This window comes from Phodopus roborovskii, unplaced genomic scaffold, assembly GCF_943737965.1.
Source record: "Phodopus roborovskii unplaced genomic scaffold, PHOROB, whole genome shotgun sequence".
Taxonomy (NCBI): domain Eukaryota; kingdom Metazoa; phylum Chordata; class Mammalia; order Rodentia; family Cricetidae; genus Phodopus; species Phodopus roborovskii.
The window spans coordinates 10,149,770-10,438,127 of record NW_026126410.1 but is presented as its reverse complement, the minus strand read 5'-3'; the positions used below and the strand labels follow the sequence as shown (position 1 = coordinate 10,438,127).

Genomic DNA, 288,358 nt, shown 5'->3' with positions numbered 1-288,358 from the left:
TTTGACATCAAAGCCTACCCGCAGTGACACACTTGCTCTACTAATCCTTTCAAATATATAAGCCTCTGGAGACCATTCTTGTTCAAACCATCACAATCAGTCTTGGTAATAAGACCTTTACATCAGTTTCTTCTCTTCAAAAAATTCAAATAGTATCAATGTCGTAACAGTGAACGCACTTGACTTTCTACTACAAAATTCTTCACTAAGTAGATAAATCAAAGATACATGGAGACATATTTGAAGTCAACTGTAAGACCAGGAGAGTAGAGGTGGGTTGAAGAGAGACAATATAAACCTAGTGTGTTCACAGAAAGGATAAGCATAGGTGAATCACACTTGCTATAAATGAGACAAGGCAAACCATATAAAGTTCGAGTAGTTTAGCTCCATTGACACAGGTGGCTGTTTAAATGGAAATGGCCCCCATAAGGCTCATAGGAAGTGACACTATTAAGAGATGTGACATTGTGACATTGTTGGAGTAGGTGTGGTCTTGTTGGAAGAAGTATGTCACTGTGGGGATGGGCTTTGATGTTTCAAATGCTGAAGCCAGACCTGGATGTAGAACTCTCAGCTACTTCTCCAGTACCATGTTTGCCTGTGTGGTGGCATGCTTCCCACCATGATGAACTGTAAGCCAGCCCCTATTAAATCCTTTATAAGAGTTGCCATGGTCATGGTGTTTCTTCACAGCAATAGAAACCCTAACCAAGACACACACACAAAATGACATAAATTTAGTCAGTTAAGCATGTGCTACATGTATTTCACAATGCCTAAAGAGTCCTTATTTGAGGGTTGTTTATGCAGATGTCTGGATAATTAATTCAAAAAAAATTACAAAAGTCAACATGTTGTATTTCATCCAATACAACAGCTAATTCAAGCAATAGTCACCACTGGATGATAACCCCCTGAAACGAATATAAGTGAAAATATTTACAATGAAGTCATCATGCAATCATCACCCCAACCTTCTGATCAATTTTAACATCTCTGGAATACACACATAGTCTGGGTAGGAATTTTAGACAGAACAGAAAAACAAGAATCATCCTTCTGAAACATTCTTTTGACAAAAATGAACTGCCTAGGTTAAAGCCTTTAATTCCAGAAATTGGGTGCTGAGGTATAAGATGTCTAGAATAGCCTGGGCTATTTTAAAAAAATAAGAAGGAACAACTCTCCTAGATTATAATATTCACAAGACAACACAAATACAGTGAAGTGAAACTTGACAGATTATGAATAAAATAAACATCCTGAAAAAGTGATACATTTAGACTAAGGGTATGTGTGGATATGAAGGTACTAGATATTGGTGATATAAGAATGAGTCTGTCTGTCTGTCTGCCCCCCCCCCGTTCTCTCTCTCAGTATGTATGTGTGCACCTTCTCCATGCCTCCTTCCCTCTCTCCTTCATTTTGAGGAGCTTAACAAGACATTAAGAGTGAAATGACTTGAGATTGACTATTTTACTTAAAAATTCTCCAGAAAGACAGGGAAGATTTGGAAATTAATAAAGGAATAATACAAAACACTGATGTTTTTCTACACTCATTGATCATCCCATAGAAATCTTCAAAGGCTAGGTATGGTTGTACATACCTATAATCCCAACACTTGGGAGGAAGAACCAGGAGATTAAGAAATTCAACATTGTTCTCACCTACAAAATGAGTTCAAAGCCAGTTTAGGAGATGGAGACAAGACTGAGTCTCGAAAAGGAAAAAGAAAATGCTAAAGTTGCTTTTCTTTAATGTACTGCCTTTGGACACGTGTAGGGATCATAGGGAAAATGCAAGCATCAGCAGGCTTTAGAGAGATAGTCAAATATCAGCATCTTCTTACTACTTGTACCCTAGGGCTAAATTCATTACAGTTTATTAAAACACATCATATCACCCTATGGTGTTTAAGTGAGACAATGCCTGAATAATATAGCACTTTACTCAAAACTTGTATTTGAAATATTTATTAGATATTACACATGTACAATAACATGAGGCAAGATGTTATATAGCATGTAAGCAGCTGGTGTGTGTGTGTGTGTGTGTGTGTGTGTGTGTGTGTGTGTGTGTGTTTCAACCATCATTTATTTGTCAGTAAGTAGAGTAACTTTTTTAAGCAAATAATTCTATGAATAAAAAGATGTATTGTAATTAGTCGAATCCTCCAAATACACACAAAGACATGCTGCCAGTTATATAGTGCTTCTTAACACAGTAGTAAACCCACACCAGAATAAAGAAAAAGAGCGTATATGGAAAATAGCCACTATTGACACATGTCAGGGGAGAGTCAAATCACCACAGCAGAAGTTACCATGCAGCAATCTGAACTAATAGCACCAATCACAAAGAGAGAGTGCTCACTCTCAACAACATAAAAAATCAGCTGCTAAGTTAAACCCTGGAGCTCTTTATCCACTGGTCAGTGAGTGTGATGGTTTCTGATGGCTGCACACCTCTGTCACCATAGTACTGCAGGTCACAAGAGCATCAGAATCCATTGTTCTTCTGCAGTCCCAGCTTGTGCAATCGAGTGAAGTGCAAAGTCATCCCTTCATTCCCTTTTGCCAATAGATTACTTGATATAACTGTACTACAGTGAGCAAATAGAATGTTATAATTACAATCACTTTCCAATTAAACTTGGAGTTAGTAAAAAGGCTACACATCATTAGTTCCCCTCGTCCCTCTGTTCTGCAAACATGACTTAAGCTCACTCTGTCCTGTACAAAGTGCAGCATGCAATATGTGGTAAACTCAAGGACAAATGAGGTGTGGTGGGTCTCAGTCCCTCACATGCTCACACATCTCTTCACTGCCATTGAATTTCCAAACACTCGGGTTATTCACATGCCAGCTTCTGCATTTGCTAAACATGTCAGAATAACAGGAGTCAGTTTAACCTTTCTCTGGTTTCTCAGCAGTGAAATGAGAATAGCAGTCCTTATCGTAGGGTTTGTACAGGATTAGCTGTCATAACTCAACCAGAGCTTTTATCTCGATGTCTGGGGCACAGCACATTATCAGCAGAAGTCCCCTACTACTAGTGCTGCCAGGGACCATGGCCCTGATAACTGTGGTGATAGGAAGAACTCAGGTAACAATTTGCACGTCCAAATTAATGACTGATGGGGACAGGGGAGTCTCTGGAAGGTCAAGGAAGTGTCAGGTTACCCAGAGATCTGCATATGCTATACTTATTGATAATGAAAATTTAAAGGGGCCCATATCAAAAAAAGAAAAGAAAGCTGTATAGAACTTCCTTCTAAACCTAAGTGAAAATGAATAGATATTTATTCTCTCCTGAGGAAAACTGGATTTCCCTTCCTGAAAATGTACCATTTTGCAGAAAGCACTCTGAGCAGAAATTTAAAGATTTACTAAGTGGACTTTCTTCCAATTTTCACCTCCCCCCCCCCCACCCTTCCTTCCAGCTTGGCTTCTTCCCTCCCATGAATTCACTGAAAGAAAAAGTCACCCCCAGCCGCCACCAAATATGCACCACATGATCTTCTTTGTACTGTGGTAAAGAAACTAAGTTTGGGAAAATTAATGGTTTCAATAGTGGTAGACCCAACTGTGACACTATGTGAGAAAATCAGGGTGCAGAGGTCAACTGTTTAATCCATCCAATACATGGGCCAAGCTGAGCAGAGCAAAGCAACACAATAGACCCAACCTTCCAATACTTTTTTTCCTCCTGCCCTTTCCTCTCCCTTTCTCCCTGCTCCCTGTGTGAAGAGCAAAACTGCTTGTGAAAGTATAAAGTAGACTAGCTTTGCATCTCTCAGCACATTTGAATATTCCCCTGACATTGGAAACCTCTGAACTTGGTTACAAATTGCTAATGATGTAAACTGAGAAGCTTGGAGGTGGCTACCTCAGCTGTGCATGTTTCCATGGAATCCTGGAACTTAGAGAAAGCAGAGTTTGAACAAAGAAATGCTTACCACTTTTTGCTGCAATCATTGCTTCTCTATTAACCTCAGTCCTTCGGGAAGTTCCCAAAGATTCTTTCTCCCAGGACTATTATGCATGACCATGGAAAAACAGACACCACAGCACATTGCCACAGCTTTTCCCTTATGTATAAAGGGGGAGGTGGGTGTTGAGGTGCAGAAGACATTGCACTAGTGTAAGCTCGTTAGCTTGACTAGGGGTTTCTTTCTTGTTTGTATTTTCAAACAACCATTTGCTTCATTAATTCTTTGTATTATTCTTTTAGCCTCCTTGTCTGCTTTATTCTATTTCTTCTAAGATCTTGAGTTATATCTTTGAGTTACTTATTTGACATCTCTATGATTTTTTATGTGAACAGTTAGAGCTATAAGTGTTCCTCTTTGGATGCCTTTGGTGCATTCCAAAGACTTTGATAAACTATGCTTTCATTTTCATTTGATCTAAGAATCTTAAATTGTCCTTCCTGAGGGTTTTTTTTTTTTTTTTCATTCAAAAGGGTACTGTTTGGGTCTCCTTGTGCTTGGATAGTTTTTTTTTTTTTCAATATTCCTACCATTTATATATCTTTAGATCAGACTACTTGAGAGTTAAGGCCTTATGAAGATATTACATTGCCTTGTTTGTTTTGTTTATTGTGTTAAGATTTGTGTGTCTGTTGTTTTCAATATCTTTTCTGCTTTTATTTAGCAATCTTCTTAGTAAAGTAATAAAACACTTTTAGATGATATTTCTCTTCCCTTGCTGAGAAGCCATAAATGGAGATAGGTGTTCCATGCTTTGTATCCTTTTGTCCCTCTGTACTTGTAGCTGTCCTGATGCCCCTATTCTGATCCAGCACACTTCCAACCTTGATTTGGAAAAGAATCCGATATTTGTTATCCTGACTCGTTTCTCTCACTGCTGTGGCTTTGTAGTTTGGCTCCTTACCCCGGCTCTTTATTCTGTTCATTTTAAGAGCCATCCTAGTGACTGTGGAACAGCACCTCACTGTGATTTTGATTTCCATTTCTCTAGTGGCTATTACATTGCACATGGTGTGTGTGTGTGTGTGTGTGTCAATCATATATCATCTTAGGAGATATAAGTAGTTGAGTTTTGCCCATTTTTTTAATTGGATTAGTTACTTTTTGTATCAAGTTATAGGAGCTCTTTGTTATTTGCAAATATTTTCTTCAATCCAATGGGTTGCTCTTTCACTCTGATAATGTTTCTTCAATGAACAAATTTTTTTATTTCAATGAAGTCCAATTAATCTATTTTTTCTTCATTTCCTTCCAGCTAGGTGTGATATCCAAAAGAAGATAATTGCCAAAACTAATGTCCTAAAGCTTTACTCCTGCTTCTTTTGTTTGGTTGGTTTTGTTTTTTTCTGAAAGCTCTATAGTTTTATCTCTGATACATAGGCCTTTGGTTTATCTACATGGTTTGAGGTAAAAATCAAACACCATTGTTTTGCCTCCAGGTATCCATTTTCTCTGTGAAAAGATTGTTGTTGATTTTACTTTGCATCCTTGCCATTTGACCATGTATAGGTTTTTTGTTGTTGTTGTTTTTGTTTGTTTGTTTGCTTGTTTTCTGGGCTCTCTAGCCTCCTGCAGTGATCTCTGTGCCTGTCTTATGCACTGCTTTAATTGCTGTAGTAAGCCACAAATCAGGAAGTACAATTTCCTTAACTTTGATCTTCTTAAGTTTGTTTTTCATCTTCAGGATCCTTTCATGTCCCATATGAATTTAAGAATGGATTTTTCTATTTCTAAAAATAAAAAAAAAGTCATTGAGATTTTGATAGGCATTGCCCTAAATCTGTATCTAACTATATTAACAATTTAATATTGAGATTCTCAAACCAACATAAAGGATTCTTCTATCAATATCTACTTTAATTTCTTTCAGGAAGTATAATAATATCTTTATAAAATCTTTCCCAGTTGTACTACCTTTCTACCCAGGCAGATAGTAACTATGGCTAAACAAGCTCCCCAGATTCTTAACCTGTCCCTCTCCTGACCCCACAGTTCAATTCCATAGTGCATGTTCCCCTAGAATAAAACTACTGACAAAAAGTAGAGAGAGGACTCTGTCCCTAAGTGACATTTGACTCTACCATCCCTAGTCTTTGTTGTCATTGTGACTCATCTTCCTCACCAGTGGAGGTGTGCAGGAAATCAGTTAGTGTCAATTTCCATTTTAATATTTATTTGTATTCACTTGTATGTGCATCTGCTTACATGAGTTTATGTGCATCAAGTGCACATAAATCCCATGGGACTGGAGTTAGAGGCATTGTGAGCAGCCTGGTGTGGGTTCTAGGAACCAAAGTCAGGTCTTCTGCAATAGCAGCATGCATTTTTAAGTGGTGCGCCATCTCTCCAGCACACATACAAATACAAACTCTCTCATACACACACACACACACACACACACACACACACACACACACACACACAAACTTTAAATGATAACTAAGAAAGCACCATTTGTATAATGGTGCTTTCCATAATGAAACACTAAGTATCATCTGAAAATAACGTTCTTTGGGGAGTAATTTAGACCATGTCATACAAGTAGGAGGAAGGGACGCTAAAGCAATGTGTGTTCACAGGGAAAAGGCACAGAAAAAGAAAGTAGTCATCTGCAAGCCACAGATACAACTCAGAAATTACACCAGGCCTGGTGGGCCACACCTACTCTCAAAATGGAATTAGGACAACTATAATGTAAGCCAGGCTACACAGGAAGTCCCAGGACAGTGATGGTTCTGTAGTAATACCCTGTCTCAAAACCACAAGAAATTTTAAAAGGGAGAAAGGGAAAGAGAGACCAGAAGGAACAGAAGAGAAAGTGATTTGTGAGACAGGGGCTCATGTGGTTCAGGCTGGTCTCGAACTCTGTAGAGACAAAGATGACTAAAACTTCTGACTTTCCTACCTGCATTCCCTTGATGCTAGGATGGCAAGGTATGTGCTATTACACTTGGTTTATATAGTGCCAAGGAACAAACCCAGAGACTCAGAAATACTTTGCAAGCACTCTACCAACTGAGACATAGCCTCAGCCCAGCTATTAGGTTTCTTAGAAACTTCTTTTGTTCGGTGTTGTTCAGCCTTGGCTTAGTTCTGCTTTGCTTTGTACTCAGTTGAAAATAATCTTACTTTCTCCCAGTGGAAGGGTTAGTGTCCTTTGGCTACATCCCAATCTCTAGCCAAATCCCAACCAGCCCATTCCCAAAACTATCTGCTCATTACACCTGACATGAATAACCACACTGAAAGAAATTGGAGAAGGAAATTAGATAAAATGTGCAAATTAGAGACAAATGTGTGATTAACACTCAGAATGCTGACTGACCCTGTTGAGTAGTTTAAAATTATTATAATAACTGCTGCAGAAGTGGATGCCCTGAGGTCAAATTTCTGACATCACAAAAATAGCATATCTGCTTTTTAGGAAAACAAAATTCATCACCCCTATCCATCTTGCATGAATTTCCCTTGACATAGAAAATAAGGGTGGAATGCTAGTCACTGTGACTCAGAATGAGCCCAGCCCTGTAAAACTCAACTCTTTCTACCCCCCAAGCATTTGGCTTCACAAAGGTAGACTGCAAACATGATAATACTCTTCCATTTAAAGCTTTACAAAACAGAAATGGCATAGATTAGTAAAACAAGACTCCCAAACAGCTCTTGCAGGAAAGGGGTCTTGTGAAATACTTTATAAATGCTACAGCTTTGTGTTCCAAGCAATCTATCATGTGTCTGGTTTTATTCTTTTGGTTGGGTTGGGTTTTTGCTTTGAAGACCTGGGTCACATATTCTGTGAATAAAAGAGTGATGAAATTTATAATAGAAAACTCAGCTGTGAATTATCTTAGTTGGGTACTACTTGTTGGCCTTCCTAAAGAGCTGGCTATTAAATTGAAGAATGGGTTCAAGAGACTGCATCTCTAGAGAAGTTTAAAGAGTCACAGATTACCATGAATCTTGGGGGTTTGGTTGCCCTTCTGTCCAGGGTTAAGGAACTACGTGCTTTTCTAAAGTAGCCCTATAATTTCATTATAGGGCTTCATTAATGAGCAATCTTAAATCCTACACAAGAGTTTAGCAAGTATATACTAGGTAGGTTTTAAACCTCCCCACACTTTAGTCAACTGGCCTGAATTCAGAGGAAGGACCATCGAGACAGCTAGCATGAGTAGCTTTTCAAGTACTAAAATTTGTTTCATCTTCAAAGCCTATGGCTGTTGACCTTAACAGTGAGGACAATGCTAGAAGTGACTTCTCATGATTCTACTAGAACTACAGAAAGTTCCATTCACAGGCAATGCACAATTGAGTCTAACCCCTGGGAGAAGAGTTTGGATTCACAAAATTACACTTCAGGAGAAAAAACTGAGGAGCATCAAATGTTCAGCTGTCAGTTAAATGATCAGGTACTTGCCCAACATCATGTAGTTTAGGCAAAGAAGATACTTTCTTGTCACTTCTTTGGGGATAATCCTAGAAACACGATAGCCATCATTAGTGACTTGCAGTCGGGAAACATTATCTCTCTAGCACATGAGCCAACTTCTATATTTCTGTGCATTTGCCTCCAGAGCAGCCCTCCCTGGATTAAGGTCTAGAAACAGGCTCAAGGTGCATGGCCAGCATCTTGGGAAGTGTTCTGCCTATAGCTTCTTCTCCCTACAGAAGATTGACAGACATCAGGAGTTCTCTGCTAAACACACCTCTCATGACTTCTGCTCTCCTTGTGGTTAGGTTTGCTACAGTTTCTACAATGCTTTGCTCAAATTTTCACTATAAATTTATCTACCAGATCTCATTATCCCTCTTCCCTTTCCACTTTTATCTTATTCTTCTGACATTTGTAAATTACAGAGGAAACATGGATTTCATTAAATCCATTCAATACCCTAACTCCTACTTACAGCTTTTTCAAAATCATCTGCTTTGGTGTTTTCCACATGAGGGATTGTCACCTGACCCTTCAAGAGACTTTTCTCGGCCAAACCAGCTATTCTATTGCACTCTGCTCCTGTTCCGATAGTGTATATGTGACACAACGTACAAGAAAAAACTCTTCCTCCTCTGACTTCATGACATTACAACCCCAAAAGGCAAGAAGAAGATTCACACTACAGAAGGAATTCTGTTTCTAAGGGTTCAAATTCTTATGCAAATTATTCTACATTCTTGGTTTTTCCAAAGAGTAAATCCAAACTGGCAAAGCTTTTTCATCTTCTAGGGCAGGAGGAAAGAAAGAGCAGGAATACATTTCCACTCAGGCAGAGCCAAGGAGAGTGAGGCACATGTAGTGAATGAACACGAAAGTGGTTTGTGTTTGTTTGTTGTTTTGTTTTGCAGTGAATTACACAAGTTGGGATAAGATCACTACTACTCTGCCTTTTCCATCTTTCTTTTGGGAAAGGGCATTTTCTAAAAGCAAGGCTCAAAATCTATACTCCATGCAAAGCTGGGAAGTTCTCTCCATCTGTCTCTCTCTTCCCTCTGTGCCCTGTGTGCGTGCATGCGTGTGTGTGTGTGTGTGTGTGTGTGTGTGTGTGTGTGTGTGTGTTGTTTGTGTGTCTGTATGCCTGTGTATCTGTTTGTCTTTGTGTGTATGTCAGTCTGTCTCCCTCTTTTTTTCCCTCTCTCCTTTCCTCCCTCCCTCGACAGCTCTCTCCCTCCCAGTCTTGTTCTTTCTCCGGATACCTCCTGTCCTCATCACTCACTTGCCACCTATGGAGACATTCATGAGTAACCAAATATTCCCCTTGAGTCCTGGAGCTCAGTGAACTGATTGTCACCTCTCTATCCCTCAGGGTCCCCCTAAGTGTTCAGCAATTTATTGCTAATGTTGCGTTAGTGCCTCAGACTCTGATGCAAATATTGACAAAGTATTTCTTTATGAAGCCCAAGGACTCATAGCTTTTAGTAATCCCCATCTATTCTTTCGGGCTCAGTAAGCCATTTGCCACAATTTGTCAGCCCCAAATGAGACTTTTCCAGGCAATGAGTTATAACTATTACCATCTGTGGTATCAAGAGCACAGGCCTGGGAATCAATGCCATGGATAGAAACCTTACCTGTCATTCACTTGCTTTCTTGAGATTGCAGATGTGAATGCTCACGAAGACACCACACAGCATGGGAGTGGCACAGGTCAAACAGTGAACTGATGGTGTGAAGAAATCCAGCCCAGCATAAAATGGGTTAAAAAAGGCTGTCCCGATTTATTTTCCTCTTGTCAGGCAAAAGTTACTTATTTAACCTCCAAAGAAGTCCTCTATTTATACAAATTTCCCTTTTTAGCTTTGTGGGGGGGGGGGAGATGGAATTGTTTTTGACAAATGACCCATAACTTTAAAAATTTCTATTTTGAGGTTGTGCATGATTTTCTAATAATACAATACTTAACTTTAAGTGGCAAGACCTGGTTTCAGTAAAAGACTATTTGGAGCAGAGTCTACATGAATCTGAAGGCCCCCGGCAATCTTCATGCCATGGGCTCGCGTTTCTCTTGTATAATGTAAGCCAGCCTTCTGAAATGAGCAGTTGTAGTAAGTCCCAGGGCAAGAGAGAGATGCCAAAGCAATTACATTTATAGTAAATTCAGAAGAGAATGTGTGCAAGATAGGAAGCAAATCTCTATGGGTGTCATTTCAAGGAAAAGTGGGAGATGGTGTCCGACAGCAGCCATTGGACGCCATCAGCATGGAGCAATCAGAGATAGGATAGATCTGCTGAAGTGCAAACAGCACAGTGGCTGTCAGGCAAAACTTGAAGCAGCAAGAAGTCCAGTCAGGGTAGTTAGAGCACTCATGTTGCTTTGCTTTTAAGGACTGTGATTTCCAAAAGTACTTCATTATTTTTCAAAGCTTCAAATGAATTGTGTTATGGATTATAGATAATTCCAGCCTCAAGTCACTGCAGCCCCAAAATAACTGTGTCTGTTTTAATTCTGTTTTGGATTTGCATCCATCAGTCCTGTTGTGAACTGACCTCTGGAAAGAGAAGGGTCCAGTAGTTGACCATAATTTTGACCTCGCAGTTTCTTGCAATCAACTGAGCACTGTATCCACTCTGTCCATTCACACCATAGAATCTATTCCCTAAAGGTCGCTGGTGACTTCTTAACACACTCTGTCATCTTTCCAGTCTGCCTCCTATAGACTTGGCACTACTGACCTCCCCTGTCTTCTTGAAGCTCTTCTCCCAGACTTTTCCCCAGCTATTGCCTTTGCCCTCCCATTCCCAAAATTCCATCTTCAGTCTTTTTTGTCCTGCAAATACTTTTCTTACTTGTATGTGGCTGCTTCGTCGATGGTCTAGTCAGGAAACAGAAGTCATGCCAATATTTTGAGCATGGAAATTTTAGTATTTAACAATGTACTGTATAGTAAAGGGGTAAATGAGGGCTCTAAAATGTGCAGACGCATCAACTCACTCATGCAGCAGAACACAACCTTATTTGGAATGAGTGTTGTTTCAGGTATAATCAATTAAGATGTCAGCAAACTTACTCCTCTTACAGAGGACTCACAAGGATGGCTTACAGCAATCTAAAATTCCAGTTCCAGGAATCTGACACTATCTCTGGCTTCCACAGACAAGAGTATACATATACTGCACATCCATAGATGCAGGCAAAACACATACACATAAAATAAAATAAGTTTAAACATAGAGAGAAACTTTATAGCACTAGAATGGCAGCAATTTCTTAAATGTAAAACACACACACACACACACACACACACACACACACAACTACAAGCAACGAAAGGAAAACTAGATATACTGGACTTTATCAAAATTGGAGCTCTCGTCTATCAAGCATACTATCACTACTGTACAAAGGTAACTCCCTGAACAGAATAGAGATTAATATTTATAATACAGAAAAACACTAAAGCTCAACAATAAAAATACAAGCAACTGTATTCAAAAATGAGCAAAAGTCTAAACACATATTTCTATGAAGAAGATTGACAGACGATCATGAAATGATGTTCAAAATCATCAGCCATAAGGGAAATACTGATCAAACCACAGTGAGATACTACTTCATGACTATGAAGGGCACTTACTGAAGAGGTGGTGTTGGCAAGATATGTGAAAATTGGGAACTGTTGTACATTATTTGTAAGAATATAATATGCAGCCTCTACGGAAAACTGTTTGGCAGTCCTTCAAAAGAGTGAAGTACAGAGTTATCATTTGCTATAGGGGTACCATTTCTAGTCCAAGTATATACCCAGAAGAATCCAAAATAAGGATTTGTATGCCAAGGTTTATTGCAGTATTATTCATAGTAGTCAAGAGGTGGAAAATAACTCAAGTATCCATCAATACATGAATAAACAAAGGTGGTGGTGGTTGTGTGTGTGTGTGTGTGTGTGTGTGTGTGTGTGTGTGTAAACATCATTCAACATTAAGAAGTAATGAAGTTTTGATATGTGCCACAACAGGGATACCTTGAATATACTATGCTAAATGAAATAAGCCAGACACAAAAGAATACACATAGTGTGATCCACTGTTACAAAATACCTAGGACACATAAATTCACATCATCAATGGAATAGACATTGCCAAAGGCAGGGAGTTATTGCTCAATTGTTAATGACTACTGTTTTAAATAATTAGAACTCCTTGGGAATACATAATAATGATAATTATACAACATTTGAATATATTAATATTGCTGAATTGAACATTCTAAAACAAAGGTAAACTTTGTGTTATATATGTTTATTACATTTTAAAAGTCTGTAAGCTGATATCAAAAGCCTGTGAAACTGAAAAGGAGAGGAAAGGAAAAGCACATGAAGCAGCTAGGACTAAAACATCTAGGCAGGAATTGATTAAGGGTAAAGGGGGAAGAGAGATGGGCATGTATGACCTGGTGTTGCCTGAGATCATGAGAACTAGAAGTAGTATTTCCAAAATTAACTGAAACACACTCTAAAGGACTGGTCTGAAGTGATGGATCCAAAGCTATTTAGTTATAACTTCCTTGAATTTGAAGTGCTGAAAGCAAAACGCATGTGTGATGTGACTGTGACATCACCCCATTTCCTGAATGAACCAACAAATGGTAGCCAACATTTCCTGGCCATTTACAATATAGAGGACACTTGCCTAAGTAAGCATTTTGCATGTATCTGCTCAATTCTTACAACAACCCTTTCATACAACTTCCATCATTTGACAAACATTATACTGAGCCCTGCCCATTACATCACTTGTCATTCCCTAAGAAATACTTTTCAGTGTTCACCAAAAAGGCACCAAAGCCAAAGGAAGACGTTCCACCTCCTCCTCAAAGGCAAAGGCTTTGAAGGCAAACAGGAAAGATATCTATAGCCACCAAAATTAAACGTACACATTACCCATCTTCTAGAAGCTCCAGGTACTGTGGCTCCAGAAGCAGAGTCCTCGAGCAGACACCACAAGCAGAAGCAGTTTGACCACTGTGCCCTCATCAAAGTTCCCTGATCCCCAAGCCAAATGTGAAACTGGCAGAAGACAAGACATTTGTGGTTATTGTGGAAATCAACAAACATCAAATCAAACCAGCTATGAAGAGAATCCAGGCTTGATAGAAAGCAGCAGCTCCATGGTCAGCCGGCTCCCAGTTATGATGTCCATGTTATAGAATTGTCCACAAAACTGGAGTGATCACAAAAGCCCTCAGCTGAAAAATTCTAAATGAATATTTTCTTTTTATCATTTAAAGAGGGGGGCAGCTAGGAATTGCAACTTAGTGATAGAGTACAGGCTGAGCTTTATGAGGCCAGGGGTTCAAGCTTCAGCACACACACACACACACACACACACACCACATACACACAACACACCATACACACACAACATACCACACATACACAACACACACACACACACACAATAAATTTCACTAAATAAACCCTAAGGTTATAGTCCCCTTCAGTCACCTCACTTCACTCTCTTGATTGAAATCTATTCATCCTCTAGAGCCCCTTTCCAATGGCACGGGTTCTACGAAGAGCTCCAACCTGTCTTCCTCAGAGTTGGTCATTTCCTCTTCCGTCCTCAACAAACATTGTTCTACTTTGCTTTAATGATAAAACATTCTGACTAGACACATCTTGGGGAGGGGAGGATTAATTTGGAAGCACTCCATTGCTGATAGAAACCAGAGCTAGAACTCAAAGCAGGGCAGGAACCTGGAGCAGGAACTGAAGCCAGAGACCCTGGAGGGATGCGGCTTCTTAGCCCGCCCTCTGCGTAGTGCTAACCTAGCTTTCAATATAGCCCAAGCCCTCTTGCCTCCCACAGTAGACTGGGTCCTTCCACATCAGTTATCAACCAATCAGACTCTCAGAAGTACGGCCTCAGGCCAGTCTTGTTAATGCAATCCTTATGAGGAGGTTCCCTTTTCCCGTTGACAGTAAAAACCAACCAGGACAAACAGGTTGTGTCCAGGCTCCCATGATGACTCCCCATTATGAGTGTTGCTTTCTCCTCTTAGTCTTTGGATTTTCATCTGTATTTCTTAAAGCCTCTTTCATGTAAAAGCACTCCTCGAATGTGCTTTTTCAGGTTTTTTATTTAAAATTCTTTCGTACACTGAAATGTTGTTTTTTAATAGGCAAGCTGAACTTTACAAAGGGGTGTATGACCAAGGTTGTAGAGAAACCCCCTTGCATCTCATGAGCAGAAGCAGCTCAGTTACCCCTCTACCCTGCACACCTGTCTTTTCTGTGTAGTTCTGCAAAATATTTACCTAGCTGTCTTACATAGGGTTACTACTGCTCCGGTGAAACATGTGACAAAAGGCAAGTCGGGGTACTGGGGATGGAACATGGGCATGCTGGGCAATTGCTGTGCCCTCTGAGATCCCTAAAAGTTTCCTGGGTGGGGAACAAATGTTTGTTGAACTTGAGCCTGACTCTTCTTGTATACCTAACAAAAGACTTTTTCTCTCTGCCCCTTCCTAACCCTTCCCCAAAAGGACCATATCTCTGCATTCCTGTCACCCACCATGAGGTCCTTCTCCCTGATTTCTCACCCTCCTCCTACTCCTGCCTAGTCAAGTGTCACTTCCCTTTTCTAATCCTGCTTAGCCTTCTTCCAGATCTCTTGAAGAAACTTAATAACATCAAGCCCTGGAGCTGGACATCTAAGGAATGAAGGCTGAAAGTGATGCCCTCTCTCACAGATTCATGCAATAGTTCATGTCCTACATTAGAGGTGTGTGTGTGTGTGTGTGTGTGTGTGTACTGCCTTACTTCCAGCCACAGTGCAGAGCCCAGACAAAATAAAATCATTTATAAATATTAATACTATAGCCTTTAAACTTTTATTCTATTTGAATTCTGTCTTCCTCTTTTCTTTTCTTTCTTTCTCTCTCTCTCCCTCTCTCTCTCTCTCTCTCTCTCTCTCTCTCTCTCTCTCTCTCTCTCTCTCTCTCTTTGATGGAGCTGTGCTTCAGAATAAAAGGTTCTGAACACATGCGTCAGGAGACTAGAGATGCAAAGACAGAGGGAAAAGAGGAAGTGAGAATGGCTGGGAATCAGGCTTGTCCCAGCTGTCTAACTCGTCCTGTCCTGAACTCTCAGCATTTCCTCCCTGGCATAACTTTGTACTGTAATTTACACAGATGTAGACAATTACGCCTCGGAAACTTGAAATTTGGCTTGCAAAGCAGCTTATTCCGTTGTCTACACAGCTGCCATTTGAGGGAGAATTTAGAAAATTCAAGAGTTTAGAAAATGGTGCCCTCCGTCCCTGCCAGAGACCTTTTGAGCTCATTAGTTTTGGAAACAAAGAGAAGCTCTCTGCGAGGGTTGGTCGTCTCCACCAGCTGAGTTGGCAGAGCCACCGCTCCTGTCCATAACTTGAGATGCTATCTCGTTTCTCCTTTTCCAAGAGCAGCATCCCGCTGATGGACAGGCTCTAATGCTAACCCTGTGGGAAAGCCTCTCCTTCAGTGGCTTGGAGCTCCTAGGCTGCCTTAGAGGGCAGAGCGGCCTTGCCATGAAAGTGACATCAACATACTCATTGAAAAGCCTTCTCTAACAAGACTGAAGGGGATTGAAGGGCCCAGGGGTAAAAAGACTGACTTTCTCAGAGTGCCATTAGGCTGTTATTTGAGTGACAAGCAGCTGCAGAATGGCAACACACTGGACTCAGAGGAGGAGATAAAACTGGACCAGGCTTGGAACAGCAATAGCACACCAGACACCTTAGAGATGGCTGAAGCAAGAGTACCAAAAGTTCCAGGGAGGTCTGAAATATAGAGCAAGACACCCACCCACCTCACCCCCCCCCATATACACAAAGATGGCAGCAATAGTGAAATCTGACTCTGTGTGATCCTATTTTACTAAGGAAGCTCGTGTGTGCACATTATCACAAACATGGTGAAAAGTGGATTTATGAATGGCTTTTCTTCTCTCTTGTCCCTCCCTCTTTCAAAATCCCAAAAGAAAGTTTCCCCTTAGTCCTTGGAAAGATGAAGATAAGATTTTCTTTAAGTGATGCTCAATCAGCCATATGCAATCAAGTTCAGTCGTGTGAACCCCTGGATCTCCCCTGCTACCAAAAAGAGAATGCAATTGTTTTGCAAAGGGTGGGCAACCATTTCCCTAATTCCAGGTTCAAGTGATGAATCTCAAGAGAATGAAGACAGTGCTCTTTTCCATACCCACCTGCAGGTGTCCACTTGTCCACACCCACCTGCAGGTGATCACTTGTCCACACCCACCTGCAGGTGCCCACTTGTCCATCCCACCTGCAGGTGCTCACTTGTCCATCCCACCTGCAGGTGCTCACTTGTCCACACCCACCTGCAGTTGCCCACTTGTCCATCCCACCTGCAGGTGCCCACTTGTCCACACCCACCTGCAGTTGCCCACTTGTCCATCCCACCTGCAGGTGCCCACTTGTCCATCCAACCTGCAGGTGCTCACTTGTCCACACCCACCTGCAGGTGCTCACTTGTCTACACCCACCTGTAGGTGCTCACTTGTCCATCCCACCTGTAGGTGCTCACTTGTCCACACTCACCTGCAGGTGCCCACTTGTCCACACCCACCTGCAGGTGCTCTCTTGTCCACACCCACCTGCAGGTGCTCACTTGTCCACACCCACCTGCAGGTGCTCTCTTGTCCACACCCACCTGCAGGTGCTCACTTGTCCATCCCACCTGCAGGTGCCCACTTGTCCATCCCACCTGCAGGTGCCCACTTGTCCATCCCACCTGCAGGTGCTCACTTGTCCATCCCACCTGCAGTTACTCACTTGTCCACACCCACCTGCAGGTGCTCTTGTCCATCCCACCTGCAAGTGCTCACTTGTCCATCCCACCTGCAGGTGCTCTTGTCCATACCCACCTGCAGGTGCTCACTTGTCCATCCCACCTGCAGGTGCTCTTGTCCATACCCACCTGCAGGTGCTCAGCTTGTACTGGAGTTGAGGGATCCATAGCTGTGCCTGGATTCCATGTTGAACAAATCAAATTTTGCTTTAGTTCACATACCTGCAACATAGGAGACAGACCTTACCAGATGTCCCAAAGCAGTTGCTAGACCTCTTTCCAGCTTCTCCGAATAAGGAAACAAATGCTGCTTCTGTCCTCTCCTGAAGGACATTCAACCCACCTGTTCTCCTGGAATCCATGAAACCTGAAACAGCTCCCGCTCATTATGTCCAGCATGGTGTCACAGTGTCACTTGATCCTTTCCCAATATTTTCACAACCTGTGCTCTGTTTTGTTTTCTGGTTCCGGTATAAATGGGCCCTGGCTGGGTAATCTACATTCTCATCTACTCATTCCAGGCCAAAGACTAGAAGAAAATGCAAAGGTTGAGCACATCCTATTCTTTTTCCATGTTTAACATTCTAAGAGAAAATGATTGAGAACATATCACACACACACACACACACACACACACACACACAGAGTATCTAACATCCCACTCAACTGCAGGCTATGGTGATGACTCCAGTGGAGGATTGATTGGTGGATGATCCAGGTGAAAGGAAACTACAAAAGACCTGTCCCTGTCCAGACTCCTCTTCTGCTCTTGATATTTTTGAATGACTTTCCCTTTACTTACTCCTAACTGTTTAGTATAATATACTAATTGGAAAGAACTGTACTATAAGATGTGTACATAATCTTCAGCCATGATAGCCAATCCTCTAGGATTTAATTTACCGTGCAGGAGAAATGCTGACCTATGACAACAACCGATTGCAGCCCATCTGGAACCTGAGGTGACTGAAACCTGCTCAGAGCTGTGCAACACTGGATGACCTCCTTTTCTTTTCTTAACCATACCCCTCACCTGTAACACCTGCCTGGGATTCTCTCCTCACTGTGAGGGTAATGGTAGAGATGTTTGAAGTAGAATAACAACCTCCATGTTAAGCCTTACCTGAACAAGAAAGCGCTCTCATTATAGAGGTCAGGGCTCTACAACAGTCCCCCTGCCACATAATCCAAGGCTTACTTGGCTGCAGCCAGCTGCAGTTTTGTCTTTTGATTCTGTTGTGTTCTTTCACCTAGACTTACATTCTATTTTGTGTCCTCCTTTTTCTTGACAAACCGCATATAAATTCAAGGTATCTTTCTAGCCACGTCATCAAAAAGACAGACTGAGTGGGACCTTTATCGGTACCAGGACTGTCAGGAGATAATGGCACAGACCTATGCTTGATGTGCTGCTCTTCCTGCTACAGATTCGGAACATGGCAGCAAACTTATGTGTGGACAGCAAGCATGGAGCCACAGGGACTGAGCTGAGGCTGGACATCTGTGTCAAGGATGGTTTGGAAAGGACATGGTCTCATGAACAGGTGAGTCATGGGAACGGAGGCTAGCAGGGAAGGACGGATGGAAAGAAGTATCTTGGGACTTGGGTGAAGTCATGGTTTGTCACCAAGCAGATCCCTAATTAGTGAGCATGGTCCACCTCTGCTATTGTTCGTTGTCAGAGAGATTGTGTTATTCAACCAAGATAAGGGATCACAACACATTTCAACTTGGAGAACAAGAATTGGCGTGATAGGTCAGCCAGTGAAGTGCATGCCTTGCACACCTGAGAACTGGACTTTGGTCTTCTAGAACCCATAATTTTGAGGCTGAGTATGTTGCTGTGTGTTTATAATTCTAGATCTGGTGAGGCAGAGGCAGGCAGATCAATGAGGATAGCTAGACAACCAGCCTAGCCTACATGATGAGTTCCAGGCTAGTAAGACTGCCCAAGGGAGAGGTAGACAGCAGCTGCAAAAAGATACTCGAGGTTACCCTCTGACTTCAACACATGAGCGCCCCCTCATACACACACACACACACACACACACACACACACACACACACACACACACACACGGGGGGGGGGCGGAGAACATTAGAACTAGGGTTGAACGTGACATGAAAGCAGAAAGACAGCTATTTCAATGACAGTAGTGATCAGTAATTAGGAGCTGAAGCCATGAAGCAGTGAGTGGGGCGAGGAGAAATGAGGAGATAGGGTTAGGGATTTAGCTCAATAGTAGAGTGCTTGCCTAACAAGCACAAGGCCCTGGGTTCAGTCCTCAGCTCCAGGCAAAAAGAAAGAGATGGCACAATGAAGTGCATTATTTTGTGTGCTAGCCTTTCTTTGTATGTGCGTGTGTGCACCTGTGCATGCACACACCCATGCACATGCATACAGGCCAGAAGACACCACAGTTCTTCTCAAGCTCTCTCCGCCTATTCTTTTTTTGGGGGGGTCTCCCCTGGTATTGGGGCTTAAATTTCTCCCGAGGCTGGGCATCAAAAAGTCCTAGCAGCCCCCTGTCTCTACCTCACTCCCTCAGAGCAGGGGTCACAGGCACAAGCCTGTGCAGGATTCTGGGATCCGCACTCTGGCTGGCCCTCCTGATTGTGCAAGAAGACCCCTTAACCCTTGAGCCCTCTTTCCAGCCCCTTTCATACGGACCCTGAAAACTAATATTAAAGACAAGATAGCAGACTCCTACAGTGTGACCTTAGCTTACTGTCTCCCCCCATAGCAGCAATTTTCAAGACAAACCTGGAAAGTGCCAGGGAATTTGACCCACAAAGTCTTTTCAGAAAGGGCTTTGTTTTGTGTTTGAGACTTCCTCTGACCTTAATTTTCCCTCCTGGTTATGTATCTAAAGTAATGCATGGACCTCTTGTTGCAATGGTAGTTTTTAGTTACATGTGTAAAGGCCAGCCAAAGCAGCAGTGCCCCAGCACAGACTTCATAGGACATTTTCAGACGACATTTGGCTTTGATTCAAAGACATTTCCGTGCCGCTCCAGTTAAGGATAATGTGACTTCTAATCCAACTAAAAGCCTGAAAGAATTGGAAAGGGCGTCTCCTGGAATTGTGCTCCCTGTGAAAGAGCAGTGACAGCGCTGAGGACGGCTCGCCTCTCTGGTGTTTCAGCTTTGAATAATGAAATATTTCAATTAGGATGCACAGGATGTAGCCCACAGATTCCACAAGAATCAATAGCTATTGTCGAAGTTGCAAAGAAAAACAGCTGATAAGTACATCAGAGGCCTTTCCCATCCTTCCCCCTCCCACGCCCCCAACCCTCATGCAGAAAGGAAAACCCACAGTCAAGACAGTGTGCACCTCTGTTTCTCGGAATGGACCATATTGACTGTCTTGGGAAAACAAAAGCAAGTAAGCAAGCACTTTCCCTGGTGGCGTAGCTGCTGTACTACAGCTGTATTCCTCAATGGCTGCCTTGCACACTGACCGGTTGCCGTGTGCCTGTGCTTTAGAGATGCTTTAGCTTACGCACAAAACCCACACAAAAGAGTCTTGACAAACATGAACCACTGAGCAACGCTTCTACCCAGCCTAAGGTCCTTAAGGAGTTGTTGAAGTGTGATTCTCTTCTCCCCACTCTCTTCCTGCCCCTCCTCCATCCTGAATTAATAGGAGCATCAGGATGAATCCCACAAGGTAACACCAACTTCTCCCAACACTCTCTAACTAGCTACCTATCCAATCGTGTTCTAGAAAGAGGGAAGGCTTTAGACGTCAGCCAACATGGATTTCACTTTGAACCAAGCAGCCTTGTTCAGTTTTTCTAGGCCAGAGGCTCTCCATCATCAAATAAGGGCAACAATCCCCACCTCCTATCCAGGGCTTTCTTTCTGAGAAGAAATGATGCCTGGGCTGTATCATTAACTTCCACGCGTGATGTCAACTCAGTCATTGTACTTTCCCTTCTCTTCTCTCTCTCTCTCTCTCTCTCTCTCTCTCTCACACACACACACACACACACACATATGCCATGCTTTCAGGTTCAAGGTTTCTGTGACACACAGATGCATTAGCCCATTCCCAACATAGTTATTCACTCCAACATATCCTGAAGGATGGACAATCACCAGAAGTTTCTGCAGCTCCAGGATGTGGTGATAACTACAAAGTATCAGATAGGAACTCACTGGCTTCTTCCTCCTCTGTGTCTTGGGATAAGCATATTCCTCTGATTGGTGGGCACTTCCAACAAGCAACCCAGCCTGGGAGAGCAAGCAAAAAAAAAAAAAAAAAAAACACAAAACCACTCAAAAGGCTATCAGTAAGACCAGCATTTGGAGCATTTAGGAAAAATCGTTTCTAAAATTAAAGAGAGAAGCTATAAGGGAAAATTGTTGTCTCTTAGGCTAAATTTATCTCCTCTTTTCAGCCCAATTAGATTAGGAAACAAATTGATAGCTTACAGAAACACACATCTGAATACCTGAACCAGATTGAATAATTCTAAACAGGAAAATTCTATAATGGAGTATGATATGACCTGATTTTTTTATTTGGCAGATAAAGATGAATACAAACAGAAGACTTGTTCATTTACCTTAGGCTAAGCCACAAAACAAAACAAAACAAAAAACTATGGCCTGTAATTTACAAAATGGTCACCAGAGGGCAGCACCAGACAAGAAGACAACGCATCTCCCTATAGTCACTATAGCTCTTTTAAAAATATTTCTGGTCTCTGGACAGCTAAGGCTGGAGCTACGAGGAGACTAAAGGTTGGAGGGAGAAGAAACTTGAATCCTGCTTGAAACGTGTGTCACCATACACTGACTCGGTACAAGCTAATTCATTTTACAGTAACTAATGTGAGCCTCATTTGATATTTTGCTTAAAGACTCGTACATCGTACATCATAATCCACTCTTTTACATTTAGATTAAAATTCCTGGACGAGAGAGAAGTACCTCTGGCCAGCGAAATTATGAATATTCCTTTTAATTCCAAGGCAGCCCAACTGACTAAATGGATAAACAAACTTGCTACAAAAGCAACAAAGAAGGGTCCACTGACGCAGGCCTTTGTAAGGGAAACATTTTATGCAGAACGTTAGTCAGGGCTAATCCCGCTTCTGTGAGGAAAAGCAGGCGTATGATTCATTCTTCCGGGGTCATCTGCTGAGCTGTTTGATATCACTCTAGCATTGTGTGCTGGCCCCTTGTTTCCTCTAGGGATCAAGAAAGAAAAATAAAAATAGATACAAATATGAGTGTTAGATCTGGAAGGCAGCTCCCCAGTCCCCGTTATTGGGGGGGAGGGGAGGCAGAAAAGAGGAGGCGTGCTCTGCCTGGCCTAGTTTGGCTGTTGTCTCTGCAGACCGAGCAGCAGGCACTGGTCTCTTGCTGGGAAGAAGCTTTGCAAGCCTTCCTGTCCTGCTGAGTAGACAGACATAACTTTCTCTTTCCAAGACCTGGAGAGGGACACACACAAACAGAAATCCAAACAAGTCCATGAACGCAGAGAAAGGACACACGCCTTTCTTTGGGGATAAACCGTCTCAATACAGCATTCTGATGAGTACAAATTGTTGGGAGAAATGTGTTATAACTCAGACTTCTGCAAACTACATAACAGTGAAACAAAATACAACTACCCACAGAGAGAGAAATAAAATGTTTTTCAATTGTCTCATCAGGTTGCCAGATTAAGATAAGTGGATTTGCGGCTCCAATCTGGAGAATTTATTTGTATAATATAATACAATACAGACCTAGGCAATGTTACACACACCACACGAATATGCAAGCAAGGAAATGGGCCATGACTCAAAATCCATATTTTAAAGTATCACTTAAAAGAGGAAAGGAGAGAAATTGACATCCATTTGCTTTTAAAAGAGTGACTGGAGCTTGAAAAGAAAACAAAAAGCATCAGGGGCTCTTATTAAGAAATTCTAGCTAGTAAGAACCACTCAGGAGTAGGAGGCAGATTATGAATGTCACAATAGGTCCCTAAACAGTGCCATCCCTTCACAATGCTTGCTTGTTTCTGCTCTGGTGAAAATGTGCCTGATGAATGATTCGTCTGACATGACCCTTGGGGAATATAAATGGCAACCGGAAGCATTTCAAAGACATAAGAGAGGGGAAAATAGATATTGGAAGGCGCAGAAAAAAAAATAAAACAATTGGCATAATTTGAAGATTTATCACTGGGACCCAAGATTGCAGTCAGCAGGTAATAATAACAAGAATAATATAGAGGACCTTGTAAACATTCCCTTCTAGCAATCAATCTACAAATGCAAAAAAGATCATTAGCCTGTAATAGCAAGCCTAGAAACAGGAAACAAAAGTCGCCTAAGTGTGCCCAGGTACAGTTGTGACAGTAGATGACATCTATGAGACAGATTTGCTGTCACTCGGGTATTCTTGGGGCCTGAACAGACCCAGTTATTGAAAAGTAGGAGAAAATGGAATAAGAGAGGCAGAACACTTGAGGCTGACAGCACATCAGACTAGTGAAGGTCTTGGCTAGGTGGGGCTTACAATTCCTTTCATCTCTAGACTTCTGGTTTATGAAAACTAAGACACACAGAGAACCTGGGTAAATGCTCCCACCCCTGCCATGGAGACAGACAGCTTTGTCTAAGAGCAGAGCCCCTGGCAAACTGATCACCCTCACTCTCTGATGCAAGAATTGGGAGGGGTAGATGAAGGAAGAGTTGAGGGAGGGGTGAATATGGAACTCTCCAAGAATGAAGAAGAGGAAGACATGGAAAAAGAGAGAGAACAAGAATGGGGGGGGGGGGGATGGGAAGTAGCTGAATAGAAGCATGGTGGTAAGCAATGTTCCTCCACAGCCCCCTCCCCCCCCCCACTTCAGGCTTCAGCTCTCCCCTCCCATACCCTCCCCTACGTGATAAACTGTAACCTATGAGCCCAATGAACCCTTCCCTCACTAAAGTTAAACAAGTAAATGAAATTTTTTTTAAAAAAATCTAGTTGACATGTCATTGTCACCCTGACTGCATTTGGAATCACCTCAGACAATGGCTGGTGCTGTGTGGCTTTTCCTGAGAGGTTTGACTGAGAGGGAAACTGAGTGACAAGTACAGGGTTTGGGAGGAGGAGGGCTAGCTGTGCTGGTGGGAGTGTGAGGCACTTAGATGCAATGCATCGGAAGTCAGGAATCAGAAAGAGATGAGCGTTGATGCTTGGCTAGTTTCTTTCTTTTTTCCTTTTTATTTAGTCTAGGACCCCAGTCCATAGAATGGTACCATCACAACCATGGTGGATCATCCCTCCTTGGTTAAAATCTCTCTGACTGCACATGCAATTCGAGCAGCAACTTGACAGATGCTCCAGCCCTTGTGTCTTCTCTACAATAATTGAGTGTTTCTTCTAACATGAGCCAAAATAAATCTTTCCAAACATACACACAGAGAGGGGGGGTGGGGGGGAGAGAGAAATCAACCAAGACTTCTTGATCCAGAATGGGACATGCCTATGATCTCAGTAGTCAGGAGGCTGAGGCAGGAGAATGTGGCCTTTAAGGCCAGCCTGCGGCGCTATGTAGTGAGTTGAAAGCCAGTAGGATCCACTTTAAAGAAGAAAAAGAAAAAGACTAAAACTAATTCATTTATCTTGTCAATTATTTCACATTTCTGTTGAAATAACTAGTACAAGCTACACATGTTAACCATAATTCTTATTAAGCACCTATGCTTTTTGTTTTTTTCTGGGTGCTCAAAAGGTGAGTTTTAAAAGGACATCACCTGTCATCAAGGATGACTACCTAGCAAAGGACATGGAGACACAGGGGACAGTCATGACAGAATAAGAAAAGAGGGGAGGAAGATGAAGCAGTTCAGAAATGAAGGCTCTTAGACGCTAGACGTATACACCAAGGAGGAAGAAGACCATTGGAGGATTGTAGACAGACAGAAGATCTAATTAGACAGGCATCCCAGACAGACTTCTCTGTTGACCATGATGGGAAAGAGTGTGGGCAACAACAAGAAGGTTGGCAGGGGCGAGAGACACAGCTTGTAGACTGGGCTGTCCTTGTAAGCACAAGGACCTGAGTTTAAGACCCAGAATCCGTTTTTTTTTTTTTTTTGTTTTGTTTTGTTTTGGGTTTTTTGTTTGTTTGTTTGTTTTTGTTGTTTTTCGGTTTTTGTTTGTTTGTTTGTTTGTTTGTTTGAGACATAGTTTCTCTGTATTGCTTTAGAGCTTGTCCTGGAACTCACCCTGTACACCAGGATGGCCTCAAATTCAGAGATGGATCTCCCTCTGCCTCCCAAGTGCTGGGATTAAAGGCATGCACCATCAATGCCCGGCCCCAGAATCTATTTTAAAAGCCAGGTTTGGTGGCATACACACTTTTAATCCCAGCACTGAGGAAATGAACCACTCATGGGGAACCCTAGAGCTCACTGACCTGGCCGCCAGTCTAGCCTACGTGGCAATGAGACACCTCGTCTTTAAAACAAAAGTATACAGTGACTAAATAACAATACCTAAAGTTGTCCGCTGACCTCTGAACACACACACACACACACACACACACACACACACACACACACACCCCACAGAGAAAGAGAGAGAGAGAAGAATGTGGAAACAGAAACAGGCTATTGCAGTAGTGTAGACAAGTGATGCAGAAAGCAATGTCTGTAAAGACTCAGAGGATGAAACTAATTCCAAAACTTCTTATGAAACACAAGTGTCAAGATGTGTCTTAATGGTACAGTAGTTGCATATTCTGTGTAAGGCTCTGTCCTCGGTACTGCCAAAGACTAGAGACGATGGTAAGACTTGACAAATAATTAAATGAGGAAAGTAAAGGGGGCAAAATTTCAAAGACTTCATGGCTGGCCAGATGAATGTGATGATCACCAAATAAAACAAATTGAACGAGATCAGGCTACCCATCTAGGAGACACAGAGTGGGAAAATCCTGCCAGGGCTGGATGAAATGTGACTGATGGGTTTTGAGCATTTTGGTGAAAGCTAATCTGAGAGAATTTAAGCCCAAGCAGGAAAGGACAAGAAACACAGTTGCTGACATCATGTGAGTAGACAGATGAGCGGGGGCTGGCAGCGTGGTTACTACAGAACAGCACAGTGCTTCAAAGGCCATGGAAGGAGCAGGTTTGCAAAGAGCTTAAAATTGGGAGCAGCCCAAACAGATACTTCTCCTGTGTGAAGGACCTAAGAATACGAGAGAGAGAGAGAGAGAGAGAGAGAGAGAGAGAGAGAGAGAGAGAGAGAGAGAGAGAGATAGCACAACTCCTGTTCATGACTCTGTCACAAAGGCTTAACTTGACATCCCTTGTCCTGTCTGAGACTGTCTATTGTCCCCTTGTCCTGCCTTTCAGGGGACTAGAGCACTCATCTTTTTCAGTCTTCTTTCATGTGCTAGATTTAAATAATTTCTTTTCCTAAATTAGACCACTTGACCTAGTCCTTTCAATTGTTTTCAGACTCCTACAACTTAACTCTTTTCTCTTAGCCGTCTCTAGAGTTGCCCCAGATGCTCTAGGTGGGACCTGAAAACCCAAGTGTGTGAAGGACCAGGTCAGTAGTTAGTGTATTGGCTGCTTACAGCTCTGCACTCTGCTCTCTGTCAGTGAGACAGTGTCCCTGACAGCTCTGCTTCACACAGCTGTCTGCCTCCTAAAGTCCTCCTCTAAGAATTATATAACCTACTGAACCAGAACTGGAAGAAATCAGCACAAGTAATTTAAGAAAATGCCCTTTCCAAACATGGTAGATATTCACTCATGAGTGAGTAATAGATGTAAAGCAAAGGATAACCAGGCTACAATCCACAGCCCCAGAGAAACTAGGTAAAAAGGAGGACCCCAAAAGGGACACATATGAAAGGCCCCAGGAAGAGAAAATAGTTAAGATCTCCTGGGTAAATTGGGAGGAGATTAGAAGGAAGGAGATGGGAACATGAGGAATCAAGAAGACAGAGTTGGGGGAGGGACGGAGAGCAATGGAAGAGATATTTTGATAGAGAGCCATTGTGGGGTTAGGAAGAAACCTGAGGCTAGGAAATTCTCAGGAATCCACAAGGATGACCCCAGCTAAGACTCCTAGGGCAGCTGAATAGACCTTCCCTTTTAATCAGATTAGCAACTACCTTAATTGTCATCATAGAACCTATATCCAGTAAGTGACTGAAGCAGATGCAGTGACCCACAGCCAAGCACTGGGCTGAGCTCCTAGAGTTCAGTTGGAGAGAGGGAGGAGGGATCATATGAACAAGGGGGTTGGTCAAGATCATGATGAGGAAAACCACAGAGACAGCTGACCAGATGTAGTGGGAGCTCACAGACTATGGACTGACAGCTGGGGAACCTGCATGGGACTGAACTAGACCCCCTGAATGTAGGCAACAGCTATGTGGCTTGATCTGTTGGGGTAGAGGAGGGGGTCAGCAGTGGCACCAGGACCTATCCCAGGTGTGTGAACTGGGTTTTTGGACCCCACTCCCTATCATGGGATACCTTGCTCAGCCTTGGTACCGAGCCGAGGGGCCTGGTCCTGCCTCAACTTGGTATGCCAGACTTTGTTGACTCCCCAAGGAAGGCCTTACCCCCTCTGAGGAGTAGATGGGGATGGGAGGGGGGAAGGTGAGGGTGGAATAAGGGGAGTGAGGGGGAACTGGGGTTGGTTTGTAAAATGAAAAATAAATTTAAAAAAAGAAAATGCTCTTTCTCAACAGGAATGCTGTTTGCTAATGGAACACATTGTAAAGTTGATTTAGGGCATCGTAAGAAGCATTTATAATACAGAGTAAGATGGATAACACAGACAAGGATAGCAACAATGGTTGGCATACTGAAGTATTAAATGGAGTTGATTATCTATCATTCCTTGACACTCCTGCTTTAGGTTGGAGGTCAGGGATCTGTAACTGCAGACTGTATTTCTTACTGTGAGTTACAATCTAAAACTGTCTCTATATTGCCCCCACAGAGTTGCTCTTAGCTACGCTGGAAAATTAATTTGCCTATTCTTTACTTCATTGAGTTCGGCTTTCCTTTAAATTGGATTTTTCAAGGTGCGAGCATCAATCCGGCTCAACTTTAAGGCTTGTCCTTTGGCAGTTAATCTGCTCATTAGGCTAACGCTGCAGTCCTCAATCCAGGAATATTTTATCTACATGACAAGTGCTAAGAGTTTTATTAAAGGCTTTTCTTCTTCCCTCCTTCCTTCCACCCATCTCCCTTCTCCCTCTCTCATCTTCCATCTTTCCCTCTCCTCTTCCTCCACCTCCAAAACACTTTTCTCTCCCCCTCCCTTCCGTACCGCCCCTTTCTCCTTCCTCCCTCCCTTACCTTTGCATTTGGCCACAGGTACAGCTGTCCCAGCCCTTGGAAGCATGCCCTCTCAATGCCTCCATTGTGCTGAGATGGACTTCTTCCTTGTATTCACAAAACAGGAGCTCTGCATTTTTAGGACATCTCTCCACACCCTCTGGAACCTTTTGCCCCACACTGAACTCACTGCAGCTTTTCTGCTACTGTTTTTTGCTAGCTCTTTACTTTTGGGTGGAGAGAAGATATTCGACCCGGCGAGCCTCTGCACACCCGAAAATTCTGCTTCGATGCCATCTCACACAGCAGCCCTGTCACGCTCTATGAGTGTCATGGCATGAAAGGGAACCAGCTCTGGGGATACCGGAAGGTGAGAGTCGGTTCTGTGCTCATTCCCAGATTATCATGTGGGGTTGTTTTTTTATATTTGTTTGTTTGTTGTTTTATTTATTTATTTTTATTTTTGGAGGGCCCACCATCCAGCTCCCAAATAAATACACACATGGAGGCTTATTCTTTCTTTTGAATGCCTGGCCTTAGCTTGGCTTGTTGTATATACTTTTCTTTACTTCTTACTCCATGGCTTGTTGTATATCTGGGTGGCTGGCGCCTGACGTCCTTTTCTCACTCTTCATTCTCTCCTCCCAGATTTCTCCCCTATTTATTTCCCCATGCATTCTTTCTTCTGTCTTTCTATTGGTTGGTCATTCAGCTCTTTCCTAGACCATCAGGTTTTTCAGACAGGCAAAGTAACACAGCCTCACAGAGTTAAACAAATGCAATGTATAAGAATGCAACACATCTTTGCATCATTAAACAAATGTTCCACAGTGTAAACAAATGCAACACATTTTAAAATAACAGTCTACAGTAGTCATGATTTCAGATTGACTAGCTCCAAAAGCTGGTTAAGACCACATTTTGATTCTGAATGTCACTTATTCATATGCACACATACTCAGCTCATGCATGTGAAGGCCACCATGACAGGGAAAAATGTAGCATTTCCCAATCAGTTACAACTGATAAAGACTCCAGATTACTACAGGGAAGAAGACTAAGCTCTGCTCAACCAATTTGGGAAAAAAACTGGCCACACATCATATAAACAAATAATTTATGCATAATTCTTAAAAACTTTAACTCACAACACGTATAAATTAATAAATATATCTTTTTATTTACTGCATACCCCTGGCTCTTGTGTGGCAACTGTCTGGTTGAAACAATTGTATTCGTACACATATACACACACACATGCATACATATATATACATATTCATGTAGATATAATTGTAACACTTGAATGAAAAGCTGCCCATTTGTGACTTCACCAAAAGTCTTCCCTGATATATTGAAGGCAAACATATTTGTGAAACCTAAAAAAATATTAAATTATAATTACTTTTAAATATTTTAAAGTATTATTTTTTAAGAAATTCACAGCCAGGGAGCAGATGCCTTCTACTTACAGTTTTGTGCTCTCTGCACAATCCAGACTTATTGGGGCTATCAGAAAAATGTACCTAGTGTTTTATCCAGGAGCATAGCTATCCTGTGACAAAGGCCAACCAGTGTGCCACAAAATTACAGGGAACTGAAGGAAAGAGCCCAAGGGATGGTACTGGGGTGGGCAACAACTATGAATGTGGTTTTTCACATCATGAAAGCCAGAGCTCTGGTTTCTACCTCTTGAGGTGGGTACCAAAGCAACCTCACTCAGAGAAGACTTGATTATATTGTTTATTCCACACGTCAACACCTCCCTAGGATCCAACAGATGTCTGCTGCATCTTCAGAAAAAGCACAAAATGTCAGATGTTGCATCTTACAAAGCAATTTAAAACCTAAAGAGCTAATGAGAAGATAGTCTCACAAGTACACAGGAAGGGAATTGCTGACTGTTTTCTTTATGAAGTGTGTAATTGATTAGTTTTGTCAAATGCTCACTATTCAATACAATATTGTCTATGTGGAGTGGAGTAGGGTAGGCTTTTCTTCTCCAATAGTTATTTTATGACCTTTCAGATGATATTTTCCGCATACGTCAATAAAGCATCAGCTCTGCCTCACATGCTGGTGATTCTAATGAACAGAACATTTCTCATCATTGGACAGTTACAGAATGAGAGATAGACCACTCAATAATGCGCAATTAAGCCTTGAAAGTGCAGTTGTTTTCATTAGGGAGCTTACAGAAGCTTACAGATGGATAAGACCAACGAATGCAAGTGCACATAGAGCTCCTGGAGAGGAAAAACCAGGCTACACTGATTTTAAAAAGTAACTCATAAGAGCTTTAACACTGCAAACCTTTCCAGTTCCAAAGGGACTAGAGAAAGATAATCGCCAGATGCGATTACACTCTGGCTACTTCTCAGATCAGTTACAGTGCTCAGCAATAGGTTACAATCTGCACATTTATATAGCAAGAGAGGTATTTATACTTAGGAACATGCCAAAAGCTTAAAATAGAAAGTTTCTGAAATATCTCATCTTGGTCGATGACTCAGACCTGTGTAGCACACCTGTTTTGGAAAATTCAAGGCCTGCTCAACACCTAGAAGGGGGAAAAAGTGCTCTCTGGAAGCCGCCTTCCCTGTTCAGTTGCAGTCCTTGGCCTCGGGAAAATAAGGGTGGTCTAAACGCTCTCTAAGTCTCTGAGGTTGCTCTGGCAGGTCCCCTTATTTTTAAATTAGATATCTATGGATTAGCCTACAAGGCCATCTCCTGGGCACCTGGAGGAATCCTCCAACTGGTAAGGAAGAGGAAGCCTTGGCACACACCCTCACCTGAACCCCCATAACCACTTAGGTGCTATTCTGTGCTATGGACAAGGGGAAACACTGGCACTGGCACAATTGTGGCAAAGCGGGAAACAAGATCAACAATCCCCAGGAGAGCTCCCCAGTGTTTGTGGGTTTAGTGCTACAGACTCCTGCTTTTCAAGCTGCATGGAGAAAGAAGTTGGCCAGTATCTACCTCCTTTGAACAGATCAAGGTTGTGGTCAGCCCCATTTCCTGATCCATTACCAACAATTAGCTCTTGCCTATTCTTTGCTACCCCAGAGGAGAGGGGCATCCCTCTTTTGCGATGTTGTAACTATGGTTATACATATGTATCCCAGAATAGCCAGTGCCCTGTGTGAGAGGGATCCCTACCTTGGTTTTCTTTTGCCACCAGGGGGACCCCTGTTACAAGCGCAGCAACTCCAGCAAAAGTATTGAAACCATCATTCTACAAGAAATTCTTTTCTCCTCTTCAGTGCCCACAACTATTCAGTCACTGCCATTTGTTACTGCCTTTGCCCAGACACCTCTCTCTCTCTCTCTCTCTCTCTCTCTCTCTCTCTCTCTCTCTCTCTCTCTCTCCCTCTCCCTCTCCCTCTCCCTCTCCCTCTCCCTCTCCCTCTCCCTCTCCCTCTCCCTCTCCCTCTCCCTCTCCCTCTCCCTCTCCTCTCTCTCTCTCTCTCTCTGACACACACACACACACACACACAAACACACACACACACTTTGCCATTGCTATAGCTCCTGCTATAGCAATGGGATCACTGCAGTAGTTTCCTAAAGGATCTCCCTACCTTTGTCACCTTGTTAAAGGGGAGTTTCCAAAATATCTAGACATTGCATTCCTCTGTTGTTTTATAAACCACTTGGTTCCTTACTGAGTAGAAGGCAGTCACTTCACCCTCCCCCCAAATTCTCATCCAAACCTTCAGAATCTGGTCTTTGTAAAAATTAATATAGCCTGGTAGTGCACAACTGTAATCCTAGTACTTAGGAGGTAGGGGCTGTAGGATTGCCCCCAGTGCAAGACTAGCTAGCCAGGACAGTATGTTGTAGCCTACACCCTGTAAGCCTACACAACAAAGAAAGTCTTGAAGCATTTTTCCTTCACTTTCATTCCATCATTACTGTAATAGGTATAACAATTAACTGATAAACCATGCAAAGCTTGTAGCTCAATTCTGACTATACAACCACATCTCCATCTGTGTGGGTAACAAATGCACTGTCTGCGTTGACAACAGTGTTGCAGTGTAACCTGGCATGCTACGTCACTGACATAAGTCTCTGCTGACAAGGACTGCCACATCTTTGCCAGACTGAAAGTTGTCTCCCATATCCTACCCCTTTCATGTAAACATTTTATTTATGGCCTATAGCACTGAGTGTCCCTAGATATATAACCTAAACTAAGAATTTGAGCACAAGTCCTTTATTCGAGAGGTGGCTCCAAAACATTTATAAATGTGGGTGGATGCCCACACAAGTGTGTGTGTGTGTGTGTGTGTGTGTGTGTGTGTGTGTGTGTGTGTGTGTAATACTGTTTCTATTATCTCACCAAATAGGCAAAGAGAAAACAAACTAATAGAAACCAACTAGCATAATCTACTATACAGACTTATATCTAAAAGCGCACAAAACTTTCCCCCAGCCATGCAGGTGTGATGGAACACACCTAGGATCCCATCAAGAGGCAGAGGCAGTAGGATTACCATGTTTAAGGCCAGCCTTGTTTTATACAGCAAGTTCCAGGCTAGCCAGTCAGGACAAAAGAGGGACACTGTATGGAGGATGGAGGGAGGGTGGGAGGGGCAGGAGAAGAAGAGGAATGAGGGAGGGAAAGAGAGAAAAACTTTCCCTAGGAGACTGGATATAAAACCAGATGTAGGCTGTAATCACCTCTATTCAGACTTGTACAGGATCTCATATTTAGTGTAATCAGATAGACTAAAGAAATTTAAAAGCATCAAGATTTGAGAGGAAGAGGATAAAGGGACTATTCACAAATGATGTGTTTGAGTATCTTAAAAATCCAAAAGACTGTGCAACTAAACTATTAAAATTGAATTATAACATTTAGCATGGTTTCAACAGGATGAAAACAATTATATCCACTTGGGCAACAAAAAAACCAGAACATGATATTAAAAGGCAATTCTTTGTAGTTATTATAAAGTGCTTAAGATAAATAGTATGTTCAAGTCGGTGGGTTTGGGGAACATCAAGGCCACTACAGGGGAGCTGCAGAAGGTGACTGAGGCTGTATAGTTCAATGCTTAAGTTCTCACCTGGCATTTGTGAGGGGAAACTCTGGTTTCAAGCTACAGTGCAATATGGGCAGTGGGGGGGGGAAGAAAACCTATGACAATGTTCTTTAAAAGCTTTTTTTTTTTTAATTGAGAGGACATCATAAGGATTAAGACTTAATACTGTGAAGGTAAGTTTTCATATATATATATGAATGTCAAGCCAATCAAACCTCAGCAGATTCATGTATAAAAACTGATAAATAGATTTTGAAAGTGAAAGGATCAAGATAGCCAAGAAAATCTAGAAGCTGGGGTAAATAGAATTAAACATTATGGGGCTAGAGAAATGGCTCAGTGGTTAAAAGTACTGGCTACTCTTCCAGAAGACCCAGGTTCAATTCCCAACATCCACACGGCAGCTCACAACTGTCTATAACTCCAGTTCCAAGGGATCCAATACCCTCATACAGGCAAACCAATGTACAAGAAATAAAAATAAATAAATCATAAAAAATAATCAAGCATTATAAAAACTTGCTATTGAAATGCATGAAAATACATTTATTGAGGTGGTATATGATAAGCTAACTAAGGCTCTCTAGAAGGTAATTTCTTAGTATTGATAGTGTTGGAAATCTCCCACAGGGTTCTAATCTGCAATAGATGAAGAACCTATTTTCCAGCTCAGGTTTTTTTGTTGTTTGTTTTTGTTTTTTCATTTTGTTTTTTGAGACAGGGTTTCTCTGTGGTTTTGGAGCCTGTCCTGGAACTAGCTCTTGTAGACCAGGCTGATATGGAACTCACAGAGATCCACCTGCCTCTGCCTCCCGAGTGCTGGGACTAAAGGTGTGTGCCACCACCACCCAGCTCCAGCTCAGGTTTTACCTGCTTCCTTTAATCTGTGTCTGCTTCCTTCTCTGGTGGCATCTGTGTCTCTGGGTGGACACCAGCATCACTTAGTTCCCTTCTTTGTGCCTTAAACATTGATCAAGTGTGGTTAAGCACTTGTTATCCCTTAACTACCCAAGGTCAGGACTCTTTTAACACCTTTCTTCATCCCCCATTTGACTTTTTTAGACGCAGTCTCATGTAGCCCAGGATAGTCCCAAACTCTCCATATAGCCTTGGATGATCCAGGTCTCCCAGTCCTCTTGACTCAACCTCCAAGAGATTGCCTAGCTCCTCTCACCTGCCTGTATGTTTCCCCCCATTTCTAATAGTGAAATTTATAAATAAATATTCCAGATTGATTTAAAGATTGGACAGTTTTGTTGTGGATGTAGAACCCTCTCTATCATGAGTTTCAGCTCTACTGGGTAAACCCAATGCATTTCTTCATCAGAAATAACCCCCCCCCAGTGACCAAACATTAAATGTTTCCAATTACTTTGTGTAGTTTCCCTCTAGAATGTTAAGTTTTAGTTTCCACTTAAAAAAAGACTTTTAAGTTGATAAAACAGAAAATAAAGATAAAGAAGTATCTGCCCACTTAAACTGATGCCTATACAATTGACCTGCTTGTTAAAAGTGAGTGAGTGGGTGAAATTCTTAGCATATGCCAACATTTGATGAATTATTTTTACTTATATGCTAGGCCTTGGTCTCTACATCATGAAGTCATGCTGGTCCACAAAGATGCCACATGGAAGGCCATGGGGCTCTTAATTTAAAGCATTTTGGCTAAACATTCTGATTAAAATGACTTAGAACCCCAAATGACTACAGCATCCACAATTAAGATAACATTAAGACAGAATATGGTTCTACTCTGGTCCTGATTTATGAAGCATTTACCACATGCTAAACGTGTAGTCATAGTGGAAGAGTTAAACTGTTCTCGGTCAGCCCATCCATTTCTGACAGTCCCTGTTGTTGGGAAGGTTTTCCTTGATCTGGGGGACTCTAGTGATTAAGTTTTATCTATTTTGCTCAAGACAAATTAAAAATATTTGATAATGTTTGCTTGGTCATTAGTCTTTACTTTTGATGAGGTGGTCCAGTTTCCAGATTCTACCCATGGAATGACTTTGTTGGGATCTAATTCAATCTCCTGGACATTCCATCTAGAACAGCAGATCTCAACCTGTTGGTCAGCACCCCCTTGAGAGTAGAATGACCCTTTCACATGGGTCACCTAATACCATCAGAAAACACAGATGTTTACATTATCATTCATAACAGTAGCAAAGTAACGATTATGAAGTAACAACGAAAAATAATATTATGTTGGGGTCACTACAATGTGAGGGACTATATTAAGGGGTTTCAGCATGAGGAAGGTTGAGAACCACTGCTCTAGAGAGTCTTTGAGGACAGAATACAACCCAGCAAAGAGTATACAACTGCCAGTGTGCTTTAATCATGGAAAAAGAAGAGTGACTGACACTTTTGTTTAAGCCACTATCATCTTTTGCTATAAGCAGTGTTGCTGATTGGTTTTCTTGGTAAACTCATACACTCAACTTTTTAATTAGCTCTTAGAATTTCAAAATACTAATAACCTTTTTCTCTTTGCTACCCTGACATCTCTCTCATCTTCTACCTGCATAATTCATCTTTTGTATTTGTGTGGTTAGCCATTTATTTCTACTGAATTCTATCTCATGGGCTGGACAATAAAGTTCAATAACAGAGCAGATTCTTACAATGTACAAGGCCTCGAATTAATTGCCATCATACCCCAAAAATAGTAATGAAAATTTGAAATTCAAATTTTACCCCAATCTGGATTTTGACTCTTTGACCCAATTTAATAGCAATTGAATTACTTTATTATTTTCCCCTTTCATAGTTGAATCAACACTCGTTTAATGCCCACATCAGAGGTAATTGGTTCCCAATGCACAAATCCACTGACTGAGCCCTCTCTCCCACATCGGATGTGGCATTGGATAACTATTGAGCACCATTTGAAGGAATTTCCTTACCGGGGTATGAGTTTACCTGATATTAATAATATCTTCTGGGCCACTGCTCTCCAGCTTAACCATCAGAAAACAAAGACTTTCAAAACATTTTTGCTGAAAACCATATGTACAGTGTCTTCTGTGGCCACTTAAATGTAATGGAGTGATTGGGCTCCAATGACTGAGTCACTGTACCCTAAGATTTCAATATCAGCTGACAACTTAGCTACCTTATCAAAACAGGGCAAAGCTAACTCCCAAGAGGGCACTACATCTACTAAGCAATGAAGCTATATTGTCAAAAGACGTGTGATATCCAATCCACTAGTATGTCCAGCAGGAAGTGGCAATGTAGAGAGGTGTGACTTTAGTTTTCAACAATCTGTCTGGTAGAAAGAGGATTAGTCACTGGCAAAGCATATATTTACTCTACGGGTGCTCTCTTGGTGAAATCGGTTTTAGGAGTGTTCTAACTTAAGCTTTTTTCTCCAAGTTGAAGGTAAATCCTGGTCACTTGAAAGGACCCTTGAGAACCAGCTAAGGGTTGTTCTGAAAGCAGGAAAGAGAGCCTTTCAAATTGTGCCCTCATCCCGCTCTAGTTTTGCCTATGTGTCTCACCTAGCTAAAGTCAATTGGCTGGCACAAGGTTCTAACATCTGCCACTTCAACTTAGCAACAACCCCCCAACGTTTTCCCGAATGTGCTCAACTGCCACTCTGCACTGTCTGAATTAGAAAGGCTCCATCACAGACTATCCTTCTCTTACATAATACCGAGGTGTTTGCCAGGAGCAAAACGGAACCAGAGCTTGCTTATTAGAGCTCTGAACAACTCATATTGTTGATGAGGACACTTCTTCCAGTCTAAGCAGCTTTGGTGATGAAACTGAACTGCTAGTTGCCTCAGCCAAGAAGAGAAATGCTTTGCCACTCCAGACATTAAGAGCATAGGCTCTGGGTCCTGGGGCGGGGTTGCCATTTGAGTCATGAGCTCCACTATGTGTCTTGGCACTGGAGCTTTGGAAAATTTGCTGCATGTCTCTGTTTCCTTGTTATAAAATGAAAATAATAAAAGCATTCACCTTCAATAGTTATTGCAATATATTAGTAAAACTTCATTGCACTTAGAGTATGGCACCTAAGAGTTCTATTAATGGTAGCTATTACCTTCCATGTGTTCAGCAAGCTATCTTCTGGCTTGGTTTTAACCCCCAAGTTGGTGAAGAGAGAAACATTGTCTAAGCCATTGTACTTCTATACCAAACATTTCTGTGCTATTTAAACTATTCACAAGTAAATATAAGAAGGGGAATTTGACAAAGGGATTAATTTGTCTGCACATTCCTCATGTATACCAAAAACACATGTGACACATCACAGGGCTTGATTCATATTTGCTGAAAGGATAATTGAATCTAGCTTCCTGCTTCTCCACATGCTGGTTTCTCAAGAAGTGTTTAAAGGGAGGAGTGCACTTAACACCATATGACACATAGGTATGCAGTAAACAGGGTGTTATGTTAACAAGACTCTGGGCACGTTGATTGAGAGGATATAAGAGATATGAACAGAAGCAACAGATCTGTGAAAAATTCTTTCTACATGTGGAACTTTGAGTTCAGGGGGAATACATACATGTACATATATTCATACTTAAAGTTCACAGAATCTAGTGGCTAGTTTTATGTCAACTTGACACAAGCTGGAGTCATCAGAGAGGAGGGAACCTCACCTGAGAAAATGCCTCCATAAGATCAGGCTCTAGGCAAGCCTGCTTTTCTTAATTAGTGATTGGTGGGGGCGGGCCTGGCCCGTTGTGGGTGTTGCCACCTCTGGGTTCTATAACAGAGCAGGCTGGGCAAAAGTGAGGAGCAAGCCAGGAAGTAGCATTCCTCTGTGGCCTCTGTCTCCAGGTTCCTACCCTGTTGAGTTTCTGTCCTAACTTTTTGGTGATGAACTGTGATGTGGAAATGTATGCTGAATAAACCCTTTCCTCCCTGAGTTGCTTTGGTCATGGTGTTGCATCACAGCAATTGAAATCCAAACTAAGGTACTGCATAATATGACAACATAAAGCATTGAGCCCTACACAGGCCAGAGATGAAAGGAAAGCTTCTCCAAATAATTGCTGAAAGAAAACAAAAATTATGAGTAGACGTTAATAACAAAGTGGTACAAAGAGATTACACACACACACACACACACACACACACACACACACACACATCAGTTTATCCCAAGACCCTGAGGTAAATAGAATCTTTGCTTTCTATAAAGAACAGAGAAAATCCACTAGAGACACCTGTCATGATGACCTATGAGATCAGATACCTGCATAGTGGCAGAACTATACAAGACAATATAGGTCAGACTAAGAATTAAGTTAAGGGAGTTAAGGGAGAATGAGAATGAAAGAGGATGGATCTAACATACTGGAATTTTCTGGCTGCTCTGAGAGGAACTGAGGATACGCCTGGCACATCATCATGTATAGCCCAGGGAATATAAGCAGAGGACGAGCTGATAGCGAGCTGTAGCCAGCACGGTCTGAACACATACACTAAAAACATTCAGAGGCATCATTTCTGACTGGCTGAATTAAACAATGATGCATGAGATCAATGTTCTCCTGTGAGAAATTTGAAATTTGACCTGCTAAAGAAAAAGTAGAAATGGTGGATGATTTAATGACCTTTCATTTTTATATCTATTCAGAAATTATTCATATTTTCTCAGAAGCCAACAGCAAAACTAAGATCTGGTTTCTCTCCCTTCATGAACTTAAAGGATCCCATGTATCCACCTTTTTCTTCTCTACAACCTTAAGAGGAGGCAAAGCAAATCTTATTATTGCACATCCTATCCCTTCCTCCTTCCTACTGAACTCACTTCACAGACTTAACAGAAATTAACTACTAACAAACCAAATCACTATCAAAAATTATTGCCAGGGAGAAATCTGAACAAAAGCCTCATCCCATCAAGCCCTCATTCCTCCATAGCCAACACCAGAGACATCAAGTAATGAATACTTGTAAAAATATTCGCCCCCTTCCAATATATGGTGTTCTAGCATTTAAGTTTCCAATCACATGTAAACTTTCCAAAGGAGCTCATGTAATTACCTCCCTTTTATATATATATAAGCTACCCCGACATCTTGCCTAACCAACTGCTTGTTGGATATCTAAGCCTGGCTACCTACCATATTGACATCTCCAACTTACTATGTCTAAAACAGAAACCACTACTGTTCATTCCTACTCCTGGTACAGCTCATCTTTTATTTTACCAGTTCAATCATATTTTTACTTCAGTCACTCTCCTCTCCCTCTATCACAGCCCCTACATCCCATTAATTATAACAGTCTGGGCATTTAAGTTCTCAAATATCTCAAATAACCTTTGGATGATGGCCCTGCTTACCTCCAGCTTCCTTCTGCATCAGTTCAAATTTAGATTCTTGCTGTTTTCTTAGGATGTAATCTAGTGCCTTCCTCCTTGATATCCTAAGTATAAATCCTCCAGTGATTATCTTCACAAAATGAAGAATCAAGTCTTAGAATTGCACCCAAGTGTCCTCATGATGTGTCCTTTGCCTGCCTCTCAGACATAACCATCTGAAGTCCACACTATGTTCCTTTGTGTTCTGGTGACAGCGAAGATTTTCTGGTCACCATAACTTAATCTTCCTAGCACTCCATCACCTCTGCCATTGCCTCCTTAGACTATTGACCCATAAGGTATGCTTGGCAGCTGCTCTAGCTCTTCTCTCTGTCTGAAAACTGCCTCACTCTGACACATGGATAGCTAATTCTCTTTGCTTCTGGCCCCTTCATTGTCAACTCAGATCCTCCTGATTCATATATTTTTCTAGAACATCACATCTACTATCTTCATTGTTTATGTCTATGCTTCTACATTTAGAATTTAAGATCATAAGGCCAGAAACTTTGAAGTGATTAGAGGAAAGTACAGAGAAAATACTTAATGATTTAGACTTTGGCAATAGCTTTCTGACTAGGACTCCAATAGCTCAGGATATACTAGCAAGAACTGACGGATGGCATCAAATTAGAAAGCTTCTGCACAGCAAAGGAAACAGTTGTCAGAGTAAAGAGACGTTCTACAGAATGAGAAAAAAGTCTGCTAGCTATTCATGTATAAAAGATTAATATCTAGAAAATATGAAAGGTTCAAAAAGTAAACCACCAAAAAGCAAACAACAATCAAATCAATAAACAGCAAATTAATTGAAGAGATTTTTCTCAAAGTACAAATTCCAACAAATTTATGAAATAATTTCCATAAATGATGATCCTTAGCCACCAGAGAAATGCAAATCAGAGCTACATTGAGATTCTTTCTTATCCCAGTCGACACGGCTCTCATCAGGAAAACAAATGCTGGTGAGAACAAAGGTAACAATATGATGCTGTTGGGAGGAATGCAAATTAGCCCATCTACTGTGGAACTATGTAAGGAGGATCCTCCTAAAACCAAAAGACCATATTATCTAGCTGAAGTGTGCTGTGCTAGTTATATACCCAAGGGGTAGTAAGTCAGCTTATACCAGCATGTTTACTGTGGCCCTGGCCACAATAGCCACAAGATAGAATCAGCCTGGGTACCTGGTCAAAAGATGGAAAGAAACTGTGACACACACACACACACACACACACACACACACACACACACACACACTGTGATACATACACAGGTGTGTGTGTCTGTTAGAGTCCCTGCCATACAGGATCTGCCCATTAATTTTTTAAATAGCTCAAATGCATAAATGCGTTATTCCTTCATTTATATTACACTTTACTAATATTTTTCTACTTCAAACGCTTATTCCATACATATTGATCTCATCTATTTCTTGGGTTAGAGGATATCTTCCTATGTACACCTCTTTCTTGACACTAACCACAATATAAAGGGTACTTTATAAATATCTGTTGGACTCAATTGGCCTGTCTAAATAATGTACTCAAAGGGTCCACCTGTCCAATTATTCTGTCTTCTGGAAAGCTCAGGAACTGAAAGGACAGCCATCTCTCAAGCTAGAGAGCAGCCAAAACTCTCACTGTACTTATGAAGCAAGGCTGCCTTGCTAGGCCTAGATTACCTTTGTTTCCTAAATCCTTTCGATCAAATTGGAGGGCACTGTTCAGTGTGGACAACTGATTGAGTCAGAGGGTGCTTTTTTCAAGCTCTGTTTTACCAGGATGTCATCAAAATATAATTTGGTATTGAATAGCTAGCTGATCTCAGACCAGATGGTTAGTACATTCTGATTTTCAGAACAGGGGATGCTTTCTGACTAAAAATAAATTAGCAGCAGAAGAAAAAGCTATTACATAGTTACTTATATGTGAAACATGGAGTCAGTCATTCTACATTTTATCCGTCCATAACAATCTTGGGAACCTTATCTACATTTGCAAGCAAGTGAGCCAAGGTCCACAGAACTTAGCGCCCTACCAAAGGCCATCAGCGAGTAAGTGGATGACTAGAATTTATCCAGTTCCCTGCATAGTGGCAAATCTCCGGCCTTTTCCAGGACTACACTGCCCCTCCAGTTGTGTCGTGTTTTGTTCTGGGAATCTTCTTCCTGAGAGCCATGCACGCCAGTGTCTGTTTTACTGTCTTTTTGTCTTTGGCGTTCGGTTCTTTCATGACCCCAAGCCCAAGCTAGAATGTTCGGAGGAGCTCACTCGTACTTTCGAAGCTCACACTCCATGTAAATATGGGAGCTGATAAAGCACAGTCTGAATGTGAGAACACACCAGGTATCACAGAGATGCCAGTCAAGTCTGTGGCCAGCTGTGAAGCCGTGTGGCTTTCAGAGAACTACCCAATAAGCCCCACCCATGCTCATCTGCATGCATTGATTGGTTAGCACCGGGAGCTCAGTCATCCTTAGACATTTCCTGCTCAGTGATTTCTAGTTTTCTCAGACACGGTGAAGTAAAGACGACACTGAACAGGCAGGGCTATGCCATGTCTCTTGTCAGAACTGGACCAAGAACAAAGCAAAGACAGGACATGGATCATCACGTACTCAAAAGCCAATGTGGAGGGGGGATGCTGTTCTGGTAACAGCCATGGCCGATGGGATGAAGGGTAGGGGAAAGGAGGGCTGTCACGGAAGAAAAGACTTACTCAATGAATGATTGCTCACTCTGCTAACAATTTCAGCTAGCAAATGCATCGATAAAGACATTTAGTAATCCAAAAGTCTGACCCAGTAGAAGGCCACAGATAGCAATTATGTCACCCCCAAAGTCAAAAGTGACAAAGGTACACTCTGTTGCAGGCAGAAAATGTTCCCAGAAGTTTCATTTTTGCGGCCACGCTGGGCACTCCACACACAAGGTTGAACAGAGTTAAGTCTGTAGCCAGAGAACAATCAGTTGATCTACTGGACACTGGGAGGGCTTCTAGTTTAACACCCTGTCATTTGTCTCTATCACAAGCAAACTTTGGAACAAAGTACTCATTCAATTTTATAACAGGGAAAGACTTTGGGGATGTGTTTACTTCACCATCTTATTTTATATCACCTTCCCTAATGTAGATAGTTACAAAGAGTCCCTGCTTTTATCTCTTATAAAGACTTGCATCAAAAACATTTTGGATTGTTCCAGTTGTGCTAAATTTGTATAGCCTACCTGGCTGTACCTATGAGCATACCTGTATTTGTCAGAACATGTGTTTCCACAAGGGGTTTGGAAACTATGATTGCCTATGGCAGAAAAGTAGGGCGGTTAGGAAGCCTGGTTTGCTTTGGTGTTCATGCTGGCACTGATGAAGATAAGAACTCAGGGAACATACCGGTTTCTTTTGTGGGAGGGTTGCTGATTTTAGGTTTCATGGAAATTCATATGTTTAAGGAGAATCCAGGGGGTGTGTGGAGGTCTGCCTGAGCTCTTGGTAAAGGAAGCAGGAAGAAATGCAGGTATTAAAGACTGGGAGGAGGTACACGGACATGAGATAGAGCAAATTCAAATTTAGCAGATCACACAGAATTTTCCTGAATGTGACAGTGTTAAGAATGTTAAGAATGATCTGTGAGGGGCCCAAGAGAGGGCTCACTGGGTAAAGGCACTGGCTACTACTCTGACAACCTGAATTTCCTCCCTGGAGCCCACATAGTGGACAGAGAAAACCAAATCCTGCACGTTGTCCTCTGACCTGCAGATAAATTCTGTGGCATGCACACACACACACTACACTAAATAAATGTAAAACAAACAAACAAACAAAACAACAATGAAAAAAACAGTTAAGAATCCTATTTGAAGGAATTTGAAATATAATTCAGTGGTACAACACTTGCCTAGAATGCCCATAGTTTGAACAGGTTTGATTCCCAGCACTACAAAAACTGAAACCACAAAGGTTGTTTGAAAACCTAATAAAATATATTACATCCTAATAGCTAAGATGCTGGAAATTGAGGGTGAAGGGTGATGAGATATGCCAAAGGGAAGAGGGAGTCACAGTGACTGGGAGGAATCTCTGTGCCAGGAGCCCAAGTGATCTTGAAGGCTGTGGTGGGGATCTAAGAACAGTTTCCATCTTCCTGGTATGTACCATCTCCCCTGCAGAAGAGAAGAGTCTCTAGAACCTTCCCTAGAGTCAGACTGTGGAGAAGTTAGTGAAGAAGTTGGAAAGGATTGTAAGGAGACCTCAGGAGACTTTTGAGTTCAAGTTCAGAAAATCCACCAAACTTTGACTTTAAAGAGTAGAAGAAGAAACCTTTGTGTCAGGCACAGTCCTTTGTTTACACTAAAAATAGAAATTTAAACTAAATTGCCCACACGTTGCCTTTCTCCTTCCTTATTTCTCCTTTCCTTCATGCAAACATCCGGATCCTTCAAGGACATTAAATATTGGTTTGATTGAGTCTAAAAGTCAGGAACCCATAAATGTTTACAAAGGGTGGCTGAGAAATCTTAATCCTAAAAGAACTGTTCCTCCCTTGAAGGAAAGCAACCAGAAAGCCAGAACCTCCAAACACTCTCTAAGCTAAGTAATAAAGCATTATTCAGTGTTGAACCTAAGTGGTGATTTTGGGACCTTTTCTCAAATTATTGATACTTTTTAAGAAAAACCATAAAACCATTCAAGTGAGTGTTTAATACTAAAGGCATTTTGTTTCCTTTTGGCGTTTCCCTCTCTTCCCAGGTACACAATAAAAGGGGTGTGCTCAGATAAGGAGTTTGCTGGATACTTACACTTATTCACCGAGCTATGAACTGTCTCGAGGGCTTAGGTGATTTAATGTATCTCTCATAACTGACTTGTAAGCTAATGGGACCTCCTCCAGTTTACAAAAAGTCATCAGAACCATGCTATCTACATTTCTGCAATATCCAGGATGTGGGGCTGAAGGGGCCGAAGGCATTAACCCTCAAGCACTAACAAAGCTGACGTTTTACTCTCACCTATTGCCCACAAGTCACTTGTCCCCACCCCTTCATTCATCTTCCAAAGACTGCAGCTTAGCACCTGGCATTTCAATTTCAACATGGATTTCTCTTATCTTTTTCAATAGATTACCAATGTGAGATAGGGAAAATTCCACTCTTCTAGTTGAATATGTTTATTACTTCCTGTGCACTCAACACAGTGCATGTGTGTGTGTACGCATCATATTTTATGCAAATGACTAGATGTCCTTTATCCTTACTTGCAAGCAGCTAAACATGTAGCAAAATGCTCACTACAAAGCTAGAAATGAGTGAATGGCTCTTTTTCAGGAAATGAATGATTTTTTTTTTTTTTGGTCTCAGCTTAAGTGGTCTTGGAAGTTGTGGATCCTTTGATATCTCATATACTTTGGCTTGAGAGTGGGTTTAGTTAGACTCGGTATATGCTCAATTACAAGCATATTTTACATATATAAACTTTGGGCTGTAGCATTGGCCACATATTATGTCTGTCTTTTTTCTGTCCCATCTAGGACAAGACACTATTTCATCCTGTGACCAACAGCTGCATGGACTGCAACCCTGCAGAGAAGAAGATTTTCATGGCCAGATGTGATCCTCTCTCTGAGACTCAGCAATGGATTTTTGAACACATCAACATGACTGTTTTAGAAAAAAATAGCTATTATGCCAACTCCTAGAAAAGAAAGAGGAGTGATTACCTACAGATTGGGTACTGTGTTGTCATGGGCACCTGGGTCAAAGGAGTCAGGAATAACATTTCCTAGATCCAGGAAGCCTGGTTGAAAGATGTATAAATGCCATGTCCACTTAGCCTGTCTGGGAGAAGCCTGGGAGAAGCTCACACATCTGAAGAACTTGGCTGAAAGCCTCACCAGCTGCTGCTGAGAACTCGGGACTAGCAGTTCCCTTGCTGGCCAAGGGTTAAGATTATTTAGGGACTGTTCGCCACGACTGCTGAGTTAATCGATCCTAGCATTTCTCAGGTCAAATCCTGCAGTAGTGAGTAGCTATGAATGGATCCTACTAATCGGGTGGGAGGGGGGTGGAAACAGAGTGCATGACTGCTCTGGCAACCTGAGACTACCACAGGTCTAGAACTAGCTTGAGGGGTGAGCTGTACTCTTTGGTGCCATTCTCTGACTAAGAATGGGTTAAGCGGGTTTAACCCTTTAAAGTGCTGCAGATGATTTTAGAACGCTCATACCATCATGTTTCCTTTTGTCTTCTCTTTAAACAAGGATACATGGCATCTAAGACTTACATTAAATGCTCTCATTCACACTTGCCATTCTCCTTTCGAGGTCTAAATTATGCATCATGGTTAGGAGTTCATGTACCACAAGTCAGCTGATGATCTAATTCAGTGTCCTTGGACAAATCCAGTTAAAAACAAAAACAAACAAAAAACCCATTCTAATACACAGTCTCTCCAAAACAGTTTTTCACAGAAGCAGCAAAATAACTCTCTCACACACACATACATACACACACACAGTTAAGGGGGAAATTTCTCTAGGAAATCTATTTTTACTTTTCTATTATTTTTAAATTAAAAAAAAAAAAACCTGATGTTTGTCCAGACATAACTTTATTGAAGAAGGCATTGGAGTGGGGTCCATGTAATTTCTTTTAGTCTGTCTTAAATAAATCTTCACTTCAATTCTGTTTAATCTGGCAACTTTTATTCATATTATTAGTTTTGGAGCCCCTTGCCCCCATTGCTGAAAATAACAATGTTGTTGTTTTATTTGGAAGCCCAGGAAAGGAATTACTATTAATAAACCCCTTCTGACAGCATTCTCTGTTAATGGGCAATATTTCAGGGGTGTGAAAAAAACAAATAACTTCAAAATCAACTCAATTGAATGTTTAATCTTTAAAATAATATTTTCTTGTGTTCAATAATGATGGGAAGAGAGAAGACTGTTCAGGAATGAAGATAGGTCTTTAGACAGAAAACAATTACATCTGCTCTCTGTGCTCTAGTTGTTTGGGGTACAGGCTGTCCAAACTTTGTTTTTGCTATTTTTAATATAGTTTCCTTATTAATAAGAATATATATGTCAAGACGATCTATACATTTGGAGTAGAGCTCACTGAAGTTCAGGGCAGAAAGATACTGAAGAGGCAATCCCTTTTCATTGTTGTCTTTGTTTTTTAAATTTTGCTTGTTTGTTTGTTTGCTTGCTTCTTGTTATTGTTTTTAAAGATAAATAGCAAAAGCCCAGAGAAGTCCAGACTAGGCATCTCGGTCTGGATATGAATCCCGTGCTTCCCTCAAGATACTGAAACATCCACAAGCCTAATACATGATACCTCTTCTTGAAAATGTGCATGATTTTTTTTTTCTGTCTTCAAACCCCAATCAAAATATGCAGTTAAACTACCCTGCTAAGAATCAAGAAAGGGTTACTTTGGTATCTTTCCTGATTTGTTTGGATAGCTGCCCCTTTTAAACTGTCACTGAGATCATTTGAAGACATCAAGTGATCTTGCAGAGATGCACAGTGGGAAAAATCAATTGTGAGAAATTAACCTGTATGTTAAACATTTCTGAGGAGTGGGTGAAGACTTATCTCACATGTTCAGAGAGCAATCTGGCTGGAGAATGAGATGTGTCTATAAAAATTCACATTATGTCATTATGCAGTTGGTTGCAATTATAGTTGTACCAAAGAGACAACCTTGGGTTGTGTACCCCAGAAAGCCCAGATTTGTAATGATCTCTTAAAATGTTAGTCAAGGCTGGCTAGCTAGGGCCTGGCCTAAGTATTGCAGCATTTTAGTGGGATACAAGGTGATCAATTGAGATTGGTCTCTTACTCTCTAAATAAAAGATTATTAAAAAAATTATTTTTTTCTTAAAAAAAAGGAAGCTTGGAACATTAAATCTAAAATTAAACTTCCAACTATGGAATAGTCATTAATTGTGTCCACTGGGGGAACAGACAGATAAAGTGAAGCCTGGAGGGTCTGCCCCTACTCAGCAGGACAGTGTATTGCCAAAAAGCACATTGAGAGGTATTGGCTGTGCCCCTGAAGGTCGGGAGTCTACTTGCTTGAAATACAATCTAAAAAGCATAAAATGGCATATGTTTGCACTTGTAATTTGCAAGAGGGACCAAACAGAACTCAGAAAGACTATTGTTCCTGGAAATAAAATTCTTTGAGAATTTGATAGTTGAGTACTCACCATTCTTTTATCAGAATGGAGTCAATATAAAATTAATGTGGTCAACAAAAATGGCTATTTCTCCACTGGAAGAGTAGTCTGGACAGAAATAAAAAACTAATTTTTAAAAAACCCCTTTTTATGTATTTACAGGAAAAAGGAACCTATGCTGTAAAAACAATACTTTTTCAAGACTGGATGAGTACCTTGGCAATAATAATGTACCGGCTTCTATGTCTACTGTTATTTACTTATATGAATATGATCACATGACTGTTTTTAAATGTATTCATTCTATCAGAAGCCTCAGTGAATAATGGAAGTTCCAGGACTATTTTGTGAATTAATAACATAGAACTTTATACAATAAATGAATAACACATAATGCAAATGGACTCACAGTCAATGAAAAAGAAGTATTAGGCCCTTTATTTCTACTTTTCTTTAAAAACATGAAACCAATGTCAACTTGACACCATTACTTTTAGTGGCGATTGCATATTTTAAAAGAAAATAGCTGTCAAAATATAAGTATGCTTCTTACCATCACATGAAAACTTAGATGTTTTTCTTCAGTCTTTGAAATTGAAACTAGGGCCTCCAGCATGCAAGCAAAGCAAGCACTCTGAACTGTATTCCCAGCCCTATTTCCATCCTTCTAGAGCTATCTATAAGGGGGGGGGGAAGGAATCTTTTACTTGAGAGAGAGCAGATCCATCAAAAGAACCAGTAATATTTTAATTCTACAGCCAACTGTCCAACACTCACAGAGGGCCACCCTAGCCACTGGGACATTCCCCCCTCAATCCTTCACACTCCCCAAGGCTCAGAAAAGTAATGTGACCAAAGCATGCCAGCTCTGTTCTTAGCATCTTCCTCAGTATGCCCAATCACAGTTCCCTTGCCCTGTCTGCTGAGAAATGTTAGCCTGCCTTCTCCCTTCCTTCCTTCCTTCCTTCCTTCTTCCTTCCTTCCTTCCTTCCTTCTTCCTTCCTTCCTTCCTTCTTTCCTTCCTGCCTGTCTGCCTTCTTCCTGTCTTCCTTCCTCCCTACCTCCCTCTCTCCCTCCCTCCTTCCCTTCTTTCCTCCCTCTCTCCCTCCCTCCTTCCCTTCTTTCCTCCCTCTCTCCCTCCCTCCTTCCTTTTCTTCCTTCCTACCTCCTTCCCTCTCTTCCTCCCTCCCCTTCCTTCCTCCCTCACTTCCTCCCTCTCTCCCTCCCTTCCTTCCTGTTTTCTTTCTCTTTCAGAATTTAGGATCATCCTAAAATATACGACACTGTGACTTTTGATTTATCATCCCAGGAAGCTGCTTACTAAAATATCGTTAGATTTCTTACCCTATCGGGAATATGGAGCTGCCGTGTACAGAACCAGGTGCTGGGAATATGCTGGAAACAAAGCCTATAATATAAATCATGCAAAGGAACATCTCAAAGGGAACATTTTAAGTGAACCTATGTGGGGAGAAGCGCATCATCCTACACACCACATTCAGGCATGTGTGTGTACAGCCCTCCCCATTCAGTGCCCGGGAAAATCATTCCCTTGCCACCATCACCCTCAGACCACAGGCTGGTAGGAATTAGTCTCTATGTGTGAAGCTGTGTTTGAGGACCCTGAAGCACCATGACAAGTGGCCAGTGGTTTTCACACTGTCAGCATTGGAGAGAGTGCTCTTTGATTTATGTCTATAGCCTTTGCTTGCAGAACTCGAAGCTGTTGCAACTCCATTTGGCAGATTTGACCTTGGCCTGAAGCTTTTCTTCGAAGTCACTCATCTCTGCACTTGACATTCCAGACTGGTGTGTCTGGTTCTGCTGCCTCTCAGCAAAAAACAGTTCATCCGAGTGTTTGATGCTTCTCTTCAGAGAAATCCGGAGACTTTTCCAGTATTCCTCCCACCTGCTGTCACCCCCTTCAGCTCACCACACACTAGCTTTCTGGGATTGCCACAGCTTTCCACTATTCACATCTGCTCAATGTAACAAAGTGGAAAGGCTGACACAGAAAATCTTATTGCTAGTGATTTTACTGTGAAGTCATTCACCTCCGGGTGGGAACCAATCATAACCAAGAAGCATTATGTCCTGGCTTTTCAGCCTTGCTGTTTATCTATGTGATTATTCATAGTCCCTTGCCTTGCTCTTAAAGGGGACCCAAATTACCTAATCAATTAAATAGTCGCCTTATTTATAATCCACTTGACTGCTTATGGTTCCTCTGTGGGGACTGCTAAAAAGTCTTTTGCTTCTTTGTGTCTTCAAGAGTCAACTAGCCTTCCCTTCAAATGGAACAAGATCGTAACCACAGCACTGATGACTTTCTATTGCATTTACATGATAGCTCACAGGTTGTCTAATGGAAGAGTTTTTATAGCTGTCTAATCTTTTTGCTTAGTTAATACAATTCTAAACTTAAATGGATTCTTAAATACAGTTTAAGAAATTTACTTGAAATTTGAAACAAAGATATTTCATACTTCTCCAGGTACAGCTGGGTAGATACCCAGCATAGACCAAGACCTGTTTTAGTAATTGTAATATGGAGATGTTACAGGACAAAGACTGTTTCATTATTGCAAAGTGATCTTATATTTATTATCACATTCCACCTAATATATTGACTCTTACAATAGATGTCATTAACTATCCCTCTGAAGAAACTGTGAGTTAAGGCTTTTTCAGTCACATAGGAAGTCAGCAGAGTCCAGACTAGACTCCAGGCATTTGACCCTCAGCATCCATGGGGTACCTCATATCTCCCAGCAAAGCTGAGTGACTCCACAATAGTGTGATCACTTATTCCTCGGGGACATGTGTTTTTAACCCCTTGTTTGTGTTAACTCTTCTTTGTACCTATTTGTTTTTATTGGTTTTCCTACAAGCTTATTAAAGTAAGAACACCAAACTGAATCCAAGATTAATCCCTCTTAATGAGATTTCCAGGGTACTTTGAAGAAAAGAAGTGAGCAACTAAAGCTATTTGTGTAGCTGTCTATGATAAATCCTAAAGCAAACACTGTGTGCTTTGGGATGGCTAATGAGTTCTGTCCTCAGGGATAAAAATCAGCCACCAAACAGAGAATTTGCATTTACTCCACAGCAAAACCCTAAACTGACTTTCAATTGCAAAGCGTAGTGGTTCACACCTGTGATCCAGGCATTCAAGAAGGAAGCACAGGCAGGAGCATGACTGTGAATTCCAGGCTAGCCTAGTCTACAGGATGAGACATTGCCTCAAAATTATATGAATAAGTTGTATAGTGAATCATCCTTTTAATACCACTACCTGTGAGGCAGAGACAGACGGATGGATCTCTGTGAGTTCAAGACCAGCTTGGAATACATAATGAGTACCAGGCCAGCCAGGGTTACATAGTCAGACCTTGTCTAAGGGAGGGAGGGGAGGAGAAAGGAAGGGAAGATACGAGAAAGGAAGAGAAAGAGAAGTTTTTGAAAATATATCTATATCCCTTTCACTATTCTCCTGAGAATTCTTGCAAGTTCCATCTCTTCTCTATTGGAGACACTGTGGGCACCAGTGTGTGTTCTCTGGATGATAGACTTTCTCTTCTGGGCATTTTGGTTAAACAGCCAGACTATCAGGTGTATTCTCATTACTAGACAAAATATCATATAACCTGGGTGGGATGTAGGCTACTGAAATGTGTTTCTCACAGTTCTAAATGCTGGAGAGTTCAAAAGAAGAGTGCAGTTAGATGCAGTGTCTCACAAGAGCCCGATTTTTAGCTGACAGATTGCTTCTTCACGGGTGACCAGATTCTGGGGTATAAGGCACCAACACCAATCTTGCTGACCCTACTCTCCTTAACCTAATACATTCCCAAAGGTGCAACCTAGCATGATGGCCTTGGAGGCTAGGAGTTCACCCTATGAAATGAGAGAGTGCACACAGATCAAGACCGTAGCAAAAAGCCTACCCCAAATGAGAATTTCTGGGGAAGCTGCTATATACAGATACTTCTAGGATCAGACAAAAGGCTGTTTGCTGCCTTAGCTCTTAGTGTCTCACCACTAGTAAATCCAACTTAATTCTCTGACATAACTGTCTTCTTCAGAAATATAGACTGCAGATGTCTGGAAGAATAGTTAGCTGTAACGCAAAAATAATTTAAAGTCCAAGAGTATTTATTTCCAACTCCTCTAACTTTTATTTGGGTAGAGGTTATTAAACTTTAGCCTTAACAGCACCTGGAGGAATTGTCAAAACAGATGGCTAGGTTGAAACCTTCTGAGTTTCCAGAGCCTTTCAGTCTGAAATGAGGCCCAGGAACATGTTTCTAAGTAATGCTATTGCTGATACTGGGAGCTTATGTTATTTGTCGGCTTGAACCAATAGACTAAGAGTCTTGAAAATATCTTTCAAAGATGGTTTTGTTCATGTAGATTATGTTAAGAGGCATTGATCTTATGGATCATTTCTAAGGAGGGAGAAAAACCCCAGCTCACTGAGAATTCAAAGGAATGCAATGACCCAGTAAGTACAGCCATAAGAAACCTGCCATACAGCTCTGGAAAGCAGAGTCACAGAGCTAGAAGACCAAAAATAAAAACTATCATGTCACCTAAGTCTCTCTTTTTAAGAAAGATTATATGTATGTATGCATATATACACACACATATATATTACATATAATTTATATATAATATATTTATGCGTTATATTCATATAATACATAGGACTATAGTATATATTGTATTAAATAAATATATTACATGTAAATATGTATTATATATTTTTGTTTTGTTTTATTTTTCAAGACAGGGTTTCTCTGTATAACAACTCTGAGTATCCTGGAACTTGCTTTGTAGACCAGGCTGACCTTGAACTCACAGAGACATGCCAACCTCTGTCTCCCAAGTGTTAGGATTACAGGAGTGAGCCACCACTACCCTGCAAAAAATTATATTTTAACTTTAAGTGTGTGTTTGCGTGTGTGTATGTGTGTGTGTGTGTGTGTGTGTGTGTGTGTGTGTGTTGGGGGTGTGTGTAAGGGAGGCACAGTACTTGCAGAGGTCAGAAGAGGGTATTAGATCCCTTGGAGCTGGAGTTACAGGCAGCTGTGAGCCACCAAATATGGGCTCTGGGAATTGAACTCAGGTCCTCTGCAAGAGCAGTGCTTAAACTTGACCACTGAGCCATCTCTCCAGCCCCCACTTGAAGTTCAGATTAAAGTATAATGAATAATAGATCAAGACCCTTACCTTGAGTGCCCCACATAGAGTATTAATAACTTCATTATTCTCTCTTTCTCTCTCTGTCTTTCTGTCTCTAAACTGTCAGTGACCATCATAAAAGAGTATTGAGAAACAAAACAAGATATACCTTAGCTAAACAATTCACTTAACATTACTTTCTAGTATATATTCCAAACTTTGTTCACTCTCAAGTTACATCTTCCAAAAAAAAAAAAAATCATTAATTTCTGATGACTAGTACCTGGCCAACTTCACTTGAAAGACATGGTGTCGATGTGACTGAACTGTGGCTTTTCTATCTTTGAGAAAGGCTGTGTGTCTAATTAAAAGTCTTAGAAGTGTAACACTGCCTTTCTGTGCTCAATTCAGCTCAATGGCATCATTAGGAAGAGTTGTGGAAGGAAAACAAGAATTTCGTGTCTCTGGTATTAGGACCATGGGGTTTAAGGGTGTGTAATTTTTTTCCTATTGAAAAGAAATACTGAGGGCAAGGTATGCAGCTGAGGCAGTATAGTTATCCTGTTATGCACAAAGTCTGTGGTCTCCAGGGCCACAGGGACCTCGATGTGGTGGCACCCACCTACCAGCCCAGAACTTAGGAGGTGGAGGTAGGAGGAGCCCAGTTCAAGGCCAGACACACCGATCTTCAGCTGCATGGTAATTCAGCAGACAGCCTGCTCTACATGAACTCTTCTGTGAATTAATAAAAAAAATACTAAGGTATTTTTCTTTGCAGGCTATTTCTATCTCATACTGTCTCCAAAACTAAATTTTAATTTAGAATACTTTTATTTTTCAGGGTTTTTTTTTTTTTTCTCTTTTTAGTTGATTTAAGCTTTGGTCACCAATAGCACACAATGTATGTTCTTCTCACTACCTTTTAATGCATGGAGTAAGGGCTAAGGACACAGCTCAGCTGGTAAGAACTTGCCTAATATGACCAAAGCCATAGGTTTGATTTTGGCCCTGAGATCTATCCACGGTGCCAGAAACTGGGTCTTCCTCTTTGGGAAAAAAGAATAATGAAAGAACACATAGGAAGCCTGTTTCACTTTTTGCTAAACAAATTTTTAGCACCCAGAAAACTGATGTGGAATTTAAAAAGTGCTTCTGTGCCAATAACCACCCCCCCTCCACACACACACACACACACACACATATTTAGGTTTCATGGCAGAAAAAATGCTGGGCTAAGACAATGCCTTTATTGGTAGAGTGTTTGCAAAACATGAGTGCCCAAGTTTGGCCCCTAGAATCTACATAAAAAGCTGAGTGTGGTAGCTCGCTTATAACTATAACCTCAGTCTTCCAGTATTTGGAAGATAGAGACAGGCAGATCCCGGGGGGCCTGGCCAGCCATCCTAGCCTAATGCAAGAGCTCCTGGATGATGAGACTCTGTATAAAGAAAAGGCGGCAGCTGAAGATGGCTCCGAGGTTAAGAGCTATTGCTGTTTTCACAATGGACTTGGATTGTATTCCTTGACTGGGCAGCTCATAACCATCTGTAATTCCAGCTCCAAGGGATCCAAAATCCTCATAGCCTCCAAAGGCATCCATATGTGTGCACATACAAGTGCACACACCTACACTCACATATAAATAATAAAACATAATTTTAGCCAGGCTAATCCCAGCACTTGGGAGGCAGAGATAGGCAGATCTGAGTTCAAGGCCAACCTGGTCTACAGAGTGAGTTCTAGGACAGTCAGAGCTGCACAGAGAAACCATGGCTAGAAAAAAAACAGAAAAAGAAAAAAAAATTAATCTTAAAAAAAACAAGAGATAAAAATTGTCTCTGGTCTTCACATACATTTGTGTACACACACACACACACACATACACACATACACACACACACACACACACACACACACACACACACACACTGCTGCTGCTGAAGATCCAAAAGTTCCTCTTAAATTCAAAAGGTTAAGCACTGCATCTGGAAATCAAAAGGATGCAGTTCTGTGACTAGAATTCTCAATTCTTGTAAAGGCAGCAAGAAGCAAAGACTAAACTCCCCAAGCCCTAGCTATCATGCACCATCCTAATAAAACAGGGATTAAAGGAGGTGGCAAAGTATTCGGGGGTGAGGATGAGGGAGACAGAAAGAAAAAACAGCCATGCTTCGTTTTCCTAAACACAATTTTTTTAATGTCTCCAAGGAAGCAGCGGGGAAGTGTCTGAGTAACTGAGATGTCAAAGAAACAACCTCCCCAAAGAAATGCTGTGCTTGGAGGAATGAGCCGCTTCTCATTAAAGTCTACCCGCCAGCAAATGGTGAGGGTCGGCGGCTCACACGTTCTCCAAACAGGCTTTCTGTCAAAGCCAGGGGTTTCTAAAGAAGGGAAACTCGAAGGAGTAGTGAATGACGACGCAGAGTCGGTCACTGAAATTCTTAAAATAAAACCATCTCTCTGGCGATTCATCTGGAGGATGAACGCCTCAACTTGAGAAAGGACTCAGAAGGTGCGGTTCTTTGACTGGGAGCGGCAGAAGGAGGGCTAATGACCTTGTTTCTCCATGTCTCCGGCATCAGACCTCTGCCAGAAACCTGCCCATGGGGTCCAGGGTTTCTGTCAGGGAAAAAAAGCTACAGGGAGAACGGACCTGCAGCTTCTGGAAACCTGAATTTTTTTCCCCCTTGACAGCGCTATATCCTTTTGCTCTCGCTCCCATCCCCCACCCAGGAACTGAACCACTGACCAAGACCAATCACATTTCTCCTCTTATCTAAATTCTCCTTTATTTCTCTCAACCCCAATCACCTTCTGAGAAGAAAGTGAAAGTGGCATTCCTTGGGCGATGTGAAGAGGTCAGAGGCTCTCTCAGCCACATGCCCACTTCTCTGGTCCTCCATGCATCATCTTTGTCAGTCGCCTCCCCCCCCACACACACACACACTCACCCCATGCAGGGTAAACCGTCTGCAGTTGGTATTTTCCCCGAGGATCCAACACCCTCTCTAAATTTAACTCAATGCATGATTATTGAGTATTAAAAGAAGTGAGGCATAATAGATGTCTGCTTGGTTGTAAAAAGCAGCTGCTGTGGCCTTTTACTCCCATTTGAGACTGGGCCAATACCCCATTCCTCTAAACATTTTCTACCGGATTATGGTAATGATGAAGTATGATAATGAACATGAAATTGCTTTGTAACTAGCAAGCCAAAATGTAAATGAAAGCAGTTAATATTTAATGGAACCTTATCCCTACCGCTGAAAGCTCAGCAAAGGGATCCTCAGATAGACTGTAGAATTTATTGTGCAAACCTTACAAGGGCTTGTGAAAGTTGAATGGTGTTTTCTTGATTGGGAATACAGGAAGGACTTCTTAGGAAGAGAGCTAACGACTGTGTTCCTGCACTCCTCAGACACCAGTGAGCTAACAACAAGGAAAAACAGAAAATCAAGACAAGAAACCAGGATAAATTATGATCCTTAAAGACAACAAAAGACGTGTACAAAAGATTTACTGTTAAAACAGAATCTGTATAGTCAACTTTTAAAGAGTCTGTGCAAGAATAAACCATGCAATAATACTTAGATTCTTCTTGGAAAGCTCTTTGAAATAGAGAATGTGGTTCTGGGATGGTGGCATACCTTTTTGGGAAATGGCACTCACCTCCAAGCCTGATGATCTGAGTTTGGTGCCATGAATCTTGTGTGGCTAGTTTGATGACAACTTGACACAAACTAGGGTCTGTTCAGAAGAGGAAACCTCAACTGAGAAAATTCTCCCAGCAGACTGACTCGTGGGCAAGCCTGTAGGGCTCTCACTTGGTTGATGATTGATAGGGGAGGGCCCAGATCACTGTGGGGCCAGCCTCAGGGTTGGTAGTCCTGGGTGCTACAAGAAAGCAGGCTGAGAAAGCTACTAGGAACAAGCTGGCAAGCAACACTCCTGCAGGCCCTCCTACCCATAAATCCCTTTGCTCCCCAAGTTGCCTTTGGTCATGCTGTTTTATTACAGCAATAGAAAAAAAGTAATGAAGACACACCAACAAGATAGAAAGAGAGCACTAACTTCTGCAAGCTGTCTTGTGACCTCCACACACACACACACAGGTAAGCACATGTTGTATTTTTTAAAAGAATTTGGTTCTTTTTTGAAGTTTCTACATTTGCTCATGACGTTTTCTCTAAAATAGAGTTGCTAGGTGTTATCACAATTATAATATCTAAGCTTCTCACTGCTTGAAAATGTCTCTTTGTTCATCACATCAGAGCTATCTGTATGGTACCCAATTTGCTTTAAAATAAACAATAATAAAAAACTAAAACAAGAAAGCAGGCTTGAAATGTGCTCACTTGGCAGAGTGCCCGCCTAGCAGGATTAGGACTCTGTGTTTAGATCTCTAGAATTGTATTGGGAGGTGGTGGCAGGAGAATTGGAAATTCAAGGTCATTGTCACCTACATAGGGACTTCCAACCTAGTCTGAGCTACTTAAAACTCACAACAAACAAAATAACTAATTTCATTTTAAAAGGTAGTTTACAAAGGCAATAGCAGCCAGGTGATGGTGGATCACACCTTTAATCCCAGCAAAAGGGAGAGAGAGGCAGGTGGATCTCTGCGAGTTCCAGGCCAGCTTGGTCTACAGAGGTAGTTCCAAGACAGGTAGGGCAGTTACCCAGAGAAACCCAGTCATCTCAAAAACTAAAAATAAAAAGACAAAAGACTTCTGCTCTTTATATATTCAATTATATAGCCTAATTAAAATTAAAGTTGAATTTATTACACAATCAAATCATGATACATCTTGCATAATGTTGAAATTATTTTGTATTAAATATATTGACAATAGAATTATAGGTTACAGGAGGATTTTGGAAGGAGATTGCTGTCAAGGAACTTGGCAATAAAACAAAAGAGAGCAGAAGACACTAAGTTCTTATTGCTAATTAGTTCTTTGGGTTTGAACAGTGTACCAAGGGTGCCTCCTCTAACAAAGTATGGCAGTACTGCCACAAGACTTCACTGATGACTGTGCCTCATGCTCAGAATGTGTCTGTTCAGGTTTCACTCCATTCTGTAATACATGAAACTGAGGAAAGTCTACTACAAAATGAGGCTGTTTTCTCCAGTTTGTTCCTGACAAAGGTATATTGCAGCCCTAACAAAAAAGTCAGCAGACAATTTCATCATTGTGTTTATAGCCAAACAAACAGAAACAAGGTAAACAACTGAACACAGTTCCAGGCTTTAGACTGCTGTCCCAGAGATGGGTCTGTAGAGACAGGCATTCAGCTCTTCCAAAAGCCCATTGGCTGATGCTTGCTATTGTTGGATGGATGATGGGCACAATGCCCACTCTCCTGTGCTACTCTGAACATTCCCTGTGACTTCATCTTGCATATAGAAAGCAGAAACAAAAACCTGGGGAGAAGGGAGACTACAAAACAGTGGGAGAGGACCAAATATAATATAAGTGCAATATGCACTCTCAAGCATAAGGAAGTGTGTCTTAATTGAACTTTTTTTTTTATTTCCATGGTTCATCACGAGAAAAACAAAAACAGAGAATATGGGAAATATGTACCCCATTGGTGACTAGACAGAAATAAAGTGTGTCCATATAAGAGCTCAAGTTAATGCCCACTTTGAACCTTTGACAACTCCAAGCTTCTGCATCCATATAACCCCTGCTCTCACTCTCTTCATTTGGAAGAAGCAGGGTCTGTAAAAGCACTATCCTCTCTTCTGCTCAGAGTGGCACTTTACCATTTTCTAAATGTATATAGCAACAACACTCACCAGAAATTATCAGTAGATAAAGGAATCTGAGAAAGGGAGAGAGATCATTCAAGGTAAGCTAGAAAAAAAAATTAAAACACATGGGGGTTTCCCACTAACTGATGAAAGTGGCAAGCATAGTCTTGTTACATTGAGTCACTTGGGGGAGATACGCATCTTAATGGCTTCAATTTTGGTAAAGCAAGGCAGGCAGGACATGTTGTGCAGTAGTTTTAGGACTCATCAGTGCTAATGGAATGGGCTCTAATCCTTCCAAGAGGGCCCCAGGGTACCAGAAGATTGGGGAGACGAAGAAATGGTGAAATCTGTGTAAGTATGCTTATCTGCTATTTTCTTATTATCCATTGTAAGTAGGAGTCTGTGGTTTGAGAGCCTTGCAGGGCGGTGATATTGATTTCCAAAACTAATTAAGCAACAAGAAATGCATGAAACTGAGAAAGGAGGCATGTCAAAGGCACACGCTGGGCTCTCACACAGTCATAAAAATTCTCCAGATGTAACTGAAGTTACTGACTGACCTATAAACTTTCCTTCATCTTGCTCTTGCTGCTGAATCACACAAATGGAAAATAAGCAAAAGCCTTGGCTGTCATTATTTTCCTAATGGTGGCCCTTTTGACTCCATGTGAATAAGATACGATGCTTTTGACTGAATGTGCTTATTATAAATCACCTCAAAAGGAGCAGACTCCAGTACACCTTCAGGAAAGTTGGTTTTTGTTTGTGTTTCTAATTTTAATGTCACCACCAACTCTAATTGTATAGAAGTTTGGCTTTGCTTCTAATTAGCTATATAGTGAAAGGTAAATGACTTAATGGTTTTAATTTAATTAATTTATGTTTGTAAAGGTCTGAGGATAGCTTTCAGAAGTCCTTCCTCCCCTTCCACCATACTGAAGCAGGAACTCCCCTGTTTCTTTTACTATACTGTGAAACCTGTCTTAGGGTTCTTATTGCTGTGAAGAGACACCATGACCACAGCAACTCTTATGAAGGAAAATATTTAATTGGGGCTGGCTTACAGTTCAAATGTTTAGTCCATTATCATCACGGCAGTGAGCATAGCAGCATATAGGCAGTCACAATACTGGAGAGGGAGCTGAGAGTTCTACATCCAGCAAGCAGCAGCAAGAAAGCTATTAGACCTGACCTGAACATTAGAAACCTCAAAGCCCAATGGCATGACTCAGAAAATAAGGAAATAGTATATACTCTTGAAGCCTTCAGCCTTTATAGAATAAATATATCAATTTATCTTCACTACAGGAAGAACACGAGAAATCGCCAGCCTTGGGAGTAGAAGACATGCCTCCCTTTATTCTAAAGACTCCCCCCACCCCTTGACCCAGCAAGCTATGGATGAGCAGTGCTTCACAAATAAGCAATTCTGAACTCTTGTGGGTACTACCCAACAAGTGACCAAGTCTCTAGGTCAGAAAATGGATGTTTCACAATTAATTTGTTAGTAACCTGTAAAATCCAAATTGTCTGTACTTTGATTGAGATAAAGAAATCTGAAATTTTTCCTAAAATAATTTCCACTGACTTATACTCTGATCTAGCATGAGAAGAAAGTTATTCCTGAGAATTGGAAATAAACTTAATTATGACTGTCAGACACTAGCCATGTAGAAAGTGTCTGTCTTATGTTTGTTATGACAACATACTTGAGCCTGAGTGATTAGTAAAAACAAGAAGTTTCTCTAGCTCATAGTTTTAGAGACTAAGAGGCTAAGGTCAAGTGTAGTATTGTTGTGTGATGCTATTACTGTAGAGAAATTAACAAAAATCTACTCAACCCAGATAGGCAACAGACAAAATTTCAAAGTGCATATACCACTGAAGTCCACTTTTGTAAACCAATGAGTTTTATTGGGGTTAATTATAGAAATGTAGGTAAAAATAATTTGAAGTCACCTGCATCACCAAAGCCCATCCCAGCATGGGTGACAACTCACAAAAGTTGGAAATGTGAGTTGCACAACCTGTACGTAACTCAACAGGTTGGAGGGTCTTCTTTCCAGGTAACTCAATTGGTCTGAGACTCTTCCAGGTATATTGGTTTGCTGTTGCTTCTTCCAATTTATCTCTAAGCACCTACCAGCAGACCTTACAGCTTATTTATGCTTGAGAAGAGAAGGGTCTGATGAATCTGGTCAGTATCAGGGATTTCCTGAAGCTACTAAGTAGTTTACTTCCTGAATTTAAAAAGATTTCCTCCAAGATGGGTGATTTTGATCTCAGAGGATATGGCTATGTAAAACTTGGTCTCTGAGCCAGGCAGTAGTGGCACACACCTTTAATCCCAGAACTCAGGACTCAGGCACACATGGATCCCTGTGAGTTCAAGACACCTGGCCTACAGAGCTAGTTCCAGGACATCCAAGGCTGCACAAAGAAATCATATGTAGTGGCATTTCACCTTGCCAATGAAATTGCAGTCACATCTGCAGTCTGCACCTGAAACCACTCCCAAAAGGGTGAGGCCCTGTCCTTCTGATCTTGAAAAAAACTTGGTCTCAAATAAGGGCCTTATACTTTGTCATAGCATACAAATGGTCCCATCACATATGAAAGCTGGAAACAGAGAAGTCATATGAGGTAAGAGAAAACAAGACAAAAGAAGTCACTCTAATTCTCTAATCTAAACCTCTTCTCACAGGAGCTTATCCATTCCTGTTAATGCAACCTACTCCAGGAAACCAGCATGAGCCCTTCACAAGAGCACTTGTGTCCTAGTTTGTTCTCTGTGGCTGGGATAAAACATTTCTAAAACCAAGTTTGGTAGGGAAGGGTTATTTCATCTTGTAGCTCTCAGTCCATCATGAAGAGAAACCAAGGGAAGAATTCAAGACAGGTACCCACAAACAGAAACTGTAGCAGATGATGGGACATGTTATTATTGGGGCTGGCATGGCTGTGGGACCAGGCTGATGGGAAAAACTGCTCGTAACAAGCAGAAACCATGGAAAACATTGTTTATGCCTTTATTCCCCTTGCCTTACTCAGCTAACTTACTTATAAATCTCAGGCCTGTATGCCCAGGAATGGTGCTGCCTGCAGTGAACTTGGCCCTCCCACATCAGTCAGCACCCCAGAAAATACCCCACAGGTGAGTCTGAAGAAGGCAGTTCCTCAGATGAGATTCCCACTTCCCAGGTAACTGTAGTTTGTGACAAGATGACAAAAGCCAACCAGCACAGCTGACCCTTTGTTAACTTGACACACAAATGCAACACTATAAAATAACCTTTCTTTCTGGTTTGTCTCTAAGATACCAAATAATAGCATAACATAATATAAAGCACAACCCTACTTCACAAGTCCAATGGTCTTTAAAAATTCAATACTTTAATAGTTTAGTGTCTCTTGAATATATCCAAAGTCTCTTAAATGTGAACTCCTTATAAAATCTAAATATTTTCTTACTTCAAAAAGGAAGAACCAGGGCATGGCTACAATCAGATTAAAGCAAAACCAAAAATTTTAATAGTGTAAATAATTCAAGGTTGGATGTCTAGAACTCATTTGTGATCCTCTGTGCTCCGGAGGGGCTTCGGTGACCTCAACTCTCCAGCTGTGTAATCCCACAGCACACACAGTTTGTCTTCTAGGCTGAGGATTGCTTCCATCCACATCTGCTGCTGTCCTACAGGCCCAGCTTCTCTAAAATACTGGGGTCTCTGCTATAACTGAGACTTGATCTAAAGTGATGGTCTCCTGGCCTCTCTTTGGGGATGATGACCCTGACAAAATATACCTAGCTTCAACATCTTTCTAGAACCTCTTCACGCCAATTTCTCCAGCAACACCCAGCAGGCTTCTACTTTCTCACTGACTGGCTTAAAATTTCTCTTAAAAGAGATATATTTAACAGCTCATGGATATGTTTTCCAACCTGGCAGGGGATGTGCCACTTGTACCAGTCATTGGAAAAAGAATACTATTATTTCAACTGCCAGCTCTAACCAATCCAATAGGTAAATACTCAGAGCTAATCCTTCTAGGCAGTTAAACTGTGGAGTGCTGGATAAACACACCTGTGCTTAGTAAAGGGTGCTGCTGGCTAACAAGACAGCTGCCAAAGTTACATTTAAATCTTGTAGGAGATAGGAACTTCAGGGTCACCATCCTGGCACAAGTGATACCTGCTTCAAAAGAGGGATGGTTATTAAAGTAATGGTAGGTCCTCCAAGATACATTTAAAGCATTCGGCAATCAATTTCAAGATAAGTAACATTGTCTGAAGTTAGATCCAACAGGCTAACCGAAAACTAGGGTTTTATTTTATCATTAGACATGAACAGCCTAGGAGAAAGAGCTGCATAAGACACAAACTCCACCCGACTGAGCAAAGCCTTACAATTAACTTCCCATTGTGGGAAGCAAAATTAATATAAACAGGTTTTAAAGAAGGATAAATAATGCAGGGAATGATGAAGTTTATTAGATTCTGTTTCCTCTCTCTCTCTCTAAAAAAAAAAATAAAAGTTCAGTGCCTTAAAAATCATTTAAAAAATCCTTGTCAGAAACAGGGGGGAAAAAAATCTATGTGCTAATTATATTTCCATTTGGGCTAAAAATGAAAAGAGCTGAGATGGCAGCACAGATGTGACTCGGGGGCAAGGGGACTGACATGTGAATAGAAATGATTAAAAGACTCTAAACTGGCCGGTTCTGCTGAGTAACAACCGAGAGAGATGTGCTTGTCATTGGGAAATGTCCACAGAGTAAACAGCAGCCAGGGTCATTACTGAACTGAATAGAAGAAATAGATTGGGGTGAAATTAAGGACAGAGAAATGTGAACTAAATATCCGTGATGAGAAGAGCAGCCAAACAGTGAGACATCTCCCCCAGGGTAATTATGAGACAGCTTCACAAGGGCTTTGAAAGGTCACACTTCTCCATGTCCTCAATAAGCTTTTTGTGGACTAGAAATGTTTTCTTCAAAGAACAGGAATACATATACATATACATATACATATACATATACATATACATATACATATACATATACATATACATACATACATTTTCTAAAATTCCTCTCTGAGAATGATGTCTAGGTGGGAATCAACACAGGAAGCTTGTGTAAAAGAAAATAAATAAGTAAAAGGAACCACAAGAAAGAGACAGGTCATTGGCAATTAAAGAAGGGATAGGAAACACACCCTGTCTAAACTCTTGAAAGAAGGAACCACAGACCTACCATCAGCAACAACAGTAGCTCTGTGTGGAAACTTGTAGAGAGCCACTGGTGCCATTCCCGAAGATGGCGCCGGTTTCCTGTCCATAAGCCAGCAAGGCGCCGATGCGCGATCCACGTCATGGGGTGAGCGTTGCAGGCTGCACCTGTCAGTAACGGACATGACTCCTCTGAGCATATATAAGCAGAGCCCTTTTTCCTCCTCAGGGTCTTCCCTCAACTTGCTGTAATTAGCCTGCAATAAACATAGCTGCAGAAGAATACTGTTGTTGAGCATCGTTCTTGCAGGCAAGGTGATAGCGCTCGACAGAAACTGATGGCACAGATGTCTGTCTAGACCACCAGCCTGGCTTGGGTTCTCCAAGCAGTTCAAGCAGAAGCCTCATAGTTGGTGACAATTTAACATGGGTGTTCTCTCTGTCTCTCTCGCTCTCTCCCTCTCTCTCTTCCCTCTACTCTCCTTCCCTCCCTCCCTCTCTTTGTTTTTCAAGACATGATTTCTCTGAGTAGCTCTGGCTGTTCTAGAACTCTCTGTAGACCAGGCTGGTCTCAAACTCATAGACTTTCACCTGCCTCTGCTTCCCAACTACTGGAATGGAATGCATGTGCCACCACTGCCTGGCAACATGTGTGTTCTTTAAGTCCTTAAGCAATAAAATAATTTTCTATAAATATTTTGTGATACTCTTTATGTTTGACTAACTACTGAGAGTACTAGTAGCTCAGAATGCAGGCTAGCATTACACAGATCTGAGATTAAATTTCCATTCTAATATTTTCTATGTGACTCTTAGCCCATTAACATACCATTCACTGGTCCAAATTATCAGCTGAAAGTGAGGTGGATATAGACCATGAGCTGTCAGTCACCTTGGTTGCAAAAATCACAATGGAAAATGTAAACTTAAAAAAAATCAATGTGTTGGAAAGCTGTATAGAAGATGATGTGTAGGAGTTACAAGAGGTGAATCACCAAGCCTTGGGCAGGGTGATACCTCTAGGATATACCTGCATTAATTGCTGTCATCACTGTTGCCAGGCCATCAACTAAACTCTGCTGTTACAGAGCAGTGGATGCTGCAAGCACCTAAAGGACCTCTGCATCTCTTTTTCTCACGCAAAATTCTGATTCCACACTGGGAGCACTTGCTTGGCCAAGCCTTAGTTACATGTGTATGCCAAGCTCTCATGGTAGAGAGCAAAGGTATGTTTGCTCTTTATCCACTTTAGCAGAAGGCAGGACTCAGCCTCAGTGGAGGTTCACACCCCAAGAGAGTTCGTTCCTCCAGGTTAAAAACTGGCTAGTTCAGGCCCTCTGCATGAGGGTGACAGTTGTGTGGCTTGGTCTGTTTGTGAGGTCCCTAGTAATGTGACCAAGATTTATCCCTTGTGCATGAACTGGCCCATTCCCTGTCGTGGGATGTCTTGCTCAGCCTTGATGTGTGGGGAGGGGTTGGGGGGTTGTCTTGGTCCTGCCCCTCAACTTGTCAACTTGATGTGCCAGGTTTTGTTGACTCTCCATGGGAGACTTACCCTTTCTGAAGAATGAATGGGAGGTGGGGAGGAGGAGAGGTGTGGGGGGGCGTGGAATGAGAAGAGGGGAAGGAGGACTGTGGTTGGTATGTAAAATGAATAAAAAATATAAAATTAAAAAAACTGGCTATCTCCATTCCTTACCTGACCTACATTCTTCTTCTAATTAAAGTTGCTGAAACCATTCCTTCCCAACCAAATGCAGATATTTCACACAGGAAAACAAACAAACAAACAAACAAACAAAAAAACCATGAATCTCCTCTCAAAAGGACAAGAATCAATTCTTGCACTGACTCTATCCCAAACACTCTGAATGATGGTGACTCTTCTAAGAAGCATGGTCATCACATCTCAATATCCAGCAAACAATGGACCAAATTGCAGCATCATGAACTTGGCCTCTATGGTGTTGCAAAGGGAAGAATGGAAAGGACATTAACAAACATTCACATGCCTCTCTAATCTAAAGGCATTAAATTCTAAGATCAGTCAGTAAGAGGGCAGGCAGCAAGAGCTGTTACATACAAAGATCATAGCAAACAGGTAGAAAGGAAATCCTTGATTATTCTAACTGCATTCAGTCACTAAGCTATAGCTAAAATTCTTCTTCCTCAATAGTCTTTTTTCTTAGTGAGATCACCCGTATTTCTATTCTTGATAAGTAGTATGAATCCTTGGGAACCCTGTCTATATGAAATTACAGAAGCCTCATGTAATTAGCTATTTTTGTTGTTGTTGCTGTTGCTGCTATGAATGAATAACTGACAAGAAGCAACCTAAGGGGAAAAAGGGTTTATTTTAGCTTACAAGCGTGAGAGGCAGCAGGCCCCATGGAATCTTCAGTCAGGAAGCAAATAGAGAAAAGGACATAAGACAAGGAAATCAAACTCTGAGAGCAGACCCGACTGACTCACTTCTACTAGCAAGGTTTCCTAAGATTTCACAACCTTCCAAACAGTGACACGAGCTGAGGACAAAGTACTCAAACCCATTTACATTCAAATATGGCATTCAGTATTCAGTATGTCTCTGAGTACAGTATGAGAAGGTACCCCAAACCATTCCAGGATGTCACAATAGAAGCTTATTTCCTTATTTCCGTTTTGTTCAGTGTTAGGGATTGAAGCCAGGATCTCTGGAACACTGAGCAACCACTCTACCATTGAGCAGAATCCCAACATCCCTTTGTCACATTTATGTTCAAGATCAACGACATAGTAAACACCAACATCTTCAATTATGACAACATGAACAGACCCAAGTGGACAGAAAATAGGCTCATTTTCCAAGTCATTGTTTTTGCTTTTCTTTTAACAGATGTATTTACTCCATCAGTACTTAGGGTCCTAACCATTAGCAACCAGGATAAGAATATAAGCAAAACATTTTAATTGGCCATTAGGTATAATTGGTTCTTTTGATTCTAAAGAATCCAAGACTAGTCTAAATTAATATCAGCCTATAGAGCTTGCTAGGTGTTATGTTGTGTATGATACAGCAAATCTTCAATATCTCTATTAATAAAGCTAGCTGACTGCATAAAGGGAACCTATGAAAATAAACCAATAGCTGAAAATGAACACATTGCCTTTTTTAATTCATTATAAAGGTCAGATGGAATGTTGTGTGGAACCTGTGTATAAGGTCTCCAGTAAATTCCTGATTTCTAGGAATCTAGACATCAGCAAAACAATTCTCTGTCAATGATGACCTTTACTTTATTCCCTTTCCAAACTTCTAAGATTCTAGATGCTTCTGACAGGGTTTCGCCTCATCACTCATCCAAGACCAGATTCAGTAGGGATGTAAGTTCACTGCATTCCACCCCCCAGCTCACAAGGTTCAGAGTACCATGTCAGGCTCCTTCCATTTCCCCCTCACTAAACTGCTCCTAGAGAATTCCCAGGAGGGCAGTCATACACAGATTTTCAGTTGCAAATGGGATTTAGAAAGTTGTAAGCAGCAAAATATGGTGGTTCATGCTCAGGATCCCAAGCTTTGGAGGTAAAAATTGAAAGGTCAGAAGTTCAAGGCCAGCCATGACAAGCTTGTGTTACACCAGACCCTGTCTTAAAACAAAACAAAAACAAACAAAAGCCAACTGCACAAGAAAGACAGAAATGAGGGTAGAGGGAAAGAAGTAGCTGAGTGAAATGCCTAGCCCAGAGTCTGACATAAAATAAAAACCTCATAGTGCAGGCTGTATTGATGACAAAATTTGTTTATAGATAAGAATCAAAGCGTTTAAGGAATTGTAATTGTGCTGGCTAGTCTTATGTCAATTTGGCATAAGCTAGAGTCATCAAAGAGGAGGGAGCCTCAACTGAAACAATGCCTCCAGAAGATTCCAATGTAAGGCATTTTATTTTAATTTAATTTTTTATTGATTTTTAAAATTTTATGCATGAGTCCTCTATTTGCATGTATGCTTTTCTGCCAGAAGAGAGCATCAGATCCCACTAGAGATGGTTGTGAGCCAACATGTGGTTGCTGGGAATTGAACACAGGACCTCTGGAAGAGGTACAGTGCTTTTAACCACTGAGCCATCTCTCTAACCCATAAGGCATTTTCTTAATTACTGATTGATGGGGGAGGTCCAAGACCATTGCGGATGGTGCCATCCCTGGGATGGTGGTCCTGGGTTCTGTAGAATGCAGGCTGAAAAAGCCACAAGGAGCAAGCCAGCAAGCAGCATCCTTCCATGGCCTCTGTATCAGTCCCTGCCTCCAGGTTTCCGGCCCCAAGTGAGTTCCTGCACTCACTGCTTTTGATGATGAACTGTTAAATGGAGCTGTGAGTGAAATAAACCCTCTCCTCTCTGTTGCTTTGGTCATGGTGTTTCATCACAGCAATTGTAATCCTATCTAAATCAGCAATCAAATATAGGTCTTTGCCATAAAAATAAATAAGCATGCAGTCTATACATCCTACCAGCTCAATATTTTATACTTTAGTCTTAGTTTATCTGTTTTTGTATTGCATATACCATGTTTTAGTCTGCTTCTCCTAAAACCCAAATACTGGTGTTCGTGTAAAGAGATTCTTCCTTCTCCTTGATCAAGTCTGTTTATCTTCCATTTCATTCGCATCAAGAATTTCTGTAAATATATCAATATGTTATATTTAAAATAGACATTTAAATTTCTCAGTCTGATCTTGCATTCCTGAATTTACTGAATCATTTCTCTACTTTAAAAAATAAAAATTTCCTGATCTTCCTTAAGACAGTAATTATTGGGTAGTTCATATGTTTCCACTTACTTGTGATTGGCATTTCATTCTTCCTTTAACTATATTTCGTTTCCCTGATCATTCCAGATCCTGTTGCTATACAACTGCTCATTTACAGAAGTAGGGTCTTATCCCTCCCATGCAGAAATTGTAGACTGACTGACTTTCTCTGGGCAAATCATCGACCAGTCAACTGATCCAGAATCCTGGGCATGCTATCTGGTAGACTGCAGTTTTCAGGCATCTTGGCCTGTCTGGGTCAGCAGGTAAACAGCCTTGCCATGCATCCACAGAGTCCAGCTTGGAACCTGGGTCTTGATCCTATACCCCGAAATGCTGCACAGCTTGAAGTCTAAGTCCACAGAGGTTGGCCTGGATCTGAAAGAGGCCTGAAGCTTAGATCCAGGGGTTAGTCTAGGATTCTTAGGACTGGCTTAGAGCCTTAGTCTGCAGGTACAAATCTGGCATTGGGATCTAGCAGAATCAGTTCTGATCCTGGTTCTATAAGACCACACCTGAACTCCAGGATCACTGAAGCCAAGAAACCATGTTGGAACCTGAAACTGCCATGGTGCTGTTTGGGACCTGGATGCTTGGGACCTGGGTCCATGAAAACCAGCTTGAGCTGTGGGCACACAAATGCTGACATGGAAGTTAGGCCCATGAGGATTGTTCTAAAATCTTGGTTTGAGAGTTATCTTAGAGGTTGGGTCTGAACAGGCCATATGAACACTAAGATCTACTGGGATTCACATGGTCTTAGTCTTCTAAAGCACTGGGGCTGCTTGTACCAGCCTGAATTGGGGAGCTACAGAGATGGGCCTAGCACACAAAAGGCCTAGATTTTGAAGTTTGTGGTGCCGATAAGCTACTCAGGTAAGCATGAAACCTAGGATTTGTGACCCTCTCTGACCCTGAGACATTCTGGAACCTAACATGGGCTTAGAGCCTGGGAAGGTGGGGTCAGAGGTTCACCTGCCACTTGAAAGGTCTGGAGCCTGTGTCACAGAAGATACCCTTGAGACTGGGTCTATGAATTACCCGATGACTAGGATTATAAGGACTAGAGTTGTGCAGGGTCTAGTGCTGAAACCTGGGAACATGCAGACCTACCTAGACAAGAAAGCTGACGAGAGCTGGGAATATAGGATACAACTTGGAAATAGTGTCTGGTAGGGACTGAGCTGTTACTGTGGTGAGCCAACACATAGGTGTGCTGGAGGGGTCTGTCATTGGTATAGTTTGAGTCTATCAGGCAGGCCTGGAACCAGGGACTGTAACTTAGAGGTTCAGACATCGGTACTGTTGTAATCTCTGGGGCTATAGAGGTTTGCCCAAGGCTGGATAGGTGTGGATATATTCTTATGTAGGGGTGGGCACACACATGCCATGATACACATGTGGAAGTCAGAGGACCTCTCCAGATGTTCACTTTCATTTCTATCCTGTTTGAGACAAGCTTGCTATTGTTTGCCACTGGTATGTCACACTGGCTGGCCCATGAGCTTCTGAGGGTTCTCCTATCTCAGCCTCCCACCTTATCTAAGAGCACTAGGATTATAAGCAGGAACAACCAGCTTTTTATGAGCTCTGGGAATCTGATCTCAGTTCCTCATGTCGTGTGCAAGCACTCTATCCAGTGACCTAGCTCCCCAGCATCCAGTGCTGGGTTTGCTTGCTTGCTTGCTTGCTTGCTTGCTTGTTTGGAGACATGGTTTCTCTGTGTAGCCCTGCCTGTCCTAAAACTCACTCTGTAGTTCAGGCTGTTCTCAAACTCACAGAGATCTACCTGCCCCTGCCTCCCAAGTGCTGGGATTAAAGGCATGAACCACCATCACCAGACCCAGTACTGGGTTTTTTTGGAACAGGTCTAGTATTGGAGTCAGCAACACACACACACACACACACACACACACACACACAGTATCTTGATCCATGCTCTGATACCTGGAGTCAGACAACTCAAGTACATAAAACTTCCCTTCTTACCCTCTTTAGTATGTCTTATTATTGTGCTACCCTCATGTACTGTAATTACACACCAGATGGAATTTGCTCTTTGGAAAACACTTCCTTTGGTGGGCAGTTGTTTACATCAATGTTAATGTGAGGGACAATGTTGAAAAGCTCTGGTCTACCACCACACTAATATCCAGCTCTCAGCATCTATTCAGGAAGAGTTTCTGCATAGAGTTTTCTGTAGAAAACCACACAAGAGTAAGTCTAATAGTTCATTGCCCTGAACATACATCCCAACTGTATCCAATTAGCAGATCAAAACTATGACATTGGAGAAGAAAATCATAAACAGAAGTCACAGAAAAGAGCTACACTGAAGTCCCTTCAGTAACATCTCCACATGCTAACAATGTCCTCATGCTGCCTACAGTTCTAGATTTTCTCCACCAGATCATCTTTTCCCAAACACTGATGTAATCACACGGGGAAGAAATGAGCACAGGAGACATCTGGAGGGACTCAGAAACCTGAAGGTGAGAGACTGCTTGTTACACCCCCTCCTACGTGATGTATTCTAGACTGAAGTCTTTGAGTGTCTTCTGCAGCAAAATGTTTCTTAATCACAATTTGCCCTTCAACTTTTTAAAAATAACTGAATAGTTAATTAATTCTCCAGAGAGAAGGGAAATATTCCGTTTCTGAATTGATTAATGAGTAAAGACTTTACGGCTTTTCTATAACTCCAACCTCATTAAAAAGCAAATGAAATGCCCCCCAAACGCCTATGGCTATTCAACCTAAAAGATATTTGAAGGTTAGAATTGAGTGTTAAGTATATCTATCTACAGGGCCAAGAACAACCGGACAGCATCCATCCTGGTTTCAAAAGCAGATGGTCCCTGAATTGAAAGGAGATGGGACAAATAATAACCTAAAATCATGTGAGACTGTGCAAGGATCTCTAAATGACAGTTCACAGTAAAATATATTTATAAAAAACCACATGGTAGGTTTTATAAAATGGGTACTTACTTCATTTCACATGACGAACTAAAATTTCTACAATAGAAAAAATTATATACTGATCAACACCTAGACAAACAATCAATAAAGCCAATATGCTAGCTAAAATATTGGGCAGCACAAGGCTAAGTATCCATAAAGTCAGGATGATGACGTGTAGACTATTTCAAAATAGTGTTGAAAACATTTCATGCACCACAAAGTAGTAAGAAGACTGCTAATTGGTTAGGTTTGGCTCTTGTTACAAGTTGTCAAAAAAAAAAAAAAAAGTCAACTCTGAGACATTGGAACTGATGAGTAAAAAGGTGGCAGGAAGCCAGTCATGATGGCTTTCATTCCAGCAATTCAGGAGGCAGAGGCAGGTGGCTCTCCATGAATTCAAACCCAGCCTGTTCTACATGGTGAGCTTCAGATCAGTGAGGAGTCCATAGTAACACCCTGTCTCATGATAACAGCAGCAAGGTGGTAACTCATAAAACCAGTAACTTCCCATACATTAACCAGAGGAAGAGAGTGACAGATTGTACCAAGAACAAGGATATTAGCAAGTGGACTATAAGTGAACATACTGCTGGAATCTTATCAATGGGATGGACACCTCAAACTCTTACAGTAATTGAAGTATAGTGTCATCTACCTACCTAAATAACAGACAAAAATCTTCATTGCCATGTATATGCTTAAACATGAAAAAGCACTGTGGTTTGAATATAAAAAATGTCTCTCAAAAGCTCATGGGTTTTTGAGAGGTGACAGGATCATGAAGGCTCTAACTTCATAGATGGATTTGCCTATTGATGATTTTATAGCTAAATGGACTGTCAGGAATCGGTACATGGCTCGAGGCAGTGGGTCAGTGAAGAGTGTATCTTGTCCCTAGACCTTTCCTCTCTGTCATTGTGTGACAGAGCAGACCACCACCATGATATACCTTATTGCAGTCAAAAACATTGAGTCAGCTGACCACTGACCAAAAGCTCTGAAACTGTGCTCCAAAGTAAATCCCTCCTCCCAACGGTTGTTTTCCCAGGTGTTTTGTCATAATGATAAAAAGTACCTAGCACATGTCACATTATAGTCACAAAAGGCCTGTCACAGGTGGTTAGACTCTTCATTTGCATTTAGGGATGACAGTGTCATATAGTGTTCTAAAGAGGGAATTTTATGTAAAAAATAAAATCATAACCAGGCTTGGTGGTCCATGCTTATATCCCCACTAGCACCTAGAAGATAGAGGCAGGACGATCAAGAATCCAGTGCCCTTCTTATAACTACACAGTGAGTTTGAGGCCAGTCTTGGTTCATGTAACCTAATCTCAAAAAGGACTAAAATTAAAATAAAGTATACAGGAATAGGGAGCCAGAGAGACAGTTCAGCGGTGACATACACTCACTGTTCCCATAGAGAATTCACACAACTGTTTACAACTCCAGTTTCAGGAGGTCTGATACCCACTTCTGACTTCCAAGGAAAACAGGCATGCATATGGTACACATACATACATACATACAGACAGACAGACAATACACTCATATACATAAATCATTTGTAAAACAAAACAAAACAAAAAGCATACATAACAAAATCCCAAATAATTAAACAACAAATTAATTAAACTTAAATCATGACTGCCTATTCTCCTTCATTTCACAGTAACAACTCAAATTTATTCCCATTCAAAATTTGTTCATTTCAGACTGGAGACATGGCTCAGTGGTTAAAAGCACTGGCTGTTCTTCCAGAAGACCCAGGTTCAATTCCCAGCACCCACATGGCAGCTCACAATGTCTGCAACTCCAGTTCCAGGGGATCTGATATCTTCACACCAACGCACATAAAATAAATTAAATAAGTTTGTTTTAGTTTTTTTTGTTTTGTTTTATTTTGTTTTATTTATTTATTTTTATTATTCATTTCAAATAGTTAAGCACCAAAGCAATTCTTCCTTGTTCGAAATTTCTTAGAAGAAAATCAAAACTAATTTGGCCTAGAACCTCTCTGGTCATTTTGGTTAAAGGGACTGAGTGGAACCAAATGGAAACTGCAGTGGGTGGAGATTACACCAAAAGCAATTCGAGGGACAAGGAAATGAGGGAGGAAATTAATTACTAGCCTGCTCTAGTGAAAACAGAGATGACCTCTCTAAGAGAGGTGAAAGAGAAGACCTCACTAAGTAGGAGTCTGAGTTCTCACTTTGAGATTTAACAAAAGCAGGTGTGTTGATTGGAAACACACACACACACACACACACACACACACACACACACACACACACACAGAAAGGAGCCAAGCACCGTGGGCAGAAACATTGAAGCACAATGTAAAACAAGCCAAGGTGATTTTTTTTTTTTTTACAATGTAGGTGCAAAATAAAGGGCATAGTTACAAGGCTGGACTGGGTGATGTGAAACTCACTAAATAAATAGTTTCTTAGAGTGCACTGAGAGATGCTACTGAGCTAATACAGTGCAAAAAAAAAAAAATATATCTGGGCATTTAGTTTACTCCCAAAACACCTCTTAGAAATTCAAGGTCAAGTTTAAATTCACACTTTGCAGACAGAAGGGCAAGGTCGGTCTTGGGCACCAGCCTGGAAGACTGTGTTCAGGAGTCCCGCTGTCTGGCTTAAAGCAGCCCAGTTTTTCAGAGGTGGCCAGCTGAGTCGGCATTTGTCACGCAGAGAGCAGACACGGAACAAGATCTGCAGAAGGAACAGTGAAATCACAAAACCAGGCCATGTGGCAATCACCAGGCTCTGCTGTCAAGCAGCGGCAGCACCTGGGCCGAGTGAGTCATTATGAAGGAGGGGTGCTGGAAAAGGATGAGTGCCCCCGAAACAGGGACAGGGAAGGGCAGGTTTGCAAACAGTGACCAAAGCCAAGACCAGGCCATCCATACAGCACACGGTTTCTGAAAAGAACACTATGAAAGGTGCACACTCGTCCAACACTCTCACTGTAAGTACCTCTGACACACAGAAAGGGAGTGTGAGACAAAAAGGCACATCTTAAAACAATTTCACTTTATAGCCACAATGTCGGTGAAATTATCCCCATTTCAGCAAGCACTGTTTTCTCCTTTTGGATGTTTTGGGTTTTTGTTTGTTTGTTTGTTTTGTTTTGTTTTCTTGTTTTGTTTTTTTGTTTTTTCCTGGCTTTCTTCAAATACTGTTTTTTTGTTTTTGTTTTTGTTTTTTTTTTTAATGAAGTCTAAATCAGTGTTTCTAGTGTTTCTCAAGAATTAGAATAGAACCTTGAAGTCCCAGATTTGTGTTTCTAAGACTAACTGCACTGATAATGAGTAAACACTCTTGTGATCTTCCATTCACTCCCGGGTGTCTAGTAAGCATCCAGGGAAAGCCGACACTGCAGTCCTCCAGGGTACAAAAGAGACCAGCTAGATATGCCCCCCCCCCCGCCGCCCCCCCCCCTCTCCAAATTGGTGTTCTGGCAGACGAGCTAGACATTAGTAAAACAAGCTTGTGGTTTTCTAAATAAAAATGAGAAAAGGACTATGGTGCAGAGCCACCAAGTGCTACAAAATCACAACAGAGGGCTTGAGCTAGTCCACAGATGGACATGCACACCAAAGCATAGCATGTGTATGGGGGGGTGGGGAGCAGGGCAGAGGACAACTTGTAAGAGTGTAGGAGTGGCTTTTCTCCTTCCATTTTGTGAGTCCCTGGGATAAAATTCAGGGTTCCAGACTTAGCAGCAGGCACCTTTACCCACTGAGCCAGCTCACTAGCCTTCATCTTCTAATTCTGATATTCCAAATTTACAATGTGTTACAAGTATCAAGGCATGAAGAGAGATGAACCCAAATCCTACTATTTTTCCTTTGTACCATAGCAAATAAAAATAACTTTTCCCTCACCGCTTCCGGGTTTTCATCTGCAGGTGAAATTCTTTCAACCTCATTAAGATTTGAGATGTCACTGTAAAACCTCTGGCCCTTCTGAATTGCTGGTGCGCTGTTGCATATAGCAAGCATTGGGACAAATGTTCTGATTTTTATTGCCATTCCTAAGGGCCCAGACTACAAACCCTTGGTGTGTACCAATATTCTGCTACCTCATTCAGGAGGCTGAAAAACAAGCCTATATAAAAAGGCAAACAAGTATAATCTCTAAGAAAAAGAAGGCTTTAGGCAAGACGTTCTGAAGATATTAAATTTTCTCTTATGAGGAAGAGAGTCTCAGATCTTGATATAAATTGCTTAAGAATCACACATGATATACCCAATCTTTTGACTCCCTATGTTTTTCAAAAACATTTTTCATAGCAAAATGAAGGAGGGCTTCTGATTTATAAAAGGTTTATTCTTGGAGATTTCACACAAAGATGAGGCTTTAAGGAAGGAAGGTAAAATGAGAAATGGATGAGACTATGCAAGGAACAGGGAACGTGCACAACAGCCTTGTATTAGAGGACCAAAGCACACAGGATGTTTCTAAAATGATGGAGAGTAGCTGGACCCAGTGTTCCATGTCTTTAGTTCCAATATTCAGGAGGCAGAGGTAAGTAGATCTCTAGGAGTTCCAGACCAGCCTGGTACCACCATCTCAAAATACAAAATACAAAAAAAAAAAAAAAAGTGGGAAGTAATTGAATAGTAATTGAAGGATGAAGGATGCTTTATTAAAGGGACAACAGATGTGTGTCTTTAAAAGATCATATTTTCTACATCTTGCAGAAGGGATAGAAAAGATGGAGATGGGGGTGGAAGGCTAGAAGGTATAGTATCAGTCAGGAGGGAGATAAGCATAGCTTAGCCTGGGTTAGTGGCAACAGAGATGAATGAAATTAGCAGGAGTTGGTCATAAATTGTACTATATCCTACAAAGACAATAGCATTGTCATGAGTAAGCAACGAATTTCACATTTCCTTGTATATGCGTTATAACATCATTCACCAAGCGAGGGAAAGCCCTATTACCAAAGCCTTGTTAAGGTAGTTTGGATGGAAGCCATGAAGTGTTTCTCTTAGAAAAGTTGGATCTGTGGTGCTTTGGGAGTACCCAGGTGCATATACTGGTTAAGAAGTTATATATTTCTTCACCCAGGTGAGGAATATGAGATAAAGTTGTTAAATTGCCTGGGTTAGTGTCCTAAAAGTTATATTTTTTTCCCATTAAAAAAGTAATCTGATGGGAGATGTCATTCTGTAAATATGTTTCTATTATTGGTTAATGAATAAAGCACTGTTGGCTGATAGGAAAGCAAGATAGGCAGAACTAAGAGACAAGGAGGAGAGAGGAAAGAGTAGAGAGGAGATCCAAGATGGAGGACATAGAGAGAAGAATGCCAGCCCCTCTCTCTGGTAAGATAAGACCACGTGGAAATACTTAGATTAATAGAAATGGGTTAATATTTAAGACAAAGCTAGCCTATAAGAAACTAGTAACTGGCCAACAGCATTATATCAAATACAGAGTCTCTGTGTGTTATTTGGGGCTGGTGCAGCAGAGAGCCCAGGCCAGCAGTGGAAAAGCCTACTCATAACAGTAATCAGTATCAAAGAATAAAAACTGAGCTCAAGTGCACTGAGAGAGGGTAAAGAGAAGATACAAGTGTAGGTAAAAAGCATGAAGAAATGGGCTGGAAGAGGACAGCAAGAGCGGATAGTGGAGAGAAGAATGGACCTGAGCTAGTGCTTCAAACATATTTAATGGATGAGACTCAAGCATGCATCAGGGATGCACAGAGGGATTTGCTAAAGAGCAGATGGTTGAAGGCACTGAAAGAAGTCTAAATCACTAAAACCACCTTTTTGTAAGCAGAAGAGGAAAGAAAGGAAAGGTTGAGCCTGTTCCTGTACTGGTTTTTATTTTCCTTGTAAAGAACGGATAGACAAGGTAATCAATGGAATTTCAAAGAACATCAGAAGTCAAACTGAAGTGTCTGATTGTGAATGTGTGGTAGTTAACATCTGTCAAGCTGCAAACATTTTTCAATAATCCTGCTTCCACCTGGGAACAATAGATAAATAAGGTGGACAGCAAGGATTAATACATACATTATGAAAATGGCTAAAGACACCATGTGAAGTTCTTTGGAGTCTTGGAAAATGCTGTGTTAAAACCATAGGTAACAGTATCTAAGTCTGATATGGAAGATACTAAGAGATGAACAGGCTAGTGAGCAGGAAGAAGGCAGAGTTGGTCATAGTCAATGCTCAGTGACATATGATAACATAGGTAACTGAATAAGAAGTCTAGATAGATAGAAACCATACTCAGAGAGTGAGATATGACAGGATTTGGGTACGGAGAAGCAGAGTTGTTACAGGATATAACTCAAACAGTAGAAAGCTGAAGGTGGTGTGAAGAGTCATTGAAGAAGAAATCAGCAAAATGGAAGCCAGGGGATGGCATGTCCCATGCATTAAAATATGATTAATAGGAATCTGGGTGAAGGGGTTGCTATCAGACCAACATCAAGCTCATTAATAAGTGAGGGGGGAGAAATAGGGCAATAATAATGGACAACAATACAAGTTACAAGGAAATAAAGCGTTCTTCAGCAACACTGTGAGACTTACCCAGAAACAACAGCAAAGAGCACCCACCCTGTCTCTCTCAGAAGCAACTTTATTTTCTCCTCCATGACCCTAGAGAGCAGTATCTCCATTAACAACATCAATCTCTTATATTTTTCCTCTCCATACTGAGAGCTCTGCCCTTCTAAAGCTATCCTTTGTCTCCATCCAAACCTTCTGAGATGTGATGATACTTGCTTTTGCAATGGGGTCTCATGTAGTCCAGCTGGCCTTGAATTCATTATGTAGCTAAAGATGACCTTGAACTTCTGACCCTCTTGCCTCTAACTCTCAAGTGCTGAGATTATAGATGTGCACCACCGAGTTGGGTTTTGTACAGTTCTGAGGATCAAACCCAAGGCTTTGTGCATTCTAGACAAGCACACACCAACTGAGACCCATCTTAACCCTTCTGTATTTATCTTCAATGAAAAGGCCTTACAAACTCATAAAAACTATAGTGGTGACCTCAGAAATTCTAATCTCCTCTCTAGCAACTACTAATGAAGTCACTGAATTGAGGTGAATATAATAAGATAGTGTTATACTTAAAAGAATTTTAATTAAATACACAGCCCTTCCTAAAGATGCAGAAAACAGTTTGACCATATATACATATATACTCATATATATATATATCATATATATAATTTCATATATACACATATGTATAATTTCATATGTACACAGACATATATATTTATCATTTCATAGTATACACGCACACACACACACCATGAAATTAGAGTTAACCAGATATTTGCTAGACAATTACTGAACTACCCCTCAAACATTTCTTTAAAAAGAAAAACAATGAATCAGGACCCCAACATGCTAAGTTTGTACTCTACCACCCAAGCTAGCACACAGATCACACACAATCTTGAGTGCTTGTTTGAAAGATTGCATTTATGGTTTAACTAGTTGAATTCTAAATGTCCAAAGTAGCTCTTGTGTACCCAGATGATAGTCTGCGAAGGTCTTTTGGATAACATTCTACTTGTCTGCAAAGTATGGATAAAAGCTTAACTTTTAGAGTTTGATTTGTTTGTCCTGTTTTGTTTCTTGTCAGGGCCTCACTATATAACCCTGATTATAAAGAACAGGCTGCCCTCCTGGCAGTAATCCCCCTGCCTCTGACTCATGACTTAATAAGATTACAAGAGTGTACAACTATGGCTTTTCCAGTACATCTTTTAAAAAAAAAGTTCATCAGGAACTCAAATTCATAATCCATTCAGTTGGCATATTTGGATCTTCAGCTCAGTATATCTATAATAGCATATTTTCACACCACCACATCTCCACAGTTACAAGGTCTTAATCATAATGACTCACAGTAAAGTTTTCTTTGGTATGTAGGACTAACATTCCCACATGAACTCGAGACACTAAATTATCAACAGCTTCTCAAGGCCTTTGGTTTTCAATGTGATCCCAGCAAGGCTGTCATAAAAGTTTAAGAGAATTAAAATAAATGTAGTCTCAAAATATTAATGCTTTTAAAGCTAGTCTCCCTACTGTGTTTTCAACATTTTTTTTAAACGAAGGAGAAAAAAGAAATAAAAAAAATGCAAAACACTAAAAGGCCACTATGAGCTTCTTGTGATACAACTATTAAGAAAAATGATGGACTTAGTAAATTAAATGTTACTGCATTATACAGAAAATCAAGAAATTCTCAACATTTCTTTTTACTGTGTGACATTTATGGCTCATTAATATGTCTGCCTTAACAATCTTGGCTGCTATCAAACCAATATCAGTTGATGAATGAAAAATTGAAAAGACCATGGAATTACTCTCAGAAGTGTATTTGGATTCTGTGTATTTGTTGTTACAAAGGTCATGTGAGAAAATACAAGAATAGATTCATGAAAAAATTGGATTACAAAAAGGACGCCCCTGTGCAGAACACTGAAGAATGTATGAATTGAAAGGTAAGGAGAGAGGGAGAGAGGCAAAACCAGCCACAGCATTGCTGCCTTCAAAGAAGAGACTAAAGCTAGAAAGTTTCCAAAGGACAGAAGGCCCTGAGAATTTCTAGATGTGATGTAGGTTATTTACAACTTTTAAGTGGACTTGAGGTTTTGAGAAAGTGAGAAGAAATAAGCACAGTATTTATCATTTTAAAAAAAAGCATCAAAATAATTTTCTCAAAAGCAGTAACTTGGCAACTAAAGGATGACTTGAAATGAGAAGACTCAGAGACAGTGTTGAGAAAATCAAAATGAAGGATCCTAGACTTGCAATGTCCATAGTAAAGAGAATGTCAAAAGGTCTAAGTTTCAGGTAGAAATCAAAATTTGAGATAAGATGGAAAATTTCGTGTTGTGAGGTGAAAATGAAAAAGAGAGGGAGTTTGTGGGTCGCTAGAAGTCATAACCCTGTCATCCGATCCCAGAGAAAGCTAACTTCCAGGAGGCAAAAGGAGAATGCCAAGCAGTTACATACATGTGGAAAGGCAGTAAGAGGTGGTGATAGGTAGATGGCTTAGTTAAGATTCCTATTGCTGTTCTGAATGAAACACCATGACCAAAGCAAGTTGGGGAGGAAAGAGTTTATTAGGCTTACACTTTCATATCTCTGTTTATCACTGAGGGAAGCCAGGACAGGAACTCAAACAGTGTGGGAACCTGGAGGCAGGAACTTATGCAGAGGCCATGGAGGAATGTGCTTACTGGCTTGCTCATCATGGCTCGTTCAGTCACTGTAGACTATGAGCTGGGTATGATGGCACATGTCTTTAATCCCAGTACTCCAAGAGGCAGAGGCAAGTGGATCTCTAAGAGTTTGAAGCCAGCCTGGTCTACAGGGCCAGTTCCATGTGAGTGAGGGCTATTACACAGAGAAACCCTGCCTTGAAAAACAAACAAACAAACAAAGTAAATAGAACTCTATAGACTGAAAAGATGCAGTGTGAACTGATTAATGTAGTGTGTTAATGCTGTCCTGATGGGATAGCTCATTTCATAGACGTTGCTACTGATAGTAGCATAAATCTGAGGTTAAAGGTGAAGGATTAATTCCTTCTAGTGCAGTGATGCAAGGGCCTCCCTTCTTTACTGCAGATGGATGTGTTTCTTCACATAATGTTCTCACTCTGTGTGTCTGTGCCCAAATTTGCTTTCTTCCAAACAACACTGATTATACTAAATTAGCTTAGAAGATGACCTTAGGCTGAAGAGTCCTTTTCCAAATTCTGAAGTACCAGAGGCTAGAATTTCCCCGTGAAAAATTGCAGGATACATGTTAAATAATTTCCTTAATAGCCACAAAACTAGGAAGAAACTAGGAAGGTATACACTCATAGCTGGCATTTGTAAGGAAAATGGGTGTCACTAAGTGTTAAAAGTGCCACTCAGGAAAATGAGAAGATGGGGTACCTAGGTAACACACGATGAAAAACACTTCAGTCTTTCCAGTTGTTAAACATCCTTCATGCCAGTTTTCCACCAGACTTCCAGACTGTAATAATCAATACAATAATCAATTGCCAAATTGATAGGCTCTAGCTTCACCTAGGAAACAAACCCCTGTGCACATATTTGATGGACTTTCTAGAGTAGGTCAACTGAGGCGGCTTAACCTGCCCTAACTGTGGATAGTTCCATTACATGGGTAAGGAGAAATGGAGCAAAGAACTAGTATTCAACTCTCTACTTCCTGCCTGGGGACACAATGTGACCAGCCATTCAAGCTCATATCTTCCCTACCATAATGGACTTTTCTCAAGAATGCAAGCCAAAATCAACTTTTCTTACTTAACCCATTTCTGCTAAGTAATGGGAACATTAACTAAGGTATCTGCTAAAGTTGCTGCCTGCCAACGCCTAGCAAATCTCCAAGCCAATGTTTTCCACGATGGTGTAAGCCTCATGTTTCCATGAGGTGAAACTGAGTTCCTAAAAGAAGAGAGGTTCCCCCCACTCTCCCCACCCTTACTCCAGTCACATCTGTCACCTTGGCCACTTGTATTCTAGTCACTTTTTGTTTCCATGACAGCTCTCACTGCTTCCTTCAGAGCCTCTCTCCATTAAGACTGGGGTCTGGGGAGGCGCTAAGGTAATCAAGCTTTTGCCATGCAAGTATGAGGATGTAAGTTCAGATCCCTAGAACCCATGTAGAGTTGGACATCATAGCTCACTGATCTGAGCATTGCTATGGTGAGATCCTTTATTAAAGGCTCAGACCAGTCTACTCCCTGCAGTCCTTTTCCCCCTTCAGATTATTGTGTCAATTCATGCAAACAACAAGCTATTTATGCAAATAAACTTCTCACCAATCTACCTACCAGTTCAAACTTGCCTCAGTCCCCAACTTTATTCAACAAGAGATCTCGATTTTGCGTGATTAGTCAAGTTTCTGAAGCACACACCTCAGCAACGGTAAACAGGAAAGTTCCCATCAGAACTAAAATTGAAAACGTAAGGGACATGTTCTAAAGGAGCATGGATCTGTCCTTGCAGTGCATCAGGGGACAGGCTGCCTATTAAAATATTATATGAAGAAAAACTCATCAGAAACACACACCAGTGATTTCAAAGAACAAAGAAAATATTCCCAACCACTAATATTTCATCATGTGCGTGTTCAAAAAGGTAAAGCTAAAATGCTCGAGTGAAATATCAAAAGACACTATCCAACAGACAATTCTGTCAACAAAGTCCTGAGTGATAAGAAAGAAAGAAAGGCAAGCAAGATTAAAGACATTTCCCACAGACATTTTAAGAATGCAAGAAAAGCAGAACGGATGAAAGAGGGCTTAGGAACTAAAAATAGATTAAAGTTTAGCCAGGAGAAGAGAAAAGGCTCCAGAAAAGGGAGCTTTATATGTGCCCATCGAGGCCCAGAAAGACAAATGCTGCATGGGCACTCCTTTTTGGATCCTAGTTTCACATTTTTAAGATTGTATGTTTAATTTGGGGTGTCCATAGAGGTCAGAGAGGGGAGCGGCCTGACAGGTGGGTGCAGGAGGCTATGAAAGCAGGAGGGGATACTAAGGATTCAAGGTTTAAGCAGGTTTGAGGGTAAGAAGGCTGGGGATTGGGGGGGGGGTGAAGGATGGGTTAAACCCAAATTAAGAAAGAGCCCTCCAGGAATCCACTGCTTTGTAAGCTACCTATATAGTTCTTCAGAAACAAAGAGTGGTGGTACCCAGTGTGGGTGGACAATGCAACCCCCAAAGGAGGACATGGGCTACTAAGTGAAAAATCACAGTGTCAAGTGTGGGATACTTTCCTACCAAGTTTTAGTCAGAGAGGTCCTAGAAGCATCCAAACAGTACAGGCAATCACCATTGGGCTTGGTTGCTGTGGCTAGATGGTAAGACCCTATTGCTGAAAATGTAGCACATTCTCATTGCAGAACATACAGAAATCAAACTGGAAATTATCAGGATAACCTCCTTGATGGCTGATTTTCACAATGCCAGATGGGCCTCTGTAGAATGATGGAAGTAAAATCATCCAAGGATTTGCTCAGCAGTGGACCCTGCATGTTACCATACTGACCTGCCAGGCAAGATATGACTGTTGGCACAATAAGGGAATCACTGTTACAAGGTCCCCAACCACTCTCTGACAAGAGCTGAGGTCCTGTTCCACAGCAGAGGATTCAGACCCATGACTGTAAACTTGGTTAAAGCCTATGGCTGGGGAGTTAGATTATAGGGGCTGGGGGAGAAAGTACTACTGCTGTTTTGCAATACAGATGTATCATCCAACGCCTTCTAAACATTGGTTTATGCCAGTAGGCTAGTGCCTCTCTGTCTTAGCAGAGAATCTTCTTTTTGCAATGGGCATCAGTAGATGCAGAGGTTCATAAACTGGTCAGGATTCTGGGAATAATTGGGTTCTTAGCTCCAAAAGGAAAGCTCAGGGAATATCACAGGAGAGGGGGCAGAAAGAACATAGCACCCACAATGAGAATTTGGTGTTACATAACACACATATGTAGGTTATATACATAGAGGCCAACATAGCTGCTTTCCAAAAGTATAAGGGCCAGAAGAAGGAGAGAAGTGCTGTAAAATGCTATCTTCTGGATGTGATAGTGTTTGTACTCATGACTTTAAAGCAGTTGTGGTTACCTGCACAAGGCCCACGCTAGATCAAGCCCATCAATATTCCAGCATGGATGTGAGGTCTGATGAGGCTCCACCCCAGCTGAGGAACTGCTGGCTATTGTCAACTGCTGGGGACAGTCACAATAAGTGAATGGGGTCTCTTAGAAAGACAGATATTACATGGCTTCTCTTATTTAGGATACCTAGATATTAAAGAGATGCATAAAATCATATGTATGTGAAATTGTATACCTGTATAGGTATATATAACATGAAAATAGAAACAAACTGTTCTGAGGAACATAAATGACTAATGGTAGGGGAAAGAGGAGGAGGAGAAGGAGGAGAAAAAGGAGAAGAAGGAGGTGGAGAAGAAGAAAAAGAACTTGTCTGGGATAAGGGACTATGAGGGGAGAATATGATCAACAAACAAGACACATGTTTTAAAATCTTATAGAAGGGCACATGTACAATGAATATCTTCCAATGGGGGAAACAGGGAAGGGGTGTATACAAGGCAGAGGGGAAATTCCTGTGTTTATAACTTGGCTTCTTTGCTATTTGAGACCTTCAGGATTATTTTTTTTAAAAAAAATTGGTTCCATGTCATATATGTTAAAAATTATTATTATTATTATTATTAACAATGTAAAGTATCTGGGCAGTGGTGGCGCAAACCTTTAATCCCAGCACTCAGGAGGCAGAGGCAGGCAGATCCCTGAGTTTGAGGCCAGCCTGATTGAAAAGATAGATGTTGTACAGGATTCAGGACATAGCACAGGGCTAGAGAAGTGGTCTGACATGAGCAAGACCTTAAATTTCATCCTTGGCACTGAAACAAAGGGAGAGAAAGGTGATAGAGAAGACATGATGCTGTGCCCGAAAGAGAGCAAGCTCAGGAGAACTAAAGAAGACAGGGACAGGTTTGTGTCCTGTACAGTAAATGTGTAAATCTTGTTAGTGGCATTTGGTGCAGGAAAATGGAGCAGATACTTCTAATTTAATAAGTATGTAACAATAAAATGTAAGTCTTTAAGATCTTTTTGTAGCAGCTCTGGCTGTCCTGGAAGTTGCTTTGTAGACCAGGCTGACTTCAAACTCAGTGAGATCCACCTGCCTCTGCCTCCAGAGTGCTGTGATTAAAGGCGTGTAATACCACTGCCAGGCTACATTCAAAATCTTATGCAGACTAAAGGAAACAGATCCAGTAATTTGTGAAACTTAAAAATTAATAGTGATGGACACTGACATATAGTGCTAGTACCCCATTCTTCAGGGGTAGCACCCATCCTCGGGGTAGTATTCCATCCTTGAGAAGTAGTACTCCATTCTTCAGTAGTACAGCATGGCTGCTCAGTAGCTATAGTGGCATCTTGCCAGGCCAGTGAACTGTAGTAGTAGCCACACCCTTTGGGCGTGGCTTCAGGATGTGACCCCATTAAGGTAGAGGAGCTGCTGGAACACTCTCTTGGATCACAGAGAGCATTGGAAGAGCAGAGACTGCATCTTCTGGAGCAGGAAGGCCGCAGTTGTTATTTACTCCTACCCGTGTAAGTTGTTCCCCAATATAACACCTATTTATTGTTTATCTTGGGTCTGGTAAACTCATTTAAACCCCACCTTCAGTTGGCAAATGTAAAGTATCTGTGAAGGTTAATCTTTGTCAATTTGATTGGATTTGGATCCAATGAAGAATCCCACTTCTGAACAGATCTTCGAGAGCATTTCAAGATAGCTAGATGAAGGATACTCCCCAAGAGTGAAAAGTACCTTCTCCTGGTAGAAGAGGTCTGAGAAGCCCAGATATAAGGAGATTTGGGGGGAAAGCAGAGATAGTTCCTTCTCTGACTTCACTTATTGTTGGGGAGTGTACCTACCCAGCTTTGTTGGTTTGATGGTTTGAATACGAATGATCTCCACAGGCTCATATATCTAAATGTCCAGTCACTAGGAAGTGGTACTATCTGAGGAGAATTAGGAGTAGCCTTGTGGGAGTAGGTCAAGCCTTGTTGGAGGAAGCATGTCACTGAGAATGGGCTTTGAGGTTTCAAAAGCCCAGCCAAACCCAGTCTCTTTCCCTCCCCATCTCCCCTGCCTCCCCCCTTTTTTTCTGCTACATGCAGATCAGGATTATAGAACTCTCAGCTATGTCTCCAGCACCATGCCTGCCTGTCACCACGCTCTCTGCTATGATGACAATGGACTAACCCTTTGAAACTGTAAGCCAACCCCAATTAAATGCTTTCTTTTCTAAGAGTTGCCTTGACATGTCTCTTCACAGCCGCAGAATAGTGTCTCAGACAGTTGGTGTTTCAATGTGGACTACAGCCTGGCAGCTCTCCAGGAATCCTCCAGGCCTTCGTGACCAGATTGGGACTACAGAGGCATCCAGCTTTGTCGACTGAGCAGTTTTCCAGCTTCTCTAGCTCAGATCATATAAGCCAATCAAATAAATGCTCTTTTGTACAACATATTCATCCTATCCATTCTGTTCCTCTAGAGAATGCTAATGCAGTACCCCTGCAAAGATCTAAATTGCACATATGTGTGCACCTTCTCTTTGTATACGATGATGTTTCTTCTCTTCAGCCTTCCACAGTTTCATATTTCCCTTTCTGCCAAGGGCTTGCCCACCATCTCTTCACTGTGCCACCAATGTTGTGTCAGCAAATTTTGACATTTCCTGCAGCTAAGGGTGTTGAGCTGTTCAGTGTGAGATGTGTGTGTGTTGTGTGTGTGTCTGTTTTCCCCTAAAATTTATGCTTTTTCAATGCCTGAAGTTTATCAGATTTGCTTTATTCTCTCAAGGCAAACAACAGAACCAACCACCATTGGCTGCCTTTGTCTGATATCCAAAGACTGCCTTTTCAATCTTCAAGAAACTTACTCCAGAGATGATCTGAACATTCTGGATTTGTCCCAAGTACACCCAGAAACAGGCACAGGTGAGGAACATGAATTAAATGTCAGGAATATTCCTCCTGATAGTGCTCTGAGAATCTTGCTGCTAGTGGCAATGAAAGCAAGGACCCAAAATGTTTACCTTCTCCATAGTCAGTCAAGCTGTTTGCTCTCGATTGCCAGTTTTCTTCAAGCAGCAATCTTATTGTCCATTGTCATGACAAACAGTTCTGATTGCTTTATCCAAAGGGTCTACATTAAAATATGCTGCAAAGCCAGTTCCATGAAAATTGACTATTGTTGCTAAATGCATACTTACCAGAGAACTCTGAGTAACTCCTGGTACATTTCTGCATTTACGTTAGATTAATTTGCTTTTTGATTCTTAAAGTTTCCGTGTCTTTATTGTTTTTCTTTTCTTTTCTTTTTAAATAATAGCTTTAGCCCTCAGCTCTCTCCCTGTCAGTGACAATACTTGAGATAGTCAACAGACAACATTGCATTGTTTTCTGGGACTAAGGTGGGAGCTCTTGTTTGCATGGATCTCTTCATTACTGATTCTAAATCTACATGTGCCAACCATCCTAAGACAGTGTCCTTTCCCCTGCTTTTCCATTTACTTGAGGTCTTTCCTGCAATGGTAGAGTAGGCAAGAAAGGAAGCAAAGAAGGACAGTGAGTCATTGATGCAAGGAAGAAAGCAAAGTGAGTCTTTGACTTGAAAACATAAAATATTTGTCTGCATCTTGTCCATTGGCCCAGATAATCACAAGGGCCTTGTGATGCATGACTTGGAAGATTAGAAGGGAAGCCAGTATCTCAGAAATTATACTCCAAAGCTGAGATTAGGAAGCACCTGAAAAGTGAGTTAGGGTGACAACCAACTGGATCCTTGCTGAGATAAATGGGAATTTCAAGTAAGCCAGATTAGAATTTAGGGACAAGTTCTGAAACTTTCTTGAGCATGAATGGAGGATGAGTATGTGGTTAAATGGACTCTGTGAAGCCTGGGTTGAGATGATGTCTGTTTGGATCTTACAGAGGGGAAGGTGTCACATTCACATGCAGGTGGGGACATCTAGCAAGGGCATGGATGGTGAAGAGGGTTGGGACTCATGAGGTCTTCTGTTCTCCTTTGATGTTGTAACAATTTCTCTGACTTTTCTTCTGGTGTGTCCACTTACATGTGTTCTTTCACTAAAGGTGTGCAGAACATTGTACCTGGTGACATGTGAGTTATATAAGACAGTGTCCCCGTCTTAATAATTATCCTATTTTAGGAGAGTATAGCCTAGGCTGATATTTCCTGAGCTATTTTTAAGAATCACTGCTTATGAGTTTTATTTTATGTCTATATCAAATGTTTAGGAAATACTTTATCAAATAGCACCATTGGATGTCACTGTCTGTGCTAATTTAGCAGGACCCTGACATACCTGCACTATACAAGACCTGTTGAACTCATTATTTCATCACTTTATTTGCTCATACAACTCAATATTCTTCTCATAAGAATTAATAACAGCCCAAATGAAAAATATTTAGGAAAAGGAGCATGTCTGCAGGTGTGTCAATGTGTATGTTCATGTTTGTGAGTGTGTAGAGGGAGAGGTTATCCCGGGGTGTTGTTCCTCGACTACAGTCCACCTTGTTTTATGAGACAGTCTCTCATTGAGGCTTGCCAAGTAGTCTAGGCTGGCTAGTACAGAATGGCCAGGGACCCTTCTGTTTCAGACTCCCGGTGCTAGGATTCATTTTGCATGGCTGCTGGGAATCAATCTCAGATGTTCATCAAGTGCTTCTCTGACTGAGCTACATCCTCAGGACTCCAAAATAACCTTTGAAAATATTTATGATGGGAAGTTTGAAGTCCAGTAAACCCCACTTCCAGGCTTCTACAGAGACAGCATCTATGAGCTGATTTTTGTTTGTTTCTTATCCTATTTATGAGCTGTATTGCCTTGCAAGTACAGCCCTTCACACAGAGTCAAATCAAATGAAGACAAATCCTGAGGCTTATAGAGATTCTCTGTGAACTGTCAATCAAGTCAAATAGTGACAACTCTATGGGCATGGACCTCATTCAAAACTGCTCTAATATAGTGGATGTGAAGGCTGTTTGTGTACACAATGACCATCGATCCAAGGTTGTAAAGCCATTCGTTTTTCACGGCTATGCAGAGCTCATGATGGTAGGTGGGAGAAACAGGGCAAGTAAAAATGACATATGCATGGCTTCCAAATTTTGCTGTTTTTCTTCAAAAATGTTCCTCAAGTCCTTAAAAGCCTTTGGTTAATTAATGTTCTCAATAGCTCTTGTGGATAGTTAGCTTTCTTCGAGATCCTTACTCAATCATCCCCCCCCATTCATTTTTTATACCAGTTTATCTTTTGTGCCGTTTTGTTTGGAGGAGGGGTGGATTCCATTCCGCATGTTTGGAATGTCCATATCCTCTTTCTGTGTTGAATGGAAACATCCCCACCTATACAGCATAAGTCTCATCCTCACTGTAACCCTCACTGAGTTCCATTTACTCTTCCTTTTGTGGATAGAGTCAATCAGGCCCAGAATGCCTTTGTTTGTACATCTTATAGCACGAATCATGTGACTTTATGTTCAGCAGTTTCAGGGCTTCACTCTTGTTATGAATGCATACCGCAGGAGACACTGTTTATAGTGGTCTTGAATGTGGGCCCTAAAACTATACAATGCATACTATTGGTCATACTTTATACATACACATTTTTTTTTTGCTTTGTTCTGTTATTTTGTTTTTCAAGACAGGGTTTCTCTATAGCTTTGGAACCTGTTCCAGAACTTGCTCTGTAGACCAGGCTGGTCTCAAACTCAGAGAGATGAATAGGGACTGGAGAGATAGCTCAGCAGTTATGATCAAGATCTGCACTTGCTGAGGACCCAAGTTTGGTACCCAGCTCCAACATCTGGCATTTCACAACTGCTTCTAATTCCAGCTCCAGGGGAGCCAATGCCTCTGGCCTCTGTGAGCATCTACAGTCATGGGAGCATGCCTACACTCAGATCCTACACATACACATTAAAAATAAGATAAACATTTTTAAATTAATGAATAGAATATATTCTCCCTATCCCCATATGTAACAGACCAACAGCAGGGGGCCCTGGAGAAAAAATAAAATACACAGTACAGAATCTGAAGAAGAAATGGAAATAACTGAGCTAAATGAAGACCTACAACTGCCACAGATTAAGAGCAAAATTCTCATAATTTCCACAGCAATGCAAGCAATTAGCAAATTCATGAATTAATCTTTTGCTTATTGCTGGATTTCAACTTAATTTAAGCTTTAGGCCTTGATTATACATGTTTCCATATGTCTTATTTAAAAAATCTTTAGGCTGCGGGGAACAGACTCTGACTAGAGACTGCTAAAATAAAAAGAAACTTTTATAAATAATCAAGGGTATTTTTGTGGAAATCAAGTATACAACTTAAAGAGGGCTTCTTAAGAGACCGGAAGGCAGAACTAGAAAACGCATAGCCAAGAGCACCTTTAGTCCTCCATCTTAGACTCTTATCTCTCCACTCTGCGCATATGACCATTTACTTTATTCTTTTCCTTATAGCACAAGACCTGCTTTCCCTAGGTCAGGATGTATAAGGCCACACAGTTTAGGTTTCAAATACTGTTGCTATTAATGTATCTTACCCAAATTAAGTTTAAGTTCTGAGTCTTGCTTTCAAATCCCCTCGAGAGGGCATGTGTTGAACGAGCTTGACTGAGTGGAGCAGCAGGGATGGCTGTGCTCAGGAGGAAAGTTACATGGGGCTCCTTAGCCATATCAATGGAGCTCACTCTGTAGCCACACAAGGCTGTAGGTGATAGGGCATTTAAGAAGATTGCTTTATTCTCCTTGAGCTGCTGCAACAGGATTTTACAGACTGTTTGGATTAAACAGAAATTTCTTTCTCTCATTATAGGCATTAAAAGACCAAAATCAAGATGCCAAGTGTTGGTTTTTCTTTCCTGGCTTTCAGAAGCCTGTCTTGTGTCCTCACATACCTCACATACCTTTCCTCCGTGTACATTCAGAGAGGCATACTTCTTATGTCTTCCTCTCATAAGAATGCAGTCCTATTGGATAGATGCATCAGAACCTACCTTTGTCAGTCCATTTAACCTTAACTACATTTTTGGTTTCTTATTGTTGTTGATGATAATGATAGGGATAAAATCAGGACTTCAATGCATGCACAGCAGGTAGTCTACCAATGAACTACATCTACACACACATTCTCTCTCTTACTCTCTCTCTCTCTCTCTGTTAGTTATCTCTTCAAATGCCTTGTCTTCAAATGTAGTCACTGAAGTCACTTTAAGCATAAATTTGAAGAGGAGGGGAGGACATAAATACATTTATAATAGTGTGATAGTTAGCTTTAATTGTCAACGTGACACAACCTAGCATCACATAGAAAGAGTCTCCATTAGGAACTGTTTATATTGAGTTGGCCTGTGGGTATGTCTCTTTGTAGGGGTAGGGTTTTGTCATAATAAGTTACTTTACATAGGAAGACCTATCCCTAGTAGACAGCAGCATTCCATAGTCAGGCAGCTATAAACTATGTAAGAGTGGAGCATACTAACTGAGCTCTGAGCATGCATGCATTTGTCTTTCTCTGGTTTGGCTGTGGTGAGACTAGCTGCCTTGGCTTTACATCCCTGCTGCCTTGACTTCCCCACATGATAGATCAGAACCTGCAATTGTGAGCTGAAACAAACCCTTTCTCCCTTAAGTTGTTTTCATCACAACGAGAGAAAAAGAAATTTAAAAAAGCAACATTTCAAAGTTTTCACTATACTATATAAAAAGATGCCTAGGTTTAATGTCTGCATTTTTGTGTTAATTACTTTCCTTACTGCTATGAAAAATTACTTGACAGAAGACTTCAGGAAGGAAGGCTTTGTTCTGGCTCACAGTTTGAGAGGGTAAAGTTCACACTGGTTGGAAGAGCAGGATAAAGTTCATGTTGGCAGGAGTGTGTAACTCTGACTCTAATCCTGGTGGACCAGGTAGCACAGAAATAGTTGGAGATGGAGGAGTTAAACAAGGGGGAGGGGGAATAAGTCTGGCCAGAAGTGGGGCTGGTCTGCTTCTCAATAACCCTCTTCCTCTATCCGTACCCCACCTCATACCACAGTTTCACAAAACTGTGCCACCAACTAGGAAATATATGTGCAAATACATGCGCCCATGGGCATATTTTACACACAAACCAGAATACATTTTAAACTTACTAATTGTCCCTAGCTATGGTCAACAGAACTTTCATCGCTGTGACAAAATACCTGCAAAGAAACTCAACACATGTTCAGCTTTGTGCTAGCTCATGGTTCTCCAAGGGCTTAGTCATTCTGGAAAAGCACCAAGGAAGCAAAGGGAGGAAGGGACCAGGTACCAGGTGTGGCCTTGAAATGTTCTACACCTTCCAGAATGAGGGCCAACTGTTGAATACAGGAACCTGCAAATGTAATTTCATATCCAAACCATAGCACCACTGTCCTAAACTTGTTCAATTTGTTGAAGAACAATTCAAGAATTAGCCTTTTTCTTTATGACATAGATTTACACACACACATAATATATGTTGTCAGGAGTAGTAAGTTGTCATTTATTCACACTAGTGAAGACATTGAACATATTTTCCAGTTACCTTGGAATCAAAAGAAAACAGTTTCGACTGTTATCTGTGTTAGGTCCCAAGAAATTCCTTTTCCCCAAATCCGACAAGCCAGCATTCCTTGGGGACTTAAGAGGATAGCTCCTACATGCTAAAATGAGTCATTCTCCCTCTCTCCAGCAAAAGGGGCCTGTGGCTCCTCCATTAACCGATATCCTGGTGCCTATTAGCATATCATGGTCTATACTAACCTCTAGGCTACTCACTAGTACCTGTCACAGAGTCATCCTGGCTGGCATACCCTGTCCCCTACCCTAACTTTCTCCAGTCCCTGAGCTGCACTTCCCTTCCCCCAGCTTCTCTGTTCTCCTACATAACCCAGCCATTTTGGCTACTTACTATCTTGGTTCTCTTGGTTCCTATGTGCTCTCTTTGTGCTCTCTCTTCCTCTCTCACTCCCCATGCCATCTCAGGGCTCCACTCAGTCTGGACCCTTCCAGATGCCTCTGGCGGTTCTCTTCTTCATATCTACAATAAAAACCTCCTCCTAAACCATATCAAGGAGCAATCATGTCCTCATTTTCATTCAGTCTGATAACAATCAAGTGTCCTGCAATGTAGAAAGCAATGTAATTCAAATGGCCCAGGGCAGACTTTGCTAAACCTTAGTAGAGGGAAATATACATTTAAAATTGAGTAGGAAGAGACCGTGTGTTGTACTCATAAGTATCTTCAATGAACAAACAATGTAATTCAGATGGCCGAAGGCAGACTCGTCTATATCTTATTGGAGGGAAGTGCATGCTTTTTAATTGAGTAGGAAGAGATGTTGTGTTGGACTCATAGGTATCCCCATCCTGTTTGTCTTAGTGAGATGCTGGATTAAAGCATGAAACTAGGTCTCTAGGCAACAGAGGTCAGCAGAAATTATGAAAGGCTAAGGGATATTCTTTTTTATCATATGTAGAAGGCAGGTTAAAGACATATTTGCCACACTACTCAAAAGCTGGTAACTGAATTTAAAATAAAGCCAGCAAATTCCTTTTCAAACAAATTTTGCTCAACTCTAACTGGAAGACATTCATCCAAAGCCCATGACTTGTTCAATACTGTTTGCATTCTACTCTGGAAGTAAAAATTATATACTCTCAAGAGATAAATTATATTATTTTGTTCCCATCAAACACTTATGAGCATTTTGATCCTCTAGAAGTTAATGATATAAAAATAATTGTCAAACCTTGAACCATTCAAAGACTGCCATTTGGAATGCTACCCTCATTGGATTGTGTCATTTAGCTTCCAATGAAAAGGAAGGAAACTAACACAAAACTAAGTACTCACTGTGTCCTACCTAGTACCCTAGTACCTTACGAACCCTGCCCAGAGTATTTTTATTTACCACAAAAGAAACATTTTTAATATAGAAAAACAAGTGATAGTTCAAAACTGACCATACTTTATAATAAATTACTGTTTAGCGTTTGATGGCACACAGCTCTTAAAGATGTAAGATGTGAACCTGGTCAGGAGTTAGAATATTCAAAGTGAAGCTTTACCACTTCTCAGCCGTGTGATTGTTATGTGGCCTTTTTCTGAGGAGATGTGAGCAAGCAGCTCCTCACCCCAGAAACACTGAAAGACAGAAACACAAAAGCAATTCCACCCGAGTGCAGCTTGGTGAACCAGGGAGTTTATTGTGGTGACTTACAGAAGCATGAGTGACTGGTTGCTTATAAAACCACAGACAACTTATGGGCAGCTTCACCGCTGAAGAAAACAATGCACTTGCCCCACACCTGCTTACTGCAAAGCTTTAAGAGGTGTGGAGCCTCTGGAGGAGCCCCTGAATTACATATACAACAGTAACTTAAGGCTTTCTGTGTTTAATTTCCTTACATCTAAATGGAAATAATAATAGTGCCTACATTGTAAGTGTGTTAGAAGAGTTGAGCGAATTTGCTAATTGCAAATGCTTAGAAGAATAGGTGGCACATAATAGGTTCTCTGGGGTTTTTGTTTTACTTACCACTTTCATCCTTTTGTTTTTGTGGTGCTGGGGAACAAACCCAAGCCTTGCATGTGGTATACCAGCAGTCTATCAGAGCCTCATTGTCACCCCTTAGTTTTTATTATACTTAATTTTTTCTGTTATTTCCATGTTAGCTACTGTGACAGGCCAATTTTAAGATGGTGTCCAAGGGTCCCACTTCTTATTTACTCTCACTTTTGTGTGGTCCCACCCACCCACCCGCCACTGTGAGTTACTTTTAACCAGCAGAATGTAATGTTATGTGACTGGAAGGTACTGTTCCTGGTATGGTTAGGTTAAATTAAACAGAGACCTCAATCCCCATTGCATTCCTATGCACTCCAGGTAGCAAGATTACACCCTGGGAAGGAATGGAAATCTTTCCAACAGAACCCATTCCAACCTAGATAGAGCTTAACACAAAGGAAGTACTCAAATAGATATTGCATTACTATCTACCTTCTACTAAGCCTACAATTCCAGCCAACAACAATCTGTTACTGAGGTCCCGGCCCAACAACCTTGGAAGAATTTGAACTTTGAACTACTTGGGAGGTAAATACTTCTCTAGCTAAGGCTCTGTGCTAGACTTTCACCCTGAATCATGTTTGCCATTGAAGCCAGGAGAGATAGTAAGCCATACTCAGATCCCCAATTAAAATCTGAGACATCCTAATGTGGGTTGTTTTAAGAAGATGAAGTCTGTGCTGTGTTTACAGTACTAGATGTCTAATGCACTTAAATAGTTAACATTATTACTCAAATAAGTACTAATTTTCTCAGATATGTTTTTAATATAATTTTGTCTAAAGACAATTCTTTATAGCATTGTTTGCCCTAACATAACACATGCATGGGGGATCATAACACATTGTTCACTATAACTTAAATTGGTATATGTCTCCTTTGTTGGTCTTCCTCTCTTTTCTCCATCCTCTGTTTTTTGTTTGTTGGTTGGTTGCTTTCATTTTGTTTTCTGTTTTTTCCTCTCTTGACAACAGGTTTAATTATGTAGCCCAGACTAGCCTGGCCTGAAATTCACAATCTTCTATGAATTGAAACTACAAGTGGGTGTCACCACACCCAGCTTCTTCAGTTCCTTTACTAGAATATTATAATGCACTAATCACCACTCAGTGTGTCACTGTATAGGTATTGTTATCCATATGATGTTCACCATACAGGCTGATGATATCCAATCAGGGGTTTTCATGAGGGTTTATCTTCAAATATAGCTAGCTATATCTGAACAACCTTAGACAATAACCTCAGTAGCAGAATCAGTCCAAATACTATTATCATAGGAAATCAAAGAAGCCTCCAAAACGTTCTGTGTGTGTGTGTATGTGTGTGTGTGTGTGTGTGAATAAGGCAAAAACAGTTGAGATTTATACCTACAAAACATCAAGTTCAAAATTATGGTCCCCATGACAGTCATAACTTACCCTCAAGCACACAAGTAATATTTTTAGTTGTTAGGCTGTAGTAAGAAAATTACATCCTAAAACATATGTGTAATTTGTTTAGAATATAGCAGATACAGGGTTGGTTAATTTAGATTTCCTTTACTCTAAGGTTGCTTATATTTATGCATCAGCTGAGTCACTTGAGTGTGATTTTTGCACTTGAAGGGCTATGCATTTCAAATTCAAGGAGTAATAATTACTTGGAAATTTAAATGAAAATAATTAGAGCTTAAAATAGGCAATGTTTGCTCAACACCTAATGACAGACCATAGAAATAAAAAGACTTTAGAGCACATTCAAATACCTAAGTTAAGGAGACTGACCAGAATGCAAGGCTGTCTTATGTATACCACACAAGAACTCTCAAGGTTAAAGAAAACTTATCAGCTAACAACTATATTTTCTAATGTAGTTCATGTTGTAATGGTCCTGATACATCACACAATGCTTATAAATGCTTCATGTGTGGAATCATTTTCTAAGAGCATAATGTAAAGCAGATACAAAGACAAGTTTGAAAATAACGTGTAAAAATCCTTCTGGTTCTGAAAACACAATATCAAAGGAAAGGAGAAACAACAGGATACAAGTGACAATGGTGTAAACCTAGCTTCTCTCATCTGCTTGGATTCCTTGGGTACCAGTGGGTACTTTGAGATGCCCTCTAGGAAGGATACTGGCTTCAGCAAACATTAAATCATTCCAGTCCAACTCAGGAAATGCTGCAGAAATGGGTAAGACACACTTGTCAAAAAAGAAAAGAAAAGAAAAAACTTATAGGAAGAGTTCTGAAATTAATTTTGTGTATGCAAAGAAATTAAGCCAGTCTTCCACATTCTTTACAAGATTGTTTTCCTCACTCACTCACTCAAAATTTAGCTTTTTTTTTTTTTTTTTTTTTTTTTTTTTTTGAGACAGGGTTTCTCTGTGTAACCTTGGCTGGAACTCACTCTGTTTATAACAGGTTGACCTCAAACTCAGAGATCCACCTGCCCCTGCCTCCCAAATGCTGGGAGCCATTACTACCCGGTTCAAAATTTAACCATTAATAAATAAAATCATGTGTATTAGATGACAGGGATAAGATTATCCAAAAGTAAGAATATAAAATCAGAATACTTTTTTTAAAAATCAGAATAATTTTTAAATGAATTGGAAACGTGGGAGATAACTATTTGTGACTTGAAGCCAATGTTTTTCACTTGGCTTGAACTACCAAATATCAAGGTCTTAGAGCTGGGAAAAAATAAAGTATGTGAAACAAAAAGAAATTTGTGAGATTGAATCAGCATGACAAACTGACACACTTGGTGTGGTAACATACATGATATTTTGTAAAAAGTACTCTTAAAAAGTTGTGTTCCTGGCCAACAGCATCAACAACACATGGAAATGTAGAAATGTCGGTTTCTCCAGGCCAACCACCTGTCCCATCATCTCCTGAAATATTGGGAGTAAGACTAAGAGTCTGTGCTTTAATATGACCTACCATAGAATTCACATCCAAAGACCATCAAATTGGGTATCTGGGCTTAGATGTAAGTTTGTTCAAAGCACCAAGATATTATATAAACATTGTGCAGAATTGGAAATAAGAAACAGATAGACATTTTAAAGCATATTATGTTAGTTCTTATTACAAATAAAAGGGCAAAACGAGGTAAGCATGGAGGTTAATACCTGCATTCAGGAGGCAGAGGCAGAGGCAGAGGCACACAGTCTGTAAGTTCCAGGCCAGCTGAGCTGCAGAGTGGGTCCTTATCTCAAAAAATAGAAAGGCAAAACTGTAATATATATATATATATATATATATATATATATATATATATATATATATATATCAGGTATGCAGGCCTAGTTGGTCAGGCCACAAAGCAAAAAAAAAAAAAAACTTACACAAAATGAAATTATATTAAGAGGACTGATGTGATGACACTAGAGGTAAAGGTAAAGTGCTTGTTTTCAGCTTGACTAACTTGAGTTCCATCCCTGGGACCCACATGGTGGAAAGATTGCAATATTAATATTTGCAAATTTGAATTCAAATAAATGAACATTAATGATTTTTGGGGAAAAAAGGTCTGTCTTTCATATTTATAGAAGATATAAACCACAAAAAATATAATAATAGGATCATTTATTCACTTATGCTCACAACTAAGAAACCAGTAAGCAACCTGAGAGAAAAACAGAAAGAAATGGAAAGGTTTGCCACTATAATGTAAAAGCTTGATGTATGACTCAGAAATAGACTAAAAAAGAAAAAAAATCAAATTTCTCCTCTTTTTTTTAGGAGTCTGTTCCCCTTCATCAATAAAAGCTAATGCTGTGGAAAGATCACTGTAGACCACAGACTTCACAGGGGGAAAAAATGCACAGAGACATACAAGCAACAAAACAAGAAATTAGACTAGACCATGCCTTGGGGATAGACAAGATTTATTTATTTGTATTATAAAAAAAAAAGAATCAGAATAATTTTGCAGCAGGAAAGTCAAGTCTCAGGCACATTAAGTTATTTTCAGGAAGCAAAGGTACTGATTAAAAATGCTTAAAAGTTTTAAAACGCCAATAATTATAAGATAATTCCTTAAAAGTAAATGAAAAACAGAATTAAAAACACAGCAAGACCAGGGTGTTTTAAGTCAAATGAAGACCAACTTGTTTCTGGTGTACCTAAATCTGGGAATTAATTTTTATTCCAAAGCTGAAAAGACAATACAAAAAAAAAGGCTTAAGCATTTATGATTTGTAAATATAGATTTAAAATCATAAATAAGCGATTAGCATATAAAATCCATCTCTCTGCACCAAAATTGTGTTTACAAAGGAAGTCAAAGATAACTTATTACAGGGACAGGAATTTGAGGAAAATAATCATTAGGCTCAGGGACAGAGGACCATGTTCTAGTCCTGAGGCGGGCAGATCGCTCAGTGTGTACTGGAGGAGGTAGGATGTTTATGTTGAAACTCTCGCCTAACTTTAAAAATAAAATATGAAAATTGCACTCTTAGAGATTGGGGAACACTGATATGCAATGCTGTCACCAGGATTACTGGCAGATGCGAGCGCCTCACAATCCACAGTTGTCATGCCACTCACCCTGTCACACCACTAACTATGCCACTGCTAACCCCTGAATGAAGCAGCAAGATGTATAGCAGAAGAGTACAAACAGCAGATTAATCAAAATGCTAGTTACAGAAACTGAAAAAGGTAGGTGAATTCATAAACCAATATGGCTATACAGACACATTTAATTCCCAAAACTGAAATAGCAGAGATAAACCTGCAAAATGCCAGATAAATCTGAGAAACTCCAAGTCAGACAGGTTAGAGCAATAGTTCCTACACTCAGAGAAACTGTCTTCTCTTTGACACTTCCAAATGCTTGCCAGTTATTCCTCTGTACTTGACCTCCATGAGACTTCAGTGATGAGGTGTTCCTATGCAGGCATGAAGACATCCATGAGTGGATTATAACCAACAAAACTAAAAGGATGAGATGGCCCACTGAATAAAGATACTTTTCATCAAATCTGATGTTTTAGTTAGAGTTAGGTGAAGAGACACTCATAAAGGAAACATTTAACTGGGGCTTGCTTACAAGTTCAGTGGTTTAGTCTATAATCATCATGGCAGAAAGCAAGTTGGTGTGCAGGCAGACATGATGCTGGGAAAGGAGCTGAGAGTTCTACATCTGGATCATCAGGCAGCAGGAAGAGACTGCCACACAAGGCCTGGCTTGAGCATCTGAGACCCCAAGTGATGTACTTCCTCCAACAAGCTACACCTATGCCAACAAGGCCATACCTCCTAATAGTGTAATTCCTTATGGATTTATGGGGTTATTTTTATTCAACCCACCACATAAGATGACATGAGGTCATCCCTAAGACTCACATAGTGGAAGGAGATAGCCAACTGTGGCAAGTTGTCCTTTATACACACACACACACACACACACACACACACACACACACAAATGCTTAACTTTTAAAAAGTGCACAGCATATTTAACCTTGGGTCTTCAATGCCACAATCATCTGGATCCATTCTATTTCACTATCAGTGTAATGCATGCTTTAATTTCCTAACCCACCAGCTTTTGCACATATACATACCTTTCTTCTGGCATCACTTCTGTAAGGGTGGACTCTATTGACCACACCATCCATGACAGAAGGTGTTGTGGAATAGAGAATCTGATTAACTATGTAAAGATGGGCTGCATTTGTTTGTATGGTAGAATAATTGTTTAACTATGTGAAGATGTACTGCATTTGTTTGCATAAAGATGTGTTACTTTTGTTTATGCTGCATTTTTTAAAACTATATGAAAATGTGTTGCTGCTTTACCTGTCTGCCTAATTCATCTAAAAGAAAAATCTGAACTGCCAATAACTAGGCAAATGAGAGATGGGCAGTGAAAGTCCACCAGGGGCCAGCACGCCAGAGGCCAGCTTGCCAGAGGTCAGCCAGCCAGACAAGGAGGAAGCAGGAAAGCAGGATGAACAGTACATAGATGAAGTAAACCACTCTCAGGGCAGCACATAGATTAGATTAGAAATGGGTTGATTAAAAAAAAAAAAAAAAGTAGCTAGCTAGAAACAATCCCAAGCTAAGGCCAAGCACTCAGTTACTAATAAGTCTCCATGTCATGATTTGGGGGCTGGCAGTCCAAGAAAGTTTGCTACAAGAAGACTGCTAATACAAACATGCTTACAAAAAGCCAAGTGGTACAGACAATCCCTACAGCACATAAAGGAAACTACCTGTCACTGTGTAGACTAAGAGAAATGTCCCCACTGTATATTAAATCCATTGGAAAGCAACAAAGATTAAAGCAGTGTGATACTGTACCCAGAGCAAATGAAGGGCATATATGCCATACCTAAAGCTTATACCCAATATATGTAAGGGAGTCAGCAAGAGATTAAAAATTGAGTTTAATTTCCCAGCCCATGTTACATACAACCAAAAATACAGTGCTAGAATTTGGATCTGGATTGTACCCACAGGTCAATGCATCAAAGATTTGTTCCAGAGTGGCAGCTAGGAGATGACAGACTTTTGAGAGAGCCGGGTTAAGTGAGTTCTCTTCAGGGGATTGTGGGGCCCTAACTGGTCTCTTCTCTGGCTCCCTGACCTTGAGGCATGGGGCTATCTGCCACAATGTGCTTCCATCACAATGCAGCGACTCACCATGAACCAAAGGTGATGAACTGGCTGGCAGCTGGCACCTTCCATGCTGTGAGCCAAAACCCCTCCTCTTTCCATAAGTTGATTGCCATGGGTAGTGGCTTTGCTAAAAAGAACATGGACTAACCCAGAACACCCAGCTAAACTTACATGTACAGAACGATAGCACTAAACATTAATATTAACAAAAAATAAACACCGGTAAAATCTTGGAGTAGGGGAGGAAACTTAGCAAAACAAAAGAGAAAGACTGAAGTCTTGGAAAGGAGCTAAAAATTGTATTTCAAAAAAGTGGCCCAAAGGAAGTAACTAGAGAAGACAAACACTTAAAATGAATCCTCCTGGCCAAAGTTGTAACTCAGTAGTAGAATGCTTGCCTAGTGTGCACCAAGTCCTAGATTCAGTTCCAAGCAACACACACACACACACACACACACACACACACACACACACACACTATTTGAGTTATGGTGCTTATAAAATCTAAATGTTTGTGCTAGCTTAAATATTCACCAAAAATTTTAAATAAATAGCGAACCTTCTGTATAATAGAAGACTATGTTGCAAATAAGAAGGATATCTGTGCATGCTTATCAATGCAAAAAGATATAAAAATGTTAGTAAGTTGAGATCAGTTGCAAAATGGAATGTAGTTTTGTGAGCTTTTCTTGTTTTGATGTCTGGTATACAAATAAAATTGGATTTCTTCCTTCACCATGGAGCCTCCTGTGGCTTCCTAATCCCTGACACTGTTTTGCAAGCCATCCAAAGCTTTATACATGAATATTATCTTTTCTCACCCAAGAGAATGTGCTGATACACACAAATCTATTATTCCACCCCAAAAGAACCATGCGCTCTCATGTTTCCCTGGTGTTCAGGCTGTTTTCTCCACTGTGAAATGACAAACTATTTTGCAACTGTCCCTCCACTCATTAACATTTTTTGTCTTTCTGTACTGACTAAAGTTCATACAAATCCTTTTTAATTGCAATACAGTATTCTATTCCAAGAGGAGGGATCTCCTACATTTGTATCTGATGGAAATGTGTCTCATGCCCCAAACTTTGCACAGTGTTACCTAACACTGGAATCCATTACAAAGCCACCACATGCCTTCTTTACACTTTCACAGTATAGATAGTATCTTTACTTCTTTTAGACAACAAAAATATATTTACAAATATTTCCACTCGAATTATTGAGTTCATATTTATAGTAGGTGCTCCAGTGTTGGCTTAAATGAAATGTATATACAATTTTAATTATTTTAGAAGTTTACAAACAAAAGGGAAAAACAGGTAAATCTGTAGTTTTCATGGCATTTTTGCTAATTTAAGCCTGGCATGGGGAATTACACCTGTAATTCTAACTTGGGAAACAGAGGCCAGAGGTTTCCTGTGAGTATATGGCCAGTACCCGGCTACATAGTATGTTCAAAGTCAGTCTGCGCTGTAAAGTGAGATCTATGCCTTTTCCCCGTTTTTAAGGGTGATAAGACTTACTAGAAATAGACAATAGTAAACAAAAGTGACTCACAATTCCACACCCGGGAAATCTTTGCTAAGAATCCTGGGTCTAGGGATATAGCTTAGAGCATGTAGAACAGAAACCAATCTGTGCATTCAATGTTTCCCAATCTTCTATGTTCTACAAAAGTGGCATCTCATCAGCAGGCTAGTGAAGTTCCTTCAGAGAAACCCAAGTATGGCTTTTCTTCAAACACCTTTCTGCTGTTCTACCAGATCAGACAGGACATTCACTTTTCATTTTCCTGAGCCCCACCCATGCTAGATTTGCTTTCATTATGCCAAGGCAGTTAAGTCCTGGCGACACAGCTGATTTGTCTGAACTTGTTCATTTGACTCAGGCTTTTCAATCAGCCTTGCTGGGCTGATTTCAGATCCTCTCCTCACTGGGTACAGCTATTGTTGAGGTACACACAGAAGTCACAAGTAACTGCCCCTCTCTGACTTAGAACCTTGAGAAGATAGATCCTTGACCTGCCTAGCACTGCCCTTTCTTGCAAGTATTTATTGATCAATGTCTGAGCATTACTTATACACCTGATACTAAATGACAAGATGGTGTAATTAATATGACCCAACCCTGCCTTCTAGGAAGGACAGGAAAGGGGCAACAACCATAGTGGGAACAACGAGAATGAAAGGTAGCCTGGAGAAATTACAAACAAGATTGTTCCATCTCCCTGAAATCCTAAAAGTCTGCATCTTAATGGAAGAAAGCTATTTTCATGATTCTAGAGGCTGTGTGTTTCTTCCACAGAGTATTGAAAAGATAGAAATAGAACTTAAAAATGGGTAATGTGGATTGGCTTGTACCTTTCCCAAATATTCCTCCTAAGACGGTCTGAAACTGTCACAAACAGACAGCTGAGTAAGCATGCCGTCTCACACATGAGTGGGTTCAAGGCCACAGCAGAGCTACCTTTCTGTAGTTGTGGGTTTGTTTGTTTTTTCCTAATGGTATGGATTCAACAAAGGCTATAATGCAGAGAGAGTGTGACTGTGGCAACAAGGGTAGAATATGAAATTCATTCCTTAGGACACAGACTCAGGCCCAGGAATTAGTTGTTCCCTTTCCTGTTTCCAACACCCATTTGACCAAACCAAAACAACAACAGAAAACAAAAAGAACAATGGTGATGATTGAAGGTGAGGATGCAATGATTTCACTAGACTCGAGATAAATGATCAATGGGTGTTTTTTGGGGGAACACTTACACAGATAACAATAAAGAACCTTGGGAATGTTTCTCTGCCCTTCCTATGGATCTACTGACCTAAGAGAAAGACTGCACCACACCTCACATGTCTTTCTGCTTGTATCTGCCTGAAGCCATGCCCAAAGGGGTGTGGCCACTGTTACAGGTCCAAAGGCAAGACACTGCTACAGATAATGGTGATGGTGGTGACCTACAGAGTTGGTCATTGGCAGACCTGAGAATTGTAGATGACAGATTTGACTTATAACAAACACTTTCAAATGTGGAATTCTGTGCGTGTAATAGGATTATGTCACACACAAAAAAATAAAATTATAAGGCAAAAATACTGTAACTTGAACATGTTTTCTGTGCATCTAGCCCACAGGATCCCATAGCTTGGCAGCTTCACTATGTAACTGACATGAAGAGAACCTGATAGCATATTGTTAACCCAAGAAATGATCAGCATTGAAAATCAGAACTGTTTATACTAAATGTGCATCTCTTATGCACTATTGCAAAGTAGAAAAAATCAGAACTGGAGTCATCATGACTTAGACACCATCTACATTTCTTACCTACTGTGCAGAAACATCACAGTCCTCAATTTCAATAAAGAATGTATACCTTTGTAAATTATTTACAAATGCCTGTCACTTACATGAATGTGTAGGAAGGCACTGTGACAAGATTTTGTTTGTGGTGTGCCTCAGGTGACTTGGTCTGGCTAGTGACATTCTCAATTGCTGGGCAGCTGCACTGCAGGGAAGCAAGCACTCCAGCAGGGAAGGAGGGCTGGCAGGTGTCTGGGGAACAGAGGCGGAGCACAGCTGTTTGGCTTTGAAAGCAGCAGATAGGAAGAACACTTCTGCCTGCCACAGGCGTCAGCTGGAGTATCTGCTATTCTTGCAGATTCGTCTATAGTGAGTACGCAATTCAGGGACTAAAAAAACTAAAAATGGTGCTGAGGTTTCTCAAAGTGTCTTCCAGCACTCCAGTCATAGCAGCCCTTCTTTTCATGCAGCCAGTCGCTTTCTGGGGCTAAAAAGGAATTTCCTCTAAGCAGAAAAGTCTTAAGCTAAGTGTATTCTTCAAAGATCCTGGAGGCAAATTCATATGCTAGCAGGAAAGAGGAGTTCAAGATGCCTCGCAGACTACACGAATAGAAAAATACCTTAGGCTGTAAACGTGAGGGGAGGTTATCTTAAACAATGCATGAGACCGAAGGAACAAGTTAGAAATCCTACCCAGAAGACACGAAAAGCAAAAGAACTGTTGAAGGGTCTAGCTTATATAGCAAAGACTCAGAGCACACATTGGAGGTGTGCACGCATGACACATTGCTTGTCTCTACCTTAGTTGGTGTTGTGTGTGTGTGTGTGTGTTTGATACATGTGTGTGCATGAAAGTGAGTGCATGTGAATGCAGGCTCCCATATGCCATAGCACATATGAGGAGATCACAGAACAACCTCAGGTGTAGGGCCTTACCTTCACCTCATTTGTGACAGGGCCTGTGGTTTGCTGCTATGTAGGCCCAGCTAGCTAGCTGGAGATAGCCCTGACTTGGCCTCCCATGTTGATGTAGGAATGCTGGGATTTCAAACAGGTGCTACTATCCCCAGCTTTATATGGGTTCTAGGGATCTGAATTCAGAACCTCAGGCTCTCATAGTAAGCCCTTTTCCCACAGAGCCATTTCTGCATCCCTGTACCTTAACATATTCATTCAGGAAAGAGATCTAAAATATCTAATAGCCCCTTGTGTAGCAGAGAGTAACTAACTGTCCTGGCATGTGCTGATGCAAAACAAAACAAAACACCCTACAGTGTTCATCTCAACAAAAATGAGACAGTTTATAGTTTATTCTGGAGCAAAATTTGAGTGAATATGGCCCAGGAAATACAGAAATACAATGTAATCTTACCTCAGATCCCATATTCTAACATGGAAGGAGTTTCATGGACTTTTTTAAATTTTATTTTTTGTAGTAACAGAACAAAGAAATTTATAAATCAAGGCAACTTTAAAACACATGGTGGAAACATCACTGAGTGGCAAAATAGAGGAATCTCTCCTCCAAGGCCTCAGATGCTACATAACAGCATTCCTGTCTTTTGAGTTGGTGGAAGCTAGTGGCCTATTAAAACTAATAGATTCCAAAAGGTTTTAGGTATTAGTCACAGGATGTTAGCTCCAACACTAAAGTAGTCAAGGAGTGGTTCTTCAGCAGGCTAAAGCTAGGTAGTTAGCCTCCAGACCTGAAAGATTTCAACCTCTCCACACCAATGCAGTTCTAATCAATGACCCTTTGCAGATGTACAGTCTTTCTGGAAATTCCTGTTCACATTTGTCTGAAACTTCTGAGTTTCCTGGGACCTGGAACTGTTAGTATTAAGTTGAAACACTCCTAGCAAGCAAGGAGGTTGGTCATTCTAAGTGCAGATGCCAACTACTCTTGCCCATGTTGCCTTAATGACATGCACCTGAATTCTCAATACCAGCCTGGCAGTAGACAAAATGCTCATGTTTTCTCCTCTCTATGATAGTCCCACACCATTTTCCACACCTGGAAAATCCCATTTCTGACCTGGCCAGTGGCTGTCATTTCTTCCAAGAAAACCATGAGCTATTTCCCAAACTCAATAGGTATTTCCCTAAAGCTCATTTCTAGGAAGCTATAATGTCTCCTGTATTCAGAATTGTGAGTGAGGAGTGAGGTAAAATGTCAGTTTTGAAGAAGCAAAATTTCTAATCCCAGTTTCCTTGTGAATAAAGACAGATGGATGGATGGGCATGCCCTAAGTCTAAATCAAAGGAATTTAAGAACAGTTGGTGACATTTTCCAGGGAACTGCTAATGTCACTAAAGCCTTTTGTTTGTACTTCCAGACTTCCAGGTGAAGTAGAAGAGAACCTGCATCTAATGACTCCAGGTAAAATAAAGCAGATTTGCTGTCGCTGCAGGTATGGGCCAATGCCTGCTAATAAGATGTTTTTTTTTTCTTAAGAAAAACAAGAAAGAAAAAATAAAGATTGGCCTAAGTCTTTGGCAAAATAATATCTGTAGTTAATCAAAAAAAAAAAAAAAAAAAAAAAAAAATGTCCTCAAACCCACATTCCTCCAGAACTGGAGATCTGGAACCCTTGCCCTTCCTAGGTGCATGGAACAGAGCAGAATCCTCCTTGAAATCACAGGATTCTAGAATAGGAACATTGACTCCCCTTTCTGTGGAAGAGGGTACAGTTTGTCCAGCTACTAGATGCGGCATAGGTGTAAACTGCTAGGAATTGGAGGCATCTCAAAGGACTGCATCAATTGGAACAAAAGGCACACTCAAAACAGGAAAAGTCAGGGTTGAATTACAAAGATCTACACAAAGCAGAAAGAAACCACAAAAGGCTTTTGTAATCCCTGGGGCTGGCAGAGCAAGCATTACTAGCCTTCCATCCAAGTGGTAAAGGGAAGGAGTGGTCACTAGAACACAGAGACAGGGGAGACTGCACGGGTAATGCCACCAGGCAGGAGCTAGACACGTGGAGGTAACAGCCAGCAGTCAAAGAGACAAAGAAAGAAGCTGACTCTGAACCTCAGTCACTCCAATCTAAAGAATTCCTTGGTGCCCAGAGCAAAAGGGAGCAATGTAGAGAAATTCTGGAAAACCAACAGCAGCTGCCCTATTCATGGATAGTCCGAATGGAAAAAAGTCCACAGCACACAGTCATTTCCTTCAGATATACAAAGAAAATTCAATTCATTTAGAATTTGAGAGTTGCAGCATTAATAATCATTTAAGCTAGCTTAAAATTCTTACTTCACCATTATGCAACGAAGTAATTAGGGTAAGTGACTTCACCCCTCCAAAGCTTACATTTACCTAAGAAACAGGTGTTGTAACAATAACACAGGTTGTTGACCTTCGGTAATACACCCAACATAGTTGATGCTGTCAACAAATGTTTACATTAATTTTTATGTTATCATTTTCATTTTTTAAAATATTTTATTTATTTTGTGTTTGTGTGCATGGTCACAAGTGTGCATGTGCCTACTGAGGCCAGAAAAGGATGCCAGATTCCTTGGAGATAGAGTTACAGGCAGTTGTAATCTGCTTCATGTGGGTACTGGAACCAACCTCCAGTCCTCTCCAAGAGCAATACCTGCTCTTAACCATTGAGCCATCTCTTAGCTGTTTTTTGACAAATACATCTCCCTCATGACACCTGATGTCTTCCTATTGAAGATGCTTCTGTCTTGAAGTGAATAAGGAGAAAGTAAAGGAACCTTTTCTATACCATTCTTGTAACACAAGTTCTAATAAGTCTTAATAATAAAAGCTGGGAGTCAGTCTGGGGGCATCACCATCCCTGACTTCAAGCTCTACTATAGAACTATAGTAATGAAAACAGCTTGGTATTGGCATTAAAACAGACAGGTAGACCAATGAAATCAAATTGAAGACCCTGATGTTAACCCATACACCTATGAACAACTAATTTTTGACAAAGAAGCTAAATATATAAAATGGAAAAAAGAAAACATATTCAACAAATGGTGCTGGTATAAGTGGCTATCAACATGTAGAAGAATGCAAATAGATCCATATCTACATACACGAAACTCAAGTTCAAATGGATCAAAGACCTCAATATAAATCCAACCACACTGAACCTCATAGAAAAGAAAGTGGGAAATACATTTGAACACATAGGTGCAGGAGAACACCTTAAATAGAACACCAGTTATCACAGACTCTGAGAGCAACAATTAATAAATGGGACCTCCTGAAACTGAGAAGCTTCTATAAAGTGAAGAAAGTCGACAAGACAAAATGGTTCCGTACAGAATAGGAAAAGATCTTCACCTAACAACTCCACATCTGACAAAGGGCTCACTTAGAGTAGAGCATAGCTTCTAGTTTAGCTGAGTAGTAATAGGTTATGGATGTGATTATAAATACCAGATCAAAGAATCTGGCTTTTAGTGAGGAAACAGTAGGAGGAAGTCGGCAGAAATTTTATCAAGTTATTTTTGTAGCTAGAGAGGTACTTCAAGGGGATTGTTTTGGCAGTGTGGTATGGAAAACAAAAGAAGAATGGGAGGTGTTAGTATCTAGGCATTTTACCGACCTGCCTTTGGAGTTCTGACAAGATACATCCTCAGCTGCTGCCACTAAGAGCATCACCTGTGCCCTATGTTCCCTTTTAAAAGAGCCTGCCCACCTCCCATCTCTCTCTCTTTCTTTCCTTCTGTTCCTATCTATCTGTCTGTCTGTCCATCTGCCTCTCTTTCCTTTTTCTCCATGTTCCTGTGTCCCTCCCCTTAATTAAAAAAAAAAAAAAAAAACCCTCCACTTGAACTCTGTTGTATGTTGTCTTTCTCAGCTGCTTTTTAAAATTTACAGCAGGAGTAGAAACACTGTTTAAAAGGCAGCAGAACACTCTGAGTATAAAATAACAAATGTGTAGGGCACAACTTACAAGGGTATTTTGCCCTTGATAGACATTTGTAGATTCTGGAGTTATCTTTGAATGGGACACAGGGGAGAATGCTTTGAGACCCATCTGGTAGAGAGCAAGGGTACAGCTAACCATCCATAAGGCACAGGGGAATGCCCTTTCTCAAGGAGCCAGCCAATTCACACTCTCAGTAATGCCAAGGTTGAGAAAACTGGACCTAAATCAAGGTGGCTGCACCAAAGAGAAAAGCAAATGACAGTTATTACAGCCGTTTTCAAGGGGAAAGTGACAGAGCTTGGTGAACTGATCAGGTCCGAAGGCAAGAGCTCCGGAATCCATGAATCATAACTCCCATAATTGACAAAATTATCATAGCAAAGTATTTTTTAAAGAAATCATAGTGAAGGTTGTGAGAGAGAGAGAGAGAGAGCTGGCTCCACACCCCTTGTATACTATATGCCATGTGGTGGTGAAACAAAGGAAAGATATCCCCGTCCCCTTCACCCCTGTCCTCACCCTCACTCCCCCAACCCCAGCCACCCACCCCTGGGAAACCTTTGACAGGTGAGAGAGCTGATCCTTCCCCTCACCAACTGCAGATCAGACCCTGCCCCTTGCCTGGGCAGCACAGTAGAGCTCACCCTGTGTGTGTGTGTGTGTGTGTGTGTGTGTGTGTGTGTGTGTGTGTGTGTGTTGTCCCTGAGAACATGAGAGTGAGAGATCTGGTACTGCCATAAGGTTGCGTGAGCAAGGGGAAGATGCCTTCCTCCTGCCCCTGCCAAGGCACCTCTCTCTGCCTGTGGCATGTGGGAGAGCTGGCCCTGAGGTCACAAGAATGAGAGATCTGGCCCTGCCTCTCACGAAGTGCAGAACTTGGGAGAGTGGGCCCTGCATGTGGCCAAGGCAACACAGTAGAGTTGAGCCTGGTGGTGTGGGTGTGGGTGAGCCAGCCTGAGGGCTTTGGGAGCTTGAGATCAGAACTGGCTCTTGCCCCTTGCTGCTTACTGCATGGGGAAGCCAGCCTGGGCAGTGTTGGACAGTGCACCCTGGAGTTGAGGATGAGGGATAGATGTTGGGCTGATCAACCGAGCAACAACCCAGGCCCAGAACCAGGACCATGAGTTAGCTTATCCCAACATCCACCCCACCTGTGATCTGCTGAAGCACATGAAGGGCCAGTCTTGCAGTCCCAGAGTTGCAAGATCTCCATGTCACAAGACAACAGGACATCCAAGAGGAGTTCCATTGGCAGCCCAGTATTGATAGTGCAGTAGAAACCAAAGACCTCAAACCAGACCAATAATGACTCATCACAATAAACACTTGCAAATAAAGATGGATGGACCAAAGGGTTTGCTGTGTAACTCACTGTGTCACACTACAGCTTCCACAATGAGATACTTCCTTTGTGTTTTTAAATTTAATTTAAGTTTGTTTTCTCTTGAGGGGTTGCCAGGGCAGAGGGCAGAGGCAAAGGGACAGGGAGATGAGTGGAATCCGGATGTGTGATGTGAAATCCACAAAAAATCAATAAAAAGTAAAAAAAAAAAAAAAATCCTCTCCAAAACTCCATATAAAGCTATATTGTGACAAAAATAAATAAAAAGAAATCATAGTAAGAAGGGGGAAGAAGTTAGTGAATATAGTAGTGAATATATAGCCATTTGTTTGTTTAATCCTCTTAATTTCCCACTCTGAAAAGCAACCTCCTCATCAAACTCTGATGTGATTTGAGAGAGGAAGACAACATTGCTAGCCACACCCCAAGTTGCACTCTTTCTACCTGAGACTGTCCAATCAGAATCCTCCACTGAGGAGGACTTAGTGAATGCAGCTATAGGTAGACATGTGATCCAGGCAAACCAATCAGAGCTCTGCTTGGAATATTTTCCTTGGAGTAGGACTTTAAAGACAGGCAGAGCAGACTGATAATACAAGGGAGAGTGAGAGAGACTGAGGGAACAGAAACAGTTTGACAACATTTAAGCCTCAAATCCAGCTATACCAGAAACACAAGATTTACACTAAAGCTGGGTGTGGTGGCACACACCTGCAATCCTAGCATTCAGGAAGCTGAGGGAAGAGTTCAAGGTCGGCCAGGATTACACAGTAAATTAGTCAGACTGCATAGTATATAGTAGGACACTTAAAAAAAAAAGGGGGGGGGGTGATTTCTAGACTTCGGTTTTCCAGTTAGATTAAGCCAACATATTTCCCATTTTGTCGAAGTTTGTGTTGGGCTTATAAAGTAGGGAATAGGGAAAATGGAGATGACTTTAATCATTGGGAGGGTGGGGAGGTCACTAAAAAAGGAGAGGGAAGGGCTGAAGAGATGGCTCTGTGGTTAAGAGCACTGACTGCTCTTCCAAAGGACTTGGGTTCAATTCCCAGTAATCACATGGCAGGTCACAGATGTCTGTAACTCCAGTATCCAACACCCTCACACAGGGAAAACACCAATGCACACAAAATAAAAATAAATTTTTTCTTTAATTAAAAATAAGAGAAAGAAGAAAAAGGGATAAATAACACTAAAGATGGTTATAAAAGCCTTAAGGAATCATACTAATTTATACTTACCTAAAATATACATAATAAGTAAAGTTCACAGATATATGCATACACACACACACACCTATGAATGTATGTATATAAAGTTATACCAATTGGACTGAGAGTGTTCCCGAAGAGAGCCATAAAATCCCCAGTAGCAGGCATGAGAAAAGTCCTTTTGAGTTACTGGTCAGGGTAATTTGAGTGACTCACAAAACAAATAGGCAATTGCCATTGCCCTTGGTTGCTTCTCAGAAGTTGAAGGTATTTCCACTGCTGACTACACTTCAGACACAAGATTCAGGTGATGTAAGCTGGATCTGACATGAAAGCCATTTCCCTGGGGTCCAGCTTTCATAGTATCAGACAGTGCTACCAAGCTGCCAAGGTTCTACCCAGTTGGGACATCAATGAATCACAATGACCAGCATAGCAAGATATCCCTAAAGGTGCATTAGTGGCATTAGTGGTAACCAACAGCTATCCATTTGGACTTAAGCCACATTCAGAGGGGATCATTCCTGGCACTTAGAACATAGCCAATTCCCCCAGGTCAATAATGTCATGAATCTTAGAGAAGAACCTACTATTGCCTCTTGCTATGCCAGCATAATTTCTAACTGAATTCTAATATTTTTCTTTATGGTCACAGATGAATGTAGCACTCACCCCTCATCCAAGAAACTTCTTGGTTACCATGCAGAAATCAACAATGATCATGGGGTGTCCAGACCCAATAGATGTATGTGTGTGTGCGTGCGCGTGTGCGTGTGTGTGTGTGTGTGTGTGTGTGTGAATAACATGCATATATAATGTATGTAACATAACTCCTGCACCTAAAACTCAGGGGTCATAGTGGAAGAAGGGGCAGAAAGATTATAAGAGCCAGAGGGCCAGGAAGACTGCTGTGAGATTGTGTCTCCTAGAGATGATAGGGACCATGACACCTCAACAATACAGCTGCCTAAACAAGACCTGTACAATGATAAAAATCAATAGACACCCTAACATGGAAGGGGAAAATCTCTCACAGCTCCCCACTTAGGCAAAGAACCGCAGGCAACTGAGAACTGCTGAGAAAGAGAGAAAAACTAGTCTTTCCCAGGGATAAGATCAGTGTCCTAATTGGTTGTTCAACACCAAGCTGTCTATCTTAAAAATCACTTACATAAAATCAACATTAAACAGATTCAGCAAGCATGCCCCACCCACCACACATATAAAATCAAGGAGAATTTTGCCTTCAATTAGAGAGGGTAGCTCAAGAGAAGGGTTGGAGGAAGGGGACATAGGAGAGTTTGAAGGGAAGAAAAGTAAGCCTCAGCTAACAGGTAGTTTAAAGATGGCTGAGTTAGTAAAGTGTTTGCCTTGCAAGCATGACAACCTCAGTTAAGTCCTCAGAACACACATGTTAAAAAAAAAAAAAAATGGAGCATGGTGTCTTATGATTGTCACACCAGTACTGGGGAGGCAGAGGCAAGCAGATCCTGGTCAGCCAATGTGGACTACTAGGCAAGTTTCAGGACAGTGAAAGAGCATGTGTCTAAATAAATAAATAAATAAATAAATAAAGTAAAAATAAATAAGCAAAAGACCAAGGTGGAATGAGGAATAATGTTTGACATTGTCCTCTGACCTCCAGTGCATGTGTGTGTGTGTGTGTGTGTGTGTGTGTGTGTGTGTAACACATACACATAAATAAAGAATACACTCATACAAATACAAAATCTTAACTAATAAGTAAAGTATGGAATTAGTTTTGTTAGGTATGCCAGGTGTAAAAGTTCATTAAGTAGTTGCAGGAGGGCAAACAATTTAAAGGATTAGATAAAATTCAGGGATATATTTTAGAAATTCTTCTAATAGCTGCAAATCCTTAAAATAAGCCAAGCATACAAAGACAGTGTTTTCTCACTTCCTTCTAATGAAAGAAAAGGAACCAGTAACTATTGTCTAGGAAATCTAAATTGTTCAACTGAGGTCATTTGGAATTGGTGCTCCCAATAAAGACACAGAAACACAAGTTCTAATTCATTTTGAGCTGTTTGCAGTTTTCCCCATGTGTAGAATAGCTTTGATTTTATTCAGTGCTTCCCCATGCACGTGTCAGTTGTTTGCACATGTACTTTTCTGTTCTCCCTGTCTCTCTCTGCACACAGAATCGATCTCCACAAAACACTGCCTAGGCCTCCTTGCCAATTGGTCTCTGTTTAGTTTGGCCACTGAGAGCCATTGGCAGGAGTGCAGAATGCAAGAGGTGGAAAGGAGCCTGGGTAAGCCCAGGGATACCTCTCCTTTGGTCCTTACCTTGGCTGGTAATTCTGGCAGTGGTGTGTCTCCTGAAGGAGCTCAGGATTCTGGATAAACCCTGCCTTTCATGACTGCTGCCCCCTGTGAACATCCTCAGCTCCAAACCCTGGGAAAGCCACCTTCTTTTCTGGCCCTCTAGCCTTACAAGTGCTGGCAACTTCCTGGTTTTCTAATCCTAATCCTTTTTTAGCACTTGCTGTTCACCTCTTCTGCTCTTTCAACTTGTGAACAGTTCTGCATACTACATCCTCTCTGTTAATAACCTGCTTTGGTTTCTGTTCCTTTTCTTTTTTCTGTTTGTAGTCTGACTGATTCATGTTGTTAAGACCCCCAACACACATCATCAGATCTAAGAGGACAGACAAAAGAATAAAAGGAGTATCTTAATAATTTTTAACCCTCTAATTTTAAAAATGAATTTAAATAAGAGAGACAGAAGTGTTATTTACCAATAGTAATAAAGATGTATTACATGTAGCCCACAAGGAATATATAATATAAAGGTATATATTAAAAAGTTTTAAAATAAAATATGGTGTAGAGGCTAAGGGCCAACAACATTTGCAGGCTGCCAGCCAGGCCACCCTTCCCCTACCAAGGAGAATGCTTCCAAAGTTCTACAAGTAGTCATCATCTGGTAGGCCAGCTTGGGCAACAGTACCATGTACCAGAGTACACCTGAACTTTGGCCTCCAGCATCTTTCCAGTGGCCACTTCTTCCTAGGAGATCCTCAAGGCCAATACTACAGTTGATGACATGCAAAGTGGTACCTAGAGAAAGGTCTTTAAGTTCTAGATCATGTGATCACAAAGCTAATGATGTCAGAGCTGGAAAGACTAATGTAGGTGGACTTTTCTGTCTCATCAGTCAGCTCTGTCCTACCAGCAGGCTCCCAAATAACCACACAGAAACTTATGAGTAATTATAAATCTCAGCAATAGCTCAGGCTAGTTACTATCTCTTATAACTTAAATTAACCCATATTTCTTATCCCACACTCTACCACATGGCAGTAACTTTTTTCAGCATGATATATTCATCTTGCTTCTCCCCATATCTCCTCTCTGCCCTTCTTCATCCCAGAGAGCTCTCTCCCTGTCCTTAAATCCCACCTAACCTCTTCCTGCATAGCTATTGGTAATTTAGCTCTTTACTAAACCAATGAGAGAAAAACATCTTCACAGTGAACAAAAAGATTGTTCTACAACACCCAGTGGCCAACACTGGCTACTAAGATGGTTTCCTGAGGACTTTGGTACAGATGGAAGCCCTACACAGTGTCTGTGATGTGGACCTAGTGATCAGTTTGAACATTCCATCTCAGATCCCTTTTTTGAGGGGGGCAGATTTGAGACAGGATTCCTCTGTATAGCCTTGGCTGTCCTGAAACGCACTTTGTAGGCCAGCCTGGCCTCAAACTCACAGAGATCTACCTGCCTCTGCTCCCAAGTGCTGGGATTAAAGGCATGCACCATCCAAAACAAAAAACAATCAAATAAAACAAAACAAAAAAGAGACAGTCTGGTCTACAGCCATCTAAGACACTTTAAAAATCACCCAAGCTGATCCTAACAGTGTAGGCAAGATGACAATTGAACTCAAACTAATTGCACTCAGTGGTTGCTTCTCTTTGATGACTGTGTCTGATTCTTTCCCAAACATCCTGCTTTCTGCTGACTATGTATTCTCTCACCTGCTCCCTTTCTTCACAGACTGTTCAATAATCTAGAAGTTTCTGCATGTATCCTCTAACCTCCTTTGTGAGCTGAGAACTCAGTACTGGATTGAGCCTCTTCACATGCTGGGAACTGAACTGAGCAGAGGGGCTTGCGTTAAATGCTTGGCTCTGTCTTCTCTGGGTCTATTCTATACCCTTTTATTGTGGAAAATGAAATTTTCCTAATTTGTTAATAATTCTCAAGAAATAAGGGCGATGCTCACCCGAGGAAATGCTGAATGGTCATGTCTTCTATATAGAAGTAATAATCAGACCATAAGACATCATTAGACTAATGAAATGGTTAGACTTCCAAAGTCAAGGGAATGTGAATATTGAACATGCTGCTAATATTAAGGCAGACAGTGTTTTTCTCCTGTGAGTGATTCAAGCAGGTGCTAAATACTTGGTAAAGGGAACAGAGCCTGTGAACTTAAGGAATAGGTTGCACTAGCTGTACATTGCACCTACACTGAATATGACAGCTTTGCCATTATGGAAATCCCAAATCTGTTTGGTTTTGTTTTGTTGTTTTTTGTCTTCCTATTTTAAAGACGCAGTCTATTGTGCTGATATATAATTGTGATTCAATAAAGAGTGCCCAAAGTATCAGAAAGCAAAGCCAGCCATACAAGTTAGCTGTAGAAGCTAGGCAGTGGTGGCACACACCTTTAATTCCAGGACTCAAGAAGCAAGCAGAGAGATCTCTCAATTCAAGGCCACCCTGAACTATACAAGTGTGAAAAGAAACAGAGCTCATACCCTTTAATCCCAGCACTAGGGAGGTAGAGACAGGAGGTTATGACTGGGAGGAGAAAAGAATGTAAGGAGGAGGAGACAGGAATTCAGAACTTTTAGCCTTTAAAGACTTGTGGAGACAGGATTGCCATTTCAGCTGGGTAGAGGTAAGATCTACTGGCTTGGCTGCTTTGCTTCTCTGATCTTCAGCTTGAATTCCAATATCTGTTTCTGGGTTTTTATTTTTCATGTTACAGTCTATAACAGTCTAAAAATGAAGATACTAATATTTTGTCAATAATTATACATCAAGAAAGCATTTCTGAAAAGGGAATAGTATAGATATAATTTAAATGGCTCAGAAAAAAAGAAAGACTGGCATAACAGTAGGAAGGCATCAGGAGAAGACTTAATGCGAAAGTCAAGATTGGGCCTGAAACATACAGAATGGAAAAACCAGGAGGTCCTGCACAAGCAATGGTGCAGGGATAAACACGGAGTACTCTGACTGAAGTAGAGGCATCAGTGAGTCAATTGCCTTAAATAATTAAGGGAAGGAAAGGCTGGAGGCCCAGCTCCATGGTAGAACACTTGACTAGCATATCCAATGCCTTAGGTTCAAGCCCTAGCTTGGTGGTGGTGGTGGGGGGGGAGCAATGAATGAATACACTCATTGACTAAAGCTTCAGAAAAGGTCGCACTTCAGAGGATCACACTGCAATAGTAAGAAGAACATGTGAAGCCTGTTGGATCCCAGAAACTCTGAAGGAAGGAACCATGCCTGTTGAAACATGAGAACTGTAGCCCCATCTTTGTCAAGCTATGGGAACACCAGACCTGGAGTCTGGAAGCTGGCTTTTGTACCTCTTCCCTTATCTACTTCACATTTGTAAAATCTTTATGCTTTCAATGGTCTAATTGCGGAGGAGTTAATATTAACTGAGTCATCTAAAAATACAATGAGTTTTGTTACTTTTTACTTTGCTAAGTAGTTTTAGATTATTTTCTACACACTAATCTAATACTAAGCCTAAGATTATAAAGTCAATCTTGTTTTTTCAATATCCACTTTATGTCTTAATAATATGACTCTGGGTTGCATAAGAGCAGTCAAAAAGCATGTTTTTCTTCCAACAATTAGTTCTAGAAAATACTGAATTGAGGATAGCTCTGACATGAGAAAACCAAAGAACAGGAAATGAAGCAATACTTCTGACATCATGTATTAATTGTCTTTAAAAAGCAAAAGCATACACAAACTCAAAAAGGAGGCTGTCATTTGATGTTTGATGTGATTTTTTTTGGAAGAAACAAATGAAAAGAAACATTAATCTAAAGGTTAGAAATTATTTTAGAACTTCTAAGTGGGTTGATTTGACAGGTGGCTGATGAAATACAATTCTACATCCCATTTCATATTGAAGTGAATTTGTTTTGTCATGTGTATTACAATTCACATTAGGGAAGCTGGTAATCACTCTACTGTTGCCTCCTGTTTGATTGTGGGAAGAACCCTCGGAAGCAGTATCTGTGCTCTTATCCAAGGCCAGGAATGAATTGCAGTTGGAGCAAACAAAAGACTTAATTATAGCCTTTGAGAGAAAGCAGGAATAGTACCCGCTGAACTGAAATCTCATCCAGGTCAAATTTTAAAAAGAAAAAAGGAAGCGAAGCTGGCTGGACCTTGAGCATCTGGGAAACAAAAACCAAGCTTTCACCCATCTATAAAACAATCATTGTAGAAAATGAGTTGACATTTCAAGAAGCCTTGGAAAGGACTTGGAGCTGATGCTGGGTCTATCTTGTTAGTTTTAATCCTGAAAATACAGTAGATATAGTCTGCCTAATTTTATGAAATAAAGACGTGACTTAAGCATAGTTTACAAAAAGTATGATTTGAGGTGTGGCTTATGCTGCAGGCCAGGGACACAGAATGGAAAACACATAGAAATAAACCTTTTAGCAGAAGGCAGGTCAGAAGTCAGCAGAGTCACATAATCATGTCATTTGGTACAATGAGCCGGCCGGGGAATGAGAGCACGTTAATCCAAAGGGCGTTCGTTTTTTCAGCTCTGAGCACCAATGTGGCAAGGAAAGCAGCTTAATTGTTGCACTTCCATGCCACAGTGAAGCTGAGCAGACTCCTGACTGTAACGAGATTTTCAGCTAACCCTTAATTGTTAAGTCATTATAACAATTATTGATGTGTCATCAGTGCTATAATTGCTGTAGGCTCTTCTCAACACCTGCTTCGCATTTACTGTTAGCATTAAAAGACTTAACACGAATGTAAAATGAAACTATCATTTGTCAGCTGCATGTATACATTTGTTACAAAGCACTTTTAAGTGTGTGTGTGAGCACACACACACACACACCGGCATGGTGGGGATGAGCACGCCATCTCTTAGTGTTGGCCTCATGAACAGATCTCCATGAAGTCTTTTGCAGAAGCCAAAAGAACAATAAGGAAAATTCATGCAGTTGACCCCAGAGTGAATTCATTTAAAAATCCTTGGAAAGAGAAGGGAACAGTTGTTTCCACATAGCCACTTTTGTTAGGGAAGATGATTTCTTCACCTTGGTGCCATCCCTCCCAAAGAGCTTGATCCCCACTCTGACTTATGCAACCAAAGCTGCTTTCATGTCAACCTCAGGATGTGTGAACAGGTTGCGGGATCACACAGAGTGGAGCTCTTGGGTACAGAGGGGACCACGCCACTGTGCGCCCTCTGCTCCTCTCATACCGCCATGTATACCAGGCTAGAAATGTGAAGAAACAAAGTCTTAGAAGCACTCCTTCACATTCCTGTGATCTCTCGAATTGCAACTTTGGCTTTTATCTAAAAAAAAGTTTAGGCTGAATCTATGAACAGAATTTATGGAAGTGTTTTGCTCACTGCTGATTAAAAGTAGAGGTTTATGGCCCTTGACTTTAGAGCTGCAGGTGTTAAAGCCAAATATTGGCTATTTGTAGCACTGGAGTAATTTATTACCATCAGAGTATTAAAGGCAGAGTATGTATCAGGATGTGGCAATGAGGACCACATATTTCCAGTCATCTTCTCTTACCCATCTCTAGGGGGACAAAATATATATCTTCAGCGTGGCTACCAGGCCATTGGAGAACTACATATTCTGAGGCTCATGACAGCATTTGTGTGAAATAACTGTTATATTTTGACTGGAATGACCCACACGACATGCAGAGTTACATCAATCTCTCAGTGGTTGCCACCTTCGTATTGATAGCCCAGTGTGAGGGTATGACTCATCGTCTTAGGAGGGAAGGTCTGGGAAATCCTTTTAATATCAAAACTACCCAGTGGCTCTGCTTGCCTCCTCAGCCCTGGAGCTGAAACCACGTGCTTTCTAGCTGATATTCCAGTTCTCTCTAACAGAAAGAACAGTGGATTCATGGACATTCTGAGTCTGCCTGCAGACAGGGCTACCAATCAGTCCATGTTATCATCTCCTGAGAACAGTTAAGAAGATATGCACATTGGGGAAAGAAGGGGTTAAAATGAACAGCTATATGGAGGGATTACATTAAAGAAAGCAAAGAGTTTTAGTGGCTATTCAGCATCCTTGAATTTTTTAATATTGGTGACAATAATATGAAGTAGCATCAATCACTAAAATCAGAGCTACACAGACACAGCAAGAGAAGCCGCAGCACAGTTGTTAAAAAGCAAATGAATGGGGAAATCTTAAGACAGATATTTAAGGTGAATATAAAATATTCATAATAGTAAGTTAAGAGAATTCTCTAAATTTCTTTTTGGTCTGTTCCTACTATAGTAGATAAATGGCAGGGTATATTTTACAGATAAATGAACGCCCAGGATACCTAGGGAATAAGAGAGCTGCCAAAGACTACATAGCACAGGCACTTTGAATTTTCTAACCGTATTACTGCAAGGTTGTTTCAGAGGTCATTTGATATGAAAGCATGTTTTTTTTTTTTTTCTGCACTCCATATGCTGCCAAAGGGGGGAAATTTTAAAGAATTCTACTAGATACTGGGATAGGTTTAAGTGCATGGGGAGAGTGGTGAACACTGCTTGTTGCTCTAGTTGACTGAATGTCCCGTGGTTTTGCTCCCTTAATGCTACAGGCTAGTAGAAGGCTTTGCCCTGCATACTCCCAGAAGCCAGTTGGAAGTCAACAGATGGCTTTCTAATGGCTTTGATAGCTGCTTTCTCTGATCTGTGATTCTATGATGGACGAGGTATACTTTCTAACACAGGAATTTCATGGCCAACTCAGGTTAGTAGAGAGAAACAGGTGCTGAGTGATAGGAAGATATGGAGAGCAAGGTACACTTGAAACATCCTTTGATTTTTTTTTTCTCAACCAAAAGCCAAGAAAGGGGCTTACTTCCTACAGAGGAGACCTTAGAAGATGAAAATGCAAAATTGTGGATTTTAGACTAAAATTGTTTCTCCTTTCTAAAAAAAACGGTTGATTGTACAGCTGTTGGGAGAACCTTAAGAGAAAGAGACAGGTCTTTGACAAAAGGCCTGTGAAAGATATGAATTGTCAGGACTGAACAGTGTGGCAAATTCTTTTGCTTTCTGTGAGCACCGTGGAAGGAGTTGTAAAATTCTATCTGTGGACTTAAAGGGCATCTAAAGATTCATGACTTAAGATGGATGCAAAATATAAGTCTAGCAATGTCTGCCTTTTTGCAGCTATGGGAGTGTCTGATTTACAAAATGCATTTGGTTGGGGGAAACATGTTGTAATTTATCCTCTAGCATAACAGATCATCTACCTTTCTATTCCATCCATTTTCTGTACTGCTAACAGAAATGCACTATAATTTACTCATTGACTTGTATTTGGGGCAGAAGCAGGTGCCTAGACTGGGGAGCTTAGAGGTGAAGAGGGTTAACAGTACTGAACAGTATCTTTCAGAAAGTAATGCTGCATTTGGGAATTATAAAATGGGCAACTAGAGAAGGCAGGGTTTCTTTTTGGTTTGCTCAGCCAAGGGTCGCGATATTTGAGGTTGACATTACCAGTACACATGCATAACCATATTGCATTTCTCTTGGTTTTCTCTGATCTTATTTAATATTCCTTCATAAATTTCCCCTTAAAACACAGCACAGAGATGTTGAAAGAAAATCATATGGGTCCATAAATAATTCATATGTACCTGAAGGCATGGAAATCACACAAGACAAAAGCAAGTAGTAAGATAGGCGAACAAGAAGTTAAATGTAAATGTTATTGAGGAGCAAAAATAAAACAGTGCAAGTCTAACTGAAGGATTCTGAAAACTAATAAAAAATGACACTGCTCTCTCAATGAAGATGTTTGTAACCTCACTCTTTGGCCCACATCATGGAGACTGAACTAATTAATCAGCGGTTGTCTCGAACCTAAACAACTGGATTGTCTGGGCGATTGTTAGTGTTTAAGAGACAGAATGCCATCTCAATACAAAGAGATTTCCAACTCTGTTTACACACTACTCCTCTTTAGTATTCTACACTATGTCTAGGCTTTTTAGCGACATTCACAAACCCACCTGCAAACCACAGGCAATGGAGATTTTGGCATTGATTCAAAGATAGTGGGCACCTTTGTAAAAAAGAGTGTGTAGTGCATATTTTGAAGGTGGAAAACTTTAGCCATATTAATCGTCTTTCCTTTAGGGAATGAAGAATGAAAGAGATAACAGCTATAGATTAAAACTCATGTCTGATTCATCAGGGTTAGAAGTTTATTGTGACACTAAACCCTTGGCCTAAAGGGAGAGACAAAGGCAAAGGAGAGGATGGTGAGGGTGACAGCAGACACTTCCCCGCTTTGCAAATGGTCTCTAATGTGCAATGGCCATTCAGTCCTCTCAGCCAAGGATGAGAAAGCTCTCAGGGTAGACTAGATCTGTAACTGGTATTCTAAGGAGGAATGTCAAAATGTATCTAGGAAAGGGGCATTCTCCTCCAGCCCCTCCCCACAAAGGCAGAAAGACAGGCAATATGAGAACACAGTTTTCCTATACACAATAAGATCCTACTAAGATTACTCTGAAGATCCTCCAAAGTGACGCTGTATGATCCTTCTGTTACTTGATATGCATTCATTTGGGATAGTTGAGCAAAGTATCGGAGCATCATCGTTCCACAACGACCCTGCTGCAGATGCAAGTTCAAGGGTGAATTGTGATTTTCTTTCTTTTTTTTTAAATGAATGGATTTCTGACTAGGTCATAGAAACTTGAAAGTGTTATAACAGTTTTTAAAGACAGCTATAGTTATAAAACTACTGAGTCCTCCCAGCCCCAACATAGGACCAAACCAGGCCCTCTGAAATGTGGGTGTCAGCTAGGAGGCCTGGGCAGTCTATGGGGGCTCTGCCAGTGGAACCAGGATATATCCCTAGTGCACAAACAGCCTTCAGGAGCACATTCCCCATCAAGGGATAATCCCTTAGTCTAAAGATATGTAGGAGGGCCTAGGCCACATCCCAAATAACTTGACAGATTTTGATGATCCCTCATGGAATGCCTCACCCTCCCTGGGGAGTGGATTGGGGATGGGATAGGGGGGTCTGAGGAAAGTATGGGAGGATGGTAGGGAGAGGGAACTGGGATTGATGTGTAAAATAAGATTGTTTCTAATTTAAATAAAATTTATAAAATAAAAAATAAAAAAACTACTGTTGGAAATGGGATTTTTATCTCCATACAATTAGTGTAAAATAAAAATTCCTCTTGATAAAGTTCATATAACAAATACATGTTCATGTTTTATTTATTTTACATGTGTGTGCACATATATGCTATAGCATGTTTGTAGAGGTCAAGAATGACTCTAGATTCTGCTTTCTCCTTTTCTCAGGTCGTCAGGCTTGGTGGCAGACATCTTTACCCACTGAGCTGTCCTGTTGGCCCTATTTTTTTTTAAGATAGTATTTAATATAACACAGAGTACCCTTGAACTCACTCTGTATTAGAGGAATACCTTAATTTCTGAGCCTCCTGCCTCTACCTATTAAGTGACGATTTTATAGGTATGTGTTACCAAGCCTGGTCTTATGTAATGCTAGGGATCAAATCCAGGTCTTTATACCTGCAAGATAATTATTTTACCAGTGAAGATACATCCTTAGCCCAAGAGAAAAAAATCTTAACATAAATTTTCATTAAAGCATCATACATGAAGAAAAAGTTTTAATAAATTTCCTTAGCCTGAAATAGTTTCTTCTTTGCTATTTGCATGCTAGAGCAACCTCTGAGAATATGAAAAATGTCTACTCTCTCAGCCACACAACATTCCTTTTATATTTGAAGGTAGTTATATGCATGTAAAATCCTTAGTGTTTTGCAAAAAAAAAAAAAAAAAAAAAAAAAGCCCTTTGATTTTGGGGGTTCAGTCCTGATTTACATAAACCTGGAAATGCTAGTGAGTGTCTAAGCCTGTTTCTTTAATGAAAAACAGAAAATTACACCCATCTATAGTCATTAAGTAGATTAAACACATTAATATATGCAAAATGTCTTACATTGAAGGTGCTAGATTAGCATAATTACTTGCACTGTAGTTTTAACTCTCCTCTTTGAGCTGAGTTGGTTTTCTCTGGATGCAGTGACAATTCCCAGTCTATCAAGTACATGGTTTTGTTTTCTGTGGGAGTAATAACCTTTGTGTACGTGTGCACCACATACATTTTTATGCTCTCTCCTGACCACTATACCTCTCACAAAATGAAAACAGTCCTCTCTCAGTTCATTGACATATTCCTTCCTTATCATCATTTAAACATCAACTTGTATTAGAAATAAAGGGGAATTTGCTAATTAATTAATTATGTGGGGGCATGCACCATGGTGAGTGTGTGGATGTCAGAAGAAAATATTTGGAAGTCAGTTCTCTCCTTCCAATAGTTCTAGAGATTGAATTGGGACATCACACTTGGTAGCAAGTGTCCTTACCTCCTGAACAGTTTTACAAGACCATAGCTGTTGATATCATGTTAGAACTTCTCCTTGAGTGTAGCCTAGAAACTCTTCTTTCTTTCTTTACTCATTTATATCTTACAAATATTATTCATTTTGTGGGGACACACTGGATTAAAAAATTAAACCTTAGAGAAACATTACAAAGTAATTTGGTAATTATTGTTTTGTATGTGTCCATGTTTAGTCAATGCTGCACTCCAAACAGCTTACTGGGATGAGTTCTAGTTATTTGTCCTAAGCCTCATGTTTCTACTACTATAGCCTAACATGGCATTTGGATTTTGGAGAAGTCACATGAGATTTGTAACTCATTTTGACCTTGTAACTAATGAAAACCTCCAGCTTAAAAACGCAGGTGTAATCGTTTTTTTGAAATGATCATTTTGATCCACTTAGTATATGTTCCATTTTAAGTTCCAGGGACACAGCTTTGAATAAGAACAATGAAATCCCATCTTTCAGAAAAATAAAAACAACATAACTTTAAATGGAGTCAATGAAATCTACATTTGCATTTGAATTTTTTAATGATAAAAGTAACTCCTATGTTCCTGTCTTGGCTCATTTTTGATCAAGAAGACAAATATCAGAGCTGAATGGGATAGTAATACATTGTTTTAAACAATAAACTAGCATTTGTCTTGTTAATTTTAATATTTTAAGTGAAGACGGATGTGCCTTAAACTGCCTGCCATGGGCAGTATTCAGCTACTGTTAGTTCTAACAATGCAACATCTGCCCTCCCTTTCACCCACCATATTTCTGCAAATACTGTTAATTGGAATAATTTGGCAATGTTTTTCTCATAGCAACTATTAGAGTTCCCTTTGATAAGCAAAGCAGAATGGAGACAGAAACTGTCTTTGTCACCATTGTTTGTGATGTTCAAGGGTTGATCCCTGCATATTTCTGGTTATGGTATTGTGACAAGATAGGCTAGGTTATGACACCAACAAACTAAAATCTCAGTGGCTCAATGTGCAAATTCTATTTCTTGCTATGCCTTATTTCTGTAGCAGGTTGGAAGCAAGACTCTGCCTCTAGTAATCACTCAGGCATTCGGGCTGGTGGAGCAAGCTGCCATCTTAAATATCATCAGTCACAGAGCTGGAGGGAAAGATGGATGTGGTGAGTGACGGGTCTCTAGCCATAGAAATCACCTGCTACATTGAATTCCAATTGCACAAGGATGTCTAACCCTACCATATACTGAGAAAGAGAGTGTGGATTTGCAAACCACCACACTGATTACCACACTCCTGTAGTGATCTTTACTAATGACATCCTTTCCCAGAGTGACATTCTTTCAAGGTACTCAGAATCTTACTTTGACAATTATGCTAATGTGATCCATTGTCTAATTTATAATAGTGCATTAAATTTAGGAAGTTCTTGGAGTATCTGTCATGTGTCATCATAAATCTGGAAGATATTCTCTAATTAGATACTTCACTTTCCTAATGTCAAAGAAGTAAATCATTTTGTACTTGTAATAGAGGGATTTGACATAAAATACATTCTGGATAAGTTCAAAATGATAAGGGTTTTCCACCTAGGGTTCAGTGGCTGAAATAGCATTAATTAATATGAGGAGTGATTACTAGACAACCTTAGGAATTTCTCTAATTGACTTTCATCTGAAATCTCCCTCCTCCATATTTTGTGAAGAAAACTGCAAGGCTGTGGTACTTCAATATATTGCAGTTTAGTAATTTGTTGATGGTAAGTGACTTTCATTGGACTGAACAGACACAATTGCAGAACTTTCATGAACTCTTTCTCTTAGTGTTGTGTATGACATTCCTGGGTGGTCTTGTTAATTGGACTAGTGTCTTCTTAAATCTTAATAAATAACTGCCTGACCAAGTCTATCAATCATAAACATTCAGTTACAAATAGCATCATACTTCCTTTGTACTGTGCATATCCAAAGAACCTAATTTTGGTTCTCTTCCCCTGGCTTCTGGCAGACTTTCTGGCTTGTACCTGTTTTGTTTGTATTGACGCTCTACTGGGTGCATGTCAGATAGGAGTGTGTATTTTTTCTGCTGTTCTTTGTTTAATACAGAAGGCTGCACCATGCACTCTCCTTGTCCTTGAATGCATTTCAAACAGTCTCTCAGAACTCGCACATGGGTACAATGAAAGTGGTTGGTAATTGTTGATGAAAGCTTTGTAACTTCTACACCATATAAGAAAATAGAATTGTTGAGAACAAAAGCAGGTCCTTCATTCTTTTTATTCTGAGGAGGTTTACAGGAAACTCAGGTACAGCTAAGTATGCTATTCTTCTTCCAACTTAGCAAATGCAATATAAGATAGAACACAATAAAAACTAACAAGATGATTAGATATATCGAGTCTTGAGATGACTGCTTAGAGAAGGGGAATTAGTGTCTCCCAGATGTGAGCTCTCTTGTTGGTTGTCCAGTGCAAAGTGGTCAGCTTGGAACCACACATACACAATAAAAACAGACCTAACAGGCTGTGTTTTCATATATGTGTGCATATCTATCATTGTGTAGCAATAAATAAAAAAAGAAAAAGATGCTATCAACCTGAGGTGTGGGCATAGAAGAGGTTTGAGGGAGGTATTAGAGGGAGGAAAGAGGAAAAGAAGAGGGAAAGTGATGTAGTTCTAAATCAACTAAAAATATAAAAGCTGAATGGTGGTGGTGCACACTGTAATCCCAACACTTGGTAGGCAGAGGCAGATGAATACCTGAGTTCGAGTCTATAGAGAGATTTCCAGGATGGCCACAGCTACATAGAGAAACCCTGTCTGGAAACAGCTACAACAACAAATATAAAACACATAGTTTTAAACTTTTTAAAAAGATAGTATTATCCCATAGCTGAAGTTTTATTCTTGAGATTATAGTGTTTGGACATTCCAGAACTGAATTGGAAGAAGACAGCTTAGGCCATCTTTGTACTAATTGTTGTCACAAAGTCCCCATAAATTCTGTTGTTCATTACTGAATTTTTGTACTTCTGAATGCTATTTGTTGGAAATATACACTAAATTTCGTGGTTTATTCAATTTATTTATTCCCTGTTCCATCTATCCATATGTGTATAACTCACAGAAATGCTGTACTACACACAGTAAACAATAATGTAATTTAGGGCCTAAGAAAAATATGATTGAGAACAATAAGGTTATGACCACAGTCAAAATCATCTCAGAGCCACATGGTGACTGTGCACTACTTAGGTTTACACCCAAATCATTCTACCACTGAGCTATGGACCTCAAGCTATATGCTGAGAATTATTGAGTGAGGTTGTAGTGTTATTAAAATCACCTGTAACCCAGCCCTAGGTATCATAACAAATGCAAGTCAAGGTAACTCTATAAACATAGATTGTTACGAGTGGTTTTCCCGCCAACCTGGTCCCACTGCAGTGCCAGCCCCAAATAACACACAGAGACACTGTATTAGATATAGCTCTGATTTTTTTTTTTTTTTTTTTTTTTTTTGGTTTTGGTTTGGTTTTTGATATAAAGCTGTAGGCCTATTACTAGTGTTTCTTTTTAGCTAGGTCTGTCTTAAATACTAATCCATTTTTATCAATCTAAGTATTTCCATTTTGTCTTATCTTACCAGATTGAGGGTCCAGAGTTCTGATCTGTTAGTCCTACATGTTGAATCTGATTCCTATCTCTTCCCAAATCCTGCTTGTCTCCTAGTCCTATTGGCCAACAGGGCTTTATTCATTAACCAATAAGAGAAACATATTTATAGAATGACATCTCCCATCAATACATATTCAGAATACATAGTTTGTCAAAACATTTGCTTGTGTCAGGCAGGTGTGAATTCTCACTCACAGAAACTTCCATCTCTACAATCAACCTTTTAAAAATCAATCACATAAAACAATCCATACTTCAAGGTTTATATATGTGACACCATGAATCAAATATATTGTCATTTAAAACCATCTGAGGAAAAGAGAAGTGTAGTGCAGAACCCTGATTTGTGATGCTGCAGTATCAAAATTAAAGAAGCAAAATAAATCTAAAGTCTCAAAATCAACTGATTAGCTCTACTCTCCCATTGATTGACTTGTTTTTGTTATTGAGCTTTAAATGACTTGTGAAATCAGACACCATAATTTGCTTGCAATCATCTATTTGACTTATTCTTAGGAAATAAGGGTATTTCCAGTCACTCTGTAGTGACTAAAATCAACTACCTCCTCTTGACATCATATCTGATTCAGGATGCTCACAGTTCTTGGGTTATGTGACTATTTTATTCAGGTTGCATTGAGTGACTATTAACCTTCTATTTTTCCCCAAAGTTGATTGAAAATAAATTCTGATTAATTTTGTAAATCTATCTACACACCCGTCGCGACACTTCCTGTATTTCTGAAGCATTCCCCAAAAGTTTTACTGCTGTTCTTCTCTTCCCATTATAGATTGTCACAAAGAACTTCGGGATATTTATATGAACTCCCCCCCCACCCCCGCACTGCACTTGATTCTTTTCCAAACAGAAGAATTCACTACTGTAAATCCCCATAATGGCTGTTTCAACAAAATTAATGATGTGAGACAGTGTGGCATAAAACTATGTGAAATATACCCAGAAAAAGTCATACAATTATACATTTTAAAAGTTGATAGTTGAACAGGGCATTGGTGGCACATACCTTTAAATCCCAGCACTTGGGAGTCAGAGGCAGGTGGATTGCTATGAGTTTGAGGCCAGCCTGGTCTAAAAAATGAGTTCCAGGGCAGCCATGGCAGTTACACAGATAAACCCTGTGTCACCAAAAAAAAAAAAAAAAGGAATAAAAATGATAGTTGAGAATACTAATAAAATGTAATCTCAATTTTTAAAAATAAAAGGTGAAAATGACAAACAAAACTTAAAAAATAGTAATATAAATCACTCCATGCCATGACATTCTCCAGGCTGTGAAACACCTTAGTACATGATTTAATTCTCAGTCAAGCAAACTAGCCAATGTTTGAGAATAAACACATCAGTAAAATCATGTATGAATGATTAAAGTTTTAATGTCTCATGTTTTAATAAAACCAGGAAGCTCTGCATCCTCATGTTGAAATATGAAAATTGATGTTCCATTTAAGCTTTATAAGTGTTCTTACTGCTAAGAACGAAAAGCAACCAGAGATTTCTGCAGTTTAGTGACTGCTTGCTTTTCTTTAACCTGTGCTGACAGAGAAAATGTCAAATCACATCACAAATGTCTCTCTCTGACTAGAAGTTTGATTTTTGGAATGCAGTTTGCTACTTTTTCTTTTTTTCTTTTTCTTTTTTTTTTTCACCAAAAGATTATTTCCCCAAACAGGAAGTGGCTCTTAATGTTTACATTTTTACTAGGCATACTACTGTATTTGGAAATTTTAGAAGAAAACGAGAGTCTATTGGATTTCAGCTATTTTATTTAAAATTGTGTCATTAGAACAGGAGACAAATACTATCATCTCAGCATTTAGGAAGTTGGGGGCAACATAGCAAGTTCAAGGACAACCTGGGTTACATGAGACCTCTTCTGAAAAGCAAGACAAACAAGCAAAGAAAAAATAAAATTGTGTCATTAGAAAAAAAAAAAAAAAAAAAAAAAGGCTGAGGTTATATATTCCTTTCAGTTTCCTGTAGGAGGAGACCAGTTAAGAGTGGTTTATGGAGTTGTACACATTAACCCTTTCTTCAACTCCCTCACCATTACTTTTTTTTTTTTCAGTCTGATACAATAATAGTGACAGGGCCCCTCTCTCTGCACACATCAGGTCTGGAAGGATAAAGAGCTGGGATGCACACACACATACTAGCTTTGGGAGCCGGCTCTTCTTTCCTTCCCGAGAGGAGCTTCATTTCCACTCTTCAAATGAGAGGGAGAAGGGTTTAGGAGCTGGAAAGGATTTGGAAGCAAGCCAGTGCTTTGGTGTTGGGGGATAGGTGGGGGTGGGGGAGGATTGGTAAGTTATCGCCCCATACCATGAGAAACCTCAGCTGTTTGGAGGCTCAAGGCCATTAAAGGTAGATTCTAGTCTTAACAGGGATCTAGGAGCCCCACTTAGGCAGCCCCCTTTTCTATGCCACATTTTACTACTATGGATTTCCTCTTGTATCTATAGCTACCACTTGTCTGTAGGCCTCTCAGAAGCCAGGAATAATGTCTTCAATTTATATCCACGGAACAACGACTGAATTATGGTGTGCACACATATACTGAATTATGGTGTGCACACATATTTTAAAGCAAAAAGTAACTAGGCAACATGAAACTGAAACTAATTCTGAACCCTTTTCAAACAATAACAGCAACAGCAACAACAAAATGCCAGAACTCTCTTACCTCTGCTTAACACCAGACCAACTTGTCTGTTTATTAAAATGAGTAGTATGAAAAACACCTAATTGTTGACAGTATCAGTCACATCACTTTGTTTCCTCCTATTTTTCCTGCCTGATCACTGTAAGCAAGACCTTCTACCTCCTGCCTGGTCACAAGTCTGTGTTATGGCTTGTCAATATGTTGAATGTACAATGGTGCCTAGGGCAAAGTGGTGCATACCCATAAACATACTAGAAATTTAATAAAGGAATTTTGAATAAATTGAAGAGTAGCATCATGTAAGAAAGCATGAGCTTTTCTTCCAGTCCACTTGCAGGAAAATAATTATATGTGTATACTTACAAGTATCAGCTACCATGAGGAAAGGGGATGCAGTTGGAACCGTGTGTATTCTGGGATGTTTGGTGCTGATGTTCTCTGTAGCTCTTGACACAGAGAAGTTGATAGTCTAAGAAAATTGCCACTGTCCCAAGGATCAAGTTATTATTTGGAAACAAAGTATCTCTCACCAAGGTTCATCTATTGAAAGCTTGATCTCCAGTCAGGGTGGTATATGAGGAGATTCTAGAAACTTCTTAAAGAGCAGCCTAGCTGGAGGCTCTCTGGAAGCTGTTACCCCACTTCTGCTTCCTGTCTATATTGAAATGAGCAGCCTCTGCTGCATGTTCCCATCATCTCAGTGTTCTGCCTTACTTTCAGCCCAGAATCAAAAGAGCCTACTCCCCACATAATGGGCCTTTAAATATTATTATTATTGTATTGCATTGTGGGGTGGGGCAAGGCTGATGCAGTTTACTATGAAGGTCAGAGGAAAACCTTCTAGAGTTGGTCCTCTTCCATCTCTATGTAGATTCAGAGATTTAACTAAGGCTGCCAGTTTTGCTGAGCAAGCACCTTTACACACTGGCTCATCTCTCCAGCTCCCCTAATATCATTTACGCATATATTTTGTCATAATGACAAAAGGTCTGACTAATAGAGATAGCCTCTGAAATTCTTGGCTTAATCCAGGCATGATAAAGCTAGAGCTGTAACCCAGCATGCCTATCACCCAAGCACTTGTAGCTAGAGGCAGGAATTAAAGGTCATCCCTGACTGCATAGGATATATAGACACTTTGAAGCAAGTCTGAGATCAATGAGAATGTGTCAAAGAAAAGCACACAAAAATAGAATAAAACTTCTTGGTTCAGATATTGCCCACTACAGAACTCATCCTGGCCATATAGAATTCTATTTCTTCATTTCTTCTCAAACATTCTGCATGTTCTTTCCTATGCTGTCTCCTTTCATGGCCAATGCCTACTCATTCATTTGGTAGTGTCTTCTTAAACACTACCTTTTCCAGAAGGGTTTTCTTTGGTTCACCTGAAGAAATCGGATATCACTAAGTACCTCTAGAACACATAGATTAAGACCATAAACTACACAGAGACTTTAGTCCTCCTGAGTGTGACTGCTGTTTGTATAATATGGCTAAAAATACCCACACCAGACCAATGGTCTTCTCCACAGAGCTGTCCCTATGAGGCCTGTCCCTGGATATGCAGTTGAAAATGCTCAGTGTGTAATGGGCTGGGTCTACCAGTCTGCCTCTTGGGTGATTTTTCAGCTCACTGACTGGAAGGGGCCAAGGGGTACAACTGTCTGTTGTTTTTCCTGTAGTCCATGTGATACAGAATCATTCCTGTTATTTTATTTATGAATTCTAAGCATTACACTTCTGAGCCAAAACAATTGAATTGTACATTTGTGGCTCTTTGTGGTTTCCATCTAATGAGGTCAGACAAAATTGAGGCCAAATCCACTGTCTATTATTTATAAATTATATCAACTTCAAAACAGATGGGGCATTATAGGATAATATACACAGGACACAATCTATTTAAAGCATGTATTAAGACTGTGTTAGAAAGAATGGTATAGCATGACATTCAATCCATGTAAAAAGAAGTCACATGTTTCAAACATGAGAAACCTGGTGAAAACGTGACATTTACTAAGGCCCTTGGATCTAGAGGGTTTCTTTTTCCTATTTTCCCACTCTTCACCCTTTATCTTGACTATTATAATATAAAGTACTGGAGCTTCTTGGGTGTTCTCCCTTCCAGTTCCTCTTGGGTTTTGATTAATAATTAAAACACACCCAAATATAGGATTATATGACAGGATGACTACATGTAATAGAACCTCAGTGACACCTTACTTGCAACAGTAGTCTAGACAATGTGTTCAAGGTCATCAGTATTCACAAAAGAGCTCATCCCAAAAGTTTGTACCCAAATGAATGGTAGGTGTTCACCACTGGCTGCTGCTTTTTGAGATCACTTTCAGACTTTGTTGATGGGTTTACTCATAATTTTACTTGTTTTAAAAATAGGGGAAAAACAAATCTTATGAAATAACCCACCTAGTGAACTTAATAAGTCATTTGGCTGAACAAATTCTTAGGTATCACAATGATTAAATTGTGGACTTCAGCCTTTCTGCTATGGCTTCCCTCCTCTCTTACTACTTGCCTGTAAGAATAAGACTTAATCATAATAACCACAAAGCCAGAAATAACCCAGAAACCACATCCGTACTCTCAGACAACCCATAAATCATCTCAAACAAGTTTGTGTCCTAAGGTCTTTTCCCAGACTCTAAAATTTCCTGTTCTTTGTAAATGCTTCAGAACCCAAAGCTTGCCATGTCTTTGACAAGCACAAAGAAATCTTCATCCAAAATATAAAACAAATGATGTCTGTGGCATCAGGATTATGATACCAAGCATGAGTAGTTATATCATCATTTTGACTCATCTAGACTATGAATGAAGCAAAGAATTCTAAACTACTTGTGCTTTCTGCTCTGCCGGAAGACAAGGTTTTGTTCCCAGCACCCATATCAAGTTGTCCCATACCACCTGTACCTTTCATTCCAGATCCAACATCCTCTGGTTGGGTCATCTGCATACACATGAACTCATGCAATCAGACACACACACACACACACACACACACACACACACACACACACACACACACGAAAGTAAATTCGTTTTTAAATGTTCCAGGGAGCTGGGGAGATAGCTTAGTTGGTAAAGTGCTCGCGGGACAAGGATGGGTTTGATTTTGAGAACCAGTATAGAAGCTGGATGTAACAATTCATTCGTGTAATCTTGGTGCTGGGGAGCCTGGAAGAATTGGGAAGATGGAGGTTCAGTGAGAAGACCTGATGTATCAACAAATAAGGTGAGAGAGATTAAGGGAGACCCCAGTGTGAAACACTGGCCCTCACATATATATGCATGCATGTACCACACAATCACACATGCACACAAACATACCTTTTGTCATATGATACCTAAATTACCAAGTTTTTCAGTAGGAAAAATAGAAATATTCTACATTTTATTAGTAAACGTCTACTGTAATTGGGTGGTTGAGGAGAGGCAGAGAAGTGATTTTTTTTTAAAGGCAGACCACTCTATACGGCATCTATATAACATAAAACATTCATGGTGGGAGTTTACATAAAAAGACAAATCATGCCATTAGATTCTATGTCATAAAACCAGATGACAGAGGGCAGGAGGTATATCTCAGAAATAGAAGGTTTGCCTACCATCCACAAGGCTTTGGGTTTAATCCGCAGCATTTCAAAATAAGCAGAGAGCAAATAAACAAAAACCCAGAAGCCCAAGCAAACACCATTTATAATCCCTAAACCATGCAGGTTTAAGACACTTAGTAGATAAATACAATTGTTATGTATCAGTTATTCCCAAGCTGTGGTAAAGCTGGGGACAAAAAGAAGATTCTTAGGAACCCCCAAACACAAATATCTTTAATTATGAGAACTATATGTATTTCTTTATATATGTATTGCTATTTATCACAGAGCCTAATTTAAGCTAATACAAAGTTAGGTTCTTGAAGTAAAACATTAAAACAATAGTATCGCGGTTAAAAAGGATCAGGATAAACAAATAGGCCGAATAGATGTTTATTCAGGGAGAAATAACTTACAACCTAGACAGATGAATACCAACAAGTACCACTGGATGCTCTCCTATCCATCCGAGTCCCGCCAGCCAGAGAGATTTTCCAGGCTCTTCCTCAGACCTCCTTCCACAGGTCACATCCACCCACGGCTCCACCCCTCCAATGGGCGTGGTCAGTGCCACAGAATGACAATCTCACTACAGTAGTATATTGCAACTTCGACCAAGCTTGAAAATACTATGAACAGTCCCGTGATGCTCAGGGAATACTATCTCAGCCACTCCACCAGCAACTCTGCAACATTTACAATATGCTGTAAGACTGAAATAAAGGTCTGATGGTCTAATGTAGAGAAAGTGTGGTCCTTTCCTTTGGCAGTTATGGCCTTTTAGATGCTGTGACCAGGGAAAGCACTGTTCCATAATGCTTCTGTTCTCATACTTGGCTGTTTTACTCCATAGCATATTGACTCAACCAGTGGGTATTGATCAGGTATTTACTGTGCATATGCTTTTTTGTGGGTAATTTCGAGGAATATGAAAAAATTTTAATTACTCCATTGTGGAGAGATGGCCCAGTGGTTAAGTGCACACTGGCTGCTCTTCTAGAGGACCTGAGTTCAATTCCCAGCACTCACATGGTGGCTCACAGCCATGTCTAACCCTAGTTCCAGGGGATCCAGCACCTTCTTCCAGCTTCTGTGGGTACCAAACACATAAGTGGTGTACAGATATACATGGAGGCAAAACACAGACACACATTCCACCAGAACCTATAATCTCCAAGGGGAAGGACACTTTATTTGAGATTGTACTTTCCAGAATGCAATAAATTGTCACCTTTAATGGTAAACTATTGCTGCAGAAGTGTGATGAAACTTACATTTTAGAAAAATTCTGGTGGCACTAGAAATTATGGTTTTAAGAAACAAAAGAGTTCTGAGTGTAGTAACACATGCTTGTAATTAGCACTTGAGAGAGGCAGGTGGATATCTGTGATTTGGAGGCCAGCCTGGTCTACAGAGTGAGTTCCAGGACAGCCAGAGCTACATAGTGAAACCCTGTCTAGGGGGATAAAAAAGAAAATGAAACAAGAGGTTAGACCATGGAAACATGATGAAATTTGCAAGGGAGCCTGAATTACAACAGTGTAAAACAAGCTAACTAAATGTCAAAGTCCGGACTACACGCCACCAGACTAGGGGAAGGAAGAAAAAAACAAAAACAAAAACAAAAAACAAAAGAGACTTCCAAATGTCCTATGGGACATTTAATGCTCAAAAAAGTCTGCTGAGCTGGAGAGATGGCTCAGCAGTAAGAAACACTGGCTGCTCTTCCAGAGAACCTGGGTTCAATTCCCAGGCCCCACATAGCAGCTCACAACTGTCTGTAAGTCCAGTTCCAAGGGCTTCTAACATTCTCATACAGATATACATGCTGAAATTTGGGTGTGCAATTATTAACATAAATGAATCCTTATGCATGTGTTAATTCATAAAAATATTTAAAAGTGAGGAAACAAAATTGGACTAAACTTTAGATTCCCTTAACTTAGAGACAAGAGGATTGAGAGTCTGAGACTGACTTTGCAAACACAGAATAAAGCAGGGCTCCAGAAAACAAGTGAAAAAGTTTAGATAATTCCGATCTGCAATTCAACTTACCCATAATCTTTACAATTTTTTTCTCATCTCGAATTTGAGTGTATTCTTCATTTTCCTCATATTTTCAGAGTTCTTTCATTTCTTCAAATGTCTTAAACGAATGTCTTTCCATTATGTCCCTAGCTGTAACTGTTTATTTCTAAAGCACAGTATCTTCTTCCTGCTGCCCGGAACTCACAGGACAGTGAATGTTCAGGAGTTTTCTAATGTGACTTTTTAAATAAACAAGAACAGTACTTTTTTTTTTTTTCAAAGCATTAAGTGGTGGGGGTTCTTTTTGTCATTTATTATTTCTCTGTATGTTTGCCTGCACATGTCTGTGCACCACGTATGTGACTGGTGTGTGCAGAGACCATAAGGTGTCAGAGGCCCTGGAACTGGAGTTACAGATGGTTTTGAGTTGTCGTGTGGGTGCTGGGAATCGAACCTAAGTCCTCTGGAAGGGCAGCCAGTGCTCTTTACTGCTAAGCCATTTCTCCAGGCCCGTGATGTGAGTTGTTTAGGGACAGGTTTTAGTTGGGAGAGGGTGTACACTGTTAATCTTAGCACTCGGGAGGCAGAGGCAGAGGCAGATTTGTGAGTTTGGGGCAGATCTACATAGGTAGGCATCCAAGAGGTACACAGACATTGTCTCTCACAGGCTTTTTTTTTTTTTTTTTTTTTTTTTTTAAGGTCTGCAAGGTGGCTCTTGTAGCCAAGCCTGACTTGAATTCAGTTCCTGGAACTGAAAGTGGAAAGAGAGAACCAACTCTAAGGTGACCACTGATCTACACACACACACACACACACACACACACACACACACACACGTGTGCGGACACATACTCAGTCCTAATTGGAATGTCTTTACTACTCCCTACCCAAGGCTCAGAGATCTAAGAAGAAAGACTGTAGTTTCTAGGGTGGTGGGTGAATCCAAAGAAACAGCATTTTCCAAACACAAAATGGCTGATGGACAAAAACTGACCAAGGCAAGCCTGCACAAGTTCATAACAGACAAATACCAGCACTGAGAAAGGGAAGTAGGCACCAAGTTCCACCCCTAAGCAAGAAGCTATTTGCAATTGATAGCTACTGGGAGAGAGAAAAACCAGCTTTCTTTCTTTTTTAAATTTAGTTTAGGAACAATCCCATCCTGCCTGCCAAGTCCCACACCAATCTCCCCATCCCAATCCTCATCCCCAGTGAGGATGAGGCCTTCCATGAGGGATCATCAAAATCTGTCACATCATTTGGAGGAGTGCCTAGGCCCTCCTCCATGCATCTGCTGGAAAATCAGTTTTCTTAAAATGGAGTGATACTGGATATCTCAACTACATTCTAGGGCAGGTTCATGCTCAGCAGTTGGTCAACAGAAAACAAACTCCATGATTATTGTACATTGACTTTTTATTTATTTAAGAAGTCGTGAGAGGGGGAGAATATATCAAAATACATTATACAAAAAAAAAAAAAAAAAAAAAAAAAACAATTGTAACAAAAAAAAAAAAAAAAAAGCATGGAAAACTAGATTAACTTTTCAGATGCCTGATGACACTGGTCCGGGGTCATGTTTAACTACATGATTGTTTTTAGGGTTTTTCTAGCTGTCAAGTTGGCACTTGTTTTAATTGCAAAAGAGCATGAAAAGCCTTTTACGATTATGACTCCCTAAATCATGGTGTGGGTATGTGTACAGAGAAGTTTCTCTTCAAAAAACCTGGTGAATAGGTTTTGCTCTCTCACCTTTAGAGTCTCTGCGGCCTTTTGCAGATCTATCAGGCTTTCCAGGCAGGGGTCAGCTTGGAAACTGCTTTGTTCCTAAATCCATAAATGCAAAATAAATGATATTCAGATAAACTCATGTTTGGCCACGGCACTTAATGTAAAAGCAGAGGAGCAGGTATCCTTTGTTCAGTGTCTGATCTTAAAATTCTCTTTTATTAAGGCTGAAAGACAATTAAGTGCTCAACATTCTTAGCTATCAGGGAAATGCAAATCAAAACAACTTTGAGATACCATCTTACTCCTGCCAGAATGGCTAAAATTAGAAATACCATTGACAAGGACTCATGCTGGAGAGGATGTGGAGAAAGGGGAACACTCCTCCACTGCTGGTGGGAGTGCAAACTCATACAGCCATTTTGGAGATCAGTATGGCGGTTCCTCAGGAAAATGGGAATTAGTTTACCACAGGACCCGGCAATCCCCCTCTTAGGCATATACTCAAATGATCCACATCCATGCAACAAAGACATCTGTTTAACTATGTTCATAGCAGCACTATTTGTAATAGCAAGAACCTGGAAGCAACCTAGATGCCCCTCAATTGAAGAATGGATAATGAAGATGTGGCACATCTACACAATGGAATACTACTCTGCAGAAAAAAATAATGGTATCTTGAAATTCGCAGGCAAGTGGACGGCACTTGAAGAAACTATCCTGAATGAGGTAACCCAGTCACAAAAAGTGGAACATAGTGTGTACTCACTCATATATGGATTTTAGACCTAGAGCAAAGGATCACCAGCCCATAATTCACACCACCAGAGGAACTAGGATACAAGATGTATTCTAAGAGATTCATATAAAGTCCCTCACAGAACAGGGGACAAGTCCCCCAGAGCATAGGGGAAGTGGGGGGGGGGCAGCGAGTGGCGAGAGAAGTAGGAGAAAGCAAGGGGGAGGAAAGGAAACACGTGCAACTAGGAAGATTGAGCCCGGTTAGGAATAGAAGACAGGAGAGAGAGAGAGAGAGAGAGAGAGAGAGAGAGAGAGAGAGAGAGAGAGAGAGAGAGAGAGAGAGAGAGAACATAAAAGAGGGAGCCAATATTGGTTTGAAGATAAAATTGAACACAAAGAAAGGTCTAGAGAACTACAAGACTGCTCCCAACTAACAAGTTGAGTTTACGTGGAAAGGCTATCATAAATGCCCTTCCTGGATAGTGAGATCAACAACTAAATTATCCATGGAGCCCTCATCTAATACCTGTTGGAAACAGGAGCAAACACCCATACGTAAACACTGAGTCGAACTAGAACCCAGATGCAGATGGAGAGGACAAGACCAGGCAGCAGAAACACATAGAGACAGCTTACCTGAATAAGGAGGAGCTAACGGGCCCCCAGACTGATAGCTGGGAAGCCAGCATGGGACTGACTCAGGCCCCCCCTGAATATGGGTCTCAGCCAGAAGGACTGAGCAGTCTAAGGGACCTCAGACAGTGGAGCCAGGATGTATCCCTGGTGCACAAAAGGACCTTGTGAACACATCCCCCATGGAGGGATAACTGCCTGAACCTAGAGACAGGAGAGAAGCCCTAGTCCTTACTTCAAATGACCTGTCAGATCTACATGACCCCAACTGGATGGCATTCCCCTACATATGGAATTGGGGTGGGGGGATGGGAGGGGAGGGTGGTTAGGGTTCATGTGAGAGGGCAGAGAGGTTAAAATTGAGGGATGGAGGGAGGGAGGGGGAACTGGGATCGACATGTAAAATAATAAATTTTAAAAAAAAGAAAAATTAAAAAATTCTCTTATTATATCATGGGTGCATTTTTTAAATTTTAAAAACATTTTGCTGGCATTTTCAGTTGTTTTCATCAGATCCATTAAGCCTGGCATCTAACCTGCTATTGTTGCATGGGAGATTTAATTAAATTGTTGAGTAATTGCTTACATGGTTTCTTTAAATAATGTGTTTTGCCAGAGTATTTAAAGAGTTGCTTTACAGGTTATTAATTTAACTGCTTACATTCTAGAAGCAAAACAATAAACTAAATTATTTGGAACCATAATAGTTGAGGAAAGAGGACATAATCAAATCCATCCATGGTCTGACCTAGTGCAATTACTGCTGTCACCATCCCAGTCCATGCTGCTTGGGTCTTTCACCTGGATTGTCAAAACGGTCAAACTGTGTAATCTTTGCTTTTAGCTTTGCTGCTTTGCATGCCAAACACAGAAGCCAGAGGCTGTGGTTCAATTTAGGTATGTTAAATTGTGCCACCTCTGCAGTACTGCCTATGGCTTCCCATCTCACCCATAACTTGTGAGAAGAGACACTCCTACCCCCAGGGCCTTTGCATGCGCTATTCTTTGGATTCAGTGCTGTCTCTTCGTTTTGTCCCAAATCATCATTCAGGACTTGTTCAAATGTCATCTTCTCAATGAGACTTTCTCCAACTGCTTAAAATGGAAACCCCTCTTCATGCCCATCCAACATTCCATATTCCATTCCCTTGTTCTGTTTTACTCCATCATATACATCTTCTAATACAGTAAGTGTATGAGTTAATATTCATAGACTCTTGTCACACACATGAGGAAGCAACTTATTTGGTAACAATATATAATGATTTACACATGCAGTTAATTATCTGACTCCATGAGGACTGGGATTATTGCTGTTTTCATTTATTACTGTATCCCCAGTGTCTAGAACAATGGCTGCATGATACATACACAAAAAGTGCGTTGAGTAAATAGATATAGCTATTAATATACAATAAAATGGAAAGGATTCAGTTTGTAAAGAATTGTTTTCTATGGTTTGAGAAACAGAAATCATCCCAAAAGGGCAAGTCCTCAAAGACTGCTCTCTACAAAAGAAATGTAATTAAAATTCAAAATTTGAAATTCTTCGCAATATTCCGAAAGGCACCTTTATCTGAATGACAGTGTTTTGAACTCTGGACTACTTTTGGCTCACAAGTCCCTGGTGTGACTCTCCAAATAGTCATTTAATATAGAGCCATGTGTTCAAATAAAAGAGAGAATATACTTGTTCATTGTTCAGTTGTTAGAAAATAGCTGGAGAAAAGATGAGATTTCTGTACACCAGTGAGATGCGGCACAGCATACGAAAGCAGAAGGGTTGAATCAACAGATAATGAGTTCCTGTCCAGCCTCTAATTCCTGGATTTGGATAATCTTCCTGCAGAATCTCTCTGCAGTCTGGCTTCAGATTTCTTTATCTGTATTCGGCTCTGTTTTATCTCCTGTGAAAAGTCTAAAAAGGCTTTTAGGAATAGTTCATTATTAAGAATACCCCATTCTTATTAAAACTAATCAAAAACATTGAAAAGGTGAAGGGAAGTGCAAAATACTTCTGTTGTTCCCTTCAGCTCTTGTAGAAGCACAGAGCATTGATTGACCCTCCCTCCTCTCCAATCTCAACAGCCTTCCCATCCCTCCAGAGATCTTGAGTATCAAGACTACCCAATATAGGCTAGCCATTTTACAGATTCCAAGTGTGGATTCTCTGGCTCCTTTATCTGACATCGTTTCTTTCCATTCCTCTTGTAGAAGGGTTGCACCCTGTGTCTAAGAGATAGATTATCAGTATTAACAAGACAGAGGCTGATTTGTCTTGTAAGTATCAGCCATGCCCATTAAAGCCAGTGAGGTTCGGGGCATGGCTGAATAAGCAAGATCTCTGGAGGATGTGATAATAAACTCACAGCTGTTTGAAGCTACCTGCCTGCTTGCTGAGGCAGGCGTTTATATGCACACACTGTAACAGGATTTACAGCAATACCTTGACAAAGTTCAGTCGTAGAGACTTTCTGATCACTTAACCATTCTGCTGAGAACCTGAGTAAAGCAAATCTGTAAAAAGATATTAGAAATTTAAGTCCAGTCAAACCTCTAGCTCCAAGTGGCAGGGTGGCTTCTCCAGCCCTTTTACTTTCTTTCCATTCCACCCATTTCATCTAAATAAACAAATAAATAAATAAATGGTGATTACCGGTATTTGTAAAAAACAGGCTACCTTTTTGTTTTGAGGGCATCAGGTTCCCAATTAAAAACAATAAGTTTCTGGGCAATGTATATTCATTTCAGCAAGCAGATTGTTAGTTTGAATGAACTGTTGGTTCACCTAGGATTGATAGTACACAGGTTGGATGGATAAGGTATGGAACATTGTTCCCTTCTTTGCCACTTCTTTAAATATGAGAAAATTTGATTTAACAAAATACTTTTGCAAACATTCATATTTAATTGCCTTTTAAGATGTTAGTTTATATTACAGGATATGTCCAGAGTTTTCAGGGTTTTACCCGTGAATGCATGAGATGCACGCTCTCCCATCCAGTCTCACATATTAGGCAAGTCTTCTGCACAAGGCACTGTCTGCATCCTAGGAACACAATGCTAAATGACAACACAGTCCTTGCCCTTAAAAACTTGGTCTCATTGAGATGACAGTTGAACAAACACAAAAGGTAAGCTATGTTCAAAAAGGAACCTTCCAGGTCACTCTTACTTGAAGAAATTCCCAATCTAGTAAGGAAGTGGAGGGCCTGTGAGAGTGAAAACTGAAATTTGAATGATTTAGAGTTTATGGGGGCAGTTGGTGTAAGAAATACCAAGAGCATTCTAGAAAAAGAAGTGATATGCACAAAGGTCTAGAAGTGAGAGAGGACTTGAGCTGTTTGGGGAACAGAAAAATGGCATGGCTATAACTAAAATGGAAAATCGAGGTAAGGAAGTAGGTGCAAAGCCACAGAAGTCTTTTGGGACAAACCAAGGCATTCAGGCTTAATTCTAAGAGGAACAGAGAGCTAGTGATGGAGTTTCAAAGAAGAGAGACAAAATGTGTTTCAATGGCCTTTTAAATAAAAGGCTAAGTTGTGGCCGCTGAATTATATGTGGTCCTAACAGTACCCAGATATAAAGAAATAGCATTCTATAGTATGAAATCAAAGGGGGCTTTAAATTAGCAATTTAGCCTTCAAAACACTATAGGAGATCATTAATCTCATCAAATGACAAGGTTGTCACTCCAGATGATTGAGATTATTATTACCCATTAATTTTATGATAGAACTAGTAATCTATATTAGGAGGACAATCTAAATTTCAGTTGAAGCTCTGACTCTCTTAGTTCGAGTAGACTATCAATAGAGTATCTATCTACTATCAGTAGACTATCAATAGGTAAACAATAGCTTATGAACTGATACTACTGTTAAGACAATCACTGACCTAATGAAATAAAACCTCCAAATTTTGTTTTTGGAAAAACAGCTTCTAGGTAAAGCACAGTTGAAGGTGAAGGGTGCCTAATACCTCTTTTCCCTTTTTCTTTTTAATCCAATTATTTACTCAGCGTTCCACCAAAAAAAAAAATTAAAGCCCTTCCTACACATCAGACACAGGGATACAATAGAGTCCACAGCACCATGTTTTTACTTACAAGCAGAAATTAAGCAATCAAAACATTGCAGTGATTATTAGGATGAAATAGAGTGGAAGGCGGGTACCTGGCCAATATCTTGGCACAGAGGAAAACGAGTCTAGAATAAAAGCTTTTCTAAGTGACACTGAAGCTTAATGTTAAGGTGTCAAAAGATACTTCGGGTGAAAAGAAATCAGTGTACAAAGGCCCTCAGGCAAGCAGCAGCGACATTTAGAAACAGACCTCTCCTCTGGCTTGGGTACAGGATCAGGGGCATGCTGAGAGCCCCAGGGGTGTACAGCCCAAGGTGGGTTTAGTTCTTTGTGTGTGGGGGTCCTCTTTAGCATAGTTCATGGGGGGACGGATTTTACAAACCACCAAACCTTTAGGTTCTGACTTGTGGAATTTTGAAAGCATTTCTGTAATAAATATGAGGTGAGTATACTGTTTGGCAAAGACTGTGTATATTGGCAAGATGAGAAAACCTGCTGTGAATTCTAAGAACATGGAACACCAGTCTCGGGCAATACAAAGCTGAAATGACAAATGTCAAACATGAATCGTTGTGCATGGACTGCCTGCTCAGAAAGTTTATTCCTTTGCAATTATACTTCTGAGGCCTTGGAGGTGAAGGCACCATGTTACCATTGACGTGTGATTTTATAACATCTCAGAGACCACTGCTTGTCTTGTTCATACTCTGTAGCTGTCCTGTTAGGTTCTAGTGTTTCTCTTCTTCAGTGAATACTACACAAGGATCGACAAGTCAGAAACAGCTCAAAGTAACAATCCCTATATATAGTAAGTAATAGCTGTGGTGTTCACAAGAAGTATGCCCATAACCCCTAAGACTTAATGCCATCACATTATCTGCGCTTTATATTTTCATGTGCACTTGGCCTCAATTATTCCTTCTGACAATATTGTAGAGTATTACAATCATGATTTGGGCAGATAAGGGCTCTAGGCTCAGAGAGGCTAAGTGTGACTTTTCTTGACCCAATCATTTAATGTAGCTTCTCATTTTCTAAAGCGTTCTCTACAAAGGCTGCCTGCCAACATATGTGGTGAAAAGCATGTACTTTAAGGTACACTTTCAGTTTCTCTTAAACAATATTAAGAACTCAGAGGTACACAGGCTTTTACAACCATATACCTGTTCATCAATGTCTAACTTCTTGCCTTTCATCCATATTTCAAGTTGAAGGGGCAGGGTCTACTCAGACTACTGACAGGGGGGCCTCCTATCATTTCAGTTATGAGGAGGACCACTTCTCAACCATGTATCTGCCCATCTATGGTCACAATCGTAAAGGGTCGACTTCCCATTTTCCTAATAATGGAAAACTATCTCTGACTCAATGAGAGTACATATAATAATTGTGATCACTCAGGTAAACTGAAAAAAACAAGTTTCACTTGTTTTAAAAGAAAAATAGATGCAAACAGGGCAATATTGGTATTTAAAAGACCAGTTTACACCGTCCTAAAACCTGCTATCAAAAAGCATTTGTTCAACAAATTGGGTGGTTTAGGAGTATGGCAAACACTGTAGACTGTGATAACAAGTGATTGACATCTTTGGCACAATGTACAAGGGAGAGGCGTGTAGCCTAACATTTGCTAATATCCTTTCCTGGAAAAAAAAAATCAGCTGCGAGAGAAGCAATGGTGACTGTGTGTAATGTTTTAAAAACTCGAAATCCACTCTCCCCAGAGTAGGAACTTGGAAGTTCACCAACAAGGATGGTATTGCATATTAGCTAGTCAACTTGGCTTTCTAATTAGCTCAAGAGAAAAGGTAATATTCTCTTTCCCAGTGAGCCCTCTTTAGTTATGTGGTATTTGCGCATCTCACCTGGGCCTTTCAGTTACAAATCCACCTCCTTGAGGAGCCCTGTGAAAAAACAAGATCAAAAAAAAAAAAAAAAAATCCAGCTATAAATCAGCCACGTGGAGCTAGCTACTGCTGCAGCGGTAGCTGACTTCCTGGTTTGCTTCCTGCAAGCCTCACGCAGGGGAGATCCGGCAGTGGGCTTCAGGAAGGGAAGGGCAACCTAAGTCCACCTGAGGGGCGACCGGTGGCGGCAGCATCTTGGGAGGGCACGGGAGTCAAGGACAGAGTATTAATCCACAATTTCTATAAAAGTTTGGGGCTCTGGAAGCTTTAGGAAGCCGAGCCGTAGGGCAAAGGCTAACAGCAAACCTGGGTGAAAGTGTTAAGTTAGTTCCAAGGTTACTAGGGACTCGCAAGGGGGTTCTCCCGGTGGCGGGGGTGACGGGAGGGAGGGGTGACTGCGGAGATAGAGCGGGCAGGTAGAAAGGAAGACTGGAGAGCTATCCACTCCGGCCGGTCGGAGCTCTGCGGAGGCCGCCGGAGGGGAGGGGGGTGCGGCAGCGGAGCGCAGAGGCAGGCGCGGGGAGGGGGCGGAGGGGCGAGCCAGGGGAAGGTAAAGCCGAGGGGAGTTCCGGATCTGGAGCTGGAGAGGGCAGGCGGTGGGGAGGGCGGCGGGCGTAGCGATCCGGGTGGGGGGGAAAGAAGGAGGAGGAGGGCCGGGGGAGGGGGAAGAAGGGAGGGGAGAGCGGTGGCGGCGGCTGCGCCGGGCTGTGTGTCTCTCGCCACCGGAGGAAGATGAGGCTGAAGATCGGGTTCATCTTACGCAGTTTGCTGGTGGTGGGAAGCTTCCTGGGGCTGGTGGTCCTCTGGTCTTCCCTGTCTTCGCGGCCCGACGACCAGAGCCCGCTGAGCAGGATGAGGGTGAGTGACCCGCCCGGCCCCCCTCCGGCAGCGGCGACCTGCAACTTGTTTTGTTTGCGCGCGCGTGTGGCGGGAGCGAGGGGCGGCGGGGTCGCGGCAGCGTGGGCGCCGCAGCTCCGCAGGTGGCGCTGGCCCGGCGCCGGCCGATCGGGGGCGCCCAGCCCCACGCCGCGGGTCCCCCTCGGCCGCCGCCGGCCCGCCCCCTGGCCGCCCCTTCCTCCCGCGCGTCCCCGCCCCGGGTTCAGCGCCGTCACCCGCGCTGCGGCGCCGGAGACGGCGGCGGCGGCTGCCGAGGCGGACGCGCTAGTGCCGGGACTGCCGGGACGGAATCGCGGGACGGAGTCCGGTCCCGGGAGCCGAGGCTGCTCGGCGTCCCACTCGGAGCTGCGACCCCCGCGGTGGCGGCAGGAGGACGCGGGGCTTGGTCCCTGCTGCGGCCTGTGGCGCGTGCAGGCCTGAAGGAGGCGAGATGCCGGCGCCGCCGCCGTGGTCCGGAGGAGCAGGCCCCGCGGTCCAGCCTCCCCGGCGGTCCCCGCCCAGCCCGGGTGCTCGTCCCCGGGGCGCTCTCAGCCTGTCCGCCCCGGGCTCCAGCCCACGGCAACGCCTCCCCGCAACTCCCGTAGCCGGGAGCCGGGTGTGACGTGCCGCCCAGGCCTTGCCCGGCACTCGCCGTCCCTCGATTCCCGGACAGGGGAGGCACGGGTCTCCACACCGGATCGGTGTCCCTGCACCCGGCCGCCAGGGAACCCCCGTCCGCCCGCGGCGCTCCCGCCATGTCCCGCGGATCCCGAGCGGGCTCCTCTCCCCGGGGCCCTGGCTGGGCTGCTCCGGCCGAGGACATAACTTGTTCCTGCTCCTGGCTGCCCCTCGCAGCCTGCTCCATCAGCCAGACGCCGAGAGGCGCGCTCCGCCGGGACGCATCCGTCTGCCGCCCTCGGCGGCGCTGGTGTTAGCCTTGACAGCGCCTGGCTTTGAGGGTTTAGTCAAGCTGCTCGGAACTTTAGTTACCGGGATCCGGCCACTGTGCTACACTTACCCAGCAGTTGGCGGCGCGAACTACACTGCTCCCACCTCCCTGGCTTGACCCACCCCCACCCTCAGCAAAAGGAACCGTTACAGCCCCTGGAGTTCCTCACTCCCCCTCATCCCTCCATGCCCACTGCCAGGTCAGACGCAGAAGGGAGTGGAAGATACTAAGGGTTCCGGGACACAAGTGGGACACAAGCTGAGCAGCCGTGGGAGGAGTGTGTAGTCAGGTGCCTTTTGCAAAATCAGCGTATCATCTACATGTTGTACTTTTAAACTTTACTTTTGGAAAGTTAGTGTCAGGGAGTTGAGTGTAAAAGCTTGTGATGACGGTCCGAGAAGACTCCTAGGAGGAGGTCCCCCTGTCACAACGTAATCTGTAAATTGCAGTACTTGAGGCTGACTTTACCAGAGTCCCACCTAAGTCACCTCAATGGATAAAACAATTAAAGTTTCCTTTTCAGTGTGTTTTGAGTGATGGGTGGTTTTTTAAAATCATTTTTTGCTCTCAAATTTATTGAATTTATTTTTTTATCAAGTCATCAAATACCCTTTTCTATAAAAGGGCTGTATATAGTGCTGGAAATCTTAAACCTCATTTTTCTGAGAAGGAAATCGAAAAGTCTGCCAAAGCTAGTGGTGTTCAAAATGTCCTGTAGTTCTGACCCTTTTAAGTTGTGCCCAACCAAATGAGGCCTACCTATACTCCCAGCGTTTGGCAGGCTGAAGAGGGTTACTATTGGCTATATATCAAGTTTACGGACAGCTGGGGCTACATGAGACTTTAGTCTCAAGAAGCTGGGGTGTAAAAAGTAGAGGCATGTCATAATATATTTCTAGATAGCTTATTAGTTTTGATATGTAATAAACTATAGTGCCCACTTGTTTATGAGATGAGCACAGCTTAATTTTTTTGCCCACTGTATTTGATTAGTCAGTAGATCTAATATAATTTGTCATTTTTATACTTTGACAAAGATAGACCAAGATTTACCAGCACAGTATTAAAAAGAATGCTACGTATCAGCAGATGTTAATGACTTACCAGCAAATAGTAACCTAAAGCAATTTAAGGTGTCAGATATCATAAGAGTATAAATCTGGGACTGTTACTTCCCTATAATGAAAGCCAACCTGAGGGTTCTTGAGAGCCAGTGTTGGAGGAACAGGGAAGTCGAGTTAGGGAAGAGTCAAATGCTGACTCCTGGGTTTTCCCAACCCCTTGTGGTACTTTTACAGTGTGCCTGCAGATGCTTCCCTCCATTGTGAGAACCTGCTGCTCTTGGATGTGGGTCCATGTGTGGCTTCTTTTGATCCCTCCAGACCAACCTACCTTAGCAAATGAAAGTTCTGCCCCTGCCGCCACCAGGGCTCTGTCCAGCCAGGGCCGCATTTGCCTTGTACTGCTGGTATTACTGGAGCTAAAGAGTCCTTTGAAGATTTCTTTGCTTTCATTTTTGTGGAATGAGTGAGGTGAAGACAAAATTCCCTCTTCTGAGCCTCTTGCTGTTTCTCTGGGGTGAATGATATTTAAAATGGCCTTACCACTTCAATCTGATTTATTTTGCTTTTGGAGGTGGGATCTCTTATAGCTCAGGCTGGCCTTGAGCTCTGTATATACCTGAAGATGGCCTTGAACCTTTGCTCTTTCTGCCTATACCTCCGAAGTGTTGGGATTACCGTCATGTGTCACCAGGCTGGGTTTGTGGTGTGCTGGGGAATCTTTGTGTGTGGCAGGCATACATTTTGTCAACTGAGCTATATCCACAACTATTATATGACTATTTTTGTTGATGTATTCAGACATCTGTGAATGCCTGCTATATCCTGGGCATGGTGCTAACTATTAAGGAAACACTTCTTGCTTTAACATAGTGGGTCTTGCAACCTAGTGAGAAAAACACAATGGTAGTCAAGGCTTCACAAATACACAAATACAACTGTGCTCTGGAGGAAATGTGAATACACTTGTGTTATGAAGGAAAACCTTAGGAGGTAAGAAAATGGAGAGATTTGAGCATGCAAATCTTAGTTAATAACTGACTTCTGAGCTGAAATCTAAAGATTTGAACAAGGGTAGTTGTTGAGCTCGGGGTGGGATGGAACAGTTCCAAAAGAAGCCACATGTGCCAAGTTTCTGGGACACGAAGTAGCAAGGATATGGTGAGAACTGGAAGGTTGATGTAGGGGAACATGGAGAGTGAGACTAGACAGAGTGATACTATACAGGGCTAGATCTGTGGACCATGCCATTATGAGTTTGCATCAGTGGGAAGCTACTGAGAGATGTAAGTAGGGGAAAGGCATGGCAATATTTGTGTTTTAGATCACTGTAGCTCCCTGTACATGTGCTTTTTAAGAACAGGTAACAGGAGTCTCTTAATAATAATCCAAGTCATATGTGACATTATTTGGCCAGGTGGTTGTTGAGAGATGAAGTAAATTGATTCAAGAGCAGCTCAAGATGCAAAGGCACCAGGATTTGGTGAATGGATGTGGAGGGGACAATTTCAAGAAGTCTAGGATGACAGCTGTTTGTTACATTAGGATAAGTTAAGAAGACAAGATTCATGCGTTCTATTTGTAGTTTATAAGGTCATTTTAAAAATGGATTTTTTTTTTAAGGTCACCATTTATTAAGGCCATTGTTTAGACTTGGAAAGTGCAGAACATTTTTCTAAGTAAGTAAAGCTAAAGCGACTGTGTTTCAGGGTGACACTGTTTCTCCCAGGTGTTACCCCTGGTTGTTTGATATTGAATCATATAAGCTCTGGAAAGAAAGGTTTGTAGTGGAAATGTTGACAGACCATTAACTTCAGAGTTTCTATTCAGATGTTCAGTACTGGAGAGACCTGTGCACAACCTGATTACTGTGTGTGTGGGTGTGTGTGTGTGTGTGAGAGAGAGAGAAAGTATATGTGTGTGAGAGAGAGAGAGAGAGTGTGTGTGTGTGTGTGTGTTTGAGTGTGTATTAAGAGAGAGGGAGGAAAAGAGAGAAGTTCAGAAGCTTTTTTTTTTTTAAGCTTCAGAACCATTCAAGGCAGAATTCTTGTTTCCTGGTCAGAGTATCTCTCCACTCTCCTTGGTGCTGAATTTATGGGAGCCGACAACGATGATGATGGTGATGATGATGATTTTATCAAATAATGTAAAGTGAGGTGCTGATGGCTCCTCTGTAAGCCGATCCCCTAAGTGGATACATCTGTTGGTTCTGTGGGAATGATGTCTATTGAGTGATTTGGCAGGGTGGGATAGCACCCTGCTTTCAGCTGTCCCCTCATCTCCCCCTGACTTAGGCTCCATACATGCTGCTCACAGCATACAAAGTACAAGTCCACCGTCTCTACTTGGCAAAAAGAAACTAAATAAGCAAAGCTGCTCTTAGCTCAGTAGCTATATGAGGAGAAAACAGGGCATCTCCAGGAACCACATCCTACTTGTTTGTCCATAGCTGTGATAACACCATGACCAAAAGCAGTTTGGGGAGGACAGGGTGTTTCAGCTTACACATTGCAGTCCATTTGTGAGGGAAGTCAAGGCAGAAACTGAAGTAGGATCTTGGAGAAAGACTGCATACTGCAGCTGCCTTACTCAGATCCCCTAGGATCAGGAACAGCACCTCCCACAGTAGACTGGGCACTCCCACACCACATTAATCTGTAATCAAGAAAACGCCCCATCAACCAACCCAAAGGCCAACCGGATGGACAATGGAGGCATTTTCTCAGTTGAGGTTCAAGTTGACAGAAAAACAAAACAAACAAAAAACAGCACAAAATGTTATGTTAGTAACATTGGTAGAGAAGGCTTAAAAATAGCCATTTGGAGAGCACACAGTTTTTAGTAAAGGAGGGAATGAGAACTGTTGGGCAGCAGTTGGATTTGGATCACTTCTTTGTCTGGTAGGCTGGCCATGTGGAATGGGAGATAAGAGGTGTAGTGTGGATTTCTGTGTAAGCCACATCATGCCAGGCTGTAGTACATTGGAGAAGGAGAAAGGGACACATCAGGAATGGAAAGCAAAATTTTCAGTTTGAGTCACTAGTGAACAAACTGTTTGCAAATCCTAGCTTGGTGATTATTTAAAAAAAAAAAAAAAAAGTGGTCAGCAGAGTGTAAATAGCTGAGTGCAGGGAAATTATGATCATTCGGCTTCAGAGTAGATAATTGTCTTTGTTCATATTTTGAATGCTAATTCTTATTCCTAAAGATTTTGTGTACTGTCTGACAAAAGAAAAGAAGCAAAATAAAGAATTTACACTTCTAGTGTGCAACTGATGAAGGCCATGAATTGAGCAATTTTATAATTTTTTTTATGAATGGGGGTAGGATGAAAAAGTTGTTGACTGGTTGTTTTGTAGGAATTGGGAGGCACTGGTATTGCAACGAGTGGGGATGGGAGTGTGAGCTGCATCCCCTGAGATGTGCAGGTTATCATATTCCAGGAAAAAGGAATTAAATAGGGGTAGAAATGGGCAGTTTAATGAGGAAGAAACAGGAAAATCTCTTTCCCTTTTCTTGGAGGTTGCAGTGGGTTAGTGAACTGAGACAGACTCTCAAAAGCCCTGCCCCATGTCAGTTCTGACCCTCTGCACTATCTGCACACCAGAACACTTCCAACTAAGGGTGTATGTTGTAGGCTTTTCTCCACATGCTGTTATTGTCTGTAGCTCAGGTGAGGAAGTATTTCCAGTTTTTCTCTGCCAACTAAGTGGCTTTTCTCATATCCTGATCTTCTCTTTTCATACCCCTAGCTTCTTGCTACAATATTATAAACATGGTACTCATCAAACAGTCGTTTCTTACAGTTTTGAGTGTTTACAAAATGTTGTCTGTTGCTATAGTGGCTGGCGATGATATATAACAGAGAATACTGATGATGTTTTTAAGTCTTGACCTGATAGCTAGCTACACAGTAATGTCCATAATAATATTAGGTGTGTATGTGTGTGTGTGTGTGTGTGTGTGAGAGAGAGAGAGAGAGAGAGAGAGAGAGAGAGAGAGAGAGAGAGAGAGAGAGAGAGAGAGAGAGAGAGGCCTCTAAGTACCTCCCAATCCCCAGCTTCCCATTTGCTCAAAATGCTGTTGTGGCCTTTCTGTGTGCTGCTGGGCTGTCCTCTAGAGACACAGAAATGGCAAGGACATTGGGTCTCCCCTAAGCTCTGTGACTGTGACTGTGTGACAGTCACAAAAAGGAGGTCTTTAACCAGCCTTAGTAGGTTAGGTGAAAGATAGAAGGGAAAACAAAAAGCATAGCATTTAGATAGCAGTAGACTGTCAATGGGATCAGGCCAGGTAGAGAGACAAGAAAGTAACAGAATGAAAGAATCTGGTGAGACCAGGAAGCAATTCATTTTTTATTGGTGAAGAACGGTGGGATGTGATTGGAGAAGTGAGTTCTGACCACATTGTGAAGGGAATTAAATGAGAGACTAAGGAACTGGGTTGGATTTTATTGACTTAACCTTTAAAGTAAATTTGGAGACTTTTTGAAGGGAGATGGAAGCGATAGTAACATTTACACATCAACTCTTATTCAATTCTATTCTCTGAATATTTGAAGTATTTACTAAATGTCAGCTGAGTGCTTCCCATTACTTCATTGCTTTAGGTATTGGTCATACCACACAGTCTAAAGTAGTAACAACAGTAGTGGCTAACACATGAATTCTTATTTTGAATCAGGTAAATATTCTCTGTATTGTGGGAATTATGGCAGCTTTTGAATGCCAACTCCACGTAACCCAGCTCTACAGGTGAAGCTGCCTCAGTGAACCCTTTATTAAAGATCACTACCTTAACAAGTATTAGAGCCAGGGTCAGAGTTAGGCTCTGTATGTGGGTTAGCAGTTTCAACCCTGTGACAAAACACCTAAGCTAAACAGGGAGGAGGGATTTCTTTTGGTTCACAATTTCAGAGGTTCCAGTGTCATGGGACAGAAAACAGGTGGAGAAGACTAGCTCACACTGTGTGTCAAGGAAGCAGTAGCGGGGTGGGGTGGTGGTCCCACTACCATGCCTCTACAATCTCCCAGTCCTACCATCATACTGTGTAATTGACAGGGGATTCAGGGTTCTTGGAGTTCCCCAGTTTATCAGTTGCCAACCAAGCTTCCTGGACACAGGAGCCTGTGGAGACCCTCTATACCCGAACCTCAACCTTCTCCCTTCACCCCTCACTTGAACATGCTCAGATGGAGCATACGGAAAGGTGCTGTGCAAACTATAGCTAGATCCTGTCAGACAAACACCCTGACAGTAAGTCAGAGAAGTCGATGCCAAAGCCAGAGACATGCATTTAAGCCTGCCTTGTAAATCCCAGGCAAGAGTGTTCTGGGCAGAGGGGAAAAAAGTACAAAATCTCCAAGTTTGGAGTGAAGCTGGAGTGTTTGGGAAACAGAAAGGAGGTCAGTACAGCTGGAGCTGTACTGAGGGGGTACAGTACTTGATGAGCTTAGAGGTGAGTCAGAGCTCTTGCCTGGAGTCTAGGTCATGTGGTCTGTTGATAGAGTGGTGGTTTATTTCAGTTTGTGTTCTTTGTCCTTCAGCCATTATTAATTACCCTTTCACTTTCAAATGTCCTGAGTTGCAGGGGAAATGGATGAGGATCTCACTCACCAGACCCAGTCTTAGATAAGTGGAATCACAGACACACACACACACACACACACACACACACACACACACACACCTACCTACCTACCTGATTTGCAGGCTAGATGTAAACAACTGTAGCAGCTGAGATGAGAACTGTATTAGCTGATCCCACTCAGGCTTGTGGGATCACAGAGAACCAGCATCTAGTTTAATTGGGGCTGGATGTCAGCACGGTGCTTGTTTTGAAAAGGCACGAGTTGAGGGTACCACCTAGGAACATCATGTGTAAATGCATGAAAGACCACGGCCAGTCCTGGAGGCCATACAAAAATGAACAAATTTGAGCCCTGAAAGACTAAATGATATGTATTGTTAGAGCTGATGGATAAGGAAAATCTGGAAAGAGTGCAGGCTAAATGCCAGTACGGGATAATTGTCCCTAGAGGTTAGGGTGAGGTTTACCTAGGAGAGGGGCATAGAGGCTGTATACAAGGTGAAACTGTGAGAATAGAATTGCTCTAGAGTAGAGTACGTATGCTTGATGAAATGAGAGGATGCCAATGAATTGAAGATCACACCCGGAAGCGTAGAAAAGGTAAATTAAGGATCATCAGCAGATTCAAAAGCCACTATATTGACATGAGGCTGTTTAAGAAAAACATGCCTGCCAGTGGCTGTGAAAGTGTTGCTCCCAGTATAACAGCCCTGCCCTGCCTCAGCCATGGGAGGGAGGGTCTGTGTAACATCGTGAGCATGTCTCAGTAAATGCTATGACTCGAAGTTCAAGTGGTGAATAGTTCATCCTGGGAAATACATAGAGGAGATGGAGTATTATTAGAAACCCATTACTTATAGTCGTAGAGGAACATAATAGTTGTATCTAATCTACTTACCCCTGCATACTGTTGTGTACATATAGATATGTGTATGTATTTTAGGTTGATGTGTAGCCTGTACTTGTGATAACATGATATGCATATACTAGACATTATAATAATATATATTAGACATTTTGTGCTTTTTGGCCAGAACTCCTCTGATTTAACATTGCCTAAAAATCATTTTAATTTTTAAGTTAGAAAAGAAATTTGATGCCAAGAATATTAGGCCAAGTGTTAGTTTCCCACACTTTGGTTTGACTGTTGTGTATGGGGGGAGTGGATTGAAAAACTGGACTCAGCATTTAGCAATCTGAGTTTTTTATTATTAAGTTTTGAAATTATAACATAGCAATCTTGTTTTTAAAAGATGGGGTTTACCATTTCATTCTGATTTAGACTTGTGAGCTTGGGGGAAGCAGACAACTTAAACTGCAGCTTCCCGGGCATCCTCTGGAAGGAGGAAGAACTAACTAGCAGATACTTCATTTGCTCCAAACCCTGAATATTTCAACATGAGGAATGTTCTGCTTGCTGCCCCGTTGCACACACCCCCCACCACCATCATGAATTCCCCAGCCTTCTCTCACCTCACCCGGAGAAACATTTGACATGCCAACAGGGAAACTTGCTTCAGTTCACTGAATACAAGAACCAGAACACCAAAACTTGAGGGAACAAAATTAGCTTTGCATCACCTAATTGGGTTTATAGCTTTGCTGCAGAGTAGCCTTGCTTCTCAAATCTAGAAGGTACAATTAACTGCAGTATTATATCAATACCAGCTAGTCTGCTAATAGGCAGCTAAGCAAAGCAATTGGAATTTGTTATTATGGAGAATTTTTTTTAAACTGCCGAATTAAAATTAAATCACACGCTACTGGGAACCATTTCTGTAAGAGAATAAAGAGTTCTAATCATTTTTTTTTCCATCTTTTAATTTTTATTGATTCTCTGGGTTTCAGGATACATTTGGCCTTAAGAGGTATAATACTCTATTCAGTAGCAAACCAAATGTTTAACAGTTGTCTGGCTTAGAAGTAATTTTAGCATTTGTAGAATATTTTTAAGTGAGTGTGTGTGTGTGTGTGCGCGCGCGCGCACACACGCGCACTCAAGTGCCCGAATGTATTTATGTTTGCTGCATGTGTGCCTCATCCCCTAGAGGTCAGAAGGGCATCGGATCCCCTGGAATTGTAGTTACAGGTGGTTGGGTGTTGGGAACTGAACTAGGGTCCTCTACAAGAACAACAAGCCCTCTTAACTACTGAGCAGTCTCTCTAGGCCTCCATTTGTAGTGCTTTTAGGAAATTATTTTATAATATGCCATAGTGTTTACATACTGACTTGCACACTGTACATGCTTCATGTAAGGGATGGTATTAAATGGGCCGTCACAGAGAAGCTGCCTGAGAAAGTTTTGTCAGGGTGACATATCCTAGACTAACCAGGGAAGAGTCTCAGTGACAGACTGTCGAGATCAGGTAGACATATAGGTATATATTTTGGGGGTTATCTTAATTGTTTTAATTAGCAGTTCTCAACCTGTAGATCACAACCTCCATAGGGGTCCCATATCAGATCCTGCACGTTGGATATTTACATAATATCCACAACAATAGCAAAATTACAATTCTGAAGTAGCAATGAAATAATTTTATGCTTGAAGGGGTCACAACATGAGGAACTATATGTTAAAGGGTCACAGCATTAGGAAGGTTGAGAACCACCATCTTAATTGATAGGGGAAGGACCCAACCTAAAAGTGGGCCATCTTGTCCCCAGGTTTGGTTCTTGATTTGTATGGGAATGAAGAAAGCAGGCTGAGCCTTTATGCCTTCATTCTCTCTGCTCTCCACTGTGGCTGTGATGTGCTAGATGTTTTAGATAACTCAGCCTTGACTTGATGCTGTGATGGGCTGTGTCCTGGGGTTGTGAGCTAAAATTAACCCTTTCTCCCCTGGGTCGTTCTTTATCAGGGCTCTTCATCACAGCAACAAAAACGAAACTAGAACTCTACCAAATTTCTTTTCAGTCATTCATATGAGTATGCAACATTTCTATTTACTGGACTGTTTGCATTCTCCCTTAACAGCTGATTTTTCCCTTTCAGTAAAAACACCAAAATAGAAGGAAAAAAAAAAAAAAAAGAAAGAAAGAAAGAAGGGAGGAAGGAAAAAGACAACAGCACAAACATTAGACATTCCCTTTAATGATAGAAAGATTTGCAGTTAGCTTGCAGGTGTGAACACCTACCTCCCTCTCCCAGGAGTGCTTGATTTAAAACTAACGCATTGATCTTGGCTATTAAAGCATAACAGTGGTATCAAACTCTCAGGGTAGCAAAGGAGGCACTTTGGGATAGCTTTGCAGAATTTTAGGAATTAACCATGTAAAGAGGTGATACATGGTGACCACATCAATGCAGTAACTCTAACTCTATACTCGTCTGAGAATTTACATTTTGATATCTTCCTTTAAAAGGCTAAGTAATTTTTTTTAGCACAGACTAGTAAGGTGCAGTTACATGTTATAAAGAATAGTCCTAAGACACGTGCTTGCCGTATACTAGATAGTCCTCACTCATCAGCATTTACTATTGCACTCTGCATCAAAAACATGTTGAATTTGAGGTAAATATCTCATAGATGTTTTAAGATTTTATCTTTTACGTGTTGTGTGAATCTGTGCATGTGCATACACTGGTATATGTGGATACCCTAGGAGGCCCCAAGAGGTTCTTAGATCCTCCAAAGATGTAGCTACTCACGGTTGTGAGTGGCCCAGCTTGGGTGCCAAGAACTAAACCTCGGTCCTGTGAAAGAGCTGCAAGTGCTCTTAATTACCAAGCCAACCTTTTTACTGCCATCTACTGTGCCACAGACAATACAGGCATATAACTCTGGGATAAAAGTAGACTAGCAGTACACTGAAGTGAACTGGGCGGATGTGTGCCTGTGCAGATGCCTGGAGGGTGTCAGGTATAGGACATGACGAGGAAAACATGAGATCGGATCTTAACTCTTTTAGGTTTGTAATTTGTAGTCAATTACACAAACATTTTACAATCATGTATGGTTAAGTCAACTAAGAAATTGTATTTGTTTAATGTTGCTGTGAGATATGTATTTGTGAGTGAAAAATGCTGGAATCATTTGTTGACAGCAACCTGTATTCATATAAAATGTGCACTCTGTGTGGCCATTGCTTCTTTTGAGACAGGATTTTATGTATCATGCTGATCTGAACCCCAACAATGGTCTTGAATGCTGGTCCTCTTGCCTAGAACGCTTGAGTGCTGAGATGACAGGCGTGCCACCACACCTGGTTTCTGTAGTGCTATAGACTGAACCTGGGCTTCCCAAATGCTTCCCAACCACTGTAAGAGCTCAGCTCCAGCTGTAGCTGCAGCCCCAGACCCAGACCCAGACCCAGACCCAGCCCCAGGAGATGGGTTTTATTATGCTGACTTGCAATAGCTGAAATGGGTACACAACCTCTGCAATGTGTTCTTGTGGAAAATGCAGTATGTTGCCAGCAACTTTTGTTAGATAATTTGATTATGCTTTTTAAAACCCAACTAATCCTACAGAATTAATATTTTAATCTCTAATACAGTGAGGTAAGCTGTGCAAGTCTTAGTATTTGTTTCCTTTACAATCTGTTTGAAAGGTTTTGCATCTTTTGAAATAATCCATTTAAAATGCCCTGTTCAGACATCTAATTCTTGCCAGGATGATTTAAAATGAATAAAAAGTCCATTAGATTTTTGGCAAATATGTTCTCAAATTATCATGTAGAATAAATGACTACAAAGTGCTCTTTTAGAGGAGTGGGATAGAAATGACGGAGATGTTACTAATTTATACATTACAGTTTTTCTACTGTGGGAGATGTGCAGTTTTTTTTTTTTTTTTTTTTTTTTTTTAACTAAAAGATCACTAAGCCTGGGGAATTTGGTAAGATGAAATCAACAATTTTGTTTTTTAGCATTTAAACTGTGGATTGCTATCATAAAGAAATGCAGATGTACAGTTTAATTAACTGTGGTTCCTTGTAGGCCTGAGAGGAAATTCTAAGCCCTGTGTCTGCCTGAGAAGGTTGGAAGAAGATGTTTCTATAGTAGTTGGCAATCAAATTTGCTTATTGTCCAGAGGAACGATGATGGGAAAGAAAAAATACCTTTAGCAAATAATTCCCTGAAATTCTGTCTTCAGAAAGAGGATAGTTTTTAAAATATTAGTATTTTAAAGAAATACATTTTCTGTGCGGACTGATAACTACTATTCTTTTTGTTTTGCTTTGTTTTGTTCTTACAATGCTTACTCTTTGACCTATTTATTCATTTAAATTGTTTTTTTTATTTATTTTACGTCCAGTGTGCAATTTCCCCTCCCTCCACTCCTCTTGGTCCCTCCTCTCACCTCCACTCTGCTCACACCCATTCACACTTCTTCCATTTCTATTCAGAAAAGGGCAGAGCTCCCATGGATATCAATAAAACATTTGGCATATCAAGTTGCAGTAAGACTAAGCACCTCCCCTTGTGTTAAGACTGGTCAGGACACCCCAGCATGAAAAATAGGTTCCCAAAAGCCAGTAGAAGAGTCAGAGACAACTCCTGTTCCCAGTGTTAGGAGTCCCACAAGAAGACCAAGCTACACAACTGTTACATATCTGCAGAATGCGTAGATCAGGTCCATGGGGCTCCCTGGTTGTTGGTTCAGTCTCTATGAGCCCAGGTTAGTTGATTCTATGAGTTTTCTTGTGGTGTCCTTCACCCTTCTGGCTCCTATAATCCTTTCTCCCCTCTTCTGCAGGACTCCCTGAACTCTACCTAATGTTTGTTTGCCTGTGGGTCTCTGCATCTGTATCCGCGGTTGCTGGATAAAGCCTCTCTGGTGACAGACAGTTGGGCTAGGCACCAATCTAGTCACAGGAGATGACCAGTTCACTCCTATTCTTCTTGTAGCCAACATTTAGACTCAAAACATAACACACTTAACATTTATGTCTTAAAATAAATGTTGAGTAAATGAAAGCACAGTACAATTCTGAAGGGTAGTATCAATCTGCAGGGACAAAAATACTACATCCTTTCCCAGACTGTGATGCGCTCTTAGCTTGGGAAAAGAGTTGATGGCATCATGAAGTGTCAGTCAGAGTACTTACATGTCATGTGGTTAGTCTCAGGTTGTTTCCCAATGTTATACTTGAAAATTGGAAGTGATTTCAATAAACACTGGTTCATTTTGTTTTCCATTAATTACTATCACAGAAACATGCAGGCTATTCCCCTGGCTCCACTGAAGAAAATCCCAGCCAGGGTATAATGAATAGATTCACTGTAGTGCAATCATGGTTCATAAGAGATAGTTATATCATCCTTGACTTCTTTTCAATTAACTGGTTACGCTAAGCAAAAAGTGAATGGTAAAATCATCTTTCTAGGGCTGAGGCAGTGGTTCAGTAGGGAAAGTGCTTGCTGGGCAATCATGAGGCTTTGAGTTTGAATCCCACAGAAAGCCAAGTGTGGCAATGCCCACATCAGTCCTTAATCCCAGTTCTCTTATGGTGAAATAGGCAGCCAACAGAAGGCCTGTGAAGCTTGAGCCAGCTAGCAGGAGATTTTCTCAAGTCAGATATGACATTGTGATATAAATGTTGATACAGTCTTATTATCTCTCCCTCCCTCCTCCCCCACCTACACACACACACACACACAGAGAGAGAGAGAGAGAGAGAGAGACAGACAGAGAGGGAGGGAGGGAGGGAGGGAGGGAGGGAGGGAGGGAGGGAGGAAGGCAGTAATCGCATTCTAAAGATACAACGAATGGCTTGAAACTGTCCTGATTGACATCTACTTGTAGCTTGTATAACAGGTACTTGTACTTACAAGGAAGTCTATCTCACATATACTCACATAAGGCACAAACCCTTTTTTGAGATATAACAAAGATGATATGTATGTATTCAGTGCAATTTTTGTTTTCTAATGGGTTGAAATACCTTTCCTATGGACCCCTCAGTATTCAGTAAAACAACTGCCATTTGTTTACCAAGTTCATTGTTTCAGTCCCTGGACTTAGGATTTGTTTCTCTGATTATGAGGCCTGGTTGAGTGCCTGATCAGTTTCTTGGGTCCCAGTGAGTGTTAAATGGGAGAAGGACTCCTTCAAGGTCAGGCACGTGGTGGAGATGTGCAGTCTGTGCAGTACAAAGTCCAGACCTGCCATTGGCATACAATGTGCCTCTGGGTACAGAGCCTGGCTGGTTATTTAGAAATGCCAAGCAGACAGAGAAGTAACACCTTCAGAATATGTCCAGTTCTCTCTGTTGTACCTGATTCTTTTTAATTAGAGATAACCAAACCTTATAACTCTGCTTATGAGCCAGTACTAATGAGAGAATATTTCATTTCTAAAATTGAAGATAATGAGCCTCAGAGTTTTGCTGTGTGTAATCTCTGCATCCCCTTCACACTCCACTCTTCTGACATGCCCTACTTTAAAAAAAAAAAAAAAAAAAAAAAAAAAAGACACAAAAACCTGTAGTCTTCAGAGGTTTCTGCATCCTGTGAAATGCCACTGACCTGACAGGAGCCCAGCATTGACTTGGAATGGGGGAACAATGAGAGGTGTTTTTTTTTTGTTTGTTTTATTTCTTCACACAAACCTTTTTTGTCAGAGAAATGTGGATTTTCCTGGGTTGACAAGGGTTTAATTTTATACTGCCTCACATATGCAGCAATGAAAATCAAATCAAATTTAAATTTCTAAGTAGACTGTCTTCCTGATAATATTTTTAAAAGCTAACTTAGAATAGTACTGTTGGAACTTAGATGTCCTAGCATTCTGGAGGCTGATCACTGTAGTTGAATCTACTTTTCTCTTCCTGTCTGCCTCTTGTTACCTGTCCATGAACATGGGTCCATTTGCCACAGTTTCACTTAGGAACTACTTTTTTTTTTTCTTTTGCGAGACAAGGTTTCTTTGTGTAGGGAGGCTGTCCCAGAACTTACTCTGTAGACCAGGCTGGCCTTGCCTGTCTCTGCCTCTGCCTCCTTTGTGCTGGGATTTAAAGGTGTGTGCCACCACTGTCTGGATAGAAACTACTTTTTTTTTTTTAACATGTTAAGCAAGTTTATTAAGCAGTACAACATATTATATACAGTTTGTGGAGAAAAAATGGGACATGGTAAGCAGAAATCTATCATACAATAACACAAAGTCAGCAGCAAGCTAATTAAGAACTGTTGCACAATGACAACACAGTGTATCCCAATTGGGTGGTAGACAGAGCACACTGTGGGTGTCTTCAGGAAGAAACTGAAATTGCAACATGAACCAAAACATAAACTAGGAACTACTTTTTAAAGGGTGAAGAAAGATCAGTAAATACACTTTGGCATGGTAAGTCAGGTTCCTGATTTATTTCTAGTGTGTTCCCCTTTATTTATCTGCGCTACTTATTTCCAGACCCTTGAGTCCGTACTGGTATTTGATGTCTTTATTGAGGATGTTGAACATGTACATTTAAACATGTAGAAACATGTACATTTAAACACCCAGAAAGTGCAAACCAGAACAAAACCACACCACTTTAGTCTGTGGTGAAGCAAAGCAAAGGCGGTTTCCTGCCCTCGATGGAAGCCACCAGCATCTTACCTGTTCTAAACAGATGAGTTGATTGACCTCTCATCCCTGCCTTGTGAAAGCATGCCGTGTGGGCACAGACAGCCCCCTTTCCTTGTGTGGCATCAGGGATCCTGAAAGGACAGCATCTCAGATGGACGTTTAACTTATTACTAAGGCTACTAATCAATAGTAGGGAAGTTCATTTGGGAGAGTGTAAGCATTTTGAACAGTGTGACTTGGGATTTCTGTTCACTGTGGTTGGTTCACTGACAAATCCCTGATCCTATGAAAATTGGTTCTATATTTATTTGATTTTCTACTATTGCTAAATGCTTCCAGTCCCAGACAGCCTAATGATTTAAATGTGTTTGATATTCAGCCAAAGGGGCCTACAACTCTGGAACACTAAATTTATAATGTTACACGAGTTCCTAGTTTGTGTAGTGGAGGTTCAGTCGTTGCTGCTGGGCAGGTTTCTTATTCCCTGATGTGGGCCTTGCAGCTGTCTCTTGGTTTTGCTGCCCATGAACTATATCTGTTTCTCTTATGGGAACTATATGCTATTCAAGTGAGAGAGGCTAGCTCTGTGGAGGTTCAAGAGTCAGCAGTGTCGCGCTTTGAGAGACCTGACGTTCTAGTGGCTTTCTCATCACTGTTTTGCTGAGATTTTGAAAAACTCAAACATGTTCATAATTAAGTCAAACCATCCCTCAGATGAAGATGATTACATCTAATGTGAAGATGGGGGACTTTTCGGGTAGGGTAGAAGAATGATCTCTCAGACACAGGCAGGACAGTGTGTGCCACTCCAAATCGGGAGGGGTTTGCTGCACAGCACAAAGGGCTAGTCTGCCTTTTGGGGTTTTTGTTTATTTATTTGTTTGTTTTGCCTTCTTTTTTCTTGAAGTTGTGCTTGACTATGTAGCTAAGGCTGGCCTTGTTATCCTACTGCCTCAGCCTCCCAAGTAAATACTGGGAATTCAAGGATATCTCATCACACCCAGCCTTAGGCCAGCCATTTGAATGGGAGTTGGCATGTAGGAAGATGGGGAGGTCTATTATTCATGCATGTTGTTTTTTTCTCTTAAAAAAAATAATAGGGACAGTAAGTAATTAGGAAGAATAACTATCATGAAGAAATTATTTATGTTTCACTTCCCTTACAAGCTGACAGATGGTAGATAAAAGCTGATGTCATGTAGTTAAAGTACACATGGACTCTCCTGGGGTTAAGATGTGGCAGAGCCACTGTTAATAGCTTTATCAGGCTTCCCTTAGTTCTTGATCTTCTGTGAGCTTGCTTTCCCCATCTACAAAGAAGATGAAAAATACCGCTTTATAACAAGAGCCTTTTAAAATTTTGTTTATTGCTAAAAGCAAACAAGAAACTAAAAGTTACCTGTAGAACTGTGCAAAGGTGGTTATCATTGAGTATGTGGTACATTGCACTCCTTGCACAAAGGTATGTACATATTAGCATGCATCACAGTATATAAAGTGCTTTATGGATTGCCTTGTAGAAAATGTTTTCCTTTTGGACGGGTATTCTTCCTTAAACTAACCCTCCTTAAATACCAGTTTAGCATTGACAAGCTTTAAAGGGAAGAGAACATTAAAAATGAAAAGAGAAAGGAAGGAAGGAGGAGGGGGAGAGGCAAAAAGAGAAAAAAATGTCTGCATGTTGGGAATCACATGGACTAAACCAACATGTATATACCACACTTGCAAAATTATTTTCACCTGCCCTTTTAAAAATGCTTAGGCATGACTCCAACTCTTATAGGACTTAAAAGATTTTTCTGACTTGCTAGAACTTGGAGTTTCCCGACCAAACCAGCAGCCAAACAGGGAAAGAGACGCGATGTGAGGGAGAGCTGATCGAGCAAGCATGTGGAAGTTACTGATTTCATATTCTCTTCCTCCTTTTTCACCCATCACAGCCCACAGTGAACTTTGATTTGGAGTTCTTGAAACACTCCAAAGCCGTTAAACCTCTGGGCAGGGACTTTTTGCTGGGATGGGAGTCACTGCAGTGGTGTCGGCCATGAGGCTGAGTAGACATGACTGCCCCCTTTTTTTAGTCTGAGTCCCATTGCCCCTCTTCCCTTTTTGCGGAGTTAATTTCAGCTACTAGGATTTTGTGCAGCATTTTCCTCTGTAGTGTGAGTATTTAAAAACAAAACTGATGTTGTTGTATAGCCAGCTATGCTGACTCCACCACACTGCAACAGGTCTATCTTCAAAGGCTTTCTCATTTATTTGTTTGTTTGTTTGTTTGTTTATTATCTTCAGAGTCTTGTTTGTTTGCGGTCTTGTGCATGTTGAACAACCCTCTACAATCAGGCCATCTCACTGGCTTTCTGGGTCTATAAGTCTTGTTTTAAACTCTAGTCAGCACATTTTCTGTGCCCTATTGCAATCAGGCACTTTCCACTTAAGCCAGATGGTAGCCTGAAAACTGAGAGCATCAAGTACTATTAGTTTATTTTTTTGCTTCCTATTTTGTTTGTTTTGTGTTTTTCGAGACAGGGTTTCTCTGTGTAGCTTTGAAGACCAGGCTGGCCTCAAAATACAGAGATCCGGCTGCCTCTGCCTCCCTCCTGAGTGCTGGGATTAAAGGCCTGCGCCACTTCCGACTGGCAGGAAGTGTCTTTTACTTCTTAACAATACCATCAGCTAGACATGTTTATACTCAGTGTTTTATTCTGACATTTTACAGATGCAGGAATTTGTGTTCAAGGGGGTGAAATGACATGCCCAAGCTCCCTTGGCCCTACAGTAATGGGATTAGAATTCAAAACCAGGGTCTACCTTCTCAGGAAGGATTTGGTACCACAGAGTAGGACTACCTCAACCATTTTCTGTGAGACAAGATTTGTTAGCATTGCATGTGCTACTTTATTTAAAAGAGAGATTTTTTTGAGGCACTTGAAAAATAATGCAGGTCACATTACCCCATCAGATACACATCGTACATTGACTGGTATGTTAGCAGCCATGGGGATTGTATAACAAAGGACCTTCAGCACCTGAACTCAGCTGTCACACATTAACATGGTCCATCCACTCTTTACAGAAGTCTTCATAGAAGGGCTTATGTCTCCTGGAAGGATAACTCAAACTGGTTGCAGGTTACCTGGGTGATGTTAGCAGCTGGTGCTATGTGGACAGATGGCCTCTCTAGGGAAGAGTCTAGCTGTATTGTCTGATGAACTACCATGTCTATATTCACAGATGCCATTCCATCATCTAGCTTGGAATCCTACCATCTTTCTCAGTTCACTCAAGGTCTGCCTCTTTCTTGATGCTGTTTCTGTTAACTGCACACCACAGGGATGTACGCTCTCAGATAGGCTCCCAGGTGGCCCATGACAACACCTATTATACAGTTGTCCGCAAGGAATGTTTCCAGACTTGTCCCTAAGCTCCCAGAGGGCAGACATGTGCTGTTTTTAAACTGCCCTCCAGGTCATGTGCTGACTAGTCCCTGGCAGAGAGAGCCTCAAGCTGTGGTAGTGGCTTCTGTCTACTTAACAGATACTCACTGTCTCCTTGATCATACGTCCTCAGTGAGACCACGGTTTATTATTTTTATTTTTATTGTTTGTTTATTTTATTTACTGAGGGAAGGACACACTGAAGAGAAAACCCAGAGCCTCCAGACTCCAGCATGCTGTGCAAGTGCCCACCATGCCTGTGCCTGCTGAGTGTGTGTGTGTGTGTGTGTGTGTGTGTGTGTGTGTGTGTGTGTGGTGTGCCTGCCTGCCTGTGTGTCTTTCTCTCTTTGGGCTTCACTGGAGGTGAATGCTCTTAATCTTCAAGCTCCAAGAACTTATATATTCACCTCACACTGCTCTCGGTAGTATGTCCCCTATACTGTGCTTCATTTGCATATCACTCATTGAGGTTGCTCTGATGTTTATTTTAAAATAATTTTAGTTAAGTTGTATATCTCCATTTACAGAAGGTATTTCACAATTGTGGGGAAAACCCTTCTGATCAGTGGGTTTCTTGTGCATCGCTTTTGTTTTGTCCCTATTGCCACCACAGTTGTGTGCTCAGTGTTTGCATTCAGCAATTTCATTTGTGTAAGGAGCCTCAACAAAGTCTGGTTCCTTGGCTTTGGTTGGAGGTCAAATGGTTTTAAGTCTGACCCATCTTAGATTTCTGTTCATATAAAAGTAGGGAGATGTCTATTTCAAAGCACAGGAATACAGTAGAGCCCAAACCAACTGAAGCAATAACAATCATTTTCCAGCATGTAAAACCAGAGTCCTGCAATGCATATTACATGGAAAAAGTTTTCTGCGTTGGCAAGATTGAAGTATTAGTCTAATAACACTTGTTCTGAAAATGCCACCTTTTCTTTTGGAAACTCCCTGCAGTAATCACGGATGCTCCTTCCTGGCTCCAAGGAACCTTTGTGTTCAAAATTAGCATCATTTGTCTTTGAAGCTTTGCATAGTGTTCAGTGTCCAGGCACGCCTCTGAAGTCTGATGCTGCCTGATGGGAAGTATTAGTTCCTCCAGTACCCTAGCCTTTCCTGTGGAAATAGATGCTGGGCTGACTATAGATTCGGTTGTCGGTTGGCTCAGTTGATGTGTTAAAGTTACAGGATGGTAACTGAGTATTTGAGGCCTATATAGATTAGAATATAGGCCTGTTTACTACCAAAGAAATCCAAAACATTAGCTTTTTAAAACTTTTCTAAGACTCAAATTGATAACGGCTGCTCTTCACGGTCCTAGATGATGTCACAAGGGTCCATGCCTGTTACCCCTTATTCTGGCCTTCCTACAGTTATACTTATCTAATGGGCCAAAATTTCACTTTCATTTTAGTTCCTTTTCTGTTACTGTGATGAAACACCCCAGGACAAAGGCAACTTATAGAAAGAAGGGTTTATTTAGGACTTACAATTCCATAGGGATAGGAGTCCATCACCATTATGGCAAGGAGCACGGCAGCAGGCAGGTGGGCATGGTTATTGGAACAGCAGCTTTCGAACTCACATCCTGATCCACACTCAAGAAGCAGAGAGCACATTGGGCATGGCAGGAGGCTTTTGAATCTTTAGAGTCCACTCAGTGACAGGTCTCCTCCAAGGTCACACCTCCTAATCTTTCCCAAACAGTTTCACCATCTGGGGACCAGGTGTTTGAGCCTGTGGGGGCCATTGCCACTCAAGCCACCACAACTGTTTTGTTCTTATTTTTCAGGTGGGAGGAAATCAGAAAGGGAAGTTTGCAGCTTCACCTAAACACATCACTTTTAACAGATCTCATTAGTGAACACATAGTCACAGGAGAAAACTGGGTCTAGAACTTCATTTGGTGACCATGTAAGGTTGGTGAAAGGCTATGACCATGGTCATTGGAGATAAAAAGAAATAGGTGTGAACTTGCATTGAAGCAAATCCATGCACACAATTCAAGCATGGAGAGGGGAGATGGACACAAAGTCTCAACACTAGTTGAGGACCTATTGGCAATTGATAGCTACTGGGTGTGGAAGTCAGTTTTCTTTAAGAACATGGCCTCTGATGGGGAGACCACAATTCAGTAGATGTCCATGCACCCAATAACACCCAATAGTATGTGGAGAACATAATTAAACACAGTGGGTTTTAAAAATATGAGGATACAGAATTGCTTAAGTAGAGAGGTAGGGCCTGATCTGGGAAGAGTTTGGAGAAGAGGATGAATATGATTAAAACACACTGGACAAAATTCTCAAAGAAGTGGAAAAAAGGTAAAGTTTTTATGTGAAAAAATCAGGCTGGCAGGATGGCTTAGTTGTTAAAGGAGTGGATTTGAAGGAGGGAGTGAATATGATCAAATAATATATGGAATTATCAAGTAATTAACAAAAAAACTTTTTTAAAAGAAGAGCTTTACATTGAGTGGGATGTATTGCTGCACTGGGAGAACCTTCAAACTACTCAGGAAACATGGAGAGAGTGAGTCTAAAAGCAAGCATCCTAGATGCTTGTAAAAGAGAGAGACTGCTGGACGCATGGCTGCCTGTTGCAGCTCTAGAAAGACTTGAAGCTGGTTCGGGTGGTGGAACTTGGTTGAATAAATGCTGGAGACTTGGCCACTCCGGCTGCTGTGGCAAGCTGTCTTTGGCACTAGGGCAAGAATCAACCTCTTCTACCAGATCTCTGCCTTTCTGTCTCTGGTACCTCCTGCTCCTGACAGGGAGAGATTGACAAAGGAGAAATGCTTGAAAGGTTCCAAAACCAGTTTCCCAGAGCAGAGTCTGGAAAGGCGGAGGTTCAGTTTAGTAACTGGCGAGTCACTGGGTTAGAGCTTTCCTTGGAAGATTTGTGCTATTACTATTTTTTTTTTCATTGAACAGTACTGTGAGAGAAATTTGAGGGGTGGACTTGGACTGGAGTGATAGGAGCAGAGGGCATCCTCCATATTGACAGGAGTAGACTGCCCTTTCAAAGAGCTGTTTCTTTGTGTCTGAATAGAACAGTGGTCCAGTCACTCTTGTTTTACATCTTTGGTGAGCCTTTCTATGGAAGGAAGCATATCTTCCAGCCTTCTATTTGTGGCTTAAGGCTGCAGCCTATTGTTTCTTCCTTCCTTGAGGAAATTTCTGGGAGTTTTTATTGTTTTAAAATTTTTTATTTTTAGCTAGGCAGTGGTGGCACACACCTTTTATCAGGCAACTGCATCTCTAAGTTGGAGTCCATCATGGTCTACAGAGTGAGTTCCAGGACAGCCAGAGCTACACAGAAAAACCCTGGGTGAGTGTTCTGCCTATGTGTGTACACATTTGCCTATTTTGATGCAGTGTTAAGGTCTTGAAGATACAAAGTTGACTACTTTGTCCCCAGGGAGGCCACAATCTGGTTTCACTACCAGCCAGATGTGAAGGTATTAATACTATTTTGTGTGAGATTAAAATAGAATTTTCCACTGGGAAGTAGAAAATGGAAAGCTCTTGGAAGAGAATCAACCTTTAAACTCATCTACCAAAGTAGAGTGTGGCCAGCCTGACAGAGAAGTATATGTAGGTGTGCTTGTGTAGAGAATGGTGTGGGAGAGAAACCAGAATCCAGCAATGTCATGCAAATGGGAAATAATCTGTTAAAAGGACACACCATGTAGTACCAGTTCTTATTTAGTGTATTCATTTGTCCTAAAAATCTTTGTTGTTTTTATTTTAAGGGGTTCACATTTCAGGAGCGTCAGCATTATCCTCAAATTTGTGAGTCATGTGGCACTGTCCACCGTTGATGTCACCATTGGCCTGTAGATGTGACATCAGCACCAGTTGTTTAACTGCTAAACTCTCATACAAGATCCAGCTATGGGGAAAGAGATCCTCTAAATCTCATCAGGGAATCCAGTCTCCAGAGGGGACATGAAGGATACTTCCTAGGATAGACAAAATGTAATATAGTGATGGTTCAACTTGAAAGAGACAGACAGAATGACTCCGGGGGCGGGGGGGCTTCTCATTCCTATCACCTGCTACCTATTAGCATCCCTAACGCTTGTCTGAGTTCATGAAATAAATGCCATTTTCATTAAGCTAGCTTGCATGGGTTCTGTAACATGAGCCAGTTGTTCTGGATGGCATATCCCACATGGAAATAAGCTCCTGTTTTGACTCAAGGGAATCAGTATTACAGTTACTGTGTTAGACAAAAAGAGAGAATTTTGAGCAGGACCTTGGAAACTATATAAGGTCTCTGTGCAGTTGCTGTGTGGCCTTGTATGTCTTATCTCTCCTCCAACAGCTGCTTATTTTATTTTTGAAGTATGACACAAAGGAAGATGAAACATGTTTCTATGCCACAGTAAAACCTATTTTTATATAATTTTTGTTACTATATCTGACTTCCTGATCATCTTTTTTGACCAAGTATTTAATTGTGACATGTATTATGAGAGAATTTTCTGTGTAGATGGATAAACCAGAAGGCAATGGAAGAGAAAAGGGGAAATTATTAATGTCCCAAATTGTTGCTCTTTAAACAATATAGTTAATGACTAGTACAGCTGCTTTCATCCAAACTTTAATTTTTTCCAACTATTGTAAAGTATCATTTTTGCCACCATTTTAAAGCATGTGCACTTAATGCATTTGAATAAATTTTTCATTTATCAAAGAAGTATCCGAGCAGTTTATATACAATAGGAAGCTAGACTGTCAGGCCAGGCTAAGAATGTTCATTAGCTAACAGTAATAGTAATGTATTGTTTTTTTTTTTTTTTTTTTTTTTTGTCCTGTCAGTTTTCAGTATACATTTTGTTCATATGCTGTGTAGTTATAGATAGTGAAAGCAATTAGACTTTAGTTTTCTCCTTTTCTGTTTATAAATAGACTGAAAATCCTTTTGATAGTCAAGGAACCAATTAAATACTTCTTTAATGGTTCGATTAATTGCTCCATGACCATTATTTATTTCACTGTGCTTGGTTAAGATACAGAAAGTAAAAAGCACTAAGAGATAATGGAGCGACAAGGAGATTAATGGTATAAACTAATTGGGGTTCTTACTATCAAGTTTAATGTAACATGTCAATATACAGCGCGTACAGGAGCCATGGTTTGAACATGCCTTGGGTTGTTTAAAAGGACAATTTAGTTGTAAATAGACACTTTACTTATCAACTTGGAAAGTCAGTCTCATTGCCTAAGGGTTAGTATATAACCACATTGCAACTTTTAAAAAATATTTGGAAGTTGTTGTTGTTGTTTCCAGTTACTCTCCATTTGTAGAAATATTCTGTGGATTTGAATGTAAACTGAGGAATTTATTAGGTTTCTGAAAAAAAAGAGAAAGTTGATGTTCACAGATAATAAATGAAATTATTAGTTGTCTTGAACTCAGGCCTTGTTTTGAGAGGTGGTTTGATGTGAGCCTTTGACTAGTCTTTTGACTATTTTACCTTATAGGAAGTTAGTTTAATGTGGTTTGCAGCTACAGAAACATTCGAGTCTGACTTTTGGAAATGTCCTCTGTACTTTTTATTGCTTTTCAAGAACTCAAAAGAAGGATTTGTAAACCTACTTAGGGCTTGGTTTTCTTTAGCTAAATTTCCATTTGGAATCAGTGGGCAAATGGCAGGTGTTAATTTCCAGTGGGGCTACAATAATAACTCAGTTTGTTCATGAGCTTGTATTTCATACACATGAAGTATTTATAAATCCATTTATTTACTTCAATTTCAAGACAAAAGTACAAAACCTGCCTGTGGGATTTGCAGTTAGTATTGAAGGTTGGATTTGATGAAATGCCCCTAATTATCTGTCATGGCTCTTATACTGTTCATTATTTTTCTTGTTCATTCTCCTCTCTAAGCAAGTTTAATTATTCCTTAAAAGATGCAGTGCCTGTCCATAAAAACAATAGAATCCTTTGTAGATTGAAGATGCTAACTCTACATGTATTTCACCTTTGGAATAACTTTTGGACCTAATCCCTTCCTATGCCTTCAAATGCTAGAGTGACTGTCTAATTTCTCCAGAATCTTGGGCCTGTTGTTTAAAGGAACAATAGTGGCATTGAATTCAGCCTTGCCCCTGGTGCCTTCAGTACCTGAATGTAACCCACAAGCATGTTTTCTTCTCAAGGACAGTAGAATTTTCTAGTTAGTTAGCTTCAGCTGTCAACTCGATACAGCCCAAAGTTACCTGGGCTAATCTCAAATAAGGGAGTTGCCTTGATCAGATTGGCCTGTAGGTGTGATTGTGTATATTCTCTTGATTGATTGATTGATTGATTGATTGATTGATTGATTGGAGTAATTGATGTGGGAGTGTCCAGTGGGTGGCACCAAGCCTAGGCAGTGTCTGAGGGGACCAGGGGAGGCCGTTGGGTCCCCTTCCTCCCTTGAGCTGGAGTTAACAGGTGGCTGTGAGCCTTATAACATGGATGCTGGGAACTCAGGCCCTCTGCAAGAGCAGTGTGTACTTTTGCAACTGAGCCATCTCTCTAGCCCCTCAAAAAATAATGAGGAAAACCAGTGTACAACATGATGTGCTGGCATTGATTGACATTTTAAAGCCTAGAACTTAACTGTGCCTCGTAGTAACATTTGTTATATATAGTCAAGAATAGTCACCTTTACGTTACTATGGACACAACAATCTCTGGCTTTATTTACTTTCGGATGTGATAAATTAAAGCTATTTGGTAATTCTTCAACTAACAAGGGGAAAACTCTTAACACAAACAATGGGAAATCACTAGTTTCCTTGTTCAGATTTTAATAGCGAAAGGATTTTATGCTGAAATGTATTTGAGTTGTTTAAAATGGAAACATTTCATATGTTAAGACTTGTGGAAAGATCTTGGAATTGGAGCCATGATCATTTGATATGATTTGGTGTGAAGAATATTGATGTTTGGTTGCCATGAAGACAAAATAGTTTTGTGCTAAGGGTGCAGTAGTGTAATAACTGCCCCAAACCTTGAGCCACACCCTTGGCTGCTGTTTGCTTTGTTACATAAATGCTATCTTTATTGACGTCTCTTATTTTCATGTAGAGATGTGTTCTTTGCTCAGACCTCTAGAGGTTCATTGGAAAGTTATATGTATTTCAGAGACGGTGAAGTTTTTAAATGCCCTTATTCCTCTTCCATCCCTGCCCCTCCATCGCGACCCTGCTCCTTTCTTGGCAGGAAAACAGAATGAACAAAATTTGAGCCAGTGAGAATGCTGGTGACACTGCTCTAACTCCATGCATGCTTTCTCCCAGCACATTCTGGAGAGTGGCAATTTCAGACCGACCACTAAACTATATCCCCCTACCCCCTTTTGTTAAATAAAGGAGAGTTATTCTGCAGGGTTTCTGTAACCTGGATTTCTTAAAATAAATTTCTGTTTCATCAAGACGGTGATGTCTAGGACTGTAGAAATATGTCCTCTTTAAAAAATGGAAAGAAGCCCGTGTCTGTGAAGGCAAAGGAAAGGTTAGGAATGGACTTGATAAACCCTGGTAAATACATCCTTTAATTAATTCAGCAATAAGGAGAAGAAGGAGCTTCTGTCAGTGTGTGTTGTGACTGAGTGTTTGATGGCCCAGCTGGTAAAGGTCTTATCCCTAAGTCTGACAGCCTGAGTTCCTCCCTTCTGCTAACACCCCACACACAGCACCCCCAGAACACACAAATAAATACATAAAATGTCCTTGTCCTCAAATCTTATACAAGAAAGAGATTAAAAATGGGTGCATTGGTGACAATCAGAGGTGTTTCTACAGTGTTAGGTAATCAAGTTCCATCACACCTTATAATTGGTAAACGACAAGCTGTCACCATAGGTCATATTCTAGGATTGTTTCAGCCACAGTATCAACACATTGTTGGGGGAAAGAAAAAAATGGTGTTCTTGTCTCTAGTCCAGTTTGGCTGTCTAAACTCCACTTAAGGTCTTGTTCAAGTCCAGACCTAGGATGCTTGGGCTCTAGTTTCAGAGACGTGGAGGGACAGAGAGGAAAGTGGATGGAAGATGACTTTGGGCCCAGGCAGTTCTCACTTCCAGCTATTTCTCTTAGAGCATACTATTTAAATGGTCAGAACTTCACCTCATCTGTACAGTGGAAACTGCCACCTTCACAGTGCAGTCTTGAAGGCTAAGGAAGTCATATGTGTACCATATTTGGTCCTCGTCATCCTATGTCTTACTTTTCTATTATTATGCTAAAACACCATGACCAAGGCAACTTCTGTAGAAGGAAGGGTTTGTTTGGAACTTACAGTTCCAGAAGGATGGAATGTGGTAGGAAGCCAGGTAGCAGGCAGGCAGGCATGGTGCTGGAGCTAGAGACTCAAAAAGGGAGCAGAGAGTCTTCTGAAACCTCAGAGCTCACCCCCAGTGACATATGTCCTCCAGCAAGGCCACACCCAGTAATCTTCCACAAACAGCCATCAACTAAAAACCACATTTTCAAATGCCTGAGACTTATGGGGGCCGTCTCATTCAAACTACCTCAACCTGGGAGGGTGATTCAGCTTGCTTTTACTTGGATTTACTTTACTTAAAAACTTTGCTTAGTGAGGAAGAGTGGGGGAAAAGACACTTCATTAAGCAATGTGTAGGCTCTCGTGTTAGTTCAAGCATTTACTGTAGCCTTAACCAGATTCAGTGTATTTATGTCAGAGCCATTAAAAATCGAAATAAAATTCTCATGCTGCCCGGTTTCTATTACTACTACCTAAGTTTGGCAGAAACTGTTTGTTATACTGATTCTTGATGAGTCTCAAGCCTGAAATTCTTAAGGAAATATCTTTACTTGTTCTAATCCAGTGTTTCACAATCATATAAAAACAAAGTCTTTATTAGTGTGATAGCCTATGAATAATTAATTTGTTGAAATGCCTAGTAGTTCAGAACTTGTGTGCCAGAGACCGTTGTGTAGCACCTCAGACAATGCTGGGAAGCTACAGTGAAAGAGGTGAAAGGATCTTAATGGTTGTGATTTGGGTAATTACGGTAGTCTGAGAATAACTAGTATGTGTTGTGGAAGAGAGGAGAAAGCCACTCTCATTCATGTGGTCACAAAAGGCCCTAGGAAGGGTATGATTCAGATGAAACCCTGCATTACCATGCAAGTGAAAGGCCCTTAGAATTTACTGAGGATGATAGAACCCTGTGGGCTGAAAGGAAGAGCATCAGAGGAGTTCATTTTCTCTAGAATCGCCCTTTGTGGAAAGGAATTAGAGTAAGATCGAGTATCGTGGTGGCAATAATTCCTATCCTATTTCTTATAGTTGTTACGTTGCTATCTATTATAATCTTACCTAGTGCCATGGTTCAGGATAGATGCCCTGGTATCTTCTCTTGTATATGTGACTGCAGCTTGCTGATGAGCTCCTCATGCCATCATATGTTCACAGCATCCCTGCCCAACAAACATTGAAACATGCCTCATCTCATGTCATCATATGTTAGCAACACCCCTACCCAACAAAGAAAAAATTGTAACATGCTTCATCTCTTTTCTACCCATTAACTTTTAACTGTCCTTCAGTCTCTATCCTCCCACCAGAAAAAAGGGGTTCTTGAGGATTAATACACTGGTGTCTTCTCTTCTGAGTGGTGATGGTGATGGCAATAGGATTGAATGCAAGATAGTGTAAGTTAGATTCTGCAATGCACATTTCCTGGGTTCAGAATGATGAGAACCGAAGACTTGTGCTGGCACAGGAATTTTGTAGCAGTGGCTTTAGTACTCTTAGAGTTTTGCCACATTCTTTAACAAAAGGCAAGATTTTCTGAACTTGTTTTCATACATTATTGGCTTCTAGCCTTTAGAAACTACCAGTCCATGTAGAGAAACAGGATGATAGCAGTTGATACAAATGCTTAAAGAATCCATTCCTCAGGCAACCTTTACACAAAGGAGAGTTTATAAAGTCAAGGAAAGTAGTCACATGGTGTCAGTGCACTGGAGAAGCCATTTAGCTAGCCAATTACACACTAGCTTCTGCACCAGCCCTCTGGAATTAACCTAATTGTGTTCTTTTGAAAGTCAGTCACCTTTTGCACATGACAATTTTGTGCCAACAGAAAGAAAATGTCGGGTCTTTCTATTACAGAGAACCACTTTTCCTCTAGATTGTCTGAAGCAGACAGGCGGCTGTTCAGATGAGTCTCTTTAGAACCATCTTGGGTCATCTGCATATGTCTCACCCTATGATGTGTTCGACAGCCGCCTTGCTCTGAGACAGTGCTTTCTGAACCCTATGAGACTGCTCTTCAGAAGCAGAAGAGTACCCAGTTAGTGCAAAGACATCAGAAAACTGACAGCCTCCCTCAGACCATTTCAGGACACCATATGCAGGATGGTTCATTTGGTTAGTTGACTAGCACATGTTCTCCTTGTCTTTGCTAATAGCTGTTTTATTTGTCTTTCTTAAACTCTGTGCCACTCAGGTCTTCGAGATATGATAAGGAGTAGGCAGTGGATATGTTCTCATGAAGACTGTAGCCCCAAATAGATTTTGCAAGATTTATTTCTTTCCAGTTTTTTTTTTTTTTTTTTTTTTTTTTTTTTGTGCTAAGGTCCTACAGTCCTGAAATTCTGTATCAAAGATTGTGTTGTGTATTTCTTTTTATTTCAATGAGCCAGAGCAATACTCTGAATGAAGCAGTGTTAAAACAGCATTTTCAACAACATGTATTTCTCAGATACCACTTTTGAACTCTAGATTAAGTTACATTTATCATGGGTGGGAAATAAAGAATGCTTGTGGAGCAGCTACCGTGTGTGCAAGTGACTGGCTGGGTGTTTATATAAGAAGTTCATGCTTTTGCTAAACATTCAAGACTAGAAGGGTGCTCGTCACGTAGAATTCTATTTGATAAGACTTGTATGGTTTTGTAAATTATTGTTTGGTTTTTGCTTTGTTTCACCATCTATGAAGTTCAAAGTTTAACCTATCTAGTAATTTATGAGACCCTTTAGAATGCTTTCTGCCCTTCATACTTGCTATTGAGCCTCGGGTCTTATGCAGGCTAGGCAAGTACTCTACCACAGAGCTGTCTCCTCAAGTTTCTAGAAGACATTTTGTAGCTGCCTCCCTACCCCAGCCTTTCTTTTCAGCTCAGCATTTTGGAATTTGTATTATACAGCATGTTTTTAGGTATAATCACATCATATCCTCACTATAATGAGATGTTAAGTTGATGAATGAATTACTTACAAACCTGGCCAGAGTCACACAGGTGGAAAATAAAAATCAGATATAAATTCAAATTTCACTGTACTTGCTGATCCCATTGCATTTTGCTGCCTATAGGAGATAAAAATGAAAACTTTAAGTGCTTTGAAAAGGTTCACAGCTATTTGTATGACTAGAATATAATTTATTTTAAGCAGAGAACTAGGTTATATGCTATTTCTACATTGAGCCCAGTCTGTATGTTTTCAGTCTGTAGGCTTCAGTTCAACTCTGTATTGTCCTTAATGAAAATACCAGCTCCCATTTAGAGTAGGTGACCAATAGGTGGAATCAGAGAAGACAGCTTAGAAAAAATAACCGCTTTCGTTTTAGTAACTGCGAATTATGTCCTACCGCCTCCCGTGCTAATTAGTTTGGGGCAAACTATTAGTGCTTCAAGCAGATTTTCTAGAACCCCACAAATAGTTATAGGTCATCTCTCATTAAGATATTCTTACTGTGGCATTTCCTTTGTAGAAAGGCAAGGAACCTTTGGTCTCTGCATCTTACTAGATTTTGAAGTTTCAGAACAATGACAGCTATCTTAAGTAGAAGCTTGTATTCTGACTACAGTGTAAACTCTTCCCCAAGGACTGTGTGTGTCATGTGGTACGAAGTCTGATTTGTATGAAAGGATCCAGGCTGGGTTAGATAAGTGATAACACTGATTTCTTCTGTTTTTCCCAGTGACTATTGCTGTTTCAGAGCAATCTTAATAGTGTATATTATTTGTATCTTGCCAAAGGGAAACACATGCATAGTTTTCAAAATGGGAATGCAACCAATATTTGAATTGCTTTCTGTGGATCTTTCCCAGTGTTTAGCTCATGTCTAAAGATGGGAACTCAAAGCAGGGTAAGTGAGACTTCTCCAGAAGAGAAGTGTGTGTTACTGAGGGTCCTGTTCTACCCCAGGCATTGTAGAAGGTGGAAATCAGGATCAGTATGGAATTAGGGAAGTTAGAAGTTCCTAAACTTGAGGGGCACTGGAAGTAGCCCGCAAAGCTGATTACCGTATGGCTCACAAAGGTAATAGAACCAAACACCAATGAAAAGAGAGAGCGCTGCTAACCTCCTCCTAATTTGGATATACCTCTTGAATCACTAATTCCACTCTTTTCTGCTTTTTCCTTGTCTAATTAAGGTTTCACTTCCATTTAGAAGCCTTGCGGTCCAGCTCAAGAGGCTTTCTTTTCTTGGACATTTCTAGCATCTCTTTGACCACACAACCTGAGTTGTGATACTGTTGGATCATGGATAGCATTTGTGATTCGGCCTCTATGTCGCCTGATGACCCCGACTTTTACACGTGCTTGTTTTGGTTCTGTGGCAGCCCTATGAAGGGTTCTGCTTTCTCAGCTAGATACATTTATTCCCTGTCCCTTTAAGGCAAGACATTATTTTGGCTCACGGTTTTAGAGGTTCATGATTTCAGCTCCTTTGGGGCAAAGAAGATACAGAGTAAGTTAAGCAGAATCAAGGCTGAGCTCCTGCAGACACGAGTTCCCAGCAACTAGTCTTGGTCAGCTAATTCCCACCTCCAAAACAGTGGGAACTCCAAATCAGTTAAGGAACAAATCAGGAGAAACTGGTAGATACTTCTGATTTGAGCCATATGCCATCATTGCTGCAAATTCATTTCTTACCTCTCCCTGCAAATCTCTCATTTGCTTTATGTGTGTTGGTACATACACATTTATAATGAATTGATTATATAGTGACTGTCTCATTCTTCAGATTTTTGCTTAAATTTTATTTGCCAGAAACAAACAAGTACAAACACTTTTGCCTTCTTTTGGGTTCCATATGCATAGAATATTGTCTTCCAGCCCTTTGCTTTCAATGTATTTATGTTTTTGATGTGAAGTGAATCTTTTATAGGTAGTGCTCTGTGTCAATGCTGTAGATTTCTGGATTCATTTTACTATGCGAAAGGCAGGTCTCCACCTCCTGGCCTCGTTGTTCCTCTGTCTCAGAAATGATTGCTCACTTCCCAGCTGCAAGAAGAGTTTTCTGGAGTATTCAGTAACACAGTGGTTCTCAACCTTCCTGATGCTGCGACCCCTTAATACAGCCCCTAATGTTGTGGTGACCCCAACCAATCATTCTTGTCGCTACTTCATAACTGTAATTTTGCTACTGTTATGAATTGTGATATCTATTATGCAAGACATCTGACATGTGACCCCTGTGAAAGGGTCCTTTGATCCCCCCCCCAGGGGTAGCAACACACTGGAAAGGGTCATTCACTTTCTACAGGGGTCTCAGCCTACATGGTGAGAGCCACTGCAGTAGGCTTTGAACAAGACGGGCTCCATCTCTGAGCTGTTCGTCAGTGCTTTCCCCACCTGGGCACTAGGAATAAACTTTTGTTTGCTCCCAGGTCTTGTTTTCACTCCTTTCCAGATCCACAGTTGGAAACTGCAGTATGTGCTGACTCTGGAACTCACATCTCCCCTGGCCCTTGTGTGTAGTTCCTTGGAGCCAAAGGAAACCAATCACTCAGCTAGATTTCACTCACAATATCATAGTCCTGCTTCCACTTACCGGGCACCTGCCAATACCTGCCTGTACTTCCAGGTCACCCAAGCTGATCCCCCTATCTCTGGCAATCTGACCCAGCCTCCATCACTGCCTCCATTCATGTGTAACCAGCCTTTGGCCAGCTGGCCGTTTGTCACACTCTGTTTCCTATCAATTTCCCCCTTCTTCCTTGGCTTTCTCTTATCAGCACAGAAGGATTCTGGCCTCTGTTGCCTCTGGCTCAGACCACAGATAGGGACCTAGCAACTAAAGACATAGTTATTTAAGTATGCTTATGAAGAAACATCGAAGCCTGCTTATGACAAGTTCAAGCCAGAAGAATGAGTGCTGGTTTTCTGGCAGGAATCATGCCAGAAAACCCATGCTGTGGATTCTCCATGGGCACGGAGCCAGTGCTTGAGGTAGATAGAATTTCAGCCTTCAGAAACTCACCTTTGTCAGCTGCTTCATAAACATACTTAGAGCTACATGAAAAATGGTCACCTTTTGCATAATCTCGGGCAGCAACGGAGCAAAACAGAAAGCTTACTTATGTATTTACCTGTTTGTTTATTTGTTTCCACATATGGGCTATATTAGTCTCATCCTTCTTAAGTTGTCAATAAAAAATTAAAATGTTACACTTTAAATGGTTTCTATAGAAAACATTTCATTGTAATTCTATTCCGATACTATCTAGTAGAAAAACAAAATAAATTCTGGTCAGAAATGTAATTTCAACTTTAATAGCATTTACAGTTAGATTTCTAAAAGCCAGGTAAAAATTTTAGCATTTTACGGAACCCACTGTGATCAGTAATACATCACCATATAGTCCATAATTTTTTAAAGTAAGTTTGTATTTAAATTTTAAAAAGATCTTATTTTACATACCCATCCCAGTTCCCTCTCCCTCCCATCCTCCCATACCTCCCATCAACCCCACATCCCATCCCCCCCACCCACCCCCCCAGGGAGAGTAAGGCCTCCCATGGGGGATCATCAAAGTCTGTCACATCATTTGGGGCCCTCCCCCCCACCTCCACCCCCATCCCCCCACCTCCACCCCCCCACTCCCACACCCCCCCACCCCCACCCCCGTGTATCTGGGCTGAGAGAGTATCCCTCCACAGGGATTGGGTTCCCAAAGCCCATTTGTGCACTAGGGATAAATACTGGTTCCACTGGTAGAGGCCCCACAGACTGCCCAGGCCTCCCAAAGACACCCACGTTTAGGGACCTGGTTCACTCTTATGCTGGTTCCCCAGCTGTCAGACTGGGGTCCATAGTCCACAACTTTGAAATGAGCTATTTTACATTCTCTTCTGTTTGAAATCTAATGTACATTGGCAATGGCAGCACATTCGTACAACTAGCCACATGTGAGACCACCTTATTTCTAGAGCTTGTATCATCTCTTTTACTGTGTCCTATTTTGAACATCCACCTCCACAGAATTTACTGAAATAAAAAATCTCTGTAGGAGCATGGGCCTGTGTTATTTTGAGAACAGTACACTGGGCATTCAGAGAAGCATCTCTTAATTAAAAACTACTGAGATAGTACAGTTTCTTCATCTTTAATATGACTAAACACCTCCAGCTTTAGTACTATTGCATGGAGATTAATAATTCAGACTATGGCCTTCCATAGAGAAGCCTGCTGTGTTGTTTACTATACACCACAGTTATTTCTGACATAGAATAAGAAAACCAGGGCAAGAATTTGTGCAGTTGTTTCTATAACAAGGGTTAGGGACAAGAGTGTCTTTCAAGTTAATCCTTGAAAGTCTAAGAAAATTAAATGTGTTAGCACATGTGTCCCAGCACACAAACATTGTATACATACTCTTCTTAGCTGAAATTTCACTGTGATGATCATGGCTGGGCAGATTTTTCTGGGTTCTTCCATTGTCTTGAGTTGGTACCTTGTCCAACAGGCCTGGTAGACCAGTGGTTTTTGGAAACTGCTTAAGAAAATACTGTATCAAAATAGCAGTTAAATGGCCTGAACAAGAACAATACCAATAGACATGCTAAAATGGAAGAGGGGTGTGTGTGTGTGTGTGTGTGTGTGTGTGTGTGTGTGTGTGTGTGTGTGTGTGTTTACAATCTACAAAAAAGAGGTCATGAATTTGAAAGAGAGCAAGGAGTACATGAGAGGGTTTAGAAGGAGGAAAGGGAAGAAGGGAAGGGGGAAGTGATGCTTTATATATTTACATATATAATTGTTTTTTTTTAAAAAGTAGTAGCTAAAAAAAAGTCAGCAGCTAACTCTCTAAATAAAAATCCAATAAATTGTTTTAGAATCCTTAAAAACAACAAGAAACAATCGAGGGCTGTTGAAGTCACTTTAATGGATTCTAGATATCATGAATTAACACAGAATTCTTCAGCCTATCGTATTTTTCAAGGTGTCAGCTCTGGACCTTCAGGTTAACATTTCATGTTTAAATAATGACAAAACTGCTGGAACCCAACAGCGTCATGGCTGACTACTCTGTGATTTTACGGGAACTCTTTACAGGGTGAGTCACAATAGCCGCTCTTTCCCATGGAGCAGAGAAAGGCAGCACACATGCCCACTGAAAAGCAATAGACTTCAGATAGGTCATCCCAGATGATGCTGAACGGAGGTTTGCTTTTTAACACTCATTTTTGGACCAGTGAGGATATTTATGCCTATACTGACAAGAACAACTATTAGTAATTTGGTGTGAAATGATTAAAGATTGATTATCCAGTTTAAGTCAAATGAATTTAACAACTGAATATTTTCATGATTCTTTATGCCCATGTTTATGAAATACCAGTTAAGACTGTAGACGTGTCAAGTACAGCATTTTCACCAGTCATTAGGATGGGTATATAGCTTCTACTTAGATGAAGTCAGGTTTGGATGATTGGATACTAACTCCCTTGAAAATGGAGAATGCACCCTGAGAGGAAGAAGATGAAGAAGCCGGGCTGGGTAGCCCCACGTTCCTGCCAGTGCTGACCCAGCACTGTCTCCCACTTATTCTGCTGTCCTTTTTGTCTTTGGCTGTGATGACTCTTGCTAGAATGTAGTTATTTGGGTACAATGTGATAATCTGCTGTGATAAAATGACAGGATTATGTTGACACGTGTCTTCAGGGTTTATCAACACACTGTAACATAGTCAATACAAGTATGACTTTAGTGTTTCCACATGTCCTATGGACCGCATGGCCACTTTCTCACGTATATGTGTTCAGTTTAGGAAGATGATTGATTTGGGCAAATGGCTATAACTGGATTCATAATGCTTCAGGAAGGGGTGGGGGAGACATATTGTCCAACTTCTAGTTTACTAAATACCTGAAACAAAAAAATGGACTTGTTTTAAACAAGAAAAGAGAAATATACCTCTTTTTATATTCTCCTGCTTTGCTTTTCCTCTTCTCACATAGGACAATGTTTTTATTATGAAACTAAAACTGATGAACCTGATCCTGAATTCTGGCTGCTATTCAGGTAGCATTAGTAAAGGCCAGCTCCCCTTGAACCTGAGTTTTCTCAAAGCTACTTAGTTCCGGTGGCTCTTGGGCTTATAAGGGAATGCTAGCCAAGACAGTTAGAGAACTGGTCTAGAAGTAGACAAGGAAGAGCATTCATTTCTACATTAATGTTTGTGGAATGCTCAGGCAACACGATAACGACCCTAAGGCTCCTGCATTGTGGTAAATACTATGGATGGTGACACATTGTCTATAAGAGTCCTAGAGATATTTTTATTATGTGTTGTGCTTTGCTATCAAGGGACACCATTTGCACATATCCTGAGAGCTGTAATTTGATGACTGTGTGGTGATTATTTCTGAGTAATGTTATAGGTCTGTGAACAAAAAAAAAAAAGCTATAAAAATTCAGTCTAATGAAATTAAAGATTAAATTACAAAAATACTACTACAGATAAATAGTGAAAAACTGACAAGCATATAGCATATCTATTCATTTGCTGTCCTTTATGCTTATACCAACTTTAGTTTTAAAAGTCTTTTTTTTTTTTTCTCCTGAAGTAAATTATATAAACACCTTTTCCCATTATTTCCTCGAAATTTTTTCTAGCACATTTGATTTTAGACTGGGGCTTTTAGGTAAACTTAAATGGACCTTTCTATCACAAATATCTGAAAAGATCCCTGCAATCTAATGTATGTTTCCCTTCATGAAGTTAACATAGCATCTTTTCTGTTGCTCCAGGAAAATTTGATAAACCCCAGACAATTTCTGCTTGGCAAAACAAGGATCATTACATCTCCAGGTTTGTTTTGTTTGTTTGTTTGTTTGTTTTTTGTTTTTTTTAAGACAGGATGCCACATAGCCCAGGCTGTCCTTAAATTTTCTTTATAGCTGAGGCTGGCCTCGACCTCTTGATCCTCCTGCTCCTGCTTCCCAGGTGTTAGGTGCACTCTAAAGCTCTTAAAACTCAGCAGTCTGTGTTGTGGGAAGCATCTCAACCTTTGCTTTCTGATAGCCTCGGCTTTATTTTGAGAAGTCATTAACTTGTGCTTTAGTGGAGATCACATTGTTAAGGTCACAGGAGCTCCTAGTCTCTTGTCTCTAACTCGCCCGCGCCTTGGGACACAGAGTATGTTATAGAAGAAAGGTCAAGATCTCAGTGTGATTAAATCAAGCCCACGGGGACTAAAAGAACGCCAAATTTTAAGAAGTCTTTGTACAGAAAAGGGATCGAAAAACTCAGCTCTGCCCTAGGGAAAAGTTAAGCGCTTGGAGCCTACACACAGGAGACACCAAGAGAGCTGTTCCGCCCACTGGTCTAAATCTAGGTTCCCAAGCCTGGCAGAGTCAGATTACTGGCTTTTGGCACTGAGCATTTGTAGGACACTTTGATGGAAAGCCTGTCACCCCTGTCTTCATTTTGCTCCCAGACTTAACAGCTTTATGGATTTCTTTTTGAAACGAGACTCTTTCGAACTCCAGGAGTTGGACAGCATTTCCCACAATGTTCTTCAATACCTCTCAAATAGCAGAGGCAGTATCAACTCATCCTGGCACACAGCCCGTGGTTGTATTTCAGGAATACACCCACTGCCTTGGTGATGGCCATATGCCAGTTTGTGTAGCCAAGTTGTGGTTTGGGCGTGTGGACCCATTCCTTTCTGTAACCCTATCGTAATCTCGCTTCTTCTACTCACTGGAACCCAAGCTGAGGGCAGATGCCATGGCTTTGATTGCTCCTAACCAGACTACTACTGAGATACAAGACAGTCCTTTGGTGAAATACAATTAGGGTGTGTTTTTCTTTAAGATGAATGGATTAACCACCAGTAGAAAACTACATTCTGTGATTGCTTGATTAGTAGACTTGAGTTCCTTTTATTTTTTTTAACCAAGGTTGTAACCCAGAATTTACCTCAAGCTCAACATGCACACTGTTACTGAGCTAAACCTTTTCCACTTAGAAAATGCTCTGTGATTTACTGAGAATATTAAGATTTCAATGTCAGCCACATAAGAGTTATTAATATTTAAACTTTCTCTGAAAAGTAGATATGACCAGTTTTTAAACTCCACTCTGACTTAATGCTAAGTTGCTGTGATGTGTCGTTTATGACACAGGCAAAGATTTAAAGCAATTACAGTTACTTCAGTACTATGTAATTCTGTTTTATTCAGCCTCTCCTGCACTTAATTCCTGCTGTTTGGAGGGACTGATCTAAAGAGATTTTAGCATGGCTAAAAAAGGAGCCGGGGACTTTGTTCTCATTTCTTTATTCTCTACAGTGGTTTCCTCCATGAGCAGTTAAAGCATCATGTTTGGGGTGTGTGTGTGTGTGTGTGTGTGTGTGTGTGTTTTGTTTTTTATTTCCCTTCAGTCACAAGCCGTTATCTTTACACAGTACAACAAAGATAAATTAGTAGGAAGGTAAGAAACTCTTGGAGGCACTGCAAGTCTCAGTGCTGAGTCTGACTTCCTGTGCATAGTTCAGGAGCCGTTACAGTTCCCAGAGTGAATCTGCTCCTAGCATCCCGACACTTAGGGTCTGTGGACCTTCAGTGACGTGTGTGTAGGAGTGCAGCATTTGTCTCACTAGAAGGATCTTGACATTAGCAAATAATCTATGTCCCAGACTTAGATTTGATACTGGTTTAAGGTCAGCAGTTTTGTGAAATTATGGGTTTAAAGCCGGGAAGACAGACTTTCTATTCCAAACACTTCCTTAGTCTTTTAAATACCTGCACCTGGTTAACTGGTGACTTTTAGGTAAGCTTATCTCATTGGTTCCTCTTAGACAGCTCCACAGAGATGGGCACACTATCACCTCCACTTACCAAAGAGTCAGCTGCTCCTGACCTGAGATGACATAGCTAACAATGGAAGATGGGCATGGGACAAGGATTTGTGACAACCACTTTAGAGCCAAGATGAGTTCCTTTCTGTCATCCATCCCCATCATTGTTTTAAATAAAATTGCTAATAAAGTCACAGCAACACATTGTTATTGGTAAAAATATGCTAGTTTCTGCCCCTGAATCTTTTTTGAAAATAGACTGGTTTTTTTTTTTCCCCCTTTTACAGGATTTAAAAACAAATCCCAAATCCTAACCCCAGCCCTTGTCTAAATCATTTGTCAGAACTATCCCTACTTACTTTCCCAAGGATGAGCAATCACTGTGTTTTAATAAAAGATAGATGAACCCTTTAACAGCTATCTCATAAGCAACTTCAAGAATTACTGCTATTAATACTGACAAGAGTCATCAAGCACCCAGACCAGTATCTGTCTTCTGCATTGAGCCCCATTCATTATGGTTTAAGTACATTAGACTCCCTCACCCCTTTTAAGTACCTAATCCTGCCTTGTTTTTTTTTTTTTTAAGATTTATTTTATTTCTAATTATGTGTTAGTGTCTGTGTTTGGGTATGTGCATGTGAGTGTTCCTACCAAGGTCATAAGAAGGCATCCAATTCCCTGGAGCTGGAGGTACAGGCAGTTGTGAACCCAGCATGTGGGTGCTGAGACCTGAACTCGGGTCCTCGGCAAAAGCAGCCCTGCTTTCTGAACCACTGAGCCATCTCCTCCCCTTCCCTGCTTTGTTCTAACATATTAAACGTTCAATAAATTTGATGAATAAGTAGTATTTAAAGAATAAATTTTTTATAAGTAAACCTTGAGTTACATATAACACCTTTCATATTAAATGACTCTAACTATGATGTAACTGTCTAGTAATTAAAATACTGGTTTTTTTATTTAAAATAACTGGATATCACATTTTTATAGTGTGTTTCCTTTAGGAATTAATTCCTTTATTTCAGTTTTGGAACAAACCTGTCTGTCTTAAAGAAAACCCCATGCCGTCCAAAATTTGACAAGCTAATTGGTCATCATAATCACCTAGAAAGCTTGTTTCATTTTTTTTTTTTTCTGTAAGCTTTTTAAAGAAAAATTGCTTAAGTTCCCATCAGACTGTATTGTTCTGACTACCACGGTTAGCTGGCCTTTTGTGAAGGGCAGCGTTCCCTCATCAAATATAAATGAGTTACAATTGCTTCTGTAAAGTCAGGGTAAATACTTAATTCTTCCCTTTAACTACCACATTTCAACCAGGTCTTGCCAATCAGAGTTGTCGGTGCCATTTTCTTTCCAACAACCAGAGCCCCTACCTTATAATTTTCTGTCTCTGACCTAAAATTGCCCGGAGGAGACTCAGTTCCCTTTGATGGGAGACAGTATTTAGTGACTGAGATGTGAGTGTTCAGCATACCTAGTCTATTTGTGTCATTGCTGCTAGGCTCTTCTAGTGCGCCTAGCAAGGAAATGTGTTTGGTTCTTTTTCTCATGAATTCACATTGAGATTCCTAATTGAAATGTAACATTAATTTTTAATCATGTTTGCATCCCATCGACAGTTTTACTTCTAACTAATGAATTGGTTTATCCGGTTTGAAAGTATAATGTTGGCGTTACTAGTGCTAAGAATAAAACAACAAATATAGCTTCAAGGTTTCTTTATGATTTTGTTTAAAACAAAACAAAACATGACTCAGGGTTGGGGATGCAGCTCAACTGGCAGAATGCATAGCACCTTCCAGCACTGCAAGCTGACCTGTGGAGGTGAACTTCTGGGTCAGTACCAGCTTGGTTCCTGAGTGTTGGGTAATTATCATTTCTGAGGGATGACCTGTAATTTCTGTAGCAGGAGGTCAGTAGCACCCACCAGCCTCTTGGTATTTTAATCGTAACTCCCTTGAAAGCAGTGTCTTGAAGAAAACTGACAACAGATACAAAGCGGAGAACTCAGTAAGGACCTAAGAATTTACCTCCCTTGAACGCACACTCCTTGGGTTTCTGCTCCCGAATGCCTATGTTGAAGGTGTCACACAGTGTAATTCTCTTTCTGCCCCTGATATTTGATGTTTGAATGATTAATAGCTTACTTCACAACATCCCTCTATTTTTAGGCTTTTGAAAAAATAGCTTAAAGAGATGAGATGGAGGCAGCAGGGTCAGGAGGGATTCAAGGTCATCCTCAGCCATCCATCTAGTTGAGGCCAGCCTGGGCTACAGGAGGTTTTGTTTGTGAAAAGAGAAAAACCTGAGGATGTTTTTGTTTTTGAGTTTTATTGGCTTTGTTGTTGTTGTTGTTTGGGGGGTAGTTGTTTTTAGTGCTGCCTAATCTTCTTAAATTAAAAAAAAATTTTTTTTGAGCCAAATGCTCTCTTGCTGGGTCCTTGAGCCTTTCCTAATTGCTCATAGAAATGCTTTCTTTTGGTCCTTGCATTTTGTAGAATGATCTTTTTGGCAATAAATTTTACAGTCTACTGTGACAAAGAACTTCTGGGGGGTGGGGAGGACTAGGGTTATTACATAAACTTCCTAACAGGTCAGTTTTCTTCTGGCTAAATAATTTTTAAAACAAGCTCAACAATAAGCTTAGTAATTTTAGAGTTGTATAAGTATATTCAATATGGAAAATTAGGAAAGCTGTGCTAAAAGAAAAAACAAGTACTTGTAACTTATCGCTAGAGAAAGCATCGAACTTCGCTTCCTTCAGCTTACTTATTATTTGTTGCGTGTTTGGGGCCATATGGTATCAGCATTACATGTAGCCAATAATGTACTCTATTCTTAAAATTAACAAAGACTTTTAGCAAAAGTATTTTTGCTTCAATTTTTAAAAGTGATGTACTTTTCAGCTGTGTTAATTGCAGCATAGCTTCTTGACTGTTCCATTCTTTTGGTGAACATTTATGCATAATGTCATTTCTGAAATTAGAATTACCTTCCAAAAATACATTTCTAGGCCTAAGATTTATAGTCAAGAGGAATCAAGAGAGTAGAACAGTTAACAAATGAGCCCTGAAGCTGGTGACCTTGTGTTTGACTCCTGTCTTTAAAGCTTCTTGATAAGGCTTTCAGAGAACTAAACTCTGGCCCCATTTCTTATGTGTAACCTGAAGATTTATGGTACCTTAGTCAAGGGGTTCCTGACAGGGATGAAAAGAGTTAGGTGTTGGCTCTTGGATACAGGTCCATGGGCAGAGCCACTTGCCTAGCATGACCATAGCCCTGGCTTTCAGCAGGCATGCTCGCACATGCTCACTCAGAGGGTTGAGGGATGTACTGGCACTTGTTAACATTGCCTCTTCTTGACCCTGTTGCCTTATGGAACTGGCTTGATTCCAGAGTAATGGATGGTGTGGTTCCTGTTGCTCAACAGCTAGTGTCTCTCTTAAAATACTCCAAGTATCCTGAAACAAACACTCCAATTGTGTGTAACGTGTCCTAGAAAGAAGGTTACGTATTTTGAACAGCACTAGAATAAAATTGAAATATTGCTTTCCTACCACCTAAAAAAAGTGGCAGTTGGCAAGGTTAAGAAATAGAAATTAATTTTAAATGTACTGCAACAAAATTTAAATGGTCTGATAATCTAAACAGAACCTGTTTACTTCCTAGGAAATCAGGGATTAAAAAACACCCCAAATCATTCTCTGTGAAAGCTGTGTCTGGCTTTGTTTTATTTTGTTGTGATTTTGAGATGGTCTCAGGTAACTCAGGCTGCGTTTGAAGTGTCAGTCCTCCTGCCTCCATCTCTGGAAAGCTGGCTTTAGAGTGTGCGTCCCTATACCCTGCAGGAGCGGTGTCTTAACATCTCCCTCACTGTTCAGTTCTCCATCGCCACTAGCTCCCCTGGGTCTTTCACAGGGACCTTTCTCCTGTGACCCAAAGAATAGACTGCTGCCTGCATTTGCTGTGGGTTTTTTGGTTAGTTGGCTGTTTTGGGTTTTTTATGTTTTTGGGGGGTGAGGGTCCTTTTGTTTCTCTGGATTGATACATTTTACATTATAGGGGAAAAATAACAGAACTTATGTCTTTTTTTTTTTCAATTATTTGTTTCATGTGCCTTGGGGTGAAGGTGTCCATACGCCAGAACTGGAGTTATACACAGTTGTGACCTACCATGTGGGTGCTGGAAACTGAACCCGTCCTCTGGATAGTATACTTGGTGCTCTTAACCACTAATCCATCTCTCCAAGCCCCAGAACTCCAGTCTTAAGCACAATTTGCCTGTCCTAAGAAACAGCAAGCCTTTCAGGATGGTGTAATGATTTCACCCATCTTTGAGGGACCAAGTGTTGTGATAAGTTCTTTATTAGAACAGACAGTGAATGAAGCCATAGTTGTGGGCACACTCCTAGCCTCAGCGGCCTGCTGGTCATGAAAAGGCATGGGTATTTTTTTTTTTAGGATGCTTCTGAGCTATAATTCTATCAGATATATATCTGATAGAATTATATATCCAAGTCCATTTAAATGAAAACAAACATTTATAGACAATCAATATTTGGGAGTTTGGGCGTCCTTCTTTCCAAACTACTTCCTGCTGGTAAGGGGCGCTGTCTTGGGGGATTCGAAGAAGATTGCAGAAATCCTGGCTGTAGTCTGTAAGGCTGCTTTGTCCAGCTGTTTTGAATGTAGAATCACCTGGTACTCTGTTTCAGGCGGTCTGGCTTGATCAAACCACATTAGTCTGAAAGGAATCCACAGTGTTTCATTTTCTGTGGAAACAAAAATAGAAATCCTTTTCCCCAGTAACTTGTCCTTGAACTTAAATTTTGGGTCAAAGCATTTTTTTATTTAATTTATTATTTTACATGTCGATCCCAGTTCCCTCTCTCCCTTTTACCTTCTCTGCCCTCTCACATGCACCCTAACCACCCTCCCCTCCCATCCCTCCACCCCAATTCCATATGTAGGGGAAAGGCATGGGTATTTTTTAGCTGTGGTTTGACAGCTCAAAATCCAGCATTATCATAGGACAAGAAACACTTTAGTCTTTAGTTTTGAGAAAGACTGATTTACTTCTCTGTGCAAAATTGCTGGAAATGTCTTCTCTTCCCCTTGTGTTGCGTGCTGTCAAGAGAAATTATAACCTAACACCCTGGAGGAGCAAAGAAGCTTTGACAAGGCACATTGCATTGCTCAATGTCACAGTTGGCTCTTTCTCTGGCACAAGTAGGTGCCAAAGCCAGACTTTATAATGTGATAATAATAATAATAATAATAAAAACCAGAGGAAAGATAAATCAGTGATATGCTAATTGGCTTCTAAAGGCTCCAAAAATTATTTATGTAAATTTCTCAGCTCCTAGAAACTGTAAGTCATTCTCAACAGACTTTTTTTTTTTTTTTTTTCATTGAAACGCCTTGCTTATAAAAATGAGGATTCAGCTTGTCTGTGGTAGCGATCCCTTTCATCCCAGCACTCAGAAGGCAGAGGCAGGGAGATCTTTGTGAGTTCTAGGCCAGCCTGGTCTACATAGTGAGTTCTGGAGCAACCAAGACTGTTATACAGAGAAACCCTGTCTCCAAAAAGAAGACGAAGGGGGGTGGGGGGAGAGAAAGTAGAAGGAGAAGGCTTTTCTGAGAGCTTCTGTTCTGGTTGGGGAAGGAAAAACTAACATGAAGGGTGGTTGGGGAGTTAGAAAGGTGCTGAGGAGAAAAGAGGGAAAGGGAATTAACACCACAGCAGCTGGAGCACTGGCTCTGAGACAAACCCTGGAGAGAAGAGGAAGAAACTGGACCCAGATGTGCTGCTGACTGAAGTTGTCCTGAGAGACCAGCAGGAACCATTGTCATTTTAAACAGATAAGCACAGAGGGCTGAGCTTACCTAGAGCCCCTGGGAAAGCTGAAATTCTCTGCCTGCCAGACCCTGGGTGGTCATCTCCTTCTCTGTGTTCCTTATGGGGTGAGCTTGTTGCACCCTTCCTCCTTGCCACTCAGGTAGTTCTCCAGCCTGGTTTTTCTGGGGCGGTATTAATATCCTAGGTGTCCATTGGTTCCAATTGACCTTTTGCTTTCAGAATAACTTCTTTGTTGGTCTGTGACTGCTAAGAGTTGCTGAAAAGGCAGGTTTGTCTACATATCCAGGGTGTGGAGTTAGCTTGTATTTGCATTCAAGATGGAGCTAAATGCTGCTTGTAAAATGCTCGTCCTAGGGCAAGACACAGATACCTCTATTTCACAGTGTGGAGTAAGAGAATAGGGTTCAACCTAAAGACCATAATTATGGCCATAACTGTTAGGCCCGTTGGACACTTATTTCTTGAAATTCTCTCACACTGTGTTTTCTAGTATTTTGTCTTCTTAGATCCAAAGCATCTCTGTTATCTTCCCTTCTGGTTCGTCTGCTACATTAGAGCACTCATTCTACCCATTTGCTTTGATGGGATGTGTGCTTCTCTTAGGGTTCTTCCTAAGCTACTCTCAAGGTTCTTCCTAACAGTCCTAAGGGGCCTGTTCTCTTGGCTTCTGCTTTGTTGCCTTTTGTCACTCCCCAAACACTCTATCCCTACCTTCTCTCCTGTCTCCTTATCAGTAGACCCACCCTTCTATCTTGTGGCCCCAGGCCATAGCTTTCCCTGCCATGGGCCCTGCTTCCTCGGGTACTGATTCCTCCTTACCTCCAGGTATAGTATCTGGCATATTGGAAAACTAAAATACATAATAGGAGAAGTAAAATGACGGTTCATGTGTCTTTTAATGATGAATCTATGCTAACTTGAAGGCCACAGGGCACTTGGGACAAACTAGACAATAATTGGCCAAGTATTTCCTCCTGAGACCAGGCCTGTTGAGAGTTGAAAGGAAAACATGTCAAGACATTTATGCCCTAAACAACCTGGTCTACATTCAGACCTTTCGGTCTCATCTAATTATGTTCCTGTGTCATACTCCCCTAAAATGGGTCACAGTCAAACATGGTAGTAAGCTTTGGTCTGCTTAAGAATGATGCATCTGCCCTACACAATGAAGTATTTTCTTCCTTGGAGTGATTTTCTTTTCTTCTCTGCTCCCCCCCCCCCCCAGATTTTCAAGAGGAGATTATTTGACATCAATTGAAATGTACTTGTAGTTAAGTTCCTGTTGCAGGCTTTGTTCTTGAGCTGTTGTGGAGCCCAGCCTTCAGGGCAGAGCCAGGAAGCACTAAGCAAAGACTGCATTATCCATCCAACTGCAACTGCAGATGTAGTCTCTGCCATGGGGGAGCATTGTATTCTGTTCTTGAATTTCTTCCCAGAGGGACAACAGGACATTGCTCTTTTAGTTTTCAAGAGGACATTAAATATTCTCTCCCAACACGATTGCCATGTTTGACTTCATTCTACTCTGAGTGGGTAAAGTGTCGTCCTAAATGTTACAAGGAATATTGAGGATTCTGTTGGTGTCATAATTTCTCTGTGAGACTCTTTGGGAGATTATAAGTTATTATGTAGCTTCCCTGGACCTTCCAGATGGGAAAGATGATTAAGAGCTAAATTGTATGCTTGCCTTTCAGTGATACTAAATTATAAAATCGAGTATTATACTGGAAATAAGAGTCATAACACACACACACACACACACACACACACACACACACACACACACACACACACAGGGGAGTATGGTCTCCAGGGATAAATGCTAGGAATACACTTCCAGAAGATGAGTTAGAAAGTGGAGTACAGGGGCAATCTTACTGAGCAATTCTAGGTAAGAATAGAGTTGATTGGTACAAGCTGAAACAAAGCACCAACACATGATTCGAGTGGGCTGAATGGATGTGGCCTCATCTCCATCAATTCAGCCTTAAATACATCCTCCTTTAAGTACCTGATGAAACGCCTTGATTGTTGTTCTGAAGTGTCTATTCAGCAGGGTTAATTTCTCTTCTTTCTAAACTGTGTGGTCCTAAAATGTATGCTTCCTCTTCTTGTGCACATACATAATGTATATCTATGCATACATTATTCATATGTCTTAAAATCTTCACAGATATTTTATCTTAAAATCCCATTGCTTTGTTTCTGGTTTTTCCCACCATTCTGTTCATTTTTTCCAAACATCTTCCCTACAGCTCATTCTGTCTAAAATAATCTGATGAGATTTACTATAAAATATTGACAACTTTATTGAGTTCTTCTGTGTAACTTATATATCATCTATAAAGTGCAAATTCTATTTAGGAGCTTTCTTTTAAGATTTGAAAGACACTTGGCTTCTAATGCAGTGTTTTAAAAAAAATCTATGCTATAGCCTTCAGTGGTTTCCAAAAAAAACGTTACCATTCCCTTTCACTCCTTTGGGTGAGGTTTCTTAATGACATTTGTATGCCTTGTATTTATAGCCTTACTCTGAAAGTCTGTGTTCTTAGTGCTAAAATATCAGCATAAATTGACAGATAAAATTTGATAACATCTTTTGAAATGTATTGTGAAATGATTTGTTGATCATTTATTTAATACTTGTTTCTTTGACTCCTAAAACTCATTTAAAATCAGCTAGCTAGTTAATACTAAATATTCAAAGTAAGGTATCTTCCAACGTGTGTGTTTGTGACTCATCCTGGGAATTAGAGCATGAATTGTCATGCAGTCCCTGAAGGTAAGAATTATTGGAGTTTATAAATATTTTTAAATTATATGTGTTCCATAAGCTTCTTGGGTATTTTTATTTTATTTTCAGTGTTTTAGACAGGGTTTTTCTGTGTAATGGCTCTGGCTATCCTAGAACTCACTCTTTAGACCAGGGTGGCCTGGAACTCACAGAGATCAGCACCTCTGCCTCAAGTGCTGGTATTAAAGATGTGTACCACCACTACCACCACCACTGCTGGCTAGCTTCCTAATTGGGTTTCCTTGATAATAATTATTGATGATAGTAATTGGTCAATTAAGTAGTATTGGTGGAGCACACTTTAAATCATAGCACTTGGGAGGCTGAGGCCAGTGGCTCTCTATTGAGTTCAAGGCCAGTCTGATCTACATATGGAGGTCCAGGACAGTCAGCTAGCTACATAGTCTCAAAAAAAAAAAAAAAAAAAAACCCAAATACATAGTCTTATGAATAAAAGGTGGAGTGTTGTTAAAATATCAATGTATCAATGTGTTGCTTGTGGTTTTCCTATAATAAAATTAGCCACATTTTAGTATTTTGTTTTCTCACTTTTTTTTTTTTTAATTAATTCCCTCTTAGCTGGGTGTTGGTGGTACACACCTTTGGTCCCAGCACTCAGGAGGCAGAGGCAGGCGGATCTCTCTGAGTTTGAAGCCAGCCTAGTCTACAGAGCGAGTTCCAGGATAGGCTCCAAAGCAATACAGAGAAAGCCTGTCTCAAAACACACACACACACACACACACACACACACACACACACACACACACACACCATTTATTCCCTCTTGAATATTGCCTCATATTTTCCTGGTCTAATTTAGAATCTCTGTCCTATTACTGTTTGCAAGTATAAAATTTAACAGGGTGTCTTTTGTGAGAGAAGCTGATCTAGAAAACTAAGACTATGGTGAGTAGATTTACTTTCCCTTGCTTAAATAAAGTACTATTTCTTTTCCCTGTGAAGCACCAAGATTTCAGTTGCAGAAATTTATCCAAAGCTGAACAAAAGAAGAAACTTTAAAAAGGATTATTCAAATTTTCGATGTGTAGGGAATAAAAAGGATTATTCTAATTTTTGATTTGTAGGGAAGACCCATTTGCAGTTATGTCATTTATATTCCCTAAGCACTAGCTTAAACCAAGCAAGCATAGGATAATGTATCCAACATCAGTTTAGATTCCCGGAAGTACTGTAATAACAGATGAGCCACAGCTAGATGATCTCCACATACTCAACCCTCGAGCAAGCACACACTGGAAACCCACTGTCTGCCAGGTCTTGTGACTCACAGATAAATACAGTTTTATGCCTGGCCAGGAAGAAACGTGTAAATAGATACTAAGGCCATGCTGAACGATGGGGAATGATGGAAGTACGCACAGGGAGGGATAAGGGGAGTGGTTTCTGCCAGCTTATTCCTTATTTTAAGTTGCTAGTTTGAACTACTGTGTGCTTATTGGCAATTTCCAATTTACAGAATAGAACATTACAGATTGCAGAGTTAATGTAAAGGATTTTGAGGGAAGCTCCTTTCAAGCTATAATTTTAATGTTGAAAATTAAAAGTTTAAATTACTAAGAATTCCATAACTTGTACTTTAAATGTAACTTTTTTTTTTTTTAAGTACAGTTTAGCTGGACATTGTGGTACATGACTTTAATTCCAGTCCTCAGGAGCCAGAGACAGGTGGATCTCTATGAGTTCTGTATGGTGTATGATCCAGACCAATCAGAGCTATGCAGTGAGACCCTGTAGTGTTGTTTGTTTATTTGTTTTGCAAGCATAACTTTCATGAATTTAAACTACTTTAGTTTTCATTTGGATATACTAAACTTTGCTTAGAATTGTAGCATATACATCTGGATAAATGAATGGATTTGTGATTCATCCTGTTTATAGTACTTCCAGATATACTTGCAAGCAATGCCCAATCACTGAAATAATCTACAATTATTAAAGTTCAACCTTAAAGCTTGAATTTAGGGGAAAAAAAAGTATAGCACAGTAGCACATGCCTGTAATCCCAACATTTGAATATAGGAGGATCAGAAGTTCAAGGTTATCCTTAGCTACATAGCAAGTTCAAGGCCATCTTGAACCATGTCTCAGAAACCACCACCAGTGACAAAAACACAATATAATATTCTTATATTTCTAAAGGTTTTACTGTTGTTAACTAATATAAGCTGGTATCTCTGAAATATTTTAAATAAATACATGTTTTGTAAATAAATTTGTATTTGTCCATTAGGATTACATTCTGATAAAGATAAAATAATAATTTCTTGCCTGTTAAAAAGGTGTTTTCCTAAAACCCAAGGGAAGAGCTGCCTCAAACACAAATTATCAGTCTTCATAACGTGAGGGAGAGTGTCAAAATCTTACAATGATGTCTCTTCAAAGAGAGATGGCTTTAAGAATTGAGCATTGCCTGATGGAAAATAATCATACATAATTATTATCAACAGATAGAACATACAGAAGTGTCAGTAATCGTGTGTGTGTGTGTGTGTGTGTCTGTCTGTCTGTCTGTCTGTCTGTGTCTGTGTGCTATTTGTATCTGTGGATGTGTATGGGTATATATGTGCATATACATATATGCACTTGAGTGTGGAGATTAGAAGTTCATGACAAGTGTCTTCCTTGATTGCTCCCCACCTTTATCTTTCTAAGATTTATTTATTTATATATTATGTGTATGAATGACTTGCTTACCAGGTGTTATATTACAGGCTATTGTAAGCTGCCATATGGTTGCTAGGAACTGAGCAAGTGCTCTCTACCTCTGGACCATCTCTCTCTTTCTCATTTAATTTTTTTAGGTCAAAACCTCTCACCCAACCTAAAGTGCATCATTTTGGCTACAGTGGCTGACTAGTGAGGTTTGGGTATCCCCCTGCCTCCACGCTTTCCTCTCTCACGAGCCAGTTTACACCTGATTTTTTACATGGGTGTCAGAGATCTGAACTTAGGCCTTTATGTTTATAAGGTGAGCGTTTTATCCACTGAGCTGTCTCCCAGGCCTGATGATGGGCCTGATGGGTTTTTGTTTGCTTGGTTTTATACCAAAGTCAATAGTAGGAAAAAACTTGCTTAACCCTGTTTAATTTCTTAGATGATTTTAAATGCTTAGAGGGAGCATCGGTTTTACACTCAGAATATCCAGTACTCATGATTACATAGAGGAAAAGCCTTGGGTGCATTAGAAGCTCCTAGGATGACTGTGCACTTTTGTCATCTGTTAAGTAGGGAATCCAGTGTCCAGAAGGAGGTGGCTAAAAAGATGTTTGGACCAGACATCAGAAAATGAAGATAATTTTAGATAACTTTAGTGAGTTTATCATCACTCCACTAGCTGATTACAGAATAATAATGGACATTTTCCTACTGAGTATACAGTATTTTCAGTACATTTGATTTTTTTTTTTCATAAAGTCAGGAAAATCACAAAATGATCTTATCCTGACAATGGAAAAGAAGCTGTTAAAGCTAACACAAAGATCCTAAGCCTTAAATGTGCCATCCTGGGCTATTTTGTTGTTGACGTGTGATTGATTACTCAGGTTACTTGAGAAAATGATCGTGTCAGTGCAGATAGATACCTCATTTAAGAACAACAAATGAAGCTGGGCTAATCACACAAGCCTATAATTTCAGTGACTCTAGAGAGAGACTGAGGGAGGTGGATCACAAATTCAAGGCCTGCCTGGCCTCTTGAGTGAGCTCCAGGCTCTGCTTGGACAACTTAGTGAGACTGTATCTCAATAAACAAACAAACAAACAAACAAACAGGATCTCAGTGGTGGAGAACTTGCCTAGCATGGGCAAGGTGCTAGCTTTAGTCCCTTGTATCTTTTAAACAAAAGACAAGGAATGCCAAGAGATACTCAAGTGTGAAAGAAAGCCCAAAGACAGCTGGACCAGCTACACAGTAGTGAAACATAAACCGACACTCTTGTGTAATAGCAGTCTTCCTTTGGTTCTGACATGTAAATATTCAAAACTACAGTTTGGCCAATTTTGAGGAAAATAATCTGTTTTTGTGCTTGTCACATGGTATAGGCTACTATAGACAGACTTTATAGGATATATTTTTGTTTTCCTTCATGTATCTGGAGCCTTGATTAAAAAACCTTTGCAGTACTTACACTGGCAGTACCTAGTTACAACTCTTGTGAGTGTGTTTTCTATGGTGTATGGGCAGTCTTGGGAGAAAAGTTAAGTGAAAGGGATAGGCTTTCGATATGTAATGTATCTGGTGGCTCTCTGTTGTCAGGATCTTAACATTTTGGTTTCAAGGTTACTTTTGAGGAAGTGGCTTAAGGTACAGTATTGAGCCTGCCTGCCCTGCCAAAGTCTACCACTCATCTTTTTAGTTATTAAGCTGTGTTACTAAGCTGTGATGACCGTAGTATCAACTACTGACTTTTCTCCAGTCTGTTGATCTGGTACCTTCAAAACAACACAAGTCCACAGGAAGCCCCCCTACAGGAGTCTGTTCCTTTCCATAGATGATTCCTCTTGTCATGATGTCATTTATTATCTTACTATGTCACACCAAAAGTGTGTATGGAATTTTTCTATTCACATAAGTGTACTGAACCTAGAAGCACACTTCATTTCTGCCCTAGCCCCCCACATAGACATTACCATGGCAAAATGTCTTCCTGGTTCAAAACTTTTTAAATGTCTGGAAATAGGGTCATTCCTTATAAGAGGTAATGTCCTAGAGCAGTGGTTCCCAACCTTCCTAATGCTGTGACCCTGTAATACAGTGCCTCATGTTGTGGTGACACCCAAGGATATAATTATTTTGTTGCCACCTCATAACTATAATTTTGCTACTCTGATGAATCATAACATAAATATCCAATGTGCAGAATATAAACCCAGAGATTGAGAACCCCTGCCCTAGATATTTAAGGGCTGCTGAGATTTCCACTTAATCTTGGATTTAGCAATTTTAAGCCCCGATTAAGCACAAATTATATCCTCCACAAACATGTGAAAGCATTCCCACACTCCACTCATGTATGCGCGTGCACACACACACACACCATACAGCAACTTGCAGTGCCACCAACTGTTTCCTTAAAAATGGTGGCATTTAGTTGGTTTTGACCTCCTCCCTCCCCATTCTCTGCCTGTTTCAACTGTTGTGAGTGCATCCCAAGAAAGGATGTGTGTACTTGCTTGTTTTGGTTAAGAGAGTTTTTAACCACTAACTAAAATGTATCGTGTGATACTTTTTCAATGCTGTGGCTCATGAAGAAGGATGCCAGTAGTGGCCATTTTCTTTAAACTGTTGTTTCCCAACGGGCCACGTAACTGCAGAAGCATCCCGGAACCTCTGATTTCATACCCACTCTTCATGACTGTCACCTGCCCTGAAGACCGTTTTTATAGTCCTTTTAGATTAGTGTCATCTTTACTAAGGCGTGGTCATCCTGGAAAAAAACGGGACATACAGAAAGGATTTGGGAGTTCAGGGCAGGGAGTGTTTTAAAATATCAGGTAGACAGTGACTAGTCTGACCTCAGTTCTATTTCATATTACCATCTGGTGATAAGTGCTTGTATTCTCTGTTCTTTTCCACCTTTGTGAATGTAATCATCCTGCAAACGTAACTTCTGGGTCTCTGCGCTCCTAGTCAACAGTGATTCATTGGCTTTGGCTGTACAGTAAGTCAGTCACTGTTATAGTGCTGTGAGTCATGGAGGCTTCTGAGTCATTTACTCCCTGGAAGATGGAGTGCACAGCTTTGCTTCTCAAAGGAATTAAAAATTACACTGCTTTAGAGCCTGAGCTCTCTGAATCATCTAACCTTAAGAGATGACATGATTATTCCTAATTGACATGGGGGTTGACAGACTCTCCTAGTGTTTGGTTCTACCTTCACAGTTAATAGACATACAGGCGTTGAGAAGCCAGGAGATTCCATTTTTCTGGCACTGTTATATATCATTAGAGCACAATATCATGCAGAGAGTATAGTTGTGTCCCCAGTGAATTCATAAGGTACTGCCAGTAAGGGTCTGCCTGCTGATCCGAGCCTGTGGATCCCAATTCTATATCCTTCGTTCTTTGTCTTTTCCTTTTCTTCTCTGTCTCTCTTAAGTTCAAAAGCATATATTTTAGAATTCATTTATTTAGTAAATTTTTATTGAGGAATTCCATACCAAGACAGATTCTAAAAGCATAATAGATACTGTTGTCCTTTTACCAAACTTCCAGTCAGGTACAGGTAGCCTTCCACCTACCTTTGCATATAAAGTTTTGTTGAACATAATCATCCTCATTTATTTACATATCTGTGACTTCTTTCACACTACAATAACTGAGTTGAATAGCTGAAAGAAAGACCATGTAGTTTGCAAAGTAAAAGAGAATAAAAGTACTGTTGACTCTTAGGTAAACTTACTCAGTCCCTTCTTCTTAGGTAATAATAGAGACATTACATGGATGCAGCCTGGAGTGTAGAAAAATCTTGTCAGTGCTGTTAGAGAATGCCTGCTGAGACCTGTGGCCACAGGTAAAATAGAAGCAACCAAAGTTAATATCTTCATATTTGATTTTAGGAGAATCCTTCTAAATGTTGTGAGGGAAGAAACGATGAGGGGAGGCTGTGGGCGCATAAAGAAGGGAAGCATGAGCGTGGCATGGGTATCCAGAGCAGGGCCTCTTCAGCCAGTCAAAGTGCAGATTGTAATTTCACTTGGTACTGATTCTGATCTCAGATAATTTGGTCATCTCCTTCTGAATTATAATGACCATGCCTCATTCATGAGATTACACAAGCTCATGTATGAGAAGCATTTGGAACACAATGTTCACAATCTTCCAATTGTCACTGGTACTACTATCATAATAGTCTTCCCTAAAGGGGATTAGCCAAAATTAAGTAAATCACAGTGAGGATAATGGAAGCAGTCAAATTCCGTAGCTACCCAGGTGACAGAATTGACAGGGAATCATAAGGGACTGAATGTCAGTAGAACAGAATGTCAACAAGAAGTTGACATGAAATGTAGCTTTGAACTTCATCAGCCCAATAGAGGGTGGGTATCCCGGGATCTGAGGTAGAGAAGACTGTGATGAAACCTTTATGTGCGGCAAAGGGTAGGTTCTGTTAGAGATAAAGTTGATAAATGTAAAGGATCAGAAAACAGTTGTGTACATTATCTGGAAATCAGAATTGTGGTGTGGCCTGGGGAAGTGAACAGAAGAAACCACCAGTGTAAAAGTGGTCACTGAGCTTAGAAGAAAGTGAGGTAACCAGGGACAAAGATAGAACACACTTGTTATAGAACCCTAAAATACACTAACACCTTAAAGCTGACAACCGTTAAGTCAAAGAAAAGATTAAAACAATGCTTAGTAAAAGACACACGTGAAGTGATACTCCATCTCAAATCCATTTCATGTACTATTCCACATTCTTCTGATACTGCTTCCTTTTATGAGACATTGGGTAAGAGTCTTAGGGTTTCTACTGCTGTGGAGAGACATCATGACCACAGCAACACTCATAAAGGAAAACATTTAATTGGGGTAGCTTGCTTACAATATAGAAGTTCAGTCCATTATCGTGGTGGGGAGCATGGTGGCCCACAGGCAGACATGGTGCTGGCTACATCTTCATCAGAAGGCAACATGAAGTGCTGTGTGAAACTGGGAGGTATCTTGAGCATAGGAGATCTCAAAGCCAGCCCCCACAGTGACACACTTCCTTCAACATGGCAACACCTCCTAATAGTGCCACTCCCTATGAGACTGCAGGGGCCACTTACATTCAAACTACCACAATAAGTTAGTGTGTGGTATGGCTCTTCCAACCACTTGTTCAGATCCAATGCCATTTCCTTTCTACAGATTCTACCAATTCTCAAAATTCTTCATAATATGAACATTTGAAGGGAGAGAACTTCTGCCTTCTTATGCTAAATTTGGTTCAATGTCAATAGCTTTGTTCTCACACCCTGCAGTGTTTTCTAATGATTTCTGTTTTGATTCATCTACAACACTGCACATTTGGAAAGAGCCAGCAAACAGATTAGAGAAAGTGGCACACTACCCTCATTGGAACTACTTGTTGGCTTCAATACTTGCCCCTCTGTTGCAGAATTAGTCATACTTAGGGTGCATTCTTCTTATGATTGCCTGATCCTGAGGGACTCTCCAATCCTTCATGAACATTTTTTTGGCCAGGTGACCTTCTAGTTACTTATTTTTATTGTTTTAAGTTAGTGTATAAAAGTATTGAGTTTCATTGTGGCATTTCTGTGCATCTGCATGTGTGTGTAAGAGAGAGATCATATTTTGTTTTCATATTATATTCTCCTTTCCTACTGCCCTCTCGTGTGTCCCCTGCCACCCTCTGGCTGCCAGCCACCCCCAGGATCCCCCTCTTCTGCCTTCTTTTTGCATTGCCTTTTCTTTTCTAATTGTTTGCCTCTGATGTTATTAGGACCCAAAGTTAGATTCAAGCATAGTGTCTTCTACACAGCCATGGGCACAGAAGCTTGATCCAAAAGCTATGTCTTCTGGAAGAAGGGCATCACATTTATGTAATCAAGCTATATTGCATCTTGTATTTCATGCTTTAGGGACAACTTTAAAGTGACCTCAAATAATGACTTGTGTAATTCACCTACTTCTAGTCTTTACACTTTTTGTTATCTTTGGGCCATTTTATAATATTGAGAAAGAATTCTTGTCCACTGAAATGGAAATTGTGTATAACAGAATACAATTGATTGCTGCCCTGTCTAAACTAATATTCTTGACATTTATGTACTTGTTTGTTCTTTGAGTTTATCCTTGAAACCATTGTAACATGTTTATAGGTTCTTGTTAGTGGAGTAACAAATGTCTACATTCCATGTTAAAATCACTTGTTTTATAAACACACATGTATGTTCATATGCATCTCTAGAGAAAATCATAAGCAGTCGTTAGCTATTGATTTCCAGTACAGAAGGAAAGGTAGAAAAGCTTGCTTTTCATTTTGTGCCTATTGGACCTATAGTTTATTGGATACTATAATATTACTCAAATAAATGAATAATTTTAAAAAAAAATCATATTGAATTCTCTAAAGTCAGTCCTTAGTTACTCCTTACCTAGATTCCCATGTGGAATATCATACATAATACAGAAATTTCTATCTGTAATAAATTGCAAGTAGGTAGCAGCCTAAACACTTGGTTGTGCCTGGAACTCTTACATATTCTTTAAAATGAAGTTTTGAACTTTAATTCTCAGGGTCATGCAATTTAAAATTTTGAGGGGGGTTGAGCTAGCTCTGTTATTGACCTGTTAGAGGATGGTGTAATTGAAACATGGAGTAACTGGGCAGACAAGTTGGCCTACTTTGCAGTTCACAGGGAGCCTTGCGTTACCCAGCTGTGCTGGCTCTATACCTCCTATGCCCAATTACAGCTAACTCTCTGCCTTTAAGCAAGTAGCTCTTAGTAGCTCTCAGGCTTAGGTGCATATTACACAACCTGGGGTGCCTTTAAAACTCTGCATGCCCAGACCAATTAAATCACAGTGCCCGAGAACTGGCACTTTAGTATTCTTTAAGGTCCCCTGAGATGGTGCTAATGTCGACAAACACCACTTTATGAAAAGAATGGCATTGGCTTGGCAAAAGGTTAACATAGTGTACCTCAGAAGCAACAGCACTGAGGATTTCTGGTGAAAGATCTATGTAGGTGGAGAGGGTCCAAACTGAAAAGAGAGCACCACTTACCAAATATTCTTACAAGCAGGGCCTGTCTTTACCATATTACCTGGATGTGGCAAAGTCAAGTGCAGAGAGAGATTTAAAGGCCGTGGTGCCTTGGTTACAATTATTTGAGTTTTGTTTGTTTCTACTTACTCTGAGTGAGTAGAAAATCCTGAATTGGGATCAAATGCATATGTTTACCTTGTTCCTCTGCCATTTTGGGCACAAAGCCAGTTGGCTGTGTGACATGCATCTGATATCATTGCTACCATATGGCTGTATTGCTAACAAAAGGTTCTATTTGTCATATATCAACAGGCTAAAAAACATTGCTGTACCATAAGACCAATTAAGTATCTGTCTCAGTCATTGAGAAATCTTTTAAAGAGAGTTAAATTTATGAAGAGACAAGTAAAAAATGTGTTCATTTATTTTGAAATAATAAGGTGAGAAAATAGCCTTTTTGATCCAATCTGAAAGATGTCTTCCAGTACAGCATCCTGATTAATGGTATCCTGCTTGCATTTCACATTTTAAACTGTTTTGTCATTGCCTCAGCCTTTTCTTGAACATGAAAGTTTGTAATATGAATTCTGCTGTGGTTGGTGTGCCTTCATGTACTCATTGTATATCCCCTCCCTTTTGTATAGGAAGACAGAGATGTCAATAACCCTATGCCTAACCGAGGAGGCAATGGATTAGCTCCTGGGGATGACAGATTCAAACCTGTGGTACCATGGCCTCATGTTGAAGGAGTAGAAGTGGATTTAGAGTCAATTAGAAGAAAAAACAAGGCCAAAAATGAACAGGAGCGTCATGCTGGAGGAGATTCCCAAAAAGACATAATACAGAGACAGTTCCTCACATTTAAGCCTCAGACTTTCACCTACCATGATCCTGTGCTACGCCCAGGGGTCCTCGGTAACTTTGAACCCAAAGAACCCGAGCCTCATGGAGTGGTTGGTGGCCCTGGAGAGAAAGCCAAGCCATTGGTTCTGGGACCAGAATACAAGCAAGCAGTTCAAGCCAGCATTAAGGAGTTCGGATTTAACATGGTGGCAAGTGACATGATCTCACTGGACCGCAGCGTCAATGACTTACGCCAAGAAGAGTAAGCACGCGTCATCTTCTTTCTAAACTTGGGGCAGCTACTGTTTTTATAGATCCTTAGGCTCAGGGAGGTTGTTAGGGATGATGAAAATATCTGTTTCTTTGTTCAGGGAAATAAAAGGACCCTTGTTGAGTGAAATGATCAGAAGGAAGAGGTCTCTATTTGTGTCATCATATTGAAGATATGAAGTGCTAATTTCTGGAATCTCCTACTTTGGTAGTAGCCAAAATATGGCCTCCAGACTAGCACCAGTCTATGAGTATTTTGTTTTCAGTTCACAAAATATAAGTAAGCTTGAACCAGAATGAAAATACACTGCACTGCTAGATAATTTATGTATTGAATGGTACAACCTCCTCTGTGTGTTTTCATTCTGGGACAGGAAAGCTCATCATCTGTGAAACAGTAGCGAATACTAATGCTGCTTTGGACATCTCATGTCCATAACTGGATTTATGCTTTCTTTGACTTTCTCCCTCCATAGTGAAACAGAAATCGAAACAGTTGAGTGTATGCAAGAGAGGTATTCAGAGAAAACTGTGGTCTACACTTTTAAACTATTTTCATGTGTTACAATTTTTAAGTGAAGGATTTTCTGCTCTTAGCTTTTGATAGACAGTGATTATTGAGTAAATTCAAAGCTTTCTCTTCCAGTTTATTCAATAATTGGTTCTACTACTATGGGATCTAAGTAGCTTTCATGATTGTGAATGCAGATTTAATTCACTATGACTAGAAAACTCTTAAAAGGTATTATTCCTGATGTGCTGTTACTGTAATCTTTATTTTAAAAGGTTAACACAGCAGGTGCACACACCACTATATCCACCCACAAACACACATGCACGGATGGACCAGCATTCTTTAGGACTGCATGACAAAATTCCCAATATAATGCTATTCCTTAGATTTTTGACATTCATACACTTAGTATTCAGACTGAGAAGTGATGAATGAAATATGAAAAAAACGTGGAAATTGAGGAACAGCTCTGTGATGGTGAGAGACATCCATCTTATACAGAGAAGCATCAACATCTCGTGGGCACTATGAAGGGAGAATCATAGGACAGTTTGTTCCTACTAGAGCCTGAGTCATAAGATTGCCAGATGTAACAGCTCAAAATACAGTATACTTAGTTTAGGTCTGAATTGCAGATAACTAATTTAAAACTTTAAATTGTTGTCAAACATGGGCATATCTTAAGGTTTTTTGACTTACTTGGAATCCAAATTTAACTGGGTATCCCATATTTTATCTGGCAACCTTCCCAGTCAGGTGTGAAGATGGATGTGACAGAGGTTGGACCTGCCATGTAAATGCTCTTTGGCTCTGGTAACTGGATTGTAGAAAGCTTGAGTGTGTTCCCATTATCTGAGCACAGAACTCATTTGTGTGCACCAGTGTTCTGTGTGCTCTTACGCTACTGTTGGAGGAAGAATATGGGAAGGGGAAAGTGTCCATCATTTGTTGTCTTTCTCCTGCATGCCAGAATGTCCTGCTATTCTGGAATTGCTAGAACGGTTCTTGCAACCAACCTGTGAGAGAAGCCTCACCTGTGTATATAACGCCTAAGGCTTAGAATCGTATAAACCCAACAAAGTAGCAAAGGTAAGACTCATCAGTAGGCATGTGTGTGTGACAGTATGTACTGTGTATTTTTTTTAATATGTAGTTTAAGACACCAGTGCAAGCATAGTTCATTTCTAATATAAACGTATGGTAGGGAAATCATATTGCATACCGTTCATAGGAGAGAGGACTTTGGTTGTCACCACCAAAGGCAGCATGTCTGATCACCCTCAGAACTGTTTTCTTTTATTGCCACTGCCACTGTCTCTCTCCATCAGCCATGTCTTTCCTGAAATCTGGCAAAAAGCTTGCTACCTGCTCTCTCTATTTCTGTTATTGCTTGTTATTCACACAGCGACCAGTGTGATTCTCTAGGAGCCCTAATAAGGTTATTCTCTGCCTTTCCATTGAACTTGAAATAATGCAAACCTGTAACTTGTAGCAACCCTTGCTCTGTGACCTTGCCTTGCAACCCTCCTTTTGAATCATGTTCTTCACCTCATCTCCTGCCTGTGTAGGCCCATCTCAAGATTCCTGTATCTGCTCTCCTTCTGGCTTGCTTCCTCCCTTTTTATCACAGCTGGATTCTTCCCATTCTTTACCTCTTACTTAGTTGGACCTCTCTACCTTTAGGATCTAATTTGTAATGCCTCATTTTATTCTGTTCATTCTCCATAGCAGCTTTGCTTCCAGTACTCGTCAAATCCCCAAATTAGATGCTGGCTTATTTAATTAGCTTTCTTTCTTATCAGATGATAACAGAGGTTGAGAACTTTGTTTTCTTCACTAGGTACTTCTAGGTCAGTAGGACCACACTGGTAAATATGTCTTGAGGAAATGAGTGAGTGAGTGAGTGAGTGAGTGAGTGAGTGAGTGAGTGAGTGAGTGAATAAATGAATGAACGAACGAACGAACGAATGAACGGAGTCTGCCATAGTTCTGCCCCTGGCTTTGTTACCAGACATGAGATCTTTGATCTGCCATTTACCTTCTCTAACTTTAGTTTTTAATTCTTAACAATAGGTTTGACAGTATTGATCTGTCAGGGCTGAGATTAGAATTTAATGGCATAGTAAACCTAAGGTCTTTTCTTACAATCCTGTTAATTAAAACCTAAAGTATTATTGGCTCATTGACTGCTATAGAGATTTCCCAGCACCTTATGATTACATTTAAAAGTGGTCAGTTCTGTTTAACCTTGGTATTCTCTATCACTCTTCTGAAGACATTAATGTCATTACTGCCTAATCTAACTACCTTCCCTCTGTTTGCAATGTCCCTTCCTGTCCCTCTTCATGCCTTCATTAGACCAATTTTTTCCCATATTCTATTCTCTTGCACAACTGCAACAGAACCTAGAAATAACACATGCATTCGTGTATCATTTCTATTAAGTATTGTTGTTGCCCATCAAATAAAATGCTCTGACACTCTATCTTTATGTTTGCTCCCGAGCCTTTCCTTGAAGTTTTTTAGTAATGATGCTCCCTTCTTTGAAACCATATTTCAAAAGAGACTAAATATAATTACCATCAGAAACACCTGTAATTTTTTTATTGGATTCCTTTACACACACACACACACACACACACATGCACGCAGACACACAATGTCAGAGCTAGGGAGATAGTTCAGGGACCAGAGTGGGTCCCTAACACTGGTGTAAAGCCGAGCAGCTGTGGCATCCTGCCTATGATCCCAGCACTTAAAGGGCAGAGAAAGGAAACAGCAGGAACAAGCAACTAGCCACACTAGAACTGGTGAGCTCTGGATTCAGCAAGAGAGACCCTGCCTTAATGTTCCATTTTGGTGTTGGAGTGTGACTGGAGAAGACACTGAGTCTAAACTTCTGGCTTCCACGTGTGAATACCACATACAAGCAAGAAACCAAACACAACTTCATAGCTTTTATTCCTCCTTGAATTCTTAAAACTTAATGTAAAGTAACAAATAGTTTCATAGATTTATGTTAGAATGTCAACTATCTTAAGAGCTTTGTCTAAAATACAATTTAAAATAACGACAACCCCCTGGTTTTGCATATGATCTAGTGTGTCTATTAGTACTTTTATGCTTTTACTGACAGGATGTTAATGACATGCATATTGCATACACCACCCTCTTGCACTTCCCCACCCCCAGTAGAGAATGTGCTTCTTAATGCCACCAGAGACTGTAGGGTGTGGCCAGTGCTCTGCAGCTGTACCTTGCCTGTGTCATTCACATAAGGGAGGACCTGCAAAGCTTAGAGACCTGCTTTGGGTTGTTGGTCCAGCTGTGACATCTAACACTGTGGTTAACTTGCTCATTCTTGTGGCTGTTCCAGAGATGTCTCTGATGAATGTTCTGTGCCCAAGCAGCCAGAGAGCTGCCGAGCTGCCCAGCTGCCAGCATGACTCATGGATATAATGCTTTGAATTGCATTCACTGGCTCAGTAATTTGCTGGTTGTTGATAGCTTATTAAGAGGCTAACAGCATTTGGAGTGAACTGAAGCCTCCATCTTTTTTTTTTTTTTTTTTAAATACTTAAGCCAAGAATGACCTCTCTTGCCTTCATGTTTATTTTTAACAATGAAGTATAATTTATTATAATTCAACAAGTCTTAACTGGTATATCCAGTTAGCTGGCCAGGGGATCTAACAATGAGAAAATACAGTATTTGTCCCCAAGAAACTTACCATCTGTCCTCAGGGAAAAAGGAAAGAATGTCCTAATATAAACTAAAGGAGTCATAAGAAATGTGTGAGCATAGACAAGGTTCATAGCAGTAAGTGCTCACGCGGAGAAGGGCTAGTTAGTACAGGATTCAGGGAGAAGACACTGGGGAAGACCCCTGGAAATCATAGGTAGAATATTCTGAGGAAGAAGGTACAGTAAAATACACGAAGGAATGGTCCAGTTTTCTTGAAACAGAAAGTATTTGGGGGGGGGGGGACAACAAACAAAGCTGGTACCATAGGTAGGGCATTGGCAGTCTGTAATACCATGAAGTTTATTCTAGCTTGGAAGTCAGAAGCTGATGCAGAGAATTTTAAGACTGCTAGACCAGTGTCTAGGGTGGATCTGGGGAAACCAGTTAAGGGGTTAGTGGTAGCAGATAGTAACTCCAGTAGGGGTTACAGAACCAGAAAAAAAGAGACAGAAGAAAACAGTAGGTCTTTGCAGGTGATGGAGTGAAAGGAAGAATCAAAGGTAAATTCATGGCTTGCAAGTCCCGTAACATAAAGAAATGGTGCCAGATACAGTCTTGAAGAATTGTCTAGGACAAGATTTTCTGCCCAAAGCCCATTTGCCTAAACCAGTTTATTCCCTGACTTTCGTGAATTCATGAAGCCATCCAGCAGGACAAACTCGTCTCTATGATGAAGTGGTTAAGATAAAGTATCATCTAACAAAGTTTATGATTTTCTTTCCATTACTGTGAACTGCTGATACAGACACATGAAAAAGAATTCTGTCCTTTTTCTGTTCAGGAAGGCAGCCAGTCAGAGGTATAGAATCGAAGCTGGGTTTGTTTCAAAGAAATGAATTAATATTTTGACTTGAGCAAATTCATCTCCTTCTAATATTTAACCTTACCTCCCACTTAATGCCTTTTGCATCTCAGTTTATAAAGCTATCTTAGTTGCATTTGTAAAGTGTAATAATAGATGTTAAAGTGCTTTGAAAACTCTAAGAGCTACAGAAAATTTAATACAATTGTTAATAACATTCTTAGTTCTTAAGCTGTTCTGTGGAACACGGAGAAGCTTTGAAAATAGTTAACAATTATCCCCATACCTTATACATACGAAATCCTCTCTTACCAGATTTCAAAATAAATATTGACTTCTATGCTCTAATTTTATATTTAAGGTGAATTGTGGTAGTGAGATTTTTCTTATTCTTTAAAGGTTCTCTTTAAGATCTGGGTTTTCTAAGATACAGTAATGTAATTTGGGAAATGGTTAGTATTTGAAAAATGTCATTTCATTAAAATGCTATAGCTTTCTTTTTGAGTTCTTGAGGCAGGACCTCATGTAGCGAACCAGGCCCCTGCATCTTCTTTCCTTGTGTTGAGCTTTGAGAATACCTCTATGCCCAGTCTTGTGATGTTGTTTTTAATTTCAATTTCCATTTGTCATAAGTCATAAGTTTCAGTTAGAGCAAACTAAAATTTGGAGCCACTCATAAAAAAATTAAAACATATATTTGAGTGATATGTGTCTCACATACATACATATGGATAAATGGTTCATGCAGGTGAATATACATTTCTTTACTTTACCCCAGTTTGTATTATCAGAATATATGATGAATCTTTATGAACATCTGAATATATGATGGGTCTCTATCAGAATATATGATGGGTCTATACTAAGAACAATTTTAACTCACAACCCTTTTCTCTACTGAACTCCAAAATATGTCCAAATTTTAGTTTGGCAGTGTGTGGTCTAACATATAATTCTAATATATAGCATAAGCTCATTTAAAAGGAGTTCAAGGTGAGCTGTGGTGGGTATTTTTCTTCTTGGAATCCAAAAGATACTTTCTAACTAAGCAACTTGAGTTTTTTCACTCTTGGAAAAATCTTGTGTGTTTAGGGATTTTTCTGCTCTGCTCCCCTGCTGCTGCTTTCTCCAGTAAACAGGTACATGAAGAGACACACAGGGACATACATGGCCCTCGGGAACCCCCCTCCCCCAGCTGTGACCACAGAGCTGCCTTCTGTTTTAGGTTCTGGCTAACAGCAGCAGGTGTGTTTAAGCAAACCAGAGTTGCCACAGAAATCAAGGGGTGGCCTCAAGTCACCCTTATTCCCAAACACTGAAGAGAGTACCAAATTCACAGCCTGAGGCTATAGAGGCTAGAGACCCTGACAACGTGTTGCTCCAAGTTCCCATGACCAGAGCACCAGAAATCTTAAATCCTTTTGTCCACTCTGGGCACTCCTTTCTTTCACACCCCCTGGGGACTTCACTTCCTCAAGTGTCGCTTCCTCCCATTTGCTGGTGCTGTCCCAGGGGAGTAGGCTATTTCTTCCAGTTCATGTATCTTACATATCACCCAGTGTGTCTCGTCAAGTTAGGAACACCCATTGCTCAGACTGGTTTTCCTCAACCCTCTGCTCCCCACCAGGAGTTTAAACTTGTTTTCTAGAAAGCAGCTAAAGGTATTTATGTTGGGACTAGAGAGGTGGCTCAGCAATTAGGATCAATTGTTCTTGCAGAGGACTCTGGTTTGGTTCCCAGCACCCACATGGTGGCTGACAAACATGTGCAACTCCAGTCCCAGAGGATCCAACACCCTGTTTTGGTCTCCATGGGCACTACACACATATGATGCACAGACATACCTTCAGGCAAAACACACACATAGGAATTTTTGGAAAAGTTATGTGTGGTGGCATTACTAGGTATCCTTTGCCATCCCACTTAAGTGACAGAACCTCAGGTAAACATTGGCTTTTTTGTTTCCTATTCTGGAGAAATTGCTAGAAGGTAAAGCACTTGGTTTATAACACAAATACTGAGTTAGAGCCCCACACCCATGTAAACGCTGGATCCATCCACATAATCCAGATATAAATACATGCCCATAACTCTAGTGTGGTGTCTGAGAGAATCAGGGGCTTATTGCCTGGTCAGGGAGCTTTGGGTTCAGTGGGAGACCCTGTTTCAAAAGATAATGTGGAAAGCAATAGGAGAAGACATCCGATGTTGACCTCCGACTTCCACATGTACATTTGCATAACACACACAACTTTAAAAAGAAAACCAAGTACGTTTCCTGCCTATCAGAAACACCAATGGGACCCCTGAGGGACTCTTTGTACCTGCTCTTTCAGGAATGTCTCAGTCTGGAAGGCTGTCAATCTCTGCAAAGTTAATTAGCCTTTGGCTTCTGCTCAAAGGTCAGTTCCTTAGGAAAGAGGAGAACTAATAGACCCAGACATCCCAGGCCTGTGAAGGGCTGCAGTGTGAAAGTTCAAAGCAAATAGGAAGTATAGGGCTGCCCTCCATGCCTTTGCATGATTCCTCTGGGAATGTGCTGGCTGAGACTGCCAGCAAGCGAGTGAGCGAGCAAGCGAGTGGCAGCCAGAAAGAACCATTAGACAAAACCTGTTTACAACTGTGTGTTGGCTCTTGTGTGTTTGGTAAATAGGAAAGTGGCATTGAGTTACTGAAGAGGACCCCTGAGGTTTTCTCCTGGAGGTTACTGTTTGGTGATAGGGGCAGGCCCCTCATGGTTTAAAAGGGGAACATAGCATATCTATGAAGATCTTAAGGAAAAAGGCCTTCCCTTTTGTGATGCCTTGTGGCTTCAAAACCCACAGAATTTGGCATAATTTTAGGCTCTCTAGGGAAAGTACAAGTGCATCCAGAAAAGCTGAAAGGGAGTTGATTGATGAGTAATGCCATCCTTGGATTGTGCTTTTAATTTTCCTTAAATGAGCTATACTAGAACCTAATGTCTCCCAAAATATGCAGAATGGGGAACATAAGCCTTTGGGTTTTAAGATTGCAAAGTGTGGACTACAGTATCAAGTCTGGGGATTATAATTGTTGTTTGCTTTTTTGCTTTCCTTCAGGATTTGCTCCCATAGCCAGAAAACACGGGTTTTTAAGTGATCCGGTCCTAGGCCTCGTATTTCCTCAAGTCCTAAATTTTGAGTCATCTGGTTTTATTCTGGTTTACCTTAAATCTATTCTTCCTATCTCTTGTTTTTATATATGAAAATCTACGTAGGAATATGTGCATGCCATCCTACCAGAAATACTTGGCTGTAAAGAACAGTCAAAGCCAAACCCCTGAGCAAATTGCCATCGTATGGCAAAGCTGTAAGAAAGGGAGGCATTTTCCCCATTGGAAATCAGTCATTTTATGGAAGTGACTCCCTGTCACAAAGAAGGAAAAGGAAGATACCCTACCTCTGCATTTGTTCTAGAGACAACAGGTATTGTCCTTGGGCCACACACTCAGGAGCTACTCAGAGCAGTTTAGTGAGGGAACTCACTATTGTCAGGTAGACTGTAGAACCCTGTGATGATAACCCTGCCCCCTACACTAGTGGGTGTTTTTCTTCTTGTTTTTAAAGATCAATGTTGCTGAGGGGACAGTTTGTGAATCAGATTAGAGCCAGTTAGGATGCTTTCTCTGTGTCAAGAGTGTGAGGCTGGGGTGGGGTAGGGGTGTGGAATCAGCACCATCCTTCTTCAGGAGGGATTGGGGAAGCCGTAGCAAGTACAGTGTGTATATCCCACGTGCACTTTGAATAAGTTAATTATCTTTGCTCACTGGAAGCTAAATGTTGTTGTTTTGTCATTCCTACAATATAGAAAGTAAATGTGCTAAAAGCTTAAAAAATATAAATTAAAAAAAACTCAGCACCAAAGCCAAGCTAATTACACACGTTACAGTGGTATAAATAACATACTTTAATTACATTTCAGTAATACCTTTTAGAGTGTCACGGGAAAATGGCCCATAGCTATTTCTTCCTCAGTGAATCCTGTGGGAGATTCCATCTTCAAAGTGCAGCTAACACTCTAGAGTAAAAGTCACATTTTTAATGACCCGGTAACTTATTTTAGAGTGAGCACCTGCCATTTCAATCAAAGGGGAAAATGTCTGCATTTTGTTCAGAATAGAAAGTCCCAGTGAGAAAATCAAAAACTAGAATAAAGGGCTCTGAGGAAGATTTGAGTCTCAACTGCACGTTCCTAAGGCTTTGGAGATGAGCAACTGCCACTGTAAGGGGGAGATCTGTGAGTCTTCACTGAATGAAGACAGCCTCAGCAGGCTCTTCTTCCTATGAGGCAAGAGCGCCCCCCAGAGCCCAGTGCTACTGAGCTGCAGGCCCTTGGTCTCCTCCAAGGAAGATCTTTTTCATGGATTCTTTTTTCCAGAATGAGAGGGGATTGGGCAGGGGGGGTGGGGTTGAAGGAAGACAAAGTTGCTGAAAGCTTTGGTAATGCCTCTAAAGCACAATGATTAAGGAAAGAATCAATAGGTCTTTGAAAACTGAGTCCAGTTTAATCAGCTCCTCTATGGCTCATTACTAAGAATCAGAACAACACAAGCTTTCCTTCTATTGCAAATTTCTGACCATCAGAAATCCTATTTATACTTTTTTAGCTTATTATCGTTGTAGAGATAGGGTCTCTCTTTGTTGCCTTATGTAACTTCCAACTTTGGATCCTCCTGCCTCAGCCTATTTTAGTTTATTGATAAGAACTTTATGTTGTAAAGGTGCTAGAGTCTTTGCAAAGAGGTAGTTGGCCTGCTTCTATGAAATCCTGTCTCTAGACTAATGACCCAGGAATTGTGGTGATGGGCATTGATATCTTCAGACAGAAATGGTTTTAAGTGGCATAATGAAGTTGTTTGTCATCATCATAATAATTAAAATTAAATTCATGAAGGCAACCAGGTTTCAAGCATGGGTTCTTTTTTTCTTGGCTGGGCACTTTATTGTAATAGTGATTGCTTTTGGAATTCAGGAATTTAACAAGATACCCAAAAGTTATTCATAGTTCCTGAAGCTTAGACAGAGTAGTAGGATAAATATCCTAAGTATTTATATTATATGATGTCAACTTTTTATAGAACATTATTTCTGTGACCTAAATTCTAAACTTTGAATTCATGGGCTCAGGACCCTGGGTGACTTATTCTACCCAAGGCTTTTTCTTTTTGGCAAGCTTGCCCTAGGTAGCATAAATAGACACAAAATAATTTATGCTTTTTAGTTAATCTTAGAATCTGATTTTCAGCAGGAAACTACAACTGGATGGCATCATTGGCTCTTTTCATCCCAAGTCGCATCTGATCTCAAAGGGTAAATGTGTTGTACAGTTCCTAAGTAGTAAGGTACCAGGGGCTGTGGTCCCAGACACGATGCTGTAGGACAAAGCCAGCCCTACACAGAGTGAGCTGTGTGCACATACACCTTGTGGCATTGTGGGTTGGGTTTGTTAGGGTAAAGTATGTTATTTCCAAGGGTTCTTCTCTGAGCCAGTTTCCTTATTTGTAAAAAGAGGGAATTGTAGGCATGTTTTCAGTCTGTTTCATCCACACAGGTCCTCCAGTTCCTCTCTGTAACGATCTTTTTAGACAATTCTGGACTTCCATTCTTTACATCTTCTTGGAACCCTTTATCCTTAAACCAGTCTAGAAATCACTGCCCTAGATGATCATCAGAAATATCACCTGTATCAAAATGGGCTCCTCTTCCTGTGTTCACATTCTCCGTTAGCTTCTCTACCACCTAGATTCTGAAGCTGAAGAACCAGAGAGCAAGCAGCTGGTGTTGGCTGTCAATTGCTCAAAGTTGCTACAGTTTTCTCCCTTGGTGTTGCTTTTTCCTGTATTCTCAGAGGTCTGGGGATGGGGGTTGCCAGTAGACAGCCTTTGGGCCACTGCCAGATATCACAGCACTTGTTGGAAAGTATCAATAGCTGGAGCATCTGGTACATAGACTAGGCAGCATCGAGCTGAGGCATGGCATACACTGGGTTCTTCCCAGCACATTAGCAATTCACACTTGTTTGGCAGAACTTGCCCTCTGGTGCCCAGCCACTCATTGCTGTGGCCAGTTTGGCAGAGAAAGCATCAGTCTGGCAGCAGAGAGACCAGGTTCATCCTTCTTTAGTTTCCCCAAAGTAGGCAAGGGATCAGGACGGATTAGCTAAGAAGGCCATCACCAGTAGATATTGCCAGGCTCAACCCTGTTTGCATCTCTAGAATATAGCCCTGTTAGCAAAGCCTTTGTGTACAGCAGCTCCCAGGATGGGGAAAAACCCCTCTGCTCTGTAAGTGAAGAAGTGAATGGTTATCTAGCCCTTCTTCGTGTCTAACAGCAACCGCTGTCTGCTGAACATTTGTCATGGTCTTTTACCATGCGTTTATACATTCCTGATTTTGAGGGCGTAAGAACTAATTCTGTGTGCCGAGAGGAGTCATCATCACTTATGTTTCCTTGTGTTTAAGCCTCATCAGTCTTCCCCACATGATGTCAGTCTGTGACATGGTTTGCAAACTGCCTAGCTTACACCAAGTTCCAAAATAGACCAGCTATTTATAGCAGTGATGGTGGTGTAAGGCTGGTTACACTCTGTCTCACTCTCCTTTTCTTCTCTCAAGCGATATGATACAGCATTGAATTCCTTCCATGTTCCTGTCCCTAGGGTTTTCCCTTTTGTTTGTTTGTTGTCTCCTTCTTCCTCTGAGTCCACATCTTTGCTTTCATTCCACTTCTCAAATGCCCCAATCATACTGACTAATCATCTCTAGCAACCATAAGGAAGAGTCGGAGCCACATAGTGGCTTTCAGTGGGAATGGCCTGGGCACTTTCAGAACACTTACCCAGTATCCTCCACATGTCATAGATTTGATTCATAGAATGTTAGAGGCTAAAGTGGCCAAGAAATCTTTCCATGTTCTCATCGTACACAGAGAATCTCCAAGTGACCACCAAAGTGTGGGTGGCTGCCCATAGGGAATCTAAATTTTCTAGGACCTTTCACCACACCCACACCAGCTGCCTCCCCTCCCCCCCAAAAAAGATGAAAAAAGTCTATTTATGAGAGTCTTATGAGAGTTGTTGTTTCATGTGTAATATTCGTGGCACATTCACAAAGTTCTTCTATAGTAACAAACTGGAGAAACAGTGACAAAGAGGAAAAATACTAAGAGGCTAAGTGGGCAAAAGCACTTGCCACCAAGCCTGATGCCCTGAGTTTTATCCCTGGGAGCCATGTGGTATGAACCAGTTCCCACATGCACATGCATCATATATTCACACAATGCAGAAGTAAAACAAATGCAATAAAAATGGTTTAAAAGTTTTACAAGATGGTGTATGAAGATGCCATGAGACCCACTGCTTTGTATGCTAATGAAAGAAATAAGTTTAAAAAATTTAACAGAAAAGCAAAGGATGATAGCAGTCCCAACCTGACTCTCTTAAAATATGTGAATAAAAATCCCAGTTGTATGTTTAAGGACTTTTGCTTAAACTTAAGCTGAAGAACTCAAACCAAGAAGAGGTCAGAGAGGCATCCCAAGAGTGGAGGACTAAGAGGAGAATGTTAAGGGACTGGACCAACCTAACCATCATGCCACGCTTGTCACCTAGATCCCAGATTCTTAGCTGTAAGTCACATATTCACATATGGGGTTGCATAACTAAATACAGAAGTTGTGAAAAATGTAGCAGTAACAACAGCAAAAAAAAAAAAAAAAAGTTCTGAACATGCAGCAACCAAAAATTAATTCAGTGCAGAATGAGCCCCAAGTGTTTCTGCAACACCATTCACCCATTTTATATCATGGAACTTCACAATGGTTCTGTGGGTCTGGACACACAGTACATACATGTAGCATTGTACACTCTGTTGTGCAGTGGAAGGCCCACAGAGATTGCCTGGAACACCTCAGCTGTGATTGGAGACTATGGCATATGATGACCTGTGGTGTTTAACAATACAATGTTTTCTCCTTTCATAGAAACACAACTATGCAGAAAAGAAAAAAAAAAAAGACAGTATTTTTTTCTATTGTCATTTATCAACATGTAAATTACTGACTCTTTGGATAGATTGTGTCCAAATCTTTTGTTTTTTTTTTTTTTTTTTTGTTTGTTTTTCGTTTTTGTTTTTGTTTTTTAATGCTGTTTGGTGCTGGGAGAGTTCCTGCATGGGGACCTAAGTTCAATTCCGAGGAACAGGAAAGAGAAACTCACTGTTTGAGTTTGAGTTACAGGCGAGTTTCATAAGAAAAAGAAATTCAGTAGACTTTTGTTTGGGGATTAGGGTAGAATTTCCAACAATTTCTGAACTGTCCCTAACAGGCTTCTGCCATTCTGTACTACATGTTTCTGTTAAGCAGAAATTCTCAGCCTTGGCAAGTGTAAAATCAGTAGGATAGGTGTGGAGCCATGTACCTTTAACCCTAGGACTGGAAAGCCAGAGGTGGGCTGATCCCTGGGAATAAAGAAAGCTACACAGTGAGACCCTGCCTTGAAATAAAACGAAATAAGATCCTGCAGGGCAACAACCCTTAGCAGCAGAATACCACCTTGGCAAGTCCGAGCCTGAGATCAGGGTACTTGGGGTTCACACACTGCAGCGTCCCATGGAGAGCTGAAGAGAGCAATCAGTCTGACAGCTAGCATTTGGAGATCCTAGATGTCCTCTGATGGGAGATGCCATTATGTATATATGTTTCTCATACTGGTTAATAATAAAGCACTGTTGGCTAATAGGAAAGGAAGATAGGAGGGACTAGGAGACAAGGAGGAAATAGGAAGGAGGAAGGAGGAGTCAAGATGGAGAGTCTGAAGAAAGCAGTATGCCGCAGGCTCCCCAGTAAGAGAAATACATAGATCAGCAGAAATGGGTTAATAATTAAGGCAGAGCTAGCTGATAAGAAACAAGTAACAGGGCCAACAGCATTGTATCAAATACAGAGTCTCTGTGTATTATTTGGGGCTGGCGCGGCGGCAGGACAAGACCAGGCAGCGGCGGGCAGAAAAACCGAACTCCTTACAGTCCTCTTCTAGCCAATGTGGTTCGTAAGACTTGCCTCCTAAAGCTGTGAGGAACGAATGTAATAAAGAACCCAAAAGGTGTCTATTCCAGTAGTAACAGGAGTCCCACTGGTTGGAGAGCCTGATGGTTAGGGGCCATTTTTCCCCGTGTCACAGAGCAGGGGCTCTTGCTTCTGATAAGACCCCTCCCTCTCTCATTGTGTGGCATTCACCCTTGTCTGAAGTGTGCTACCTTCATCATCATCTTTCATCCTGCCATCACACAAGAGTAGAAGCGCTAAAGACAGGGAGGAAACACAGTCCTTCAGACCAACAGAGGGTAAAGAAATGCCTGCTTTTCTGTATTGGAGAGATCAGTCTCTAATTTGCATCAAAGGGAGTGAAGAAAAAATGCATCATGGGTGTAGGGCTTAGTATTTCAGTGATATTAAAATAATACTTCTTAGTAAAGAACACCTTTGTCATTTCTGAAAACCTAACCTATAATCTAGCCCTATAATTCTTTTGGCTAAGCACCTTTGTAGGCTAACCTAGCATCTCGTAAAGAGAACACATTGTCCTTGTGAGGGTAGGTTGTCATAAAACAGGCTAATTTCTCTCTGACTGCCTCTTGGTTACTGCTGTTGCTAAGTGGCAAGGCCGCCCTCCTCATCCCTTGCTGTTCGTTTGGCAGCTTCAGCTTGCAGGGCATTTTTGTATGTGCATGACTTGCCCTGACTTCTTTTAAATGAGTCTTTTGGCTATTCTCTGGCACAGCATAGTTTTTTTTATCAGAGCAACATTTCATTTTAATTGAGAAGATGCAACTCCAGCTCTGTCTTTTACATCTTGTATGCCGGAGGAAGCATTTGCTCGTGGGACGGATATTTGTCTCTCTCCAGCACACTTCCCCTTAGAGTGAGCAGTCCAAGAGCAGAAAATTCCATAGGTGACCCCCAACTCCTGTTCCCCTCTTAGTACAATACTAGAAGTTGAACCCAGAACCTTGTGTATGGTAAGAATGTGGCCCCACCTCCCAGTACATGGTTTTTACTAAATTGCCCAAACTGGCCTTCATCTTACTCTGTAGCCAAGATTGAATCTTCAGCTTCCCAAGTATCTGAGATTACAAGCCTGTGCCACCTAGTTTGACTTTTCAATAACTGCCTTCATTAATGAAATGTCATTTCTGTGCCTCTGCATTTTGATGTGTAGTCAGTTCATCACAGGTCTGCTCTATACTGACTGAATACTGTCTTCCAATACCGAACTATTGTTCCTAGGTGTCTTAGTTAGGGTTTATTGCTGTGAAGACACCATGACCACAGCAACTCTTATAAAGGAAAACATTTAATTGAGTCCGGCTTACAGTTCAGAAATTCAGTCCATTATTGCCATGGTGAGAAACATGGCAGCAGGCAGAGCTGGTGCTGGAGAGGTAAGGAAGTGATCTACATCTTCAGTGTGCTGTACTGGGCATTGCTTGAGCATATGAGACCTCAAAGCCCACCCCTACAATGACATACTTCCATCAACAAGGTCATGCCTCCTAATAGTGCCACTCCCTATGGGTCAAGCATTCAAACATATGAGTGTTTAGGGGCCACTGCACAAAGGCAAAATACAAGGTTAGGCTTTGCAAACTCCTGGTCACAACCTTTTCCAATATTTAATTTTATTTATGTATGTGACTACTTTAAAATACCTCCTACTCCTTCTTTGTATACTATTGAATATTTGACAGAAACCATGGCCATGGAGCCATAACTCATGCCTACACAAACCTTACAGAACAAGATTTTTTTTCTGTAAGGCACAGCACGGTGTCTTTATGCCTCAAAATGCCTGATAGCACTTTGGTATTACACGTGGGGCCATTTTAAACAACAAAATCCTCAACCAAAAGTATGAAAAAAGGAGAATAATGGGGTATTAAGTAGTCTACAGCAGGACTATTTTCTGTACAAAGGCAGAGACAATGAGCACATCATCTTGTCAGTCTGTCAGGTGGCTCCAGGTTCCATTCTCATTGTGGACAAAGACTGAAAAATAAAGATCTGCTAATGTAATAAATATTTTTACTTGGTAATTTATGCCAAAATAAAATCTGATAATGAATTATAGAAATGTCAAGAACAAAAAAGCATAGAGTATCAATTTTTCCATACAAGGAACAGAAAGAAATTGGCCTGTTCCTATTATTATTACTCCTATACTTCGTCTTCCATTTCCTCTGTCTCACCCCTTTCTTCACTTTATCCTCATCTCCTTTTACAGATGTCTCACTGCTGAAATGGGCTTGGGAAGGAAACTGGAGTCCTGCCAAGCCTTGCTCCCCAGAGGCTGCTGCAGTCCGAGACATAAGTGATGGAACACTGTCAGCTTTCTGCACTGTTTGGAATATTTATTAGATTTGGTGCTGCAGCAGTCTCTGTTGATTAGTCTACCTAATCAGAGTTCCAGAGGTGCTGATGACTGTAAACATAGCGGTGCCCTCCCCCCCCCCCCAGGTACCGAGTGCATACCTTTCCTCAACAGGTAGCTGCTCTATTCAGTCTGTTCGGTTATCTTGTTAACTGCCTACATTTTTATCTGGCATTTTAATAGCTTTAGATTGTATCGCCCCTCCTGCTGGAGAGAAAGAAATGATTTCCGTGTAGCACCTAAGAGAACATTCTACCAGTTTGTCACTTCTCTTGTCCTCAAAGAAATGTCTCACAGAGTTCAGCCAACTGTGAAGTCTGGTTCTAGGAATACAGGCAACAATTTGGAAGTCTTGTGGCTTGTGTGATATGGAGAACTTCATTCCTGGGGTGAGAAAGATGTAGTTCTAGGGACATGTGTGTTGAAGATTTCTCTACCTTGGTCCCACTGGACCAGTTTTCCTCCACCCACTGGGTCCAACAGTCACTTAGTGAAATAATCATTCTGAGATGTAATATCATTTACAATTGTTTGGTTAATGGCTTAGTCTTCTTACTGGCTAGCTCTCTCTTAATAATTAATCCATTTCTGTTAATCTGTGTATCTCCACATAACCTTGTCTTGCCAAAGAATGCCTGGGCTTCCTGACTCTCTGGAAGCTATATAGAGGTTGTCTTTTGTCTTTCTATTCCCTCTCTTTGTTTGGAATTCCCGCCTAACTAAATTCTGCCTGTCCATTGGACAGAACAACTTTATTCATTAACCAATAAAAGCAACACATTTGCAGCATTCAGAAGGACATCCCCGTCATATGTGTTTTGTGGGTTTTTTCTTTTTTAAACATATAACAATAAGCCTTATAGTGTGTGCTCCCAGAGGGAAGACTTCACAGATAGACACCAGCTTCAAACGAGATCTGGCATGTTCAGGATGGTATGGCCGTAGACATAGACACCAGCTTCAGAAAGTGGCCATTCAGTATCCAAAGGATCCAACCAAATTACCCATCACTCTTACATCTCAGAGACAGAGAAAAAAAAAAAAAAAAAAAAAAAACAGAAAGCCACATTGTATGTTACAGGTGTTTAGGGAAATTACAATACAGGAGAATTGATGTTCGACACTGTGACATCTTCAGTACTGAGGAAGCTTCCAAATTGATCTCTTTTCATGAAGGTTTTAGTGTAAATCATGCCCACAAAGAGCAATGCTGTGGCACTCGCCCCTCTGGTTGCCAGTGCCTGCCACAAGCAAGCTGGCTTTCAATGGCGAAATATGAGACAAGCATTCAGACAGCACTGAGTAATCAGTTAAGTGTTTTCCCATGAATACAGTTCCTTTAGTTACAACATGATGTCTACTTGCAACCATTTCAAGGAATCTCAGACTTCCTTACCTGTGAGATATACATAACAGAGCCCATCCCAATTGCTTCAGAGCATTTAGGATTTCTAAGGTGTAAGCACAAGATATTTTTCTACCACATGAAGTACTTTATTTCTAAAATGATGAAATTAAGCACAATTACTTGCTAATATTAGGAACATTATACTGGAACTTTAGTGCTGGCTTTCCTTTTTGGATTTAGAGATTAGCAAAAGTTGGGAGACTAGCCCTAGGAAAACAGCTCTTTTCCCAGAGTTCTACATCTGTTATTGTTTCTCTTTGTACATGGGCACATTTGTCTTTTTTTCTAGCTGCCCTGGTCCTTAGAGAAACAGGCTTCTTGGTGGTTGTGTTCTGTGTAATGCATCTGTCGCATTAGTGCAGCTATCTGCAAGGACTGTAAATTACGTGGACTTAGACAGATAACACACTCGAATAATGAAGGGGGAAAGGCAGAAATGAAGTGTGAAGATAGCCTAAGCAGACTTTGCAAATCCTTGGGCTATCCTACATTAAACTGAGAATAGGTATAAGTAATTTTTTAATGTGCCCTCACTTAGAATAAATAGATGTCCGTCCAGCAAAGCTCCCCACAAGGCCAACAGGGCAGTCTGGTGTGATGGTATTCGTGTGCCTGCACTCATGCTGGGGATAGCCTTAGTCTGCTATAACAGCATTTGTGAAGATCAAGGTTTTACAACAGAGCTTTTCCTAGGGAGTTACTGAGTGTGAAGCTGCCAGTGTAATGTTCTCTTCACCTGTAGTCATTCTTACTGGTGATTTCATTTTTAAATACTTTAAATAATAGAAAATTACATATATTTAATAGATAATGTAAAGAAAAACTCACCTTTAGCCCAATAGCCCTACAACTCAGGTAGAGTCTTGTTTGTTTGTGGGTTTTTTTTTTTTTTTTTTTTTTTTTTTTTTAGGACAGGTGTCCAATACCCTGTGTAAAGAAGATGACCTTGAACTCTTAATTCTCCTGTCTCCTCATGAGTACTGAAATTGCAGGCACACACCACCACATCCACTTTCAGGTACTATTCCTTTAAACAATGAAGTTAGGTGGCAATTATTATTTCATGAATAAAAATTAACCTTACATTTATATCAATAAACTAAAACCCATGCCAGTGTAAAATATTTTGAGATTAACAGTTGTTTTTTGGATTAAAGTAGATTCAATAATCTACCCTGTTTTCATTATAATAATCTACCTTTTTTCTTCACTTCTATATCATATCCCTTTTTCTTCTTTAGAAAGAGATTGGCTATGACCAATAACCACTTTTCCAAAACAACACATCCTTAGACCCAAATTGCCAAGTCAAGATACCTTTAAAATATATAGGTTGATTTAACTTAGCAGCCCCCACAATCAAATATCTCTCAGTAGTTGGCTCATTAACAGTCAAAAAAATCCAAAGAAAAAACAATATACATAATCCAGACACTCTTTGTATTTTCCATCTTTACATGGCTTATTATAATTTTTATTACCCTATTTCTTTTTCAAGGACCTCACTTTATTATCTTTAAATTACTATTTTAATCTGACTGTCTCTGTCCTTTTTTTCCTCTCTCTCCTGAGCCTACAGACATTTTTTTAACAGACTGACCAGTTGAGAGGTTTCTTTTTTTCTGAATCTGCATATATATGTATGTATGTATGTATTTAAATTAGGAAAAGCTTATTTTACATATCAGTCCCAGTTCGAGCATCCTCCCACCCTCCCTTGTGCCCCCCCACCAACCCCCATCCCCTCTCTGCTCACCAGGGAGGGTGAGACCTTCCATGGGGAGTCTTCAAAGTCTGTCATATCATTTGGAGCAGTGCCCAGGCCTTCCCCATGTGTCTAGGCTAAGAGAGTGGAGTGGGCTCCCAAAGTCCTTTCGTACACTAGGGATAAATACTGACCCACTACCAGAGGACCCATAGACTGCCCAGTCCTCCGAACTAACACAACATTCAGGGAGTCTGGGTCAATCCTATTCTGGTTTCCCAGCTATCAGACTGGGGTCCATGAGTTCCACCTTATTCAGGTCAGCTGTTTCTGTGGGTTTCTCCTGCCTTGTCTTGACCCCTTTGCTCATCACTCCTCCCTCTCTGAAACTGGATTCCAAGAGTTCGGCTCAGTATTTAGCTGTGGGTGTCTGCTTCTGCTTCCATAAGCTACTAGATGAAGGCTCTAGGATGTCATATAAGGTAGTCATCAATCTCCTTATCAGGGAAGGGCATTTAAGGTAGCCTGTTGCTTAGATTGTTAGTTGGGGTCATTCTTGTACATCTCTGGGCATTTCCCTAGTGCCAGATTTCTCTTTAAACCTATAATAGGTCCCTCTATTATGGTATCTCTTTTCTTGCTCTCCTCTATTCTTTCCCTGACTCCATCTTCCTGCTCCCTCATGCCCACCTCTCCCCTCCTCTTTCTCCTAACTCCCTCTCTACTCCCCCATGCTCCCAATTTTCTTGGGAGAGCTAGTCCCTTTCCCCTTCTCCAGGGGCCATGTATGTCTCTCTTAGGGTCCTCCTTGTTTCCTAGCTTCTGAATCTGCCTTTACTGAATATTTGTAATCCTTTTTTGACCATGAGAGTCTTCAAACCACTGAGCCAACATGGCTAATACCAAAATAGCAGCTTTGGCTGCTGGCTCTGCCCCTGCCCAGCTGCCCAACATAGTAGAGATAACAGTGAGAGTTATACTCACCTCCCCAACTCTGGGAAGCTGTGGGGCCATGCTTCCACCAAGTAGCATGCAGCCCACTGGCCCACAAACCCCAATCTAGTGCTCCATAGCAGGACCTCCCAAAAGAGCTATCTATGCTTTTTAAAGGAGCCATGCCTCTGTTAGCTGCCAGCAGAGAAAAGATGGTTACCAAGAAGCAGCACTTGATTCTATTTATGTGTTTTTAGAATATTTTTTATAGCTCATTTAGGTCTTATGTGGGAAATGGAAGTTTCCCTACCCTGCCCTGTCCCTCAGATACTTCTAAATAATAACTCAAAGGCTTATATTAATTATTAATGCTCAACCAATAGCTCAGGCTTATTACTAGCTAACTCTTACATTTAAATTAACCTATATTTTTGTCTATATTTTGCCATGTGGCTGAAGGCTTACTATCTCATTTTCTATATGTTTGTTTGGTTGCTGGCTGGCATCTCCCTCAGTCCCTCCTCATCTGAGTTCTCAGTTTGCTTGTTCCACCTAACCTTATCCTGCCTGGCTATTGGTCATACAGCTTTTGTTATTAACCAATGAGAGGAATATATATTCACAGAAATAAAAAGGTCATCCCATAGCACCCTCCCTCTCCTCTGCAGGATCCCCCAAACTCCACCTAATATTGGCTGAGAGACTGTGCATCTTCTCCCATCAGTTGCTGGATGAAGTCTCCCTGATCTCTTTGATGACAATACTGCTAGGCTCCAATCTCAGAACACTGCAGTCAAGACAAACTTTAGGTTGAAGGTTTTGTGACTAGATTGGTGTCCCAGTTCCTCCACTTGAGGTCTTCCCTGGCTACAGAAGATGGCTGGTTCAGGCTTTGTATCCCCCATATACTAGGAGTCTTTGCTAGGGTTACTCTTGTGGATTCCATGGAGTTTCCATTGTACTAGGTTTCTACCTCACCCCCAAAGTGCCCCAAGTTTCAATTGTTTCTCCCAGTATTTTCTCCATCCCTCCCCTGCTGTCTTCTACCCCCCCCCCCACACACACACCCTGTTCCCAACAACACTATCTGGATTCCACTCTCAAAATTTATTGTTTCCCCTTCCCACTATTTCCCCTTCCCAGAGAGATCTTTGCTGCCCTGCCCCACTTAAGCCCTCCTTGTTACTTAGCCTCTCTGAGTCTGTAGATTATAGCATGATTATCTTTTACTTTACAGATAATACCCACTTATAAGCGAGTACATATCATGTTTGTACTTCTGGGTCTGACTTACCTCACTCAGAATATTTTTCTAGTTCCATTCATTTGCCTTCAGATTTCATGATGTCATTGTTTTTAGCAGCCAAGTAATACGCCATTGTGTAATATACCACATTATCCATTCTTTGGTTGTGGGACATCTAGATTATATTTAGTTTCTGGCTATTATGGATAAAGCTGCTTTGAACGTAGTTGATCAAATGTGGTTGTAGGAAGAAGCATCCTTTGGATATATGCCCAGGAGTGGTATCGCTGGGTCTTAAAGTAGATTGATTCCTACTTTTCTGAAAAACCACTGTACTTATTTATTTCCACCAGTTGTGGAAAAGTGCTCCTTTTACTCCACATCCTTTCCATCATGAGCTTTGACTTGTGTTTTTGATCTTAGCCATTCTGACTGGTGTTAGTATCTCTGTGTCATTTTGATTTGAATTTGCCTGATGGCTAAGGATGTTTGAACACTTCTTTGAGTGTTTCACAGCCATTTGAGATTTCTCTGTTAAGATTTATTTTTAGATATATACCCCCATTTTTTAATTAGATTGTTTAGCTTGTTGATGTGCAGCTTCTTGAGTTCTTTAAATATTTGTTTTCTTTGAGGCACTATTTTCTTATCAGCATGCTAGGCATTCTTCTCCCTGGTTGGCCACAATTCATTTTGTTGGTCCTTTATTTTGGAACATTTGGAACCATTTCTAGTTTCTCATTATTGTAAAAAAAATGTTGTGATGGACAAGCCTGGGACTCAGTCTCTGCGCCCATTCACAGAGACAAATTTCTAATGGAGTGTCTCTGTCAAAGAACTGAAGACTGTCTTTTTATGCTGTAGTATTTTTCAATTCCGGAGTCTCCGTTCATCATGTTCAGGTTCCATCTTGTATCTACTTCATACAGAGCGGATTTGTATTGCCTTTTCCCTTCTTCCTTCCTTCCTTTCTTCCTTCCTCCCTTTCTTCCTTCCTTCCTTCCTTCCTTCCTTCCCTCCTTTCTGATAATAATCTCCTTCACATATTGGCTTATCTATAATTCTTATCAAAATTCAGGGACTCTGAAGAGAAAACACAAGTCTGTGATCTACTCTTCCATGTGGCAGGGACAGCAGCTCACTTGTCATGTGGACACACATTAAGTCCTTGGGTTCCCTGTGAGGTTTTCAGTGACCTAGAATGTTTTCCAAAAATAATGAGTTTGAGCCTGCCTGCTTCAGAGTGAAAATTTACATACCATCTCAGTGTATAGAATTCCATGCATGGAATAAGCCACTTGATAACTAACTAGCATCAACTCAGTCTTAGTGATTTGGCTTCAGAGAACATTCTGCAAAATCCCTGCAACAATGTAAAAGAAACGTAAAGATAGGAAGTAGAGATGTACCTTAGTATAGTCTAACCTAACAAGCTACAAGCCCTGAGTTCAGTCCCTAATGCCACATAATACTGGTGTGGTAGCATAAGTCTTTAATCTCAGCACTCCAGTGGTAGAGGCAGGAAGATCAGAAGTTCAAGACCAGCCTGAGATACATATGTTCAGGTCTTGGGAGAAATGAAGATAGGGAACAAAAGTGTAAAGATTCAATGCAAGAAAAGAGGTAGACTAAAAACTTCTTCAAATAGTATTATTAGATTTTCCCTTTAATATTTACTAAATATTCCATACATATCTATTATATTATATGTTAAGTGAACTACCTGGACCCTAGTACTTTTAGGAGCATAAGTCACTAAACACAGTTAATATGGTCTCATTAACTGCAGACGCTGACTGATCTGTGAGTTAATAAATGCTATTTGTTGTGTATTATGTGCTCTTCTTAACATCTGTAACCAAAATTTTTCACTAGAGTCTTCGAAAACTGCTGTAGTTTACCCCCTCATTTTGCAGTTGGGGTCATTGGTATGAGTCCTGGAGTAAGAATACATAACTAAGCATTACACAGCCTGCCAGAGCTAACAATTCTCTGCTGGAAAATCATCCACGAACACCAACCTAAAGGTCTCATGCAACCAGTAAGCATCTTCCTCTTCCTCAGTCATTAACAGGGTTGACATGTGCTTTTGGAAATGCAGGTCCTCCAAGTAGTGGATGGGAGTTCCGTATTGTAATTAGAGTGCCAGGAAGGCATCTTGTGGCTCAGAGTGAGAAAATGTGAAGTGGGAGATGACTCAATAAACATCTGAAAGAATTGTTTGCAAAGTGAGATCTTCACATCTCTGTTGAACTTCACTTCCCAACCTGTTCTCTACACAACTGTTTTTAATGACTTGCACGTGCTATGATGCCATTGTCAACTGCTGAAGCCTTCATAAAAATATAGCCCAGAAGCTCATTGCTGTATGTACCTGCCTTAAGGAGACCTCACACTAAAAAAACAAATCTGGACTTCACATCAAGAACATTAAACACAGACCTAACCAGGTTTAATTCTAGGAAATTCGAGTCAAACTAGCAAACTCGTAAGAGGTTTTTAGAGTAAGAGTGCTCCGTTAGCAGAATTCGGGGTAGCGCCGTTTGTGGTGGATTCTTTGTGAGCAGTGTTCTAGAATTGTACTGTCTGAGCCCTTCATACTCTGCCATGCACTTTATAAATTGCAATCCTAGTTCTTTTTCTACATCCCCCCTTTAAAAAAAATCATTTCTTTTATGTTTCTATAGTGTTTCATTCTTTGTTTTGTTTGCTGCCTGAAGTCCTTCACAGATTGAGGCAGAAATTTTATTAACTAGCTCAAAGATGCAAACCTTGCTTCACTACCAATGTCTTCACAGCTGTGCATGGTCCACAGTGTGTTCATCCTTAGCTCTGCTTAGTGGCTACTGTTTTAACCCAAATATATTGGTGTTTGATAAGCTGGCATTTCTATACAATTAGAATATCATATGTAAGCTCATATGTGGAATGAGAGTCCAATATAGCTATAAACATATGGCTCACTCTGTGAAATGTTTTTTTTTTCTTTCTTTCCCAGGGAGTTTTGAAGAAATATACAAGAACATATGTGCTGTCTTAGGACTTACTGCCAGATTTTTTTTCTAAATTGTGGCTTGAGATTTCAGATCATTAACTGGACACATCTGCCAGAGTTTGTTTTTCTTTAAATAAAAGAAAAGAGAAAAACTTTGAAGGTAGCTATCCCCAAAATATAATTCAGCATTCTTAGTTAAAAACAAAACAAACAAACAAAAAACTATTTAATATCCTTGACTCTAAAAACCAAGCAGAAATCTTCCACACTAAGTGCAATAGCTATGCATTCCTTGTGTATGGGTGAAAATGTGGGATTCATTTTCCTATTTGCTTTATAAGCATGTATTTTTAAGTGATGCTTAGTAAATGTATGGTTTAAGGGAAAGAAACTTTAAAGCTAGAACTAAAGGATTCCTTTTCAAACTCACTGCTGTCATTAACTGACTGGGCAGTAGCCTCAGTTCCTGTATGTAGAAAATGAGTTCTAAAAGCGTCTCTCTACCTTGCAAGATCACCATGAAACTGAAATAAGGTAATATGTGCAGGAAAGAGTGAAAGCTATTAGAAACGCATTTCCCGTGTGGGGTCAAATGAGCAGTGTACTCGATGGCAGAAGCAGCCGCTGTCAGGCTCCAACCTTCTCCACCCTGAGATTATTAGCACCTTCAGACTCTTCCCAACGAGTTCTGGGAGCCCAAGCATGTTGAACACCTGCTTGGTAATGGGCACTCTAAAATTCCTCATGGACACTTGTGTTTCTGCCTTGTGCTCAGTGCAGTGCTGTCCACTCAATTAGTGTCCTTTGCTCCTAGCCTGTGTATCTCTGATGCCACCTGTTTCAGCAGCAGAGAGGTATACGATAACTGTGTTTGCAGTCAGCCAGCCATGCCTGTCTCTCCTGTGCCTTCCTGCACAGCCTTCAAGAATTCCAGCTCCTAACCTGCTCTTCCCGATTGGCTTGCTGGACACTTTAACAGAGCAGGGGAACCAGCTGGGTGGCTGAGATGGAGCTGTTCTCATGCTTGGAGCTCTCTGTCCCAGTTCACTGCAGAGAATGCAAGCTGAGTTCTCCAGATGACATCGCATCTGGATCGCAAGCTCCCCTTGCTTTTTAGGAGCTGTGAATTGTAACCATACCATGAATGTGACTCTGGATAGGGAGTTGGGGGAAAGGATGGGTGACATCATGGCTAATAGGAAATAGATACACAAAGGGACTTTTCTATTTTTTATTGTATTTATTGTTGGGGGGCTGTGTGAAAAGGGGGATGGGTGTGCATGTTGCACTTTATGTATGGAGAACAGAGGAGTTGTGAGGTTGTCTATCTCCATTCACCTTTATGTGGGCTCTGGGAATCTTCTATACTTGATGTGCCATTGTGCTGGCCCGCATCCCAGTTAGCAGAGGTCACAGTGTTCTGGACAGGTGACACTTACTCTTGGCTGTATAGTTGCAGAAGGCTATGGCTGTTAACTGCATTTTTGTAGCTCGTAGTCTGGGATTCAGCCTGGAAAGGTTCTAGGAAACCCGTTTTGCTCAAACAGCCCCCTCTCCTCTAATCCAGTGACTATTTGGACATGAGCTAACCCTCAAAACCCCAACTCAGCCCCAGAAAAAGACTTTAGTCCCAGGAATTGATGAAGTAACCCAGCTGGAACAGGGCCACTGGGCCACTTGCCTTAAACCTTATACCCATGACAGACAGCTGTCATTTATTGAGAGTGAGCTGACCTGAGGGGCAGGGCTAACGCTGCCACTGGCTTTACCTTCATCCTTGCTCTGGTTTCCAACTGTGCTGCTATATAGTAGACTCAAGCAAGAGTCATTGTTAGCAGCCCTTCTTTCCCCATTACTTAGTTTTGATATGACAGGTGATGCACTTGAAATTTTTTCTGGGCACAGCCATTAATTCTGTGTACATCGACTTGATTTTCAATCTCCACAAGAATGTAAGATTTATTAGTCTCCCTGTCAATAACATTTGACTCATTAGCAGGGGAAGATGGATGGTGTTCTGTGACATCAGGCAACCCTGAAAAAGAGGAGGAGATCTGAAAACATTTTTTAAATCAAATCAACAAGTGTGTGTGTGTGTGTGTGTGTGTGTGTGTGTGTGTGTGTGTTGTGTTGTGTGTATTGAATTGTCATAATCACGAAATGCTTGCTATTTGGGCAGAACTGAGTCTAATTTGCATTTTGCAGATGATAGGCTGAGGGAGTTCTATTGCTACCGGCTGGATTTTGCCCTTCAAGGGAGGACTGACTAATAAGAACATTAGGGAAAAGTAATTAGCGTCTAACAGTGAAGGAAAAGGGCACAAGCTCTTCATGAATGGATATCTGAGAAAATGATTAGGCTAAAATCAAACTGGAACTCAGTTCCACTGTGCCTAGTCAAAAGAAAGGGCCAGTCTACATGGGGGCTAGAATAGGGGACCAAAGACACAGTGATCACTGTGGCCTGACCAGCTGTCATTTTGAGAGCAATCGAGCCTGAGTCACCCAGTAAGTCAGTTCAGCAAACCTCAATGTGTCGAGGAAGGTGTGTGGCGCCTTCAGAATTGTGATACCAACCATCCTCACAGTCTACACTGACCCTGGAACCTGGTTTTAGGTAGTTTTTAGTGGTGACTATACTACAAAACTTGAGGGCTTTTTTCTTAATATCTCAAACTACATACTAATTAGATATCTACTTTGAAATATTTCTAATTTAGTTAATATATATAATTCTCAAATGCTAATGTTCATCTGTACAAAGTAGTTTTAGGACCTACAAAGTGATACCACCAGGAGAGGCCATCTCTAGCTCATCTTTCTGTAACTTCACCAAGAAGCTCTCTAATCTCAAATTGTAAGGGAAAATAGATAGATTGCTTGATGTACTGATTGGCTAGTGAAACTCTCTGAGGTTTTACCCTATGAACACATATACATAACTGATGGGAGATGTCATTCTGTAAATATGTTTCCCTTATTGGTTAATGAATAAAGCACTGTTGGCAAATAGGAAGGCAAGATAAGTGGGACTAGGAGACAAAAACGATTCTGGGAGAGGGAGTGAAGATTCAAGATGTAGGGACTTGAAAGAAAGAGATCCGGACCTTCTCTCCGGTAAGATAAAACCACGTGGAAACACTTAGATTAATAGAAATTGGTTAATATTTAAGACAGAACTAGCCAATAAGAAACACTAATAACTGACCAACAGCTTTATATCTAATGCAGCATTTCTGTGTGTTATTTGGGGCTGATGCAGCAGTGGGACCAGGCTGATGGGAAAACTGCACATAACACATAACTAGCTGAAATTTAGTAAAAATATTAAGGCTAACATGTTAGATGTGGTAGTTACCTAAAAAAAAAAAAATCTTTTAAACTAGCTAAGCTGAAACAGGTAGGCCAAGAGGTCCTGTTGGACTGTCTCATGGAAGCCAAGATCACACAGGACGTGTGAGAGTCATTGGAGATTCAGAACCAGGAGGGGGCAACTAAAGGAAGTGAAACCATATCACAACACTCAGGAGGCAGAGGCGGGCTGATCTCTGTGAGCTCGAGGCCAGCCTGGTCTACAAAGTGAGTTCCAGGACAGGCTCCAAAACAATACAGAGGAACCCTGTCTCAAAAAACAAAAACAAACAAACAAACAAAAAGAAGTGAAGCCATGTGTGTGTTAAAAATTCATACACTTATCTCCACTTACTCTTTTTTTTTTTTTTTTTTTTTTCTGTTTCTCCAAGAAAAGCTTTTCTGTGTGTCAAACCCTTGCTTCACCATGGAAGTATATAGAAGTCACACAAGCTCAAAGTCCAAAGCGAAAGACTCCAGCTGGCCCAGCTGGGACAAGTGTTCTCTGCCTAGTCCATCCTGCTAGCTGAGAGATGATGTTATGTGGTCTCCTGCTGAGGAATTGCTAAGGAGACAGAACCATGTGGTGTGGCTGCTCTAAGTGGACATTCTAAACATATATCCCAACATAATGTTCCCCTTAAATGTAGATTCTGTTTGGAGTACAAGTGCAAATAAATAAGTTGTTCAGGTATAGTATATGGTTTTAAATATGAGGAAAAATTAAACATACTATGTTTTTGTCTCCTCATTGTAGGAAAAGTACTGCATATTTAAAATTTTTAGTTGATATTTTAAGGGTGTTTTAGCTTTACATAGATCTTAAATGTTTCTTTTATATTTTAATTTGTTATTAGATTAATTTATTGAGTATGAGCCTCTGTGTGTCGTGTGTACACATGTGCACATGTGCGTGTGTGCATGTGCAATGGCCTGGAGAGTTGGTTTTCTCCTTCTAGCAAGTGGGTCCTAGGGATCAAACTTACCTAGCTTCTCATTGAGAGAGAGCTCCCAGCCATTAAGCCAATCCTCCAGTCCCCAGCCTTCAAAGCTCCATATAGGACCAGATATTGAGGAACTTAGCAGATGAATTTAAGTGGAAGTCTCAGCACTCACCAGAGACACTGAGGAAAAGGTGAGGGATTTGAGGAACAAATGTTTTCCAGAAGAGAAGAGAGCAAGTTTGGTTCTAGAGACTTGACACTGATGTGAGGCACAGTCCCAGTGGTTTAAACACAAAGCCTCGCCTTCACTAAACAGTAGCATGGGTCTGTGAGAAGAAGCCAAGCGAGCTCATATCTTTGTCTGAAAGTAGACACACACTTACCCAGTAGACCAGGAGACCGTATTACCCTGGTTAGGGTTAAGGTTAGGAACAGTAGATGAAGAGATAGTAAGTATATTGAGCCAGTTTTCAACACAGCAAGCTGGGAGGGATGCTTGCACACAACACACAGATGATAAACCTGTCCCAGAGATAGGGGCCTGTTAGAGTCAGCATCTAGTCAATGTAGGGAATGCAATTACATGTAAACACAGAATGCGAGACACTAGCCTTGATAGTAATTTAGGGAGGAAAGTTCTAGGGACTTGGGAGCTAGAATATGATAAGATTACAAAAAAACAAAACAAAAACAACAACCAAAAAAAAAAAAAAACTGTAGGGCTCCCGTAATTTTGGTTGAACTTAGGAAAGAATTTTATCTAAACCTAGTTTGAAGCACTGTACCCTTTAGTGGAGGAAAAATCATTTCCCAGGAGCCACACTGATAAAATGCATATCCAGAGAGTGGTAATGAGGAAGTTATAATATCTGTGTTTTTGGCATTAAATTTTGTATTTTTCTGCATCTGATACATTTGAAAGAGTAGCACTTATATTCTCAGGTGGTAACTCTGTGCCATGCCATCCAAAGTGCATAGAAACATTTGGATAAAGGCCACTCCCCCAAGTCTATTGAGTTTAATGTCTAGAACCCTTATTTCATTGAAGCCCATGCTTTAATCCCAACAGAGGCAAGTGGATCTCTGTGAGTTTGAGACCAGCCTGGTCTGCAAAGTTAGTTTCAGGACAGCCAGGGTTACACAAAGAAACCTTATCTTAATGTCCCCCAGCCCCCACAAAAAGAAAATATATATTTCTGAATGTTAAGTTGTATCTGCCTTACTAATATGTTAGGGAATTTGGTGTAAGCGCCATTTCAGGACAATTCTAAGCATTTTTCTCTTCCTTTAATTATTTAGATAAACAGTATTTTCAGATGGAGGCCGGAAAGGCTCTGTATTTATTTTTAAATGGAAGAAAGTAGTTAATAAAAAAAAAAAGTCATTGTTTCTCAAGTTATGGGTTTAATTTCTCTGCCTAAAAATTCCTCCCTGCTAGATTTAGACTTCCTGCAGAATTAACAGATAAGAGTCTAAAGTTAGTCCTTATCAAAATAAAGGCTTTGAGTGAATAATCTAGAAATAAGATGCAGCTCCTAAAGGGCATAAGCAACTAACATCCACACACAAGTACACAGTGCACACATATTGTACTGTAGATTAATGACAGCACATGTAAAATCACAGCAACTTTTAACCTAAAACTGTTGGCTTTTCACAGTCTGCTTAACTAGATTTTTTTATTGGTCATCTAATTACAAGGTTTTAAAATTATTCTGTTATAATTATGAATGTGTGCATGTGTGTGTATATGTGTCTGTGTATGTGCCTAATGTATGGCACACGGTGTGGGTGCCTGTGGGAGGCCAGAGGGCATTAGATCCTTTGGAGATGCAGTTACGTGACATTGTAAGCCACCCCATGTGGTTACTGGGAACCTAACGTAGGTCCACTGGAAGAGCAGCAAGCACTCCTAAGTATAGTACAAAGGATACCAGAACTATAGAGATGGCTCAAGTAAGCATCAATACATGTCTCATTTTGGTGATTTGCAAATGTCAGAAGTTACTAGAAAATGCTTAGGGAAGGGGGGACGCCTTAGGGGGTGAAAGTGCTTGCTGCACAAACATGGGAATCCCTTGCACTCTTGTTTCTTTAAAAACCAAGCATGTCCTCACATGCCTATAACCCCAGCACTGTGTGAGGCATTCTGGCTGCTGTCATAGCTGCAGACTCAATGAGAGACTGTCTCAAAGGAATATGCTAGAGAGCGATAAACCAAAAGACCAGATGTCCTCCCTTCCCTACACAATGCCCTTAGCCACATGCACCCAAATACCTTCCCACCTTTCTCCTGATACCAAGCACTTGTCTCAGAAGTAAGCATGAAAACATCCCTTGGGATGACAAGGCTCACTCCATATTACAGGCTTCTAATCTGATAATGAACACTTGTGGTCAGAGCAGTTCCCCAGCTTAGCTTGAGCCACTACTGTCCTCGATACTAGAAGACTGAAAAGCTCTCTGGGAACAGGAGATCCTGAAGTGCAGAAATGAGTGAAAAGTGTGTAACTAGACCATCCACCTGAAAGTAGGTTCTCACTGCATTTGGTTTTCTTTCCTATACATCTCCGAGTAAGTTATCCAAGGAGGATGCTGTCAAGACCCCTAAGTAGGTTCCTGGAGACACAGATAGTACCACTCCTGTGTATATGTATTCTACATCTTTTTCTAAGTGTGTATTCCTTGATTTAAAAACAAATAGTCTATAAATGAAGTATCCTAAGAGATCAGCAAACATCAATAACTGATCACACACTAAGTTCCCAAGAGTGTCTCTCCTGATATCTTAACTGTATGGTACTCTATTACTCAGCTGTGTTTGATCACAAGTAACTAGAAGCTCAGAAAGCAAAAACCTCAGATAAAAGGAGACTACTCTATTGCAAATCTTACAACAGTAAGGTGAGACATTGTGCAAAACAGGATTTTACCTCAATATTGTACATAGTTCTTTTTCTTCCTTTTCACATTTATTTATTGTACGTGGAGGCCAGAGTCCAACTTGCAAGTGTCAGCTCTGTCCTTCCTTCATAGAGATCAAACTCAGATCTTCAGGCACTGTGGTTCAGCACCTTTACCTGCTGAGCCATCTTGCTAGTCCAGGATCTCTCTCCTTACTGTGGGTGAAGAGCACATTTTCCTTTGGCTTTTTCTCCCCACTTTAACCAGTCAAGAACCTTCATTCATTCATGTGCTTATGGCAAATAGAAACTTGTAGTTGAAGAGAACACAATCTGTGTTGCCCTACAGCTTGGGTTGGGCTGGCTCCTTTGCCCAGTGCTCACAATTCTGGAGGGTGTTTCTCTGCCATAGAGGTCATGTTTCTCTCTAGCATCCAGCGATTGAAAGGCCATGCATTCTTGAGGTGCTTCCTTCCTTCTTCTGGCTCCAAGTGAGGGATGTTCTGTCTCCTTGTGCACACTGAACTTTCCATTGGCTCCTAAGACACTGGTTTTAGACCATTTTGTGTTGCTACAACAGACCCCACAGTAAGAACTATGAAGAAATGAAGCCTATCAGAATTCTGAGGGCTGAGAAGCTCTCAGATTGAGGGACAAGTGCATCAGACATGGACCTCCTTGCAGCATCTAAGGGGGATGGTTTGAGAGCAGAATTTTTCTTGTGTAGATGAGTGAGAGGAGGCAATAGGAGAGCACTAGACTCCTGGTTTTGAGAAACCCACTGTGATAACAGGATGAATATGTTTACTCACCTTCATGGCTCCACACTCCTACTTTTAGGGATCAGATTTGTAACACTTGAACTTTGGGGACACATTCTAATGGCAGAAGATCATGCTGCAGTGACATGGTAACTTTGGCAGCCCTTGTGACTAGTGTTACCTTCCATGCCATCCTTACCCTGGTGACTGAGCCCTGCTTGTCATCTAGAGCCAAACCATGGCATAAAGCTTCTGTGTCAAGGATGCTCTCTTACTGTAGCATGCCCAGCAAACAGCAAGCTGGGAACTCAGCTACTTTCCCTGCTCCCCATTGAAATTATGTAGAAATGCCTGGCCCCTGGAGGTTGTTCTAGAGCCAAGAGAGACTGTAAAGGAGAGGTGCAATGGACACTGAAGCTCCCTCGACCTAAATATGTGTCAGTTGTTAGTGTTCTGCTCTGCACATTGAAGCTCAGAACAAAATAGAGATGGCACAAGCCTGTTCCTTTATCTACCAGTTGTGTTGATGCTTTGGTTGAGTTTGAAACAGGATCTCACTCTGTAACCCAGGCTGGCCTAGAACTCACAACATCACTGAAGGTGCCCTTGCCCTGGCCTTGCCTCCTCCACCTCTGGGGTAGATTACTTATAGGTATGAGTCACCATACTTGGCTCATATATTCTGTCCTTTTGTTTTTCCAAACTATCCCACTTCTCTATACTAGGAGATCTTTGGCTTCCTTTCTTTTCCTGGAAAGGAAGGGGATCCTCTTCCACAGAATATGGGTTATCAGGACTCAAAGGCATCTCAGAATAGGAGTACATGGGACAGACATACTAAAAGAAGACACATCAAGTCAGAACTACCATCCCAATCATGGAGCATCTCTTGTGTGGTAGCTGCTGGGGATGTGATGCTGAATGGAACTGGCGAAGCTCTGTTCTTAATGGATTATGGGCATGAGCATGTGGAAGGATAGACTCCTATATAAGGACATGGAGCCAAGTGAAGACCCATCAATAAGAAAATGATTAAGTCAATTATGGAAGAGCTGTCATACAACAAATTGTGCAAAGCCTTCTAGCTGGGTTCCAGGAATTGAACCAGGTTTGCTCAGCAAGTGTCTTTACTCTCTGGTCTGGGTCCAAGATTTACACTTCCCTGCTTCTGTATTTTGAACAGTTAACCTGAAAGAGAATGAGGCTTCTAACTTTGGCTTAGCTGCTCTCAGCTATACTCATCAAGTCTGCCTCTGGAGTCTTCGTCAGACCCTATTCTGAGAGTCCATCTCTTAGGAAAAGGCATCCAACATCTTTATTCCTGCTGCCATTATCTCAGACATTCTTTTGTAGGATAGCCAACAGCCCTTCTTTGTCAAACTGTGAATCCAGACAATGTTAGAGCTATATTCATTTATTAGTAAATTTTCCAAAGACTCCCGTTACTTGGCGAGCCTGCCTAATTTCTTTCTGAATATTTTCACTGTCATACTAGACAACAGAATAAATCTCTTGCACTTAAAGCTCAAGTTTCAAAAAGGAAAACAAAGTGGTATCTGTGTCATAGAAAACAAGCTGACAACTGTAATAGTATCTTTAGCATCCTCAGCATTGATTCATAAGCTATTTCTTTTATCACAGTGTGCTGGTACCAAGGAGCACTATCTAAGAGTAACTTTAAACATCAGCTTCTCTCTCTGATCTTATGTTTCTCTGAGACCCACAGCGCTTCCTCCTGTTTCCTTAGATAAGTCAATAATATTTAATCCAATCAGAAAATTCCGTCACAGAGACTTTGAAGCCACATGTTAATGAAATTCTCTTTTTACAGATGCAAGTACTGGCATTACGATGAAAACCTGCTCACTTCCAGCGTTGTCATTGTTTTCCACAATGAAGGATGGTCAACCCTCATGAGAACAGTGCACAGTGTAATCAAAAGGACACCAAGGAAGTATTTAGCAGAAATTGTGTTAATTGATGACTTCAGCAATAAAGGTAATAATGGCTGTAGACTTGACACCTTGGCTATAAAATTCTGGCTATAAAATAAGTCAATTATAAGTATTACTAAGATGTTATATCAAAATAATTAAGCTTTTAAAAATGAAGGGAATCTACTGATGTATTACTATATTGTCACTGTGCCAAGAACTATATCTGTCATCTTATTTAACCCGAACAGTAACTTTTACAATATTATAATTACCTCTATTTTATACGGGAGGCTCAGAGAAACCACGTGACTTGCCAACAGTCACAGAGGTAGTAATTAAGTGCTAGATCAAAATCCTTGAGTTCAAGGCTGTCTTCAAGCATTGTCGTCAGATGCTGTACCAAGTCTACGGGGCTGGGATTTCACAACAGTTGAGCTATAGGAATAACTCACCTGAAGCTCCAGCCATAGCCCTCAAACGGAAATCCACGTACCTACCTCACAGACATTCGTTTTACACTTGACAATAATGCAAATTCAGAACTTTGTCTGAAATGGGAGTGCATTAGTTACTTTTCAAGTTGCTGTGACAAAATGCCCGACAAAAACACATTAAGAAGGAAAGGGTTATTTTGGATCACAGTTTGAGGACACATTGAGTGCATGGTGAGAAAAAGGAGGGAGATAAATGTTGGTGCTTCGTTCGTTTTCTTCTTTTATTCAGTCAAGGACCCACGTCAGTGGGATGGTGCTGCCTGCATTCAGAGCTAGATCCTGCCAAGTACTGCCATTAACCATCGTACTGGTCATACTAGACTAGTTTTTAAATACAGAACACATCTTCTCCAGCTCATTTTATTCTGTATCTGATTTAAAATATTAAACAAAATAAGTTATGAAGGTTTTTTTAACTTTTTTATTCTTTATGTCTTTCAATCATGCTTCTCCTCCCCATTCATTTCCCCATCCCCTTTTATCTGCCCTCTTACCCTCACAACCCTCCCCCAAAATAAAATAAAATAAAGTTTAAGAAGGAAAAAGGGGGGGAACCAATCTCATCATGGAAGCTGTAGTGTGACACACTCAGTCACACAGTAAACTCTTTTACCCATCCATCTTTACTTGCAAGTGTTCGTTGCAATAAGTTGTTGGTCTGGTTTTAGGCCTCTGGTTTCTCCTACACCATCGATGCTGGTCCTCTCTGGGACTCCTCTTGGTTTTCCTGTTGCTGCCCTGAGTCATGGAGATCCTGCATCTCTGGATCTACTGGTCTGGTCCTATGAAGGTTTTTCGTTTTGTTTTGTTTTGTTCTTTTAAGAAGAGAAAGAGAGAATGTGTGAAGACTCCTATACCCCAAGCTAGCCTAGAATTCTTTGTGTAGCTAAGGATAACCTTCGGGCTATGCCTCCACCTCCCAAGCACCTTCATCACAGGCTGCATCTGGCTTGCTCTTCCTTCTTTTAAAGGCGGCAGTTAGAGTATTTAGGAAAATGTTGTGCCTTCTTGGCTCAGCTTGGCAACAGAATAACCAACTGGTGATTTTCCTTTGTTTTTTGTTTGTTTTGTTTTGGGGTTTTCTTTTTTTAATACACACATGAGATATTTAATGTTTCCTATGTTGTCTTAAATTAAGCATTTTAACATCAACATTCTTAAAATTTGTTGACAAAACAACACACGAGTGATTTTCTAGAGAAGTGAATTTATTTTCAAAGTTAATTGTGAGTAATTTCTTTTGATACATTATTTTAAGTTAAATACGTATTCTTAATTACAGAAATGTAGAAATCCTAAGTCAGCATGCAAATGAAAGTGGCGTGTTGCTTCTTCAGTGCACATCTGCATATTTATTTATTTATGCCTGCTTGTCACAAAACAATTGAAGTTTTTGAACTGATTGAAGTGCTCAGCTACTCACTAAGAACAGGATGCTTGCATTCCGACACACAAGATTCAAGTTTGTCTGTGTAAGGTGTGACCACCAAGTCTGATGTTAGGGTTGAAGATGGGACATGAGTGCCGTGAAAATGTCTTTCAGAATAGCTTTATACAGTTTCCTAAATTGAGCTTCCTCCAGAGCGCAATTCAGAACTCTGGACGCCTGGGCAAACTTTTGCTGCTTCTTCAAGGACATGGCTAGAATGTTGATGTGCTCACATATGCTAGCACTAGAAAAAAAGGAAAATTATGACTTATTTCCTTCTCTCACTTTTTTGCCACTGATAGCTTTTTTTACAACTAATAATTTTTAATCACTCTAGATGTATAGCTTTAAATTTTTAGCTAAATTAGATATATTGAACTTAGATCTCTTACCTTGGTTGCAGTTTAATATGACAGAAATGCTTTTATCAAAAATACTCCTTTTTCTGCAAGACAAGCATTTGAAAATAGACTTCATGGGGCTGAAGGTGGCTCACCACCATCTCTCACTCCAGTTCCCGTTTATGCTACACCCTTCTCTGGCCTCCAGAGACTCATGCCATGCACTTACACGCAGGCAAGCAAACACAGTAATTTTTAAGTCATTAAAAAAAAATCTAAATCTACAAAACTACTTTCTGAATTCTCCTGCCTTGGCACTGATTGTTGGAACTTTATTATTAATATTTAATCAACATTATAAAAAGAATAGATACTTCGCCATCCTAAAATAAATTTTTAGCCCCAAAAAGAACAGGGGACCCTGATGTTTGAGGTATTTGTGCATCTGACTTTTTTGCTTCAGTGCATCTCATAGCTCTGACACTCAGGCAGGACCTGCTTACCTCACAGTAGGTGAAAACTTTTAGACTCTCCTGGAACTAGAGTCCAGAAGGTCTGTAATTAGTGATTCCAGTTTCAAAACAACATTACAATTTTTTGCTACTAACTTCAGGAAAATTGTAGTATTTGGTTAATCATGCCCGAACAAAAACTTGGCTTGCATATTGCCCCAGTAAAAAGTAAACGTTGAAGTTATAATTTTTATTTTAGAGATAAAATAATACAGAATCCCTTAAAGGATCTAAGTACTCTCTTTTTAAGATATATTTATTTATTATGCATACAGTGTTCTGCATGAGTATATGCCTGCAGTTCAGAAGATGGTACCAGATCTCATTACGGATGCTTGTGAGCCATCATGTGGTTGCTGAGAATTGAACTCGGAATCTCTGGAAGAGCAGCCATTGCTCTTAACCACTGAGCCCTCTCTACGGCCCCAAAGCTACTCTTCATAACCATTAGGCTTCTAGAAATGATAGTGTTCTCTCTTATCAAGATTGGGACCTTTAGATAGTACAGGCTCCTCCCCCATGCTGTGTATCCTCGGATGAGGCTAAAGTGGCTTCAGATGGAACATCCCCAAACGCTTAGAGGTCTGAAGCAGCTGAGGGTTTTCTCCATCCTGCCTTAGAGATATGCTGCAGCTTGGTCCTACTTTAAGGTCTGCAGTAGCCCAGGGTTTCCCTGTCACACTGGATCTCCTGTTCAGGGCATCCCTGTCCCTGCTTCTCACATGACACACCTACACAGTAGCCTCAGCTGTGTGCTGCCTACACAGAGATGGAGAAGGGGGCAGACAGGGGAATACTAGTGGACTGACTCTTAACGCTACTGTTCACAAGTGGCCCACGGTGTTTCTGCATGAGCCCGGCCACTGACTGTCACAAACCCAACTAGACATATGTGCTTTGTAGAAAAGCAGTATTCACCTAGAAAGTGGCAATGGGTACTCTGATGTCCAAATACAGTCTAACTCAGTGTGCGGTAACAAAGAAGCCATTTGTCCTGATTGAGAGTTTAAATTTACAATAAGATGGATTTAAGGTATGTATTTAAGAAACATGTCCCAAAGACAGCCCTAATAGAATTAAGAAAGACTTTAGGGAATAGTAATGTAGGACCAAGCTTTGAAAAAAAGGCAAGACTTCTTTTACAAAGAAAGAAACAACTGATTTTGAAAGGGAAAAGCCCCAGGTGGTGGCAGTGATACCTTAAATCTCAGCACTCAGGAGGCAGAGATTAGTCTGGTCTACAGATAAGAATTCTAGGACATCCAGTGCTATAAAGAGAAACCCTGCCTTAAAAAACCAAAATGAAAAGGAGGAAGAAAGAGAGAGAAGGAGGGAGGGAGGGAGAGAGAGAGAGACTAAAAAGGAAAATTACCAAATATTTTGGCAAGAAAACATAATTAAGCTTGAGAACTTTACTTGTAAGACTCATTAAAAGTTGGTGCCTGTGTGTGTGTGTGTGTGTGTGTGTGTGTGTGTGTGTGTGTGTGATGTCTTAATTCTGAAAACCCATATGGGTGGGAATCTTGTTGGTGATAAACTCCCTGATGCGGTGATATTCATCTCTAATAGCAGTGTTTAGGAGGTTGAGGGGGATCAAGAGTTCAAGTCTAGAGCTGGGGAGAGTAAGAGCAGTGGCTGTTCTTCCAGAGGACCACAGTTTGATTCCTAACAATCACATGGCTCACGTCCATTTGTAACTTCAGTCCTAAGGGCCTCCTCCATAAACCAGGCACATGGTACACATACGTGCATATATTTTTAAATGCATATGATTTTAAAACAATTTTTTAAGAGTTCAGGGCCACAGCCGGTTGGTGGTGGTGTACACCTTTAATCCAAGCACTTAGGAGGCAGTGGCAGGTGGATATCTGTGAGTTCAAAGCCAGCATGGTCTACAGAGTGAGTTCCAGGACACCCAAGCTATACAGAGAGACCCTATCTCAAAAAGGGGGGGGAGTTCCGGGCCAGCCTCAACTACATAGTGAATTTGAGGCCAGCCTTGGCTGTATGACACTCTTATCTTGAAACAAACAGAAACATTTTTAAAGCCTCCTAAAACAAGCAAACTATTAAGTATATGGTCTCCCATACCCATTTACCACCAACTCATATCTAAATACAGAAATTGTTTGGTGATTTTTGTACCAATGGGCCAGATTTTTAACAATTTTAGGACAATTTCTATGTCCTTGGGAAGTGTCTCAGCAGGACCGGGAGCTTGTTCTAGCTGGTGAGCCAATTTCCTGGGCTCACAGTGATAAACAAAAGCTGTTATTTTCCACTGGGAAGCCAAGGTGCAAACTTTGCCAATTGTGCCTGGGTTTCATAGCCTAGAATTTACTCTACTAAATTGCAAACATGTATGTATATGTAGTTATAATAATTATAATTTAATTATGCAAACACTTGCAATGTTAACCTACAGACAAAAATGGGTCTTTCGATTATTACAGGCCAATGTGGTGGCTAGCCTTCAAGGCATGACTGCCTCTTCAATGCCTCCCATGGTGGCAGAACTGTGTCCCAGAAACAGAACGTTAAGCAGCCTATGCCCTGGGTAGACTCCAGGAAATCACATAATGGAACCACCACTTCTATTTATCTGTTTACTTATTTATTTTGGTTTCTCTGTGTAGCCCTGGCTGTCCTGGAACTTACTCTGCAGACTAGGGCTGGCCTCAAACTCGCAGAGATGCTCCCGCCTCTGCCTCCCAAGTGCTGGGGTTAAAGGTGTGCGCCACTACCAGCTGAACCACCACTTCTTCCAACTGAAAAATGTCATATGTTCAGATATTTTTTAATTTTTACATCAGACATTTGTAAATGGTGATACTCATCTAATCTTCACAGGGATGCTTGGTAATTTTTATGCTACTCAATCCTCTGTAGATATATTAAGCTTACAAGTGAACTTACAACACATTTTTCCTTCCATCTTACTTTGATGTGATGGCAGAGGACTGAAGCCAGGGCCTCATAAATGCTTTGCACGTGGTCTGCCGCTGACCCACACCTCCAGCCCTTACCTTCCATCCTAACTGATTTACCAGTTGGTGTGATTCACCAGTTGGTACGATTAGTGACTGCACAGCACATCTGTAGCCAATCTTCCTTTATTTCTTGAGAAAGAAAAAATAAGTTCCTATGTAAAAGTCTACAGTGTTGGCTGCAGGATTTTTTTTTAATTCACAGAACACTTAAAGGAAAAACTGGATGACTACATAAAGCTGTGGAATGGCCTGGTGAAGGTGTTTCGAAATGAGAGAAGAGAGGGTTTAATTCAAGCTCGAAGCATTGGTGCACAGAAAGCTAAACTCGGACAGGTAGGACGTGTGTGCTCTTTACAGAGCCAGCACGTTTTGGTTTTTGAATTGTCCTTCAGTTGTGTTTTGGTTTTTTGTTTCATTTAAATGAGAATGTTAGTTTGAATGGATAATTTATATGGCAAGATTGACTAAAATGCTAGTTGACATTAGCATCTGATTTAAGTTGTGTGTGATGTATGATGTTCCATGTGAGGAGTTTTTTTTTCACCCTGCCTCTTCTTTTTAAGGTTTTGATATACCTTGATGCCCACTGTGAGGTGGCAGTTAACTGGTATGCGCCACTTGTAGCTCCCATATCTAAGGACAGGTAACATCACCTTGCTTTTTTTTTCTTTCCTAGTTGAAAAGTCACCCTTGTCCTAGCAGGACATACATACACTATTCTCTGTCATCCCAATTCCATCTAGTTGGCCAAACCTTGTGTGAGGCATGTTTCCTTGAGCTGTTTGTCCCCTGGGTGGAGCTAGTTGGATGCTTTGGGCTATTCAGCTAGTGTCCCCTTGCACAGTTGTCTTGGTATTCTGTGGCTGAGACTTCATCAAAGGATATACTAATTTCTCCCTTGAAACTGGATAAATGCTCTGAAGACTTGAAGCATGCCTTTGGGTTTCTTATGGCCCTTTAAATGATTACATGACTAAATGATTTAGATGATAATGGGCCTACTATTACTCAGTTCAAGTCTTCCTGTTCCTATGAAAACTTCCGGTTAGAAATAGCGATGGAAGACAGTGTCACCATTAATATACAGAAATGTCTAAAATACCAAAAGACGGCATCAGTCCCTACTCCCAAAAGCTTTTGTTGCTTCCTGTCTGGAATTCTAGTTTACAATCTAGGCGAATGCAACATACTCTTGTGGCAAATAGCATGGGTCAAAGGAAGAATTAGGAGACTTCTCATCAGATTGAAGATGAAGGCCCATCATAAACACCGCACATGCTGGCTTAATGGACACAGCAGCCCAGCCAGGTAGAGATGATTAGCTACACTTTGCGTAAACAGTGCTAAACCTACAAAAAGTGAATTTGCCACAAATATGATACTTAATGAACTGTTAGACAGATCTCAACGTTTCTTTACATTTCAACATTTATTTTAAATTGTGAAGAGAATGTGTGGAGAGGAAAGATAACTGACCAGGCAGTCAGCCACTGTCTCCAGGGCAATGTGGATGTCTTCCCAGCACCAAGGAAGGGCTTTCAAAGGTTCCAGTGGGAACTCCATATATCACACAGTGGCTCTCCTGTGAGTTCATGTTCAGGAAAGAAGGAAGCTCTCTTCTAGAATCCACTTCCCTCGTATCAAGACTCTGAGTTCCACAGATTTTCGTTTTCTGTGTTCTTCATTTTGAGAAACCCATTCTCAACCCTTTCTGATATGATGAACAGGGTTCCGAGTCATTGTAACAGCAACTCTGAATCCAATTGGTTACTCAATGCTAGCATTTTACAAAACCCAAATGGAAGGATTATTTATTTATTTATTTATCCTCCATATTCTTAGTTCATTCCTTAAATCCCTCAACAGATACTATAGCATCTTTCCTTGTCTTCTTTTTTTTTTTTTTTTTTTTTTTTTTTGAAGTAAAATATAGAACCTGAGGTTTTAGTTTGGTTTAAGGGAGTTGTTTTGCTTTGTAATAAAAGGAGGGAAGAAAATTAAGTGCAAGCACAGAAGGGTATGCTCGTAATAACTGCTTTCAAAGAATCAACAAAAAGTTAAAGGAAGCTGTTAGAAGTGTACAGTGGGTGTGCATACACAAAACCTTGGAGACATTCTTAATGAGGGACACAGAGAGAAAACAGCGGGCAGAAAAGTCTTCTAAATACTGCAGTTACTATGAGATAGCTGCCAGTAACACCAAGTAAAAAAGAGAAAACATTTAGCAAGCTCAGTGGCATGGCTCTGGGCCCCAGGTGTGTGTTTGGACAGCTAGGATAAACTCCCTTCCACTCTGCCCTTCCGCTAACACAGGCCTTGCCTTTCCCAAGACCTTATTTTACTCTATGCCCCCAATCAGAAAATAGTTTCCTAATGCAAAATGAAACCAGCTACAAAAGATGCCGCACTGTAGTGCTGTACTTAGGCATGCTGAACTAGTCAGTTTGGGGTTCTTAAATGCGTTTTCATTTTCTGTAAATGTTTCAGAGCTACATGTACTGTGCCTCTAATAGATTACATAGACGGGAATGATTATTCCATTGAACCACAGCAAGGTGGGGATGAAGATGGTTTTGCCAGAGGGGCCTGGGACTGGAGTATGCTATGGAAACGTATTCCACTAAGCCACAAGGAAAAGGCCAAAAGAAAACATAAAACTGAACCTTATCGGTAAAGATTATTACTTTATTTTTTTATGTTGACTGTTTACCTAAGTCCTTTTTTTTTTTCCTTTCCCTATGAACTCGTATAAATATGTGGGTCCATACATACGTTTCCATTTGATCTTGCCGCATCATCAATACAACACAGAACCATTTGCACTGTGCCGATTATAGATGTCATAAATGGCAACACATATGAAATTATACCCCAAGGGGGTGGTGATGAAGATGGGTATGCCCGAGGAGCATGGGATTGGAGTATGCTCTGGAAACGGGTGCCTCTGACCTCTCGCGAGAAGAGACTGAGAAAGACAAAAACTGAACCGTATCGGTAATCACTAAATCACTTATCTACCTCCTCCCTTTTCTCTGGCTGCTGCTAATCTATTAACCTCTTGCCACGCTAAAAACTCGCTGTAAGAACTGGAGCTGTCGTCTCAATCCTGACAGCACTTTGCTCCTTGCAGCTTCGAGGCTTTGAATTCACATTGGCTCCCATAACAGCTTTTACCCTAAATGCAAGCCCCCTCTAATGTGAATTATACTCTTTCATTGGGGAAAAAGGAATGTGGAAGGCATTAGTAATTTGAAGCATAATCAGGAAAGAAGGGAGCAGCCTTTTCCTGCTGGCTAAGGAGACCAAAAGGCAGAGTGTGTTCTATCCATTAATGCACAACTGCTGAGAGCTCAAGATTCATAGTTTGCACCTTCAAGTCTTGGGTTCAGTGTTGACAGCCAACAACACTAGCAAGAGATTTTTGGATTCTCCCTTTTGTCTTATATGCTAAAGCTCTTTTACTGATTTTGTGTCAGTGAGGTGTGATAAATACAAACAACACAGGACTTGAGAAAATGTTGTATAGAATCCTTTGTTGTTTGGTTCTCAAAAGAATGTTTGATTAAGAGAAAACTCCATTTCCAAATAAGCTTATGTCCCTTTCTTGTGGATCTTCAAATAGATCGATTGATTTTCCTATCTCCTTTTCATCTTTTAATTGGAACATTTTACAGTCTTTCCAAAAGTGACCCCCAAATGAAATGCTAGTGTAACCATGCCCGTTATGTTTACTATTTATGTATTTCTTTATTTATTCATTCATTCATTCATTCATTCATTTTGTCCTGTGGTTCTGCTTTTATTCTTTCTCCCTGTCAAACTGCTCGTGTCAGAACTCCTCGGGGAAGTGTTTTCCTGTCATGGATTTGGGCATGTTGTCACCAGGGCACTGAATGGCAAACATGAGGAAATTACAGGGCTTCAGGCTTTTACAGGACAGCTTCCAAATTTTCCGTTAAAAACTTAAGGTTCAAGATAATCTAGGAGTCCATTGCTGACCTGCTTAAGCTCACAGATCACCTAAGAGAAAAAGCAAGGGTTCCCTGCCTATCTTGGTGTGTCCAGCAGTTCCTTCCAGGAAGGTGTGTTTTGAAAGTCATCTAGGAAAGTTGGCAAGGGATCTGCTTCATTAGCTAACATGTTAAAGCAGCATCTTCAAATATGTGTGGAGGAGATGAATGGGAATATATTTGAATATATTAGAAGAGCAGTGAGGTACAATCATAATGAAACAATGTTAAATGGCAGCTAAGTAAATATTACATGAAAGTATAACCACAGTGTACCAGCTTACTGATTTAAGCAGCGTATTTTAAGAAAGGCATAAGTGAACAGCTCTTGGTGAGATTTTCTGTACTAAAAATATTAACCTGACTCATTCTCTGTGAAACATATGTTTGTTGACTGTTTATGATGCACTAGCCACTATTTTAGAGGACAGTGACCTTTTCAAATTATGTTCCCTTGCTGGACATGGTGACACCTGCTGTTAGTGCCAGCACCAGGGAAGCAGAGACGGCTGGATCCTTGTTAGGTCAGGGTTAGCCTGATCTACACAGCAAATTTTGGGCCAAGCAAAACAATTTAGTGAGGCCCTATCTAAAAAAGTAAAAATATAAATAATTAAATACGTCCTTGTGGAATGTATACTATAGTGAGTAGTACACAAATTACACATGCACACCTTTACAAGGTGGAGTCAGTGGAAATCGGTACTAGACGAAAAGCTAGTCTGATTGAGGAATAAGGAATTCTAACAGTATCGGGTTCCCTGAAGCTTAAGAATCGTAATACATTAATCATCGTTTTGTAGTAAGAAGGAATGCCCGGAATTCGGTAAAATTATTCTGCTATCATTTTTCCAATAGTGGAAGTGGCTTGAAAAGTTACCAAATGTTTTCCCTCCCTGTCCCCCTTTTCTCCTAATATGTACTGAACTTAAGATCTGAACAAGAAGTCCATGGGGCACTCTTTGGCACTATCACCTCTTGGTTCAGTGAAAGTTGATGCCCCATGTCCTGTGCCTTATCTCATTCCTGTACTACATTTGCAAAGTTGGAATGAACCGTGCTGTTTGTAGGTGATTTACACCATTATTTGGCGAGGTCTTGAGCTATAAAATTAAAAGATGTCAGACTGCTCCCATAGTTATAGTTTCACTCATCCTAGAATGACTCATAAATCATTAAAGGCGCAATCAATTGACAATGTCCAGATGGCTCTCTGTTTCAGGAGAGAAAGTTTTATCTTAATTACAAAGAAATGTTTAAACCAACAAAAGGACCAAGGCACCCTCTAGTGGTGAAATAACTCGGTAGTCTAGAGAATTTCTGAAGTTTTGGTAAATTTACACAGAGCACATTCTTTTATGAAGGATTTACAGTTTCTTAATGTTTGGCCATCAGTCTTGTCTGTTCCGTGCATTCTTGCGCTGTATTCCCAAAGGCTGTCTGTCTGTGGGTGAAGGGATGGTGGGGCTTTGTTTCTATAGTTACTGAATCAGTGTCCTTTCTTAGGTCACCTGCTATGGCTGGTGGATTATTCGCCATTGAGAGAGAGTTCTTCTTCGAACTGGGTCTCTATGATCCTGGTCTCCAGATTTGGGGTGGAGAAAACTTTGAAATCTCATACAAGGTAACATTTCACTCAAATGCTGTTTTCTGACTAGGTTTTAGGGCAAGTTGTTTGTTGCTGTTTGTGGAAGTTGGGGGAGGGAGTGGTGGTGTCTGTGTTTGTGTAGCTCTGACTATCCTGAAACTCCATATGTAGGCCTTGAACTCACAAATATCCATGTGCCTTTGCATCCTAAGAACCACCATACCCTGCCTCGTGTTTGCTTACCCAACTTTTACGACTTTCAAACAAGGCTACTTTAAAAAAAAAAAAAGTATATATAATGAATTTCCAAATTATTAAGAATGTCTCAGTAAAGCATATCCCTTAGGATAATAAAGTAAAATGATTACTTGGCTATAGAATTTGGCCCAGAATTATGGCCAACAGGCTTCAGAAATGGAAATAGCCTCTCTCCTGCTCCCAGGCTTTCTGGTCATTGGAGCCTTGGGTTACAGTAGCCCTTTGGAGGGCTGCATGTTGACTGTTTCCTGACATAGCCATCATCGATTGCTGCAGGACATAGTGGTAGAAGACAGGGAGGTCGGTCACACAGTGGAGGTGTCCTGCTTGGTCCAACTCTGCCTCGAGCCTGCCCCATTTTCAGAGATTGGCAGAGGAAGAAATTATAGTCTATCAGCGACCCAATTCTTCTTGCCTTAAATATTCTGTGTTTAGTATTGTGAGGGTTAGGCTAGAGACAGCTAATCCCTGCTGTCAAATAAATGTATACGTTAGAAATGTTTGTAAATTTATAATAAAGTGAATCCATTAAAAAAAAAAAAGGCAGAGGCACATTGAGGAAGACCCAGCATGATGGAGGTAATATTTGAGGAAGAGATGAGATACATGATTTCAATAAGCAGAGGAGGGCAAACTTCCTAAGTGTGTAGAATTAAGGGAAGGCGCAAGGACGCAGGTATGAAGGACGCATGAGCAAGCACAGAAGCAGTTGGGTGGAATAAAGAAGCATGATTAAGAAAGACACTTAAGGGGCTGGAGAGGTGGCTCAGGGGTTAACAGCACTGGCTGCTCTTCCATAGGACCCAGGTCTGGTTCCCAGCATACATATGACAGGTCACAGCTGTCTATAACTCCAGTTTCAAGGGATCTGACACCTTCACACCAATGCACATAAAAACAAATAAGGAAAGGAAAGGCACTGAAGAAAAAAATGGGCAGGTACAGTTGGAACCATACTAAAGTGTCTTCAACACTGAGTTAAGAAATCCCCCACTCCATTGTTTGATAAGGAGATGGCAACCACTGAAGACACTAAGCAAGAGGATAACATGACCCGAAGCTGCCATAATCTGTTGCTATAAATAAGGATAGCGTTAAGTAGAGAGAAGTTCAAAGTGATGAAGCCAGACAGGAGGTTATTACAGTGATCACCCAAGTAGGAGATAGATTAGCATCAGAAATGACAGGTAATGTTAGGATCGAAGGATTTATGTTACTTTGGAAGGGTCATATTGAGAAAGGGCTCCTGGATCTACACAGAAGGGAACTTGTTAATGGTAACTCATTATGTACATTACCACTGCCTTCCTTGTTGTTATATGTGTTCCTAAAGGAATTGATTATTTTAGAATTTGGTTAGCTTAGAATCCAATATGTCTAATTTAAAATTTACATTTACAGAACAAATTTTAGGTTATTTATTTTTTGCGAACAAATTTTAGGTTATTTATTTTTTGCATTTCTAATCACTTCATAATACACATTTTTTCCCTAATAGATCTGGCAGTGTGGTGGTAAATTATTATTTGTTCCTTGTTCTCGAGTTGGACACATCTACCGCCTTGAGGGCTGGCAAGGAAACCCTCCACCCCTTCATGTTGGGTCTTCTCCTACTCTTAAGGTGAGGTTTTGTTGTTAAAAGAGAAAAAGGGAAGAGATCTAAAATTCATGTAGCACTTCACTCTGAGATCATTGTCTGGGATGAATCTCTTAAACAATTATGCAGGCTCTTCACTGTGAGCCAAAGCTAGACTTACTCATGAAACATCTTACCATTCTTTCATAGTATTCATTTTAGCCTTATCTCTTCTCATGTGTGTTTTGACAAGTAAAGAGTGGGTGTGTTTATGATGTATAATGATATTTGATACACATACATTGCAGGTGGTTAAAGTCCATTTAGTTTATATACTACATAGCATGCCAACCAATGCTTATCTACTAGTTGTAGTAACTAATGTACAGAGATCACCGTAACTTGCTTCTCCTATGGTAGAAATTTTGTTCAAATATCTCCCTAGCTTTCCTACTTCCCAGCCTCTGGTAACCACCGTTTCACTATATTTGTGTGCATTGATTTCTTTTAGATCCTGTCTGTGAGTGAGCACACCTCTCTCTTTCTGTGCCTCATTTATTTCACTTACCATAAGGTCCTGTGTGTTGTTGACAAATGACAGAATTTACTTTTTTTTTTTAAGATTGGGCATTATCTTGTGCATATCACATTTTCTTTATCCACATACCAGTTGGCAGACACTTAGGTTGATTCCAAATGTTAGTCATAATGAATAATGCTTGAAAATTCTGCACAAAAATTCAGGCATCTAATTAGGAGATGGAGTCAACATCCTTAAGGAATATGCACAGACCAGAGTTGCATAGACCATGAGCCAGGTCACAGAATTGTTCTGTTTTCTTTTTCTTTCCTTTTTTGTTTGCTTGCTTGCTTGCTTGTTTGTTTGTTTGTTTGTTTGTTTGTTTGTTTGAGACAGGGTTTCTCTATGTGATAATCCTGGCTGTCCTGGAGCTCATCCTATAGAATAGGCTGGCCTCAAACTCACAGAGATCCACCTACCTCTGCCTCCCTTGTGCTAGGATTGAAGACATACACCACCACAGCCTACTGCCTGGCTTCTCTTTTCATTTTAATGGAGGAACCTCCATACTGATTTCCATATGACTATAATAATTTGTATTCTACCAACAGTTTGAAAGATTCTATTTTATCTGTGTCCTCACAGACACTTTTATCTCTTTGAAGGTAGCTGTTCCAGTGGAAACGAGGTGATGCTGCATTGCGGTTTTAACTTACATTCCCTGTGGGATTAGATGCTGAGCATCTTGGCAGGTGCCTAGCAGCCATTTGTCTCCTTTGGAGAATTCCTGTCAGGTGATTTGCCCAATTTAAAAATCAGGTTATCTGTGCCCCTACTATTTTCCTACAGTGTAGGCAGGCATTAACTCTTTAATAGGTGTATCTTTTGCAGATGCATTCTCTCCTTGAGGTGTGTCCCTTCACCTGACTGTCTTTTTAGTTTGCCGGGATCTCATTTGTGTACAAAATAGGACATAAAACTTTTCTCACATTTTCTTGTAAGAGTTTTTGTTTGGGGTCTCACACTTAAGGTTTTAGTCTGTTTTGCATTGTTTTCATATTTCCTTGAGGAGAAGGTTTAATTTTATTCTTTCCCCGGGTGGATAGCCAGCTTTCTCAACCACAATTATTGAAGGAGACTATATTTTCCCGGTTGTGTACTCTTGGAACCTTATGTGAAAATCAGTTGTGTGTGCCTGCATTTATCTCTGGCTCTCAGCATCTGTTTTTATTCCTGTACCATTCTTTGAAGTGTATTTTGAAATCAGGTAGTATAATGCCCTGGATTTATTCTTTTTGCTGGTTATTATATTGGCTATTTGGGCTCTTTGCTGGTGCCATATGAATTTTAGGGTTGATTTTTCTATTTCTCTTCTGCATTTATATATTTCAGTGGAGGTGGGGGGCACAGGAGCCTTAATCTGATGCACATGTGGAGATTGCAGGTCAGCTTATGAGATTCAGTTATCTCCTCCCACTGGGTGGATTTCACCAAGTCCAGAGACCAAACGCCAGGCCTGGAGACAAGTGCCTTTTCCCACTGAGCCATCTCACCAGCCTCTAATTTTTCAATATCTATGAAAATTATAGTTGGTATTTTGTAGATCACTTTGGGGAGTATGGTGCTACCAAAACAAAACAAACAAACAAACAAAAAAAACCCAGTCAAACAAAAAAGTAGTATTCTTGAGGAACCTCTTACATTAGTTTCCCATCCATGAACAGAGGGGATGTTTCCATGTTTGTCTCTTTTTAAAATTACTTTCAGTTTTTGAGCTTTCACTTCTATTGTTAAATGTATTCCTAAAGATTTTTCTTTGTTAATGTTTTTTTGGTATAGTGAGTTGTTCCCACTTTAATTACTATCTTTTAGCCTGAAAAAAAAAAATTAATCTGAACACTAAGTGTGCCTACTCTTGGTGTAAAACACAGGTAAGTAACTGTGTTCAACAAACCATATCCAGCCTTCTGGGGCCTGGCCACAGTTGTCATTCTATAGCAGGGCTAAAGAATTATTGCAGACATGAAACTGATTCCCTGTGTCTGTGGTGTGTGTGTGTGTGTGTGTGTGTGTGTGTGTGTGTGTGTGTGTGTTTGTGTTCACATATATAAGGATACACATGTGTAAGGAGTAAGGTTTTTCCTCCCTCTGCTGGTCTTGTTCCACCACCGTGCCAGCCCCAAATAATGCACTGAGACTCTGTATTTGATATAATGCTGTTGGCCAGGTACTAGTTTCTTATCGACTAGCTCTGTCTTAAGTATTAACCCATTTCTGTTCATCTAATATTTTCACATGGTCTCATCTTACCGGAGAATGGGGCAGGCGTCTCATCTCCCCAGTCTCTCCATCTTGAATCCTCCTTACTACTTCCTCTTTCCTTGTCTCCTAGTCCTGCCTATCTTGCTTTCCTCTTGGCCAACAGTGCTTTATTCATTAACCAGTATGTGAAACATATTTACAGAATGACATCTCCCATCACACATGGGCCGAGACTAACATTAGAAGTCTTCCTCCACGGCTTTCCACCTTATTCACTGAGGCAGGCTCTCTCACCTAAACCTAAAACTTGCCTGTACAGCTAATCTAATGGAGCCAACTCACTCCAGGGATTCTCTATCTTGCCTTCCTCAAAAGTGCTAGAATTATAGGTAGGCTGCCACTCCCATCTGGCATTTGTGTGTGTTCTAGAGATCTGAACTCTGGTCTTCATGCTGGAGTAGCAAGTGTTTCATCTGTTCAACCATCTTCCCAGCCTCTCTCATCCTCCTCTATGGAGAAAATGCTGGTGCATCATGAAGAAGACCCAAGGGGACTGGAGAGAATACATGTCCATGCAATCATATATTCACACAAGCATTCACTGGTTTGTCAAGCTCTACAAGTTGAATTTCTGTCAGTTATGACAGTGTCAATTTGTTTTATTGGTCAATAGCTGCTTTTCCTCCATGTGAACCTGTGGAAGACGTACAGTTAATTTGAGGTTACAATAAAATGATTCTATTATAGTCATGAAAAGATTCAGAGCCAGCTGCAGAGCAATTCCTTGTAATGATGGTTTCTAAAATGAGATTTTTTTCCTATACATGTCAGTAACATGGTTCCAGGAGAAAGGGATGAGATGAAAAGGAACACCACTGTCCACCCAGGCTCTCAGAGACCCTGTCTGGGCTCCGCTTTCTTCATCTGTTATCAGAATAGAATGCAGTATCTTAGAATCTATGATCTTCTAGCTCCAGATTTTATGTGCATTGCTTTTTTAAGTGAATATGCATACATGGCATTTCTGTACTTGGGAAATGACATATTAGGGTTATTAACTCTCTTATTTTCATTCTTTAGAAATGTCAAGTCTTCTCTAAATGTGTTCACTATATTTTGGTTGTATTCTGATATCTAAGGTAGGCTGTTTATGCCATCACAGTTATTTCTATATCCCATAATGACCGTAGTTTTTCTTTTCACAGAATTATGTTAGAGTTGTAGAAGTATGGTGGGATGAATACAAAGACTACTTCTACGCCAGCCGTCCTGAGTCAAAGGCACTGCCATATGGGGACATATCTGAGCTGAAGAAATTTCGAGAAGACCACAACTGCAAAAGCTTCAAATGGTTTATGGAAGAAATAGCTTATGACATCACTGCCCACTATCCTTTGCCACCCAAAAATGTTGAGTGGGGAGAAGTAAGTATCAGCCAATATTTAGGTATCAAAATGTATATATTTGGAGTCAGTATTTAGAAGAAGAAAACTGGAAAGGTATTCATGAAAGCAGGAATACTTGCAGAAATGTTTGACTAAAAAACCCCTGCAGCACACACTATCCTACTCCCAAATCATCCGAGTGGCCCTGACCATGAAGCCACCCTGCCCCACCCCAAGCTGTTATACATGTGGCTGTAGGTGAACACTCCCCATCTCCAGCACCCACTGTGTCCCTGTCTCAGCCACTTCATTCACTTAACTCCTCTCATCTTGGAGATCCTGAATACTAAAAATCATTTCTCTATTCTTCTCCGTTTCATCAAAACCACACAGGTATGTCGTGTTTCCATTGGTTCCCACAATACCCCACATTCACCCACCTTCCCAGCAATCCAGTTATGGACCTTTACCCTCATTCTGCTCTACTAGGCTAATGCAAAGACCAATGCACACGATATTCACCCAGCACTCGTCAAATGAATTGGGCGGTGGTAATAAAAAAAAAAAAAAAAAAAAAAAAAAAAAAACAGGTATTGATCAGGATGGTCACTTCCTATTTCTTCCAACTTACCTCTGTGGCATCATTTCTGATTGTCCTCACACTTGTGCCTTACAGTGCTGCCTCAGCGGTAACTGAACATGCTTTCAGACTTTGTATGTGCCTTTGTTATTATTACATTTGGTATATACTGATTGAGGTCCCCGTGTGTACCAGTCATTCGTCTGGGCAAAAATTTATGCTGGTTGGGGTGGGGATTGAGACTAGAGCAGTCCAGGAGGGCAAAGATCGTGACAAGATGGTAATGGCTACAAAGGAAGTGAGGTGCCACCTTGGGGAGGCTTTCTTAGGATGTGACATTTTTAATCTGAAATCTGGATGATAAAGACCTAGAGCTGAGAAAGAGTAGTAACAGCAGAGAAAATGTTGAATTCGAAGTTAGGAGATTGCATTAGTTCCTTTTCTGTTGCTGTGATAAAATAGCATGGCTAAGGAAACTCATAGAAGAAAGAGTTCATTTGCGCTTGTGGTTCTAAGGGCTACGAGTCCATCAAAGTGAGCAAGTGCAGGAATGGCAACTAGCATGACAGCTGGAGCAGCAATCTGGGAGCTCACATCTTGAACTGTGAGCACAAAGCAGAGAGAGAACTAGAAATGGTGAGTGTCTTTAATCTCTCAAAGCCCACCTCCAAAGACATACTTCCTCCGATAAGGTCACACCCCCTAAGCCTCAATAAACAGTGTCACCCACTAGGGACAGAGTGCAGATACATAAGCCTCTGGGGAACATTCTCATTCAAACCACCACAGAAATACTCTGCACATTTGAGAAGCAGACTAGACTAAATTTGGTGAGGTGGAATTTCAGGCATGAGACTTAGGGAGGCTCTCATCCAAAGGGTGGTAAGAGGCCCAGGGCGGATTTAAACAAAAAGGCAATGAGATTGGTTTATGTTTTGGCTTGAATTGCCTGCTGGGGGTATTTAGAATAGAAAAAAGAGTGGGGGAGTTGTAGTGAAAATAACAATGGCTTGGACAAAGGTGGCAAGAGTAAAGGTGGCAAGCACAGGACATGGCTGAGGCACACACTATCTGTAAGGAACAGTGCAGTCAGTGTGTGAAAGGGTGAGGGCTGGGATGTTTTAGTTTGCAGTTTGATAGGAGGTGGCTGAGATTGTGAGCACAGTAGAGGGTGAGTGAGGAGGTACTGGGACAGCACTCTGTATGCTGGAGTTTTGCACATACAGGATCCCATCTAGACTGCCAGGTTCAACTGCCAGCTCCGGATGATTGAAGATCTTAGCTGAAACCCAGAGGAGAGGCTTCTCTGGAGATAAACATCTGGAGACCATTAGCATGGAGTTTAATGACACTAAGGCCATGTAGGGAAAAATATAGACCATTCATAAGACTCTCCAGTGTTCAGAGTTTGGGAATAAAAAGGGAAACTCATAGAGGCCACTGAAACTACTGTCTTTGTGCTGCTTGCTTAGATGCCTTTATTTTCTTTTCTCTACTCTTATGTCATCTCTCCTGTTATAACAAACTAGCTAGTAAAACACTAGTAAGGAATGAATTTGGGTTATCCAGACCAGACTTACATTTTAATCTTCCAAAAACCCTCTGTGTGGAAGGAATTAATTCTCCCTTGACATTAGGCAGTCCACTAGCTTTAAACTCATCTTTGTGTAAATGACTATTAAATTCCATCTTAAACTCAACTCTGTCTCCCAGAAACTAGATGACTATATTCAGCCATACCCTTGATGTATTTACTTGAATATCAGTACATGAGTTTGAAACTGAACTTTCGCTGTCTCCAGCCCTTCTCGGTTCATTGCTCATACCAAAAACTTGGTAACCTTCCTTGAATCTTCTTCTCATGCTTACATCAGTTTCAGAATCTAGTCCTCCTTTACCTTCACTGAGTTTCCATCACCTCTCAGCAAAACTAACTTGCTCTTACTAAAGCCTGTTCTAAACACAGCAAGCAATCAGTATAGCTTTGGAAGTGCAATTCAGGTCCTATCACCTCTCCTTAAAACCTACAGTGGCACCCCAGTTGCTTGGGTGAAGGCAAAACCACTTCTGGTGGCTTCTCTCGCCTCACCTGCCCCTGCTTGCCTTACTCTCACTTAACTGCTTTGCCGTACCCCAGCCCATAATGCCTTCCTGTGAATGTCAGCGGGCATGGCTAACTTTAAACCTCTGTCAAGTTTTTCCATCCCTGTCCTTGATGAATTCTACCCTATGACACCATCAACTTCCTAGCCTCTTCCTTGGTGTTCTTGCTTTTCTACACACACACACACACACACACACACACACACACACACACACACACCAAGCCTGTATTACTTAGTAGCATGCTAGATATCTTATTTGCCCATTACATGTTTTGCTTCTTTTCTGCCTTTCTTTTGCTGCAAACTATGAGTTCATTTTAGCAGGTGTATCTATTTCATCCACTTACATATCAGAGACAATAGCATGCTTGCCACATGGTAGGTACCCACCTAGTATTTCAAGAATGAATAAACACATGCATACAGGAAGGAATGGATTAATGAGCCCCCCCCAGCCCCACCCCATTACCATTTCTCTTCTAAATACATCTTCCAATTCTGGTATTTCCTTTATTTCATTTCCATTGTTCATTGCATTCATCTGCTGAACATTCCAGAGTAAATCCCTATTTAGAAGATGTCCTCTGGGAAGTCTGAGTTTGCCCCAGGCAGTAGAGGCTGCTTCGTCCTCACATTCATGTCCTCTACTGACCAGCGCACCCTTCTGTCCCCCATATTTTGATGGTCCCCAGAACCATGACTTGCACATCTTCATGTATTCAAAAGGTCCTATCCCTAGTCAGTATCTACAGAATCAAGCACTTTATCCAAATACTACAGTGATGTATAGTTGAGATGAATACAAAAGTAGTTATTTCAGCACAAAATTGCATTCCAAACATGGAAACCTGTGTTTGCTTTTGCTTCCATTATTGGTAGTTAGTGGAGAGCCATACTGTACTGAGAAGCCTTGAGGCAGCTACCACAAAAGTGCCACATAGTCACTGAGAGAGGGACTCAGAAAGCAGGGTCTATCCCCACTGTAGATGTATAGCTTTCCTCTGTTTACTTCTCATTCACATGGACACTCTGGTCTGGACATTTTTCTTAGGGAATCTTGTATTTTGTTTCTTCTGTGGTATTTTCTAGCACCTACGAGCTAGTACCCTGAAGTGGAATGAGTTCATTTCAATGTTGGCTTCAGCTCCTGATTTCAAAGATGATGATGATGCTAAATCATACCTTGTTCATTGAACTTGAGAGTCTTTTACTCTGGTGCCAGTTTATTATAAACTATACTGTTTCCTGTATGTTGGTTCTCTTTCGTACCTGTAGATCCGAGGCTTTGAGACTGCATACTGCATCGATAGCATGGGAAAAACCAATGGAGGCTTTGTTGAACTAGGACCCTGCCACAGGATGGGTGGAAACCAGGTAAGTCTCCTTCTCAGGACTGGTCAGCCCTGAGAGCCACCAGACTTGATCACAGACAGACAGGTTTAGCTTGGTTTTTAGTTTATTAATATTGTCTTGATAGATTAAAAACATTCTGTAAAAGCTGACTGTTAACAGTTCACTTAAATAGGGAATATTGTCAGTGTTGGTTTTCACATAAGAGGTAGAGATGTCTGCACAGCAGTAATAATATATTCCTATGGGAACATATTTGTCATGACTAAGCCTAACCTCTATGGTTTTACAAACGCAGTTAGTAAGCCACACTTTTTTTTTTTTAATACACGGTACTAGGGTACTACTACCAGTACCATGTATTTTACACATACATTTTCTTCCTACTTTATATAAATATTTTTCATGTGTCTAATTTCAGTTTTGAAACACTATTAGGTCTACTTCTAACTTAATTTTCTTCTTGTTGGTACATGATAAGTATGTGTTAATTATCCTTTCTGTGTATTAGAGGCTAAAGAATAAAGGATGTGATTAATTTCAAAATGAGTATAGTTCTTGTCTGCAGACTAATGGCTCCCAATATGCACAAAAATTATAGAACAAAAAGTTAGTTATTCAGTTTAATTATAGCAATTACGTTTCTTTCTTTTGCAAAACATGTATTGGCAAGAAAATCATTTCTACCTTGTTTATTTATTCAATAGCTTTTCCGAATCAATGAAGTAAATCAGCTCATGCAATATGACCAGTGTTTGACAAAGGGGCCCGATGGATCCAGAGTCATGATTACACACTGTAACCTAAATGAATTTAAGGAATGGCAGTACTTAAAGGTATGCTGTGTTCCAGGCTCCGGGGATAATGTATGCAGTCCAGTTGTCAGTAACAAAGAACACGTAGGACTTAGATGGATAAATTTTGAAGACCAAATGTTCATGTTCGTGACTTGGATTTTCTGCATTAGTTATTTGTGCAGGTTTGCTTGGGCTCTGGGTGAATCACTGTTCTATAATGAGGCATCGCTTATGTTCTCTGAAGCAATGTTGTCCTGCAGTGCGACCTCTGTGGTGGGCATGGAGAGTTGGTGCTAATTTCAGAAACTCAAGAGTTCCAGTGTTCAGGAGGCCGGCACCGCCATTGTTATCAGATCTAAATCCTGTGTTAAAAATGTAAATATCAGCAGTATTCTTAGACCACACAAAAAGGAAGGGGTTGACTGCTCATGCTGACCAGCAGATGGCAACAGAGACAGGCAAATAAGAATTGGACACCAGGCCTTCCTGCTTCCTCATCCTCGGCTAACTCAACAGGAGTTGGATTGTTTGAAAGGCCTGGTTTATTCATATGACCCTGCTGGCTCTTAGATTGTCTTTCTGTTTCAGATGTTTATATTTAAAGCGTTCTGGCAAGATTCAAACATAGTCATGGATTAATGTATAATTTTCTTTGGTTCCTTCAATTGAAATACATTTCTTCCCCCTTACAGAATATATCTTAATGACACTTTCCCCTCCCTCTACTCCTCCCAGTTCTTCCATCTGGACCCACCCCCTTTCTGTCTCTTACTAGAAAACAAACAGGCTTCTAAGGGATAATAATAAAATATAGTAACAACAAAATAGAGACCCTATCACATCAAAGCCTGACAAGAGAGACCAAAAGAAGGAAAAGAGCCCAAGAGAAGGCACACACTCAAGAATGTATAATCTCTCAAAGTGTCCATTTGGATAAACCAAGCTTTTGTTTTGGTTTGGTTTAGTTTGGTTTCTTAATGAACTGTAACATTAGTAAAGCCTTTTCAAACTGAAAGCCCTCGGTTCTATTCATCTAATATTTGCTATCCCACTCCTGTTGTGAAGGCATTGTTTCTTACGTAGTAATAGTCCTAAGTGCCATCTTTCATGAATAATTACTGAACATGCCAATTACCAGATTTGATTTTGTTTTTTATTGTAATTATTTATGTAGTGTGTGTGATATGTGAGAAGAGGGACACTCACAAGCTAAGGCATACATACATAGAGAGGTCAGAGGACAGTTTTGTGGAATTGGTTCCCTCCTGCCACCTTTAAGTTGGTCTCAGGGATCGAACTCAGGTCTTGAGGCTTTGAAACAAAGTCAGCTCACAAGGTCTGAATTTTTCTTAACAAGAAGTTGTCTTTTCCAACAAATTAACAAATCCTGACAGATAGTGTTTATTTTCACAAGTAAAAATGAAGAGCAGTAAATGGTAGAGACTATGAAGACGTCAGTTTTTACAGTATAAAAGAGTCTAGCATACGGAAATTACCATCAAGGAGTCTTGAGTGGTTTTCTGGAGACTGAGGCAGAAGGATTGTGAGTTCAAGGCCAGCTTGGACTACATAGTGAGATATAGCGCATCATTCCACTGGGGTCCGGTGATGTGACAGACTATCTTAGCATGTGGGAAACACCTGAAACATGCTATTCTATAACACAGAGAAGAAAAAAAATGCAGTTAAAAACAAGCATAATGCTATCAGAAAGGGAAAAAAGACGAGGATGTAAGCAATTGCTTCTGATGAGTTTTCATAGAGAAAAACTAGATCAGCAATGATCCAGCATGAGGGTATGTACAGAGAGAAAACTGAGAACTGCATTTAGGTCACTCCCCGTCTGAACTGGCGTTTTTCTGAAGTAGGCATAGCAAACAGTGGGGACTTGTAGAATTATTCGAAAGGGATTGTCAGGTATAGCTTGATGAGAAGATTGGCTTAAACAGAGTTCTCAGACTTTCTGGCTTCCGTGTCCCCCTTAAACGCTTAAGGGTTTCCGAAACTCACTCAGTACGGTTGTGCCCCCATGTAATCCCAAACCCTGTGAGATGAAGGTAGCAAAGCTGTGAATTTGAAGCCAGCATATGCCACAATGTTGAGACCCTGTTACTTTTTTTTTTTTTATTTTATATCCCAACTTAAGTTTCCCCCTCCCTCTTCTAAACAACAATAGAAAGATACTGGCTCTTTCCTCACACAGCTTTCATGTAGGTTATTCCTAAAATTTTCTGGAATTTGAAATTAAATTGGGAGAATTTATAATCTTTTAATGTTTCCAATTATGCTAAATTCTAAATTAATACCATTTAGTAAGTTATAAAGATCTCCCAAATGACATGTTCCATTGTGCATATGCAAAAAAAAATCAGAAATAGGTTTCATTAGAGAAGTCTTTACATTGTGTCAAGTCTTCATAGTGGTGGAAAGTCAAACTTCTGATGTTTGCTTGAAAACTAGAACCAACACTATCAAGTATTTTTTTTTTTTTTGGTTGTTTGTGTTGGGGTTCTTGCTATTGCTATTGTTTTTCTTATAGTGACAGCCATTATCCAAGTTTGAATAATCGTAGTTTGTTGGATTGTTTGAGTAAAAATGGCAAGGTATGGGAAAAGTAGGTAGTCATTCCTTTCTCAAGACACCACGTGTGCTCCACCACGTCACAGCACCACGTGACAGCACTTGATTCACATTTTCTTTTTCATCTCCATGTTTTTTTAAAGGATACATGAGGGTCAATGATTAATACGCTTTGACTGGCAGTGGTGGCAATGCCTTTAATCCCAGCACTTAGAAGCAGAGGCAGGAGGATCTCTGAAGTCAGCCTAGTCTACAGAGTGAGTTCTAGGACAGCCAGGTGCTACACAAAGAAACACTGTCTCCAACCCCCTCCCCACAAGAAAAAACAAAAGATAAATAGCCTTTAACACCTTTGTTGTGGGCATCCTTCCATCAAAGTGTGTTTTGTTTGAGCTAAGTGCATGGCAGTGGCTGGTAGCACAGTTGGTAGTTTGTCATGTGTCACTGCTTGATGGGCAATAGGGCTCAGGTGCTTTCACCTGCTTTTGTTCCAATAGAACAAATGTCAAATGCGGTGCAAAGGAAAGTGAATTCATGCTTTTTCATTTGGATAGTCTGAGGACCTTTCTCTGAAAAGCTATGAGCTGGACTGAAAACATACAGCATACGATGGAGACCATATTAGAACAGGAGAGGCAGGAAGGAAGAAACATAAGGCAGAGACACCGAAAGTAGTAGCCATGGAGACCTGATATGACGTGAGTGAATGAGGGAGAGGCATATAGTTTCCTTAGGACCGGAAAGCTGGTATTGTCTTTAGCCAGAATAAGAAGAAAGACAAAAGTTCGGAGGGGAAGATAACTGCATGCCAGCAGTAGGTAGTGACATAACGATAAAAGAAAGGGCTAAGAAAACTGGCATTCCAGGCCTAATGTGTGCTTGTCCAATGTGCTTGAACGGCCTTCTGTGGCAAGCCAAGTAATAGCTTCTGATGTCCGTGATATCAGTGTCCAAATTTCAAACGTCCTTTCCCTCTCGTGTTTTCCAGAGCCTGCACAGGTTCACCCACATCCCTTCAGGAAAGTGCTTAGATCGATCAGAGGTCCTGCATCAAGTGTTCATCTCCAGCTGTGACTCCAGTAAAATGACTCAGAAGTGGGAAATGAATAACATTCACAGTGTTTAAAAAGATTACCAGAAACCAACAATCTACCTACTGACAAGTACATTTAGAGAGGACTGAACCACGCCTGGAACCTGCTGCAACCATTATTATTAATTCTGTACAGCTCCAAACCTGGAACCTCTGATCAGATCGAAGGATGTTGATAAACTGTGATTTTTACAATAACATTATCATCTGCAGTTACTGTTTACAAAACTGCTTTTACCTTAAACTCTAGATGTTTACATCATTGTTCATTTGTTTTAAGATGACATTGGTAATTTGTGCCTTTAACTCAGTTTTCAAAACAGAGTTAAAGCATATGTTGTCTTCTTTGGGAATACATACACTCAGGGGTCTGAAAGGCAGTTTGGTTTTTGTTGTTGTTCTTGTTTTTTTTAACACACTTGAAAAAAAAAAGGAGGTTGGAGTAACCAGACTTTCATATATGACTTGGCAGTTATCAACCTATTGTGTCTTTATTTAATTTTACATCTTTCTGAAGCACTGCCACAGGTCATTAGCCAAGGTGGCCTTCCTTCAGTCATGCTGCTTGTTTGAAAGGTGAATTTCAACACATTTAGTGCCTCTTTCATTTTTCAGTATATTTTTGAGAGCTTATATGGAAATTTATATGACAGTAACAATGGATGGACTGTCACCTGTATGGGGGATATTTCTATCACTCAGAAATGAATTTTTGGGCTGTCATTGACTATGAAGTTGAATGATGTATGGCTGGATGAAGAATGACAATGGGGGTCATCTCAAGGCCATTCCATAGGGCTTGATTCTGTGGCATTAACTCCATTGCCTGCTGGTGTTCTCCATGCCCTCTGCTCACACCAGCTTCTAGGCTAGCAAAGGGATCTAACGATTAAAGAAAAATTGCCCATCTACATTTTACATCTACATTCCCCAGTATCTATAGAAAACTAGAAATAATTCTCATCTTGAAACTTGAAAAGGGGTTGGGGTAATGGGGTTGACAACACAATAAAGTCTAGTGTGAACAACTTTAAAGGTTGAATCTGAGGTAAGAATTCCCAAGCCCTTGTTGGATATAAAGCCTTAGAAAACTACAGTTCAGCCTAAGCTGTGAAACCAAGATGAGCTGACACTCGGCTTCATCCAAATGAAATTCCATGCACATTGTTTTGTAATCTAAGAAAATTAGCATCTAAGAACACAGATCAACAAATGTGAACTAAGTTCCGTTAAGTCAGGTGTTTTGTTTTGTTTTTAAGTTCTTGCCAGTGAAAAGATTTAATTTAAACATTTGTTATTACCTACTTTAAGAGAGCCAAGTATTGCAAATTTTAATTTCTAAGAAGTCTTCTTTTACCCAAAATTAAATGTCCACATTGAGTGCCAAAAAAGAAAAGCAATGTGATAAGATAGGGATAGGCAAATTAAGCATTTTTGATCTTGCAATCATGGTATCATTATAATGAAAGAAATTCACAAACTACTGCCAGAAGGAAATATTTTTAATTAAAGCTTTAGAAAGAAAAAGCCTACATTTGTTTAGAAGAAAAGTCAACAATTTTTTTTTCTTTCAACCTTAGTTCTTCAGTTTGGACAATAAGAATTAAATATCCTGAGTAGAGTTTTATTTATAATTTTGAATTGTCAGTTTGTATTTTGCTACTGATCTATGATCATTTTAAACTTTCATTCATCTCTAGGTATATTTAAAAACAAATGCATTTATATACTCATATAATTGCAAATAAATCGACTATAAAAAGGAAAATAAGAAAATTGGTAATTACTTGTGTTTGAAATTGACCCTATTTTCCATGTTGAATAGATAATAACCTTGTATCTATGCATAGGCTAAGAAAGGTGGCACACAAACTGTGCACGTAATTTTATGGGTAAATTAAATTGTTTTTAGTACAATTCCTTAGGAAATTATATGAACATGATTCTATATATTAAAATCAGCAACCTTACCACACACAAAACCATCAGAAGCTGCCGCCATAATGACTGTTTTGTACTTTAGGCTGCTTTGGAAATAATCCCCATATACTTGCTTTGTAAGTTGATAATATCACTATGCATTTCTACACATTTTATAAATTTGATTTATGCAGATTTTGATACACTGTATGTTTCTGTAGAAATTGTACAAATACTCAAAATTTTATTAGGGTAAACTTGAGAAGCTTATGTATATCTTAATTCTGGATTGCTTGTTTTTTAGGTGAGAAAAAAATAAAATATTGTATTTTAATCCTTAGCTTTTCAGTACTTGTAATCATTTCTACATATAATTGTATACTTAAAAAGTTACTTGGGCTTGCTATTTACAGGATATAGGGTTAATAGCTGAAATAATACAAACTATAGTTATTAGATGAATGTGTGCCTGAGTGTTGTTTAGAATTCTGTTGTATGTGCTAGATACCTACCTGTAGATAAGCCTTTCAGGTTACTTATCTCTAGCACTTTTGGTAGGGCACACACCTAATGATAAACTACAATCTGAGGAATGGGTATATTTCTTGGCAGTGTCTACTACTATGAAATTGCCTATTGACAGCAAGAATATTTTAAGTCAAAAACAACACATCAATAAGCAGAAGCCAAGAGAGTGGAAGTCTACCAAAACAACTAGAAATAGTCCATAGGACTTTGCAAATCAAACCATATCAAAAGGTGACATGGATGCAAACACTCAAAATTAAGTGCCTACTTATAAAGACTGTCTCACAGGGACCTTAGGATTTTATTATTATTATTTCTAAACAGAGTATGATTGGGGATGGTCCTCACATAAAAGCAGGGTGTATGACGGGGGAACCCAGAGACAGCTGACCTGAGCTTGTGGGAGCTCACTGACTCTGGACCAACAGCTGGGAAGCCTGCGTGGAACTAACCTAGACCCTCTGCATGTGAATGACAGTTATGTAGCTTGCTGTTTGTAAGGCTCCTAGCAGTGGGATCGGGACCTGTCCCTAGAGATTGAGTTGCCTTTTGGTAACTTATTTTCCATGCTGGGTTGCCTCAACCAACCTTGATCCAGGGGGAGGAGTTTGGCCCTGCCTCAACTTACTATGTCATGCTTTGTTGATGCCTATAGGAGGCCTTCCCCTTTCTGAAATGAGCAAAAGGGAGGTAAGAAGGGGATGGGAAGTTGTGGTTGGTATATAAAATAAATGAAAAAATGTAATTAATATAAAAAAATTATAAACATTGCCAAAGTCCTGAAATATGAAGCATCCTCCAACTGCTCCAAATGAGCAATTTTTGTTTGTTAGTTAAGGAAAAAAATGCTACCACTTAATAAAAAAATTTAAAAAGCAGGGCACAGTGGCATGTGCCTTTAATCCCAGCACTTAGGAAGCAGAAGCAAGTTTATGTTTGTGTTCTGGTCTACAAAGAGGGTTCTGGGCCACCCAGGGCTATGCAGTCTCAAAAGAACAAAGCAAACCAAAGGAAATCAGAATAGAATTCAGTGAAAGACCAGGCTATATCTAGTCATCAGAGACCTAGATGGGCAAAAGTTTAGATACATGAAAATGATTCCACATGGATGCATCTTTAACAGTGAATGAATCTAAATAAAGAACCACACAGAAGTTTAAATGGTTTGTGTGGGCCCTTATCCTTGGGACTAGAGATTAAATAAAGTACTATTCTAAGTTGGATAGAAAATCGTTAGCAAGGTGGTGGTGGTGGTGATGGTGGTGGCAGTGGCATAGGCCTTTACTCCCACCACTCAGGAGGCTGAGGCAAGAGGATCTCTGTGAGTTTGAGGCCAGCCTGTTGTTCTACAGAGTGAGTTCCAGGACAGCCAGAGCTACACAGAGAAACCCTGTCTTGAAAAACCAACAAAAAGAAGCAGCTTGTCAAACGATTACCATGGGGAAGAAATTGTTACACCTGCCTTAGGCCAACCATACCACCTGTGTAACTGTGACTTTCAGTGGGAACTTAAATGAAGTCTCACTTGGACATTTGATAATGGTAAACTCTAGCTTTATTAAGGATTAAGTGCCCCAAATAAAACTTTCAGTAGAAAATTTGACATAGCCATTGGTATTGCACTTAACCTACTATCCCTAAACAGCATTTAAATGATAAAATACATGGGCAGCTGTGCTCAGGAACTGCTGAGCAGGCAAAGCACCATGGGCCTGGAGAGATGGCTCAGCAGCAGTTAAGAGCCCTGGCTGCCCTTCCAGAGGACCTGGGTTCAGTTCCCAGCAGCATCCACATGGCAGCTCACAGCTGTCTGTAACTCCAGTTCCAGGGAATCTGACACCCTCACACCTAACAGGCAAAATACCAATGCACATAAAAAATTGTTAAAATATTTTATGAAAAGTAAGAGACAAACACAAGATGAACCCCATGTTTACCATGTTTGTCTACCTGGAAGATAAAGAATGGAGAGCAAAAGTACTGAGCTGTTGAACTGAGAGACAGGGGCAGCACAAAGGAAAAAAGGCTGAATGCCTATTGGTGCAGTGGGCAAAGTATGACATAAGTGTGTTTCATTTTGGTTTTTCCAGACAAGGTTTCTCTGGGCGGTGGAGGCTGTCCTGGAACTAGCTCTTGTCGACCAGCTGGTCTCGAACTCACAGAGGCCTCTGCCTCCAGTGCTGGGGATTAAAGGCATACTCCACCACTGCCTGGCTTTGTTTTGTTTGTTTGTTTTATGAGGCAGGGTGTCACTATATAGCTCTGGCTGTCCTGGAACTCACTATGTAGACCATCGACCAGGCTGGCCTCCAACTCAGAGAATCTCTTGCTTCTGCCTCCCAAGTGCTAGGATTAAGGGTGTGCAGCACTACATCCAGCTAACAATCATATAATGTAATGCTGTAGAATGAAGAGCATGAATGAATTAGTCATATGATTTAGTGATACAGTATTAAGTGAAAAAGGCAAATCCTAAGGGACTTTACTCAGCATTTTTGACAGGGTTTCTCTGTGGACCAGGATGGCCTCAAACTCAGAGATCCACCTGCCTCTGGCTCCAGAGTGCTGGGATTGAAGGTGTGCACCACAACTGCCCGGCTTCAGCACATTTTACAAATATCAAAAGCAACTAAGATATTCAGCAAATTGCACACATATAAAAGTTAAATCATTTGTTCATATTGAGTTTCCTGTTGGAGTTAAGGTTAAAAATCCTGCACGGGATGCCATGTTATCTGAGACCGGCCTCAAACTTGCTGTGTGTATAGTACAAGATGACTTTGAACTTCTACTAATCATTCCACATCCATTGGTGGTCCAAGAGCTAGGATTCATAGTATGTCCCACTACATCTAATTTAAATTTTACCAAGCAGCTACATGCCCTCTTTACTGTTATCAAACCAATAAAGAACAGAGCTTTCTCAAATCTAAGCTCCTCACTACCACTGTAACTCCAACTCAAGGTATCCAAACACATACACATAACTACACATAGACACTCATTCATTTATAGTGAAATATAAATAAATCCTTTTAAAAATCTGAAAGCTAAAAACTGATCTTTCAAAACTCAAGTCCAACCATCTCTGTTGACAACTTTTCCATGGCTCCTGACATCTTATTGCAATAAGGAATCAGAACCCCACAAGGCACAAGCAAAACATATTTTAATGTAACTGATAAGTAGTCAGGTTTTGAACGTGTGTGTGTCTGTGTTTTATGCTGGTAGGTAATTGTTTTGTATAAGCCACCTTTTTCTTGGTGATGTAGAAAAGCAAAGAAATCATATATATGAATTGGTGAATGTTTATTCTCTAACTACAGGCTGGGCTTTAATGCTATCACTCAGGAGGCAATCTCTAGAATTTGAAGCCAGGTTGGTCTAGTGTACAGGCCAGCCAGGGCTTCATATAGACATTATCTAAGTGAAGAAAGGAGATTGTCTAAGTGATAGAAGGCCATTCCCAGTTCTAAAGTTTGGTGAATCAGTTTGAAACTATTGGGTACCTAAGTTATTTTTTACTTTTGAATTTTTTTCTAATTGTTGTTTTATTAGTAAACATTCATAGATGTTTTCTCTGCATGTATGTCTGTATAGTATATGCATTCCTGGTGCCCAAGAAGTAATAAGAGGCCATCTTATCCCCAAGAACTGGAGTTACACAGCTATGAACAACCATGTGGGTGCTGACAATTGAACCCAAGTCCTCTGCCAAGAGCAGCCAGTGCTCTAAACAGCTGAGCCATCTCTCCAGTACCTGACTCCCTGACTTTTCACTCTTAAGGTGAACATGCTCTTTTTCCCTCTCTCTCTCTCTCTCTCTCTCTCTCTCTCTCTCTCTCTCTCTCTCTCTCTCTCTCTGTGTGTGTGTGTGTGTGTGTGTGTGTGTGTGTGTGTGGCTTTGGAGCCTGTCCTGAAACTTGGAACCTGTCCTGAAACTAGCTGAAACTAGCTCTTGTAGACCAAGCTGGTCTCGAACTCAGAATCCGCCAGCCTCTGCCTCCCAAGTGCTGGGACTAAAGGCATGTGCCACCCACACCCAGCTAAAGTGAACATTCTAATTATGCTATTCTGCAGATTTGGTAACATGAATGAGGTTTACCAAGAGGTGATCAAGACCCAGGAGCATAGTGAGGTTCTGCAAATGATAAAAACCCAGAGACAGATATTGGGGTTCAGGTTGAATGGAGATCAGAAAGGCAGAACAGCCAAGCCACTAGAGAGTTCTCTGATCTTCAGGCAAGCTTTGTTAGGTTACAATCAAAATATCACTTCAAGGTAAAATGCCTTTTGTCATTTTTTTTTTTTTTTTGGCAGCATAAGATGCATCACAGAAGTGACATACTGGTGACCCTTGGATGGGACCTTATCTGCAAATGGCTGTTTTCTTTGATTCTAGAATGTGAATTGCCAATATTTAATTCAGAATTTAAAAAAAAAATGTGGGAGATCTACGAATTCTATACCATTTCTAGTCAACAAGACAGTTAAAAATAAATAAAAATAAATAAAATAAATAAATAAATAAATAAATAGTGGCCCTCCCATTTATCTTAACATTTGTGTATAAAATATGCACAGAACACTTTGCTAGGCAGATACAGCAACATAGAGTAAGCATCAGTGTACAGGCCTTCACAACTCATCACTTCCAGCCCTTTCCCGTCTAGCTTCTCTGCCTGCACTTCCCACCAAGCAACCAATCAGTCTCTAAAATAAAAGACTAATGTAAAACTAGCTCATTTCTACAAGTATTGTTTTACTTTTAAAACTAAAGTTTATGAAGTGCTCTAACAGTTCCTTTACTTGGGGGGGGGGGAGGATAAACAATCAGAATAAATTTTAATACCTAGAAACCAGCAAACTTGTATACAATATAATTATAAAGTAATTTCACCCATTTTGGGGACACTTATCCCCATCTCTCTTTTCCCCAAAACAATCTGTCTACTCATAGGAACATGAGGGATAACTTAAAGTTTAAATTCAACATTAAAAGAACAAAGTCTTCATAAAGTTACATCTGCCATCTTTTTTTTTTTTTTTCATCACAGCATAATCAAGTGTAAGACACAAAAAAGGGCATTAGAAAAAGACACAATGAGAAGGGAAGAGTACCAGAATCCATGTGACAGGGAACTAATTAAAATAAGCAAAGGTGGATAGGGACCTTTTGTTTGGTGTCTACGGGATAACAGTGTGTAGACCAAACAAGAACAAATGATATATGTACATGAAATTTTCATATTTAAACCCATTGCTTTTTATTCCCCCTTGAGGTTTAGTGTCACCATTAGCTATGATAAGAGATTCCTGAATTTCTAATACATTATAATGTTCCTTTACTTTTTCTTTGTTATTCCCTGAGAAAACTGTTGGGCATGGTGGCACACACCTTTAATCGGCAGGCAGAGGCAGATGGGATCTCTGAATTTGAAGCCAACCTAGTCTACAGAATGATTCCAGTACAGCCAGGGTTGTTACACAGGGAAACCATGTCTCAAAAAACTAAAAATTAAAAAGAAAATATAATTACTGTTTTGCAAAACAGTATGAAGTAATGGGAAGTCAGAATTTTTCCTCCAAGATGGGGGTTTCTCTGTGCAGGCCTGGTTGCAACTTGTAGGTCAAGAGATCTACCCTCTGGGCAGGTACTACCAGGCCCAGCTGGGAAGCCAGATTTAAGACATGTTTACTACTTACTGTAATACTCTTTAGAAACTTGGGGGGAGGGGTAGTGAGCTGGCACAGCAGATAAAGGTACTCATTGTCAACCAAGCTTGACAGCTGAGATTCGGCCAAGTCCCACATGGTAAAAAGAAAACCAACTCCATCAAATTGGACATTTACAAGCATCTTGTTCCCCATACACATGACTGAGTGTGCATACACTTGACTGAACTCAGACCATTAGGCTTGGGCAACAAGTGTTCTTCTTACCTGACAATCTTCCCAGCCTTTTTTTTTTTTTTTTTTTTTTTTTTTTAAGAAATCAGGCTGGAAAGATTGTCAGGTAAGAATACTTGTTGCCCTAGCCAAGCCTAATCAAAGCTACACAGAAAAACCCTATCTCAAAAAACAAAAAAATAAAAAACAAAGGACCATTATTTTTGGTCTTTGGCTATAATGTATTGACGATATTCAAATAAATCTGTGCGTTAATAAAGGATGTCAGCCAGGCTTTGGTGGCGCATGTCTTTGGTCCCAGCACTTGGGAGACAGAGGCAGGAGGATCTTTGTGAATTCGAGGCCAGCCTGGTCTACAGAGCTAGTTCCAGGAGGCTCCAAAGCTACACAGAGAAATCCTGTCTCAAAAAAAAAAAAAAAAAAAAAAAAAAAAAAAAAAAAAAAAAAATTATGTCAGGAGTGGAAAGATGGCTGACCCTGAAAGAGCACTGGCTGCTGCTCCTCCAGAGGTCCTGAGTTTAATGACCAGCAACCATATGGTAGCTCACAACCATCTATATATATGAGATCTGATGTCCTTTTCTGGTGTACATGCAGGCAGTAACACTGTCTAAAAAAATAAACATTTAAAAAAAAAGGATGTCAAAAGAAAGACTGACCTGTGTAGTACATATATATAATAAAACTGATCTCAAGTGCACTTCCCCCAATACACAATTTCTCCACAAAACTTAGAACAGTTAAGACGAAAGATCACTGCATAGAAAATACCCTGCAGTGTAGAAAATACTAATTATGTTTTGGAAAATATATATGTGAACTATATAACAAAGACTATGGAATTTTAAAAACTTACAGTGATGAACAGAACAGGTATTGCAAAATTGTTTGTGGCATATACTATACTACTTAGAGCAGTTTTGCCAGGCTTGAGTTAAAACAGCCCAAGAGCCATTTCCAAGTACAGGTTTGGGGGAACAAACAAAAAAAAAAAACCCCAAGTAAATGAAATTGGAAGTTAGGTCAGTACAGCACTTACCTAGCATGCATAAGGCCCTGGGTTCAACCTCTAGCAATGCCAAAATTAAAAAAAAAAAAAAAAAGGCTTGATTATTCTAAGTAGCAAACTCTATTATCTACACTAAAGCTCAGATATTCCTTATAGGGTTTTTCTCAGCATAAAGACAGCTATATCTTGATCTGTTAGAAGGGCCCCTGGCAGTGGCACTAGCTTTTGAGCCCACTCCCTATGGTGGGATACCTTGCTCAGCCATGGATGAGAAAGTAAAAAGCTTGGTCCTACCTCAACTTGGTCAACTTTGTTGACTCCCCAAGAAGGCCTTACCCTCTTTAAGAAATGGATAGTGGTTGCAAAATGGGGAAGGGGAGGGTGAAGGGGCTGAGAGGGAACTGGGGTTAGCATGTAAAATGAAAACTAAAAAGTAGCCACAGGTTCTTAAATGGGATGAGTTACAATGGGTACACTTTATGGGAGTGAACTTTTTTTTTTAAAGCAGCTGCTTTTAATTTCACTTGTATTACTTAGCTGTCACATATAAATGTGTAAACACACTATTATATTCAAAATTCCTGATTGTTATTAGCATTAAGTCTTGAAAACCCACAGCTGAAAAAGGGATATACTTACTATCCTAGCCAGGTGTTGTTGGCTCATGCCTTTAATTGAAAGATTCGGGAGGAAAAAGGGAGAGGTAATCTCTGAGTTCGAGGCCAGCCTAGTCTACAGAGTGAGTTCCAGGTCAGCAAATACAGAGAAACCCCATCTTGGGGGGGGGGGGGGACTATACTTACTAAATCTTACACACAGCTAGGGTAGGCTCTAATTGGCAATTCTCCTGCCTCTACCTTCTAACACTGGGATCACATATATGCCACCAGCCTGGTATGGTTGACCTTTAACATCTTTATAAGCTTGCAAGTACTAACTGCTCCAAGAACGACCCTATCCTCACTCAGGTCATGCTGTAACTTACTTTCAAGACTTCAATATTGGTACAATGAGCTATGGTAAGACCTATCCACCTCAAACCTCAGCAAATCTAATTAACTGTAAAACCCCATACACCTCAATATCTAATACATTATCCAAAAATCACCTAACACCTGAAAAGATTAATTACCCCATTTGGATGGGTAATTTTTACACTTATAATTAGCATAATTATAGAAATGTTTAAGTCTTATGTCCCTAGCTTCAACATGTTGCTAATTATTATGCTTTAATTTATAGTGGAAAGAAATTGACCCCTTTCTCCAAACAAAAAAAGTGAAACAAATTAACCAGCAAAAATGATCACCACAAAGCTTAACTAGGGAAAACGACTGACATGGGCCCAATCTGCATTTAAGGGGAAATGAATATATGAATGCAAACACAATGCAAGTAATATACATTATTTTATTACAAATTTTTTTAAAAAACAAAAGAAAATGCAACATCCTAAAAAAAAATTTACTGGTAATACAAATTCCTATGAAGTTTGCTGTGCTACCATAAGAAATTAAAGAAACCATTAAATATTTAGGAACATTCAACATCAAAAGCTTTAAATCTAACTGTACGTTGTAGCCCCTGAAAAAGCTACACACCTCTTTTTAAAAAAGTATTTTCTCTACAAAGAATTTTATCAGCTATACAAAAATCTGTACAGTTTTTATACTGAAGCTAATGTTGAGCTGCACTTGAATTTCACATTCTTAGCAAAATAGTTGCCTGAGCACATACACTCCACACATTTTAGGACAGCCATTTATTCTTCATCCTCCTCTTCTTCCTCCTCATCTTCATCTTCTTCCTCCTCCTCCTCTTCCTCATCTTCTGGTTCATTCTTCTTCTTTGATCCTGTTGGCCTACCAGGACCCTTCTTTCCTGCTTCACTTTTGCCCTTGGCACGGTATGCAGCAATATCCTGAAATTTTGTCAAAGTAAGATCAGCATCCGGTGTCATTGCTCAAGTGTGAAAAAAAACCACTTAATTGTAAACAACCTAAAATTGGCCAGTAACACCTCATTAGCTCGTATTCAGACTACCAGTTGAGAGCATTCCTGTTAGGCTTTAGAAAGCAAATTAGATAAAATGATGGGGGCTGCCTCAGATCAGTGTTAGTGCTTCTGCTGAAAACACCCACTGCCCTTGCACAGCCACCCCTTCCCATCTTGTATTTTTAGATTCTGCATACAGTTGGCACTCTAAAAACAGGTCAACAAAATTTTGAATGTATAGGCAGAATTTACAAGGGCTACAACACTAAGTCAAAAAAGTCCAACTTGTCTATAGTGCTAAAGTTTCATTAGGCCCTTTGAAAAACTGACAACCACTGATTACATAAATTTCAAGTTTCTACAGCTCATGTATATATATATACATATAGTTAAAAAGGTACAAAGACACTACCTTTTCATACTTCTCCTTTAGTTTAGCTGCTTTCTGCTCATAGGGTTGTTTATCTTTGGCAGACTGTTCAGACCACATCTCACCCAATTTTTTTGCAGTATCTCCAATAGACAGGCCTGGGTGTTCACTTTTGATCTTTGGGCGATGTTCAGAGCAAAACAGGAAGAAGGCAGACCTGAAAGGAAGCAACAGAGTTAACTGGAGAGAGAGGAGGCAAAGGCAAGCAGAGGCAGTCTGGTTAGTTCTGAGATCAACTTACGGTGGTCTTTTTGGAGCATTGGGATCTTTTTTCTTTCCTTTCTTATCACCTTTGGGAGGAACATAATTCTTCATCTCCCTGTCATAACGAGCTTTGTCGCTCTTGGCCAAATCTTCAAATTTCGACTTTTCCTTTGCAGACATGGTCTATGGGGGAGAGGGGGGGGGGGAATAAACGAGCAACTCAGCAAGAGGTTAAGCCTTTAGACGCCCCTAATAAAAAAATTAAACAAAATAAAAAGCATATGAATAGACCAACAAAATCTTAAGCTCTTGGCCCTAATATTAAATAAACAAAAAAGAAAATAGAGCGAGTGAACCGGCTAACTTTTAAGCTGTTGGCTGTCACATATCAACAAACGTTTTTAACATTTTTAAGATCTTGGCCGAACATATAAACATAAGTAAACAAACACAGCGAGTGGGCGGCCGAATTTTCTTCAGCTCCTGGCCCTTCTAACAAACAAGCTCTGCGCTTTGGTGATCCAACTCGTCTCCAACTGATTCCCCCACCCCGCCCCTGCCCATCCATCACCAGATCCGGCCAAGCCCGAGCTTCCCGGTTCCGCACCGAGAAAGAGCACCCCGGAAACGGCCTCAGTTGAGCTGGCCGGGAATGCCGCCTCCTTTCCTTCCCTCCCTCCCCCCACAGCCCTCCTCACCTTCCATCTCTCGGAGCACTTCTTGGAGAACTCGGCGAAGTTGACCGACGAGTCGGGATGTTTCTTCTTGTGCTCCTCGCGGCACGTCTGCACGAAGAAGGCGTACGAGGACATCTTGCCCCGCGGCTTGTTGGGGTCTCCCTTGCCCATGCTGACTGGCGGCGCGGCGTCTACCTGCGACCGAGCGGGAAAGCCGTGTCGCCGCGGCCCGCGGGGGGTGGGGTAGGGTGGGGGGGAGGAGAGGAGGAAGCGCCGCGCTCCGCTTCCCGCCCAAACCCGCGCCGGGCCGCCCCCACCCCCACTCCCACTCCCGGCGCGCGGCCCGGCTCGCCCGGCCCGGCCCACCCCGCCCGGCCCGACCCCGCGCCCCGAGGCCGAAAAGCCACCGTGCGCGCGCCGCTCCGAGCGCCCTCCTGACAGAAAAGGCCCGCGCCTTCCACGCCGCGGGCTTCACGCCGCCGGCCCCACGTTCGGCTTTTTGAAGTAAAACTAAAAATAAAAGACAAACCGCGGCCAGGCCCGAAGGCTTCCCCGCCCCAACTCCTCGGCCCCGGCTCCGGCTCCGGTCCCGGCCGCGACCCCGGGCCCTCACCCGCTAGGCCCCCGAGGCGGCCGCCCACAAGCCCGGCAGACGTCCCCCCTCACCGCGGCACGGCCCGGGCCGCCAAGCCCGAGGGCTCCCGGCCGACTCCTACCTGGCGCGAGCGCTTCCCTCCGAGCCGGACAGAGACGCTTCCTTCCCCGAGCTCCGGCGAGAACTGGCTTCTCGCTAACGCAAGCCTCAGCCTCTTGTTTTGCAGACTTCTCCGCGCCACGGCAACTTGAAGAGACCAGCCTCAGGCCACGCCTCCCCTTCGCTGATTGGCTGCCTGGATTATTCAAACCTGAAGAGTCCCCGCCCTCCCACGCAGAAGGCTTCCGATTGGCCAGAGCCTGGCAAGGTCCGCCCCTCCGGCCCCTGCCTAGCAGGTTCGGTGGGTCTCCCAGGTCGTTAACTCCCAGACCCGTTGGAACCGGTCTGGGGAGGAATGTACTGCTCGACCGTGATTGGCGGCAGAAAAAGCGTTTGAAAAATGGCGGGCCTGCCGCTGATTGGATAAGACTGTAAACAGGGGTGTGGCCGGCCCGAGAGCCGCTGCCCCGCCAGATTTAAAACTATGCAGGGCGGGCGGCGCAAGCTTCCTCGGCTGTGAAAGATGGCGGCGGGCCTGGCCGGCTCCGAGTTGACTGGCGTCGCGGGGGCCTCACCGCGACCTCCCGGGAGCTCGCCTATGAATTGACAGAATAAGAAGGGGGGGGGGGGCGGACGGTTGGGAGCGTGCGGCGCCGAGCCGGTCCGCGGCTGAGGTGGAGCCAGAGCGTGGTGGACGGGAGCCTCGGGCAGAGGCCCCGGCCAGTCCCCTAGTCCCGGGCGTCCTCCACCGCCGAGCCGCCCGAGATGAGCCGGTTCGCCACACCGCACCCCGACCCGTTGCAGGCGGGGTCGCGGGTGGGAGCCGAGGCCTGAGTGAGCGTGCCTGAGCCCACGCCCCTCACCTTGCCGGGAGAGCTCGGTCCTAGCCTGCCATTTCTACCCCGGCTTTGGGGCAGTGAATGCTCGCTCTCCTTCCCACTCTCCTGTTGGCCGGGGTGTGACCCCGCTGTCTGCACGGACTTGAAGGGTTTGTTACCCCCTCCCCAGCAGCTGCTTGCACTTGTGGGGCTCCCCCCCCCCCGTATGCTTCGTGTGTGACGGTCATTCTCAGTAGTGCTCCAGGACCAGCCGTTCTTTGCCTTTTTGATTAAAAATTAAGACTGGGAAGCTATGCTCTCCTTGGAAAATGGGTGACTGTTTAGCATTGAGAGTGTACTTAATGCCCGCAAAGTGGTCACAAGTGGTGGTTTTTACGTTTTGCCGCTATGAGAATGAGGTGCCAGTTCCTAGGGGAGAGGTGTGTTTTCCTGTTTTAAGGGTATTTTTTTTTTGTCTGTTTTTTTGTTGTTGTTTTTGTTGTTTTGTTGTTGTTGTTGTTTGGCTTTTGGTTCTTGTTTTGTTTTTTTTAAAGACAGGATTTTCCACCTAAACCAGACTGGCCTCGATCTCGGATCTTCCTGCCTCTGCTTCCTGAGTGCTGGGAATTAAAGGCATATGCCACCACGCCTGGCTCAGGTCCCAGAATTTTAGTTGTCAAATGCTTTACAAAACTTTTGTGTCTACCTGAAACCTTACATATAATGACAGTTGCAATTAATCTATAAAGCACACACACACAAATCCAAGTTAAATTCAAATAGCAATGTAAGTAAGATCACTGGTTAGATTGTGGTTTTAGTGTTTTTATTTATGTGGTTTTCTAAAGAGAATCCATAGACTGAATCTATATATAGGGAATATATTAGAATAGCTAACAGGCTGTGATCCAAGTAGGCCAACAATGGCTATCTACCAGTGGACGTTTCAGGAAAGAGCTGTTCAGTTTCACGAGTGTCTCAGCTGATCTTCAATATTCTCAGAATCCTGAAGTAGGCTCTAATGCCAGTGAAAAGACTTGCTAGGGAGAGTAGGAGCAAGCAGGCAAAGAGAGCAAGCTTCCTTCTTTCAACTTCATCACAGAGGTTGCCAGCAGAAGGTGTGGCCCCGATTAAAATTGAATGGATTTTTGCACCTCAAAGATCCTGGTTAAAAGTGGATCTTCCCACTTTTTAAATGATTTAATTAAGAAAAAGTCCCTCACAGGTATACCCAGCTACTTAGAGTTTAATTAACTCCAGATGTAGTCGACAATCAAGAATAGCCATCATGTGTTGTTCAGTATTTCTTTTAAAAGACTAAGGTATTGCCCGACTGAGGTGGCACACACCTTTAGTCCCAGCACTTTGGAGGCAGAGGTGGGTGGATCTCTGTGATCCAGGGCAGTCTCCACAGAGAAACCCTGCCTTGAAAAAAAAAAAAGACTAAGGTGTTGCCATGGCTTGGTGGTGACCCATACCTTTAATCTCAGCACTCAGGCAAATCTCTCTGTGTTCCAGACCAGCCTGGTCTACAGAGAAATCCTGTCTTGAAAAAGAAAAAAAAAAAAAAAAAAATGTCATGGAATAGATTGTACTTATAAAAAAGTTGGGCATCTATCTGTCTACCTACCTACCTATTTTGATTTTGGAGACAGGGTTTCCCTGTGTAGCTTTGGAGCCTGTCCAGGAACTAGCTCTGTAGTACAGGTTGGCCTTGAACTCATAGAAATCCGCCCACCTCTTCCTCCCAAGTGCTGGGACTAAAGGTGTATACCAACACCACTCAGGAAGGGAGGAGCTAAGGAATAATGAACTTTGAGAAATTATAAATACAGTAATACAGGATCCTAAGGTAGATACAAGGATAACGCTGACTGGCAGCTTACAAACAAATTTAGCCTTCATCCTTTGGGTAAAGGAATCACTAGAAATATAAGGGAGGGTGCAAATAGATTTTATTTTCTTATCAGTCAGCCATGTCTATGGCATGGTATAAATGAGGTCACAGAATTTAGAAATTGATTCACTAATGTTCATTCTTTTCTGTGACTCCAAAGGATAATGGTAAAAGATGTGAGTCATTTAGTTACATACACAATCTCTAATCAGTCTTTTGATGTTCACTTGTGATTAGATCACTGATTTTGAGGCTGCAAATTAGTGAGATATATATCTATAATTGAAGGGACCAGACCCTCACCAAGCCCCCTGCTTTAGCAGCAATACAGGCTGCAGAAAAGACCCAGCAAGATGTGCTGAGTTTCCTGACCTTGCCTGCCCTCTCAGTCACTAGGAGGTCAGATACCCACCACATGGCAAGGAACCAATCAGAAGTTAGCTGGCAGGCTCCAGATGTGCTTTACAGTAAAAGTGGTGTAACAAGTGACTTGCAGAGTATAGCAACCTCCCTGGGAGGACAACCAGTTAACAATCAACACACTTCTCCCAAGCCCAGAAGTGCACCAATCCTGAGACACTTCCCTTGCACACCCCAATAAATCCCCTGCCTCAAAGCCCCTCCGTATCCTTCTCACACCAGCTGCTATGTTGGATGGATGAGGTAGGGTTAAGACAGTTAACTCATTAAACAATAAAACACTCTTTGCTTTTGTACCAGAATGGGTCTCTTGGTGATTCTGAGGGTCAAAATTTGGGCACAACAAATACATGATTCCAATTGTGGTACAAGTCTTTAATCCTAGCACTCAGGAAGCAGAAGCAGGTAGAGCTCTAAATTTGAGGCTAGCTTGGTTTACAAAGCAAGTTTCAGAACAGCCAGTGCTGTGTAAAGAGAACCAGTCTCAAAAAAAAAAAAAAAAAAAAAAAAGAAAAGAAAAGAAAAGAAAAGAAAAATGTTGACAAACAGGAGCTCCAAGATTCATTTGCCAACAACCCTGCTTAAGGAAAATTATCCTAGATCCCCAAGAGGAAAAAAAAAATTCACAGGGGTAATATGTATAATTTTACTTTGTGAGCATGGGTATGTTTGTACACCTGTTCATATACGTGGAGGTGTACATGGATGTGGAGGACAATCTTCCTCGATTGCTCTCCACCTTATTCTTTGGGCAGTCTATTAACTGAACCCAGAGCTCCCTGATACAGCTAGTCTAAGTAGACAGCTCTCTCTGGGGATAGAAACCCTGTCTTCACCTTCCAAGAACTGAGTGTCATGACCCCACTCAGTATTTAAGTGGCTTCTGCAGATCTGAAACTCCAGTCCTCATGTTCAAGTGACATATGCACTGAGCCCTTCCCAGACCCAGTAGTGCCTGCTTAAAAGAATATTAAATATAAATATCTTATTTCCCTTCTTCCAATCTGTCATCTATCATCATCTATATATAATCTATCATTTATCTATATCATCTACCTTTCTATCTTGATGTTGGATATGAACCCAGGGCCACCTTTGAGGCAAGTGCTTCAACACAGATCTACACCCCACTCACTTCTTGAGTTTTTTTTTTGTTTGTTTGTTTGTTTGTTTAGAGTGTTTACCTGCACACATGTGCACCATATATAGTCCTGGTACTCCTGGAGGACAGGAGGGTCATTGAATCCTCTGGAATTGAAGTTACAGAAGTTTACAAGCAGTCAAGTGGATGTTGTGAACAGAACCTGGGTTCTCTGCAAGTACTATAAAGTGCTGAGTCATCTCTCCATCTGGCCCTGTAATTTTTTTATAGTGTGGGATTAAAATAACAAAAACAACAGCAAAAGAATGAGAGAGGTAAGATGTTGCAAATGCCTTTGTTCAGAAAGTGGTAAAAGTAAAAATTTGCATTAAAGTATAATAAGCCAAATTGCTTATGCTTTGCTTGAAGTGCTAGTTATACATATACACATGTACAAAAATGTATTTCCTTATACATAGGATTTTAAGCCTTAGTTTATGCAAGAATCAGATGACTTAATGATTACTAAGCATGTAAAAAATATACTTCCCATTATTAGTTATTACAGAAATGCAAAGTATAGCCCAATAGATACCACTCACTTCTTACTAAGAGAACTATAATTTAAAAAGGTAGGTTATTGTGGAATATTATTTTAAGATGTGTTACATTCATGCTGTGAAACATTTAATGATATGAAGATGTGTTGCATTATTTTATGTTGTATTTGTTTAACTCTGTAAAGCTGTGTTACTTTGCCTGTCTAAAACACCTGATGGTCTCATAAAGAACTAAATGGCCAATAGAAAGGCAGAAGAAAGGATAGACAGGGCTGGCAGGCAGAGAGAATAAAAGAGGAAGAAAAATCTGAGAAGAGGATGGAAGGGTAAAGGAGGAGAAGCAGCAGGAGAATAAAGAGAGGAGGACACTTGTGGCCAGCCACACAGTCACACAGCCAGCCACGGAGGAAGAGTGAAAGACTACAGACTTAAGAAAAGGAAAAAGCCCAGAGGCAAAAGATAGAATAATTTTAAGAAAAGCTGGCTAGGAATAAGCAAAGCCAAGCCTGGGCATTCATAAGAAAGAATAAGCCTCTCTGTGTGATTTATTTGGGAGTTGGGTGGTGAACGCCCTTCAAAAGACCCAAAGAGTAATAATACCAAAAAAAAAAAAAAAAAAAAAACAGCCAGCTATAGTAGGTGATGGGAGCACTGGAAAACACATGGAGAAATTAGATCCCTATTGTTATTTGTGAGACTTTAAAATGGCTGGTCATTGTGGGAAAGTTTGGCAGATTCTCATCTCAGGGTTAGATATACATCAGCACCTGCCCAAAGTAGATAAAAATCAGTGCCCACAATAAGACAAGGCAGCCATGGTAGCTCATGTCTTTAATTCCAGCACAAAGGAGGCAGAGACAGGCAGATCTCTGTGAGTACAAGGCCAGCCTGGACTGCATTACAAGTTCAAGGCCAGCCAGAACTACATAATGAGATCCTGTCTCAAATAAATAAAATATTTAAAGCAGCATTTTTTTGTAATAACAGTATCCCCAAGTTCATGATCAGCTGGAAAAACAACATAGGACTGACCCAGATCCCCTGAATGTGGTATTATTTGGGAGGACGGGGCAGTCTATGAGCCTTTAGTAATGAATCAGTGTTTACCCCTAGTATAGGAATGGACTTTGGGAGCCCATTCCACATAGAGGGACACTCTCCCAGCCTAGACACACAAGGGAGGGCTTGGGCTCTGCTCCAAATGATATGACAGACTTTGAAGACTCCCCATGGAAGGCCTCATCCTCCCTGGGGAGCAGAAAAGGGATGGAATGGGAGTTAGGGGGAGCAGAGGAGGCAGGGAGGGTGAGGGAAATGGGACTGACATGTAAAACAAGCTTGTTTCAAATTTAAATTAAAAAATATGTATCATTTAAGAAAACAGGAACCAATCCAATGTCCACTAACTGTGCATAAATAATAATAAAAAATACAGCATATCATGTGCTGGTGTGCAGTTCATCAAATAAAAAGGAATAAATATTGATACTAGCTATTAATATAACATAAATCTGAAAGACATTATGCTACATAAAAGTGGCCAGACACAAAGCCCAACTTTTGTTATGATGCTGACTACATGACATTTCTAGATAAAAACAAATGTGTAGAAACAGAAACCAGAAGAGTGGCTGCCCCAGGGCTTAGGTAGAAACAGGGACTGACAGTCTGCACAGTGAAGATTTTTCAGGCAATAGAAGTGTTAAAACTATGTAATAAAGGTTGCATAACTTTATAAATTACTAAAAATAGTCAAACCAAACACTTTCAAATGGAGGAAATTTATATTATGTAAATTATACATTAAAAAAGCTGTTTCTTTTTTTATTTTTTATTTTACATATTGATCCCAGTTCCCTCTTCCTCCCTCCCTTTTTTCCTCTCTCCCACCTTCCCATGCCCCCACCACCACCCTCCTCTCCCATCCCCCCCACTCCACATGTAGGGTGATTCCTTCCAGAAGGGGTCTTCTAAATCTGTCATTTGGAGTAGGAACTAGGCCCTGCCTCATGCCTCTAGGTTAAGGGAGTATCCCTCCAGGGGGGATGTGCTTCCAAAGTCCTTTTGTGCACCAGGGATACATCCTGGTTCCACTGTCAGAGGTCCCTTAGACTGCTCAGTCCTTCTGAGACCCATGTTCAGGGTGTCTGAGTCAGCCCAATGCTGGATTCCCAGCTATCGTCTAGGAGCCCATTAGCTCCTCCTTGTTCAGGTCAGATGTCTCTATGTGTTTCTGTAGCCTGGTCTTGTCCTCCCTCTCTGTGTCTGGATTCCAATTCAGCTCAGTATTTAGTTGTGTGTGTCTGCCTCTGTTTCCATCAGCTACTAGATGAGGGTTCTATGATGGTGGGTAAGTTAGTCATCAATCTCATTATCAGGGAAGGGCATTTATGGTAGCCTTTCCACTGTTGCTCAAATTGTTAGTTGGGGCCAATCTTGTAGGTAATAAAGCTGTTTTTTAGAAAGCCAATGACTTGTTTTTCCTTTTGTAGAATACTGCATTCAAAATGGTCAAGGGGGATGAATGAATCTCCCTAAGATGGGAAAATAGACTTTGTGGGGAGACTGGAGGCCAGTAGGGATGGGAACAGAAGGGATCAAGATGGGGAATGGAGGGAGAGAATACTGGGACAGACTTCTGGAATTAGGGGTACTTTGGGGGCAATTTAGAAACCTAGTACAATGGAAACTCCCTGGAATCTATGAGGGTGACTCTAGAAAAGACTCCCATGAACAGGGATATGGAACATGAACCAGCCATCTTCTATAACCAAACAAGCCTTCCAGTTTGGAACTGAAACATCAACCCAACCACAAAACCTTCAATCTATAATTTGTCTTGCCTGCAAAATGTGCTGGGGTAATGGTGGCACGGAATTTGTAGAGTGGTCAACCAATGACTATTCCAACTTGAGGCCCTAGTCATAAGAGGGAGCCCACAGCTTACACTGCCTGATTGGCAAGGAACCAGAGGCTGGATAGCCAAAAGATCTAGAATAGAACCAAACATGACTGTTCCAAAACAAAATAGATGAAGTTATTCCTAATGATATTCAGGTATACTTACAGATTGGTGCCTAGCCTAATTATAGTCATCAGAAAGGCTTCACCCAGCAACTGATGGGAGCAGATGCAGAGACCCA

At 40.9% G+C, this 288,358-nt stretch overlaps 3 protein-coding genes across 4 annotated transcripts in view; 2 read left to right on the top strand and 1 right to left on the bottom strand.

Moving 5' to 3' along the window:
• The window catches only part of Galntl6 (polypeptide N-acetylgalactosaminyltransferase like 6), a 1,089,910-nt gene extending 1,043,803 nt beyond the window's left edge, over positions 1 to 46,107 (top strand). Inside the window, exons 10-12 of the mRNA XM_051182453.1 lie at positions 18,712 to 18,828; positions 28,812 to 28,961; positions 45,507 to 46,107. Coding sequence (XP_051038410.1) covers positions 18,712 to 18,828; positions 28,812 to 28,961; positions 45,507 to 45,674 — 435 coding nt within the window. The 3' untranslated portion in view covers positions 45,675 to 46,107. The remainder of the gene's footprint in view (positions 1 to 18,711; positions 18,829 to 28,811; positions 28,962 to 45,506) is intronic.
• Positions 46,108 to 147,187: 101,080 nt separating this feature from the next.
• Galnt7 (polypeptide N-acetylgalactosaminyltransferase 7) lies at positions 147,188 to 268,599 on the top strand. 2 transcript variants are annotated; one of them, XM_051182445.1, is made up of 12 exons: positions 147,188 to 147,377; positions 206,046 to 206,506; positions 241,097 to 241,263; positions 247,171 to 247,301; positions 247,532 to 247,611; positions 249,780 to 249,962; positions 252,485 to 252,602; positions 254,323 to 254,445; positions 258,388 to 258,606; positions 262,528 to 262,626; positions 263,310 to 263,438; positions 266,968 to 268,599. In XM_051182445.1, the coding sequence occupies exons 1-12, from the start codon at positions 147,252 to 147,254 to the stop codon at positions 267,103 to 267,105; spliced, it is 1,974 nt and encodes a 657-aa protein (XP_051038402.1). In that variant the 5' UTR covers positions 147,188 to 147,251; the 3' UTR covers positions 267,106 to 268,599. The 2 variants fall into 2 exon arrangements, with proteins under 2 accessions (XP_051038402.1, XP_051038403.1); XM_051182446.1 differs by lacking the exon at positions 249,780 to 249,962 and adding an exon at positions 249,456 to 249,638.
• A 9,236-nt stretch (positions 268,600 to 277,835) lies between these two features.
• Hmgb2 (high mobility group box 2) lies at positions 277,836 to 280,587 on the bottom strand. Its single transcript, XM_051182449.1, has 5 exons — positions 280,462 to 280,587; positions 279,767 to 279,940; positions 279,106 to 279,251; positions 278,847 to 279,021; positions 277,836 to 278,360 (listed from the first exon to the last, which is right to left on the bottom strand). Exons 2-5 carry the CDS (start codon positions 279,914 to 279,916, stop codon positions 278,202 to 278,204), a joined length of 630 nt encoding a protein of 209 aa, XP_051038406.1. The 5' UTR covers positions 279,917 to 279,940; positions 280,462 to 280,587; the 3' UTR covers positions 277,836 to 278,201.
• Between the last annotated feature and the right edge of the window lie 7,771 nt (positions 280,588 to 288,358).

Excerpts from the sequence above, each read along its gene's own strand:
- Galnt7 (XM_051182445.1), top strand. The coding sequence starts at position 147,252 with ATGAGGCTGAAGATCGGGTTCATCTTACGCAGTTTGCTGGTGGTGGGA. Across the intron at positions 147,378-206,045 it reads GCCCGCTGAGCAGGATGAGG|GAAGACAGAGATGTCAATAA; the intron begins GTGAGTGACCCG and ends CCTTTTGTATAG. Across the intron at positions 258,607-262,527 it reads AAAATGTTGAGTGGGGAGAA|ATCCGAGGCTTTGAGACTGC; the intron begins GTAAGTATCAGC and ends TCGTACCTGTAG.
- Hmgb2 (XM_051182449.1), bottom strand. The coding sequence starts at position 279,916 with ATGGGCAAGGGAGACCCCAACAAGCCGCGGGGCAAGATGTCCTCGTAC. Across the intron at positions 279,252-279,766 it reads AGTGCTCCGAGAGATGGAAG|ACCATGTCTGCAAAGGAAAA; the intron begins GTGAGGAGGGCT and ends TCTCCCCCATAG. Across the intron at positions 278,361-278,846 it reads TAAAGGAGAAGTATGAAAAG|GATATTGCTGCATACCGTGC; the intron begins GTAGTGTCTTTG and ends ACAAAATTTCAG.